We start from the raw sequence: 283,875 nt of genomic DNA on the forward strand, positions 1-283,875 counted from the left end.
CGGTTAAATGAATGATTCAAATGACTCACTCATAAAGAACGTGTCTGAATTCAGAATCATATCATATAACTAAATAAATACTACTACTATTTCTATTTCTGCCATATCTAAATATGATAGAGATAATATAAGTAGTATGTGATGTCAAATTCAGCTTCGGTCCTGAACGAATCATTGTTTTTGAGCGAATAGTCTAAATGAATGAGTCAGTGGGACACTTATTGGCACCTACAATACTAGCGTATCAATGTATCCTGCAAAAAGAATAGCTGAAAAACCCTCAACAATAATACTCATACTGAAAGTGTCAAAATTTATATTATGTATTTATGAATATGTATTTCATGTTTTAATACAAAAAAAATCCACAACTACCTGTTACAGGGGAGAAGAAAAAAAGCCCACTTGTCTAACCAGCATATTTGTGGAATCTGTTGACAGATGAGCTCAACATTTGGCATTATATCCTGATGATTTCAGCAGTCAAATTTACTGTGGCATGTTGGATACACCAGTATGACAACACACGCATAAACACTCTACAGATTCTCCAGCCTTAAATAATGGATGAGATTGGAATCGGGTGAAAAGCCTGGCCAGATGGGCACATCACACAAACACACTGATACATAGGCAGCACCATCAAAATCACTCCATTCATCAAAATTAGCATCTCTATGTCAGAGCAGCTTTGGAAATAACAGTAATTTGACACAGCGGTCGGGAAATGTCATCCCTGCAAGGTAATCGCCTGCACACCTCACAACACACACATGAGTAATACAATTCAGAGTCTGAGGAAAGAAAAACAGAAAACAAACAAACACTTTTGTCAACACATAATGATTCTGTAAAGGTGAGAGGAGAGGGAAAACATGAATAGTCAAGAATAGAGAAACAATAAATATGTAAAAGAGTTACCTGAAACATGACTGTGAAGAAAACCACAACTATGGTTGTTGCCACAAAGTAGTCTTTAGCCTTCACGTGTTCTTTATCTAAAAGTACCACGAGAGCAAAGGCAACAGCACCTCGGAGACCGCCGTATGACATCACCACTTGATCGATCTTTTCCAGAGGAACCAGCCTGAACCAGTTCAGGAACCAAGTCTGCCCCGCAACACCTGCACATGACATTTAGAGCAAATAAATATGCTAACTGTTAGAGCTCAGGCCTTTGGAAATGTTTAGTACAAGAATAATTCAGCATCTCAACCCATTATAAATGATAAAAGAAGTTCAATGAAAACTAGATGAATAGTGTGTTTTCAGCTTTCATGGTTTAGGAAAATCCAAAGTGAAAGTTAACTGTGAAGAAGAATATACTATGAGTGAGGGGTTTCAATTATTCAATTGTTTTTGACTTCAGTAACCAAAAAGCACCAACAATACAATGCAACTATCATGTTTTTTGTATTTTTTTATCATGGAATAGAACGGAATAGGATAAAATAGAATAGAATAGAACAGAACTCTCACCCACAGCCCTGAAGACTAAGATAAATATGAGGGTGCTGACGACAAGGCCAGTGTCCCAGGCCCATTTGGACTTGTCCACAGCTGAGATACCCAAAAAGATGAAGATGATCGTCTCTGCAATGCTGGCCAGGGTCTTCATGGTGTACTTCACGGTGGTCCGGGACTTCTGGGATATATTGGCCTCCACATACTTGTTGCAGCCAATGCCACAGAAAGTCATCCTGTTACGAATCAACAATGCCATCAAGAGGCACAGATATTATATTATATTGTATATTATATAATGACAATAGAATGCAATATATGTTTTTTTATCCAAAGAAAACATATAAATACATACATATAACTGAATTTATAGTTTAACAGAATGGTTGTTAATCTTCATATAAATTGTGTAGACCTTTGTACCTTTGGAGTGACATCTACATTTAGACATGTTTTTTTTATTTGAGTCACTCTGCATTACTCACAAAAACAATGAAAAGAGCAGAATTATAATGATGAGATCATATTTATATAATGCAGTTACACATGACCTTAAATTCTACAGTTTTATTGCAATCCAAACTCAATACCCCCTTGTCCATCAGAGGGCGCTCTGCATTACTTTATACTTATAAAATCAGACAGACAGGCATTTATATGGGATGAAATTAGACTCAGAATAATTAATAGATGCACGTAAACATATCAGTGTACTACATCAATTTTATACATGTATCTTACGAACCACAAACAAATGCCTTTCAATTTGATAGCGGTTAGTAAGATACATCTATAAAATGTATGCAGCACATGGATAATTTTGCATGCATCTATTAATCATTTTGAATCTAATTTCATCCCATACATTTACTTTAACTACGTGTGAAAGAGATCATTACTTCATATCTTGTAGTACTTATTCCTGTCCTTAAGGCATGACTCTGCATCTTAAAATCTGTTCTTATGAGCAATACTAAATTGGGTTAATAATCTAATTCCTCTGCTCATAATCTCATTATGTGATTTATGACCCACCAGAAACTACTGGGATTTACGGGTCAGCACAAAAATATTCTGAAAGCAATGTGAAACAGTCTTCAAACTGCCATTGAAAATATGTTTTCCTCATCATGTGCACAGACATGCAGCGCACATAAACAACTAACCAGTTTTCATTCAGTGTATCATTTATGTTTTCATTCTCTTTTATTATGCTCCTATATTTCTCTCTCTTTTGCTCTAGTACTCTTAGCTATGAAGTGTTCCCTATCTCTGCTTTAATAGTCTAATTTAACTTCTCACCATTATAAATGTCAGCCACTACAGAGATCATCACAGAGCTGCTTTTTCACTCATCTAATGATATTTTCTATGCCCTGTGATCACACAAATCTTTTCACAATTTCAGTCATATTTCATTTTGTGTATTATTCGTCTTCTAAACAAATTTCATGGTCACAGCATTAATAAAGATGCAGTTTACTACTATGTAGAGACTCCTTTTGGAATAAGTCAAGTTATTCAGATGAGTATGCTAGGAGTGGCAACACTCACGATAGAATAGCTGACAGAGAGAAGAGTTCTGCCGTCAGGTAGGCCAGGTAAACCAACAGGAAGATGAACAGTGGCTCTATGATGCGCACTGTCTTCGTGAAACGAGTGACAAAGGCCAGAATGACGGCAAAGATGAGCCCAACCAAAGTCCCTCCAATACTGACTATGAGGAAGGATGCTGGAATCATTGCATGTGAGATAGAGAATAAAAAAGAATCAACTCATTTAAATATTACACTCTAAAAGAAACAATTTATACATTTTGAACTTACCAATTCCTTTAAAATAGTCTGCAGTGTAAACATTTCCTGGTCCCGCTTCCACAAAGGATATGTACACTTTGTATAAGACCTGTGGAGAAAATGACTCAAGTATTCCTGCAACACTATCTTGCCAATTTGAAAAACTAAATGACAAAAATAAAAAACATTGAAACTTTAAATAAAATAAAAAAACCTTCACACTATACCTTCAAATAATATCATTCAAAAATTTAGCGCCAGTCAGATTTTTTAAATGTTTTTGAAATCTCATGGGTTCACCAAGGTTGCATGTATATGATCAAAATACTGTAAAAACAGTAATATTATAAAATATTAGTATGATCGAAAGTAATTATTTTCTATTATAATCTCTTTGAAAATGTCATTTATTCCTGTGAAGTTAAAGCTGAATTTTCAGCAGCCATTACTCATCTTCATTGTCACATGATCCTTCAGAAATCATTCTAGTATGGTGATTAGCTGCTCAAGAAACATTTCTCATTATTATCAATGTTGGGTTAGGTTAGGTAACGGTTAACAGTTGTGCTGCTTATTTGTTTGGAAAGTGTAATATATTATTTTTCAGGATTCTTTGATGGATAGATAGGTCAAAATACTGTCAGTTGTGATCATTGTATGTGTACTTACTAAATAAAAGTATACTCATATTGGTCACTCTTTATTTTGGGAACCACTTCTCATTATTAACTATTTACTACAACTTTTGCCTCAGTAAACTCCTAATTTGGCGATTAATAATAGTTAGTAGAGTAGTTTTTACATTTAGATATGGGGTCGTATTGAGGGTTCCAAAATATGATCATGCAGAATCAGGCATTAACATGTGCTTTAACATATTAACAGTAGTAATATAATCAACTAGTTAATAGGGAGAACTGGTCAAAGCTAATGGTAAAGTGCAGTTAACATGAGTTAACATGCAGCTCAGCAGCCAAACTGAAGATGTGCAATTTTGTGAAGAGCTTTGTCCATCTCACATTTCTCATGACTGCGTAGAATAATAAACCTGTATAATAATAAATCTTACGATATTGCCATTAGACCAGTAGCATGCCCACAAACACTTCCGCTATTATTGTGTTTACGTCATGTTGAGAAGACGCTGTGTTCAAGGATACCACAGAAATACAATTTGAACCTTTTGTTGTGTGCTTGTCATCTTATCAAGGACTGCTTCTCTAATCTTGGCAATCATCTTCATTGGCTTCTAATCTTCTTCTGGATTAACAAGCTCCCCAAACCACAACCTATAAGTTAGATTGATAGGTTATGTGTAAATATTCGAGTGAGTGCTCAAAATAACAAGTTTTTGTGCTAATATCTGATGTATGCCTAGTGCAGCTTTAGGTTTCCAGGGAAAACATATTACTGTCTTACTGAAGTATAACTGAAGGATAATTAGCTGTGAACCCACCATTTCCCACGAAAGTGTTGATTAATGTAGACTGACGTTGTTCTAATGACTTTGTTCATTAATAAAGAATGTAGTGTAGCACACAGACTTTATAATCATTGTGTAATTGTGGTTTTTTTTTGATGCACCGGCAGTTATAGGGTTAATATAATATATAAAAGCAATTTTTTTTCCCTTTATGACTTTCTGTCTTCTGCAAGACACAAAAGAGGAAGATATTTTGAAGAATGTATGTAATAAAAACAAATGGTGCCAACTGGCTTCCGTTGTATATGACAAAAATAAAAATCTAATGATCATCTTCTATTTCCCACTGAAGAAAAAAGTCACAGTTTTGGAAAGCTGTAAATGCAGTAAATGCACCAAAAATGGTGAACTATCCCTTTAAGGGATAAAAATAAAATGCCAATATTGATTTTATACCATTCTGTGTGGAAAAAAGTTAGTCTGGATCTGTTGTTCCTCACATAACCTGTGAATTCAAGAAAAAACATGCTAACCCAGACAAATAATCTTCTGAATGACATCCTGGAACGGATGGTTTCATCCATGCTTAAACATTTGGACAGACTTGCATACAGTCAGCAAAAACCCAAGACTGCACAAACAAGAGCTTGATACTCTGCTGATTTGGAACCAAATTTAATCCCAATGAGAATATATAGTATAAACAAGTAATGCTAAATTAGTTTATCTCTAACCAGTAGCTACTGTATGTCCCAAGAGTCATTATATAGAAAAATACAAAGAAAAGAGGGAAAGGGTTTGGATAATTCAGTGGAAATGTCTTCGCATAAGTCATTTACTATTGATTTGCTTCTCCAGAGAAAGTAAATGACTTTTGGTTATGCTTTATAACGTAATCATGTCAGTATTACAGCAGAGGGTTCTGGAATAATGTGACCATAACAACAGAAGAGGGACAGAAGATGCAGAGATTGTCCTCATCTCCCTTGAGCTCCCTAAGCTAATCTTAACTTTCAAATGTCCACACCAAAATAAGTAGGTCAACATATGTCAAAACACTCCAATATCAATTATGACAGAATTGAGTGTCTATGGTACTACAGATCTTTTTTTTTTTTATAACAAATTAATATATTTTTTCTGCTAGGATGCATTAAATGTATCAAAAGTAACTGCAAGGCCTTTTTATTGTTTCATAATATTTTTATTTCCAATAAATTATGTTCTTTTGAACCTTTTACACATCATACTGAAAAAAAATATTATGGTTTACAAAAAAATATTAAGCAGTTTTCAACAGTGATCATAATAGGAAGCAGCAAATAAGCATCTTAAAACAATTTCTAAAGGATTATGTGACACTGAAGTCTAGAGTAATGGTTTTGGTGAAAATAAGAGACTTTATTAAAAAAAAAGAAAAAAAAAAAAGAAAAACCTTACTGACCTCAAACTTTTGATTGGTAGTGTATTTTCTCACTCACATGCTCACCATTATTCTCTGTGTTAGACACATTGCCCAAGCTTACATAGTAAAAGCAATATGTTTATAAGTTAGGGATTAAAGCAAACAAGAGTCACACAGGGGAAGATGATTTAAAAAATGTCCTGACTCACCACAGTGACAGCATCATTGAGCAGTGACTCGCCAAAGACAATGATGAAGAGTGTCTCATTCACATGGACTTCTTCAAACACAGCGATCACAGCTACAGGATCCACAGCCGAGATCAGAGCGCCAAACAACAAGAAATCCATCAAACCCGCATTCACTTTTTCATCTGCACACACACACACACACACACACACAAATACAAGCTGCAGTCAATAATTACAGCCAAACTGACTCTAGTACAGCCTTAATGGTGTGCTCTTGTAGTTAAAGATCTGTCGTAGTAGTTTCAAACATTGTAAGCTGGGATTCACCATAGTGCACTTGAGCAAAGAACTTTACCCCATGATGCTCCAGTGGGACTGTTCTTGTGATAAGAGTACTGTATGTTGCCTTGGATAAAAATGTGCAGCTAACAGCTAAATGGCTACTTCTAGCTTTCTTAGATCTAAAAAATCCTTACACCACATCTAAATCATATGGGATACTCGGGTCAACAATTATAAGGCAATGATGAATTGTATTGAACAAAAAATAGCATAACTCGCAATATGAAAGATCACTGAAGAGCTATGTTTGAATGAGTTGTACAAATTTAAAAACATTTATATATAATCACCCTATGTGACCTGTGATAACAACTGAATTATTAATTATTAAGTCCATTCAATACACCTACTGTATCGCCTGTATTTAGACTAAAAAAGCTCTGTGGTAACTCTGGTGATTATTATTAATAAACTGGTTCCTTTACTGAATTTGCCGCTATATTTTATCACAATGCAGTTGTCAGTATTTTATAAACAAAATAAGCAACTGAAGTAAAATCACAGTAACAAAAGGACTCTAATAGCTTATTTAATAGCTTACAGTATTTATTAAAGACTGATTTGCAACCGGGGTCAGGGTCCACTAGGGGGCAGTCAATAAACTTCCGAAAAGGGTTTATGAAACGTAATTAAACTAAAAACATAAAAATCAATGTATGAACATACAGTTCTTTAAATGTCTGGAGTCAAAAAATGATTCAAGGTTTATTATTTTAACATGCTCATAATTTTTCTTAATAAAAAATGCCAAAACAAGCAGAAGTGGCTAAAGCGCTGTATGATTTATGTTCATTTAAGAAGTGTCATATTTGGTTCCATTAGTTTGAACTGACACCCCATTTTAGCTCACCTATGCCTCCTGCCATCTTGACTCCATAGAGACAGAATCCAGTGCAGAAGGCGTTCCACAGTGTGCCTACCACAGCATACATCAAAATGGCACCCAAGTTGTCGAAAAAAAGCCGTGCTGGCATAAAATACCCAGCATCCCCAACTATAGTCGGCAGGAGAAAGAGGAAAAAAAGTCCTGGGTCCAGTTGGTAAGGCTGCTTCTTGCTGGCGATAAGAACCACTGCACCCAGAACCAGACCCAGCAGAATCAGCATACAGCTCTCTGGGACCGCTGTGGTGAAACGCTGAGAGCAGTGGAAAACTGAAGATGGAGAAAACAAGTGGAGAAAAGAGAGAACAGAGGGGGAAAACGTTGAGATTTTGTCATTCAGTGTCATTAAAAGTGTAAAAGTAGTAAATGTGCTTTACTGAATTGGCACTATAGCTGTGAAATTTAATTCCTTTTGAACAGACTTTAATTGCATTTTGCCCATAATGTCTGCAAGATGCACACATGCCAATTTTATAAACATTGTAACACCCATAAAAGATGCATTAATGTGCAAAAGAATGCACAAAAGAATAAAGCAAACCAAAAAACATACAAAAAGCTAAAAGCTTCATGAAGAAAAAAGCCTGATTTAAAGAGTAGTTTATAAGTTGTGGCTGCTGTAATTCCATACTACGGTTTCAAATGAATTGTTACTCAACACCCCTCTAACGTACAATGCCTTACGAATAGTGAGTCACAGAGGGACTGTAAGTGTGCCAGTATTCTGCCACAAAAACACCATTCTTATACTAAAGCTTAAGAAAGGAGTATCATACAGTATACACAAACAAACAAACGCTGTCTGCATACTCACTTCATCAGTAAAATGTATTGTACCTTACTCAATGGAGCAGCTGCAAGAATTCATCCCAGTATTTCCCATGGGAAATTCAGTGTGACCAGTTTCCATTTGCAAGTCAGACATATCAAATGGCCATAGAAGTAATTATCAGCAGGGGAACGATTACACTGCAATGACTTCCTTTTCATCGTGAATCAGGAGTCGGCTGGAGCAGGACACGGTCTATACTTCACATTAGCTACAAGTAGTGTTTATATGGACAAAGGGGAATTTAACAGATTATAAGAAGTTTGGCAATATAAAGGGTGGGGATATTTTACAGAAAATTATGTTGATTAATAATGCTTATTAAAAATGAGTATGGCTCACACTGACTTCCATTTATACAAGTCCTCATGAAATACCAGGCTGTAGAATCACAACACATTACAGCATAATGAGAGATTCTAATGCCACTAATTATTAATGTTTCCACGTTCTGAGTGATTTTGTGGAGGAGGGAAAACAGAGTATACACCTCTGCCAAGAAACATAACAATCACCGCTCACCATGAGTCATTCACACAAGGACAGAAAAACTGACATACAGTACAACCAAAAAATAATATAATAGATGTCTGCACAACAGATGCCTGTGTGCACACACAGACGCTAACACCAACAACAAAAATAGTAATAATAAAGAATTCTGAAAATATCCTCATACATATGCCTAAATACTGACAAAAAAACACAAAAATGTTTTAATAAGAGTGCAACAGATTCATTCCATTCATACTTACACACCTGTGAGACACTCCAACCTCTCTCTATTGTAATAGAAAAGACCTTCATGTGTGAACATGATGCTTGCTACTGCTAAATCAATTCTATCACAAGATCTCCTGCTTTTAAATTATTACTTGTCATCAGCTTTTAATAATCAGTCCACATATAATTACAGCCGTAATGAAAGAATAATAAATCCGATTAAACCGACGCCCTTCATTTTCGGGGACAGGCAGAGAGAGTGCCGTCCCATTACAACTATCTTTATTAGCATTAGATCAGGTCTATGATGACATTAAAATGTGTGTATAATGGGATGGTGCTCAAACTCAACAACTGAAGTACGGATGTTTGAGAAGTAGAGTGTGATCTGAATGCAGAACACTGATAAATGAGATTGTGAAACTTACAGGACCGTTCATAATCATCACTATGCATGTGATTTTCTTAAAAACACCATAATACATTACTAGACATTCAGATAATATGCTAAATTCACATACAAACAAAAAAAAACAATGCTACAGTCAGTTATTCTACTTTGAAAATGGACATTCCATGTCGGAATGTCTGTTTTTGTTTTGGTCTGTGTGATTTCGCCCATTATCTCAACATTTTCAACTGCTAGCTGTCAATATTAAATACTACACCTTTAAGGATAATATAAAAACACTTTGCATATGGGGCAGCTTCTGTTTTTGTCAGCTATGTACAGTATTGTTCAAAATAGTAGCAGTACAATGTGACTAACCAGAATAATCAAGGTTTTTAGTATATTTTTTATTGCTACGTGGCAAACAAGTTACCAGTAGGTTCAGTAGATTGTCAGAAAACAAACAAGACCCAGCATTCATGATATGCACGCTCTTAATGCTGTGCAATTGGGCAATTAGTTGAAAGGGGTGTGTTCAAAAAAATAGCAGTGTCTACCTTTGACTGTACAAACTCAAAACTATTTTGTACAAACTTTTTTTTTCTGGGATTTAGCAATCCTGTGAATCACTAAACTAATATTTAGTTGTATGACCACAGTTTTTTAAAACTGCTTGACATCTGTGTGGCATGGAGTCAACCAACTTGTGGCACCTCTCAGCTGTTATTCCACTCCATGATTCTTTAACAACATTCCACAATTCATTCACATTTCTTGGTTTTGCTTCAGAAACAGCATTTCTGATATCACCCCACAAGTTCTCAATTGGATTAAGGTCTGGAGATTGGGCTGGCCACTCCATAACATTAATTTTGTTGGTTTGGAACCAAGACTTTGCCCGTTTACTAGTGTGTTTTGGGTCATTGTCTTGTTGAAACAACCATTTCAAGGGCATGTCCTCTTCAGCATAGGGCAACATGACCTCTTCAAGTATTTTAACATATGCAAACTGATCCATGATCCCTGGTATGCGATAAATAGGCCCAACACCATAGTAGGAGAAACATGCCCATATCATGATGCTTGCACCTCCATGCTTCACTGTCTTCACTGTGTACTGTGGCTTGAATTCAGAGTTTGGGGGTCGTCTCACAAACTGCCTGTGGCCCTTGGACCCAAAAAGAACAATTTTACTCTCATCAGTCCACAAAATGTTCCTCCATTTCTCTTTAGGCCAGTTGATGTGTTCTTTGGCAAATTGTAACCTCTTCTGCACATGCCTTTTTTTTAACAGAGGGACTTTGCGGGGGATTCTTGAAAATAGATTAGCTTCACACAGACGTCTTCTAACTGTCACAGTACTTACAGGTAACTCCAGACTGTCTTTGATCATCCTGGAGGTGATCATTGGCTGAGCCTTTGCCATTCTGGTTATTCTTCTATCCATTTTGATGGTTGTCTTCCGTTTTCTTCCACGTCTCTCTGGTTTTGCTCTCCATTTTAAGGCATTGGAGATCATTTTAGCTGAACAGCCTATCATTTTTTGCACCTCTTTATAGGTTTTCCCCTCTCTAATCAACTTTTTAATCAAAGTACGCTGTTCTTCTGAACAATGTCTTGAACGACCCATTTTCCTCAGCTTTCAAATGCATGTTCAACAAGTGTTGGCTTCATCCTTAAATAGGGGCCACCTGATTCACACCTGTTTCTTCACAAAATTGATGACCTCAGTGATTGAATGCCACACTGCTATTTTTTTGAACACATCCCTTTCAACTAATTCAACTAATTGCCCAATTGCACAGCCTTAAGAGCGTGGATATCATGAATGCTGGGTCTCATTTGTTTTCTGAGAATCTACTGAACCTACTGGTAACTTGTTTGCCACGTAGCAATAAAAAAATATACGAAAAACCTTGATTATTCTGGTTAGTCACATTGTACTGCTATTATTTTGAACAATACTGTAGGTGACATGCAGTACTGTTTTCTTAACACCTGTTAGACTGTGTGGACTCAGCACTTGAAGACAGCTGAATATTGTGCACAGGTGTTCAGATAGTGCTATATCTCAGATGCAAGACAAATATTCGGAATTAATTTTGATGATGTTACTGTGGCAATCGAATCATGGAGCAACAGATGATTGAGCTACCAGAACTAAATTATCTGATATAACGGCATGTCTTAGCCAAAAATACAAGCTGGAGGGACGCCTGAGAGACACCCACACATGCAAATACAGGAGGAAGTGCATTTTGTACTTTATGTACTTTATACGTATGTATTTTCATGAATCAGCTACACAATGTGTACCACAAAATGTACAGCGAGTTAAGAAGAGTCAAACTTTATTCACAAATAGCACAAAATCAAACAATTCTCCAGTAAACTCACAAACCGCGAATCATCTCATTTGTAATGAGCTGAGAAAAGATGATTGTAGAAACATTGGACTGACGGGTTTTGGTGAAGAGATGTTAATCAAATAGCAGAAATGTTGCAAATTAAAAGTACTGGAAATAACTTGATGGTATTATTCATAATTTCACACACATGCAAAAGAGTGCTGGTTTTAAAGGGGCAGTTCACCCAAAAGTAAAAAATTATGTCTTCATTTACTCATCTTCAAGATGTTCCATCCACACCTATATTTTTTAGGTTATTTTTTATTTTAATTTAGTTTTTTTTTTAACACAAAATATATTTTGAAGAATGCTTGGAACCAAATAGTTGGTGGTACCCATTGACTTCCATATATGAAATAATAAAAATAATACATTATTTAAAACATCTCCTGTGTTCAAAATGTGTAGCTACTGCGACATACCGTATACATCAATATTTAAAAAGTGTAATAAAAAGCAATCAATAGCTACATGGTTACGTTTTAGAACAATATGCCACGTCAGGGACCGTATGATGATGTCATGAGGTAACGTACAAGAAGAACTGAATCGCTTTATGAACTCGTTTATAACGAACAGTTCGAAAGAACCGATTCGTGGACTAGAATCGAACTTCGCATCGCCATCAGAACACAGACCGGTGGAAAGATGATGAGTCAGAACCAATCAGAGCACGCAGCTTTTGGAAAGGCGCAGGGTCGGCGGGAACACGGTGATCTCACGGGGCACAGAAATATAAACACTGACTGCATAGCACAGAAAAAAAAATCAAGAAAATTAAAGGTACAAATAGAAACCCATCATTGACCGCAAAATAGAGTTCTGTCTCTTTAACGCAGTATGATTATCTCCTGTGCAGCTAAAAGCCCTTTTTATTATTGTATCAAAATGCCCCTGAGGAAACTTATGGGCTTTGTTGCAATGGCAACCATCAGCGTCTGCCAATGGAAGGAAGCGCAGGCGGCTCGCGCTTATTACGCACCGGCTTAAAGACTTCCAAGTACGCACTACACATATTCACGTCCTCAAGACTGTCAACTTTCTCTTAACGACATTCCAGCGGATTAAGAAAGCTCGGTAGCGTCTATATATCACAGCCAAAACAACTCGTCTAGTATGCGAAACTTACGTTATTATTACAGAACTTACGTATTTTCGCCACACTGGCCACCAAGAGCCAGCTGGCTATAATGTAAGGTGTCTTCACGTAGCTCCATTCCCACTGCACTATATCGTAACCTCCTCCTCCTCCTCCGTGGGGATGAGACGACTCTCCGTCCTCCGTGCTCGGCACCGCCGGTTCCTCCTCAGACCGCGCGAGCGCGATCCCGGGATGTCCATACTCTCCGGGTCCGGGAATATGGCGAGCGGTGACGGGGGATGTGCCGGCAGGTGCAGCGCTTACCTCCAGCTCTGGCGGGAGTGATGCTACGGTCACGAAAAGGTCAGTCGTTGCTTCACCAGCCACAGTTATGAACATGAGCAAACTTAAGCCCCGCATCTTTCCTGCGTGTTTAACGGCGTGTCATCTTCATTTCTTTTATACAGTCCTGTTGCGATGGCTAGCCCTCTGCGGGACGACCCGTTACCGGTTTACCACAGCAACACTCCACTTGTCGCGAAGGTGCAGCTGGTGTATATGGACACGTGATCCGGTAGTGCACGAGGAGGTTCTTATTCAAGAGCCGTCACCACTGATCTATAATACTGATCCGTGGCCGTCACCTATGGAGCCAGAAGAGTCTCAATAAAGATAAATGCACACACTACATTCACATATGCACACATAGGATTCATACATGCACACACATAATTCATAAATACACACAAAGGATACACAAATGCACACAAAATTCACAAATGCACACACAAAATTTAAAAAGCACAGAAGATTCACAAATGCATACAAAATTCAGAAATGCACACAAAATTCAGAAATACACACACAATTTAGAAATGCAAACAACATTTACAAATGCAATCAAGATTCACAAATGCAAAGGACAAGATTCAGAAATGTATTTCTGATGCACACACACATATATCTTGATTTACAAACTGCTTGCGGTCTGTGAACTTCACTGCATTTTGTGTGTGAATTTTGAGACTCCCTTGACTTGGCTCCACACACAAATGCCTTTTTTTAAACAGGGAATGATCTGCAACCAATCAGATATCTCCCTTGTATTAGCCAATCACAAGAATGCACCCCACGTGGGGGATTGTTTACTTATAAGCCAATCAGCGAACGACTCACTTTCCTCACGCAGCGAACGACTCACTTTCCTCAGCGAACGACTCACTTACCTCACACAGCCAGCGACCCACTTTGCGCAGCGAACGACTCACTTTCCTCACGAGTCACGCAGCGAACGACTCACTTTCCTCACCCAGCGAGCGACTCACTTTCCTCAGCGAACGATTCACTTTCCTCACGAGTCACGCAGCGAACGACTCACTTTCCTCACCCAGCGAGCGACTCACTTTCCTCAGCGAACGATTCACTTTCCTCACGAGTCACGCAGCGAACGACTCACTTTCCTCACCCAGCGAGCGACTAACTTTCCTCAGCGAACGATTCACTTTCCTCACGAGTCACGCAGCGAACGACTCACTTTCCTCACCCAGCGAGCGACTCACTTTCCTCAGCGAACGATTCACTTTCCTCACGAGTCACGCAGCGAACGACTCACTTTCCTCACCCAGCGAGCGACTAACTTTCCTCAGCGAACGATTCACTTTCCTCAGGAGTCACGCAGCGAACGACTCACTTTCCTCACCCAGCGAGCGACTCACTTTCCTCAGCGAACGATTCACTTTCCTCACGAGTCACGCAGCGAACGACTCACTTTCCTCACCCAGCGAACGACTCACTTTCCTCACCCAGCGAGCGATATGGCGGGTGGAATGTGACAGGATTACCTGCCGAAGTCGACAGTCGTGTACTTTTGCGTGTCATAAGAGTACGTCGCCTCAACAGACGCGTGACAAGTACGCCGCCTCAACAGACGCGTGATCAGTACGCCGCCTCAACAGACGCGTGATCAGTACGCCGCCTCAACTGACGTCACCTCAACAGACGCGTGATAAGTAAACCGCCTCAACTGACTGTGACACAAAATACCTCAAATAGAGTTAAATTAAATAATTTTTTGGTTTTACATTATTTTACTACAAATTATACACCATCAACAGAGCTGAAAATTAGTTGTATTTTCACAATAACATCAACATAAATTCACACACATTAATTATTAAACATTATTCTGATTTGTGCCATTCTGAGGTTTTACTTTTGATATATTGGTTATGTTAATAATTTTACTTAACACTCTGTTACGGTTCTCAGTTTGTCCTGTTTTCAGAGTCATGTCGACCATAAAATGTGCATATCAACCATTGAGCTAAATAATTTTGGTCAATAGAAGGTAATGAAAAGGTATTTTAATAAAATTGTTAAAGAAGTGTATTAAAAATTCAGGTGCATTTTGAAACACTTTAAATTGGGCTGTCACTAACGATTATTTTGTTAAATGAGCAATCTACTGATGATTTTTTTTTTTTTTTGTAATACAGAAAAGACTTGAAATATTTGCTTAAACTGTAAATCTTTAAAAGTAGACTTAAAATATCTGTAACGATGAGGCAATAATTGGTTTAAATAAAACATTAAAAGCGAGTAATCATATGGTTTCACTGAACACTGTTAAAAAACATAAAGGAATGTTCATCTAAACAATAAACGTATGTACAATATGTAATGTAAATGCCTATAGAGGGCGCCAGCAGCCTAAGTGATTGAGCAAGTTTGCATATTTAGATCTATATTGGATGTAATCTTGTGTTGGCGTTTTATATATATATATATATATAATTTCATATATATGAATGTTTTCAACATTTTAAGTCAACAGATGAACTTTGCAGATGAGTTTGTTGACTGAGCTGCAAGAGATGTGTTCCACATAACAGTGAAACAATGAATATTATTGGAAACATATAGGTACAATTCAGAAAAATGCAGGCTTTACAAAATATTTAGCCACAAACTATGCTGATATAGCGAGAAATTCACTTCGACAAGAAATATCCACACATTGGAGGATAAAAAAAAAAATCTTAAAGGATTTTTAAAATTAAAAATCTAAAGTCTCAAAGTCTTAAAGGAATGGGGATCTTCATGTTGATCAAACTTTTTTTTAGAATAATGTATGGAGACGCAAATATTTAGCATGTCCCTTAAATATGTAACTTTTGGCCTGTAGGATAAACAATGATTTCACTAAAATTTAACATACAACTAATTTTTCAGTTTTATGGCATCCCTTTTCCAGTTACATTTTTTTTCCGTCTTTTTGCAATTGACATTATTTCAAGCCACTGTTTGTACTGCTTGCTCATTTTCAGAAATAAAAGTACAATTAGTAATGATAAATCAGCATTGCTGTGTTATTGTATGTTGTGAGAAGTTTTCTGTGTCTTAAATTCATTAATGACAAACGCATTTGAAGTTTTGGGTTATTACAATACTAATCTAAAAATGTGAATAAAATTCAGAGTACATTTTGATTGGTATCAAACATTTAATTTGAAGACTTAAAAGACAACGTCAAACATTTCGAATTCAACAGAAAAAAAAAAAAGAACAAGTATATATATATATATATATATATATATATATATATATATATATATATATATATATATATATATATATATATATATGTATAAAAAACAGAACAAGCCTTTTGATGACAATGCCTTTTATATATATATATATATAAAAAAACAGAACAAGCCATATATATATATATATATATATATATATATATATATATATATATATATATATATATATATATATATATATATATAAAAAAGGCATTGTCATCAAAAACATCCTAATATTTCAACATGAACAACCAAAATAAAAAAAAACTTCAGGCTAGACCAAAATGTGGGGACTGTACAATGCCCAAAATCATGTGGCTGCTGAAGCTATCATACGTGGCGTGTACTGGGAGCCTCAGAATTAGTCCACATGTATTTGCCTCTGGAAAAACTCTCTTCACACCGTTTACTGGGTCATGAAGGAATGCCAGTGTTTTGACACTTGTTTTGACAAGCAAAGGGCAATTGAAAGCCATTCATTTTACTGGATGAGGCCAACTGCTCATAAATTCCACCTAGGTCACACCTAAAGGACAAAATTTTGAGTCAGACTGTACTTGCATATTATTGAACCTTTGAATGATTCAAATGTATACAAAATACAATAAAAAAAAATAACTTTAAAATGTAAAAAAAGTGTAAATAAGCAACAGCAATATCCAGAAATAAACAGGTGTAAATGTACAGGCCTACAACAAATATTTTTTTCTACAATCACATTCTGAACACTGAACATAAAAGCAATAACAAACTACCAAAAAATATGTGAAATACATGGTGTAAAACACATAAAATAATTATTCCATACACATTTTTTGAGTGAGTGAGAGTTAGAAAGGGAGAGAAAGCATTTGTGCCTGTGTCTCTCGGTCTCTCTCTCTCTCTCTGTGGGTGTGTGTTTGTGTGAGAGATAGAGAGTGAGAGAGAGGGAGTGAGAGAGGGCAAGAGAGAGTGCGTGGGTCTCTGTGTGAGTGTAAGTGTCTGTGCGTGTAAGAGAGAGAGAGAGAAGGTTGTAGAGAAAGTGTGAGTGAGAGAAAGAGGAAGAGAGGGCAAGTGTGCCTGGGTCTCTGTGTGAGTGTAAGTGTCTTTGTGTGTGTGTGTGTGTGTGTGTGAGTGAGTGAGTGTGAGAGAGGGAGAGAGCATGTGTGCACATGTGTCTCTGTCCGAGTGTGTGTAAGTGTTTTTTGATGAAAAAAAATAAATAAATAAATTGTTGAATTTCCCATTCATTTTCCAAAGACAAGATTGATTAATTTTTTTATTATTTTTTTTTACACACCTTCAGAACAACCGAATCAAGGCCAGTTTTTTGTGTATGTATAGATACATAGATAGATAGATAGATAGATAAATAATGTAAGAAAAGTCACAAAATTGTATTCCTCTGAGATGAAGGGAACCCTTTTTTTAACTAATGAAAAGTCGATTGGGGTCATATTGACACCCAGGAAAGATTGAGGGTTAAACACTTTACCAGCGAACTACACTTTGAAAATATTTCTGTCAGAACACATCCGCTTATCTGATAAAAATGAATGTATCAAAATATTTTTAAATGTAATACCACTTTATGAAAACACCTATTGTAAACGTACCTGGATGTAAGAATCATCATTTTGTCACACAGAGTAGGCTACAATATCCTTTGTCTGACACATCCATTTCAAGTCAGTCAGTCTGTATTAATGAACAGGTGACCTGAATCAGGTGTGTTTAATTAAGGAGACATGCATATTGTGCAGTGATGGGGGTCCTCCAGGAATGTTCTTAAGAACCATTGTGCTGTCTGCATACATTTACAAAATAACAAGAATGTGTTTGCTAATTATATATTGTAGTTTACTTTATATCATAATAGGCTACTATTTGTCTATTCTTTTTTTTTTTAAGTTCTGTGCTTCAGAGATAAATTGTGTTACTATGTATATTGATGTGCTTAAAAAATTGTATTAATTGTTTGGCAAATGCAGGTGTGTTTGACTAGGGTTGGAGCTAATTCTGCATGCCAGGTGCACTCCATTCATTGGTTATCCCTAGGCCTGGTTCTTAGTCCTGGTCATGTGGACCCTCTGCTATGCACATTTTGCATGTCTCTCTTATTTAACACTCCCGATTCAGTTCATTAGCTTGGTAAAAGAGAGCTCCGTGAACTGAACTGAGTGTGTAAGATAAGGGAGATATAAAAATTAAAGACAAATGGGGTCTTCCAGACTTTTACCAGTGATAGATGCAAAAAGCTAACATTTCTCATTGGATGGGGGTTTATCAGGTATGGGTAACTGGAATGTGTGAGGGTACACAGACATGGAGGCTTTATATTGGCATTGTACAGAGATGCATACTGCCATCAAGATTACATCTTTCATGAGAAGTCCATGGTTATTAGACCAAGACAATTCCAGCTCTCATTCTGCATGTGCTACAGAAGCACGGTAGACAGAGTGAATGTTCAGTCCAGATCTGTCTGAATATTGAACATGTGTGACCGATCATGAAAAGGACATTCAGGCAATGATGACCACAGACTGATGAGCAGCTGAAGAAGAAACAATTATTATCCTCGATTTACAAACAATTGAACACTGAAATTAAAAGGAAAGTTGACGTGACACAGTGTGAAACGTGTTTCTGTCCCATTTATCTTATATTTACAGATTACTGTTTATTTAGTCAGTGAAAACATTGAAAATTTTGTTTGCAGTTTTGTCAATCAAATAAATATTAAATATGGGTTTCTATTTAATCCTATCGAGATGTTTTATGTCTTGAGGTCTATAAAAGTTAAAAATAATAATGATAAATATAAATTTCAAAGCATTCTATGTACTGTAATTATAAACTATACTGTCAGTTTACCATAGTTATCCAAATTAAGTAAATCATTCGCGTTTTTTTTTCAATTCATAAGAATAAAAACTTCTTATATTTGGGTTAAAATCAATCCCATGGCGTCATCTAGTGGACAACATTAATATCACTGCCTTAGCGTCCCAAATATGATAAATTAATAAAATTAAGCATGTTTGCTTAGAACGACTTTGTTCTCGATGCCATTTAATGTTAAAGATCGAATGTCTAATGAATATCTATTATAAATACAACTTTATTTCTGTTAAAATTACACTCTATGTCAAGATCACAAGGAAACAAGAAAGAAATGTAATTCAAGCAGAAATCATGCATTTCCTCTCAGTTTTTCCCTACTGTTTGTAGCATCCAAGCAAACTGAACATTAATGTGCTTGTACTTCACTTCAACACCAACTTAACAGATAAACATAATTTATCAAACATAAAATAGACTTTATGCAGTTATTATTATGCACTGTTACCACGTTTTGGGAAATATCTTAAAAACAACCTGTTACAAATGCATCTACTGTAATGCAAACCTTACATTTCGTGTAAAGCGAAGTATACTGAGACGATGTATATATCAGGCGTCTTGTGAGGCGGCGTATATTGAGACGGCGTATATATCAGGCGTCTTGTGAGGCGGCGTATATTGAGACGGCGTATATATCAGGCGTCTTGTGAGGCGGCGTATATTGAGACGGCGTATATATCAGGCGTCTTGTGAGGCGGCGTATATTGAGACGGCGTATATATCAGGCGTCTTGTGAGGCGGCGTATATTGAGACGGCGTATATATCAGGTGTCATCTAAGGCAACGTAGCTAGGTTCAGACGTACTGAGAACACGTACTATTTTTGTTAAATTTCTTACGTACGCCGTCGTCACGTCGCCGCCTATGATTGGTTCCAACAGTGACGTCGCCGCGACGTCGCCGCGGGTCTGTCGTCTGCCCTCCCATTCAATCCCATTCAAAAATGAACACGGACTGACGGCGACGGAAGGGTCGACTGCTCCTTCTCCTTCTCCTGCTAAGGCCTTAGATGTGTCACAAAATGCACGCCATAGAGCGACTCACTTTCCTCAGCGAACGATTCACTTTCCTCAAGCAGCGAAGTTGAGCGAACGATTCACTTTCCTCACGCAGCGATCAACTCACTTTCCTAAGCGAACGACAGCAGGAGACCCACTTTTCGCAGCCAGAGAGCCACTTTCCTCTCGCAGCGGACCACTGACTCTCTCTTCATGTAGGGACTGAATATTATAACTAAAGTGACTTCTATATTGCATCCAAAAGAATATTTAGATATATTTAAATATTCAAAAAGGTTTAAACATTTTTTTTTTTTACTTTCATTAAAATATTTCAATAAAATGAAATAATTGCCTATTGCAAATTTATGAATCCATGGTTAACTTATTTTCTGCAGTCACTGGGCTATATGTATTGAGACATTTTTAAATTTATATTTTGTAAAAAATAATAAAAAATAAACCTGAATTGTAATCTAAACATCTGTATTTTCATACAATTTAATACAATTGCTGTGTGAACACGCTCATGTGATTGGCTTATAAGTAAACAATCCCCCCACATGGGGTGCATTCTTGTGATTGGCTAAAAGAAGGGAGATATCTGATTGGTTGCTGATCATTCCCTGTTTAAAAAAAAAGCATTTGTGTGTTGAGCCAAGTCAGGGGAGTCTCAAAATTCACACACAAATGCAGTGAAGTTCACAGACCGCAAGCAGTTTGTGAATCAAGATATATGTGTGTGTGCATCAGAAATACATGTCTGAATCTTGTCCTGTGCATTTGTGAATCTTGTCCTGTGCATTTGTGAATCTTGAGTGCATTTGTAAATGTTGTTTGCATTTCTGAATTGTGTGTGTATTTCTGATTTTTGTGTGCATTTCTGAATTTTGTATGCATTTGTGAATCTTCTGTGCTTTTTAAATTTTGTGTGTGCATTTGTGAATTTTGTGCGCATTTGTGCATCTTGTGTGTGTATTTATGAATCATGTGTGTGTATCTATGAATCCTGTGTGTGCATATGTGAATGTAGTGTGTGCATTTATCTTTATTGAGACTCTTCTGGCTCCATAGTCACCCATCATCAGAATAATCAACAAGTCGATTTAACCATTTACGAAGAATATTCTAAATAATATATCTCTAAATTGTGATTGTAGCTGTCAAATGAATTCTAAAAAAAGACACATGCGCCCCCAGGAAGACAAAACAGAAGCATTTCTGACATCTTTCCTTGATTGTTTGATTCGCAATAATAAAACAGAGGGGAAAAAACCCAATAAAAGTATAATGAAACATTTACTTTCATTTTAAACAAAATTTTGTCTTTGGATTCAAGGTCAACATGTCAATGTGAAACAATTCTGAAACAGAATATAATGTCTAACATCAAAAGCACTTGTACTTGCAAACTATTTAGTTGCAAACAAACTCTCTTCTGCAGGTATCATGAGTGGTGACGGGACGTCCAGCACTGGAACACGCTAATAGTGATACATTCAGAGTGAAGAACACATGCACTCATGCAGACAGGTAATAAGGTCATACATAAAACAACAGTGATTCATAGTGACTCTTAATTCCTACAGCATAACCCCATGTGCAAAAAAGCAATACCAAGAAAATCCTAAATATATGTGCTTGTAACAGTAAAAAAAAAAAATGCTACAAACAAAATTGTGCCTTTAACGCAAGACTTCTCTTCAGCAAGAAACGGAGTGGTCCATCCATGCACACATTTTATAACATCATAAAAATGGAACTAAAAAGGTTAAACTTGAACACATCAAAACGGCACAATAATAAATATCTGGAGAAATGTGATACAGCAGAATACAGGGCTGTGTTGTAGCATCCACAAACAAAATCAAGAAAGCTCTCTGATTAATAAAAGAAAACCAAACATGTGACCTAGTTTATGTGCTCTCTAATCAAGAGTCAGGATATCCATTTGAACATCACTCAGGTGCACATGGGTCAGCTTTCCAGACACAAATTAAACCCTGTCCAAGACTAAAGAGTTTTCATTGGTCAATCATTACTGACAGCGCTGTTTATTCCTGGGATCAGCTTCATTATTGGGCACAGGAAACCAGTGTGTTAGAGTTACCCTATTGCACTCTGTTACGGGTTTCCATGTTCCTAACTTTGAGCTGGGCCATTCTAACAGATATGGCTACAATAAAAAATTCTGTAACTTAAAACTTTTCAAATCCTTCATACATCTCTTTGACTGATAAATTGTGCTCCAATCTATGCAATGTAAGGCTCTATACAAAATAATATGTGCATCTGGTCAAACTAAGCATTTCATGTCACTAGATCCTATTATATGCAGATATTCTCCATCGGTAAACATGGGCTGTTATTTAATACTATGCCATTAAAGTTTGTACCAATCAAATCATGATATGTGACCTTTGATCACAAAACCAGTCATAAGGGTCAATTTTTCGAAATTTGAGATTTCTACATCATCTGAAAGCTGAATATATAAACTTTCCATTGATGTATGGTGCAAACAAATCGAAATATTGAGAAAATCTAATTTAAAGTTGTGCTAATTAATTCTTAGCAATGCATATTACTAATAAAAAGTTACGTTTTAATATATTTACAGTAGGAAATTTACTAAATATCTTAAATGGAAACTGATCTTTACTTAATATCCTAATGATTTTTGACAAAAAAGAAAAATCAATAATTTTGACCCATATTTTTGGCTCTTGTTACAAATATACCCCAGTGACTTAAGACTGGTTTTATGACCCAGGATCACACATATGTCTAATGGATATCATGCACACACTTCAGGTCTTTCAGTAGTGCAGCTATTTGTATTTCAGCTGGAAGGACATGATTCATCCACTGAATTGTTCAGATTGGCAGACAGATTTAGTTGCAGGCATCCCACAAAATGTCAGTGAACATCCCTTCATCACAGATCTTCCTGTCATTAGTGCAGCTCTCCTTATGGCCTCATTGCTGCCCCGCTACAGTTTCCCCCACATGACAGCTACCAGATTCAGACCTTCCCATTAGTACTGCCGAGGCCAAGGGCCTGCACCACTTCCACACTCAGCCCACTCTTCAGAGTCCTCCGCACTGCAAACACAAACAGCACACCATTAAAACCACAACACTTCATGTTAAACTGTGATATAAAGCATGCAACTCAGTGTCAAACAATCAAAATAATACAGAAACTATTTGCACACATGAACACTATCTTTTGATAAACTAAAATGCTCTGGAATGGAAAAGTTGAAGCCTTCCTGTAGTTCAAACAGTAGAGAAAGGCGTTAGCAACACCAAGGTCATGGGTTTGAGTCGCAAGAACTAATAAATGTGTACCTTGAATGCAATGTAAGTCACTTTAAAATAAAAGCATCTGCCAATTGTATAAATGTAAATTATAAAGGTAAAGCTGCAGAAAAATTATCAAATATTTAGCAACATTTTGTGGGCAAAAAGAGTAATTTTTTATTGTCAATAATGAAGTGATGTATGAAGCACCTCTCACACAGAAGTTACTTTCCAAACAAGAAGCTCTCTGTTGGTCAACACGGCAAACTCGCATTACCAACTTGAACCCTGTTGCAAAGTCTGCTGAAATCTTTCCCTCATGTTAAATTCCCAATTTCGTGAATTAGTATTCCTATAGAAATTACTGGATTTCTCCCACGAAAATGTGCAAAGCAATGGTAAATCAACTGCGCTTTAAGATACAGTATACCACAGACAGCTTCGGCATATTATAAATAAATCTTAAAAGTCTCAGCTGCACTGATTATTTTTACAAGTTTGGAGGTTTGTGTGCTTTCAGTTTCCATTTTTAAAAGTACAGTTGCAAGAATCCCCTACAAAAGGCTCTCTGTGGTGTCGATTTCTGAGATGTTTGGCAATTAAATTCGGCACAAGCAGAAGTAAAGAGGTGGTACAACATGGATCTAACAGGGAGATTTAAGGGCTTTTGAATGTTAAGCAATGGTTGAAGCCAGATTACATTGTGTTTTGTAGACAGATAGAGTTGAATGCAAACAGTGACTAAATCCTTAATCTCATTCCCCAGGTTTAGGCCTAAAACAACACTCAGAAGTGGTTATGAAGATCAGTGGTCAAAAAAGAAATAAAAAATGCATTGACAGTCTCAATGTACTTACATGACTTTCTGTTAAGCCGTGAGCGTTTGCGTGTTTTAGGACTAGACGCCCTCTCTGTGGGATTTTGGGTGACAGACTTAACCAGACGATCCATGATCTCATCTGTGGCATCGTCCTGTGAGCTGGCGCTGTCCTCTTTGGCTACAGACATGTTTGTACTAAGCCTGCCTAAACCTGTGTGGAAATGACATTAGATCAGTCATTACTTTGCTTAATTACTTCAAAAACCAGTCCAAGACCTTTCAAAGGAAGCGTTAAAATGAATGAGGCTGGTATTACTCCTCAGCGAGCTGATGAAAATCTGTCATTTGTCAAAGGTTCACAGATATTCAGGCAAATACAAAGTTGGGTGCAAAGTTTGAATCAGTGGCTTATTCATCCAGGGTTTTCCCATGTCTGTCTTGACAGCCCTCGAAAATCAGTTTAGTTCATAATAAATCTGTTAGTTGAGCAAACCCACTCCATGCAGCCTGTGCAGTAGCTCTACCTTCATCATCATCATCATCATCATCATCCTGTGCTGACTGGCTGTCTACTGGTGAAGTAGGAACACTGTCAGAGTCTTAAGGCCCCTCTGTGAGATCAAATTACCCAACCTTAATGCTCTCATTAATCATTAAGTTCTACCATATATTAAAAGCTGTACAATTTCTTTATCGTTGCACACATCCATGCTCCAAATGCTGTACCTTCATGACTTGGAGAGGTGTCACCACTAGTGGTTAGAATCTCTATAAAAGATCCCAAATTGATAAACAAAACTTAAATAATAATAATAATAATAATAATAGTGATCATCATGATCATCCAAACAGTTACAATATATGACATTTTAAAAAGTTTGATAACTGATTTTTTATTTTATTTTTTTTATTTATTTTATTTTATTTATTATTATTGAAACTGGAGCCCTTAGTTCTGCATCTGGAGATGTTACTTCTGTGACAACAAATCTGGATCAACTAATGAATGTTTCTAAACCAGGTGTGCGAGGGAAGGGGTGGAACTAAATTCTAAAGGAAGGTATAGGTCCGAGCAGGAGGACTAACACTGGTCTAAACTGCTACACCTGGATTTGTGTTGTTGTGGTATCTTACTTCGTACAGCGCGGCTCCTTCGCAGCTTGCTGTTGTCATTGTTGGCGATGAGCAAGTTTTTCATGTTCTCATGCTCCTCTTGGGCTGGCTCTGATTCTGTTGTTGAAGAAACCAGGGAAGGGCTGTCCTCCAGAGACAGCTGTGGAACTGCTCCCGAAAACTTCTCGGTCTGTGAGAAAAAAGATAGCATTATTAGTTATTGGTAATGTTTTTTTCTCCATCTACTAAACTGACGATCGAGGGTGATAGAGGGGGGTTGTGGACAGGGCCATGAAATGGTTCATTCCTTCAAATTAACGATCTGAGTTCAATACTATTTAGGCTGAATTGACAACATTTGTGGCATAATGTCGATCAGGGCTGTTTTCAGGGGGAGGACAAGTGAGTAAATTGTCCCAGGCCCTGTGACATGGTGGGCCTGCTAAATGCTTTATCTTTATAAAATTGGGTGTTTAGAGGTGGACCATAGTTGGATCTGGACCATGGTCTGGGTTTTGTCTAGCAATGACATTGATGGCACAGAAATGATTAAGATGTAAAAAAAAAAATATTCTTTTGTTTAAAGAGCATACCCCCCCCCCCCCCCCCCATTTATTACTGGCCTACAGAAGACACACAGAATAAGTACACTTTACTCTAATCGTATTCAAAAACATTTTTACTCCTGGAAGGTTTTTCTGATGATCAGTGGGCAGTTCAACAGCTCTGGACAAACAAGGGACTCATGAACAACTATCACAAAATATAAAAGCCGTGGCTCACCCAGGAAATATCACAGCATTTAAGAATCGAGCCATAAGTACACTTTTTGTAAATATTATTATTTCATTTTTTTTGGTTAAACTTACTAACTTTTTCAGATTCTACAAGATATGTGTAATCTTAAGACTGTATCTGTAAATTGGAAGTAAATAAGCAATAACCATTCAAATAGATATATCAAAAAGACTAAAACATTATACATGATGGTATAAGATTAATGAAATAAGTGTTCATGAATTCATGATTTCCCTCGAGAGCTTTCATTCCTCACCTCTGTGATCAGCTTGCCCCGGGTCTTGGTCCGCTCCCGGTGGACGGCACGCTTGCGTTTCTGGGTGAGGACTCTCTCTTGGGTGGTGCGGTACTCCAGGGCAAACTCACTGATGATCTTACAGAACTGAGTTACTTTAGTGTCCCGCACCGAGTATGAAGGCTGACCCAAGTACAGCAAGAAAGAATGAAACCTGCAATGTGAAGGAAGTAGAAGTTAATAGACATTATGCTCCGCTTCATCCTAATAAAAAAATCAGACACCGTTATTCATGCTCATAAACTTATGGGAAACATCCAAATGAAGCTGGTATCTTATGGTTTAACATGTTGAATTATAAAATGGATTACAGTGAGTTTTGTGTGTGTGTGTGTGTGTGTTTTACCTATTAACAATGCGTCTGTGCACTACTTTCAGGATGATGATCCTATCAGTACAGTCCTTCAGAAATTCTGTCATTTTGTTTTTCAAGTTAGGTTTAGTTTCATGTTTGGCCATTACTTTAAGGTTGTCCCAAGATGCTTTGCATTTTCTCTCCAACTGAATAAGGTTTTCAGACAACTGCTCAAAATCCACCTGTGGGAAAAGAGAGGAGGCAGTGGTGAATTATAAAGATGAACTGTGTTATTTACATAGTTTCCTTTAAATGGAGAATCAGAAGAGAAAATGTACACAGGCTGTCTATTCATTAATTACAATGGCAACTTTTACAAGATGTGCTGAAGAAAAAACAGCTACTATAAAAGCCTAAAATGAATAAATAGTGTTGAACATGGATGTATCTAAAAGGTAAGACAAACAGAACAAAGGAATCAAAAATGCATATAAAGAAGCATCTGAGTCCCTTACTTTAGCAGAGCGTGTGATTGATGAGATCTCGGAGTAAAGGTCTGTCGTATCTGGGTAGTTTTCCACCACAAAATTGCAGGTATGGTGAAGCAGAGACTGCCTGTGCACGGTGTCCTTCACCTCAGTAACCTTCTCCAGATAACTGAGCTCAAAGCCCTTAGCCTGCAGAGACACAAGAAGTGCCAATTGAAGTCATAATGTGATGTTCAATGAACTTATACATTAGATTTGTTGGCAATTGGTGGGAAAAACATTAAGACAGCTACTCATTAAATCGAGTGGCACAAATTAAAGGACATCACGCTCTGAACAGTCATTAACTGCAGAGTTCAAGAGGTCATGACATACTACAGCACAGAAAACATGCCATGTTGGGTCTTGATCATATCTTATCCTACACAAGACAAAAGCAAAAGATGAAGATACAGTATTAGCACACAGAGCTGCCCCGACTAATCACGTGTGTTCATCAAGCTTCAGATTGGCGCACATGCGCTTAATACAGGTGCTGTAAAGGTAACTCTGCTCCTAGGAGATGGAGTACTTACACTGGAGCTATTGAGGAAGTTTCCAATGGCCAGTAGTGTTGCTAAAATACGCTTGAAGGTTTTGTTCTTGGCAAGTTGTTCCATACCCAGTTTCAGGTCAAAAAGAGGCTCTGCAATCTCCTGCAACATCCGTGTGTGTTGGATAGAAGAATGACAGAGAAAGAGAGATTGTGAATTAATATTTGGTAATGAAAGCCCCACTAAACACAAAGTCATTACCAATCAAGGACGGCAGAACTCAATTGAAGAAGATTTAATGACTAAATTCCTACTGTCAGAGTCTAATGATCAGATATAATGTAATTCGCCTTTAATTGTGTGTGTGTGTGTGTGTGTGTGTGAATGTGTGTGTTTTAAATGTCAAAGTAAATAAATAAATAGTCTCAATGTAGTCGTAATACTGTAGCACACTGGCACAAACAGCAACATCACAAAATACACCATTGATCTTTAGACAGTTACATACATTAATTATAATAGAGGTAAACAATGCATTGACATATTAATATAATGCATTACCTGTATATCTTTGGGATGCCAAGCAATGCAGCATTAGATGTGTATATGAGCAGTTTTTACAACCGCTTCAAATGCAGCTCATCCAATCAGACTTACATATAAAAATAACAACAATAATCTACTGCTTACAAATAGATTACAGAACATTTGGGTTCAGTTTTTGTTTTCGAAAGACATAGTAATATAGTAATAAATGTAAAAAATCTGTTATTTTGAACTTTCTATTCATTCATTAATTTCCAAAGAATATAAGGTAATGGCTGCTGAAAATTCAGCGTAGCATCACAGCAATCAATTGCACTTTAGAAAATAGATAACAGTTATTTTTAGTTAAAACGGATCATTAAAACAGATAGGGATGAACCGATATAAATTTTTTAGTACTCGCTAGATACTGATACTTCTATGGTACTTATCACATGCTGTATGGTATCGGGGCATTATAATGAGTACGAGTACAGGAGCTCAGTACTGATGTCGGTATCGGTGCATCTCTAAAAACATATTTTAACAGGACTGTTGTGGAGTATTAAATGACCCAAAAGAGGATTTATTGTCATAGGGCTCTGACCTTCTCCAGGGTCTCATAGTTGAGTTTAAAGGCCCAGAGCTGTAATCTGGCTGTAAGGCCACTGATGGAGGAGAGAGTGAGCAGAAACTGCTCTGCTGTTCCCAGCGGTACATCAGGGTTAGCCAGCTGCGCCTCCTGAATCTTCTGTTTCTCTTCATCTGTTGGAGTCATGGTCAGGATTTTCTACAGGTAGATCAGATTTGTACTGTTTAATTAACCATCTGAATCTTTATTAATTTCGCATGAATTATAAAAATAAAGAAAAATAAATAAATGATCTGATATTTATGGTTAAAACATAAATGAGGGAATGTTTAAAGGGATGGTTTTACACCAAAATGAAAATTGTCATTAATTATTCACCCTCATGTCGTTCCAAACCTGTAAGGCATTCCATTTTCGGAATACAAATATCTTTATTTATGTTCCAAAGGTGAACAAAGGTCTTACAAGTTTGGAACGACATGAGGGTGAGTAATTAATGACAGAATTTTCTTCTTTGGAGTGAACTATCCCTTTAAACAAATGAAATGAGCTACTACTGCCCCCTGGTGGATGCTAGTGCTACATTACCTCAATGCCCTCTTTACTGATGGCAAACTCATCAAAGGTGAGGATGGCACTTTTGATGACATGTACAGCAGGCAAAACAGTCATGCCGATGTTGATAGCATTGCTCCTCTTAGGATCAAGCACTGAAATTGCTGCTTTCTTGGTCTCAGCACCTTTCTGTAGGAACAGGATAAAACTATTTAAAGCATGCACTGGCCATTAAAAAAATTAAATAAAAAATTAATAATGTAAAAAAATCAATAGATCAACTGTTTTTAACGTTTCCTCGCAGTAATTTTAAGTGCAACTTTTAAATGCTTTTTCTGTGGTAGGTTCCAAACCTTGGAACAGTCCCCCATTCCACGTGAGGTCAGATTCATCAGTTACCACCTATAAGTCTTACTTTATAACTTTTTTTTTTCGTAAAATTTTGAATAAACTGTGTTTGTTGTATTTAATATAAAAAATTTTTTTTTTTTTTTTTGTAAAGCACTTTTGGGGCTGCGTCTGTTGTTTATAAATGTGCTGTGTGTATATATATATATATATATATATATATATATATATATATGAATTTGCTTGCTTGCTTACTATAAAAAATCTGTAGCTTTAACATTTATTCATCCATATACAGTATTCAAAAGTAGCACTCCCCCAGTGAGGTGAGCTATCATCTTTTAGTAGTTAAATGGCTTTAGTAAACTGGTAAATAGTAATTTTTTGTGTAACTCAGAATAGTTGAATTTTAAGTTTGCCAGTTTGTGTTGTCTGGCAAACATATGCTCTATTTGTTACTTGTCCCTTTATGTAAGAGGCATAAGATTGTAGTCCTTCTCTGTATTTGCATACAAATGTGCAAGGATAAATCTGTAAAAATAAAAACTAATAATAATAATAATTCTTCTTATTAAAGAATTTTATTATCTTAGGAAAACAATGTTTGCCTGTCTCACCTTTGCTACTGGAAGGTCCTTTCCTTTGGACTCAAACAGGTGCTCCAGCTTAGCTGTATCGACTGCAACCTTATCAAGCGAAGCCCAAACTGTGCCCCGCCCAAACTTGCACTTCCTGGGACTCTCTGGCTGCTTGAGCTCCTTCCAGAACAGCTTGACCGTTTTCCGTTTTTTTAGAAAAGCCGGATCATTTCCTTGTGACGGGGACGGAGGGAGGAGTCCTGGAGGAGGAGGAGGCACACTCAAACCTCCAGGAGGTGGAGGAGGAGGGGGTGGAGCCAGACTAGCAGGTCCAGGAGGAGGAGGGGGTGGTGGCGGTGGGGGAGCAGAGCCTGGCACTGGAGGAGGGGGTGGAGGGACTCCATTAGGCAAGCTGGTGTCAAAAGTGTCTATATCTAGCACATCGATATCCTCCTCCTCCATCAGATCAGAGAAGTCAAGATCTTTAATCCGCAGGGGTCTGGAGCTGGGCTGCAGCTTCTCCCAGGCATCCTGACTACCCCTGGATAATGGTGTCATCATTGTCTTTTCTAAACTCTGTGAATGAGTCTCCGCTTCAATACTGTTTTGTGGATGCAGCTTCTTTTTCTGTTCCTCTACTAGCCTGGCGCGAGCGGCCTGAGCAGTTCCTTCAAGGCTCTCCAGCTCCGCCCGCCTGGATGTGTCCTCTGTGGGCTGAGAAGTGTGAGACTGCAGTCTTGAGAGCCGTCCGGCCATACTGCTGATCCCATGGCCCTCAAGTGCACTCTCCAGACTAGGACTTTTTAGGCCTCCAGAGGTGTTGTTTTTGGAGTAGAGCATATCCAACATGAACTTCCTGTCATTAGAGAGGGTGTTGTGCTGTTCCGCCGCACTGCCCTGACGCTGCAAACCTCCTAAAGGAACCATTTATAAAAATTAAAAATAAAAACATTTTCAGTGCTGAAGGAAAACAGTACAGAATTGTAATATTGGCCATGTATCAGTTTTTGGTCATAACATGAAAATAAATCATCTTATTGATACTGGTCAGAATTGTTAAATTGTGAATTCCTAGAAAGTATGCAGTATGCAGCATAACAGTGTTGCCATCTGCACTGTGGTTAAGCAATAATCTTTCAGAATAACAGCTGCAGGCTGTAAGAGACATCCTACCTTCAAAATGCCCCAGTGCAAGCACAGACCATGTTGTTCCCACATGCTACCATCCTCTAGTTTCAGTAACCCAGTGCAGATGAACAACAGTGACTCCACTGAGGTCTTACAGCAGTGTAGTGCTAACTGCCAAAAACCTCAACATGCCAAAAAGGGGAGATCCCCATCTCAAAATCTAAACAGTTTACATCTCTGCCCTCTACTTCAGCTAATTTATACTCCCTGGAAGAAAGGCCTGTTAGTGGCTGTGTCATTTGGAACACGGCCACTAGAGGAAGAGATGGAATCACTCTCAAACATTTCCACTTTGAAGATTTCTGCTTGAAATAAAGTTCTTGACTTCCAAAGAAGCCCTCACACAGAACTATTGCTCAGTGTCAGAGATTTTCAGTGGCCAGAAACCAGGTTAAAACACCTACTAGGGTCATTAGATGGTTATTAGAAGAAAATAGTTGCTCATTAAATTAAAAAGCCATGTCTGCTTGACAAGTGTTTGGAAATACACATTACTTTTTTTTTTTAAGTGCCCCTATTATGCCATTTCTAAGCTTCCTTCCTAATATTGTCTTGTGAGCCTCCTACAACAGGTTTACATGCATGCAAGATAAAAAAAAATAAAAAAAAACATACAGTAATAAGTGTATTTTGAACGATCGAGAGAAAATATCAACATCTATTATATATCATACTTGCACGTTATGATTTAGTGGAGTAATCTGGTCTAATTAAGTTAATTGATTATTTAGTCATCAGTAAAATGACTGGAACACAAAAAAGATTGGCATTGTAACGTTACTGCTATGATACCATTGAAAACATTAATGTCAACCACTGATTCTTTGCAGCCTTATCAAATGTATGTGAACATAAAACAAATTTACTTTCACAGCGTAGGACACAGCTTCTTCTCGACATGACGTCTTCCACACAGAAATGCAACACTGTTTCAGGGTGGATCAAGTGGTTTGTGGCCGGACAACGTCGAATATAGGCTGGCATTATGCAGATGCGTTACCCAGTGTCATGGAAATGGGATTCTAATTCCTGACGACTCGTTTAGGTGATTCAGAGTCGATTATTTTCTATGAGAGACAATAACTTTATTTACCACTTTATTTACCTTGGCTTCACTACTTTGCAGTTACATTATTCACATACAGCTACATTACACACTGCAGTATTCGTAATGACATATTAGGGCACTTTAAGAGTGAGGGCTGGGTAAGCTTTGAATTAGGTATGTGGAAGACAAAATGTTTGTTCATGTCATAGGTGGGCAGAGAGGCAGTATGAGTGACATGAAGGCCAGAGACGGAGGGTTGTGGTGGGAATGGAATCTCTTGCCTGCTTCATTGTGGGCTGCTGTTGTGTCCTCTGGCTGCTCCAGGGTGTGCCTGGTCAAGTCCGGACCACTAAAAGATCCTGCAAGACACATCGGGAAACATTGAAAAAACACAATCTCACATAGAAAGATCTAGCAGTGCCTAAACCATACAAAAACTTTATATAATTCCATACAAAAGTTCATATAACAGTTGTGAATATGTGACACGTCGTGAAGCAATCTATTAATATCCAAAAGACAGTTCTGTCCATGCTGCTAATCTACATTTCTTGGTTTGAGAAAATGGGTTTGTTAAACCAGGATCACACAGTCACCACAGGAAGTTCATAAGAACTAACATAGATGTTAATAGCACTGTTTAAGTATTATTTATACACTATTATGGAATTTATTTCATTTTAAATAGCTTTTATTTTACAATTTCTGTTTTCATTTTAAAACATTAAGTTCAAGTTGCTGTTTTATGTGCTTTTGTCATATTGAACTTATTTTGAATATAAAAAATTAGTATCTGTTTAGCTTGAATTTATTTTTATTTCAGTTTTAATATTTTAGTGTTTCAACTTCTGATAAAATATAACTTCTCAGATGCCGCAGTGATGTGGACTGGAAGTTGTCATTGTGCAAGTATCATTTCTGCTCCCATAACAATCAATCATCTCTCTGACACATAATTAGCACCATTCAGCTCTGCAGGACCCATGATTCCAGAAGAACACAAAAAGATCCTCTCAACCTTACAACATTAATCAAGTTCGACAACATCTTATCTGTGCTGGGCATAAACCAGATGACACACAAGCAAGCAATAATTAAAAGTGTGCAGCTCCAAAAAGCAGTCAGAACCTTCACAATTAGAACGCTGCTGAAAGTTCCTCATTCCAGACTTGGCAATTAACAGTATGTGCAATAACCTCAAGGGGTGTAAACTAGCTTGTAATTCTTCATGACAGTGGACACACACAAACAGACAAATTAATTACCACAAATACGCTTACACACTCATAAGCATTCGGGTTTAGTAAAGCTCCGTTGATCAGGGGAAAGCAGAGAGATTAAGATATCATGACTGGAGTCTTGATAGACAGAAAGACACACAGAGGAAGAGAACAACAGAACAAAAAGAGAAGTGCAGTGGAGGAGAGATGGAATGCATCCGGTTGAAAAGGAAGAAATCTGCACATATTTTGACACAGTAAGGAACAGAAGGTCAGGGTATCAGCACCTGCAGTGGTTGAGCTGGAGACTGGCTGCTCGGCTTCAGTAGATGCCTCTACATCTGCAGACGCCACACTCTCGCTTGGAGAAGGTCTCTCATATGGCTTCCTTTTCTTCTCCCACTGGGATGCAGCCAGACTACGCAAGAAATTGTCTCTATAAAAGTCAACAGAAAAGCAGCACTCATTTACTGAGCTGTAAACGGACGGTTGGGAACACAAGTGTTCTGATTCTGAGGAGAAGTTATATATAGTACACCTGCTCTGAAATGAGGAGTTGCAGAATACAGTGAAACCATAAACAAAATTTACCTACATTTAAGCTGGACTAAATACTTTCAGTTTGTCCAGACATTTTTTTTCGGTTTAGTAAAGTAACAAAAAATATGGTTACACTTTATTTTAAGGTATCCTTGTTACAGTGTAATTATACATTTAAGTACTGAGTAATATTAATTAACTACATGTTACTATATGGTTAGGATCACTTTCATGTAAATATGCACAATTAAATGTTATCATAATAGTAAGTACAAGTAACAAGGACACCTTAAAATAAAGTGTTACCAAAAAATATAAACAGCGGTCAACATTTGAAGTGGATCAAAACCTTTCATCAAAGTTGTCCTAAAACAATACCCATTCTTGTCAACTTATGAACTTTTATGATCCACTTTAAATGTTGACTACTGTATATTTATATTTAAAGGTTATCACACACTTGTTCAATACCGTGTGGTTATATTCCCAAAGACACAACAGATTAACAATATTGTACAGGAAAGCAACATGGAATAATACATAAATGCACTTTAAAAACAATAAAAAGCCCTGTGTCAGACAAAGCCCACCACCACCATCACCATATAAATTATTCCTATTAATTATTTCCCACAATTTCTAATAGAATTTACTTCTAAGCTGCGATAAATGTAGAAAACAAATTTTCTGCATGAATACTTGTTTCAATAACCACCGTGCTGATCAGGTTTGATTAAGCATTGGCTCTCCCCACAGTGATGCACCAGAAGAACTGTCAGTTACACTGAGGCTTGTGTGCCAAGAATAAACTGCTTCCCATGAATGACATATTCATGATGAAATCTATATACGGTTTTTGTCTTTTGCTGAGAAAGGCAATAGATACAACTGTTAAACCCAATGCCACTGCATTACAACTTACTTCATATTATAAGAATTATACTACATTAAATAAAAAATAAGTAGCCAAATTAAAGATTAATATTCACACAGCCTCAGTTTCTGAGTGTAGCAGCTGAGTTAGCCCCCAAACACCTGGCCGCATGCTGATGTTTACAGAAAGAGAGCCTGTAATCATACAGAGCTGCTGCATACTTACTCATAATTCCTCAGAACCGGCAAGTCTCTATTCACACTCTCTGGACTGAAGAGAAACACTGCAATTTACACACTTTGCTCATATCACTCTTGTTAGCTACACTGCACAAGTCTCATTAAATGTATGGAAAATACTTTTAGAAAAACCGGTTCACATAACACCACATCTGGTTTAACTATAGCTTTTAAAACTCTGAAAAAAAAACTGCTTTATGGATTCTTCTGGCAATTTCAATAATAGCACATTTTTCCATGAACAGGGATATGACTGCAGCCCATAAAAAGACAGGAGATAAAGTCATCTTTGAGTAGCAACTTGAGATGAAAGAAGAACTTTATTTTTCCCATGACGGAAAACAGAAAATAAAGAATGACAATGAGGGGGAAAAGGCCACGGAGAAAAGAATTATCGTCCTTTCATGACGATAAAAAGGTAACTCTCGCTTCTAAACTCTGATAAATATTCTGCACTAATGTTATGTCAGAACTATCAGAAACCATAAATATCCAAGTAGCATTGCAAACAATAAAAGAAAATTCTAATTTAAAAAGTTAAACATGCATTAAATATATCTATTTAAACATTCGTTTAATTCGAATATTGTTTTTGTGGATTAGTCTTTGGCAGATATAATGGATCGATTTAATTTATTCTAAAATTTCCAGCCAGTAGTTGTTTCCTCCATCCCTCCCTGTATGACTTTGTCTCCCCAAAATGACTAAGCATCACAATGATTTAAAGTGCTAGCACCTCCAAAAGCCACATTCTTTGGCCACATTGCAGCTACTCACCAAACACTGTCTGCCTGGTGCTGTCTGTAAAAGGAGAGAGAAGCAAAACGCAGGAATGTTGGGCGCCACGGCAGTGGAGGAAGAGATTAGGAGACGTGCCAAATATTATGAGAGAAGAGAGGAGAGGAGTGAAAGATGCAGGGGGAGACGGAAAGAGAGAATACACACAAAAAGAGACAGAGAGAGAAAGCAAGATAGGTAAATCAGATAACTGGCAAAAACTGAAAAAAAGGCAAAGAACATATTGAAGAAAGCAAATCTGTTACAAAGTTAAAATTCAAGCAAAGAGCATTTGAGTAGAAGTAGAAAGATAAAAGAAACACCTAATCTTAATAAAAATAATCTGACTAATCCTCAGTGTCACAATCCCTGATATTTAAAGTTATAAGTTAAGAGAACAATTAACTACATCAACACTTTTAATAAATTCCATATTTGTTGAGACCTCAAAAACTGAAGACTTACCTATTTTCCTATAATTGCACAGTTAGCACAGTAGATTCCCATATATGCTGTTTGTCACAGATCACATTGTTCAAAACGGCTCAACTCATCCTTGTTTTGCTCCTTCGAGACCTTCAAGTTCATCCCAAAATGCCCTGCCTTCTCTCATACCTACACCTCCCTTCACATCTCTATCCCCTCACTCCTCCTATCACAGGATCAGTTGCTTGCTTACTTGAAGACTCGCTTTCCCTCTGTCCGGCTGGGCTTCTCTGCTGCCGTCTGGGAAGGGAGCTCCTGAGGAGAGTCTGTTTCTGTGAAAGACGCTCTGTGGAGAGACAGTTAGTTAGTGCAAGCTAAATGCTACAGCGCAGTACGGGCAGTTTCATGTGAATCATTTCCACACATACACAAACACAGAAAGAATGTGCATGTCATTAAATGTGTCACTGTGCCACTTCAAAATACACTATTGTTTTGTTTAAAAAACAACATCTAATTGGATCTAAAAGGAAACAGCTCCTTTAAGAAAAACAATACAATAAGGCTAACATATGTTAATGCATTTGATATTATGACCTAACAATGAATAACAACTTTACAGGATTTATTAATCTTGGTAAATGTTAATTTCTACATAGACTACCATTACAATAAACACAGACATTGTGCAATATTTCCCCCGCCCTATTTTAATATATTTTAAAATGTAAAAGTCTTCAGCATCACATGAGCCTTCAGAAATGGCACTCAAAACATATTTATTATTATTACTGTTGGAAAAAAAAAGAGATACATTTTCAGGATTCTCTGAATAGAAAGTTCAAAAGAATAGCATTTATTTTATTTAACGTTTTTTTTAAAACAAATTCTGTAACAATTTGCTGTAATCTTTGATTAATTTAATGCATCCTTTCTAAAGTATTAATGTCCTTCAACTACAAAAAACATCTTTAATAATAATAATAATAAAAATAAAAAGTAGCAGTAATATAGTCATGAATGCTACCAATTCATATAATTACTTACTAAATCAGTAGAATTTCATCAACTAATAAATGACTATCAGCACTGTCCAGCTGTAACAGCAGTTTGCTAATCTAACATGTGAGGTTTCTTCAGATGGATCACTTTGAATCCTCCTGCTGCTTCATTAGAGTCAGCACTTTTATTGATCATCCCGCAGACGAGCTGACATCATGGCTACAGTGAGCAGAAAGCGGCGAGAGGCTTCTTCTGCGGTTCTGCTCCAGAAAGCAGCTTTCAGGGCTTCTTTAGAGTGCTACAATAATCCTCTCCTGCAACTGCCGATTTCTCACTGCAAAAGCATCCCTGCCACCATTTGTTCAGAGTGCTATTATGTCATATTTATATTCTGTAGTCTTGTTTTGTGTTGCCACTAGCTCACATTTTATATTTGTGTTGCACCTTCAGCTGTCAGGTAATAAATAAGACACATTTAAAAAAAAAAAAAACTTATACATGAGCATGAGTTGTAATTATTGTTAGTTCAGAAAAGTTTGAAATGAGATTAATTTATTGTTGAAGGCTTGCTGACCTAAAAATCAAACATCCAGTTTACTTCTAATATAATATGAGCTCTAAACTGGCCTCAGATCAGTAGCCAGGACAAGGTCAACAAACATCAAACAATTAGTCACAGGTTCAAAAGCAGAAAGTGATGTAAATGTGATACAGACCTGTTGGAGAAGCCTGAGGTTTCTTCAGTTATAGACCTCTCCTTTTTTAACCTCCGTCTAGAAATCCCCATGTGAGCTATGTACTGACTCATAAAAGAGCGCCCCCTAGTGAATGACCGAGGAATTGTGGGAGGGAGGACCGAGAAGTGGAGAGAGAGAGGAGGAACAGTGATGGGGGTTACATGGACAAACAGAGGGTTAATATGTTGACAGGACCAAAACATTAGCAAGAATCAGAGAAACAGTCCCGACCACCCAGAGCTATTGTGAAATTATGCAGTACTAAATTAGAAGAAGAAAATGGATATGAATAGAAATTGTTAACAATTAAGGATACACAAAAGCGAATGATCACCAGTCTTAACCAAACTTTACAAAAACTATTTCAGAAATAATGCTAACTTTATGTATTACATATATTCATTTATAAATGATGCAATTTACATCCTACTATGCATATGCATAAAACTAGGCATATGCAATTAAACTGATCGCATCTTATGAAATATAAACTGCTGTTCTGTCGGATTTCATTCCTGTGCTTGTGACGGGTCACGTTCCTTTGTGACATCACATTAAACTGGTGAAACATTTAGAGGAAAACACAAGCTCAGATCAAGAGAGCCCAGTTCTGGACCTTTAAGACCAAACACATCCTGTCCAATGCTAGAAAACATTCCTGTAGTGCTGCGCAAAGAAGAAAGCTTCCCAAATAAAACATTCACTTTCCACATATATACGAAAGGACTATTGACTCTGTAAGACCTTTCACTTTGGCCAAAGGAAACACTCGAAATAGCACATTGTGACTTGGGCAAACTGGGAGAAGCAGCCAACCCAAACTTCTCACATAGCCCATCTACAAAACCCAGAAACACCTGGCAAACTGAAGACTTAAACTGATATTCACTAGCTTAAGCATACATGTAACTAGAATGTAATGCTATTTACTCATGTGTGATGCAGATCTGCATTAAACGAACAAACAAATCTAGAAGGAATGTTTTTTATCATCCTAAATGAAAGATTTCTTTCTTACAGTGTCACGAAGGTCTGCTTATGTTACGCTGCCTCACAGTGGAGAAACATTGCATTGCCATTTGAAAATACTTCAATATATCCTTACTGTTTTTCACTCTGTTTGATTACGGAAAAGCGTAGTAATACAAAAAATATTTCAAGTATACAATCTGTTTATGAATGTGTAAGAATGCATACAAACACAACAAACTGTTAATACTCACAAGTTGAGATCTTGCTCAGAAGGGGCTGCAGACTCTGCTCCATTAGTCGCTTTGGGTGAGCTTAAGATCGTAGAGGAGGGACTGGTCAACAAAGGACTGCCAGAAACAGGAGAAAAGGAGGAATCTGACAGCTGAGAGGAGGCTGTACGCATCACCTCTGAAACACAAAAGGTTCAAGTAAAGTGTGAAAGCTCTAATCTTTTAGCTGAAATGACAATGTGCAGATGCTGAATGTGTGAGACAGGCCCTTGAGTGGATAGCACAAGGTACAAGGACAGGGGGCGGAGAGAGACTGCTGAAGATACCTGGGGTAGGGCTGTTAGATGAGACTGACACAGTTGGGGAAGCTGGTCGAAAGGAACTCTCTGTAAGATTGTGAGAAGATGACCGCCGGCTCCTCCTGCCCTCCTGCTCGCTGGGGGTCAGTTTCCTTCGGTCTTTACGGACATTTGGTGGCCCTTCATCCATCTCACCATCTTCATACTTGAGGGCATTCTACATAACACACAAAACACAGAAATCATTCACTATTTGTAGAGTTACACTACTGTTTAAAAGATTTTTTTAATGATTTTGACAGCAGAGTCTCAAGCTCACCAAGGCCATTTTTATTTTATTGTGAATACGGTAAAGACAATTGTGTAATAGCACACAATTTAAAATAACTGTTTTCTATTGTAATATAATTAAAGCTGTAATTTCAACATGTAGTCCTGAAGCTGAATTTTTAGCAGCCATTAGTCTTAAATATCACATGAATCTTCAAAAATCATTCTTATATGCCGACTGTTCTGGTGCTGAAGGGACATTTCTTATTAATAGTGCTAACAGTGCTATTTTTTCAGGATTATTTGATTCATGGAAAGTTCAAAAGAACTATTTATTTGAAATCTTTTATAAAATGAAAAACTGTTTTTACTGTCACTTGTGATCAGTTTAATTTTTTATTTATAAAAAAAAAAAAAGAAAAAAAAAAAAAACATACCACCACCATATTTTGAACAATCATGTATATGTGTGAAATGTGTAGTGTTTGAGGTGTACTGGGAGTTTACCTCATAAATGATGAACTGCTGTTTAAGTTCACCTTCGGTTCCGCTGCTAGTCATACGTTTCTGGACTATCCTTTCCATTCCTAGCTGCTCCAAACAGTCGGTCACATCATAAAATGAGTCCTGATCAGGAAGCGCAGCCAGAGTCTGGGAGGCCAGAGGGAGAAAGCCATATCAAGAACACTGAGGCTCAGCACAGTGCTGATGTGGATCACGGTTGAAGATTTATATGTCTAATCTGTGTTTTACCTTGTTGATGAGGGTCATGGTGTAGACGAGCAGCTCTGTGTCTGATCCATTCTTCTCTGACAGGATATCTGTTAGATACGTCCAAGGCTTTACTCCTGAAAGAGACAAAGTGCACTCTTAGTAACAACAACAAAAACATTTGTAAAAAAAGAATTCATGGCACATGATGGAATGAGGATATCAGTGTAATGAGAGAATGTTTAATTAAATGTGCTTAACCTCTCTTCCCATCCACAACAGTGACAGCCTGAATAAGCAGTGGACTGTTGGACTCGGTGTATTCCACAAACACTATCAGCAACTTCAGAGCTGTCTTCACAACCAGCCGAGACTGAAGAGAAAGAGACAAATAGGCCGTATTTACTGTCCTCTTACAGAAGATGGCAGTATCAAACCTCAATAAGGCTCAGTTATAATCTTTTTAATGCATTTAGGTTCTGCACACAATAGTGTGTTGTGATGACAAAATAAACATGCATCTTCAACATTAATACAATAACTTAGTAACAACTAGTATTTTGTGTTTGAAAAAAACTGGTTCAGGTGGTTTATTTCTGATAGTTGATTACTCATTTTCTCGATTCACATTTTCACTTCCTCTTTGATATCATGCAGAAGGAAATGACCTCAAACTGATGCTTAAGATGACTGAATCAATTACAGTAAAAAAAGTGACAAATCTCATGTCAACAGATTCACACTAATTTTACATAAAGATACTTCAAAAACTATACATACATATTTTAAATTTGTAAAGATGCAAACTCAAAGGGCCCAAACTTGAAAAGATTGCACAAAAGCCCCAGACCGATTATTATAGCCATTTCAATATCAAGTACCTATTAATAAACATTTCTGTGAAGGATTTGGCAAACCATTCTCCCACAATAGTAATACGTGACCATGGACCACAAAACCAATTATAAAGGTCAATTTTTTTAAATTGAGATTTAAACATCATCTGAAAGCTGAATAAATAAGCTCTCCATTGATGTATGGTTTGTTAGGACAATATTTGCCCGAGATACAACTATTTGAAAATCTGGAATCTGTGAAGATCAAAATACTTGATTTTGGTACTGCACTAGTTTTTTTTCTGGCCAACCGTATATATATATATATATATATATATATTTATTTATTTTTTCAAAATTTATATTGCCTAAGAATGAACTTATTGGTTTGCTGAACAGCATTTCTTTTCTTTTTTTTCTTTTCTTAATTTACACATTTGGCAGACTCTTTAATCCAAAGTGGCTTGGATAATTTAGCAGATAAGCATTTGCTTAATGAGTTAATGTACAGTAAATGTAATCCAGCCCTCAGGAATCAAATGATTATCACATACACTAAAAGTTTGAACATGAATCTATTGACTTATTTTGGCTGGCATGTTGTGGTATTAAAATGTCAAGGTGCATTAATACACAACCACTGATGTTACGATGCTAACAGAAATAATAATGCATTGCGGTGAATGTTTACAGTTGCTGTGATTATATGTGTGCTGCTGTCACTCACCAGGCTGCCAGTCAGTGTGTACAGCCACTGTACAGTTTCGTTGTGGTTCACAACACCGTTCATTCCATCAACAAACAGCATGATCTGACTGAGAGCTGGGAACAGGACAGCAGAGTTTACTGTAGAGTGCCGGCATGTTTGCTGGTCTAATTCAGGTCAGTATAAACTCCCTTTTACAGCTGGCCTACTTGGCCAAAAATACGTAAAATCCTTTGTGCTATTTGAAGTCTGCATGCAAGATGTGTGGTGTTTGTTAATAATAAATACATTATATTAAACTGATTTTTAAGAACTCTAGACTGATACATATTCACACATCTTTCAAAGTCATGTCATGTTAATGATTAGTGAAAGAGTCATCAATAACCCTGCTACCGATGTTAAACATTTTTAATGAAAACATGCTCCAAATATTTTTATAGTGTTGCATATGCTCCAGGAAAGAGAACAGACCTCTGAGGATGTAGTTCTGGTAGTTATGATCTGCCTCAGCACCCACTTTAATGAAACATGTCAGACCCTCAGAGATGACAAATTCTGGAACCAAGTCCTTATCATCCTGTGCAATATAAAAGAGAATTAAGATCTGCCACTGTGCACAACTGTAAATAAATAAATAAATATTGCAATTTCCACAAAAATATTAAGCAGCACAACTGTTTAAGAAATCAATAATGAGAATATAGAAATATTAGAGAGATTTCTGAAGAAGGATCATCTGACACTGAAGAGTGATTAAAAATATTTTGAATGGTCACTCTGCATGCCTGCAGTAATGGCCAAAAATATCAGCAGCCTTGGTAAATATGATCAAAGAAGGTTGTGAAAATTAATCTGCATTGTTAATCCTTTTGATCTTTTATTTTAAAAAATCCCCAAAAATATATCCTTTCATTGGATAATAAGAATTTAAAATGGTGGAAAATATCATTATGAAATAAATGTGTTTCTCTAATACACATTGGCCACAATTAACGGCACCCTTTTATTCAATACCATTTGCCAGTTTAACAGGTCTAAAATTTTCTCCTATAATGCCTGATAAGGTTAGAGAACCCATGACAAGAGATAAGAGACAATTCCTTCATCCAGAATCCCTCCAGACCCTTCAGATTCCCAGCTTCTCCTCTTCAGTTCACTCCTCTCATTTCCTGTAGGGTTCAGGTCAGAGGACTGGAATGGCTATAGCAGAAGCTTGGTTTTGAGCTCAGTGACCCATTTCAGTGTTGTTTTTGAGGATTGTGTTAGGATTACTGTACGGTTGGAAGATCTAAACATGGCCCATTATAAGATTTCCAACAGAGTCAGTCACTTACTGATTTTTTATCTGTTGGTATTTGATAGAATCAAAGAAGCCATGTGTCTAAACAAGATGTCCAGGACCTCCAGCAGAAATATAGAGACACAACATCAAAATACAGCAGTATATTTCATTGTACACGTGGGGTACTTTTTATCCCTGTTTTCACCAAACCCATCTTGAGTGTTTGCTGCTAAAAAGCTCATTTTTTAGTTTCATCTGACCATAGAAGCCGAATGAAAGTTTGAAGTTTGAAACCATTTGAAGTTCCAGTCGTCTCTGATAACTGAATATGATGGAGTTTTTTTTTCCGATGAGCTAGGAGAATTTTTCTTGAAACCCTCCCAAACAACATGTGGTGATGTAGGTGCTGTTTGACAATTTTTTTTTTTTTTAAGATTTCTGAACCCGAGACTCAACTATTTTCTGCAATTCTCCAGCTGTGGTCTTTTGAGAGTCTTTTGCTACTCAAACTCTCCTTCTCACCGCACATTAGGATGATATAGACACACGTCCTCCTCCAGGCAGATTCATAACATTTTCTGTTGATTGGAAATTCCTAATTATTGCCCTGATGGTGGAAATGGGAATTGTCACTGCTCTAGCTCTTTTCTTATAGCCACTTCACTAATTTGTGAAGCTCAATTATATTTTTCTGCACATCAGAAATATATTCTTTGTTTTTCTCTTTGTGATGGATGATTAAGGGCATTTGGGCTTTGTTTTCCCTCCTCTTTATATTTCTGTGAAACAGGAAGCCATGGCTGGATAATTTCATGTTTATAATCACGCTGGAGTGCTCAAAATTGTGAATATGAATGGGAATATACTTCATAGATATTTTACTCATAAGAATTTCTAGGGGTGCCAATAATTGTGTCCAATGAGTATTTGAGAAAAACCTTTATTTGATAAAGATATCCCCCCCCCCCATTTTAAATTCGTATAATCCAATGAAAGGATACATTTGTGTGAATTTTTTAAATAAAAGATCAAAATTATTAACAATGCAGATCAATTTTCACAGCCTTCTTTGATCATATTTACCAAGGGTGCCAATATTTTTTGACTATATATTTAATAGAATGTGCAAAATCTCACTGCTACACAAGCTTCTGGCATACTTTTTTCTAATCGCAATCTGTCGATCATAACTAGTTACATTATAATATACATACAGTATGATCTATATGCAATGATGAACTATAGCATATCTTATATCATCTATATCTTATTTCATTTTCTTGTATTTTATTAAAACATAACATGGGTTCCATAAGCAATAAATACTATTAGCGTAAAGGTAGATTGTATCAGTATTGCTTTGTTCTGTTGTGGGACACTTCCTCAACACTGAATTTTGTGCTGATCTTTCCTAACAATTTAGACAAAATTTAGAGCCCAATGTAACAGTAGGTGGAAGAGACGTCAGGTTTTTGTCACTCATTCTGTTCAGTATATACTTCTCTCTGTCCTGCTCTGACTCTCAGTATCTATAACATCCCACCGTCCTTATCTAACTCAATCACATTAAGCTTTTTCTCTCTTAAAAACCCATTGTGTGTGTTTTTCAGGATCTTACCTGAAAGAGCTGCTTTAAAGAAAACAAGGACCGCCGAAGTTCAGGACCATGGGAATTATATAACTTCTCTATAAGAGGAAGAAAAGGAAAAAAAAAAACAGGTTATTCATCAGTCAATAGACAAGGGCATCAATACTTGAATCTGTTAGACAAAAAAAAAAGTATTATTGCAATGACACATTCTCAAAGAGCACTTAAACACACACCTCATCAAGATACCTACTGACATAAAGATTAAAGTTCACAGCATGACTAGGTCACGGTCTCTGATTCAGTGTAATTCACTAGCTAGCTAGATAGCTAGATTTTACCTGTACAATTTGTGTGGTAGTAAACACAAGCAAACCTTTTGCATTGATAAAAACAAGGTATCATTAAGCATCAGATGTTAGGAATTCTCCAACTAGCTTATCATTCAGTATCAGAGGAAATAAGAAGTGGTGTCACTGACAGTCATTCCTGTCATATAAATACCTTTCACATATTTTTCACTTGACTGACAGGTTAGATATGAACCATTAAAGTAAAGCCATTTAACACACCTTTAAGACACAGTTTTACTTTCTTGATAAGCATTTAAAATTGTTGTTCTGTATCAGTCATAAGACAAACCTACTCATTCTCTACCATTTTCCGCATTTTAGAGCAACTACATATTAATTAAATATGTGTCCTGACATAAATGGGCATTTGGGAAAGTGAAGTAAATCAAAACTTAATGTATATTTTACAAAAGCTGTCTAGCTGGGTAGCCTGTGCTTTGAAAGAAACTGGCATGGCAGACACATGATCTTCCTCAAATAGCTAATCCAAGCTGATGCACTCGTGCAACGTGTGCTGCAAACAGCCTCTCTTATTTTCCATCTGATTCACCACTTATGCTATTTATTTATTTGGAAAATTTGCAGAGATGCTTAGTAAACAGTCATTTTCAATGCCTGGGAATAGCATCATTTGTAAACAAGCGTTTGCAATGTTTCCCAATCCAGAGAAACTTTGAACCAAGTCTCAGCAAACAAACAGTGTCTTGGACACACAAAATAGCTCTATTAAATGAAAGCTTAATTAATATTATAAAACTAATAATACTAAATGTTTAAAACTGTCAACAAGGTGTATATCCCACAATAGCTGGTAGACCCTGGCATGATTAGTGATTTCAAGAGAACACTGAGATCATCTTGATTCACAAAACCGGATTGGTCATGAACAGTTTTGTACAATATTTGTACATTTTGTGCCCAAGTTAATGTCCCATGAGAATTTTATATCACTGGCCACTGGATCCATTGATGTTACGTCATAGAATTATGTCAAATGAGAAGCTTCTGGCTTTTAACAAATACATGGGTTTCTAATAATGTTTTGTTTTGGTGATCTGTTTTGACAACGAAAAAACCAAAGGTCTGTCACTATGATGTGTTCTGTTGTAGTTACTATCCCTGTGCATGTGTATGTGTGTATGCACACACTCAAGAGCGCAAAGGAGAAAGAGTAAAATATAGGGATTGCCAAATAAAGGGGTAAAGACAGATTGTATGTGTGTGTGTGTTCTGAGCTCATTGGTAAAGTCCATGACAGCATGGAGAATGAAGTGGTCACCCACAGACAGCTGCTTGCTACTGATAATGTCACACACACACACACACACACACACACACACACACACACACATACACACACACACACACACATAGAAAAACAAACAAAGTTCAGTTTCAAAAGAACAAATATTAAAGATGGTACCCAAACACACACAAATGGCATTCGTGGCAAACACGTGAAAATGTTGTTATGCTGCTGCTTGGAAGGATGTCACAACAAGCAGCCAGGATGTCATATGCCACACACACACACACAGAGAGAGAGAAGGAAGTATAGCGTCATTGCTTGCAAGCATATATCCTTTCAATAAATAATTTTCAACCTCTTATAATACAGGCTAATAGATCTGCCAAGAATTGTACTGTCAGCAAATGTGGTACCATAAACTCTTCTCAGTCTAAAACTGAACATTACAGTGAAGATGAATGTCACCTCAAATTCCCACAGTTGTGTTTATGAGAGACAAATGAAGCAAGAAAAGAAGTGAGGGCATGTGGGCAAAATGTTATGAAAGAGGGAAAAAAAAACGGATATTCTAAAAGTAGAATATCACCCACAAATATGTAACCAACAAACCTGCGAGCAATGTGAAGGGTAAACCAACAGAGAATACAGCAAACAAACTGACACATAAAAGTGAACCGAGATCTTTAATCCAAACTCACTAGTTACACAAGCAGTTATGTTCACTTCGTATCCTACATAATCAGTAATGCAACTGATTGATATGTTACAGTAGCTAGGCAGCTTTGCTATTCCTGCTTCTCCTAACCACAAATACTGTAACCCGTTAAGACCATTTATACAACAATAGCTAGTTAGATCACATCGTAAAACTACAGGAAGCTCCAAAACACATTGAGTTTTTTTTTACAGACTTTAGACAACTAACACTGATTGCAAACTGGTTCTTAAGAAAAAAAATATATATATTATTTTACCATGTCATTATTAAATTATTGACTATAGAAAGAAAACAGTACAATGGCACAATTTAATAATTTATACAGTTCTGCTCCAAAACTTCTTTGAAGTAAAGAATCATTCTAGGCTCATCTGAGGGCAAGCGAGTCATAAAACCATATATGACAGAAAGGACACAGAATCCTTTGAGAGAAACTGTGACTTAGCACATTCTTTACAACAATATTATACACACATGGCATTTGTCTCTGTTTCTGTTTTCACTGCCAATTAAAGACAAGCTATTTGACTTTTCTTAGGTTTGACAAAAATAAGCAATTTAGTGATCTTCACACAGCAGAACCAGTTCAAGAACACAGTTTAGATGAAAGGTTTAGGATAAAGAAAGTACAGTTACACGCATACTGTCCAACATATCATGATAATAACTGTGTTAAAGTGATAACAGCTGATTTAAGCATTTCAATCGAAAGAGCATGTGTAAAAGCCTTGAGATCAGCACGATGGGAAGAATTCCTCCAGATATGTTTTTATTAGTCAGGCTGCAGTACTGTGACAAAGGGTGCTTCAGAACTCAAGCCCATTGTATGAAGGCTCCAGCACAGGAAGCCATTATGGGCAGGAAACGGAAATGCGGGAAGCGTGACACAAGGGAAGAGTAACAGACAGCATTCTGAACACAACTGTCTGAAACACAGGGCACTATTAATTTAGATCAGTTGGATCAGACATTTACCAAGACAATGACATAGACTGAACAATAATCACAGGGTCTACAATGAAGCTGCATTTCGCCCCTATATATTTACAAACACAGGTCCAATCAGGGTTAACCACTGTAAAAATTGCCCCAAAAAAAAACTGTATGCTGTTCTTAAACCATTTGTAGTGCATGCATGGTTTTGGTCACCTTTTTTGAAAGGTGGTACTCTGAGGATTGTTCTGTTTAGGAACAAACCTCAGAGTTCACTGCAAGACTTACTGGTATTGAGTAATAGAATTTTGAATAGAATGAAAAAAAAAAGCACATCTGTTTTCAACATTAATTCTTACTGAATTATTAATCAATAATTACAGCTTGGTGATCATGACAAACAACACTCAATCGTTATATAGTTCAGAATCGTCGGGCAATCAGAATAAAACTATCAGACAGGGGGTACTTCATTTAACTACATCATAAGGATTATTCACTTCTAGAAGAGCCTTCTTTGGCATTCTAGTTTTGCATTACCAATTATCTTTTCAAACTTGTTAGTTTGTTAGGGCATGAACCGAGATCAACCTCAAATTTTGAATATACCATAACAAATGATCTCTACAGGTTATGTTTGCTTGACATTTGAATGAAGCGAACCACTACAGCATTTCTTGCCAAACACATCAGTGTTATTCCCAGTGGCAGTCTGGCAATAAACCTCTACCTCAGTTAACCCCCATTTCTGAGGGCCTGCTCCTCTAAAAGTTGATATGCTGTGAGTTCCTTCTATTGCGCTATTCCATAAGAAATTAAGAATGGAAAAGGATGTAGGCAATCCCTAACATCTGAAAAAGGTTCCACTCCATGGCAGGGAAAAGGTTAACACTGCAGGTCAAAACAATGGCTGTACATAAATGCTTTGTTTGTCCTTTTCACACATGCCATCCTAAATGCAGTTAACCAAATAAACTCCTGCTGCATGCCCATATGGACATAAGAAATGCACATTGGTCAATTCCTAAAAATGGCAGGGGACAGTTCAATGAGCCTGTGAAGACGGTAAGGGTCCCTTTTAGCAATGCCACAATAAAAGTTCACAGGTTAGACATTTAATAGGTCAGACTGCTTCCCGTTACCTGGCTGCAGTACATTTAATGACAGCCCTATAAGGCAAACTAGAAAAACATTTCTCTTTTCTGATCTGCATTGATAGAAAGCATGCACAGAGCACATTGCCAAAAAAAAAAAAAAAAAGTTTAATCTAAATTATTCCCATAATCTAGAAGACCATAGTCAAGGCATCATCAATAGTAAATGAGGTCAGCATCACCATAAACCTAAAACAAAAAAAGCAATTGTGCTTAGTCCAATGAGAGACATCTGCAGTGGTAAAAACTAAATTCATAAGATTTAACCTAAAGCGTTCACCTCTTGCCCAGCTGATTTCTCTGTCACATTATCAACATCATGTCTTAAGCTTAGAGTGCTTTGATAAGTATTTTGTGCATTATTTGATGTCTTTGCCCACCAACCAGAGAACTGTGCTGTTGGATATCCATGTATCACATTAAAAGATCTTTATCACTCACAGCCATCTGTGACTTCAAACCCCACTTATTGCAGTAGGGAACTTGGACTTTGAAGATGAAATGCTAACATAGCTCCTAATCACTTCAAACTGATGCCAGGTGTGAGTAGACATAAAAACACACAGGAAAAAAGCTAATGCGTGCAAACACTAACATACACACACACACACACACACACACACACACACACACACACACACACAAACACACTTTATTAGGTACACCTGTTCAATTGCTTGGTAACACAAATTGCTAATCAGCCAATCACATGGCAGCAACTCAATGCATTTAGGCATCTAGATGTGGTGAAGATGACTTGCTGAAGTTTAAACCGAGCATCAGAATTGGGAAGAAAGGGGATTTAAGTGACTTTGAATGTGGAATGGTTGTTGGTTCTAGACGGGCTGGTCTGAGTATTTCAAAAACTACTGATCTACTGGGATTTTCACGCACAACCATCTCTAGGGTTTACAGAAAATGGTCAAAAAAAGAGAAAATATCCAGTGAGCGGCAGTTGTGTGGACGAAAATGCCTTGCTGATGTCAAAGGTCAGAGGAGAATGGGCAGACTGGTTAGAGGTGATAGAAAAGCAACAGTAACCACACTCTTAAAAATAAAGGTGCTTCAGGGTGCCTTCAAAGAACCTTTTAGTCTAAATGGTTCCAAAAAGAACCTTTAACACCTGAAGAACCCTTCTGTTTTACAAAAGGTTCTTTGTGGCAAAAGAAGGTTCTTCAGATTATAAAAAAGGTAAGAAAGAGATGGTTCTTTAAAGAACCTTTGACAGAATGGTTCTTTGTGGAACCAAAAATGGTTCTTCTATGGCATCGCTGTGAAGCATATTTTGAAGTACCTTTATTTTTAAGAGTGCATCCCTGAACGCACAACACATTGAACCCTGAAGCAGATGGGCTACAGCTTTTTTTAAGAAATGTCATTGAATTATAAACTGATCTCAGTAGGTACTTCAAGTAAATATTTTAGGTCAGAGGGGTTTGACTACCAAAAAAAAAAAACATTTCCTGTTATAGAGAACCAAACTGGGATCTCTTTCCAAAATATTACGAAATTAAACTTCCGGATGAAGCAGTTCACTCACTAAAAGGTTATTATTATTAATGCTATTTTTAGTGCAACATGTGTGGTCTGTGAAATTGGACAAATGCATGTAAACTCCAACAGACACATGGATGCAGGATTTCCTGGGGTAATGACTCAGTACATCCACCAAACTCATTCCAGCCAAAACCTGATTCAGACTTGACCTCAACACATACTTGCAATAGAGTACGACACTAGCAACTGACTATTATGGGATATTTTCTCTAGGTATGAAAACCTGTGATCCAAATGAGTCACCAAGGGTATGAGGACTCCACGGAGAGATGCCAACACATGAATATGAAATGCTTCAGTGGTGACTGTGATGCTTAAGACTGAGTCTATCAGGTGGATCAGGAACACAAGGCATGAAAAGATGTCACAGAGAGATCAGACACAAATGACTTGGGCACAGAGGGAAAGAAAATGTTCTAGGGTTTTGCAGACTTGGGTAACCCACTGTACATGCAGCCTGAAGGGGGAAAATATAATAAAATAGTAAAAACTGAATGTGGAACATAAGAGTTCTTACTGGCATATAGCATTGTGCCACTACAAAAAATATTTTGTATTCTATTATAAACTGCCTCCAATGCGATGTCTGGGTCCTCGTCCCTGTGGACCAAACATTGGCAGCCATGCTTAGAAAACCATCTTAGAGCGATAGAGGACAGAAAGTCCAAAGAGTCTGGGGTGAATAACCACCATTTCAATTCAACCCAGTTTCTAATATACATATATTAATCTTGAATAAACTATTTCTGAGATGCTACAGTGAAGCCAATTCAATAGAAAGGACATTTGGAATAGATATCAATGGTACTGATAAAGTAGATAGCCCCAGATTATAACCTTGTCTTCAGAGCATTTCACCACACACTGTGCACAGACAGCCAAGTAAGTCTGATCAGACAGCTGACATGAAGGAATCAGAGACAGGCTTAGAGGTTGTCTTTGAAATCAGGGTTCTCACACTTTATTGACACATCCATTCCTCTAAAAAAAGTAATTGTTCTCCCAAACAATAAAAAAACATTTATTCACCCTCATGCTGTTCCAAACCTGTGTAACTTATTTCTTCTGTTGAACAATAAAGATGATTTAACTTTTTTTTTTTCATATTAAGAAACACTTCACTGGATCAAAACAAAAAACTGGACCCTGTTGACCTTTATTGTATGGACAAAACAACAGACATTTTTCCAAACATCGTCATCTTAGGTTCACAGAAGAAAGCAAGCCGTACATCATTTCTGGGTTCACTATTCACTTTTTTAGAAATTTCCGAGACGATTACAAAGATTTTCAGCCCTGGAAATTCCCCAGGTCTGCCATGACTGTGGGAACCCTGCAGTATGGAGACTCAGGGATTTGAAGCAGATCAGCCAACAACAGTTTAGTTAGATCCAGAAGTCACTTAGCTTCTTCTGTGAGCTGGATAGGGTTAAGAATATAAGCTGTAGATGGAAGAATGATTTTAGAGGCATTTAAGAGGAGTAACAGTGTGTGGAGTGGCATCAAATATAAAAATATATACTCAGCTGTCCCATTTTAACACAATGAAATCCACTTCAAGGTTTGAAATACCACTTGAATGATTACATAATATGTTTCTATGTTTTCTATGAAAACTATGACCTGTGACCTGTGTTCACGTGTCTATGTGAGGGAGCGGGGCCTGTAGAGGTGTTAGAGAACTGATGCTAATGACAGACGTATGGGAGGCTTTGCTAAAATTTGAACAGTATGTGCTGCTGCCAAGCCTCACATAAACAGAGTAGGAAATAGAAGCCCGAGGCCTTAGGGATGACCTATCTGCACCATGGCATTTCCTGTTGGCCAATTTAAATGACACTGTTCCTCCTTAATTACTTGGGAAACATTTTAAAAATTGCCACAGCATTTTTCTGAACTTACTCACTGTATTTCATGCACTTTCTCAAAAGTGATTATTTTGACCAATTTTATTTCAAATTCAAAGTAAAGCACATACATTTTTTCCAGCTAGTTGTTGCCTTTGATTCAGATAAATGTTAAAATATATTCACTTGCCAATGTGTTGTTGGTTCAATGTTACATATATACTGTAGCTTATTAAACAGAGAACAATCTTCAGACTTCACATTTTGTCAGAAACTGGGTAAGAACCTGCCACATTTACAAGTTTCAAGAAAAAAAATGTATGTGCAAAAGACAATAATATGATATTGCTAAATTTATCCATTTGCAGCGAGAAAAAATGTTGCAAGGACCTGCAAGCTGAGGATTCTGAGGAACGCTTTGAACCTTTACTGGTAAAATAAAAAAACAAAACCCTTGATTGAGTAAAGGATATGATGAACTACATTGTTTTGTGGGAACCTGGGCCATTTCAATCACCCATTCATATGGTGGAAAAATAAAAACATTAGCAAATGTCCCAAAACTGACACTAAAAACTTAGTTCGCCATTAAAATTCACACATGACTATAAGGAAAGGGTGCAGCCTCAGCTTATTTCTAAAACAACAGGAAAACAAGGAGATTAAGCCTTCTTTTTTTTCAACCTAAAACCACACATTATGAAACAGGGATATCATAGAAGATGTGGTTATTATGAAAAGAAATGTTTTTTTAATTAACTGATGTTTGAAGCACTTACATAATGTGTACATTAGATATTGATAAGCCTCTGTGGAGTTATAAATTGTAAAGCCAGCAGTCTTTTTTTTTTAATCCTGAATGGATATATACAGATTTTACACGCTACTTCAGATACCCGGGAAGTAACAGCAGATTCTTTCATTTCCATAAATTATGTCTGCAGCAGAGAGCAACAGAGGACACACTTGATACGGAGTGGAAAGGAACACAGTGTTCTGATACAGAAAAAGACTGAACCTGCTGTATATCAGGAATAGTATGAAAAACATAACGTCAGAAAATAGCCCAGAAAGTCCAATTCACATGTAAAGATTGGAATTATGCAATGAAAATCAAGCTGTGATTCAGCTAAGAATAATTTCACAACATCACTGGAGGACGAGCGCATGAACCCTAAAGACCTATTCATGTGCATAGTTATGATAAAAGATCATGCGCTACTTTGAAGACAAAGCAACTATGTAAAATTACCCATTTCTCTAGGCACGGTTATTATTAGCCAAGTGACAAGCCTGTTCCAAATGAAAAAATAATAAACAGCCATGACTAATTATAATGGCTTCTTTAGAATGCTGTATTTCAGTAAAATCAGCCACTATTTTTACTCGTATCTGATTGGGTGGGACAGCTGGCACTGACAGAATCAATAGAGCCAAAGTCATGTGACCATACAGTCACAGCCAGCACTGGAACAGAGCCTGGCCACTCGTTTATAACAAATGGGTAAAAGTGTGAACATAGTATGACTCAATTAATAAAACTGAAAGTATGCCAGACACTGCAACAGCTCTGTAGGGGTTGGACTGATGTGCTCTTTGATTCAAACTGATCCAAATGTGAAAAAAATGTAAACATAACACTGGAAAGATTTTTCATTCATTTTCTATGGTCAACATAGAGAGGAAACCATCTCAGATCTGAAAAGAGCAACACTTCATGCAGAGACACAGAGAAAACAAACAGGCAATGTGACTAAACTCCTGAACATTCCTTTGGACATTCCTGACGACACAATTACAAGGACTCAGCATTACCTCAATTATTACTAGAAAGCAGTTTAGAAGTAAAAATCTAGTGTGCGAAACTGCTAAATCATTATCTTTTGTGCATGACGACAAAAGCAATAACAAAGGTTCAGCACACCATAAGAGCCAGTCGGGAGTGTTGTGTGTCACACAGTGACCAAGAAACCCCAGGACTGGACTGGTCTGTCCTGTCTTGAGGTGCATTGTTCTCTTTGTGTTTCCCAAAGTCACACACACATCACACTCAAAAAACTACTTCCATTCAAACATGTCCCATCAGTAGAAAAATAAACCAGCATAATATAATGCTAGATAAGACATGCATTCACAGACAGAAGGGAGGAGAGACAGTCATAGTGTGAGGAAGAGTGAATCCTCACAGTGGTTATCATTAGGTTTCCATAGTCCTTGTTTCAACCCACTCATCCGTTCACTATATATGTCACACAATCCTAATGAAAATAACAGGGGCGTGACTAGGTCCTGGCAACTGCCCTATAGACACAAATGCTTTTTTAATAGGCTAAAATATTTTCTGTTTTAAAAACAAAAACACACAATCTTACCACTTTCTAAATATGTGGAGAGAAAACCCTCCAAAGGTCACTCTGTAACTACCTCCTGGACATCAGAAATGAGATATTTAGATATGCTATTTGAGTATTAATGTTTTTCCAAGTATATACTGCACATTTTGGAAATGCATTTAACAGGACTGGAAATAAGCTAACTTCACAAGGACAGCATAAATCTGATGCCAAAACTGGCCCATGGACTCGATCCTTGGAGTTAGCAGAATCTAGTTACTGTATTTTCCGGACTATAAGTCACACTTTTTTTCATAGTTTGGCTGGTCCTGCGACTTATAGTCAGGTGCGACTTATTTATCAAAATTAGTTGGACATGAACAGAGAAAAATGAATCAAGAGAAAACATTACCGTCTACAGCCACGAGAGGGCGCTCTATGCTGCCCAGTGCTCCTGTAGTCTACACTGAAAACAGAGCGCCCTCTCGCGGCTGGAGACGGTAATGTTTTCTCTTGGTACTTGGTTCTAAATGAATGCGACTTACAGTCCAGTGCGACATATATATGTTTTTTTCCTCATCATGACGTACTTTTGGACTGATGCGACTTATACTCAGGTGCGACTTATAGTCCGAAAAATACGGTATGCTACTTTGTTCAATAAAGAGAGTAGAGATGTCATATTTAGTCTAGCTGAACCAAGAACTAAATGAAGGAGAGTGAAGAATATCTGGACTGTTATTGCCGTTTTCATACACCATCGTATCCCACAAATGGACACACACACAGAATACAAGAATTTCCTCGACAATGGTCAGAGTAGATCAGAGAAGTGCTCTTACTTGTATGCTATGGTGTAATATTAACACACCTTGCAGGAGCAGAATACACTTGCAGAAGTAAAAAAAAAATAAACCCTGTGTATTATACTTGCTTATAGGCCAGCTTAAAACCGTTTATGATGACCATAAAAGAAAAAACAAGGATGAATTTTCACTTAAATCGCTGACTTAAACCAGTTGCAGCTGAACTATTAAGTGGGGAACTCTTATGTTCATTACTTTAACAGCTCTATGTTACAATGAAAGGCTATAGCTGAACCTGAAGTTGTCACTGGGGATTATGAGGATATATAGTTGGAAAGATCCCAATTGAGCGGAAAAAAAACATACAGGGATAATAACATTTCAGCATTTTTGGAGAACGCGGCCCATTTATTCCTTCTCCAAGACAAACTAAACCAGTAGCCAGAATGGAAAGCTAGGGATGACGTACTTGCCACCTCAGCAATACAGATACAAACACTTGCATGCAAACGAGTCATATGTTCATCACAGAGTATTACTGTGCATACACTCTTACCTAGGATGGAATGAACCCGTACTGAGAGCTGCGTACGGAGAATCAAGATGGGCTTTTTGCCTTTTCTGTAGAAAGAAGAAAATTTGAGAATTAAGACATCACACAGCAAACCAAGTAACTTCATTCAGACACACACAAACACAGTGCGCTTGTTATCATTATTCTAGGTGAATTCTATTCACTTGTATTTTTTAACTACTTTAATGATTACTTTACTGATAATGCAGATGGAGCAAGATACATTTAAAGAACACTGTGCCTACACTGTAGGCAGACTGGAGACAGAATCAGAAAGAGAGAATATGGGTTGGTAGGGATTAAGGTATGGAAAGAGAGAGTAAACAGGCATGGAAACTATGCATCAAGAGTGTCCGCGGCCAAAAATGGACCTATCCATTGCTCATGTTTTCTTCGCAATGTTCTGTGTGGTTCATACACCCAGTCACAAAGACAGACATTCTCACACACACCCCAATTTCGTCTTCTATTTTCCAAGTGCTGCTGTTTTAAATGACGTGTTTCCTCCTGACAATCTCAGCGAACCTGAAGGAGCTCCAGCTGCGGCGACATTTTTGCCAGCTTACAAATATAAACCATGTATGATTTAAACACACACACACACACACCCACAAACACAGTTACAGTTAGAAAATAAGAACATCCAATTAAAAATACTTCATAATGAGAAATTAAGGTATTTCAGCTGGTATGGAGCTGCTATTTCTCCTTCAACAATAAGGTCACTACTGCGTTTTGCAATATTTGCAAATATATTTGCAATAGTTTTATCCTGAAGAGGTCTTGGAAGATTTTATAAGCTTTGGGGGAAAAGGGGGAAAAATACATAGCAAATGATGGCAATGTTTTGACTTAAAATACATATGAACATTCTTAAGATTTTGAAGGCAAGATTTTTTTGTTTTTGTTTTTGAAAAAAAGCCTTTTATGCTCTCCAAGGCTGTAAAATCATAAAATATATTCAAATGGAACTGTATTTAAACAGTTATTTATTATTACTGTTTAGAAAAAAGCATACACCTCTCTTAAAGTTTTTTATTTTATTATATATTTTAAATACTAATTTATTAATGTGGTGGCAAAGCTGAATTTCAGCAGCCATTAATTCAGTATTCAAACATTTATACCTTATAATCAATAATAATAACAGCTGTGCTGCTTAGTATTTTTATGGAAACCGCAAAAATTTTTTGGGGGGATTCTTTAGTAAACAGAAAGTTCAAAAGAACAGCAATTAATCAGAAATATAAACCTTTTGTAATGTTCTAAATGACTGTCACTTTTGATCAATTTAACTGCTAAATAAAAGTATTAATTTCTTTAAAAGAAAAAAAAAGCTTTTGACCAGTAGCAAAACAAACAAACAAACCAATTTACATACACAGCACTCTGCTGGGTTTTAAAGTGATTTTGCAGAGCAAGGCTGAACAAATCTGGGGGGAAAAACAGCTTAAGTAGAAATACAGATCCAGAGTTATGCAATTCTTCAGTTTGAGCTGACTCAGAGTTCTAGATTTGTGGTTGAGTGTTGTACTCGGAGACTGTGGTCAGCATATTCACTGAAACGCTGGCTCTGCCTCTGTGAAACCACTCTTGTCATTGACTGTGCGTTACTAAGAAACACTAATAAATGATTTAGTGAAACTGATACCTGCCTTAATTAGGTAATGCTGAACATTCAGATGTTCACAGACGTTCTACATATAAATGAATAATAAATAACCATTCGTCTAAAAAATAAGTGCTTTTAGTCCAAACACTGTTTGCAGTTTATCCAGTGCACAAGTTTATTTAACTCAATCATATAACAGACATTGTGAAGAAGGTGTTACATTTATACTAAAGAAGACAGAACAATGTGCCCAATGTCATACATCCTTATGAATAAGCCTGTTTCTAAATATACATTTATCATCTTCTTAAACAATAACCTGTGATTAAACAGGGCAATGTGTAAAGCTGTACTGTCTATTCTACTTCCCTTTTAAGCATCATGGTACATCTCAAAATCTGCTGCTCATTATATTGTATTTTCCTGAATTTCATTAAGTGTTTCTTTAATAAAATGTGAAACACTTATTCAACAGTTATTATCCAAAGTGGCTCTCAATGAAAAATCTGTGTTGGAATTAGTCACTGTTGACATTATTTTACAAAGCTGACACAAACTGGGGAATGAATCCTCAAGTTTAGCATCAAAGACTAAACACAAAGAAAGAAAGAATAGAGTTTTCATTGCATTTCCAGACTATGACAAATTCAGCAGTATTGTTTCTATTCTGTTTCATCTGACAAAGGAACAAATGGATGGATGTGCAGGGAAGGAGACCTACAAACATACAGGAAATGTTCTTTCTTTAATTCCTTTTTTCTTCTTCAGCCAGACAGACCTCCTCGACAATATTGTGCTAAAATAATCTGTAAGTTTAAAATTAGGTTGGATAAAAAAAAGAAAAGACAAAAAAAGGATCTACAAGATGAACAATGTGTCCTTTTTCTGAGAAAAGCTGAGCGTTTGACTTGAACCAGAGACAAGAGTGTGCCAGAGTTAGACAGGGAGCATGAGAGAAAGTAGAAGAAAATGAATCATTGTCACTGTTTCTCACACCTTACAGATGCATAAAAAAAGTCTAATTTACCTCAAGCATTAAACATTCATTAAAATTGATGAAAATTAATTTTGATCAATCTCCTGAATTACTTGAAATAATTTAGTTCCCAAGATTAACACACATTATTACAATGAAAAGAAAAATCAACTGAATACCACCTACTAAAGCACAGACTAATAAATCTGGACTAAAAGATAAAACCAAAATGATAATATAACGCAACTTTTTTTTTATTTTCTGAAAATTACTACTATTACTAATAATAATAATCCCTAAATTTTACCATCAGTGGGGCGTACATGAATTCCTCTGGGGTATTGGTTTGTTTTAACTCAGAGGGAGTGTCAGCCACATTAAAAAAGTTAACAGCTTAAGTCATTTGTGGATTAATGCTTATTGGAGACGCGAACTGTTTAAAACGATTCAGTTCGATTTGGTGAACTGGTTCAAAAAGATCCGGTTACTGCTTTGTTTTGAACTCGCTCACAACAGACTCGGAAGAGAAGACAATGCTGAATAAAGTTGTAGTTTTGGTATTTTTGGACCAAAATGTATTTTCGATGCATCAAAAAATTCTAACTGACCCTCTGATGTCACATGGACTACTTTGAAGATGTTTTTCTTACCTTTCTGGACATGGACAGTGTCCCTTTTACAGTGTTTCAATGGAGGGACTGAGAGCTCTCGGACTAAATCTAAAATATCTTAAACTGTGTTCCTAAGATAAACGGTCTCACGGGTTTGGAACGACATCAGGGTGAGTCATTAATGACATAATTTTCATTTTTGGGTGAACTAACCCTTTAAGTTTATTCATTCAAGTCAGCAAGGGAGGAACTTAAATAATAGAAAAAATAATTGTATGAAATTTAATGAACGACGATTTTTTTTCTTTCTGTAAATGCCATTCTGATAAAAAGCCATCCTAGGTGTATATGACTTTCTTCTTTCAGACGAATCCAGTCTGAGTTATGTCCTGGCTTTATAACAGCAGCGAATGGGTGATATTCAATAGAGCTCATCATAAAAAGTGCTCCACATGGCTCCGGGGGGTTAATAAAGGCCTCTTGAGCCAACTGATGTGTTTTTGTAAGAAAAATATCCATTTTTAAAACTTTATAACCTGTAATCTCTAGCTTCTGTTAACTGGCATGTACATACACAAGACGTTCCAGCGGATGATGGACATAGGAAGGGCATATACACATAGCATGGCTTGAGGGTGAGTAAATCATGGGGTAATTTTCATTTGTGGGTAAACTATCCCTTTAAACTAAAAGACAACGAAAGGAAAAAAAAAAAAGAAAGTAGGAGAGGAAGAGAAAGAGAACGTTTGAAGTCATTCTTACTCCACGTCATCATAGAGCTGCTCCAGATCATCTCTCTGTTCAGCAAGGGACGATTCCAGATCCAGGTAGTTCCCATTAGAAGCCAGTTGCAGTGCACACTCCTCTAACTGAGAGAGAGAGACAGAGAAACATCACAGCCTGACACTGTTACTTGACACAGCACATAAACAGATTATAGTTTCATGCTTTTTGAATGTGGAACTGGAAGGTGAGTCTTGTTGTCTTTATGCACATATTAATCTGGCAAGACACAAACTACATCACAGCTAAAACATAAAATTGAGAAAATTAAATCCCAAATCTGTAACCCTTGACACACATTCCCATTATAGCACATGAAAATGCTCCCATACATAACAAAACAACCATCATTGGCACTCAACTATAGTGCACAACAAAGAAAGCTCATTGTTGTTGAATGGCGGTGTTTGATACAGTCATGTCTGAAGCTGTGCTCCAATAATGAGTTGATTGAGGAGTTGAGCTTATCTTCTGTTTACAGATCCCACCCTTTCCGCAAGCAACAACTCACTCTCCAGTGGCAGGCAATTCTGGCGACCCTCTCAAAGAGTTACTTACATTCACACACACCATGCACTCAAGGAGACACACACACAAATCTGTGCAAATTACATGCATGCTAATAATGATCATACAGCCAAACAGAAATAAACTAATAAATAATATATACAAAAGCTGTCACTGGTGTGCTACCTTCCTTTGTACTTTATCCCTAAAGTGTGCACATTAGTACCTTAAAGGTATACAGTAGTACCAAAATGGTAAATTTTAATACTTAAAAGGTGCAATTTAGTACCTTTTGAAAGGGTACTGTCCAAGTGACAAATTTTGTACCATTGTGTACAAATAAAGACACTTGGAAAAACATCTCTGTCTAGTGTTTTAATGTGCGCAACAAATATGGATCTATTCATGCACAGTATTTCAACAATGTTTACACATGGTCCTGATTCCTTTTAATTGCTCCAGCATCTTCAGTAATGCAAGGGAATGAGGAGTCACCTAACCTAGAGGACATGTGGTCTTGAATCTGACCGTTTACTTCTTTAAAACATTGCATTTCATATCCCATGAATACAGTACACTTTGGTGCTCCTTGACTTTTTAAGCATTAGAAACTCAAATGTTTTTGTTGTATTTGTGTGAACTACTAATTATTTATTAATCTTATATAACACAAATAAACTCATTTCTTATTAAGGACATAAATATATATATTTTTTTTTCCCATGACAAAAAAAATACTTGTACATTATAAATTCCAATCAATCAATCAATCAATATATCTGTAACTATGTAAAATAACTACAAAAAAGAAACGAAAAACAGTTATTAATACTTTGACCTTATAATGTTGATGTCAGAATTGAGGTTTATGTCATAAGCTCCGTCCCTTCCATCATGACGCCATACACTTCACTCAGTTCCAGGACATTATTCTATGGACTATTCCATGACAAAACGAACCTAGCCTTTCATTAAACAATACAAACGTTAACCTCAACGCGCAACTGTACTGCCTAAAATAATCAATTTTCCACCCTGACACTTATTCGGCGCAGGTGAGCACACCTTTATGAAGTAAATGAGCTTCACAGACCTTTAAAGGCGCTTCCAGCAGCTTGTGAATCCCGGCGATCTGTTCGTTCAATAGCAAGTGCTCGTTCAGGTCATACTGGAGAGGTCTGCGGGGCTCGGGGAAATTTGAGCACACGAACGGGTCCGAGTCCTCCAGGTATTGCACTCGACACGTTATTGTAGCCATGGTTCATCCGTGGTCACAAAGTCTTAAACTCGTTCCACCTTGGTTTTCTGTTTGTTACAACAAGTCATCTAAAAAGAAAAGAGGTCTAGCCCGCCACGCGCCGCTGTCAACGCTGAAATGAAACTTGAAGCCGTGAGTTAGTCAAACTAAAGCAATGACGTCGTCAGGAAACCGACCGAGTGGACAATGAGTCACACTCCTGGAAATACAGCGTTTGATATGAGCTCACTCCGGACAATTACAAAAGCTATAAAACATTTCCATAGCATACTTTGTTTTACGTTTTAAGGATGTTTGTTGTCTTGACGACCTCGAATGTTAGTTTGTGAGGACGTGAGCCTACTGTATAGAGCGTGCTATTGGATAAAAGTGTTATGGCGTCATCTGCTGGTCACGTGAAATTGTATTTATATGTCATGGGTCTGTTTGTTTGTGGAGTTCAAATTTCATGCAAAACAAGTGACTCATCGTCAGGCAAAGAAGAATCTCTCTTTGACTTCCTGAAACGCACAGTGCTTCAGTAAACACTATATCCCTATATATTCAATATCCGTTAAATAATTCTCATAAATCCGTTATATCAGTTCAGTAGCTTGGTTTCACATGGCAAAAGTTGAGATGTTTCTCAATGCTCAAAATACAGCTTGAACTGGTTGACTGATTTAGTTTACAAATGACTTCACTCATGTCAAGGGCCAAAGTTTTGGCATTCTTTACACAAAATCGTTTAAATTCATCTTTAAAAAGAGATTTCCTGTACTCTTTTTGCACAAGCCAATCTGGGTTTCAAAATGGTCTGAAACAGACAGAACAAATTATTTGCAATACTTTAGAAAATGTTTATTGGTTTTTAAAACCATTTTTAAAAAATCTCAACATCAGTAAGCACTTTCAATACAAAAGAATGAAGAAAAACTTGCTGAAATGTCATAAATTTATCAAACTACCGTAAAGAGTCTGTACATAAACAATAACAACATGAGGGAATAGTAAAGGGAGGAAAGAAAGTCTACCAAGTCAGAGAATAATAGTCTTAATTCAGATAGAAATAGTAGTGCTTGTTCAAAAAACAAATATTCACATACACAGCTTTAAGAGAGAGGAAATAGTATGTTGAAGACATTGTTAAAACAATAATAATGATTTAAAAAAAAACAGGTCACAACTTAATTTCCTATATTCATGTTACTGTAAGAAAGTCATGACATTTATGTACAGTAATCAAATGCATATTTACGATTTTGATAATGGATTATTTTAATGTTTTTAACTGAACATTTCAATTGCTTTCACTCATTTACATGTAAATACTTCTCAGAGAGATCCTCAAAAGGCTCCTGAACATAACAACACAAACTGACACTTTTTCACTTATATTTTTCCCCCCTAAACAGTAGCTCTTCAAAAACAGTATACTGGGGCTTCATGTATTGCACTGAAATTCTCAAAGCCAAAGTTCATCAATGAAATTAGTGCAATGAAAAGAACAGCAAGAACTTTGTGAATTTTCAGTTGTTACATTTCCAGTGTTAACTGCTAGATCCCTGTGCATCCAAAAGAAGATATGCAAAAGCCACAACAAAACATTTTAAAAGCCAAGCTATATTCTCACACAAAAGCACACCCTTCTGCAAAAAAAAAAAAAAAAAATTATATATATATATATATATATATATATATATATATATATATATATATATATATATATATATATATATATTTCTTTCTTTTTTTTTTTAAGAACTGGAAGCCAAATAATAAGAAAACTGCTTGAAAATTAACACTCACAATTGTATCTACACAAGAGATGTGTAGTTATGTAAACTATTAATTGTAAAAAAAAAAAAAAAAAAAAAAATGTTAGTCAAACTGGTAATACAGTGGTAATACAGTTTATATATATATATATATATATATATATATATATATATATATATATATATATATATATATATATATATATATATATATATATATATATATATATATATATATATAAAATTGAGCTTATTTACAGAGCTTCACAACAAATAAAGTCCAAAGTGGACATTTTTCCTGCTACAAATCCCAGAAGCATGAAGCCTGACATGTCCTGTAGATAGAATTGAAGTGCTACAGTGGTCGTATGCAAAGGACAATTATGCACAAAACAAATTCCCTTGTCAACCCCACAGTCTTGGCCCCATTTAAAACTGGGAGAAATTTTCATATATGCATTTTAAAACATACATCTTAAAAGCTGGGGTAAGAATTAAATTTGAAAATGGTGATACGAAAATTTTAGAATTCTTTTTCTCAGTAGTTACAAAACTTGTCTTTGGTATAGTAGTAAGGCTAAGATGGAATTCAATAACTACCACACTCAGCAAGTGTATCTTATGTTCCACTATTATGAAAGCAGACAACTAAGTACTTCAGTACATTAATGGCCCTTTGAATTAAATGTCTTCATTCCATCTTTTAGAGTGAGTGGGGGCAGGGGGCTATCTGATGATGTTAGCACTGAGCTCATTTATTAGTAATGCGATCTGGGTATTTTCAGTTTCCTGATGTTTTTACAGCTGGTGCGATACTTTGATTAAGGGGTAAAGGCTCTTCAATAGTGCATGTTATAAAGAAGTTCCTGAATGAAGTGCTCAAGTAGAAAACAGTCATTGAAAATGCCAAAACAAGCCATGTGCATGTGAGTATACTTGAATGAATCTCATTTATGCCAACTGCCAAATGACTAGCATTAATTGTGGAAAATTAATACAGAGCCAGAAAAGTTGCTAATCATCCATTTTGTGGCCTCATAAATGCATAGTTAACAATAAAACAAACATTTGGGATACTTTGCCAACGCTCCTATCATTTTTTTTTTCTCTTCATAACTATAATACACTGATTTTTAGTTTTTTCCAGTTACGATTACCCCTATTTTTTCCTTTCAATTCTTACATTTAAAATGAGACCCATATTCAAATTGTAAATGCAATATAAAGGTGCCAGCTAGTGCAATAACTAGTGCTATTATTATTTATTGACTGGGTTTAAATTAAACCAGGCCTGCTCTGTTAGATAAAATCTGATTGATCAAAGCTAGAGGTCGGGGAAACCTGGGATGCAGCTTAGGGAAGTGCCTGCCAAAAAAAAAAAAAACATTTAAATTACTCTACTTGGGTCAGTATTTATCTTTCAAAGATTTAAATGTAGTTAAATATTAGCATATGTAAATTTAAATACCAAAAGTGCACTCATTTTGAAAAAGTTTCACCAGTCATTTAATGTAACAAGTTATTTTGTGCAAGTAATTGCATACTTCCAAATTGACAGTGGTTGACAATAAGAATAAAGCTGCAGATATAAATTACCTATTGGCTCAGGTTACAAATTCTGACATGACGACACATTTGTGTGCAATATGTTATTACTTTATATACAGCTATTGCATGTATAAGCTGCTGTATTTCAATATTAAGCATCACTTGAAAGCTTGACATTGTTGATGTGATCTTCCCTTATTTGTTGACTGATAGAAAAATACAAATGTTGCTGTAACATGTTCAAAGCTGTTGCTTATTATGGTTTTCTGCACATGGAAGCACCGACTTTGTTTACAGAGTGAAAAAGCTAATTAGAGGAGGCACAGTACCTCATATAGCTGGTGTAACCTCAAAATACAAATATTTTGCTTTAAGATTAAGGGTTAAAAAGAAGTTGTTTTCCAATCTTCCATACAATGCCCTTTGACTGCAAAATGTTCAAAGGATTATATAAAAGTTGTGTAACTGAATGCACAAAACAGTGTAGAGGCATAAAAATGTCTTTGATAACTTATGTAAAGCTCTGGTGTGTGTTTTCTTCGCAAAACTGGTGGGAAAAAGGTTGAAAACTGTGACCATACTCCCAGGATAGGTTGTATTCCACTAACCATCGAGACAAAGAACCAGCAATCTTGAAAGGAGTGATAATTTCTGTTCAGCCTGTCACTTCAGTATGGACCTGTGTCATGACATCCAGGGGCTTATAGTAGTAGGTGCTGCACAACGAGATGAATACATACTGTACACTGATGATATTTAAAAAATACATACATAGAAACCTATTCAAATACAAAAACAACACAAAAGCACAAATTAACCCAACATTTCCACTGTTGCCTGGTCTTTGCTTTCCAGCCAGTCAAAGCCAGCAGAATTTGCAGTCTCGCTGCATATCTGTTGAAAAAGTGGGTCATTCTTCAGTTCTTCCAGTGTCGAGTCTTCATATTGTCCTTGCTGTTGACTGGGGTCAAAAAGAAGGTTGGTGTCCAATGTATTTAAGTCATTTATGCTACCAGTGAGCTCAGAGGTTAGTCGCATATCACTGGGAAACTCTGAACTCCCAGCACGGAGCTCTGATCCTTGACCCACAAGATGTGAGCCAGCATTCAAGCTTTCCTCATGTAAAAGATCTTTAATAGTTCGGTCTAAATCCAAGGGTTGCTGGTGCTGATGTTGTCGGAGGTTTTGCTGTAGAGGCAACAGCATGTCCTGACTCTGCGGTTCCTGCCCAGGAAGCTGCCGTCTACCTAAGTGCTGCTGCAGCTGTTGTGGCAGTTGGTGCTCCTCTGAGGCTGATTGTGCTTGGCTTTCATGTACAGAGAAGCTCATCGGCTCCTCCCTGGCATTTCTCATGAGGTAACCAGGCTTCTGGGACTCAAAGGCTGATGAACAAGGCGAGATCAGAGCTTGGTGGCTGGCACTACCAGGGAAGCTGGGCACTGTGGTGGTCTCCAGAATCTGGGTGAGATTCATGCGGGCAGTGTAGTTGGACGGCATGTTGTTGATTCCGAGGCCACGTACAGAGTCATCTCCATCGCCATCCATTTTGTTGATCAAGACATTGGTGATATTTTTGGCATTCATCTGCTGGCCTGCTTGCATGGGTAGAACCTCAGACTGCATCATCACAGTCACAGGAACAGACTGACTCCTCTGTGCCATGCTGCTGATGTTTGCATCAGGGTCACTGTTAGAAAAGATGTTTAGCATTTCAGTTGTTATGGGCGAGTTGAAAGGAGAGATCACAGAGTGGGGAACATTGGGAGCTTGGGTACCACTCAAATTGCGCTGCCTGACTGCTGGGCTAACGCTGCGGCACCTAAATGTTCCAGACCCTGAAGAAGAAGTGCTGACCTTGTTGTCAAGGGGTGCTGGGACAGCAAAACCCTCTTTCTTGTTGAGGCTAGCCATGCTTGCCACTTGCTGCTGGACAGGCGAAATGGTTATCAAGCGGCTAATATGGGAGTCATGATGTCTGGTTTGTGACTGACAGGTCAGGCCTGGGATGGCGAAGGCATGAGGCTTTCGAAAGTGGTCATCTACTAGGTCTTGGTAGCTCGGAAGAATGCTAATGCCATTGTTGGAGTTCCCACCACTGTTATTGTACCCACCATTCATCCATTCTAGTTTAGTCTTATCTGGATGTGTGGCCATTGGTCTTTGCATGGGTTTGACGGGGCTTGAAGAGACAATACTTCCATCATGGTAACCAGTAATGGTGGAGTTAATAGGAGTAAAGGCAAAAGGGTTCCTGCATTCCACCGGGCTTGGTGGGACACTACTGCTGCAGTTGGAGTGTGGAGTTCCAATAGGAGTTTGACGACTACTTCCAAGAGCACTGTCGACTGGAGTGGTAGGGACCAAGCGCGAACAGGGGCTTTCATGCTTCAAACCCTGGCCACTTCCTATCATCTCTGAAGTGGGAGTAGGAGTTGGGGTGGGTGTTTGGATTGGGGTGCTACAGCTATGAGCAGAGCTGTAGTACATGGTGTTGGACTGGAGGGTAGACATTGTGGTAGTCTGCATGGTTTGTTGCTGGCCTTGTAGTGAATTATCCACACAGTTGCTGAAACTTTGCATGCTATTTTTAATTTTCATCTGCTCTTCCATTTGTACAAGTTCCTCAACAATGCTATCCTGGGTCATGTCATCATCATTAAAGGGAAAGTAGCCAAGGTTGGCCTGGGTTCCATAGTCACTCATTTGAACCTGCTGGTCGGAAGGAGAGGCTTGATTTACAGGAAGAGTCTCCATCACTGAGGTGGACAGCTTTGGCTCAGACACCATTTGCGGGCCATACATTTCCTGATGTTGTTGAGTGTCATCTTGCAGCTCCCTATTCCAAAATCCACTCTTTAGTTCACATACTGCAGAAGAGTCAGACTGGTCTACAAGCAAATCCTGTGAGTTTTTTGTTACTTGTAGCAATGCTTGACCTGGAGCACTAACAGTACGAGTGACCACAGCTCTACCTTCGATATCTATTGAAGATCCTTCCCATCTCCCTTGGGAGATGCTTCGAGGTCTGCAACCAGTCTGAAACATGATATTTCCCACTGAAGTATCCTGACTTGCTGTAGAGTAGACAGGAACTCTATAATCTGTTATTGATGAAGCTCCTTCCCATCTTCCCTGGGCGATGCTTTGTGGTCTGCGAACTGTCTGGAAGCCAGTATTCCTGACCGGACCTGTAGTAGCTTTGCCTATGGCTGTGAGAGGTGCACTTTCTGGACTTATTGGAGTACTTGATCTTGGAATTTGCTTCGCCATTATGTTTGACTTTAGTCCGTCGGATCCACCGGCTGGTAGCACAGAAATGTGGGCTTTTTTAACAGGTGTTGGGCTCAAATCGGTGGATAAGCCAGGTCTTTTGTGAGGGCTCTTGGATGCCAACACTGCATCTTTGGAAGCTGTCACAACTGCAATACCAATGGTTGACTGAGAGCTACTTGTGTTTTGATACAAAATGCTTTCATTAGTGTTGGACGTTTTATTGCTGCCAGCAGCCAGAGTTTTGACACTAAGTAGTGTCCGCTCATTGTATTGGGACCCTGTTAGAGTGTCCAATCCCAGGGAGCCCTTGTCAAGAGGATTGGGTACGCTAGCTGCTCTGGGTTTGAGCTTTCCTGACCATTGTACACCACCACCAACGGCGTCCGGACAGGTTGCCAGTCTACTCATACCACCAAGCTCTTGACTACTTCCAATTATGTCTTCAGTATTTGTTTTATTGTCAATGACTGGCGTTGTGATTGTTGAGCACCCCGATCTTTCCAAAACAGATGGCATTGCAGCTATAGACCCACTGCGAACACGTGTGACTGGCTGTGGATCGTTGTTGAGGTTGGCAATTCCAGCAGATGCAGGTCTGACTTTGTTGCTGGCAGGGTTATCGGCTGGTGTGCTGGTCCCACTGCCATTAGAGCCCAGAGATATGGTTGTCATCTTGACTACATTGACCGAACTGACATGTGGAGTTGACATTACAGTCTTAATGGGGCTGTTAGTGATGAGCAGTGTCGGTGAGCGCAGGGTGATGCCACTTGAGGCAGATGGTTTGGGCAGGATTTGGGCATACCGGTGACGGGCTGACCGGTCACTGATCGGACTGGCCGAGATGTTACGAGGTGTCTTGGGGCACTGCTTCACAGGCTGCACTGACTGAGTAACCACTTGAAAGTTTACAGGAAGAACTTTGCTGTCTGCAGCTGCCATGGGAACAGGGCTAGGAGACATCAACTGTCTGCTCCTCTGAACCTGCAGGAAATACAAAAGAAGGAATGACAAATAATAGTCAAAGAACTGGTTCAATTAAATTGAATTCTGTCATTTGTAATATTGTTTTACTTTTGTGTAAAAATCTTAGTTTACCGTGATGGGGCTGGAAACAGCTGCAACCACAATACCAATAGGTTGTGGCGAGAGAAGAGCAGGACTTCCACAGGGTATGCCTGTCCCTGCCCCAGGAGTTATGCCCCCATCTGCCCTCCTGGCCTGAGCTTCACCAGGGAGTGGAGAATGCAGTTTTTGTTCTTGCTGCTTCTTCTGGATCTTCCTTTGCAGCTGCTGTTTGGCATCTACCGAGGGTGAGACCAGGGTTTTAACCTGAGGTTGGAATGAGTGTGCATCGGCTGTGGGAGCAAATGCAGATGACTGAATGGAAATCTTTGCTCCTGTGGAAAAAAAGAAAAAAAAGAAAAATAGAACTGATTGTAGAATATTAATGACGTAAAAAAAAAAAAACATGATTTTTTTTTCCAAAACATGCAATTATTATAACCTTATGAGCCACAAGGTGGAGACATTTGCAAGTTTATGTACATGGAGTCAACTCCTGGGCTATTACAAGTTTACTGTACCTGATGGGGAACCGGTCATCACAGTCAGAGCAGCCACAGACTTAGTTCCAATGTAGTGGCTGTTCAAAAGATACCGAGCCAGATCCTCAACACTGTCAAACTGCCGACTCAGCACTTTCTGTGCCCACTCACACACCAGACCACATGCAGCCATGCGCACCTCATCTTCTGCACTGGACAGTTGACCAGTAGATTCAAACACTTCACACTGACGATGAAAAGTTAATCAAGTGAATCAACAGTTTTCAATAGAATAGACAATTTTCTAGACTTTGGAAATCTGAGTGATAGCTAAGATAAGAGGGATATAATTGCAGCTAAACAGAGGTAAGGCAAGAACATAAATACATACATACATACATACATAAAGTAAGATATTTAATGAAATAAATAAAAGAGTAGTAACTTACCCCATCACCTGATTTGTGAAGATCTAGGTTTGGAAGAGATGGCATGTGAACAAAAGCCTTCTTTCTAAGTCCACTATAACAATACGTTCACAGAAGTCAAGGTAATACATCAGTCCATCACACAGATAAAAGGCATGTGAATGCCCACATATCAAAAAAGGTATTAGATCACTTTGGCATAAAGCAAATAACATAATAACGTTATACTATGGAATTAAAATTTTCAATAATCAATATGTAAAAAACACAACCGAGGCCAAGCCAGTGCTGTAAGCCATGTTGGGCAAAGTTGTTGGTAACAAATCAAAGAAAACCATCACAGAGTTTTCAAACCAAACCAAAAATACAATTTACTGTTAACCCATCTATATAAAGTTTGGGTATAAGAAGACTCCAACCGAACCTTTAACCTAACTTCTTTACTTTTATCCCACACAGCTGATATATTTACTGGTTTTTGTTCCTAGGCATACACTGCATATGGAATTACATCAAACATGACATTCACAAACCAGAAAGGTATGACCACTGCAGTGCTAAATGGAAAAATCAATCACTAAAAAACTCTTATTCACTACTCTTGCATAAGAAAATACAAGAGGTCCTCTGCTGGAATAATAATGTTGCTTTTCTATGCATTAGAGTTGGTGAGGATTGGATTTCTGTTTCAGTGGCAACCATCAACAACAAGCATGGTTTATTTCAGGGACACACCACTCTGAAACTGAAAATATAATTCACACTCACTAATGCACTTTTAACGGCCCTACTTAATACCAAAATAACCATGATCACAGTTATATAACATGATCATTTCTGAGATCTGACGCTAAAGTGGCAGCTAAAGATATGTTATGTTTCTTACTTATATTTTCTAAAAAGAACTACTTAAAATAAGAAGGTTAATACATTTTCCTATAAATTAGATTTGTATTTTTTTTATAAAGTTACCTAAGGTTATAAGACTATAGCCTGTATAACTTAACGCAGCATAACAGAGAAATTATACAAGTTTGTACAGAAATTAATGAGCACTTTGCTGAATGTCTTTTCAAGCTCAAGCATTTGGCAGCCAATAGCAAACTCTGTTCAATGACTCAAGGAAGTTTTATTTGATTCAATTTCTGATCTATATATAGCGGCTACATGAATTACAGCAACAGATGTTTTAGTACACAGAGTTCAGGGAAAGGAACGTGTATGTGTGTGTGTCTGCTCTGGGGTGGGGGGGGATGCTGGAAATAGGGGGGGGGGGGTGGGATTGTTACAAAAAGTTCCACTAAAGGATATTTGGATTTGCCTCGCATGCCAAGTCGACGCGCCTTCATACAAGGAAAGACGTTCTTCATGATCTTTCCAAAGTCTGCAGCACTGAGAGCGTGATACACCAGACTATCACAGTAACTCCTGTGAAGCATTCACACGTAAAAAAAAAAAAAAACCTTTTTACAATTTGCACAGAGACCACAAAGCATCTCACAGTGCTGAAGTACAATTTACATATAATTACATATTTAATCTCTTCAAGATGATTGAGTTATAAGTATGTAGAAAGCAAGATGGCGCAGGATTCCTGACTTACTTGTACTCATCGTAGACTTCTTGTTTAGGCAGCGATGTTTCGGGGTGCTCCTCAAGGTGGTTACGAATCCAGCTGAAAGCATGCAACTGCTGGGTACGACTTGATGACATGGAGCTCTGCTCACTGAGAGGAAAGCGTTTAACAATACAATTTGAAATCATGTTCAGTTAGTAGCCACAGATGCTGTTCTGCGGCTGTGTTTCCCCTACCATTAGCAAAATGCATTATGTTAAAGAATATAAAAGCATTACTGAATTTTGCCTGAATGCAGTTTAGTAGAACACAGAAAAATCACTCACTTTTTCTCACTGCCACTGCTGGGTCCAGAAGGCAACTTGAGATAGAGGTAGAGTTTTTCAATGTCTGTAAGTTTCTCCACATCTTGCTGCAAAGCATTCGAAACACAGAGGATGTGTGTTTAATATTAAGAATTTATAATGTCAAGAATGTTCCAAGAGTATGTCAATCTACTGTCATCATTTTCAAGCACCGAAGCCTAGGAAAATAAGATAAATCATGAAACAAAGGTATAGTGACATGACAGCCTTTTAACTTCCTGGTCAGTGATCACATCGAAAACAAGCTTTGTTTGACTACAGGCAAAACTACACTCTTTAGAACCACTGAAGTCTGAAGTCAAAATAGCAAATTCACAATTTTATGTATCTAATGAATAACATTTATAAAAAAAATAATAAAAGTTTAACTAGGTAAAGTTTGATCAGACAATAAATAAATATCAGAAGAATATACACTGCTGTTCAAAAGTTTGAGTCCTGTAAAAAAAATAGCATTTTTTTTCATGTCCCATTTCAAGTCCCTTAGTCTCACCAAGGTTTCACTTATTTTATTTAAAAATAAATAATTAAAATGTACTACAGTTAATACATTTAATAATAAAAAAATACAGTTAAACAGTAATACTGTGAAATACTATTACAATTTAAAATAACCATTTTCTATTTTAATATATTTTAAAATGTTAATGTTAATTTTACTTAATGTTAATGTTAATTACTCCAGGCTTCAGTGTCACATGATCCTTCAAAAAAATCATTCTAATATGCTGATTTAGTGCTAAAGAAACATTATAATCAGTTGTGCTGCTAAATATTTTGGTGGAATCCGTGATGCATTTTTTTCAGGATTTTTTGATAAATGGAAAGTCTTTAATGTCACTTTTGATCAATTTAACACATTCCTTGTATACAGTATACAGGTGGTTAATGCGTCAACATGGACAAGATAACTGGACGGCATGAAATCAAATGACTACATTACTTTCTAGCACAGACTGGCAGTGCAGAACGAAGGTGAAAATCACAGAGGCATCACGAGATCATTGTCACATGACCCAATTTTGACGAGAGAGGCGGGGCCAAGAGACATGGGAATGGAGCGAGGCGGAGGAGTTAATGGAAATGAGTGAACCCCTGCACCACTCACCGGTCTCTAGTCCAACAGAGGAGCTCCGGAAGGATAAAAGGAGCAGCGACGGCCGTGAAAGACAAGAGAGGACCAGGCCTGGACTATTTATGTTGTTGTTTTACGCAGCAGTTGTCGGTGAGGGGCTACCGCTTTTTACTTTTTTTTACTTTTACTTTTGTGTTCGTTTATCGGTTCATTCAAAAGTTTTGTTGAAATGTTTACCAGTTCCCGCCGCCTCCTTCCCAATCTACGAACTTTGTTACACCAACCAGTCACAATGATCACAATAGAGTAGCAAACAAATGCAAACACACTCATACAGACAGATGTACACCTGAAATAATGATCTTATTCTGATCCTCAGAACTCTTTATCTCTCTTCCAGCTGTTGTAAATTGTTAGTGTAGTATGAGAGCACTGAACAGCTCTTCAAAGAGAATGTGTGAGATGTTTGGGTGGGGCATAGCTGATTTAAATTCTGCCCGAGTAGAGAGCAGCAGACACGAGTCTCTCCCTCCAGGCAATGCTGCCCATCTTCACTTACCCACTCTCTCTCTCTCTCTCTCTCTCTCTCTCTCACTCGCAAACATACACTTAAAACATTCCCCTTTTCTAAAGCACTGTAAAAATAAATTGGAATGAAACATTAAAGTGATTTTTGAAAATGTTTCTGCACCTGGCAATCATTACGAAACTACATGCAATATTAAAAACTCTTGAGGCCTCTGCCGAGCAACAAATTCAAATTAACAGACTTCAATAGGATTGTACGATATAACCCTAAACAGGAAGTCATCCAAGGTCAAAATAATCCCAAAGAATACCTAATCCCTCAGCGATGAGAGCAGCCGGTTAAGCCTTTGTTTTCATGGTGTCTGTCTGTGGGTGTAATGGAAGTGGAAGTGGAGTCCCACAACACAACTTAATCAACAATAAGTCCAAATGACCTCCTTGAGGTAAAGGTCATGTCAAAAAAACAATGCCGACACACAGAGCTTATGAAACTTGGGGAAAGACAGTCAGGAAGGCACCTGTCACCTAAAGATCTCTTCATCAGAGATGGCATCATTCTCCCGCCCTCCCCTTTCCGTCAGATTCTAAGAATAGTTGTCTGTTTCTGTCTTTTCTATTCGTCTCTTCGTTGCTAAGGGAAAGATGGCTAACAAGTAGCTAAAGTTATCAACCACTGAGAACCATTAGCGTTAACATTGGAGGGGGGTAAGAAAGGTAAGTATAAATGGCATGAGAATGCAGACGTCTCGGAGCCAAGTGAACAAGCCTATTTAAGAGAGGACTCGGTGTGACTTTTAAGGGTGGACAAACGTAAGCATGTGGAAAATAAAAACATTAACACATACTGTACCGTTCAAAAGACTGGGGCCAGTGAACACATTTTTAATCATTAATGTTGAAAAAGATTGTAGTAAAGTTTTAGGGTAAATGCTTTTTTTGTGAAAAACATATTTTTTAATTAAAGTATTACGTTCCTTTTATAAAGATTGTTTTACTCATTCCAAACTTTTGAACAGTAGTCTACAAGCCAAACTGAAAGACATTTGGACAATACATATTTATGGACAATGTACATGAGATGCCAGTAGAGACTAAAATAATGGTTCTGGGACATCTGAGTGATATACTTGTTGATTTTAGAGCAGTGTTTTCAACTTGTTATTCATTCATTAGTCTCAGCAGTGAGATGGGGAAGACACTGGCAGTTCATGACAAAGTTAGGAAGAACCTGTAGGTCATTCATAAGGTGTAATGTCCTCCAGGTAGTGCACAGGTCTCTTACTCAGCACTACTGAGCCTACCAGACACGATTGAATTACTCATGCATTATTCAGATGGACTGAACCCAGTTCTTCCAGACAAGCATACAGTATATACACAAGCAAATTTCTTCCAGGCCTGAGGCTGGAACAATTCAAAACTGGCCCAAAGTGATGATTCAGTAACAGTCAGGCCCTCAAACCCTGAATGAACAGTGAGTGAACATTCTCTTTAAAGGGACAGCATCATTTACTCATCATTACTCAAATTGTTCCAAACCGGACTTGTCTAATGTGAAAAAGTCATACTAGTTTGGAATAAACAATTTGAAATTTTCAATCTTGGGTGGACTATCCTGTTTAAACATTAACCAGTGAAACAAATCTGAACTGTAACCTTGTTTGTTACAAACAGAGCAAAAATGCATGTTCATGCGCACACACACACACACACACACACACACACAAACAAACTGTGAAATTTTGTTGGTGGGTACAATGAAAGTTGTGTGCATACAATAAAAAGAAAGAAATTAATTTAGCTCTAGCAGGGTGTAATTAATTTAATTAGACCAGGCATTGTTTCCTCTGAATTTCTCTTTTACAAGGTTGCCAAATACAGGTGCTGGTCATATAATTAGAATATCTTTAAAAAGTTGATTTATTTCATTAATTCCATTCAAAAAGTGAAATTTGTATATTATATTCATCCATTACACACAGACTGATATATTTCAAATGTTTATTTCTTTTCATTTTGATGATTTATAACTGACAACTAAGGAAAATTCCAAATTCAGTATATCAGAAAATAGAAATCTTGGCCATCTAAAAAGTATAAAAATGAAACAGATTTTCTATTGGGTAAAGGTCAGGTGAGTTTTCTGGCCAATTTAGAACAGGGATACCATGGTCCTTAAACCAGGTACTGGAAGCTTTGGGACTGTGTGCAGGTGCCAAGTCCTGTTGGAAAATGAAATCTGCATCTCCATAAACTTGGTCAGCAGCAAGAAGCATGAAGTGCTGTAAAACTTCCTGGTATATGGCTGTGTTGACCTTGGACCTCAGAAGACACAGTGGACCAACACCAGCAGATGACATGGCACCCCAAACCATCACTGACTGTGGAAACTTTACACTGGACCTCAAGCAACGTGGATTGTGTGCCTCTCCTCTCTTCCTCTAGACTCTGGGACCCTGATTTCCAAAGGAAATGCCAAATTTACTTTCATCAGAGAACATAACTTTGGACAGTCAGCAGCAGTCCAGTCCTTATTGTCTTTAGCCCAGGCGAGATGCTTCTGACGTTGTCTGTTGTTCAAGATTGGCTTGACACAAGGAATGCGATAGCTGAAACCCATGTCTTGCATACATCTGTGTGTAGTGGTTCTTGAAGCACTGACTCCAGCTGCAGCCCACTCGTTGTGAATCTCCCCCACATTTTTAATGGGTTTTGTTTCACAATCGTCTCCAGGGTGCGGTTACCCCTTATCTTTTCCTTCCCTTTGCCTCTCTATTAATGTGCTTGGACACAGAGCTCTGTGAACAGACAGCCTCTTTTGCAATGACCTTTTGTGTCTTGCCCTCCTTGTGCAAGGTGTCAATGGCCGTCTTTTGGACAACTGTCAAGTCAGCAGTCTTCCCCATGATTGTGTAGCCTACAGAACTAAAATGAGAGACCATTTAAAGGCTTTGCAGGTGTTTTGAGTTAATTAGCTGATTAGAGTGTGGCACCAGGTGTCTTCAATACCAAACCTTTTCACAAAATTTTTATTTTCTGAGATACTGAATTTAGGATTTTCCTAAAGGTGTTAGTTATAAACATCAAAATTAAAAGAAATAAATTAAATAAAGTCTGTGTGTAATGAATAAATATAATATACAAGTTTCACTCTTTGAATGGAATTAGTGAAATAAATAAACTTTTTGATGATATTCTAATTATATGACCAGCGCCTGTATTGCAAGAAGACTTTGCGAGACCTGGCAACATCCTGCAGCGGTCAACAGGGGCAGGCTGGAGGAGGAGGGGACGAGAGAGGACAGTGAGATGAGCAGCAGACACAGGTCACACTGCTGTCACTTTCTCTTCCCCGCATAAATCAAAATATTTAATGGCTGCAGCCCTACTTCACCTGATGCACAAACAAAAACACAAACATAAATAGCCATGCACAAACTGTCTACAGATGATAAACTTCAGCAGCTAAATTAAGTCACACTGACAAACTCAATGCTTTATCCAGCGCTCACTCACATATGATTACCAATGCTTGCTTCACACTAGATATTATACTTTGCTGAAAATTGTAATAACTTACAAAAATAAATCTCTTCTGCTGCTCACCAATGCTTCCACACTCGATCCCCACACTATAAACAACACATGCTGTCACATGTAGTGAACAATGACATTTCCTTTTCAAAGCCCACTGTAACAAGTCCAGAAGGTGTGAGGATGTATGTGAGCTTGGACCTGGCCAGAAAGACTAATAACATAGGAACACAAGAACACTGCTTCTTGCGATTTTGTGTGTGTGTGTGTGTCTCTGTAGTTTTCTTTATACTTTGGATTAGCTTCCCCATAATAGATAGTGGCTCTGTTACTAAAGAATAGCTGCACTTAAAGACTGAACTCTACCAATGTCAGTGCTAAACCAGCCAAACCCTTCCTGAATGATGAACACCGCTATAGAAAAGTCAAAGCAAAGTCAGCCAATACAGAAGAATGGGGTCTCTCTGGGCATTCCCCAATATGACTGTACATATTACCACACACCTTGTTAAGATCATCTCTACTGTCATTTCAAATGAATAAATAAAATAAAATAAAACTTTCTAGCATTATAAGAAAATGCACAACAGTCACGGATCTTTAGTAGATCTGGATTTCTTTGCTTTCATATATGAGGGGACATTTTCTATTTGATGCTATTGCTAGCATTTTATTATTGTGATATTTGATAGCAGAAGCGGTTTATTTCAGTGTATTTCAATCATTTGACAGATCTGACCTGTAAACACTTCTCATGTTTTCACTCGACGACCAATTCTGTTGTAACGTACAACAATAACTTAACCATAACTAACCCATGTACCAAGGAGAAGTGATTTATTCCAGAGGAGGAAGGGACTGCTTTCACTTTGGGTTTGACAGACCTTGTGTAATTTTTGCTACAGTGCACTTTAGGGCTGCACGATATTGGGAAAAAATGACATTGCAATATTTTATTTTTCTGCGATATATATTGCGATATGAAATCTAATCTAATTTTTTCTTACAAACAAAAATGGGGTGAGCACACTTACATTCTCATTTTAAATGATTTAAACTCAGAGTATTATTTAAATTAGAGTAAATTATTTGTTTGTAACTTTAAGATATGGTTTGAATTGTTAACATATCGACTAACATGAACTTACCACGAGCAATACTTTTGTTACTATATTTATTAATCTTGGTTTATCTTAGTTTATAAAAACACAGCTGGTCATTGTTTGGTAATGTTACTTTACAGTGCATTAACTATGTTAACAAATACTGTACAACTTTTGATTTCAACAATAAAGACTATAACCTAAACGTTGAAATTAACAATGTTGTAGAACTGCAGTTTAGTAATAGTAATTCTTAAATAATGTATTTTATATATATTTTTTAATACTTAATTTTTTTAAAAACAGTTTAATAAATAGAATATTAATATAAAGTGTTACAGATTTTTTTTATACACCAATTCAGACGTCTAGTAAGTTCAGTGTTGGACAGGTCAGTTGTTTAAACCATTCATTAAATTGAATCGGTTCCCTCGCGCTCTTTCTCTCTCTCTCTGCTCGTTCTTAAACTGCACCCTGTTAAACTGACAGGACTTAAAAACTCATGCAAATTATAAACTTTCACTCTATGATGGTTAAACTGTGCAATTAATCTGCCAATCACATTCGTCAAGGGCTAGGGAGCAGTTGGCCCGACCGTACAGTTTATGGATAACAGGTTGGCCCGACCGTACAGTTTATGGATCAACTACGACAGCCTACATCGCACATCCTGCGATGTGACTATGGTGGATTTGTACATCGCGATATCGATGCTTAAACGACACATCGTGCAGCCCTAGTCTACTTTATTGACAAACAAAATCAAGTATTGCTTACTTGTCACTGTCCAATGTTATTGTTCAATTCACCATGACTCAAATAAAAAATATATAAAAGAAACAATTAATAGAATTTAGTATGGTTTGCGGCACATTTTTGCATGCTTCTTGTAATGCTTTAATATAAGATTATTGGATAAAGCTCAGGGAAATGTTTGTTGATTATTTGTATGATAGTTTTTGTTGTTTGAACTTTTAAATGATGTTTAAGTGAAAAGAAATGTAAAATACTAGAATATTCTTATTTTACTTATGTATTTAATATGTATTTCTAGTGAGTGAACATTCATCATCACATTTTTCATATTAAATACTCACCAAAATGCAATCCACCTTTGATTGTACGGTTTTGCTGCAAAAAAACAAAAACAAAAAACAAAAAGAGAAGAGAAAGAATCAGCATGATACAAGAGTAACTTTAGAAACATTCATAAAGCTGGCTTTATTAATAAATCAGTGGCATTCAAAACATCTTTCCATCCTATAACCCGTCGGCCCTGTCCAGCTCAGACCAATATATCCTCAGGAACACATGTGCTCATGTACACAAAAAGGTATCTTGCATTAATGTTCCATCACACATAGGGGGGAGGGGCAATATAAATATTCCTGCCAATCAGAATGTGTTGACCATCAGGAGGTTTAGGGGCCGGAATGAACTAGTGTGGTGGAATCTATATACAGCTACAGAACAGAGAGGGTCAAATTTGCACTCAGGGTAAACTAAAGAGACTTTCCATGTGAAGGCTGTAGATTTACATGAACCTTCAGACATCAGGAAGAGCTTTATTTGCAGAGTACATTTACACACACAAGGAATTTGGCTTTGAGACAGAGGCTTTCATTGCAGAAGGAAGTACAGAATTTTTCCCTTAATTTCCTACAACACCATAAAAACACACAGTTGCTATACAAAAAGACTGAGAGCCAAATCCAAAGGTTAACTGGCACAAATACAACAGGGCACTTTGAACAACAAATCAGTATAACTACTGACTGCTTGTTCATAAGACGACCTGTTACATAGACATCGAAAAAATTAATTTTATTTGTTGTATTATATTATTTTCATGATTTATTATTATTATTATTATTATTATTAATAATAATAATAATAATAATAATAATAAATCATGAAAATGTTTCAAGCAACAGAAATAATATAAATTTATAAAAACAACACAAAAGGCACTTGCATTAAAGTTTAACTGAAGGCTACATACATGTCACTGATCAACAATCATACGCCCTCATAATAAACAACTTTCTCTGAAAATGTTGAAATAAGTCCAGGAAAAATCTGCTTTGAACTGAAGAATCCACAATGCTCTTTAGCAGCATGTTAGTCAGTTGCAGTAAACTCAAGATATCTGCACTCAAGATATCTGCATTGACAATATATCAAAGATCTATTTGAAAATGGTGTGCAGTTTGGTATTAATTAGCTGCTCAAACATACAGACTTTAAGAAACCCACCAATTCTGGCCTCTTGTTGGGATAACTTTTAAAAATTTTATTTTGTCAAAGCCAAATGATCTGCTAATGAAGATTAAACCGGTAAATATGATTGAATGTTTAAACCAGCAGCATTTGTGACATGCAATAAGGTGACGAGAAACTTATGGACAGGCAACCCTTGACAATTTTGATATTCAGTCAACATATCACAGAATAAAATGTTTGGCATGCATAAAAACAATAAAAACAAGTGCACAAGCAATGAATAGTAAGAAGCATTGGCAACACAGCAGCCCAAATCTCTCTTGTACTGGCCCTGAGCCATCAGACCATCCTTCCTGTTGAGCCCTGATTTGCCAATCACCAAAGCTTTACCACATACTATGGCTTTTAATTATAGGCTATCCAATCAGGCAGTGTGTTGTTCCAACATTCTGACTTCTTAATCCCATATAAAACCTTTCAGGCTTACACCAGAGGCCAAAGCCAAGTAGCATGGGTGTTCTTAGAGAGTCAGTCATATGACTGTGCCAATGAGCAAGTAAGAGGTGAGGAAACTAATGAACTGTTACTAGGTAAGTCACTGCTTGCTCCCATGTGGCTTCAGGCCAGGTAACTCTCATTAAACTGTATCTAGGTAGTCCTGAAGCAGGTAAGGGATCAAACCACTGTTGTCAAGGCAGGTAGTAAAAACAGGATTTCCCATTAATGTCACTTCCTGTAGCAACAACACGCTATTATCAGACTGTTTCAAGCCGACACCTGATTGGAACTTACTTAAGCTAAATATGCGATCATCAACAGCAATGTTTAACTCTATTAGCCTTAATGTGCCATAAGTGTACTGCGATATTATACGTCATGTGTGGCATGAAGCCAATCTGGAAATGTTTGTGTGGTGTTAAATCTAGGCATAAGTGGGCTACCAAATATCCCACATGCAATGCATGAATAGGTATGAATTCCATTCACAGTCAAACACTGCAGAACATGGACGGTCACAGAATTAAGCAAATTTTTAATTAGTAAATCTAAAGTAGAGCTTCAAAAATACTTCATATTATGATTATGAAAGGCAAACTATATCACAAAGGCCGATATATATACGTTTTTCTGCTTGATCTATGTGTCCGAGGCTGGAACATTATTTGATCTGACGGCGCAAATATGCATATCATTTAAACAAATCTTTGGATGGCTAATGAACATTTAATTTCACAAACCTTGCAAACTTAGTCAAATCCAGCTGTGAGATCTTGTGAAGTGCAGTTTTATCCAGCATGATCCCGTGTTCTCTGTGTGGCGGTCGGCCCGTGTGAATTGAATGCTTTAAACTTTGAACTCGTGATTTCAAACTATGCTGTGCTTTATTTATTTACCCACTGTCATATTCATGACATTTTCTCTGTATGTGAAATGAATGTTACCCTGGCTTTATTTGAAAAATATGATTCCCATTGCACACAATCTTCCCTGTTGGTTACAGCGCTTACTTCCTTTTTAAAGGGGGGTGAAATGCTATTTCATGCATACTGAGTTTTTTTACACTGTTAAAGAGGTGGATTCCCAAACAAAGTTTCAAAAATTAAGTTGTACGTTTGAAGGAGTATTTTTGTTCCAAAAATACCTCTTCCGGTTTGTCACAGGTTCCGGAAAGTTTTTTTCGAGTATGGCTCTGTGTGACATTAGATGGAGCGGAATTTCCTTATATGGGTCCTTAGGGCACTTCTCCCGGAAGAGCGCGCGCTCCCGTATAGCAGAGCACTGAGAGCACAACAGACTTCACTGATCAGAGCGAGAGCGTCGCGAAATGTCACAAAAGAAGTGTGTTTTTGGTTGCCAGGGCAAGACAACCCTGCACAGATTACCAAACAAAAAAACAGCATTAAGGGACCAGTGGATGGAGTTTATTTTTACAGAGCATCAACGGAGTTGTGCAAGTGTTTTTGTTTGTTCCCCTGCATTTCGAAGATGCTTGTTTTACAAACAAGGCCCAGTTTGACGCCGGATTTGCACATCGTTTATTTCTTAAGGATAATGCAGTCCCAACGAAAAAGGAACCTGCTTCAAATATCTCTGTGTTGTTAACTTAGCTATCGGCGCGTAAGCACATCAAGTAAACAACATGCGATGTTGTCATCAAACTGCACTTTCCACATGTACAGCTTAAAAAGAAAAAGAAAAAAAAAAAGATGACATAAAGTGGAACTTATTCATTTTCCAAAACCGCCAAGCAAATATATACAGTTTCAATACATACCTCATAGAGACGTCGTTGCTGATGCTGCTCTTGTTAAATTTCAGCATCTGGATCTGATTCTGGATCATAAATATATGCTGAATCTGACTGTTAGCCATGGTTTGTTTTGGATGTTTTTTTCCTCAGGGTAATGTCACAGCTTCCAAACGCTCTCAACGCAAAAGCCTACTGGCGCTAGTGATTCTTTAGCTCCGCCCACATGACACACCTCAAGGCGCTTGTGTTTTTCCGGGAAAAATCGGTACAGACTATCTTTCTCTTACAAATATAATAAAACTAAAGACTCTTTGGAGTTATGAAGGATGCAGTACTACTCTATAGGTACTCAAGATTAACAAGATATTGAGTGAAAACGAGCATTTCACCCCCCCTTTAAATATATTTTTATTAAATATTTATTTATTTGTGAAAAATACTTTGTCATCTAAAGTATAAGTATGTTTATTTTACACATTTATTTTTTAATCCATTTTCAAATGATTTCAAAATTCTTAAAATGAAAATAAATAAAAAAATATCGGCTTTATATCGACTATCAGCCCACCTGCTTTCCAAGATATCGACATCAGCTGCCAAAAAAAACAATATCAGTCAACCACTAGTTTTAGGCCCTGCTCGCAAGTATAGAAATTAGGACAAAGTATTGCAATTTCCCTACAGTAGAGTGAGGTAAAATAATATACCTGAAAATAACAATTATTTTCATTTATTTCACAATGCAATAGTTTTAGAATATATGGCTATTGTTTTTATTAGCTATTATTAAATAGCTGTTTTATATTTGAATATATTTCAAAATGTAATTTATTGAACATCCTGGATCTGTTTTTATTTTTCACTCTTCTTTATTCTTTTTTTTATGTATTATAGAAGTATCGGATCGGGACTCGGTATCGGCAGATATTCAAAATCAAATGACTCGGACTCGAGGGCAAAAAAACCTGTTCGGGACATCCCTGCATATTACAGACCAAACAACTAACGGATTAATTGAGAAAATATTCAACAGATTAATCGACTATGAAAATAATTCCAAATCCCTAATCATTATGTATAAGTGCATTGCATTGGAACCCCTGGATATAAGCCTCCCTCTCTATCGCTCTTAAAAAAAATTGTTCTCTCTGTTTTGTCATTTAGTAAACTTTATAGATTCAACCATATTATTCCTTCTTGAGTCTCTTTAACAAGAACTTAGATTAATGTATGAATTGAATAGTGATTGTGTGACCTATATGAGGGAACAACCAGTGATACCCTTGGTAGTAATATCAAATGATAGCCTATAGTGATATCATCAGGATACACATACACCGGTAGGCAGTGGCCCAACTTACCGTGACCATGATGTGGTCACCCAGAATTTATGGTTTACCCACCTCTTTTTTTTTTACCACTGCACCTCTGCTGTCATAGGAATAATAATATAAAATAATTATTCTTATTATTTTATTCTAATTTGTTTGGCTTCCAAATTCATCAGTGAGACTGAGACACTAAAAAGAGGGTTGTCTCTCCCTTAAATTTCAAGAACAAGTACATTCACCTTTTTTTTTTCTTTTAGTTTGCACATTGAACCTGTGTTGGAGCTCTTAATTTTGAACTCTCAAAGTCTACCAGATTAATGAATTTAACTTTTCTCACAGGGGGGCATGCCCCCAGACCCCCCCAGAGGGATCCAGGACCACCCACCACAGTCTCACAAAATCCTGTGGGAAACACTACTTGTTCAAACAGTCTAAGAATGAATGAGAAGCTAAGTTTCATCTACTAGAGAATGTGCTGCAGTGTACAAACACTGCACATAAGAGATCACATCATGAGCGTTTTACAGTTCCATTTGGTAAAAACTATCATCAAATATGATCAGCAACCTAAAGATCTTCATAACAGTCAAAATAAGTTGAACTGGAAGAAATTGACGGAAATATATTAATATATTTGTAGTGTATATATTTATATTATATTTATATAAATTTAAAATAATGGCTAAATAGCTAACCAATCACAGCACAGTTCGTATTTCAGAAGGCGGGGCTTCATTTGATGCAGGAACTATTCAAGCCGTTCATGCCAGACTGGGGAGAGAGGTTTTATAATAATGTAAAATATGTGGAAAATGTGTTTTTTTAATAACCTAGTATGAGAGCCTTTTCTATTACACCCCAAAAACAAAATTCAAGACTTTGTAAAAGAGCATTATAGGACCCCTTTAAGTTAATGCAATTGTCAAGACAACTATACAGTCGTTACTGAATTTTCAGTATGATACTGCTTAATAGTGTCCTTTTTTCCTTTTTTCACGATCAATCATTGGTGTGCTTTTTGGAGGATGTGTGCACAACGCACATCCCTTGAGCTTGGCACCAAAGTGGGAGGTGTGAGGGGTCAACAGCCTCTTTATGGTAGCATGGATTAACTACCACCACTTTTATCTCATGCAATCATCGATCTGTATTAACATTGAATTACAATTTTACATACAGCTATATAAAGCAAATACGGCACGTATATACATTCATTTATAAGAAAAACACAACTTAAAATGATTTAAAAAGAAAATGATGGTTTGTTATTCCTGTAAACAGTGGCCTGATTTAAGCCACAGACTTTTATCCTGTCGGTCACTGCCCCTCCCCCTAAGACCCCTCCTCCAGCTGGCCGCATGTGCTCCGATCATAACAGAAACATAAACAACCCTCTGAGAGAGAGGTGGGGCTGGAAGGGATAGTTGTGGACGTCTCTATCTTTTGCTCTCCGTTAGATTGTCCTGGGAAGAGGGCAGAGGCCTGTGAGCTTCACGGCTAATTCCACATGAGCAGAGAGCTGACTTGAGAGCAGCCAGACATCACAACAGAGACTAAAGCTACTGCTAGTCAGCATGACCTACATGTGTGATATTTGTGTGTCAGTGTGTGTGTGGGAGAGAGAGAGAGAGACTGAGGATGAGAAACTCCACTGAACCTGCTGAACTCAGCTACATGTGCTGCATCACATAACCTCATGTGTGCATTAACACACACAACTTCAGCCATCAGCACTGAGCACACCAACATGCTACACTTAAATATGAGTCGTTTATGTATATAAGTAACTGGAAAAGCGACATTTAAATATTTTCTAGACATTTCTTTTTATTATACGCATCCAAAAATTTGCTTCCCAGACTGCTGTGAGCAGAAAGGTGGTCTCAAACACACGGATGCTAAATTACTGATATCTTAATATGTCAGAGAGGGAAAAGATAGATGTACAAGCATGCATGCATACTGTGATGTTTTCCCACTCTTGAGTTAGTTGTTTTAAATGCTGGGGTGGCAGACAGGATTTCTGTCATTTAGTTTGCGCTCTTTTTTTTATCAAGTTCCACAGCAAGAAAACATACAAAGTTTGTGTATGTGTAATCCTAGAAAATATTTTATTACGTATAGAACTATATCTCTAACTTGCAGAGCAACAGAGCGTGGCTACCTTGAATGACCTAAATACTATGTCTCATTTAAGGCAGTATTTATTTTATCAAATTTTAATAATATATATATATATATATATATATATATATATATATATATATATATATATATATATATATATATATATATATATACACACACACACATACAGAGCTGGGTAGATTACTTATGAATTGTAATCAGTTACTGATTACAGATTACATGAAAGAAATTGTAATCAATATAATCTCTTAGATTACACATTTTTGGTAACGTAATCTTTTGGATTACATTTAGATTACATTTGTGCTAACCCTTATTAGATATCACATATATTCAATTAGCCTGATCTTGAACTTTTTTGCAAAATGTATATATATATATATATATTTTTTTTTTTTTTTTTTTTTTTTTTTACTGCAATATATGGAGAGTTAAGACTTACAAAATACTAACACTAATTTACCTTTCTGTTAGAGTTTGCTAGTAACACTGAAAAAAAAAAGAGAACCTTTTACATGTCATTCGGACAAGTAAATCTATATATATATATATATATATATATCTCTATATATCTCTATATATATATATATATATATATATATATATATATATATATATATATATATATATATATATATATATAAAACCTAACATTTTTGCTGTGCAAATATGATCTACATGCAAAGTAAAACCCAACAGCTTCTAAAGACAGAAAGAAAGAGAGGAAATGATATGACACATGCTGTGATTGCTAGCCTGAATATATTCTCAAACAGGAAAACGAACCTTCATTGGGCCTGAGAGTATTTTGCAGACCTAATAGAATGTTTCTGCAGCAAAACCACAGACATATATCCTTCCATTGTCTGAGCATTGGCCTAGATGTAGGCTTAACCAAACCAGAATCATCTAACAGCATCACAGCAGTTGTGAGCCGTTCTCAGACACTGCAGTTTGGTAAAAACAGCTGGGCTTTTTGCCAGTGGTGCTTTGGCTCATTTTCATTTCTCTTTGAAGGTGATTACCACCATTGTGTTTGGATCTCTTCCCCTCCTCCCAATTCGATCCAATTTCCCTTCATATGTAGATGAACAAAGATTCACACACACTGATGTGCATGTATATACACATGAACAACCTTGTAAAAATTAGAGACCACATTTACAACGTCCAAACTCAACTTAAGAGTGGCACTATAAATGTAAAGCCTGTTGTTAATCTAAAATTACCACGAAAGATTTCACATAAACCAAGTGAACAAAATAAGATCAAAGAAGCTAAATCACTACATTCCACTAAATAACAGCTCATTCTAAAACAACCCCCTCTGCTGGACTGTTTGAAAAAGTCAATTATTTTTCCTTACCTGGTGAGATTCCAGTGATTTGTCTGCTACCTACTTCATTTCAGTAGGTATTGCTTCAGTAAGCAGTATTTATGCATCAATAATCGCCATAATCAATGTATAAATTACAAACTTTACTATTTGTAAATCACAATCTCTTTTCCAAAAGGTTTGCCAGTGCCAAATAGCTGGTTCTTTTCCACAGATATGGCACCATGCCAAATGCAGATGGGGGTATCAGCTATCACATCGACAGGCCAAACCTTCAGAGCTCTGCTCAGAGTGAAGGGCAAGGAGCACAGACTGAGACAGTCCACTCATCATATGCACGTCTGCTCAACTGGTCAATCCATTCAATAATCCTTAGAGCTATAATGAACAGCGGGATTTGACTGTGAATGATGCACAACTTCAAGCTAAAATTCCAGCCTTGAGTCAAATTCACAACAAAGATGAATATAGCAACTTAAAGGATTAGTTGACTTCCAGAATCTAAATTTCCTGATAATTTACTCACCCCAATGTCCCCCAAGATTTTCATGTCTTTCTAAGTCGGAAAGAAATTAAGGTTTTTGAAGCTGCAATGGAACTGCAATTTGGACCTTCAGCCTGTTGGGTCCCATTGAAGTCCATTATATGGAGAAAAATTCCGGAATGTTCTCCTCAAAAACCACAACATTTCTTTTCGACTTAAGAAAGAAAGACATGAACATCTTGGATGACATGGAGGTGAGTAAATTATCAGGAAATTTTGATTCTGGAAGTCAACTAATCCTTTAAATAACTCAATAATAACAATCAAAACATGCAAAAAAAATAAATGGTATGCTAATGTTGTGATTACAAAAGAAAACTGGTATTTATCAAATCAGTTTTACAGATAACAGTCAATTAATCATTTTACTGCTAAAACGCCATCCTAAAGAGAGAAACAACTCATCAAAAAAAACGTCTTATGCTCCAATATAAAGGCAAGGTAATGGAAATTAAACTTATATTGTAACATATTTTGTGTGTGTGCATGAGAGGAAATTAACTGGTAAAATAATTAGAAAATCTTTATACAAGAATCTATTCCAAGAGCACCACTGTACAGGGGAGCCAAGCCCACCAAGCACAACTATATCCAGACAAAACTGCATTCAGTAACACCGTTACTTAATGATTGGATTAATTGTTAATTGTCTTCCTAAACCAGTCTTATTAAAGCTTTCCAAGAAATTACTTTTAAGGTCATAATGTCAACAGGGTTTCATCATTCCACTGATTTTATGAACTCATAAATGGATATTTCAATAATGACGGAGTGAAGGAATAGGCGACAGGATACAGGAGTCCCACTGCTTTTTACAAATTAATTACCACTATATTTTATAAGAACTGGATAAGGACTTAAAATTACAGACTTTATAGCTGGTGAAATAATACAGAGCTGATAATAATAATATTATATATATATATATATATATATATATATATATATATATATATATATATATATATATATATATATATATATATATATATATTTATCTCTGGATATCACATTTTCCCTTTCACTGATATTTCCATTCTTCCCCATGACCTTGGGAGTCCTGTGAAACTGTAGATTTGAAAACAAATATCATATGTTTGTTGAAAACACCTTAATTACAAAAGCCTCATCAGAAACACCAATAATAAATACTGCCATATATGCGTGCGTGTAAATGTACACACAGTGTAAATACACGTGGAAGTACAGTATAGCCGCTGCAGCAGAGGCATGTCTCAAAACATGCAAAAACAAGGGTGGTGGTGAGAGGGGGGTGGAGGGTGAGAGGGAGGGAGGCTGCAATATTTCGTGTCAGCGTTTTTTTTATTTTCGCTGCTACAAGCAATGTTCACCAACAATGATCAATTCCAGGTAAAACTACTGACCCACGTCAAGACTGGGTTGAGTGACTATGCACACAGAAGCTATATATTGTAGTCTCAATATTTACTTAATAATACAAATGCGTGTTTAACGCTGTAGACATTACGATCAATGGCTGCATGTGTCACGACGTCTTCATCTTTACTACTAACGTTTCGACGAAGTACTAAGCGCTTCCCTGGTCAATTAATGCACATTTTGGAAAATCGCAAACCAACCTAATGGAACTAAATGAAGAAGAGCAACATCTCTGGGATTCAGTCGTGTCTGAGGAAAGCATTGCACACATGCACACTGGCCGTTTAAATGCGCGCCGCTGTTTACCACCGCAGGCGCGCCCACTGAATCTGTTGAAAGCGCGTGGTCGCGGCAAACCGTTCTCCAAATCCACCCGAAGACCCAGACATTTCACTTTCTTCACACTTTCACAAAAACGACAAAAGCATCTCGTAGCCTGTAAACAACGACTACACTGTTCACGACGGTCAGAACGAGTAAATTAACCCACCTCAGACTGTAACGTGAATAATATGCTCAGACCGAAATATCGGTGTCCAAAACAAACCAGCAACTCTGGTAAATTAAGTTAACGTATCATTATATTAATAAGGAACTAACTTAATAAGTTAACTTACTCTAGTCATAATAACTCACTGTCAAGTGGAAACGAGGGGTTATCTGGAATGGAGTTATTTAGGATGGAAACCCTTTAATTCCTTTGCCCACACATATCCAGCAGCACTCACTCACTCACATATCTCGGACAGCGCTTACCAGATCGAGCTCTTTATTTTTAGCTGCAACGCATTGGTCTCAGTCCCATGCAATCCTTGAACCGCGGAAGGTAACGTTAAAGGTCCTAAACCGGGGCCAGACTGCTGCTGGTCTTCAGCCATCACGACGCGACTCCGTTGAGACGAGGATGGAGATCTAACAAGTAGGCCTTAACCTGAACCCGGAGAATGCTGCTTTCCTCCGTAGATAGTACATCACGATCACCGCCTGTTGACTTCACGGACAAATCGGACTCGGCTTTGATAGATCACGTTGGTAATTCATGGTTTGCAGTTGTAGTTGTAGTTGAGGTCACTAGCCCTGCGCGTGCACGAGGAGCAGGCAAACACTTGGAGCCGCTGCAGGTTCAGAGGCAGACACTGACTGGTGACCGCTGGGGAAGCTGATGCTGCTGGGACCGCGCATGCGCATTGCGCCACCAGCGGAGGCCCACACGAGGGAGCTGCAGCGACTTTTGTAGTTCAGTCCAGTATAATGATCGGTCAACCACTGGTCTGAAGCATAACTGCCTGTCTGTAAGAATTGATAATATCCCTCTCAGTGCTTTAAAAGATTTCAGCCATATTCACTTTTTTTTTCAGGCACTTTTAGAGTTCATTTTAGGGGTTGTGTTGGAATTCCCTTGACATATTTAGCAGTTAATATATCAATAAAATAACTAATGGTCTGATATACACATCATACGGATATTATCTTTGATTTATTTGTCACGTAAATTATGATTGCATTTTTTTTATTAAGAAGGAATTCAAAGAATCAAGTGTGTATACATCAAATCGCCTCACTGAATGGCATATGAGACGATGAAAGTGCATTGCACAGTCTAAAGTAGTGCGTTCACACTGACAATTTCAAAAGGAAGAAATTATCAAAAAGCTTTGGAAATAGGAAAGAATGTAGTTTTCTGGAGACAGAGTATGATTGATAACTCCAATTTATACTTTATACTTTCCAATCAGTTTAAAAAGCCTCAAACGTCTTACCAGCAGGTCTTCCTCTGCTCCTTCAAAGAAACCCCCTCACATGGACCTCCTGGCCAAAGAAAAAGAATACATGTATTTATGGATTTATTACTTAAATGCACATTAGTTTATCTAATGCTTTGTGTTTAATTTTTATCAATTGACAGGTGCTATAAAGAATTGCGGATTGAAGATCACATGGCAGTATGCTTAATATCTAACTGCATGCAATTTCCGATGCTCCTGAGGCATCTCAATGCAGAAATAGAAGCAAAAACAGCAGAACTTGTTCGAGAAGCAAAGAAAGTTATGGTAAGAATAGAAAAAACTTGAAAAACAGCACATGAGATTCTGGTAAGAAAGATTTGAGAGAAAATAGGCTGTGCTTTTAATTAGTATCTTTGAATGTATAGCTATAGAATGTATCTGGATACGTTAGATCGTGGGGCCTGTGTTTCACCTGGTTGGCACTGTGTATCATCATCTTAATACTGTATATGATGTCGATAATGTTTTTTTTTTTAGAGCGATCAAAATGAGGTGCTCTCCAAAACAATCTCCATCCATATCTCGGTTGATTCTGACTGTGATTTTGAAGTTTCTAGGTAATGGTCCTTGCAATTTGACAAACATAAGAAACATCTTTTGCTGTCTGCCAGCATAGCATTTTGTCCTTTTAGGAAGGCAGATTAAAAAATTTAAAAAAAGAATCCACATCTAAGCAACCCCCTACAATGGGTCATCTCAAACAAATATATGAATCAATTCAAATTTGGATTAAATACAAGACCCCATTAGTTACAGAAACATATTTCCATTCCATCCAAAATCTTCAAAGCCAAACAAGCCAGGGTCAGGAAATCGAAAGAATCCACAGTAAGTGTATTCTCAAAACTTTTATTCAAACGTAAAACATAAAAGAAAAAAAAATTATGCAAGGTATTTAATGAAAGCCCCTTCTGGATGGAGTTGGGCCTTTATCTGTCAAAGATGTTTGGGTAGGACCAACAGTTTCTTCCAATTTTAAAAAAGCGCCACAGACTGGTTGATGATGTTGCAATTCCCGAAGACTTTGGGGATTTCTCACTCGCTAAAACAATCAGCATAATGAGGACAGAGTTAGTGATGATCTCACCGAGGAACACGTGCAGGATGACATCATGCCCTGTGCTGGAGATGAGAAAAACTTTCAAATAATAATTCTGCTGAGCTGTTATACTAAATACATTCATTTCATATTTACAGAAGCTCAAATCAGATTTTTGAAGGCTAAACTTCAACTGAAACTGAACAGACTCACATATGAATGCAACAGTAAGGTAACTTTGAGATGTGTTCAAGGTGAGTTCATCAGTCAAGTTAGTTCAAGTTAATCTTACTCAAAATCTCATTTTCAAATCTGGAAGGATGTGGAAAACAGCACTTTAAGCAGCAATTTTTTTAAGGATTTAGGAGGAAAGGTCAAGAGAGGTGTGCAAATGTCCAGCAGGCTCAAGTTGAGAAGCAAAGAGCTTTAGCTGAAGAATCAAGACTTTTTTTTTTGGCAAAATATTATTAAATAATAAATCTTCCCACAAGCCACTGAAAAAAGTGACCTTATGACAGAACAAGTATTACTGCTCTGAATAAAAATATTCCTTTGACCATTTTTGATCATTTATTTTAAACTTCAACTAATTTCGGTAGGAGATGTATAGTATAAATGCCATAATTCCTGTTAATTAGAGCTTTGCTTGGATCCAGAGCCATGGAATCCTTGGCATGAGCCCTTTAACCTGATTATTCCTCCGTGTGTAAAGTGAGACTACACCACAGCTGCTCAGACACCAGAGCGCACTGCTCTAGGGCTGCTGGGACAGATATCTTTGGAACTCACCCTTCCCCTTATGACAGAGACATGGAAACTGAATAAGGATAGAGAACAACAGTAGAGTCAGTTTAAAAAAAAAAAACATTCACTGTCATCTCCCTTTAGACTAATTAACACTCATCTCATGTTTGGGTAGTTTTAGGTTTAAAAGCTCCTTCAAAGATCCACCTTTTTTAACAAACAGATATTTAATCGGGATATCTGGATCTGAAACACAATCTTTATAGTATGTTTTATTAAGGTATATGTAAATGCATGTGTCTATAGAGCAGGAGAGGTGCGGTTGAATAGAGCTCTGGAGGAGGTTGAGAGGACTTAAACACAACTCAAACAGAGCAGTAAGGTAACGTCAACTCAGATTAACCAAGTGAAGTTATGTGCAAAGAAACCTTACTCCAGACATTTGTCACATTTATATTTAGCGTTTTTGTTCACTTCACATTTCTCTGCTGTTTGTGTACCTAAGGATTCAACCAGTCAGGAACAACAAAAGTCTGAAACCTTACAAGATGAGAACAGAAAACTGGAACGACAGAAGGCTGAGCTCAGTGCGGGTTTTAAAAAGTAACTTAAGTTAATAGATATTTTAAAACGATAGAAGGTAAGACATTAGTTTCATTACAATTACTTGAATCTGTCATTTTCACTTAGTTATCTCAGTAAATGCACTTTTTTCTTAAAAAAAAAAAAGCATTTTTGTTGATGACTTTATTTTAAAAGATGCATTTTGAAGCAGCCAAGCTGTTTTCCTTCACTGAAGAGGAGTTCATGAACGCCCTGGATTTGGGAAAGGATGGTGTCTCATAGGTTTCAGTTTTGTGTTTCGTGAACAGGTTAAAAATAGATTGAATGTGTACAACAAACAGCTTCAATTTCATTCACTTAACAATCTTTAAACATCATTAAAATAATATTGTGAATTTCATTACAACGTTTATCAACCATGCTGTATTTATTCAGATTACTTCATGATTGCCATCTAGTGGTGAATACTTGAATCAAGCTGTACAGTATATCCAAATATGAGTGCTTTATTGTAACATTTAATCAATTGTTATTTTATATACAATGTATAAACAGAACAAAAATATGTAATTCTTGCTAGTAGATATTTGCATTCTGTAGGGTAAGAGTCCAAGCCTTTGTTCTTCATTAGTAGTCAACTGTAGGAAGTGTGACCATTCTAGTGAACTCCTCATAATAAATAAATCCATCAGGGCCGACATTAGCCTCTTTAAAAAGCTCATCCACTGAAAAATAATTCACAATTAAAAAATAGTTAAACAACACATTTCATTCTGTCTGTTAAACATGGGTTATGTTTCTATTATTTTAATTTAAAATCAAATTATTATTTTATTTAAATTCAAATTTATTTCTAAAAACAAACAGGATTTATACATTTTATTCAAATAAGTACTGATCCTGATATTTAATAATAATAAAAAAAAAAAAAATACTTTTTTTTTTTTGCCAATGATGTATACAACAATGTACTGTAAACCCAGAAGCTAAATCTCAGATGATGTCTACCTTCTTTATCAGTTAGCTTTTCTCCCAAGCCTGTGAGTTTGGCCCGTAGCTCAGAATCCAGGATGTAGCCCTTCTTATGTTTGTCCGTCATGCGCACAGCCTCCAGAATTTCAGTCTTAGGATCTTCCTGCTGCATCTGTCTGTGCATCATGGTTAGAAATGTAGAAAAATCCAACTCCCCGGTCTTATCTGTGATTAGGATACAGTTAAAGATGTATGAACCACTAACATTAAAGAAAGCAAAGAATTCAAATTCAGGACTAACTACAAAGTATGTTTCTTCAGAATCAGATTTTGTCTGATACCAGTGCTTCAACATGCTCATCATAATGAGACCACTAGTCCAATTGTATATCGCTGTTAGCCACAGGTGACACTATGGAAGAGCAGACAAGGAAGACATAGTCCCAATTCAATATAATGTGTTAATCATGAGATTGTTACCTATTTTGTGGATTTGCAGATGTCTGTCCACTTCATTATATGTGGGACTTGTACCCAGACAACGCATGACCGTAATAAGGTCTTTGGCTTCAATCTTCCCCTTTCGCTTCTTGTCATAAAGCGAGAAACATTCTTTGAACTCTGCATGAGAACAATTAAACTACTGTATAAACCAATGCCACATCTTAATGTATTGTATGTCTTTTTTTGAAAGAACAGTTAGTTTATTTCACTATATTCATGGATCACAAACATATTATTTCTGCGTAACACAGCTCACCATCAATCTGAGTTTGTGATAAGAATTTTGCCTGAAAAGAGATTTAAAAAAACAGTTGAAAAATGTACCATGAATCAATGAAAAATAAAATTTAGAAAAGAAAAAAATGTGACAGCAATGGATATATTCATGGCAAAAACAGTTCAACTGCATCATTCAAACAATTCAGTCAACATCCTCAGTATATTTACAAAAAAAAAGAAAAGAAAGAAAAAACATTAAAAACAAGAACAACAAAATAGCAATAACATTTATAATAGAGCCTTTTAACTAACTATATGAGAAAAATTCTAAAATAATTTCAGGAGAAACCTTTTTAACAAATCTCCAATAATATATTTTCTGAATAAAAACTTTGTCTAGTTTTAGAAGGGACAAAGAGTTTATCAAACTCACCATGTCTACACACGTTTCTGCTGTTGAGGGAAAGAGTCATTACCTGTAGGAACTAAAGTCCACTGCAGTGTTGACGTAAATGATAGCTGTCTGTCATCGGAACATTGATATAAGATTCCACCTATCACATTTTACTGTCCACTGCACAAGGTGCAGCTCACAATCACACTTAATGACTCACAACATATAAAAGGGAGTGCAAGCTTTATTCAGGAAAAACAAGGACATAAAAGCAACATTTTTACTGTAAGCCACAATAAATAAATTACTTTGTTATTCAGTCCACCAAAATATACAAATATGGCATTGTATAGTTTGCCTTGTGAAGATTAAAACCAACTCCTTAAAGGGGATCATTTACTCACTCAACTTAAATCTGTTTAAGTAGTTTTCTTCTGTTGAACACAAGTAGACATTTTCAGAATGTTGGTAAATAAACAGTTTTTTCACTTACCCTATACTGTGGAAGTCAATGGCTACCAATAACTGTTTGGTTACCAACGTTCTTCAAATTATCTTCTATTGTGGTCAATAAGAAATTCATACAGGTTTGGAACAAATTGACAGTGAGTAAATGGTGACAGAATTTTCCCTTCTGGGTGAGCAATCTCTTGAATCCATATCCATATCCATATCCAGTGCAAATTCTGCAAAGCATTTTATATATATATATATATATATATATATATATATATATATATATATATATATATATATATATATATTTAACTGCCTTTGATGTGTAAGGTATAGAAAGACCAAGGCTCTGGAACATGATACCGGGATACTTTTTACGCAAAACTTTATCATTCCACAGATATGCGACCCAGACAGGAATTAATCCCAGAGTAATGATGAAGAGGAAACAGCCATTGCTTTCTAACACGAAGCCCATCAGCCTCTGGCGCATCACAGTGGCAACCATGGCAAAAAAGGTGAATACATACAGGACAAAGATCTGCCCCTCAGGAATCAGATACCTGAAGAATTAAACCACATTAATGTTTGGACAACGTGAACATTTAATATCTAAATTCTGATGTATTGTTGGATCATATTTTCATTAAATATTCTATTTACTTGTAAATACATTTAAAAAAATAAAAATTAATTGGCATGAGCATGTGGTGTCACAGTGACTAGAAATTCTACTTCTCCAAAAATTATTGCAATTGACTTGAATGAATAATTCACTTACCAATAGTACACTGCACTAGGGCCAAGTAGCAGCCAGTCTGAGTAAGGCATCTTCTCATCTATAACTTGTGTAAAGCAGCCGGTGAAATACAAGGAGAGGATGAGGAAGAAAGGGACGTACCTATAATGATAACAGAATGGTGTGGAGGTGTTTTAGACACAGAAATTGTTATAACTTGTCAATTATAACACGATTACAGATGAAATATGAGTATGTTAAGCATACTTACCACATTGCATGTCCTAAGTGTTCATCATAGTAATAAAGAAGTTCAAAGGAATCAATCTGGAAACCACATAAAGGATTTGTTACTATTATCATAAAAAAAAATTAAAATAAAAAAGAGCACAGAAATTGGTTGATCTGTACATTTAGCTACTGTACCAGTGAGGCAGGCTTCAGATCTTTGATAATGGGGTTTTCTCTGACAGAAAGGTAAACTGGTATCCACTGAGGATGAGACGATGGTTAATAGAGTCTCCTACCAGGTGTATGGTACATTGGGCTTATTAAGAGGAAACCAGAGTGAAGAGTGAAGCAGAGCCAGAGGTCTGTGTGAAACTGGGACTGTGCTGCAGCTGTAGAAACTTTTTCAGTCAGTCAGTCATTCAGTCATTCATTCATTCATTCATTCATTCAGTCAGTCAGTCAGTCAGTCAGTCATTCAGACAGTCATTCAGTCAATCAGTCATTCAATCAGTTAGTCATTCAGTCAGTCAGTCAGTCAGTCAGTCAGTCATTCAGTCAGTCAGTCAGTCAGTCATTCAGTCAGTCAGTCAGTCAGTCATTCAGTCAGTCAGTCAGTCAGTCATTCAGTCAGTCAGTCAGTCAGTCATTCAGTCAGTCAGTCAGTCAGTCAGTCAGTCAGTCATTCAGTCAGTCAGTCAGTCAGTCATTCAGTCAGTCAGTCAGTCAGTCATTCAGTCAGTCAGTCAGTCAGTCAGTCAGTCAGTCATTCAGTCAGTCAGTCAGTCAGTCAGTCAGTCAGTCAGTCATTCAGTCAGTCATTTAGTCAGTCAGTCAGTCATTCAGTCAGTCAGTCAGTCAGTCAGTCAGTCAGTCATTCAGTCAGTCTGTCATTCAGTCAGTCATTCAGTCAGTTATTCAGTCAGTCAGTCAGGCCGGCGACACACTGGATGCGTGGCGCAAGCGTCTCAGCCGCGTGGCGTGTCGGTTTTTAATTCGGCTCCCATGTTGACAGGTTAGAGCTTACAGACCGCCTGTGTGAAAACGCTTGCTTGCTAGAAATAGAACCGACGCCTATTTTTACCGTGTTGGAGGCTTTTCCAGGCAAAATATAATAGGAAAATGTTTTTAAATGTCATTTTGTACACAAATACATATGAATTCCTGATATTTTGATATTTGAAAGTCTATAGGTTGACATAAATTCAGATATAAATGTAATTTAAAAAAAAAAATAATAATAATTATCGATTTTCAAATAGGCTATTGCACCTGTCATACATAATCTAGTTCGCCGTCAATACTTTTGACGGTGTCCTTTATCAGTAGGCGTAGGTGTATAAAAAAAAGTATATATTGTTGTAATGAAGACCTGAGCCTGGTCTGTCAACGGACTCCCTCTACAGCAGCAGCGCGCCAGGCACGCTTCTGGTGTGTAAAGACAATCCGCCACGCTTCTGGGACGCTTCAGACACGCGGCGCTCACGCCACGCAGCCAGTGTGTCACCGGCCTCAGTCATTCAGTCAGCCATTCAGTCATTCAGTCATTCACATGCCAGATCCTACACCTAAGCTGTAAAAGTGTAAATTCATCATGCGTTTCGTATATATCTTTAATAAAAGAAGATTTACATACAGGACAAAGATCTGCCCCTCAGGAATCAGATACCTGAAGAATTAAACCACATTAATGTTTGGACAACGTGAACATTTAATATCTAAATTCTGATGTATTGTTGGCTCATATTTTCATTAAATATTCTATTTACTTGTAAATACATTTAAAAAAATAAAAATTAATTGGCATGAGCATGTGGTTTCACAGTGACTAGAAATTCTACTTCTCCAAAAATTATTGCAATTGACTTGAATGAATAATTCACTTACCAATAGTACACTGCACTAGGGCCAAGTAGCAGCCAGTCTGAGTAAGGCATCTTCTCATCTTTAACTTGTGTAAAGCAACCGGTGAAATACAAGGAGAGGATGAGGAAGAAAGGGACGTACCTATAATGATAACAGAATGGTGTGGAGGTGTTTTAGACACAGAAATTGTTATAACTTGTCAATTATAACACGATTACAGATGAAATATGAGTATGTTAAGCATACTTACCACATTGCATGTCCTAAGTGTTCATCATAGTAATAAAGAAGTTCAAAGGAATCAATCTGGAAACCACATAAAGGATTTGTTACTATTATCATAAAAAAAAAATTAAAATAAAAAAGAGCACAGAAATTGGTTGATCTGTACATTTAGCTACTGTACCAGTGAGGCAGGCTTCAGATCTTTGATAATGGGGTTTTCTCTGACAGAAAGGTAAACTGGTATCCACTGAGGATGAGACGATGGTTAATAGAGTCTCCTACCAGGTGTATGGTACATTGGGCTTATTAAGAGGAAACCATTCCAGTGGCACTATGATCTAAATTAAAAATATATTTAAAAAAAAAAAGAAAGAAAAGAAGAATAAAAGAAGAATAAAAAATACATTCATGCATAAATATCACAGCTCCCAAAGTCCAATATGCAGAGTGAAGCAGAGCCAGAGGTCTGTGTGAAACTGGGACTGTGCTGCAGCTGTAGAAACTTTTTCAGTCAGTCAGCCATTCAGTAAGTCAGTCAGTCATTCAGTCATTCATTCATTCATTCATTCATTCAGTCAGTCAGTCAGTCAGTCAGTCATTCAGACAGTCATTCAGTCAATCAGTCATTCAATCAGTTAGTCATTCAGTCAGTCAGTCAGTCAGTCAGTCAGTCAGTCATTCAGTCAGTCAGTCAGTCAGTCAGTCAGTCAGTCAGTCAGTCAGTCATTCAGTCAGTCATTCAGTCAGTCATTTAGTCAGTCAGTCAGTCATTCAGTCAGTCAGTCAGTCAGTCAGTCAGTCAGTCATTCAGTCAGTCATTTAGTCAGTCAGTCAGTCATTCAGTCAGTCAGTCAGTCAGTCAGTCAGTCAGTCAGTCATTCAGTCAGTCTGTCATTCAGTCAGTCATTCAGTCAGTTATTCAGTCAGTCAGTCAGGCCGGCGACACACTGGATGCGTGGCGCAAGCGTCTCAGCCGCGTGGCGTGTCGGTTTTTAATTCGGCTCCCATGTTGACAGGTTAGAGCTTACAGACCGCCTGTGTGAAAACGCTTGCTTGCTAGAAATAGAACCGACGCCTATTTTTACCGTGTTGGAGGCTTTTCCAGGCAAAATATAATAGGAAAATGTTTTTAAATGTCATTTTGTACACAAATACATATGAATTCCTGATATTTTGATATTTGAAAGTCTATAGGTTGACATAAATTCAGATATAAATGTAATTTTAAAAAAAATAAAATAATAATTATCGATTTTCAAATAGGCTATTGCACCTGTCATACATAATCTAGTTCGCCGTCAATACTTTTGACGGTGTCCTTTATCAGTAGGCGTAGGTGTGTAAAAAAAAGTATATATTGTTGTAATGAAGACCTGAGCCTGGTCTGTCAACGGACTCCCTCTACAGAAGCAGCGCGCCAGGCACGCTTCTGGTGTGTAAAGACAATCCGCCACGCTTCTGGGACGCTTCAGACACGCGGCGCTCACGCCACGCAGCCAGTGTGTCACCGGCCTCAGTCATTCAGTCAGCCATTCAGTCATTCAGTCATTCACATGCCAGATCCTACACCTAAGCTGTAAAAGTGTAAATTCATCATGCGTTTCGTATATATCTTTAATAAAAGAAGATTTACATACAGGACAAAGATCTGCCCCTCAGGAATCAGATACCTGAAGAATTAAACCACATTAATGTTTGGACAACGTGAACATTTAATATCTAAATTCTGATGTATTGTTGGCTCATATTTTCATTAAATATTCTATTTACTTGTAAATACATTTAAAAAAATAAAAATTAATTGGCATGAGCATGTGGTTTCACAGTGACTAGAAATTCTACTTCTCCAAAAATTATTGCAATTGACTTGAATGAATAATTCACTTACCAATAGTACACTGCACTAGGGCCAAGTAGCAGCCAGTCTGAGTAAGGCATCTTCTCATCTTTAACTTGTGTAAAGCAGCCGGTGAAATACAAGGAGAGGATGAGGAAGAAAGGGACGTACCTATAATGATAACAGAATGGTGTGGAGGTGTTTTAGACACAGAAATTGTTATAACTTGTCAATTATAACACGATTACAGATGAAATATGAGTATGTTAAGCATACTTACCACATTGCATGTCCTAAGTGTTCATCATAGTAATAAAGAAGTTCAAAGGAATCAATCTGGAAACCACATAAAGGATTTGTTACTATTATCATAAAAAAAAATAAAAATAAAAAAGAGCACAGAAATTGGTTGATCTGTACATTTAGCTACTGTACCAGTGAGGCAGGCTTCAGATCTTTGATAATGGGGTTTTCTCTGACAGAAAGGTAAACTGGTATCCACTGAGGATGAGACGATGGTTAATAGAGTCTCCTACCAGGTGTATGGTACATTGGGCTTATTAAGAGGAAACCATTCCAGTGGCACTATGATCTAAATTAAAAATATATTTAAAAAAAAAAAAGAAAGAAAAGAAGAATAAAAGAAGAATAAAAAATACATTCATGCATAAATATCACAGCTCCCAAAGTCCAATATGCAGAGTGAAGCAGAGCCAGAGGTCTGTGTGAAACTGGGACTGTGCTGCAGCTGTAGAAACTTTTTTCTCACTCCCAGTCCTGCTTTAAAACTACAGCATGCTCATTATAAAGTCTACCATTAATAATCATAATCATAATCATAATCATAATCATAATCATAATAATAATAATAATAATAATAATAGTAATAATAATAATAATAATAGCATTCCATGCTTTTCAGTTGCCAGATGAATAAAAATGTTCTCAGAACAGTAAATAACCGGACAACCCTGTGATTTGTTTAGGCAACACTGCACCATCAGTTGATGTTAGATAACGCTGCCTGCAGCATTAAAATATGAAAGGCTACACTTTTAACGTTAGACTGTAGATAACGTTGACAATTCTCTCAGATCTACGAAAATGTCCAAACCTCACAAATGCCAGTGTCAAAGCTGCAGACTGTGGTCTTCTCTGCATGGTTTATGAATTTGCTATTATCGAAGTTTCAGGACTACTTTGTATCGATCAACCTTGCTGTTCTTTTGTAGCCAAGCGTTCATTCATTCATTCATTCATTCAGTCAGTAAGTCATTCATTCATTCATTCATTCAGTCAGTCATTCAGTCATTCAGTCAGTCAGTCAGTCAGTCATTCAGTCAGTCAGTCAGTCAGTCAGTCAGTCATTCAGTCAGTCAGTCAGTCATTCAGTCATTCATTCAGTCAGTCAGTCAGTCATTCAGTCAGTCAGTCAGCCATTCAGTCAGCCAGTCATTCAGTCAGTCAGTCAGTCAGTCAGTCAGTCAGTCATTCATTCAGTCTGTCAGTCAGTCAGTCAGTCATTCATTCATTCATTCAGTTATTCAGTCAGTCAGTCAGTCATTCATTCAGTCTGTCAGTCAGTCATTCATTCATTCATTCATTCAGTTATTCAGTTATTCAGTCAGTCAGTCATTCAGTCAGTCAGTCAGTTATTCAGTCAGTCATTCAGTCAGTCATTCAGTCAGTCAGTTATTCAGTCAGTCATTCAGTCAGATATTTAGTCAGTCATCAGAATCAGAATCAGAATGAGCTTTATTGCCAGGTATGTTTACACATACGAGGAATTTGTTTTCGTGACAGAAGCTCCACAGTACAACATAATGACAGCAACAGAACATAAAACACATAATAAAAGAATAAAAAATACAAATAAGTAGATAGTCATTCATTCAGTCAGTCAGTCAGTCAGTCAGTCAGTTATTCAGTCAGTCAGATATTTAGTCAGTCAGTCATTCAGTCAGTTATTCAGTCAGTCATTCAGTCAGTCATTCAGTCAGTCAGTCAGTCATTCAGTCAGTCAGTCAGTCAGTCAGTCAGTCAGTCAGTCATTCATTCAGTCAGTCATTCAGTCAGTCAGTCAGTCAGTCAGTCAGTCATTCAGTCAGATATTTAGTCAGTCAGTCATTCAGTCAGTCAGTCAGTCAGTCAGTCATTCAGTCAGATATTTAGTCAGTCAGTCATTCAGTCAGTCAGTCAGTCAGTCAGTTATTCAGTCAGTCAGTTATTCAGTCAGTCATTCAGTCAGTCAGTCAGCCATTCAGTCAGTCAGCCAGTCATTCAGTCAGTTATTCAGTCAGTCATTCATTCATTGATTCAGTCAGTCAGTCAGTCAGTTATTCAGTCATTCATTCATTGATTCAGTCAGTCAGTCAGTCAGTTATTCAGTCAGTCATTCAGTCAGTCAGTCATTCAGTCAGTCATTCAGTCAGATATTTAGTCAGTCAGTCAGTCAGTTATTCAGTCAGTCAGTCAGTCATTCAGTCAGATATTTAGTCAGTCAGTCAGTCATTCAGTCCGTTATTCAGTCTGTCATTCATTCAGTCAGTCAGTCATTCAGTCAGTAAGTCAGTTATTCAGTCAGTCAGTTATTCAGTCAGTCATTCAGTCAGATATTTAGTCAGTCATTCGGTCAGTCAGTTATTCAGTCAGTCAGTTATTCAGTCAGTCATTCAGTCAGTCAGTCAGTCAGTCAGCCATTCAGTAAGTCAGTCAGTCATTCAGTCATTCATTCATTCATTCATTCATTCATTCATTCATTCAGTCAGTCAGTCAGTCAGTCAGTCATTCAGACAGTCATTCAGTCAATCAGTCATTCAATCAGTTAGTCATTCAGTCAGTCAGTCAGTCAGTCAGTCATTCAGTCAGTCAGTCAGTCAGTCAGTCAGTCATTCAGTCAGTCATTTAGTCAGTCAGTCAGTCATTCAGTCAGTCAGTCAGTCAGTCAGTCATTCAGTCAGTCTGTCATTCAGTCAGCCATTCAGTCAGTTATTCAGTCAGTCAGTCAGGCCGGCGACACACTGGATGCGTGGCGCAAGCGTCTCAGCCGCGTGGCGTGTCGGTTTTTAATTCGGCTCCCATGTTGACAGGTTAGAGCTTACAGACCGCCTGTGTGAAAACGCTTGCTTGCTAGAAATAGAACCGACGCCTATTTTTACCGTGTTGGAGGCTTTTCCAGGCAAAATATAATAGGAAAATGTTTTTAAATGTCATTTTGTACACAAATACATATGAATTCCTGATATTTTGATATTTGAAAGTCTATAGGTTGACATAAATTCAGATATAAATGTAATTTAAAAAAAAAATAATAATAATTATCGATTTTCAAATAGGCTATTGCACCTGTCATACATAATCTAGTTCGCCGTCAATACTTTTGACGGTGTCCTTTATCAGTAGGCGTAGGTGTGTAAAAAAAAGTATATATTGTTGTAATGAAGACCTGAGCCTGGTCTGTCAACGGACTCCCTCTACAGAAGCAGCGCGCCAGGCACGCTTCTGGTGTGTAAAGACAATCCGCCACGCTTCTGGGACGCTTCAGACACGCGGCGCTCACGCCACGCAGCCAGTGTGTCACCGGCCTCAGTCATTCAGTCAGCCATTCAGTCATTCAGTCATTCACATGCCAGATCCTACACCTAAGCTGTAAAAGTGTAAATTCATCATGCGTTTCGTATATATCTTTAATAAAAGAAGATTTACATCTACTTCAATTCCAGTTCACTGCATACACGGAGCCAAACAATTTATCTAAATGTTATTTTGTTTGTTTGAATCACGTGACGTTCAGACAGTTTTTTTTTTCTTCAGTTATGGCTGCAGCACAATATATAGGACTCTGACTGCCATCTGCCGGACTTCAATACTACTGTCCATCCAGTCTGTAGAATACACTTTGTATAAAATCGGAAAAGCGTGCTATTTTACTAGAAATGCTGTTCTGAAAGTAGCCCTCGACAATGACAGTACACATTTCACTCATCTTTATTAGCATCTTTCCCAAGTATGTGTGGGCAAGTATGTGTGGGTCTCCGAACGTCACAACTATCCATATGTTCAATTAACAGCATTAGCAAAAACGATATGAATATGAGATGTAATAGATTGGCAAGTTACACACCATCTAATAAAAATATATAATTTCCCTTACATTCCTATACAATCAAACGAGTAAATATCGCCACCTATCGGTTTAGACATGTCAGATATATCTTGTTTACAGTATAATGTTTTTGACTGAATATAAATAATCTTAATTTAACCATTATTTATAAAACATGAGTTATTAAATACATTTATAGCGATTATTGCGTCAAATATCAGTCAAAGTTGTGCAACTGTCACTAAGACGCTTTTATTTTGAAGGCAGAAGACAATAACTGTATGTAGCCATCTTAAAGCTCTCTCTCTCTCTCTCTCTCTCTCTCTCTCTCTCTCTCTCTCTCTCTCTCTCTCTCTCTCACTCACTCACTCACTCACTCACTCTCTCTCTCTCTCTCTCTCTCTCTCTCCCTCCCTCCCTCCCTCCCTCCCCGGCCTACCTAGGCGTTTCTGTCTTCACATCGCATTAGCCAGTGTAAAGTTTAACCGTGCTGGATTAAAGATCTTGTCATCTTCAGCAAAGCGAGGTATCACTAGAACATGAGCGTTATTTTAATGTGACCCTCGTTTGATCGTGTCATCTAACGAGAGTGTTTTGGGAGTGTTTACAGTGTCGGGGTCAGTTTAATGAGATGTAACGTTACATATGTTAGCTCGTTTCCCTGTCATGATGGGAGACATGTCTGTCAGTGCTAGATGCTTATTACAATACAATACAACGCTTGTAAACAACCCGGATCAAACTGACGTTGTCTAACTCTCTTAACGTAAAGCTGTCCGATTTATTCTTGAGTGTTTAGATGGTATTTGCAAGGGTTGTTTTTGTTTATTTTGTTACACCAGCGTTGTTTTAAGGAGTAGAGGCTAACAGGATGTTTTTAGCTAACTGCTCACCACTAACACTGCTCTTCAGTACAGTAACAGTTTTATGAGCTTTAATCTGCCTTGCTGGTCATGTCGTGAGTTTCTTAGAGGCTAATCCTAGAGTTACAGTATTTGGGGTGAGGTGGAGACTAAAGCCGGCTAATTTAACTCCGAATCCTTCACAGAAGTGCGCGTGCTAGATTTGTTACAGTTATAGTGAGCTGTTTTTACAGCTGTTCTGGTCCTAGATCGAATGACATATCAAATCTGCTTGTTGTTATTAAGATGACAGCAGTGTCACTGTTCTTAATAGATCCGTTTTTACTCGAGAATTGAAATGTAAATTGCGTGGCTCCTGCCTCCAGCAGCGCTCGGAATATGGAGGGCCAAACCTGTCAAAATATTAAAGAAATAAATATACAAATAAACGTAAAAACCTAAACTATATATATATATTTATATATATGTTTTTTTTACAATTATTTATTTTATTTCCTTATTTTTTTCCACATTTATTTTTTTCCTGTTAATTATTTATGCTTTTATTTCCGTATTTACATATTTATATTCAGATTTATTTCTATATTTATTTATTTCCACATTTCTTAATTTCCACATTTATTTGTTTCTACAATTCATTATCCATAGGGCAATAAGGAGGGCTCCTTTTACCTCAGGAAAAGTAATCGAGACAGAGTGGTTGATTGTGGGATGAATGACTTCGATAAGGCAATATGGCTAAAATCTGATATCATGAATTAAGTCCTTTAATATCTCCCTAACTGTATGTATACTATGGAGATCCTAATGGGACATGTAGGTGGGAAAGATACAGAGTGGGAGGAAAAAATATATTTCCAGTCTTTTTAGTTCTACACATCAAGCATTAAATGGGAATATATCATCTTGGAGAGAGCGTTTTACTATGCTGACTGTCATTACTGAAGGTTAGTGCTGTTTGAATGCTGAGTGAAGAATAACTGACAGCTGCAGCAGAAAGAAGATGTGTTTCTGTAAACTTCAATTTAACAATGAAAATGCAATTCTGTCCCTCACATTTAGATATGGAATGGCTTCAGATCTTATAGGCTATACAGTGTATGGAAAGCAAACTTGTGCTCTTCTGTTTCTTTTTGTGTATGACTCTCCCTTGTGCCGTATAAAAAGCACAATAATCGCACAATAATCACAATGTATATAGCGTTTACTGTTTCTGTTTTTATTTGTATTTTTTTTGCTGTACTATTGCTTTGCAACTACTTTCTTATCTGTATTTCATTACTGACTGTTTATCTTCTGTGGGCTTGAGGTTTTATTTTTTTTTTTTTCATAAAAACTTTTTTTTTTTAAAATACCGTGATATATATATTGTACATCATATCGTGATATAAGATTTTGGTCATATCGCTCACCCCTAATTGCCGATCTAAGTCATTCATCCTACTATCAACAGGCACATCATGTAGGCTACACTTGTATTTCATTTGGCCACCACAAGGTGTTACTGTGGCCTCAAAGTTTACAACTTGCCTGCTCTGTCTGGATTACTATTCCTGAGGTAAAAAAATAAAAAAAGCCCTCCTCATTACCCTGCAGATAAAGAAATGTATAAATAAATAAATATGGAAATATAGAAAGAAAATCTTGTAAATAAAAACATAAATGTGGAAATATATTAACGTAGAAAAAAATAAAATAAAAAATAAATGTATAAAAAATAAGGAAATAAAAGTATACAAAATTTTTGGCTTAAATTTTGTCAGGTTTGACTTTCCATATCTGAGAGGGTTTCTCTCTATCTGAGCAGGGAGTGGGAAACGGAAAACACGGAGTGGCACCATGGAGAAGGATTGCAGAATGAGGGGAATTTCAGTCGCTTTGCTACATATGCTATTCTAGGCTGGGTTTCAGCCTGTACTGGTTTTGGTATTGGTTGGTGAAACTAATCAACTTGATGCTTGATTATTCATTGTTGTTCAAAAATAAAAACGGTGTATGAAATTTGCCAGAACTATGACAAATGCAAGACTTCTCCAATCATCTAGTACGCTTGAATCCACCCCTGCAGGCTTGCAGGCCTTTTGTCAGGTCTCTGTAGGACAGTAATGGGAGTTTCTAGACCAGTGGGCGAGGCCGTGTTACCTGATTTTCTCAAGTATGGCTTACTGCAGAGCTGAATGACTTCCAGCTCCTCCTCTCTGGGAAGAGATGAGTAATGTTTCGAGATTGGTATGGGGTGTGGTATTACATTCAATGACACTGGCTCTGCAGTGAGCAGCCTTTTGTTGTGCTCACGTCTCAATGACAGTTGTGTTTAGGGAAGGGGTTACACTCTGTCATACATCACAATACAGAAGAAAATAATCTGCCGCCACTTCCATTTCATCACAACTTTAATATCCACACATTTATGATTACATACTACCTAATGTACTGTACCCTACTTTATACATATCATACTGTAAAAAGCACATTTAGAAGAAATGAGTACTAAAATTTTATCAACGTTATCAACTATGTTGACTTAATATTTATTTGAGATCTGTTTTGTGTTGAATACAATTATTTTAATATAGGAGTTTATGCACAGTCATTACCATCTATATGTTTATGAAAGATACGTTGTTAGCTCTGTTATTTGTGTATGGCAAGTTGTTAGTTTACAGTCATTGAGGAAGATATGTCTTCAACAAAATACCACAAGTGTATGCATAGTTCATGCATAATTTAGCTCTCACCCACCATTTTATACCGTGCATGGTGAGTTTTGTAGCTATTGAAATTTTTTTTTTTAAATAAAAGACCTCTTTTTTTTATTTGGTGGTAGACATAGTCTTTTTCAATGTGGAAACCAGTCCACGCAGAATCTCTATATGTTGCTTTGCTTTTTTTAATCTATCAACAGCAAAAGTACAGTAGATCCATGTAAAGGGTTTAAGCAAACAGTACTTTTAGACTAAATTGGATGTTGCCGCGTTGCATTATGAATCTGCATCCTATGTATAGTAAGGATTTCTTCCTCTTAATTCTCATGACAAATTTAGAGGAAGCTTGTACAAAATTGGAAAACACCACTTCCTAAAAACAAGCTGAATTTTAACTTTAACCCGTTTCTGGGCTTGAAACTTTCGGGCAGCACTTTGCGGTAAATGCATTGCAAATTAACATAAAAGCAAATAAAACATTTCTTCTAAAATGAAGTAGTCTGAATGATGGCCTATTATTCATGTTTCAGTTGTTCATTGTCACTATCCAGCTATCATATCTGCCAGCAGATGAGCTGACTCTTGATCTGGCAGATGTAGAGCACACTGATTTATAGGACAAAGGTTACAGCCCACTGATAAGTGTAGAACATTGGACACTGAAAGAAGCCTTCCATTGGTTTACTTCGAGTCATGTTCAATGTGATTTTAATAAATGTTTTTAATTCACTGAACCTTTTAACAAAGGGGAATTGATACACATCTGAACCATTGTCGTTTCTTACAGCTGCTATAACGTCGGCTGATTATCATGCAATTTATGAACAAAATCGGTTTCTTTCGAATCTTGCAAAGTGTATTTCAGTTTGTATATTAGAAATGGTTCTTCTTGTTGTTTATTATCTAGGGCTGCTAAGAGTTTCTGACTTTTAATGAATTTAGGGTTGCAGTTTCACTTTTATTTGTTTTATTTGATAAGTTTTGCACAGCTTGTGACATAACCTGGACTTTGGTCTGCTTCTGGCAAAGCTGTAACAGTTGGATGAGGCATGTCAAGGTTGTCTCCTGGTCGACATCGTTCTGATTGTTAAAGCACAAACGTTTTATGGTGTCTAGTGGCACGAGTCCCATTAATGCTGATTTTTAATTCAGTAAATGCATAGATTCTATCCAGGGTTTGTAGAATGTAATAATTTAAGTGTTGAATAGTATAAGTGCCTTCTTCTATATATTGTACAAATCTCTTCCACTGAGATGGTTTTTGTGCATCTGTTCAGTGACTCCATATCTTTCTAAAATCCAAGATGTGTGAAAGATGTGCATTGGGAGACCGGCTTACAAGAGAGAAAGGCTTGAGTTCAGGCCTCTGTGGGGATTTCACAGCCATGTGAACGACCGCTAGTAACCTCTCATGTGCCCTCTTGCTCTCACTTTTTTTCTCCCTCCCTCTCTCTCTTACTTACTCACCTTCTCTTCTGTCATTCTTTCCAGTTGCTTGTTTCTCACTTGCTGGCTTGTTTTTATAAAATCACTTCGGAACACTTTGGCACTGGAGCTGTGCAACCCTCAGACAGAAGTCTGACTCTTGTTTTTCCTCTCTTTGTTTTGCTGTCAATCAGAAAGCTGCAACACAGCGGGAGTCTGTCATAGGAGAGAAGCTTCCCTTCGATGGCATCCAGACGGTTGGACAGGATAAAAATGATGTGCTGGCAGTGAAGCAGACAACAACATGGAGGGACAATAACAAATCGTCACTCTAGGGGTAAGTGGAGCTCTCACTCGCATTAACGTGTTCTGCTGCTTCAGCTCCATATGCACACACTATATCAGAGGTGTCCAGTCCTGCTCCTAGAGGGCCAACATCCTGCAGAGTTCAGCTCCAGCCTGCTTCAGCACACTTGCCTGGAAGTTTCTAGTAAATCTAAAGACCTTGATAAGCTGTGGCGTTTAATTAAGCTTGAAGCTAAACTTTTCAGGTCAGTGGCCCTACAGGTAAAGATTTGGACACCCCTGGTTAACTATACATTTGAGCTGTTTTTATTGTATGCAGTTTACCTTAATGCTCAAATCCAAGTTCTATGTTCATAGATGCTATTGCTGTGTTTTTTAACTGATCGTATTGATATATCAGAATAAAAATGTCCAGATATTGAAATTGGCCAATAATATATATCAATATTACTTTTACTACTGTTTAAAGAAAGAAAAGGAAGATAAAATGAAACAATCTAAAAATGAATCCAAATAGTTAGCATGCTCCAACTGAAGGTAGGTATTCTGTTTGAATTAGAAAATAAGTGCTCGTAATAATGGAAAATTTTAGTACGTAGTGAATTTCTTTGCATCTTCAACAGTATTATTCATTTCAGGAGGAGTTGGAGTGCATTTTGCTGGTCAGTTAAGGACATTGTTATTAAAAGAAGTTCCCCTTAGAAGTGTTTTTTTTTTTTAAGTAGCATTTTATTTTTGTGAGTCATGGTTCTTTTGCATATGGCTGATAAGTTCTTATTGTAGATTTGAATCAGCATATTATTGTGCATTTTTAAGGCATGGTCGCATTTACACTTGCGTGGCAGTTTCCCAGATCGAAGTAGGCAGGATCTGTGGTTGTGGACTGCCCACACAGAGGTCACTGACAGACCAAGTAACTTCCTGTTTGGCCAGAGCTGTGACTTTATATTTCATAGTTCAAAAAACTTTGACCTGAAATTTGTCCACCATTGGCGGTCCATCAGGAAAATTATATTAAATGAAAAAAAAAACGACTTTGCCCATTGACTTTTGACATGCCAGTGTTAACGTGATTGAACCTTTATCCAAAATATTATTTCCCAAATCAGATGTCCCTCCCTGTTAGAACAGAAATAAACATCCATGAGTGACCAGTGTTGACCAATTTGTATTTTTTTTTTTTTGCACTTTCAATTCCTATTCTGAAGTAGGTAGTTCATACAGCATGCTTAGTTGACAGAAACTTACATTAACTTTGATGAATATTTCTCAATTGTATTTGGATTTTTTGTCGTGCACAGTTTAGCTTAAGAAAAAATCCCATGATGTGAAAGGGTGACTGTGTAGTTTTTGTGAGCTTTCCATACAGAAGTGTGACTACTTAAGGAACTGTGCTGGCAGTCATCAGTGAAGATCAGCATTGCGTGCACTCAGACAGTGAGAGTGGCAAACCACTGCTGTCCATATTACGTGTGCTGGCTTTGTAAATGCCAGGTGTGTCATTGCTTTTTGAACACGCTTTGCTGCTTGCCGTTCAATATTGTAGGTGGTTTTGATTCAATATGATATTTTATATTCAAAGATAGTGTCCGTTTGAGGCTTTTTTTTTGGTGACTTAACATTATAAACCGAACCAGGCAGTCTTTCAAGGATTCAGCTTTTGCTTTTATCCTGCTCTGCAGGTGCAGTCTTGGTTCGTTATGACAAGTGGCTGTGTGGAAGATGTCCACCCTTTCTACGACTGATATCACTGATGTTGGTCATGGTAAGACTCCTTTTTCTTTTACTACAATGTCAAACATTCACATACAGTACAGAGGGTGGATGAAAATAAAAATAAAATCTGAAGTTGCCGGAACATATTTGACCACTTTAATCACACCTATACATTTTTGAGTGTCATTGCATTTGATAAGGAAATATCAAACCAAGTGGCTTTTGTTTCTAAGAAAAACTACTCAAGCTTTCCTTTACAACATACTTCATGAAAGGTTTTTTTAACTTGAGGAACTGACTCCATATATCCACTAGAATCACCTTGATTCTTAAAAGTAATTGCAATATTTAGTCAGAAAAGTGTTATTGTGAGCTGATGTATGAATTTAATTGTACGTATAGACAACAAAATATCAAACCTGCTAGACATTGTGTTAGTGTTGCTTAAAGGGGCAGTTCTGTCGTCTTTTTCTCACCCTTATGTTGTTTTTTTTGCCTGATTAACATAGCTACCATTCGTGTAAAGGTATGTTGCTAGATAGAGGTGTGGATAAAAATTCATTTTTTAGGGTGTCTGATGTTTCTAAATAACAAATTAACCAATTGAAACATAAAAATATTGGTCATATGTGTTAACGTTTATGCGTTTTGTTGTTGGTTGTGTGATATGTAATAATCATCCATTAGAACCAGAGATGTAGCAAAATGAAGTCTGGGGTTCAAGGTTTTCAGCATTTTTTTTTTTTTTTACTATTTGGTTCCTAGTTCCAATGACTAATCCAAAGGGTTCCCTGTATAATAATATAAACATGCAAAATTCATGTGTCTGGATGTGTATGCAACGCTATAATAAAAAACATCTACAGTAGTTGTTCTTATTAATTGACTAGTTGGTTGTTTTAATAGAGCTGTGTGTTGTTGGTATGTGTGTGTACAGGGGACTCTCTGTGCCGTGCCAGTGAAGAGAGCCCTTCAGCAGCGACGGCAAAAGTGAAACAAGAGACTCTCAGTCAGACGGAGTCATACGGCACCTCACACAATGACCTGAACGACACGCTGCTCATGGAGTCCGGCGACATCAAGATGTACCCCACAGAGGACACACCTGTACCAGGTGAGACTGAACAAGTGTGGGATACTTCTGGACTCTTTTCACAGATAATACACTTTGCATTGCTTATAGTGTAAAAGTGTGTTGAACTTTGCCTATTACATAAGGTGTGACACGTGACTTTTACTCATGCATGGATATGCGTGTCAGTTTGAGTGTGTGAATATGTGTGGATGAACTGGCTTAACTGGTTAAGTAAACACAAATGCACTCATTCATGAGTTGTGTGCTAGGATTTATTTGTAAACGAGGCTTCGGATTTGCATGAGTGTTTCTGTCCTGTGTGTTTGTGCAGAGGGTCAGCCAGTCAAGAGAAAGAAAGGCCCTGCTCCCAAGATGTTGGGGAATGAAGTGTGTAGTGTATGTGGAGACAAAGCATCGGGCTTTCATTACAACGTGCTCAGCTGTGAGGGCTGTAAAGGTTTCTTCAGGCGCAGCGTCATCAAAGGAGCTCGATACACCTGTAAGAATTCGGGCCGCTGTGAGATGGACATGTACATGCGCCGCAAGTGTCAGCAGTGCCGTCTGCGCAAGTGCAGGGAGGCAGGAATGCTGGAGCAATGTGAGTCACACTCTGAACATCAGCACCAGGCTGCTTTTGAAAGACGTTTCTTATGCTCACTAAGGCTGCTTTTATTTGAACACTAATATTGTACAATCTTACAAATTAAAGTAACTTTTTCTATTTAATACATTTTAAAATGTAGTTAATTCCTGCTGATTTCCAGCAGCTTTTACTCCAATCTTCAGTGATACATGATCTCTCAGAAATCATTATAATATGCTAATTTGGTGCTCAGAAAAAAATCAAATTATTTTCAATGTTGAAAACAGTTAGATTGCTTAATATTCTTGTAGAAACTATTATAGTTTTTTTTTTTTCAGGATTCTTTCATGAATGGAGAACATTTTTTGACTTTATTGTGTCCTTGCTGTATTTAAATATTAATTATATTTAAAAGTTAATATAGTTTCTTTTTCATCTATGTGTGGCTTTCTTCATTAAACATGAACGTCACAAGCAGTCCTAACAGATGCCGTCGAATCTTTTTATCTTATCTGTTATGATATGTTCATATGACATTGTGATCGTGTATATTGCTTATTGTGCCTTATCATACTATTAGCAGCTTTATCTCTCTGTGTCTTATAGGTGTGCTGTCAGAAGAGCAGATCCGACTGAAAAAGATGAAAAAACAGGAAGAGGAGACGGCACGTACCTCTGCAGTGGCAACACCCGGCCCTGCCCCCGAGATGCCCCCTCTGGCTCCTGAACAGCAGGAGATGATCGAAAAACTGGTGGCCTTGCAGAAACAGTGCAACAAACGCTCTTTTCTTGACCGGCCCGGAGTCACTGTAAGTGCATTTAAGTGAGCTTTAAAACTTTCATTTCAAGCAGACTTAAAAACAGTAATTTGTTGTTTAAAACTCAATAGTCTTGACTGAAATCATACTAGTCTGTTTTTTTTTAAGGTGGACTAACAGGCCATTTAACATGATTGTAGCTCCGCTTTGCCATGCATTTTAATACATGTTTATTCAATTACAATAGTCCTCTGCGTTGTGTATTTAATCCTTCAAATATCCAACTATGCATTGTGCCATGTAGATTGAATCTTTCGGAAACTGTGATGCATTGATCCTAAAAGTTTACATCAAGATCTGTTGTTTTTCAGCCATGGCCACAGAGTCAGGACCCACTCAACCGAGAGGTTCGCCAGCAGCGGTTTGCTCATTTCACTGAGCTGGCCATCATGTCTGTGCAGGAGATCGTAGACTTTGCTAAGCAGCTGCCTGGCTTCCTGGAGCTCACCCGAGAGGACCAGATCGCCCTGCTGAAGACCTCCACTATAGAGGTTCGACTTGAGGGACCTTTAACACACATTGTTTTCGGTCCTGCTCTGTTGCTGTTTTTGAATGCGTGGATGGAGCGCTGTTCTTTGGCAGACTTGTTTCTGCTGTTATTTTGTAACTGTACTGCTTGTTTAACATACAGTACCTGCTCAACTTTCTTTTCTCCTGTAGATCATGCTGCTAGAGACCTCCAGGCGTTATAACCCAGCGATAGATAGCATCACCTTCCTCAAAGACTTCAGTTACAACAAGGAAGATTTTGCCAAAGCAGGTACTGCATGAAATTCTTAAATGGGTGCTTGTTTTAAACTTGCCTAGTGTTTACAATAATGAAGAATATGATTTGTTACAGCTAGGGCTTACAGGTATGTCTAATTTGCATCATTATTTTTTCTTTTAATAACAAAGATAAAGTCCAGAAAGTAACTATACTGTTTTTATTTTATTCTTAGCATTTATATAAAAAAAGAAAATATTGTAATTTTGACAATATTGTCTACCCCTAAGCCTTATGAATGTTTCGTGTGGTTTTATTTGAGACCTGTTTTTGCTGTTCTTGTCCTAAAATGAACTCTGTCCTCTCTGGCTCGTCCGCAGGGCTGCAGTTTGAGTTCATCAACCCCATCTTTGAGTTTTCAAAAGGCATGAATGACCTCCACCTGGACGAGGCCGAGTACGCTTTGCTCATCGCTATCAACATTTTCTCAGCAGGTCAGTTTGACACAAGAACCAATATTATATTGTTTGGCTTCTGGTGGGTCTTATCAGGCATTTATTTGGCCCTATTCCTGTTAAGAAATATCAGTATGTCCCATTTTCAGGGGTGAAGAAATCAAATAAAGCAGCAAGATAATTATGAGTACAATGAGATTTTTAATGGCACGAAACCTGCCGCTATATGTTGTATTTATATTCAGCTTGCTGTTATGGATTTCTAATAACTAAGCCTTGAGTGTCATAAAGGGTTTAGTAAAATTTATGTTTTAAAAGGGGAAGCCATTTTTAATATCCCATTAGATTTAGAAGTGATTTTAAATCTCTAATCTGAGATTGGCATCTGGTGTGCTGCTGGTTTATTTTGAGAGATTTTTAATAATCCATCCTTTAGTAATTCCCAAGGCACTTTCTCACAAAATAAATGAAATGCAGCATCATTCTTATTCACTTGTGTCAATCAATCTTGCTATTCTTGTCTCGTGTGTGTGTGTGTGTATGTGTGTGTGTGTTTGTGTGTGGGGGTCAGACCGACCGAACGTGCAGGATCACGAGTTAGTGGAAAGACTACAGCAGCCATATGTGGACGCTCTCAACTCTTACATCAGAATAAAACGACCCAACGTGAGTAACAAATAACACTTCAAGAAGAAAAATGAGTGCTAAAAGAATATTAGTGTTTTATTATAGTGTTTCTTCATTTCAAAATCATACAATACCATTCAAAAGTTTGTGGCCCGTAAGATTTTTTTAATGTTTTGAAATGGGTCTCTTATGTTCGACAAGACTACATTTATTTGATAAAAAAAATACGGTGAAACAATATTAGTGTTTATTTTTTATTTTATTATATTTACATGTTTTATTTATTCCTGTGAACTCCTTCAAAAATCATTCGCATAAGCTAATTTGGTGCTCAAGAAACATTTATCATCATCATCATCACTGTTGCAAAACCAATGTGCTGCTTATATTTTTGTTGAAACAGTGATTTTGTTTTTTTCCAAGATTTTTTAATAAATACAATTTATTTTAAATTTAACAAAAAAAACATTTTGTAACTTCATAAATGTTTATATAACATAAAAGTTGTAAAAAAATAAATCTTACCCCAAATTTTTGAATGGTAGTCAATGTAAGATTACAGTAAATGTATTTTTATTTGTCATAAAAACAAAGACAGTGTGTGTGTGTGTGTGTGTGTGTGTGTGTGTCGCCTGTTGTGTCCTTTTGCATCCAGATGGTGGCACTGATGATTCTACCTTTGCACCAATAACAAATAACAATTGACTATAATCAGATTTATTGTAGTATTATTTATATACGATTATAACATGTATTAATATTTCAAATTAGCTTTTATTTTTATATTTCCAATTTAGTTTTATTGATTTAATCATGTGATTTTGTTTGTCATCTCATTATTTCGTGATCTCATTACATTTATAAAAAAAGGATTTTAGTAGTTTTAGTTAACAATAAAAACACTGTATAACTGATGAGCTTTTGCTATTTCTATGTATTCCTACTCATCTACTGCTCATTGATCTCTCCCAAAGGATCATCTGATGTTTCCCCGGATGCTGATGAAGCTGGTCAGTCTGCGCACCCTGAGCAGCGTCCACTCAGAGCAAGTGTTCGCCCTGCGTCTCCAGGACAAGAAACTCCCACCTCTGCTTTCTGAAATTTGGGATGTCCACGAGTGAGCCAGCGCTCCACCTCCAGGACAGAATGAGGCAGTGTCAGGAAAACATGGACGGGCAGGGGTCCTCTACAGAGAGAGCACAGGGTCATGATGTCTTTAAGGGCTGAAACGTCTCCCACTGTCACGAGAGGCCTGCTTGTATCATTCTCTTCCTTCTGTATTTTGGACCCAGTGGTCAGTGAGCTGCTGTTGATAGACTGTATGGCCAGAAGTAGCTCAGGGAGCGTTCAGAACAGGTGATGGTTATTTGACCATGATCATTTGGGCTCGGGCATCTGGATGGGTTTAGATTCAAAGACTGACCCGCTGGAGTGATCAGCCACAAACAGAGTGGTCATGGGTTTATTTTTTGGTTAGTTGTTGTTTTTGTTTATAACTAATGTTTCCAGTACCTAAAGCTTTGAGCAGGTTTTGGCAGAGGTTTCTACTTTCTAATTAACAGAAGAGGTTGTCTTGAAGGTTCTTCATTGCAGAAATGTAGTTTATTTACAGTGTTTTTGTTAGTCCACTCTGATTGATTGGAAATGGCTGATGGCCATTAGATTATTTTTTGTTTTTTACATGCATAGATCATGCACAGCAATGAGTAACACAGACTTCTGTTAGCGCAGACTCATTCGCTCAATTTTATTACATGATGTTCGACATACATTTAGTCTCTAATTAACGTTAAACTGTAATCTTTTGTTAACACCCAAGAGTTTTTATGGACAATGCTTTACTAGTACTAGCCATTCCGAGCCTGTGTTACACTGATCCAGCATATCACAACGGACACGAGGAATTCTGTTTTCTGCTGGTTGGAATATTCAGAAGATGAACTGACAAACCAAATGGCCTGACCTTATGAGGTCAAACGTACTGCAGATGGATTCTGCACACCAACCTAATGTTTTGGAGTGGTTAAAAAGGGCTTATCGGTGTAGCATATGGTTGGCAGGGACGGGTAAGACTCACTGGAGCCATTAAACCGAATCAGTGTGCTGCTCAGCTCACAGCGACTACTGAGATGCAGAGATAGATAACCTTCTGAAAACTTAATGTAGACCATGATTATTCCTTTTCCATTACATTATCATGCATAGTTACTTCAATCTCCAATCTAATATGCTGTAGTTTCGTGTTTTTCTTTTTTATTCTTCTTGTTTTACTTGGATGGCTGACGTTGTTTGGCAGTTCATTCTTGAAAACTTAATATACATGCACAACCTAATTCTCAGTCGTGTGCTCGATGCTCGATCCGTGTGTCATTTTTGTCCCTGAATAGAAAAGTATAGTGCTATGTATCTTACAAAATCAATGGTTGAAATTGTCACAGAAAAATAACCTTCTTTCTAAGATCATTGTTATGTTTAGTTCTATATACACCTATTCTTCAGTGAGGATAGTTCTGTCAACTTTTATTTACACGTACTAAGTAATTGAATTCAAATGTTGATATTCCTTGTTTGTGTGATTGTTTAAAATGATCTAGCAGGCTGTTTTTACAGTTTTGTTGTACCTCACTTGTACATTGTGAATATATTCAGATAGTCTGAAAGCACCTAAACCTGTCCCATCTACATCAACAGTGATCGGCAATGTGTGCGAAACAACCTTATTTTGGTATTAAACTGAACCGTATCACAGCAGTAGCTCTGAAAAAAGGGACTAGGCAAATGAGAACCCTTTTGTAACGTCTTATTATGCTCCGTAACAGTGCAAATGCCCAGGGTGACCATGTACAATTCAGGTTTTACTGATTTTAAAAACCACTTTTATGAAAAACAGGTTGTAAGGAAACAATAACAGAAACTAACATCACAAAAAACTACCATAATTTCCATGATTGATTAATACAGTTGGTTTGCTGTGGCGTTCTTGCCCTGTCTGTGCAAATGATTAAGACTTTGTTTCCTGAATCAGTTTCCCGTGTGTATGTTTTTATACCATCTTTCTGTCAGCTTGTGAAGTTGCTAATGCTCATGAGTTTTTCCTCAAGCTCTTTTTGATTTCTGATCTGATTTGTCCATTTTATTCAAAGTAATTTCTTATCTTTCACAGGGGCTTGAAAATACAAGTGTGTTAATGCAGGTCTTTTACCTTCATCTGTTCATATTTCCCAAGTTGGCTGAGCAGCCAAACTCAGACAGTTCAACTTAAACGTGGTATAACACTTACTGAAAAACATGCATTGTTTAACCTCACTGTTCTTCCTGATGATTTGTCATTGCTTATCATCTTTTTGTGCACATATGAAGTGTGATGAGGGCATGGACAGATTCTAGTAATCACCGTAATGAGCGTTTCCTCTCGCTGCTCTAAGCTTTGTTTTCTCCAAACTGAAATGATGAAATGATTTTCTAACAGAATGTTATTACCTGAGGCAGAGTTTAATGCAAAGTTGATTGTGGTTCTAATTGATGTGTACCCTCTCAGCTCAGTGGACCTCGTTGCTATGATGAACATTAGTCTTCATTATAGAAATGCAACCTTATGTTTTAACGCCTTAAGTCCTTGGATATAGCTGCTTTATATGTATAAAGTAAAAATAGACTAAATTTATTGTTCTGTGAGAGTATATATTTATCTGATAAAATGCTGAAAAACTTGGATGACTCGAAGCCTATTCTTTATACAGAAAAGGATTTTCCTAAAACAGGGAACCTCCATATCGTTGGTCTTTTATTATTCAGCTTTTCTTTTTCTTTTTTTAATAGATCAGGGTTGACCCTGTAAATAAACACTGAATCTGATCTTACAACATTGGTGTCAGTGATCTGTCTATTAGCATTTGTGTTATGTAAGCATCTCTCAGCATCCTAATTTATGGAAACACTTCCGTCGGTTTGCGCCTCTGCAATCTTACCATTTGAACCACACTCTTGCTCCTAACGAATATTTTCACTTCTATCCTCGTTCCGACATGCTATTGTTAAATAAACGCCAGAAAAACGCCAGTTCACGTGTCGGACTGTAAGCCTAAACGTGAAGGCGTTTCCCCTTTAGATGACTGAATGGTACAGTCCAGACTCCGGCTGTATGCGGAACTCACGCTCGAGTACAGTAGTGATGGGAAGTTCGATTCTTTCCCTCGAATCGGTTCCTTTGAATCCTTCGTTTCAGTGAACCGTTTTTTTTTTTCTTTTAGTTCGTTATTCAGTTTTTTTATACCAAAATAAATGTGTCACTTTTGTGTGTGTGTGTGTGTGTATTATTATCAATTAGCCCATATGAATAATAAATATGCATATTGTAATCATTAAATTTGTACCGGCCGTTTTTCAGCGTAAAGTCTTATATTTGATCATTTTTATTTATTTATAACGGATATTCAAGATTTTAATCTTTTGCTCTATCAATCAAACCATCCGTTCGCTCCGAATGCTTTTCCTAGCTAGCAACTCGAGCAACGATTCCCTTTTCATTATTAGGCTAATCACACACGTCCAAAAGAGGCAGCTTTCTGTTCAGTGAGTCTAGAACTGCCCGAGCCGATTCAGACCGATCTGTGTGAAAATCGATGAGAACCGGTTCAACTGATTCACTGAAAAGAACCGGATCAAACAAACGATTCCATGACGAATCTGACGTCGCTGTCGTGTAGTCAGTTTGCAAGCAGAGAGAGGAGGAGGACGAGCAGTGTTGCCAACTTAGCGACTTTGTCGCTAGATTTAGCGACTTTTCAGACCCCCATAGCGACTTTTTTCCAAAAAAGCGACTAGCGACAAATCTAGCGACTTTTTATTTGACAGACCTTATTTAGTCTCTGAGACTCTCCGACACTGCCGCACGAGCTCTCTCTCTCTCTCTCTCTCTCTCTCTCTCTCTCTCTCTCTATCTCTATCTCTCTCCCTCTCCCTCTCCCAGCGTGCACACACGCCTCTCTCTCTGTGCATCTGTTATGTTCGGCGAGCAGAGAGGAGCAGCACTTTCAGTTAAAAAATATATTCTGTTGCTTCTAACTCTATTTTACATACAAGTATAGCCGAAATCACAGTACAATCATTATCTTAATCTTATGTGTATGTGATTTCATTAGACATTGTCATAAATAGGATTTGAGAGCTGGTTATGTAGTCTTAATGGACCGCGTTTCATTCATTATAATATTAATTCCGTTGTCGGACAACAGAAACATTAAAATATAATAATTAAAAACTTGTATTGAAAATTTTAGCTGCCTTAAAATGCATTACATGAGCACAGAAAGGGCAAGATAATATGACGCACTTACGTCATGAATATGCTAATTAGCGTGTGACGTCATCTAGCGACATTTAGCGACTTTTCAGTCAGGGTTTAGCTACTTTCCATTGAAAGAAGTTGGCAACACTGAGGACGAGCAGACACTAGACACTATCATCACTGCATCACTGACTGACCCGCCGCCACAGAACACGGATGTGTCACATTATGCGTTGGTCATCGTCTGTAACGACGTACGTGTTGTGAGACGCTGTTTCGCCGGAGCAGGGCCACAGAAACACGGCTAAAGCGAGTAGCAGCGGCGTTAACTTAGCTCCTGGAGGTCAGTATCTCTTTCACTCCCGTTCTCGCGTCTAACAGTATGCCTCATAACTGATATGTGATGTATATATGATGGTTTGCTCTGAAGCAGCGGGACAGTGTTCGGATTGATGAAGGTGTTTACGTTATAACGATGTGGAAATGTACGCAGCTGGTTGTATAAGCAGCTTTGACAACTAGCTCAGGGCTGCTATTTGATCCCGTTAGCTGCTGCTACTGCTTCTCATTATTTTTCACTGTATAAATGTGTGTTACGCTTGGATCTCAAAGACTTTTAAATGTCAGGAGTGCCTAATAACAACGATGTCGATAGGCAGAGCTCTCATCATTAATTGATGTCCACAACCTCCGTGCATTTGATGAGGCTGAATGCTATAAACAGCGGTTTAACAGCACACCAGTTTCCAGAAATGAACAGATGCACCCCTTTATTTGATTCTTGTGAAGTCCTCTACAAATGCCCATCCATCTGTTTGTTCCCAGAGGTCATAAGGACACAGGTTTCCTCTCCAGAGGGGGTTTGGATGTAGAGCTGGAGTCATGATGATGATGATGATGATAATGATGTGACACAGGACAAGATTAGCTGTATTATGTAGTGTCACCTCTCTCAGTTAGTTTAAACATGAGCATTACACCTTTTTCTTGAAAAAGCTGCGACATCAGGCTGTGTGTAAGATGACTTGGGTGGTGTTGTTTCTCTCTTGGGTGAAATGTGAGATCTCCTTGCCTTTGGCATTACAGCCTGCTTCCTGTCACTGTTTTCAAAGAATCCTCTTTATTCAGTGGTTCATGAAAGGATCGGTTGAGCTTATAAAATCATAGTGCACTAATTTGGGTGTAGATGTATAATGCAATTAATTTTTTTGATTAGTATGTCTGGTAAATATAAATTAATATGTTCAGAAATCCTCTACAGATTAAATCTGTACAAAATGCATAATTATATTCACATATTAAAGGGTCTGATGTGGTTGAGTAGTGTAAGTGTCTGGTTGAATAAATCCTGGGATTTGTCTCGCTCCGTGTGATGCTTTGAAAACTGTATTGATAATGACGGGTGGAATCTGTGTGAACGAGTACATCTCAGTTCCTGCTGTAAGTGGAGAGTTCATATTGCATCATGAATGAGGTCGATGGGTTAAGTGTCAGAAATTAACTTAATATTAATTCTTTCTTTCTCTATATATTCCACCAGGAATTTAATTTCAGGGGCATTTGAGGGGGGTGTTTATTTATTTATTTACACAAGCTGTGTGTTACCTTTTATGTCTATAAAAAAAAAGAATGTCTGTATTTGAATAATCAGAATAATTCAAATAGAATTTAAGGAAATAAATCAGATTTTTTAAAACTGGCGCATTTGAGAGGGACAATCAGTGAATGAAACTGCAAATAAATAATAAAAAAACTGGCCCTTCTGAAAGACTGATATATTATATATCTGACTTTTTGTAAACACACCTTCCTTTTGCAAGTTCCTCTCTTTAGATGGCATGTATTCTGAGTTTTAGATGTCATCGTTTCATAAGAGCAGCACCGGAAGTAACTGGATAATGGTTCTAACTAGCATAGCTATGTTTAAGCTTATTAGTTGGGACAGTGTTAAATGAAACCTCCCAGCTCATCCTTCAGCTCACTATGTGGTGTTGTGTGAGTGGCGCTGTGACTGTGCGTGTGTAAGCGTGGAGTGGGCAGACTGAAGTGTCTGTTGATCTAATTTAGCTACTGGGGAACGCACGGGTCTTGAATGGGTTGAAATGGCCTCTCCTCTCCACACTTAATCCTGATTGATGTTTATGTCTTGTCTTAAACATTTCATCTGTCACTGTGTTAGGTTGGACAGAGTGTGGTTTAAAATAAATGTACATGATGCACATTACAGTTGAGTTGCAGTCAAGCTAATTTTAGAGATTGCAATGCAATTGCACAGTCGTTTCTCCTCCTTGGGTGTGGTTCTGCTTTAGATCCTCGGACAGATAAGATGGAGATCTTTATCATCAAGTTTTCGAATGTGACTGAACATTATAGTGAGATTTCACTCTTCCCATAAATATTCAGTAGCAGCTGCCGGTGAGAAATCAAGCTCTATAGACAGAGGTGCACATTATTTTTTCGGCCTGGTTCTCATATGAGAAGGAGATTTGGTTTGGTCCTCACACTGCATATAGCGTGACCCATTAAATATAACTATAAAAAATGAATGAATAATAGTTATAATATTATTGCACTTTATTTTTTATTTAAAAAAAAATTATAGTAAATTAACTAAATAATAGTGTGTGATACTATTATAAAAAATAAAAGGCAGTCCTAGTATTAAATACAAATACATTTATTTTATAGTAAACTTGTATAGTTAAAATAAAATGCTTATATTTACTACTTTCTTTGTTTGCCTCTTTAAGAAGAATCGCTTTATGTATTTTCCCAATTTTTAGTATCTTTGGATAAAAGAATAAAAGCGTTCTCATCATATTCAAACTTAAAATCAGCAGGCTTTTATTTTGGCGGGTTGCCGGCAAGTAAGTATACGCGCTTCCGGATTTAGCGCTGCTTATTAAAGTGCTTCAGTGCATGAATGTCACAGTTTTGCATTGTGCTTTGAAAACAGGGATAGACTAGATTTATGCTTTCAGGTTGAAAATAAAACTTATATAGTACAGTTTGTGATCTAAAATGGTAATTGTGTATTAACAGCTGTCAACCATGTCGGTACGCAAATGCGCTGTCAGAACATATTTCTATAACACATTTTTTATTTTGGTCGCACATGCGGACCTGCGGACCACTTATGTGCACCCCAGGCTGTCTATAGATTTAAGAGAAAACCAATGAGATTGCTGTATAATTAGTTTCTCTGTTATTGATTGGCTGGTCTGATAGTACTGCCAGAAAAGGCTTATTTTATCTCGAGCACAGCAGTAGCTTGAGGGGTGTGCTGTGAGCATGTGTGCAGCCAATGGGTGGGATGGCTTTTGGCAATCAGCCTCTCTCTCTCCTACCACATGAACACGTCTGAGTGATGCATTGCCACTGGTTTCACAGTTGACACTATTTCACCTCAACTGGACCTGAAATCTCATTGCAAATTGTGCAAACTCATTACTAGACATGACCATGCTTCTGTTTAATGGAGCTCCTTGTCTGAATAAACACATGAGAAAATCTGGGGTACAAACTGTTAATTTAGGCTTAACCACTGCCCCCCCCTTCAACTACAGCTTTTTAAAATGGTACAAGTGTGGCTGTAATTTTAGTCAAAGATGTTTTTCATCAAAGACCTTCTTCACACATACTGTCTGTGGAAGCAAACAAATAAAAGTGATTTCCACAGTATTTTAGTAACAGCAGTACATTTAAAATGGTTTGATCATTCAGACCATTACAGTGTCAGTTTGGTATTATTTTTGTTCTATAGTGTTTACTCATATTTAATTTTATTTTTAACTTTTAATTATATTTTAGTCATTTTGATGGGCTTTTGTAATTTTTCTTTTTATTTATTTATGATGTTTATTTTTATTTTATTTCAGTTTATTTTAAATTTTTATTTACATTTTTTTCTAGAATCTTTCGTCTAATATTTATACTGTTTTTGAATTTCATATAACAAAATTATTATTTTTTTATGTATGCCAATCACAGCACATAGAAATGGAATCAAGCCTGACAGACATATTTATTTTTTACAGTGGGTAAATGGGTCACTCTTTTTGGGGTATATTGCGTCATATTTGCTTATATTGCAAAATACTGTGTTAATAAATAGGTTTATTGTGCAATTCCAGTGTGTTTTTTTGTGGGCGAAAACTAGTCTTAAAACTGTACTCTCACTGATGATGCTCACACAGGTAGTGTGAATATGTGCACCAAAATAAATACACGCTGCTTGCTTATGCGTTACAGATGGATGAACCACCGTTATATATTGTTTGCGCTTTTTTATTTATTTTATATGGGTTTCGATTGTGGAATGTGTCAGCCATTGTGTACCTTTTTGTTACTTTGTAGTCAGTAAGATGTTTGTTGACCATCAGATCAAGCTTGTTGTTAGTGCTAATCCTTTTGAAGTGGCTCCTTTACTGGACATTTAAGATCCCTTCGAGATTAATTCAAGTCAAGAGACCACTCTTAAACCCTTCGTAAAAAGCCTGCTGTAAACCAGCTGTGAAAACCAGGGGTGCAAACCTTAGGAGTCTTGAAAATTTCATAAAGCTTCAGGGGAATGTTAACTCTACTGAACCCTGTGATATAACCTGCAAGTCCATATGAGGACTGAGGAAACATCGAAGCATTTGATGCTAAGTTTCTTAGAAAAGAGCATCAAAGATCGAAGTAAAATGTCATGTTTAGATTTAGACTTTTCAGAGTTCATCTTCAGATCACAAACCATATAACCGGCTTCATCCTGAGACATCTTTCGCTCTTCATGCTTGGTTACAGCATACCTTTCATTATGCTGGTGTATGTGTGTTTAAATGGAAAAGTATTTGTCTTCTAGGTGGAGGAATAGTATTTGCTTTATTGTCTTGAAGCACATGTTTGGGAACATTTAGCTCTTGTAAAGATAAGACCTGTAAATTAAAACAGTAACTCGGCTTTTTACTTGTTTTTTTTTTTTCATTGTAGTCCAATGAAGAAAAAGAAATATGAAAGATTTTCATTGATTTGATTTTGATCTATCGTTAAATGTCTATTTCATTTTAGATTTACATAACTAGATGTAACTGTTGCAATTTGAAGAACAAAGAACAAAACCACATGTTAGCGGTAATGCTAATGCAGACTGTTTCACAGCAAGAAATAATTAAAAACTTCTCAAGCATTCAGTAATAAAATAATAACAAATTACAATAGCTCAAATAAATTTAAATATAACAGATGTGCTTGAGATTTCAGGTAAGTCATAATTTCTACAGAAATTAAATAATCAAATTTAAAACAACAACAACACTGTAGTCCCCATTGTATAAATCAAATTTATTACATGTATTTATTCTTATTAAAGCTACATAAGTTATTTTGTCAAGAGCAGTGAGAGATGTTCTATAATTTTTTTAATAAAAACCGGGCACAAACCAAAGCAGGTATTTTAGGTTGCTGTCACTTTAAGACCTTGTGCATGGATCCAATATATTGCCATATGTCCAATTGCCTACCAGCTGTTTACACTAACTTAAGAGTTAAAGGGATAGTTCACCCAAAAAAGAAATTAGATGTTTATCTGCTTACCCCCAGGGCATCCAAGATGAAGGTGACTTTGTTTCATCCGTTGAATACAAACAAAGTTGCAGTCTGTCAGGCATAAAGAAAGTGAATGGGATTCAGGGGTTTGAGAGCAAAAAAACATACACAAACAAAACTCATCATGCGCAGTCTGAAGAAGAAGAGACATGCTCAGGACAGTTCTGACATTGCATGAATCAGAGGTAAAAAAACAAACAAAACAATATAAATACTGTTCAGTTTCTTGCACAGACTGATCGTTTTGTGTCTTTACACATCAGTGTATCGTCACGAGCCGCAGGGTTTAATTTGGCTTTGTTTTTTTGACTCTCAAAACCATGATTCCCATTCACTTCCATTATATGACTTACTGACTGCAACGGTTTGAGTTAAAAATCTCTGTTTGTGTTCTACTGAAGAAACAAAGTCACCTACATCTTGGATGCCCTGGGGGTGAGCAGATAAACATCACCATTCACCATTTTTGGGCGAACTATCCTTTTAAATCTCATATGGAAATATGTAGATACCGGTTTTGAAATATTTTGTTTGTGTTTGGTACAATACACTGACTCTGAATCTCTGAAATAAGTCAGAAGCAGCATCCAGCCTCAGGCCTCAGAGAAAGCTTTTAAGGCACACGTCCCTTTAAAAACAATGTCCTCACTGACTGATTCAAGAAGAAAAACCTGCTCTGTGTTTGACGTCCACTTTCGTTCTCCTCACACTGCTAAAACTGGATTCTTTTCAGTTGTTTCCTGGTTGGTCAGGTATGCTTCAATCTAATGTACAGCTGCATCTTAACATCTGTCTCTCTGATCTTTGTAGTCATACTGCACTTTATTTAGGTTTTGATTATTTAACATCATTTTACGCCAGGACTTTCTGGAATGCATGAAAGCCCTGAACATCAGTCAGATCCTTCATAAACGATGAAAGTTTTCTTTTTTCTGAACGCACTGCTGTGGAGAATTGAATGCAATGGCTGATTTATGATTAGCTAAGGCATTTGTTTGTTAATTTCTCTGGTTGGAAAGAAGCAATTAGCCATTTTCGTTTTGCTCATGCTCGTTTTATTGGCCAAATGTTGTTCATTGTCTTTCTGTGTGTATGGTGATTGGGACAGTGTATTGTCTGTTTAAAATAGCTGTCACAGCTGTGCTCATGAAAAGAGGCAGCATTGGTTTCCACGGCGACCGTGTGGAATCTCATTACAGTTGTAGAGCCATGAGGCAGACGCACTTTGATTGACAGGGTACGAGATCATGTCACGTCTCCCATAGACACATAAACGCATATGTTGCCTGGAGGTGATGAGGTCTGGGATTTGGTCCACAATACCTAATTAACATGGTAGTTAAATTAAATAGAGCTCACGTAAAGTGCGTCCTTATATGTATATATGTGTATATATATATATATATATATGCAATCAAAATTACTCAACCCCTCAGAGACTGCAGTACTTTACAAATACAAGCTTTTCTGAAGATCCAGGATAAAATAAAAATTGCATCTATAATAGTTCACTGGCATATTAACAGTGATATTGTCAATATATAATGTAATATATTTGAGTTATAAGGTTTTTTAATAATACTGCTATGTCATGATTATTCAACCCCTGTTCAACATTGCGGTTTTTAAATCACTTATTTGCATGGTGGGGAATAAAACAGTCTCAAAACACAATTAAGCTTTTAGGAACTCTATTAAAAACAGAATTAGCTTGAGCTGTTACACATACAGTTTGGCCCATGTATGTGTTGAAGTTGAGTAGCAAAAATGTCAACAGAAATCTCACAAAAGCAAAAGAGAAGAAATATTGTATTACTTTAGAAAGGCTAAGGCTATATGAAGATTTCCAAGACATTGAAAGTTCCTAGAGACACAGCTCTCAGTCTTATTCCCTAAGTTTAAAGTGTGTTTTACCAGAAAACCTTTGAGGGTGTTGAAGAAAAAGCACAATATCATAAAATGTTTAATCAGAACAACTGAGAAAAAAAACGGCAATGTACAGCCAAAGACTTGCAAGATGACCCAATGAAAGGAGGAAAACCATTTCAAGGCAGCGTGTAAGAAGAACACTAGACAAGTATGGACTTCATGTTGAGACATCTTGATAAATACCACTCTTGATCAAGAAGAACAAAAAGCCAACTTGAACTTGATAAAATTCATTTGTGTGGACCTGTGGAGCTCTGGAGGAATGTTATATGGGGCGATGTGACCAATCTGGAACTTTTTGGTTCCATGGATCAGCGGTATGTCTGCTGCAAAAAATGGCAAAGCTCATAAGCAGAAGAGCACCATCTCCATCCTCAAACTTGGAGGTGGATCAGTCTTGTTATGGGGTTTCTTTACTGTAGCAGGAAGTGGAAATCATGACTGTATGAAGGACATCATGGATTCTTTGAAGTATCAGGCCATTTTGACAAGAATTGTGATGCCTTTGGTGCAAAAACTGAAGCTGATGATCAGTGGACTTTGCTGCAGTCCAGTCATCCCAAAGTACACATCCAAATCTACTTCTGCTTGATTCAGGGATCAGTTATAAAATGTTCTTGAGTTACCTGTTCAGTCTCCAGGCTTAATTCTCATTTCAAATATCTGGTTGAATTTAAAGAAAGCACTGGCAATGTGAAAACCAAAGATTATCAGTGATCTGGAAGCTTTTTCAGGCGAGGAATGGGCCAAGACTGTAGTAGAGAGGTGACATAATCTTCTAAACACTTACAGACAGCGTTTATTGGTGATTTAAAAGAATAAAAGTTTCTGCACAAAATTTGAGATTTGGGGGTTTGAATAATTTTGAACATGAATGTTTGGAGCCAATTTGAATTTCATCATGATTCATCAATGTTCCATTCTCAGAATCACTCAAAAGTGTATCAGCAAACTTTCTCTAATACTTTACTGATGCCTCTGTTAAATTGTTTTCATAAAATTTTGTTCGCCTCAGCAAAATGCCTTGCAGGTCGAAGGGGTTGAATAATTTTGAATGATTTTGATATATATATACAGTTGCAATCAAAATTATTCAACCCCTAGTAACCCCTTAGTATGTGTGTGTATATATATATATATATATATAAATATATATATATATATATATATATATATATATATATATATATAAAATTAGCTGTGTATCATTGGCTTTGCATTAAATATGTTATAAAAAAAAAATATATATATATATTGGACATCCTCATGAGCTTATTGCAGATAGCACTGGATATATGATGAACACATTAATTTAAGATCATTACCTTACACACATTTTGGTAATTGTACCTGTAACCAAATGTTAATACCTTTATTCACCTAATTTTCTAAAAACGAAAACGAAAACAAAACAGCCATAACTCATATATAAATTTATTTAGGAAATGAAGGTAAATAATGGCATGGTTGAGAAAAGCTTTTGATTACTTGTAAAAAGTACAGAAAAAAAAATCTACTCATCCCACAAACCTGTTACCTGAAAATGTTAGTGTAGTTGTTTGACATTTGAATATACTGTAGTTGTTTATAGACCAATGTCTATATTAGACATGTTCACATGCAAGTCAAGTTCATCTATCTTCGTATGCCTTAACAAGAAAAGATATGTTCGAATGCTGTGTTCAGTAAAGTGGTTGTCAGTGTATTAAAAAAAAGAAAAATCCAGCCAGACTTGTTTTTTGGACATCTTGTTAGATTTGATTACTTTGGAGGCCTAAATGAGTTTCTGAGAAGTGGAACTTGTCAATTTTGCTGTTGGAAATGTAATTGAGTAATAGTATTTAGTTTTAGTATTCCTTTGGCAAAGTACAAATGTCCTGAATAAATGAAGTATAATTACTCATGTACTTTTACATTCCTGCGCCAATTTTATGTCTGTTTTTAGGCATCCCATAGCTCCTAGAAGCCTCCGCTCCAAGTGCAAGTGATTCATGTTGGGTCAGTTGTGAGCTGTGATTTAAGAAAAGAACAGCTTGGAGGTCCCGGTGTCAAATGAGCCGAGTGATGCTTAGAGGAAGAAACAGAGGCGTTATTGGTGTCTTAGTCACAAACCATCCATCTTCTCACCTCCCTTCCACCACCTCTTCCTCATCCTCTCTGAGCTGTTGAGAGTGATGAAGGAAGAGCAGAAAGTGCGACTCCAGCAGAAAGAAGAGGCTACTAATCACAGTGGGAACGTTTCGGCATCTGTCACACCAAAGATTAATACATCCTTTGGACAAGGCCAGATTTGCTGACTGGACTAGTCATTCAAAAGCAGTTTGAGTCAAGTTTCAAGATTAATTTGTTTCTGTTCTTTCCAGAATTGTACTGTTCTAGAGGATCTGGCTGAGTGTAATAGACTTTGAGGAGAAGCAGCATTTCCCATCCTGTTTTGAGGAATGTTCAATTAATTCTTATTAATCAAAAGGATACTTCACCCAAAAATGTTAATTACCCAACAATTTACTCACTCTCATGCCGTCTCAGGTATTTATGACTTTCTTCATTCAGACAAATGCAATCTGAGTTATATTTAAAAATGTCCTTTTAAAAAGTCCACAAAAAAAACAAAACAATAAAGGGCATCCATCCATCATGAAAAGTGTCTCACGTGACTCTGGGGGGTTAATAAAGGCCTCCTGAAGCGAATCGATGCGTTTTTGTAAGACAGATATCCATATTTAAAAATTCTGAACAGTAATCTCTAGCTTCCACAAACTGTCAAACTTTTTCTTTTTTTACAAATGAAATAATCATATGTAGAAATGTCATGCCTTCATAACCAGCATTAACTGTGACCAGCAACAACAGAGAGAGAATATTTAGTTAGTGGACAAGTCATGTTCAGAGGTGTCAAGTAACGAAGTACAAATACTTCGTTACTGTACTTAAGTATAAATTTGGGGTATCTATACTTTACTTGAGTGATTATTTTTCAGCCGACTTTTTACTTCTACTCCTTACATTTTCAGGCAAATATCTGTACTTTCTACTCCTTACATTTTAAAAATAGCTTCGTTACTGCTATTTCATTTCGGCTTGTTTTCATTCCGGCTTGTCATCATTCAAAAAAAAAAAAAAAACCTATACAGATAAATCGCGCCATCCGGATGGAGTGAATTTGATTGTGGTTGGATGATAAGTATAAACATACCATTCCGACACCCTATTGGTCTGTACGCGATCCATCGCACCTGCACGTGACACAAATCACATCACAGTCCAGCCAGGACATAGACAGTTTTGGGTTCGTTTATCAAAAAATATATTTCTTAAAAGTAGGGTTGGGTATGGAACCGGTATCCGATCGCCCCAGAGTCAGTCCGCTTAAATTTCACATGAAACCAGCGTCAGACCGGTCTCCTCCCGTCTTTCAGCGCGCTCTTCAATCCACAGAGGCGAAGACCGCGAACTGAGCAGCGCATGCGCACTTAAACAAACAGAGGACACAAGGTATGTGTTTATCGATAGATTGTTAGAATATCCATATCTGTGTAGTTCTTTGTCATAAATACAGTTTACAAAAAGTCACGGGGGAGCAGTCGGTTTCTCATCAACTGTAAAGTTTTTGCTCATCACACCACAGCCGTTTCCTCCAGCGAAAATCTAGCCCTTAACACATATGAACGAACACATACTTTAATTACACTTACTTAAATATACTTAATTTAATCATACGTACTTTATACATACACTACTGTGCAAAAGTCTTAGACACGTTAGTATTTTCACTTAAAAGAATGGTGTTCGGACAGTTATTTATATATTTTGCTGTAGTGTGTCAGTATGAAATATCAGTTTACATTTCCAAACATTCATTTTGCCGTTGTCAGACTGCTTGTGCATTCAAAATTGCACTCGATTATTATTAAAATTAATGGCAAACTGATATTTCCTACTGACACACTACAGCAAAAGATATAAATAACTGGCTTAAAACCCTTTTTGGGGAGAAAATACACATTTTTCCATAAGACTTTTGCACAGTACTGTATTTTAAAAACGACATTGTTGCTACTTTATAAAGAATGACCATACAGTAATTCACAGAACTGATTTAAGACAGTGACAGACAGCACTCATATTAACTAAATATCAGAGTGAGTGACAGAGATACAGCAGAAACATTATGTGTGGTTTTGTATTAAATAATGACCCAGATTGTGAAATACATTTAATAGCCTTAGATTAAGGGAAGCACAACAAGCTATGGATTTATTTTAAATATTTGTAATGTTCTTTAAAGTTATCCATAGTTTTTTTGTGGTTGTTTTTTTAAAAGTATCGGTTCAGGCACCGTTTAGGAGCCGGTACCGTTTTAAAAGTATTGAAAAGGTACTGGACCCTACTTAAAAGTTATTATTTCTCACTGGATCATTTACCAAATGAGTGCTTTTTCTTCGTCCTCCACAAATTAAGCTACTGTAGGTAGTTCGGTAGCGAGACATTTTAATAAATTAGCGTTTTCGATTGACGATGCGATTGACAATGTTGTGATAAGTAGGCTATACCAACTTTGTAACTCGTTACCCCCCAAACACTGGACATAGCAGACGTATGTACCGAATACAAGAAGGTATCAATCAAGAAAGTATCAGGATTATGATTTCTTTTTCAGTTTTAGTTTTTGATTAATCACTTGGATTAATCATTCATTTTGACAGCACTATAATGTTTCCTGTAAATAGACAACCATACAAGTGTAATTGTTACTAAGCCTGCACCAATGTTCTTGTCCATTGCCCTCGCAGATTCCTGCAGCTAAGCTTGGATGTACATTTACATTCCATTAAAGGTTATTGATGACAAGCCTCTGAAGTTTGACTTTTTGCACCATAACAATACTTATTGGCAACTAGTCATCATATCTCTAGTCCTTTAATGTATTTGCATTGTACTAAAGTGCGTTCATTTTAAATGGGCATATATGCGGCTGAGGAAGACCTGAAGGTCGAAACGTTGCTTGATTAAATTCCTCTGGAGCAGTAGTTTTCAGTGTTCAGACTTCACTTCTTTATTTGTCTATATCATTCAGTTGTCTTGCACCTGCGTCCTAATTGGATGTTTGGCTGGGGGGCATGAAGCTGGGGGGCATGAATCTTGACAAATGAACTTGAAGCTCCACTGTAGACTGAGTAACAGTGTAGTTGACCCTGATGAGATGCTGCTGAATGCAGAAGTCCTTGTTTTGTGAGCCATATGCAGTTACATAATATTGCATAACACCATATCAGCTCTGAAGGGTTCTGCTTTTAGGGCACATGAGTTTTATTTAAAGGGCGTCTATTATGCTTTTCTTATTTTACCTTTACTTTAGTGTGTATGGTTGTTTGTGCATGCAAACTTACAAACTGTACAAAGTCCTCACCAATAGGTTTTAATCTCTCTCACAAAAAAAAACACTTACCTGAAATGCTTGACTTGGCTACATAACCCTGTTATAAATTTGCATAATGTGCCTACTGGCTGCTTTGGTCCACCCTCAAAGAACATTTTGGTAAGTGATGTCGAGGATACACTGTTTATTTTTCAATAGAAGGGTAAAAATAGATTGTTTCATTGTTTGGACATCCAATACCAAGGCCTGAGTTAATCGTAGATCTGAACTGTTTACTGCTGCTGCTGAAACCTCAGGAGCTGAAACCTAGTAAGTAAGGGGAATTACATTTCCAGGCAAAGGAATTTTTTTTTTTTTTATCATGTAAATGCTGACACCACAAATAAAATCATAAACTTGTAAATAAGCATAATATAGGCCTGTTAATTCTGGGCTGTGATGTAAAGAAATTAACTTAAACTATTACACTTCTGAAGGAAAGGTAATGAAATTGTTTGTCAGATGTACGTGCAGGTGTCTGTCTATGTGTTATAGCATGATGGAAAACTCTCTGCTGTGTGGTGTATTCAGAAATTCAGGTAAGCATTGGCCCAGTTTTGGGTCAGTAAAGAAATAAACACAGACACTGCAGTGAGATGGAAAGAAATGCTTCTGAAACGCCATCTGGCGTCATTATTATTGTTCTGTTTACGGCCTTTCAAGGTTGTCTTGACGTTTGCTTAGTTAACAGAGTACAGTCATCCAGAAATGTCTTGCTTAAGTAAATATAGATTATATCTTAATATAGATAATATATCAATTTTTCCAACAGGTTTACTGAACTACAGTGATGTTAATTGAATTGATAGCATCCAAGCTAATCTACGCCAAAGAACCAAATGATAGAAGTTCATATAATTGATACACTTGTGTACACCAAAGCACACATAAAAAAAAAAATGTGTGTATTATGAGTACAGTAGACAAGTCAAGTTGAGATTCCAAACATGACCACATAGAGATGCCAAAAAACAACAACTAAACGTCTTGAGCTGACTGCATATTCCTACTACAGTACATTGATCCCTTCAGAATGACTAAACACAGCACCATGCACATGACAAATCGTGAATGTACCGAAATGTGTCTTTGCATAAATACAATGTTTGATCTGAGCATCAAGGGCACTCATGCACAGTTTGTTTGTGCATCAGTTTATCATACTTGCGTGTGCTTACTGTACGACTCCTGCATGTCACCGCAGCGTTTGAACCTGAATTACAATCCTCAACCATCAAAACTTTACTAAAAAGCCGAGAAAACGTAGTTTGCGTATCATACAGCGGTAGGATGCTTTGATGTTATTAATTTTTAATTAATAACATATGTTAACTCTGACAGCTCTAGTTGTAACTGATGTTAGCCTTAACCCAGACTTAATTACTGAATTAGACACGCCTCCTCCTTACAAAACTCCGCCCTAAAAGGATACCATTTTAATATTTCAAGTAGAAAAACAACAACTGGAAACTGAAGCAACTGAAAAATGAAGCTGAACCGGGATGATCCTCTATTAACTCAACTTAATGCATTTCATAATAGGGCTCCCCTGTGATATGCAAAGTGATTGATTGATTGACAGACAGAAATGGGTTCTGAAGAATCTGACTGCATGTCTTTGTCAAATTATTTTTGCAGTTTATAAAGCTAGGGCTGTGCGTTATTTTTCAGGACAGCTATTTCAGTGATACTGTCAGGAAACGGGGATTTTCTAAAGGCATTTAAATCACCTGCACCACCTTTGCAAGCTTTGCAGTAAAGCAGACATCTTTGTTTCACTGTAGAGCAGTTGCTGTGTGATGGAATATTTCTATAATGTTAGCTGTTACTCTTCCACAGACCCCGTTCCTGCACAGCACAGACCGAGATGATTGGACGCTGCCTGCCTCGATCAGCCAACTCCTAGTTCTGCTGCACCTGATTGGACGACTGCCTGCCTGTGAGCCGATGGTTGCTACAGTTGCCATGACTTAGAAACACTCCTGATACAGAGATGGAGAAAAAGAAATTGTGCCCCCGCCTCCTGGACTACCTGGTGGTAGTTGGAGCAAGGTACGGGAGATTGTTGAATGCAATTTTGGCTGTGTTTGTGTGTATACATTGCACATTACTTGACACAAAGTGCATAAAAGAACAAGCACCGGGGCTGAGAAAAACCTGTCTTCCTGCCTTTCACTTCAGTCTTTTTCCCTTAATCAGGCAACCCAGCAGCGACAGCGTGGCACAAACACCTCAACTGCTGAGGCGATATCCACTGGAGGACCACAATGAGCTCCCTCTGCCCCCTGATGTTGTTTTCTTCTGCCAGCCTGAGGGCTGCCTGAGCGTCCGTCAGCGCCGGGTCAGCCTTCGTGACGACACCTCTTTCGTCTTCACTCTCACCGACAAAGATTCAGGTGTCACTCGCTATGGAATCTGCCTCAACTTTTACCGCTCTTTTCAGAAGGGCCACCACCGCCCACGAACTGAAGGAAAAGGTCAGAGTCATTTTGCAGCAGTTTTATGAGGCAGAGCCAATTTGTAATCCTAATTCAACTGATTAACGTATTTTCCAGACTATAAGTTGCACTTTTTTTCATAGTTTGGCTGGTCCTGCGACTTATAGTCAGGAGCGACTTACTTATCAAAATTAATTTACATAAACCATTACCGTCTACAGCCATGAGAGGGCGCTCTCTGCTGCTCAGTGCTCCTGTAGTCTACACTGAAAACATAGAGCGCCCTCTCGCGGCTATAGACGGTAATGTTTTTTCTTGGTTCTAAATAAATGCGACTTATAGTCCAGTGTGACTTATACATGTTTTCTTCCTCATCATGACGTATTTTAGTGTTACGTGACATGATACACATCGCAATGTTGAAAAAGACAGTATAAGTCATTAAAATCAGTAATTATGTCCCCACTTGTTGCAACAAATGCCTAGTTTGTAATGGGCTTTATTGGTTTTGTATCTTTGTGCCGGGATACAGTATCACAGTATGGTGAGTGGCGTAAAATCTCCGTCACATGCTTGAGGTATTCGGCCAATCACAATGAGTTGGATAGCTGGCCAATCAATGTGCACCTCGCTTTTCAAAACGATGAACTTTGTAAAAAATGACGTGTTTCAGAAAGGCTGGGCATAGAAGAGCAACAATAATGTACAGTATGTGAAAAATAATGTTTTTTTGAACCTTAAGCCACATAAACACATTGCATTACACAAACTACACAAAGTAATGTTCTTTTTAGCAATGTCATATGACTCCTTTAAAATGCAGTCGGAATCCATTTATAAAAATGGAATCTGATTGCATGAGCACACATTATATGAACTTCATCTCCACAGCTACTCTGAGAACAGTTAATTGTGTTTATAGTAATTAAGTTGTTATGGTTGTATGCATACATTTTTTGAGAATACATTTTTATTAAATTATAAAACACAGAATCCCAAAAAATCCAAACATAAGAGTTTCTCAAAAAAAAAACAAAAAAAAAAACATTACCTTCTTATGGCTGTAAGTGTGCAGTCACTACATCATTTCTCCTTAATATTTTTCTTTATACAGGAGAAAAGCCCTCTCATACCGACCCCGCAGTGGAGGCCACAGAGAAATTTGACCCCTCCACATCGACTCTTCCAGGGGAATCTACGCTGCCCCCTGCAGGAGATGAGACTTTGCCACCAGGCGAGCCAGGCAGCACTGGAAAGTCTCCACGATCCAAACACACTGGTCGACAAGCACCACAGAACCGGAACAGCACGTTAACATCTCTGTGCATTCTGAGCCACTACCCTTTCTTTTCTACGTTCAGGGAGTGTCTGTACATCCTCAAGCGCATGGTGGACTGCTGTAGCCAGCGGCTCAACCAAAGACCCGGTGCTGCTAAGTCCACACAACGGTGAGAACCGCCTTTATTCTTTTCTGTGAAGTATGCAGTTATATAACATTGCCCTGAGATTCAGCAAGATAATACTTGCCTGCAGTGCAGTGTTTTGCGGTATCTTACAGTAGAGTCTCAAATACTGTGCTGCTGCCAGAAGATGCTATCTCTGCATTACACCGTCACAACTGGCAACATTCTGCCTCTGTTTACAAATCCTGTTACTATCTCTGTTTTTGTTTATTCCTTAGAGTTAATTCACACAAAACTTTTAAATTATAGTGATGCAATGAAATAAAAAAATCTTGACAGAAACCCAAAATTATGCACCCAATGCATAACAATCTGTTGTATATATTCCATTATAATCCATTTATTTATTTTAAATAAATATATTTAATGTAATAATATAGACTGATACTGTTTAGTCACTGATAAGCATTGTAATATTGATCACCATATACTCTAGATTGATGCACCGTCAAATTTGCTGTCCATGTGGAATTGTTCATGCATCTCATCATCCCCCATCATGCACTCATTTCCCACAAGATACCATCATTCAATATTTACATTAAAATAAGTAAATAAATCTCTCTAATCTCACTCATTTTACACACTTTCAAGCCTGGCCTGTCATGATATATGTGAGAACCAATTCACATTATTGTAGTTTCTTCTCTTCATTGTGTTTGTACAGCACTTGAACAAACAAATAGCTCTTAACAAGTATCATAATCTAGCAACATGAATATGAGTAGAGTATTTGATTATTATGGGGGTGCATTACCTCTAAAAAATATGATTCTAGGAGCGCCAGAAGGGCTTGACATTGTTAGACCCTGTAGTGTCGTGGCTGTGATTAGAATGACAAGGTGCTGATGATTTTATTAAAAGAAGTCACAAGTGGAAGGATGTGTGACGGTGCTTGTGACTTGGAGCGAGGGACGAGCGAAAAGGATGTAGTGTGAAGTAGTTGCAGGTGTGACGGGCTGGGATTGTGTGAAGGAGAGAAGGGCTGGTTTCCTCTTGAAGGGTTGAGCACGTGGTTCTCCACACAGGACAGGTTTTAACTAGATCACAGTGGCTACATCCTTGAGTGCATATTGGTAAACAATCTGCACAATAGCACTCTGCTGCAGATCAATAAGCACTGAGTAGAAGTTTTTTTATTTCTGTGATTTCCTCAGCTGAGTCTATTCTCGTGTAACCTAGCAACATGAGCCTGAGTCGCGTTTACAGGCCTCAGTTTGTTTACAGTGAATTGCCCGGCCAAGCCCCTTCTATTTGCATGCAAATGTGGAGAATCATTTAACCAGTATAGCAGCCTGGGTTAAGTATTCAGATTATTTTCATTTTCTTGCTCATTAAGTTTAAATTTGATTATGTCCATTCCAAACCGAAATCCGCATTGCTAGGTGTTAGTCCACAGTTAGCTGTAACTGGTGTTAATCCAAAATCAACTGGTTTAACATTGTTAAGGCCTGTGTATTGATTTTTGTAAGGGTGAGGAGGTGATACTATGAATAAATATAGACTTTAATTTCTTTGATGAAAGCTTGAAAGACACTTACAGTGAGATCCAGGATGTGATCTTCTAAATGTTGTTCTTTTCATACTTAATGTAATAGTTCAAAACGTGCTAAGAAGCTAATATCTGCATGCTTCTAATAAACAAATCCATAATTTAAGACAGGCTAAACTTCGAACCTTTGCCTCCCGCTAAAATACAGTCCATAATCCATAATAACAGTTTTGTACATGTTTATGTTTGTAAACGGTGCTTGAGCTGTCTGTATTTCTCTCTTGATTCAGACCAGATGACTTTTTAGTTGTAGAAAGCTATTTTGTGAATTATGGACGAGCGAGTGATGTCATTTGTACATTTCTCCAAATCGGTTCCGATGAAGAAACAAACTCATCTACTTCTTGGATGGACTGATGGTGACTAAATTTTCAGCAAATCTTCATTTTTGAGTGAACTATTCCTTTAAAGTACTGACACAGAATCATATTGCTCCTGTGTTTAGACTCACCTTGGTCATGAAGACTACATGAAGCATGAATTTGTTTATGTTTATACAATGAATCAAAGTTTCTTTTAGCTGTTGTTAATATTAATGCATATTGGCTTGGCAGCCGTAAACAGCCTCTAGTTTGGCTGATGGACTATGCTACTTGGTGAAAGCGTAGTTTATTTTTGCTTTGTGCCCAAGTACCCCTAACTTACTGTTTTAATCAGTGCGCCTACCTACTTGGCAGTCTTAGACTACGACCTGGTGTCAAATTACAGTGAAAATATCAAATAGAAATGACTCAGACAACATTAGAGTGTGAGTGTGTCTTTAAAGGCCATTTCTGACTCTGTCATCATGTTCTCTCAGTACTGCAGTGACCTTGGCTTTACCCACATTTGTAGCCTTTCAGCATGCACGACCCAACCTTCGCCATGCGTCATTCTCAGCTGGGCTATTCTGTGTGAGAATAACCATATGCCAGTCCACTGGCCTAAAGAAACACACCAGAAATCAGTTTCCACTTTATCAGCGCACTTAAACAACTAAAACACAGGACACTTGTGATCATGAGAAACCAGGAAGTAGGAAAGAATGGGGGTATTTCCAGGCATAGAAAAGATCTTAATACAAATCAAATATATACAGTACTGTTTAAAATGATGGGGTCCCTAAGATTTACTTTGTAATTAATAACTTCTATTCAAGGACTGATTCAATTAATGAAAAGAGACAGTATACATACATTTGTAATACACAACATTTATATTTTAAATAAATGCTGTACTTTTTATTTTTCTATTTTTGAATGATATTATATTATAATATAAAAATATGTAAAAAAAAAAAAAAATCTATTATAATTTTTTTATAATGCTGAGCAGCACAACGGTTGTAACACTGATAATAATAAGTGTTTCTTGATTTCTGAAGGATCAGTCTAGAATAGGAAAACTTTGTTTTAGCTATCACAAGAATGAGTTACATTTGAAAATATATTCAAATAGAAAATACTTATTTTAAATTGAAATTAAATAAGTATTGTTACTGTTACTGTATCGATTAAAAAAAATGTATTAAATAAATGCTGCCTTGGTGAACATAAGAGACTTTCCAAAACGTAAAAAAAACCTTACCAACCTCAAACTTTTGAACAGTAGTGTTAGTGTGTGTTTTTTTTTTCAGCCCTAAAAAATTGAGGTTGATTTAGTCTCTTTTTGATTGGAATCTGTATAAAATATTTTTTTAACAGACAAATCCTTGTTATTGTTTGTTGAATGTTGAATGACAGGAAAGTCATGAAAAAGGATGGAGCTTCAAATGCAGGAACCCTGAATACAATAATGAAACAATTTAGCATATTGTAATATTATCATTAGCATCATTGTTTTTCAGTGCAGAATTGTGGTTGGTAAGAGGGTCTATTCATTAGCATTTGTGTCCCTTAACAGGCCTGTGTTAATATGCAACAATTTAACTATGCAACAGCAATACAATTACCGGTAATAAAGAAGTCTCAGTGGTTTTGGCAGCACAAATTGACAGTAGAGGAAAAAAAGACAGGTAGAGTGCAAGAGAACCAAACACGTTAAGAGTTGGAGTGAGTTCATGGAGCTGGTGGAGACAGGCTGTATGACAGATTGAGGCCACTGACTGTTCTCCGAGAGCAGCTGTGAGAAGTGGGAGTTCTCTGATGAACCAATTATGACTTACTGCAGTACCTCTACACACCCACACAACCATAGTCTGGCCTGTTTGGCTCTTTAGAAGAAGGCAGTGTGCTTGTGTATTTGAGCTCTAGTGAACTGACATGAATGGTTATGTAGGCCTGAAAGATTGACCTGAAAACTCTTGACAAACTAAAACCGTAATTTATAAGCAAAATGAAAATCATTATTTTCTAATCTTCTTATTTCTAATACTTGGGTGCCATTGCAATTATGCACTGTTGGTATTAAGTGTACTAAGAATATATTCCCTAGACAATCACAACACCACCAGCAGCTTAAACGATTGATAAAAGCAGGAGGAATCCATGAATTTATGTTGTTTTTTTCTGGCCCATCTTATACTGTGCAGTTTTGGTGAATCTGTGTGCGCTGTAGCTCCAGTTACAATGTCGTTTGCTGACAGAAGTTAAACCAATGTGGTCTTTTGATACTAAAACCAATCCACTTTGATGTGTGGTTACTTTAATCACTGAATGAACACCGTGCCACGCTTCACTCTGAAACACACAGCTCATAGATTTATTTAAAGAGCAGGTTATATGTTTTTTTTTTAAATATCTAATTTGCAGTTTATAACGTAGATATGCTTAAATGAAAACAATCTGCGAAGTTGTTAATCAAAAATGTGCATGATGAATAAATATATTGTCTCTCAAAAGAGAGCGTTGACTCAGAATCGCCTTAACGAGTCGTCATATTTTCGAATCTTTTACCAAGATGCTAAACTTCAGCTGTGGGTAAGATTCGCTTGCATTGGTGTTTTTGTATTTTATGTCATTATTATATGAATGGATTGGAGCACTATATTATTGTTTTGTGTAAAGGTGCTTTGCCAATGGTAGTGCTGGCTAACTTGCTCAAGGACTCCTCTCTGTGCCAATCACAACAGGCTTGTCCAGCTGACCAATCAGAGCAGAGTAAGCTTGTGGAAGGGAGGGGCTTGCTCCAAACTTGCTCGGAACGAATAGTTTTGAAATCATTGGCAAATGACTGTAATATTAAATGAATATTCTGAGAAAATTACAAAGTTTTCTTACCTTAGATACATTTAAACCTGTTGTAGAGAACTCCAACAAAATATAAGGACACTTTGAAATACCATATGAACTGCTCTTGAATTAAAGCATAGCCTTTTGTGATTTGATAATCTTACTAAGACATAATGTGATTTCAGCCCTACTTTCTTCCTCATTCTGATGTTTGGTTTGCAAAATTGTGAATGGCCATTTAGATATTTGCATTAAAGGGGTCCTGTTATGTCTTTTCATTTTTTCAACTTTAGTTAGTCTGTAATGTTTCTGTTTGAGCATAAACAAGATCTTCAAACTTACAAAGCTCAAAGTCGAATTATTAAACAGAAATCACTTTTCAAAAACTACGATGAATGACTAGTTACCGACAAATGGGACGAGACCTTGTTGAGCTGCAGTAGAGAAGGCAGCAAGTGTTATCACTGTGTCAGAGACACGCTAGCTTTACTTAGAGAGGTTACAATCATCCGGGTTTAAACTGTGCTCAAATGCATTTGATTTTGACACAATATTTAAACTGGAGCATGACATTTCCCGACCAGGTGCTGAGTGCTGTCAATCACAACACACACTGACCCAGCTAACCAATCACAGCACAGTTCATATTTCAGATGTCCTGGTATTGAAGGTGGAGAGAGCGCTGTACATGTACTCCCCCCCCCCCCCCCCCACCTACAATTCCTGCCGGCCAGAGACTCGAACACACAACCATGCCAGTCTGGGGAGAGAGGTTTTGGAACAGTGTAAAATATTAGAAAATAATGTGTTTTTCAAACAACCTAGTATGAGAGCCTTTTCTAGTACACCCCGAAACAAAATTAAGACTTTCTCAAAGAGCATAATGGGACCCCTTTAAGAATGGAAATGCATGGTAATGTAAACCGTAAAGTGACCACTCTGTGTATGTTACGGTGTAGTCAAGTGCTTGTAGAGCTTTTGAATTGTGTGCCTGTTCACTGCAGTACCACTTTACTTAAAGTGATTAGTAGTTTAATCCTGAACAGTAGAGGCCAGCTGCCACTGTTTTTGTGATATTTCTGTTTACCAGAAACTAGAATACACAAATTCAGAATCACTAAATTGGGACAATGCCTGAATGTACTGGAAAGTTTGAAAACTAGTTAATGAGCAATAGTATTGTGCAGCAGTATGAACAAAGATGAAAAAATGTAAAAAAGAGAGCTTTTCGTACTTTTTCCTGGTTGTACCTTTGAACCCGAACGCTGATCCTAATCAGAATCTCAACACAAGTATGTGTGTATTTCTCTCCCCCAGGGACACAATGTGGCGTGTTTTTACAGGCTCTCAGTCCATCGAGGAAAAGGAAAAGGGCAGTCAGGTGCTCCAGGACCTGAGGGAGATCGAGTCATGGGTGTATCGGCTGCTGCGCTCCCCGGTGCCTGTTGCTGGTCAGCGACGTGTTGACGTGGAAGTGCTCCCCCATGAGCTGCAGCCTGCACTGACCTTTGCCCTTCCAGACCCGTCCCGCTTCAGCATTGTAGACTTCCCGCTCCATCTGCCTCTGGAGCTTCTGGGGGTTGATGCTTGTCTGCAGGTCCTGGCCTGCATTCTGCTGGAACACAAGGTTCGGATATCATAGACCCTTAGATTACCATATTTGTGTACTATTTTCATGGTACACCAATTAACATGGTACCACCATGCTAAATGTCCAGAAATACCATGGTACTTTTTTGTTAGTGTTGTCATGCTTGTTTTCTCAGGCCCCGTCCACATGAAAATGCGTTTCGCTGTATACGCATACATTTTGTATCGTATAGGCATTTCTTCCACATGGATTCTGCATTTTGGGAGAGTGAAACCAATATTTTTTGAAACCCAGTCCCAGAGTGGATAAATTTGAAAACGCCGCCTTTGCGTTTTCGTGTGGACAGCGAATCTGTATATTTTCTGAAACGATGACGTCATCAGCCCACATCTCGCCCCTAGTCAGACACCTCTACGTCACATAACAGCAACAAAAACATGAACACACACTGAACGATGGTCTTTTTATTAACTAACATTAGCACAGATTAATAAATGTATTGTTCCATGTTCGTCTGTGTATCACGTGCAAGGTTTATGCGCATAGTCCATGTCTTCTTCTCCGTTTTTAGTGTATCTCTGTGGCAGAATTACAGCGCCACATGCTGGTCTAGCATTTATACTACATCGTTTTGTGGTTTTGTGTGAACGCGGATATTTCTTGAGACGAGGGGGGAAAAAAAGATTGGATAGGGAAAGCTTCATGTGGACATAGCCTCAGTGTGCAAGAATGCACCGTATAGCAGTACCCTACCTGTTATTGACCAATTTAATTAATTGGTATTGATCAATACTGCTCAACAACAACAACAAAAAAGTTTAATGTAGTCTTTATTAAAGCTCAATGAAAATGAATATTCGTACTGTTCGTGTTTTGTTATAATTCTGTGATGCTTAAATTCACGTAAAATGCATGTGGTTTTAGTTTTTTGTTTTTTTAGACAAAATAGTATAATATTTTATTTATTTTCTAAATCATATAATTTATCATATCATATCCAGTTATCATAGCATGAAATGACAAACCTTTAATACTCATATATGTGTTTATATATATAGCAAACCATTAATTTAAGTTTATATTTTTTATTTATATTTTATTATGATTCATAAAGAATTAGAATAATTAATGACTTGGAATTTTATACCGCTGCATCACTATTTTTAAGTGCTATAGCAGTAATGTAATTCTGAATTGACTTAAGAGCTGGTTATATATTGACGCTTAATGTCTCAGAGAGTGCTGGTCAGGCTGACACTTGAGAGGAAGTGATAATATTAGGCCATTTGTGAAATATACACTACGTCTGTGTCGTGGATGAGGTTTAATGGTTGACTTTAGATCTGCTGTTTCAAATGAAGCTAGTCTTGATCATTTTTCCAATGTGGGTCACACTCTCACCCTTTGCCGTCTATAGGTGGTACTGCAGTCGCGAGATTATAACGCCCTCTCAATGAGCGTCATGGCATTTGTTGCAATGATTTACCCCCTTGAGTACATGTTTCCTGTCATTCCACTGTTGCCCACCTGCATGGCCTCCGCAGAACAGGTAACACAACATCTTTTTTGAAACGGTTGGTGTATAAACAACGAAGCTCTCTTTCTGACACACATATCTTCTTTTGTCTAGCTCCTGCTAGCACCCACTCCATATGTCATCGGTGTGCCTGCCAGTTTCTTCCTGTACAAGTCCGATTTTAAGATGCCTGATGACGTTTGGTTAGTGGATCTGGACTGCAACAAGGTATATCATCTGTGTAAGCTATCTAAAAATGAATTATGTGTGTACTATAGTGGTCTTATGTTGCTTCTGTATCTTTATCAATGTAGGTCATTGTTCCAAGCAATGCAGAATTTCTCCCTCCCCTTCCTGAACCTGAGGCCTCTGAGCTGAAGAAACACTTGAAGCAGGTAAGCGAACCAGATTTTCTCTTCTCTCTAAGGAGCCCTGCCATTAGGTCTGAATCTGAAGCGAATACTATCTGGATTCTAGAAGCAATGCTTAGTATTTATACGGTCTTCTAACAGCTGCTGTAAACATGGCCAATTCTACTAGTGCATTTAAACCCAAGAGAAGGCCGACAGTTCAAATATATATTTTAAACCCTCTCATTTGAAGCCAAATGCAGAAAGTAAATTATTCATTTTCTGATGTTTCTTAAGTTTATGTTAACTGATTCATATTTTAGATGATGCTTTATGTATTGTAATGACTGTATATTCTCCCCCTTTTTTTATTCCAGCTCTTGGAGGTAATAAGTTTTGAGTTTCCCTTTCTATAGACTCAATAATGTTTCTAGTTCTCTCGCTTAACCCTTTACTATCCCACATAGACCCTTATCTAGAGCTTCGTACCTGATTCTGGGCACCTCTGAGCTCAATCAAACCCCATTAATATCAACTGTTTAAACATTTCACTGTGTTGTCTTTAATCATTGTCATACTATACTGACCAACTCCGGCCTTCCTCATGTCTTTTTAATAGAGATGCATTTACTTTGATCACAATCTGTTGTTTTTGTTTTTGCTGGTCTGCAGTAGAATTTATCAGCCAAATTGATTTACCATTTTGTTTCATCTGGCATCAAACATAATTATCATGCTGTCATTGTAATAACTCAAGCCAAAATATTCAATACACTGAATCATCAGTTGTGTCGCACAGACCATGAGTCATGACTCTTCATTTGCCATTATGAATCACCATAATTCAGGTCCTCATTTTCAGATTATGATTGTTTTAAAAGCTGATTTAGATTGAAGGTCATCTCTTTCAGACATACAGTATTGCCCTATCATTTAAAGTCCATGAACCAATTTGGAAATTCATACTGTTCTCACTCATTTTAGCTTAAGATTTTAAGTAAATGGTATGTAAAATCCTTAAAAGGGGGGTGAAATGCTATTTCATGCATTCTGAGTTTTTTACACTGTTAAAGAGTTTGATTCCCATGGTAAACATGGACAAAGTTTCAAAAATTAAGTTGTACGTTTGAAGGAGTATTTCTGTTCCAAAAATACTCCTTCAGGTTTGTCACAAGTTTCGGAAAGTTTTTTTCGAGTATGGCTCTGTGTGACGTTAGATGGAGCGGAATTTCCTTATATGGGTGCTAAGGGCACGTCTGCCGGAAGAGCGCGCGCTCCCGTAGAGCAGAGCACAGCACAGACATTTCACTGATCAGAGCGATTCACTGATCAGAGCGAGAGCGTCAGGAAATGTCACAAAAGAAGTGTGTTTTTGGTTGCCAGGGCAAGACAACCCTGCACAGATTACCAAAAGAGAAACAGCATTAAGGGACCAGTGGATGGAGTTTATTTTTACAGAGCATCAACGGCGTTGTGCAAGTGTTTTTGTTTGTTGTCTGCATTTCGAAGATGCTTGTTTTACAAACATGGCCCAGTTTGACGACGGATTTGCGTATCGTTTATTTCGTAAGGATGATGCAATCCCAACGAAAAAGGGTCACGATCGTGTGTTGGAACCGCAGGCGGTGAGTAAAACTGCTTAAAATATCTCTGCCTGTTAGTGCGTCCGCCTCCCATCGGAGACCCGGGTTCGAGCCCCGCTCGGAGCGAGTCCTTGCTGCTGCTGCTCTCGTTCAGTTTCAGCCTCTGGATCTGATTCTGGATCATAAATATATGCTGAATCTGACTGTAAGCCATGGTTTGTTTTGGATGTTTTTTTCCTCACGGTAATGTCACAGTTTCCACATGCTCTCAACGCTAAAGCCTACTGGCGCTCGTGATTCTTTAGCTCCTCCCACACGTCACGCCTCCAGCCGGTCGTGTTTTTCCGGGAAAAATCGGTACAGACTATCTTTCTCTTATGAATATAATAAAACTAAAGACTTTTTGGAGTTATGAAGTATGCAGTACTACTCTATAGGTACTCAAGATTAACAGGATATTGAGTGAAAACGAGCATTTCACTCCCCCCCTTTAACGTCAACATTAAACCAAAATTCAACTTCAGTTCACTTCCTTAACACACATTACTGGTCTTTTTGTACATTATATTTCCACAAAATATCCCTAAAATGTCTTTTCTTTTTAGGTAATGCCTCCAAAAAGAAAATCCTGTTTCACTCTGAAAAGCATCACAGTATTGAAGTAAAAGTAAAACAGTTTGAAAATGGCATTGTGTTGACTAATAACTACCATTTAATATCCGCGGTCAAGTTTTGAGTTTTGAACACATTCTCCAATGACATGATTGTGTGAGATCTGGTTCCCTTTCTTCCTGATAACCCACCAATTTTCTTGGGACTGGTGTGTTTTGTTCTGTGTGCACTCATACTGTTCAGCTCATGGTGTGTTTGCGCTCAAATTCTCTGTTTGTCTCTCTGTGGTTCCTCTCCCCTTCCTCCACTCATGTTTGGTCACATGATTTCCCAATCTTTCTCAGTGACAGGTAGTCATGTGACATTTCCTCCATGTGTTCTTGTGTCCTTCAGTGTCTGGTAAGGTTGACTGTGATCACCCAAAAGCAGATCTTCGCCTCCGATTCCAAGGTTCACAAATCTTTGCATTTTTAATGTGCACGGGAAAAAAATAACCTCTCCCCCCCACCCATCAACAGCAGTAGCCCTACTCTCTCTGTGAACTTAACAAATATTGAAACCATACAGATACTTCTTTATTCCATACCCTTAAAAAAAAAACAAGATCTCACAAATGCTCACACTTGCGACTCTGTTTGCCTCCATAGCCCGTAAAACTTCGCACTCATCCTCCCCTTCTCTTTGTGTGATGAAGGTCCTACAGAAACCCCTGTTTCTCATAGCACTATGTTTGGCTTGAGCATGTTTCAGTGCAACTTACATTATGCTCATTAACCCAAAGCAAGAAATCGTTGTAATCAGCTGGAGCAGGTGATGTGATTGGTTTGGTAGCCCAGGGTCTGATGGAATGCCGGCTGAGAGGCACTGAGTGTGCAGTGGCAGAATTCCCAGAGTGCTTTGTTAATGGCTCCATGTGATGACTGCACCCTTCCCTCTAACATTTTGACTATTAAATCTTTGATGCAACACCGTCGGTTCAGGCAATAACTTTCTCTCTTATCCCCAACATTTTCTCAATTTTAAAGGAATAGTTCACAGAAACATTTAAATTATCATCAATTATTCACTCTCATATTGTTCCAAACCCATTAGACCTTTGTTCATTTTTGAAACACAAATTATATTTTTTTATGAAATCTTTTTTTCTGTTGACAGTTTTAAACTTTGACACTACAAATTGTGCATAAAAGCATTGTGAAAGTAATCCATATGAATTTTTGTAAAGAAACATGATGCCTTTATACGATGAAGACTCAGTTTAGGCTATTATTCATGTATAAACACTGATCAACACACTTGGTAGAGAGATGGTAAACCGAAGCTCAAATGTCCTTGTTTGATGTGTGTGAACCAGTGATGTTTGTTCACGTTTGAGTTTCTGCTTACCATGTTCAATGATTGATGATTGATCTGTGTTTATATATTAATAAAAAGTCTAAAATAGTTTTATATTAAACATACTTGGTTTGGAAAGAAATGAAGGTGTTGACAGATTTTTAATTTTGGGTGAAGTTGGAAACCGTTGGCCTCCAATGTGAGATGTGATTGCCTGAGGCGATGGTGCTCTTACATCAGTCTCCCCTGTCAGGATTCATTGTTAAATTGATCTCTCCTGTATCCATCTTCCTCTTCTACCTCTCTCTCTCTCTCTCTGTCTGTCTCTATCTCGCTCTGTGTCATTGACTCCTCTATGCAGGCTCTGGCCAGCATGAGTCTGAACACGCAACCTATTCTTAACCTGGAGAAGTTTCAGGATGGACAGGAGATGTCTTTATTGCCCCCTGGTCGTGACAAAGCCTCCCCGTCCTCCACTGAGTTCAACCCGCTTATCTATGGCAATGATGTGGACTCAGTTGATGTTGCCACAAGGTATGAAGTACTGTAAACCGTATCAAATATGACAGGAATGAGTGGTTGGTAGAGGTGCAATGTTAATGGAGTGAGATTTTGATGCAATTTGAGGTACCTAGATGAAGCTAAAACTAATGATTCTTATGGAAGCCCAGAACAGCCATAACATTTGTTTGTAGGCTTCTGTATGTTTCTAAACAACCAATGGGTCTCATTCACTAACCATGTATACTTACAGTTGTGTCTGTGATATCTGCATACGAATGCCTTCACTAACAAAAAAGATTTAATCAATAACTTTCATACTAATTCTTTTTTTATATAATAAAAGCAACTCCTTAAATTGTTTGGCCATGTTTTATGCAAATAACTGTCCTTGGGGATGCTGTCACTCACCTGGAATACTTAAAAGAATTCATTAACATTAGAACAAGGTTTAGAGCAAATTCATTCTGGCGGTAATTGTTCATGAGCGGTTTCCCTGTGTGTATAAATATGAATAATCCTCACAGTTATTAGTGAACGAGACCTGTTGTTTTTGTTAGTGGTGCAGAAAACACAAAATTTAAACTAAGCCAAATAAAAGAGAAACTTATATTTGCATAATAGAAATGTTTTATCTTTTTGATCTTTCCGTTAGGGTGGCGATGGTGAGGTTCTTCAACTCTCCAAATGTGCTGCAAGGGTTCCAGATGCACACGCGCACTCTACGTCTCTTCCCCCGTCCTGTGGTGGCATTTCAGGCCACATCTTTCCTGGCTTCTAGGCCGCGGCGGAATGGATTCACCGAAAAGCTCTCCCATACCCAGGCGGTGGAGTACTATGGAGAGTGGGCTCTCAATCCCACCAACCTGGCTTTCCAAAGGATTCATAACAGTGAGAGAATTAGATATACCTCATCCTTTGTCCTCAAGTTGCCTATTCTTTAGCCTTCATATTCGACTGTCACAATTCGCCTCCTAGTGGCAGTTAGATTTCAATTAGATTTCAGTTTGTGAAGACATTGACAGTAAGAGAATTTAAAGGGTTAGTTCAGCCAAAAATGAAAATGATGTCATTAATGACTCACCCTCATGTCGTTCCAAACCCGTAAGAGCTCCGTTCATCTACGGAACACAGTTTAAGATATATTAGATTTAGTCCCAGAGCTTTCAGTCCCTCCATTGAAGATGTGTGAACGGTATACTGTCCATGTCCAGAAAGGTAATTTATATTATGCTATTGACCATTCTGAGTGAAGGGAAAGATGGGCGAGGGGAAGGAATCGGATGATAGGTGAGAGAGGTTTTTTTCTTTATCTTCTCTCAGTGAGATGTGGAAACAGATGTCTGTATGTTAATGCACTGTGTTTGTATTGTCCGTATCTCAGAAGATCCAAGTGTCTGAGGTTCTTCAAGTCTTACTAGTACTTTATATTTTATTTATGTATACAATATGCAAAACTCCAATAAGCATACAATAAGAATTCCTCTTCAGTTGTGACTTCCAGTCTAATCGCTGTTGTTTATTGCAGTCTAAATGCAGCTTTACACTTACCTGCATGTAGTTTCACTATAAAGACTGTCCATTATGTGTTTCCCATTTTGTGTGTAGGCAGTAATTATACTGTGTGTGTGTGTTTCAGATGTGTATGACCCCTCTCTAATAGGCGATAAGCCTAAGTGGTATGCCCACCAGTTACAGCCAGTGTTCTACCGTGTGTATGATGGAAACTCTCATCTGGCGGAGGCGTTGAGTGGACCCCTGCAGGATGAGACCAACGATTCAGACCCAACAGATGACAGGTTGAAAACACCAGATACACACTTACAGTACTCACTAATGCACATAGACCTTCATACACACTCACATCAACTCATGCACAAATGCTATTGATCATTTTTTTACATTTACATACACATTCGGAAGTCTGGATTCAGTAGTTTTTGGCTTTTTGTTTTGTTTAGTTTTTTTCCAAGAATATATATGTGTGTGTGTGTGTGTAGTTGATTTCAAAAATTACAGAAAAGATTTCTTTTTTTTTTCTTTTCTTATAGAAATAGAAAAGATTTATTTTTAATTGAAATCCTTAATACTAAAAGCAACATCACTGTTTTAAACTGTATTTTTGATCAAATAAATGCAGCCCTATCGAGCATAAGACACTTCTTTCAAAAACATTACCGACCCAAAACCTTTGAACTTTAGTATATTTTTACATGCATAATTTAATTTTGTGTGTGTTCAAACTGTTTTTGTCCATTTAAAATTGTTTTTATTTGTTACTGGTTATTGTTTATCTCAGTGGCAGTGACAGTGAAGCATACGATGACTCCAGCTCTTCCTACTCATCTCTGGGAGACTTTGTGAATGAAATGATCAAAGGGGACATACAAGGGGACACACCAAGTAAGCTTCTCCATTTTTAATCTCTTTCCTGACCGCATATTCTTCTTCTTACCTGATCACTCTGTAAAGAAAAATCTTGATTAAACGCCAAAGTATTGAGAAGTTCAGCTTTATAATCCTTATTTTTACACTCTTTCTTCAGATGTTGACACCCTGACCCATGCTGCGCTGGGAGACGCGAATGAGGTAGAGATCCATTACTTCCAGGAGTATAAGGGGGACAACGGTGACCCAGAGCCAGAAGGCCTGCCAGAAGCAGCGGACCATCAGCCGCTGCGGTCCAGCTCCAGCACGACGGCCAGCTCCAGCCCCAGTACAGTCATACAGGGAGTCAACCATGTCAGTGCTCAGACTACGTCATATGAATCTAGAGGAAAGCATCATGTGCTGGGATCTCTAAAGAGTGTGTGCTTCTTTGTGTAGGAACAGAAGGAACCCGTCGAGGTGGAGGCGACAGCTGGCATAACCCTCCAGAACCCTGTCCCAGGATTGGGAGCTCCACCTTTTACAAGACCCACTCCTGATCCGGTTCCTGTTGACCCAGCCAACAAGAAGCGAGAGTACGATAATCCCTATTTTGAGCCGCAGTATGGCTTCCCTTCAGAGGACGATACTGAAGCAGATGAGCAGGAGGAGAGTTACACACCGCGATTCAGCCAGAATCTCAATGGCAACAAGTATGTACTCGCTCAATACTTGGAGATAGCCCTATACAAACACACAGAATCTATATCTCAGCTGCACAGACCAGCTCTCAACATCCTCTCTCTGAATTGTGCGTGTGTTTAGACCATCTCGTCCATTGAGACCCAGCAGTCTGAAGCTTCCGGGTGAATCTGATGGGGAGGGAGACTCCAGAAATAGCTCTCCAAACTCCACCATCTCCAACAACAGCAACGATGGCTTCGGGGGACTCATGTCCTTCGCCAGTGAGTGGCCAGCTTAACATAACCTCTATTCATTCCTTAGCAGCTCATGCTCACTTTGCAAATTTGGACATAATACCGAAAACACAAATTCTTGAATTATTTGAAGATGGTTGCTTGAATTTTTGACTTGATTTCCATCTAGAAATACTCATACTTGTGATTCTGTAACAGAATTGAGAAATACTGGAAGGTTACATGGCATTTAACTTTTTTTGATATGTATTAATACTTACACAAACCGTTCAAGCTTTGGGATCTTTTTTTTTTTTTTTTGATTTGATCGAAAAATGGTAAACAAAATTGTTTCTTGAGCACCAAATCAGCATAATAGAATGATTTCTGAAGGATCTTGAAGACTGGAGTAATTACTGCTAAAACAAAAACAAGCTTTCCCGTCACAGCAATGAATACTATTTAAAAATATTTTATTCAATTGTAATTTTATATTGTGTAGAATTAGGAATTATATGATAATAATATTTCACAATAGTACTGTTTGTACTATATTTTTGATTCAATTAATGCAGATTTGGTGAGCATCGGTGTCTAATTTCAAAAACATTGTTACATTTTTCCAACCCCAAAGCATTGAGCAGTAGTGTATATTAATATGTACTCTTTAAGTATCAGAATATCTTCATTGGCATCCTAACCTTTGCTAAGGGTTTGAACATTGTACAATTTCACTAGTATTGATTAACATTGACTATTGACATTTCTGGTGTTGTGGCTGCATACACAAACGTGTGTTCTCTTTTGTACGTTTCACTTTAATGGTACGCGTGCAGGTAACCTGTATAAAAACCATGGCACCAGTTTCAGTCTGTCCAGTCTAGCTCTGCCTAATAAAGCACGAGAGAAGAACACGCCGTTCCCCAGTCTCAAAGGTACACACATCCCCTCAGATCTCTCCATGTGACCTTCCCACTCATTCACCCGTCTCGCCCTGTCTCATTTCTCCAGTCTAATCCAGTTATCTTCTCCTCCTGTTCTTCTTCTTCTTCCTTTCCTCTCCTCTCCAAACACTTTCTTTATCTTTCCTTTCCCTGTCTACTTCTTTCTTACCTCCGTGCTATTAATGGTTGAATCACTCCAATTAGTCTGATCTTGTTGTATTACCTCCACTGAATTCAAGTAATTTAAGGGTCAAATAAGTAGATGTTAATTCTGCTTCAGTAATTCTGTAGTTTAAGGGAAAGTGACACGATGTCTGTTTAGTACAGGCATTAGCTTTAGAAAGACTCCAACCTCAGCTGTTTAAAATCAATGTTTCTTAATTGACTAGTTTTCATTTTTCGACCTTTTTCTCTTCTTCCTTTTATAATTTGTCTTATGTATTTCTTTTGAAGAATATTTTCATTTTGATTTAACCGAGGACACAGATCAAGGTTTGTGGGAATGTTGCCTGATTTCTTTGCCCCGCCTCTCATGTCTTTGATCCAGAGTTGCTGCCCTGAAAGTGACCGGTATCTTGCCTCCTTTTCGCACTGTGAAGGAAGGCGTAGACATATAGTCACTTTCTAATCTAGCAACCACAGTTCTTATACTGTAGCTGCTGTTGTTATTGTTGACTTTATTTTCTGTTTGTTTATGATTTTGGATGATTGTATTGCACAGACGATGCTGATGACAGTCCTGAGAGTCCTGGTATGTTTCATATCTGTAGCCTGCCCTAATGATGAAACCAGTTGCTGTTTATAGTAATATAGACCCTTTGAGTCCTGAGAGAATGAGATACTCTGCCCACTGACTGACAGACTTGCATTGGTTCCTATCTGCTGTCCTGGATGCTTCCATTTACACCCCTGAATCTGAACTCTAGCGCCAAACAGCACTTGTCATGAACTGATAATGCGTGCTATTTCAGGGTTGGAAAATAAAATCTTGTTGGACAGCAGTTTGGAACCTCTAGAATAGAGGATATATCTGTGCTCACATATATATCCACTATGCATTTCCTTCTCCTCTTTCCTGTTCTGTGATTATTAGTCATTAACATAATAACGGTGGCACCTCTTAATAGACAACAGCCAGTTTGTGGTTGCATTTCAAAACATTAAAGGATGTCACTGTAGGAATGGGATGATATGATTTTTGACTGCTCTTTGTGTCGTGTGCGGTGTGTTTTTGAAGTGACCTTTCCTTCATTTGTGTGTCATCTCAACTGGAGACAGAGTTGAGGTCTGTTCCATTTCAATTCCACCTGAATTCTCGGGTGAATTGAAGATAACAAAACCATTAAAGTACATTGTACATTTCAAGCTCTGATCGGCTTCAGAACTGAAATGTAGTTTCTACCAAACTTGGCTGATGGGTTTCCACCAAAGTCTCGATAAAGAAGACTTTGGAGTCTGGTGGTTGTGTGGGTGTTTTAAGATAAATCGATGATATGTCAAGGATTGTAGCTTGAATGCACAGATATTGTGCAGCTTTAAGCAGAGCGGCAGGAATGCTGCTTTTAGAGCTTGGTACAGAAGAAAACCAATTGAGCACTCCAGGAGGTGAAACCACATTGCATTTCAGCTAGCATGTCGACTGGTAATGATTTTTTCTTTCTTTCATTGTTCAGTGAACAAACACACACCCTTTTTCAGTATAGTTTCACAGTCTATTGACCAGACAATCCTTCTCGCAGTATTACTGAAGAAGGTGCTGTTGGCCTTGTTTTCTTTAACAATAAAAAAAAATCTATTTATATTTATAAGTCGTGCCTGACACAGCCCTGATGGTCGAAACGTTGCAATAAATATTTCCTATGGAGCAGTTATACCAGTGTGCAGACAATACATTTGTTCTTTTGTTAAAAAAAATGTACCTCCTTGCTATCTCCTAGTAGTCATTTTGTGCTCTTTTCAGAGTTTATATTTCTCAAACAGCATCAAAATGCACACATTGTTCAAATACAGTTTACTATGTAATATAACAATATTAATCAATGAGTCATGACTATTCTGATTTTTAAAACTCACACTGAGAGGAATGAATCTAGATTTCATGTTATGTTGAATGTGGTCATTCAAAAGGAGCAGATTATTTTTTTATTCTGGATTGTACATAAATGCAACGGATTCTCAAAAAAAAAAAAAAAAAAAAACATCGAATGGGGTCTTTTGAGTCTCGATTCCCCAAAAAAATGTAATAATTGAAACATGTACAAATGAATTTAGTTAAGATCAATAACATGCATTTACAAAATAGATTTCATGGCAACTTAAAAATAAATTATTTATTATTTAGGGGCTAAAAGATTTTTACAATATTACTGGTTATTATTATTTGCCATGGTATCCGTTTAGTTCTTGTTCTTTTTATGAACTGAGTTTTGTAGAATAGCTTCATTCGATCATTAATCCCATGTAATCACAGTTAATCAAGACCTCTCAAATCACAAGCTATTCTGACCAAATCAAAGTCTGAAATGCTTGTATTTTTCTGATTTCTGTCTTTCTCTCATTTTCTCTCTCTCTTTCTCTTTCTCTCTCATATTCCATGCTCTCTGCTGGTTTTCTCTGTTGTATATGTACATGTGTCCGGTGCTTGTGGTTGTGGGTTGATGTTTGGACTGGTTCTGTCTGGGCCGGTGTTGTTCTCTGTCCCCTCTTTGACCCCCTGCACTAATTCTGGCTTCTGTGTCCAGTATTTGGGCTAAATTCTCTAATGGAGATTGTAACAGAGATCGGCCCGGGGAGCGGAGAAGGTGGGTTCTGCCCTTTGCTGCGTGAGCTGCATGCTTCTCCAAAGCCAGTCAGCTACATCTCCCAGCATCCTGTTCCACTGTTGCTTCCTCATTCCTAATGTCAGATGTCAGTCACCATTTGAGTCTTTTGTTCACATGTCATGTCTTCTGTTGATGGACTGGCCCTGTAATGTACTGTAGAAAGAATAAGACTTGTGCTGTATCATATAGACATTTTGGGAAAGGTGCAGGTTAGAAAGATTGAAGATCTCCGTGAGGTTCGTCTAATAAGCTCTAGATAGCATTTGGATTTTGGATCATCCTAAAACTGAGATGAAGTTGTTTGTCCATCATAAGATTTTCCAGAATGTGCAGAACCTGGTAGAAAGTGGCTACTTTGATTGTTTTTTTTTATTTATTTGAAAATGCTTTAAATTCTCAGAAGCCATTATGTGGCTCCAGTAATCCAGTTTCTCTTCCAGTATGGCATGATTCTTCAGAAATTATTGGTATATGCTAAGTTGCTAATATTATCACTGTTGAAAACTAAGTCAAAATACCTCTTTATGACATTGTTATTAAGACTTCATTATGAGGCATTGTAAGTCTTGTCTGAAAATATTCCCTAGCCCAATCGAATGTGTAATCTAACCACACATTGTGAAATGTGTGTGAAGATGTCCATCTGTTAATGCCCTCGAATGCAGCACAAACCATCCATGCACCGGTTGTGCTTTACGCATGTAAATGTTCTGATGAATGCACAGAGGCTGGATATACACATACTGTACACTGTGTGTGTAAGTGTATGTACTGTTGCCATACACTCACAGCTAAGTGTGTGTAGTGTGATCATCTGAACTGAGAGGGCTTTTTCATTCTTTTTTGTGTCGTTTCTTGTTGCCATGCAGTCTGTTTCTCACTCATCCATTCTTCCACTCATCTTTCTCACTTTGTTCTTTGCCTGTGTGTGTGTGTGTGTGTGTGAATGTGTGTTTTCTCCAACAAGCATCATTGCTCCTGTAGCTCTCTTTACTGCTCCAGACCTTCAGTTGCACCTCTAACCCTCAACGTTAGCATCATTAGTCATGTAATACCCCCTTACTGCAATGTCCAAAATACTGAGGTGCAAAGGAAAATGTGCAAGTTCTTTGAGTGTGTTCGAATCTGTTAAAAGCTGTTTGTGTGCTGCCCTTTATATCTATTGATTATATACTATTACCAGACGCAAGGTTAAAACATCTGTGTAGAGGCCATAGACTGCACTGTGTTTTAATGCTGTAGTCATTGTGTTTCAGCTGTGGTGTTTATTAGATGTGTGTTTTCAAGTGATTTTTTTTTTACTAGAGAATTTAATCGAATTCACACTTTATTTGTGTATGTGTGTGTGTGTGTAGAGGTGGGTAATTTGGTGGATGGTTGGGTGTTGACACATGGAAGCAGGTTTCGTGTGACACACATGCGTTCATATAAGGTCTATATCCAGTCTGACAAAGTGAATGGTCTGTTGTAGGTGCTCGAGCTCCCAGAGCGCTGGTAGATCAGAAATCTTCTGTTATTAAGCACAGCCCCACCGTCAAGAGAGAGTCTCCATCTCCTCAGGGCAGAGCCAACAACACCAGGTACTGCAGTGACGCTCATATTTATTCATTTAGGCACTTTTATCTGAAGCATATTGCAAATTAGAAAAATACAGGCACATGTGATAAATCCAAGCAAGAAAACACTACTGATAGTGCTATCATTTATATAACAAGAGTACACTGGTGACCACCCACTTGTACTTAGAATTTAAATACAAATAATAGTATACTATAAAATGAAAGGCATGGTTCTTCTCTGTTTGAAGTTAAAGTTTAAAATGTAATTTATTCTTGTGATCGCAAAGCAGTCATGTTCCTTCAGAAATCTTTCTAATATGCTGAATTTATGATCTAGAAACATTTCCTGTTATTAATGTTTAAAAGACTCTTTGAGTTCAAAAGAACAGCATTTATTTTAAATGAAATTCTTTAGTAATATAATGCGTCTTTGCTAAATAAAAAGAATACATTGAAAAAAAAACATACTGTCATGATGTCCAACTGATATTGTTAAAAATAAACATATTGTTAAATATATACCATTAAATTATAACCTCATAACAACAAAACTGTTACTTGTATGGCAATAAAATGTATGGGATTTTGTATTTTATCCCTTTTGTTTTTGCTTCTGTTGTGCTCTGTTGAGTGCCTGTGAATATTTGGTTCTTCCTCCGTTAAGCCTGGTCTTTGTGCTGTGCAGCGAGAACCAGCAGTTTCTTAAGGAGGTGGTCCAGAGCGTGCTCGATGGGCAGGGTGTGGGTTGGCTCAACATGAAGAAGGTACGCCGCCTGCTAGAGAATGAACAGCTGCGAGTCTTTGTGCTCAGCAAACTCAACCGTGTGGTCCAATCCGAGGAGGATGCTCAGCAGGAAGTTATAAGAGATGTGGTAAGTTGAAGTGACGAGTAAAAACATGCTGAAATGAACCAAAAGTCCACTTTGATTCATGTTTTATTTGTTATATGGTTTTGTGTGCCTGTTTATGTAGGAGATAAACAGGAAGGTATACAAAGGCATGTTGGATCTACTGAAGTGCACAGTGTCCAGTTTGGAGCACTCATACACTAATGCTGGCCTTGGAGGCATGGCCAGTGTCTTCAGTCTGCTTGAGATAGCACGCACCCACTACCAAACCAAAGGTAACCTTCATTTGAATGTCCAAATGAAATTTCTTGTTAATATTAAGCATCAAACATAGTTTCTGACCAAGAGAGTTATACCAACACAAAGAGTTTCTGCTTTCTAGAAGGTTATTGTTCCTCTTCACAGCCGTGTACATCTTGGTATCAGTCACTTTTACATATCCTTGGGTTTCAGCCCTGTTTTTCCCTACCTGTTTGGAGAAATCACCTGGAACCTACCTTCAGATTTAACTTCTCTCCCTTTTGTCTCCATGTGTCCTCGCTGTTTCCTCTTCTTCTTTTTTCCCATGCTGTATTTCCCTGGGGCTCACTTATGGCTCACAGACCCAGAGAAGAGGAAAAGGGGCTCCATGGAGGGTGCTAGCAGCCCAGGCAGTAAGGAGAGCCCATCGGGCCGAATGGAGAGCGCCAGGGCGGCAGGCGTGCTCCTGGTACCCCGTATCCAATTGCCACCACCCTCCACTGGGAAATCGCCACAGCAGTTTGATACCCGGAGTCTGAACGAGGAGAATTTTATTGCCTCCATTGGTGTGTAAACCGCAGTTCCCATTGCATGCCCCCCTTCTAGCTGCTTGTTACGTTCCCTGAGCTCCCTGGGAGCCACCTGTCCCTTAGAGCCGCATCCTCTTTTTCATTAACTGTCTACACCGACTTTGTGCCAGAAGTTAAGAACTGAGTTGGCTGCCATATTCTGTCATAATTTACTCATCCTCATGCTGTTTCAAACTTGACTTTCTATCTTCTGTGGAACACAAAAAAACGTTTTGATAGTCATTGGGTTCTAAAACATTGCACTGGAACTTTCATTGATGGACAGACACATTTTTACTATCTACTTCTACTTTTACTTCTTCCACTTTAGTGTTCCACAGAAGAAAGTCATACAGGTTTGGAATGACATTTGTCAAATTGGAATGACAGCCAACAAATATTTGAAGGTGGCATTGGTTGGTGTAGACACATTAGTGGAATATTGTGATGGGTATGAAGCCAATATATGTAGACTTCCTCTGGAATGTTCAACGTGTTTTTTTAAGTCCTGTATGCCAATCCTGACTCCCCTTAAATCCATTGGATGCATGTTAGTGAAAGACCTACAGCTAAGCTAAGAGTGAAATAGTGGGACGGTGAAGGTCTTGGACTGTACCACTACTCTCTTTAAAAGGGTCCTGAGCTGTTGCCTCCCCTGTTAACAGTCCTATGATGACCACAGAAGTCTGCTTACATTAAAAATGTCTGAAATGGCTTGTGGATTTTTAGGCCCAGGTCTCTGATTGGCAGTCATTTCTGGGTCTGTGTACAGGGGACCGTTCACCCTCTCCAAAGCCTAACCCTCATAACCTTGCCTTGTCTGTCCTTTGGTAATAATGCATCTGCAATTCTACGGAATGTCTTTGAGACTGCACCCCTTGCTTTTGCAACACCTCATTCCACTCACCAGCTGTGAGGCTGATTTGTTGTCCTCATCTCACACCTTTTGCATCTCCCAGGCCATCCACCCTCGCCTTGGAGAGCCATTGCCCATTATGGATGAAAAGAATGGGGAAAGAAAACCAAGTCATGAGGCTGATTTTGTGCAATCCATCATTTTGGCTCTTCAGGAACAGGGTCGCAGAGCTTAGGATGTTTTGTAATGGATCTCCATTAGCTTTAAATGATTGGATAGTTTTACATGACATCAGATCCTTCATTTAGCTTACATATGGCTGTCTGATCATTGCAAAACATCCTTGTTTTGAAAAATTAGATTTTGCACTTGTTCAGTTCTATTTTTTTTTGTTTTATTCTTTTTCTCTTTAAAAAAAGAAAAGAAAGAAAAGCTCATCCTCCATATCTGACAATTCAACCGGCTCTCTGATTCTCTCTCTGTCTTTCTCTCCTTGCTTGCAATGCATCTTGGGTAGAATTGTGGAGCAAGCACCAGGATAACAGAAAGCAAAAAGCTTTGGAAAAAGAACAGAGTAAGATCACTTCCCTAAGCTCCCAATTAGACTTTTCTTTGCAGAACTGCAAAACAGGGACCCTGTCCTTCTACCTGCACCAGTCCTCTTCCCTTAAACCACTTTCTATTGTAAACAGAATCTGCCCCCAAAAATTCAACTACTTTTCAAAAAGCCCATTTAGACATGTGGCCCAAACGTTGTATCAGCAAATAAATTACATTTATTTAAAAGGAGCGGGGTATATAGATGCAAAGTAAAAGTGTACAATCCATTCAAAGTAAATTTTTAGGTTAAAATAAGCCCTGTACACACAAAGATTTAGCTTCTGTTGACATTAAATCAGTATTTGGGCCAGTATTTCTAAGTGTGCAAATCCAACTCTTGACTAGGGATGTGCATTTTGGTCATTTTGACAGCTTGAGTACTTCACACATATCAGCTCAGGCTACTGGGTGGAAAATGAGCACTCTTTTGTATCACATCTTTGGGGTTTTATTAGCGTCTCATGCCATGAGCTGAGTGTTTTTTTAAGATTTGCATTGCAATTTTTTTTTTGTCTAGTTTAGTTCTTCTAATAGTTCTTTAAAAAATGCAAGACCCCTGCGATAGAATGTCTCCCTGTGTTACACTCATGCAGACTGAAAGTTACTCTCCATGTGTAGGTGGCGTCCGATCAAAGCAGTCAGACTACGAGGTACCATCCTGATATACTGTTGTAACCAATCACAAAACGATCAATTATTAATCAATGCTTTTACTTCATAGTACTCAGGTACTCATGCCCATCCCTATTCTTGACTGGTTTGCTTTGTTTTTATCTTGGCTACTTTTCTTGAAAGCATTCGCATTTTTTCAACTGTGATGGAATAGATTTGTCTCACACGCAATTAGATTTTCAAACATTTAGAGTTCCTACATTTATTGTTTTTTTTTTCATTGCTTTCAGATGGTGTAAATAAATGGAAATCTGATGATTTTTAAGTGCATTTTTAGGGCAGTTCTTCTTACAGTTAACTTCTGGATGACTGAACACGGGCATGTGTTGTCTTTGGTGTTCCACCTTCTCTTACTTAATTATCTTACTATAGTTTGATGCAAGTATGAGATGTGAGATAAACCAACTGTTCAGTTACTTAATTCAGTCGAGTCTTGAATGAATTTCAAAGAGTCTTGTTGGATTTTCATGCATCTGTGAAGAAAATGCTGAAAAAGCCACCAATTTCGCTCTGATTTTACTGTGGAAGATCTGCAATACAGCTTTAGTATTATTATATTTTAATTGTTCTTGATGCCTCATACAGTACAGTATAACCAATTTTTACCAAGTTGGGGTTTGCACTCGCAATATTGGTTTCTTCATTTAAGAAGCAGTGAGTGCGCTAGTTGTAGCTGAAGCTTCCTCCTGTCCGACTGATTGACTGTGTTTGCCTGCATGTGTGACTGCTTCTGTCTGTGTGTCTGTGATACCTAGCACTACTGTGAACTGTTCTGGCCCACTGTCAGCTGATCTGCTTCTGTGAGTTTCCCCAATATGACAGCAAGCATTATTTGTTTTTCTCTGCCTTACCTGCGTAGTCTAATGAGTGGCAGCCGGCTGAATGGCATTATTCTCCTCTGTGAAATGGAGAACGGTTGTGTCACTCTCCAGAACAGAGAAGGGTTCAGCTCGCTGTTAGTCATGTGACGTCCCAAAATGCAGCGCAGAGACTTAATGGGTGGAAGAGCTGATTATGTGCTTTCTACAGGGGCTGATGGAGCAAAACAGCGTCTGGAAGGTGGAGACACGGAGGAAAAAAAATCACAGATCAGTGCTGACAGTGGCCTCAGTGTGACGTCTGGCTCACAGGTGGCTTTTAACCTAATAACACAATATAAATCTAATATAAATCTTAAAAGTTTTATTTTGAAATGTGATGCATATAAATATACCTGTGCATACTATCGTTCATAATTTCCTTTTTTCATCTGTTCTTCTTGCTCGTCTCTTCTGCAGAAGAGTGATACAGAGTCCCTGGCGAGCTCCGAGCCTCCTGCTCTGACAAGAAGCACCAGCCAGGACTCAGAGGCCAGCACAGTGGTAGGGCACGGCCATTACAGAGACACTGCCATCCTCTCTTTAAAATACACTCCTGTTGATCCAGACCATGTGTAGTTACCACAGATTTATTCTTGTGGCCATACCACATATTTATTTAGTTCTATCTTGCATTATAGACAAGTTTCTGTTTGTGTTTGTGTTTATGGATAGTTCACTCAAAAATTTTTATCCTTTCATAATTTAACCCCTTTTCAGTCCAAACTAGGCTTGTGCCAGTATTCGGTAATGCGATATATTGCGTTGATTATAATGCACGATATTGTTATCGTGGGCATTTCTAAATACCGTGAATAAATATACATTACAAATTATTCAGAATGCATTTTAAGAACAGTATTCCCATTCCCATATTGTTTACTCTGATGTAAACAAGCATGCATGAGAACCACATGGAGGAACACGTGAGAGACGATGAATGAAAGCACATTTACTCTCTGACAGCAGATGGCACTAAAATGCGGCACTTAATAGACAGAGCCGTAGTTCGCTGACAAGATACGCAATATCGCATTCATAATCGCAGATGAATTGCATGCGATTATGATTATAAAATTTGAAAAAGAAAAAAGATTTCAAACAACATTTAGATTTTTTCCATTTTATAATGAACTATCCCATTGAGAAGCCGCATAATCCCTCTTGTTTGTTGTGCTCTTGCTGATGTCTGACCTTGGCTCTGTAGGTGAGTAACAGCTCAGGTGAGACGCTGGGAGCAGACAGTGACCTGAGCAGCACTGCTGGAGACGGCCTGACAGGAAGACATGCTCAGCATCTCAACTTGTCCCGGGGGACACTGTCTGACAGCGAGATTGAGACCAACCCTGCGACCAGCTCTATGTTTGTGAGTATTTCTCTCTGTTTAGTCGTCATTCTCTTCACTGCATCTGATCAAATGTAAGATAATATAATAATTAATCTGAACATGGTGGTCAATGTCACGCTCGGAGTTGGGTATAATGCATTACACAGTAGGGGTGTCAAAATTGCCCAAAAATGACGTTCGAATATTCCCTCAAAAAAATACACTAATATTCGAACTATTCGAACATCTGTTGTTAATGTTGTCAATGACGCGCATTACGTCAATAACAGGACAAAATAACACAAAGAGACATAACTACTTGTATAGGTAGTCTATTTAAGTTTAAACATATATGTATTACCAATTACATTACAATGTATTACCTACACAAAAACAAGGAAATAAACTAGTGGCCAAGACTGCAGACCTCAAGCTCTCTCACCCTCACGTTCTTTGCGCATAATAGTTTAAATGAACAAACAAACTTTCGTTTTAAATTTAAGGTCGCGACTGTTGTCCCAAATATAGCAGGCTCAGTCGCACCCACTCGCGAAGCGTCAAACAACCCTTTACTACCGCGGACGTTTTTTTCCAATTATTTTTTTTTATTCAAAAATTTATTTTCACCTTCAAAATTCGTTGTTTTTAAACTATTCGAATACATATTCGAATTTAGAATATTCGTTGACAGCCCTATTACACAGTAGTGCGTTTCTGTAATCTAATTACTTTTCCTGGTAATGCACTAAAGTAATGCGTTTTTTTTTTCCACACAGACCCGTAGTTCACTGACAAATAGGCAATATTGTGTTCATAATCGCATTTGATTTTGAACGCGATATCGCCTAGCTTGTCAGTGAACTACGGCTCTGTGTAGTGAATGCCGCTCAATCTGAAAGCAGGTGTACTGACACGCAAACTTACTTCATAATTTTTTACATAATTTGTACCTTAAGTTATGTAATTTATTGGCATAAGTAACTGTAATACTACTAATCACGGGACCGGCTATATGACAGTTGTATGCGTTTAAATGCACAGCCCTACAAAATTGGATGACTTTTTTGAGTAACTTACCCAACACTGGTCACGCTTCTAGGGAAAGACTCACAAGCTGAAGCCAGGAGTGAAGGAACCTGTCGGTGTTAATAAAGGAGCACCAGCGCCACCCCTCGAGGATGTCAGCATGAGGATCTATCTGTGTGAGGGGCTGCTGGGTAAGAGTTATTCCTCTTTTCTCTGTTCCTCCTTTCCTTTCATTCATGTTTGTTCCTTTTTTCTTTTCTTCTTTCATGTCTGTTCTCACTGCTTTAGTAATGAACATGGCATATTTTTTAATGTCTGCATTCATTAAAATGATGTGGTATTTGTTGGTTTTCCATAACCTCAGCATTTTAAAATTGTAATAACATATCTGCTGCACAATGCAGTCCTTTATAACTGATTTTATCCTAATGATTGCAACAGATTATTCTGTAAATCCTGCTTATATTCTCTTTGTAAAGTGTTCTGTTAATTTGCAGTTTGCTCTTGAGCTCCAAATATGTCCTCATATTAACCATCGTGTGATGAATTATTGGTTTGCGTATCTCTGACAGCACACAGCTTTGCTTCTAACACTCTTCTAACACTTTCTTTGCCTTGTGCTCTGCCGCCACCTCCTTTTCCCTCTCCCTCTCTTTTCTTTTTCTCCTTCCATTTAATGCCACAAAGGGCGAGATAAAAGCTCAGTTTGGGACCAACTGGAGGATGCCGCCATGGAAACCTTTTCTCTGAGTATGGCTGAAGTCTGCCTTTGACCTTTTGGATGTGTGTATTTTGGGATTGTGAAGCTGTAGTATTGGACACTACATGCATTCCCTCGCATCCATACTATGACTGCTATTTAAGTCTTGTATGGAGCATGTAGAGTGTTTTTAATTTTTTTCAAGAAATGAAATATTTGGTGTGTGCATGGTACTGTTTGCATGAAGAGAGAATTCAAATACACAAGCCAGGCCGAGCAGATAAGCCAACTTTATTTTATAATTGAATGTGTTTGTGTGATAAAACCTGCTTGAGAGAATGTGAACGCTAAAACAATAAGCAGATGTATGGAGGCGTGTGTTATCTCTGTGTTAAAATTCATTTATGGAAGGTTTGATGGCAAGCTCTGTATATTACAGCATGCATGTGCTTTGGGTGCTTGAGGTCTCTTTCTGTTAGTTAATTTATTTTAATACTCGTTTATTCTAGTTTTGATGACATCTGACGTTTACAATAAGGAGTGTTTTGTGCTGGCACGTTGAGTTGAAATACTGTTTTACTCAAGTTAAGCGTGAAAATATGTGTGTATGGGTAGGTAAGGAGCGCTCTACTCTGTGGGATCAGATGCAGTTCTGGGAGGATGCCTTCCTGGATGCCGTTATGTTGGAAAGGGAAGGAATGGGGATGGATCAGGGACCACAAGAAATGATTGACAGGTTAGTATATTCTTTAAGTGCTTACATAAGTGTTCACAATGAATCACAATGAGCTATAAGCTATTTAGTCATGCTTGGATTCAGCAGATGTTAACTGTACTGTTGTGTTTGGATTATTTTGTCCAAATGTGATGTGCTGTGGTCTCTCAGGTATCTGTCTGTGGGAGAACATGACCGGAAGAGACTGGAGGACGATGAGGACCGACTATTGGCCACTCTTCTGCATAACATGATCGCCTACATGCTTATGATGAAGGTATACTCAAACACTCACTCATTATTTCATGTATATTTAAGGGAATATGGATATTTTTAAAGTGAACAGATCAGTTGTGACATTTATTCAGCCGTTATTACATTTAAACACACTGCTTTTCAAAAGTTCGGAATCAGTAAGATTTGTTTCTTCGGTTCATTATGGCTGCATTTATTTGACCAAAAATACAGAAAGAGAACAATAATATTGTGAAATATTATTACCATTAAAAAAAAAAAGTTTTCTATTTTAATATACTTTCAAATCTAATGTATTCCTGTGATGCAAAGCAGAATTTTCATCATTGTTTCTGCAGTCTTCAGTGTCACATGTTCTTTCAGGAATCATTCTAATATGCTGAATTATTATCAATGCTGGAAGCAGTTGTGCTGCTTAATATTTTTTGGATGCTGTGATAAATTTTTCAGCATTATTTGATGAATAAGGTTAAATCTTTTCTAACAATATAAGTATTTATTATCACTATTATCACACATCCTTGCAAAATAAAAAGCATTAATTTTCTTTCCAAAAAAGAAAACAAAATTACTGACCCCAAACTTGTGAATGGTTGCGTATATGGTTACGAATGATTTCTATTTTGAATAAGTGCATTTTTTTTTTTTTTACATTTATTCATCAGAGAATCCTGAAAAATGTCACAGTTTCCAAATAAATATTAAGCAGCAAAACTGTTTCCAATATTGATGATAATTCAGCATATTAGAATGATTTTAGAAGGATCATGTGACACTGAAGACTGGAGTAATGATAATAAATTCAGCTTTCATCACAGGAATGCATTAGATTTTAAAGTATATTAAAATAGAAAACCTTTTTTTTATTGCAATAATATTTCACAATATCACTTTTTTTTCTGATCAAATAAATTCAGACTTGATGAGCAGAAGAGACTTCTTTTGAAAAACATTACTAATCTTACTGATCCCAAACCTTTGAAAAGCAGTGTATTGATACATACTGTAGACTAGCATTTAACAGTTTGGGGACAGTTCTGTTTCTTAAATAAGAAATCAATTCTAGCATTTGGCAAAGATGCATTAATTAGATTAAAAGAGACAGTAAAGACATTTATAATGTTCAAAATATTTTATGTTTTAAATAAATTGTTCTTTTAAACTTTGTTCATCAAATACTTCTGTAAAGAAAATGCACTACGGCTTCCACAAAAATACTGACTAACATTGATGTTAACTTTTAACCGTTACATTCATCTAGGTCGGTAAAAATGAAATCCGGAAGAAGGTACGGCGTCTTATGGGGAAATCTCACATTGGCCTCTCACACAGTCAGGAGATCAATGAGGTCCTGGACCGCCTTGCACATTTGGTAAGAGCCAGTTAGATGAAGAGTTACAGCTATTGCATGTAAACCAGTCGCCAAACATCAGAATTAGGTGATGAGTGACTGACAGATCAAATGTTTTGTTGCAGAGTGGTCGTGAGCTCCTCATCAGGCCAAGTGGCAGCCGGCACATTAAGAAGCAGACATTTGTTGTGCATGCGGGGACTGATACAACTGGTGATATATTTTTCATGGAGGTATGAGTTGTGTGTTTCTGTCTCACCCGTTTTTTTTTATTCATTTAACCAGTCTGCATGAAAACATATTGTAAATGTGCATTTGGTCCTCCTTTCCTCATCCTTGTGTTTTCTTAGGTGTGTGATGACTGCATCGTCTTGCGCAGTAACATCGGCACAGTCTATGAGCGCTGGTGGTATGAGAAGCTCATAAATATGACCTACTGTCCCAAGACCAAAGTGTTGTGTCTGTGGAGGAGGAACGGTCAAGAGACACAGCTTAACAAGTTCTACACCAAGAAGGTAAAGCACACATCAAAGTAAAGGTATACTGTAGTCCACACTACTACTACTACGACTAGTCGATTAGTCGACTTTTATGCTCTGCCCTGATGATTTAAGCTTAATGTCGATTAGTCACTGGTCCTATAGAGGGCGCAACAGGATAAGAAATCTTTGAAGGACTTCCACATTTATGCTCCATTTCTGAACAGTTATAATGATAAATATATGCATGCTCTGAAAGCACTCCACAAGACGTGTGATTATATTACTGGATGCTGGAAATCGAACGGGAGAATGCATATTTTAAACTGCTTATTGTACAGTAAATTAATCCCTGTTCTAATCTAATGTGGTGCTGCACTGTAACGCACACACAGGCTACAGACAGAAGCTTGTACAACGCGCTGATTTAGCGCACACAGAATCATTCACCGTGGTTCTGTGGTTTCTCAATAAAATAGCTTAGAAACTGAAAAGTTCAAGCATATATTTCTTAATAACTAATGTTACATCTCACAGAGAGATGGTGCCAGGTGGAATTAATTCACACACAGAACTGCTCTCACTAATGCATCCATATGAATGTAATCTTTACTGTGCTACTTTATCTGTATCTGATTTAGAACGAGCAGAAATCTAAATATAACGACCCAAAGACAAAAGAACTGATAAAAATGAGCTGTTATAGGAGCAATAGCCATGTGGGCAGCGCTGTGTTATATGCCATAGCTGTGCACTAGATGTTTGAGTCTCAGCTCAGCATCTTCGACTCGACTTTCATCACATAAAAGTAAAGTCGTTCAACCCCTAGTACACACACCACATATTTCAAACCATGACAGTCATGACATATGACAGTCCCATTCTCCGTTCAGAAATGTTGTATTGTTTCAGTATAGTCAGTGTATATTGGAATCAATGACTGTACTTCTCTTTCTCTGTTCCTGTGTGTTTTTGTGTGTTTAGTGTCGGGAACTGTACTACTGTGTTAAAGACAGCATGGAGCGCGCTGCCGCACGACAACAAAGCATCAAACCAGGTACATCGTGCATCTTTGTACACAACCATTCACAAATTTTGGGTCTGTACTTTTTCTTTTTTTTTTATGTAATTTTATTTTTATAATAATTTTGAAAAAAGCTCACTAGGTTGCATTTAATTAATCCAAAATACAGTAAAACTAACGTTACTGTTTTTTTTTCTTTTCTATTTGAATCCATTTTAAAATCTAATTTATTATTTATTATAATAATAAAATATTTATTATTATTATTATTATCGCAGTTGTAGACCGATATATTATCTTTTCTTTAAAAAAATTCATACTGACCCCGAACTGTAAATAAATTGGGCTGGTTTCATTGATATCTGCTAAAAAAGTGGCCCATTTGAACTGAATTTAAATTGACTCCATATGTTTTTGGATGTATCATCCTCTGCTTCTTGTCGTTGAAATGAACAAAGTATTTTTATTTATCTCTCACTGCCATGTGCGTTTTTCCATGCGTGTAGGTCCGGAGCTGGGAGGCGAGTTCCCAGTACAGGACATGAAGACAGGGGAGGGTGGTCTCCTTCAGGTCACGCTGGAAGGCATCAATCTCAAATTTATGCATAGCCAGGTAGGAGGTGTTGCCTTTATCATAACCATGACCAAGTGCTTGCCAGATTCAACACCACCCTTCCTCTCATCCTCTATCCATCCAATTCCGTTTCTCTTTTCTACCACTTCTCGTCTGTATTCATCTCATCATCTCTCCATGTCTCCTTCCTCTCACTCTTTCTTTCTATTCGTGCCTTTCATCCTTTGAGAATTTTTTGGAACAACTGATAACGTAATAAGAGCATGTACTAAAAAATACATTTGATTTATTTGATAAAATTTGATATTACACTCTAAAATGAAAAAGCTGGAAGCTTTAAAAAATGTGTTGTGTTGTTCCTGAAGAGTCTCTAAGAGGGATTGCTGTTTTCTTTCTTTTTTTTCGTTCGTTGTTGTCATTGTTGTTTGGCTTTATTGGCTGGATGTATGTTTTTGGGTTGCATAATCACAAGCAGTGATTAACTTTTTCAAATGTCAGAACATTCCACCCGCTGTGTGTGTTAGTGTGAAGTGTTAATGGTGGCGGCGCCCAGCTCTGGTCCTTACGGTTTGTGAGTGTTGGTGTGATGTCGGTTTGTTGTGGTGTGCCAGAGGTAAGACGTAGAACCTTGTGCAAAACATATTCAAAGCAGTAATGTACAAAATACATTGCTGGGGAGCAGGGCCAGCCAGCACAAGCCTTTACGGGGTCACAAGCAGAGTTATATTTGGGGTCCCCTCTGTGTCGCCAATACGACTGATTATTGTCAATGCTTGATTATTCACACATTATAAATCCAACACACACAAGATCAGTTTTATTTGTTGTACAGTATCTGTGTTGCTTACATCATACCAATGTCTGCCTTTTACTCTTCTACGATTTGAAATTGTAACAGTAGCAAACCCCCAAAATTGGTCAGGTGTTAATTTGCACTTTAATATTCAAAGTCTTACAGTACTAAGTGGCATACTTAATGTGGTGTACTGAGAAGTAGCTAAATAAACCAGCAGACGAAACAGGGCTGCGTTTCCCAAAGGCATCGTAAGCCTAAGTTGATAATTGAACCATTGTCACCAATGCAGTTACGATCAGCTTAGGCTTACGATGCTTTTGGGAAACGCCGCCCTGTTCCGTAAATGCATTGTCTGCTGGTTTGTTTAGCTACAGAATGTTATTTTAACAACATCAATTATTAAACACAAGCAGCAAGCCATCTGTAAATCAAAAACAACAACTCTATTCTATTACTAGCTAATTGAGGCATAATGTTGTTGACCCCAGAGGTAGGCTGATGTAAATAATGTTAAGCTGTCATCAGTACCAAGTCTATGAAACAGAAGCTTATTTTTATTTAAAAAAAATTATATACCCAGGAAATATTATTTTTATTTTTACAAGACAAAAACTTTAATCTAAAACTAGCTAAGTGATCCACCTTTTTCCTGATGTAGAAATGGGTGCCGCCATTTGTAAATTCTGTGGGTAAAGCTTCAAGTCTCATTAGCGTCCAGCTATTTTTAGCTGTACAAAACAGTTTGTTTTGCTGCTTGATATTGACAATTGATGTGTCCTATCATATTATTTTAACCTGGTTTCTTAATTAAGAACACACTGGTTTGTACTGCAGACAGTTTTACTGTTTACTGCACGGTTATTCTCCTCGTTCTTTACCTATAGCGCCAAATCAAACGGAAGTCTCACCCTTACTTCCGCGTTGAGGAAAAAGGTGGATAGGTTATACAAGATGAGGTTCAATTTGTCGCCCCTCCACCACCGAAATGCAATCAATTAAACCCTGTGACCCTGTGAGACACTGTTCAATTAAATCATAGCAAAAAAGACATTTATAGTTTGTTAAATACACACTGATTTCTATGGAAAACGGCGATAATAATCCTTTCAATAAAAATTTGACGATGTGTTTTATTCCTGTCGAATGCACATTGTGTAGGTAACCATAAAGTTTACTCTGGTTTTCTCCCAGTTCACTGGCCACTTTTACATTAATACATTACACAAATACATTTTCATGTATTTCAGAAGAAGTGAGGGAATCTACGTGAAGTCAGTCTGACAGCGTCAACTAACATGTTAATTCACACACATTTGACAATCACAATAGGGGCTGTATCATATAGTTTATGATATAGTTAATAAGTTTGTGAATATTTTAAATAAAAAAGGAAATACTAAATAAAAGTGATACATTTGTCTTAAAGTGCTAGCGTGCCTGCATGACGCATCGCTATGGAAATAATATATGTATCAATTATTTAATATTGTGTTATGTATTATTACCATTAATAATAATATTGACGTTGTATATGAAGAAGAAAATATCAAGCTGTGATTTTATGTACCCTTGGGGGCCCCCTGGTGGCAGCCGCGTAGATCACTTCTGCCTTGGGCCCTCTCTGTTGGGGAGATTTAAATAACACATTTCCTATTTAAAAGTTTAGTCACTCTAGTGAGTTTCAATTCCAATCTTTACCATCTTTATATAAACATATGCTTTAAACTGGCTCTAATAAGAGACAATCAGCTAATAGTTCTTAATAAAACTGATTTTATAGATTCTGCTTTAAGTGGTTAGGACCATATGTCTGCCTTCTGTTCCACCTAATACTGCTGTTGTGGGATTCTTTAACCTGGTTATTTGTCTCGTTACTTTGCTGTTCATAAAGCTTTAATGTGAACTGAAACCTATTGTCTAGAAAACAAAAGCCTGTTTTCTTTTTGATTTGAAAAAGCGAATATCCCAACAAACTCCCTTGAAGAGAAAAGCAGTATTTACAAAATGCTGATTCTTTGGAAAAGACTGGAACGATTAGAAAACAATGCAAACCTTTAAGTCATTTATTTTGTATTTTTTTTCTAACATACTCTTCTTTTGCCTGGGTTATCTTAGGTCATAATCTACCAACTGCTGTAAGGACTTAAAGGGATAGTTCACCCAAAAATTGAAATTTTATGTATATCTGCTTACCCCCAGGGCATCCAAGATGTACAGTAGGTGCCTTTGTTTGTTCAGTAGAACACAAACAGAGATTTTTAACTCAAACCGTTGCAGTCTGTCAGTCATATAATGGAAGTGAATGGGAATCACAGGTTTGAGAGTCATACATACACTGATGTGTCTGTGCAAGAAACTGAATAGTATTTATTAGGGGTGTAACGATACGCGTATTCGTATTGAACCGTTCGGTACGACGCTTTCGGTTCGGTACGCGGTACGCATTATGTACCGAACGGTTCGTTGGAGTAATTAATTATATTTGAAAAAAAAAAAAAAAAAAGAGAGAGAGAGAAATATAATGATATGCGTTCAACAAGGTAGCCCAATAACCCAAACAACGTAACAGGCAACGCCCCTGACACTCCCGAAGAAGAAAAAAAAACCATCTTATATGTTTATGTTAGGCTACTCAGCAGGCGCTCGCTCACTCAGTACGCGCTGAAGGCTCGTTGCAAAATGGCCAATGCGTTTAACAGACTAGAAAAAGAAGATCCTCCAGTAACCAACAGGTCTGGTGTTTGGGTGCACTTTGGATTCCCTTTAAGCTATAATGGTGATGGCAAGAGAGTGGTGGATAAAAAAACAACGGTATGTCGCATCTGCAACATGACAGGGTACACCAGCGGGAATAAAAAAAAAAAAAAAACACCAGCGGGAATATCTGGGATATATGCGTCAGTACTATCTGGGAAAAGACGAAAAAAAGGAGAAACATGCACGCAGCAAACTATCCCTGCAGCATTTAGACACTATAGCTTACAGGGAATCCAACCCAAACACCAGACCTGTTGGTTATTTTAGGATCTTATATTTCTGGTCTGTTAAAGGCATTCGACATTTTGCAACGAGCCTTCAGCGCGTGCTGAGTGAGCGAGCGCCTTAGGGGCCGTTCACATATCGTGCCTAAAAACGCATGGAAAACGCTAAGCGCGTCTTTCTCCTCCTTTCCAAAGCGCTCGGGCAGAAGCGCTCATGAGGCGTCTGTCTTTGCTAAGCAACAATGACGTGCTCTCTCCATGAGACGCGGAAATTTCAGCGAAGGATAAATGGATTTGCAGCTCTAAAAATCGCTTGCAGTAGCTCTGCTACTAAATTTATTTCAAAATTGCAATCCATATACAATTATGATCAGCTGATCCTTCATCTTGGCTGAGCTCTCAACCTTGTTACGGGAAAGGATGAAGCTGATTGGTTAGTTCTTGTCACATGACCCGCGGTGTGCTTGCGGCATTCTGAAAAGTTGAGATGTTTTTACATTTTGCTGTATCTAAAACGTATCGAACCGAACCGAACCGTGACATCAGTGTATCGTATCGAACCGAACCGTGAATTTTGTGAACCGTTACACCCCTAGTATTTATATATTGATTTTCATTGCAAAGTCTGAACTGTCCTGAGTGCGTTCACGTTTTCTTCTTCAGCCTGTGCGTGAGGTATCTTCTTCTTCTTTTTGACTTGTAAGTGCATTACCATCACCTCCCATCATTGACACTCCTGATTGAGATAGTAGAGGGTTCATTTTCATTTAAAACTTTAGAGGTAAAAAATTATTTAAAATACTGTTCAGTTTCTTGCACAGACAGATCATTTTGTGTCTTTACACATTAATGTATCATCACAGGCCGCAGGGTTTAATTTGGTTTTGTTTGGGAACCCATGATTCCCATTCCATTCACTTCCATTATATGACTTACTGACTGAAACAGTTAAAAATCTCTGTTTGTGTTCTACTGAAGAAACAAAGTCACCTACATCTTGGATGCACTGGGGGTGAGCAGATAAACATCACCATTCTCCATTTTTTGCGTGAACTATCCCTTTAAAGGTATTTTTCCAATTTGCTCACCTCATGTCGTTCTCATCCTGTGTGACTTACTTCTGTGGAACATAAAAGAAGATATTTTGAGAAATGTCTTTTATTCTTGTCCAAATAAATGGAAGTCAAATGCTCACTGAAACTGTTAACAAAATTGTTCATAGTTTCTTCTTTTGTGTTCTGCAGAAGGAGGAGCTGGAACGACAGGTTTGGAACTAGAGGAGCTTGACCAAGCAATGACTAAATATCACTATAATATGACAACATGGGGGCCTTGCTGTGGTCTCTAGTCAATTACTTGAGCTTTTAAAAAGTGCTAACAGATAAAAGGCCAGCAAAAGAGTTCAGTGCTGTTGAAAGCTGTAAAACTTCGAATTTTAAAAATCATTTATGTAGTGTCGCTGTGTGTGTCGTAATGGTTTTGGCGCTGTTCTGTTTTGGCCGTAGACATGTGTGAGGGAGCTGGTCCTCATTGCTGGTGGAGGAGGCATGGAGGGTAATGGGGTGGGCACACATGAGGGATTCCACACTAACGTCAACATAATGGAGGATATTAACAGTTAAAGTACGAAGGCTATGTTCTTTCTGGATGGGATCAGCGGTTGTAGTTTACTACTGTAAGGGTGGGCTCGTAGCACCAGAGGGTGTTTTGTGCTCTTTTTGTCCAATAATAATCCAAACCGTTTCTCTCCCATGCTCTCTCCCCCTGCAAGGAGCGGAAGGTACACAACCTCTGCAGTCTTTGTTTGTTAGTGTAACATTTTCAGTTGCTTTTTCTTTCTTTTCCTTGTACTGTAGCTTTTCTGTGTGCTTATTTTTTTTATGTATTTTGTATAATTTTCTCTCTTTTTGTTTGCTTTTTGGTCTGTGTGTGTGTCTGTCTTCTTTTTTATTTTATTTTTTATTTCTGATGATGGAATTTTCCATGGATGTCTTTGCATGGGCCCTTCCAGCACGTAGGGGGATCAGTGCCATGATTTCGTTCCCACTTTTGGTGCAAATGGTCACAGCTGCAGGTTTATATTAGCTCGCTAGTCTTTAGTGCTTCAGAAATACATCTGTTATAGAAGTCTCCAGTGCCTCAAGAACACGTCATAAATGAATAGTGTAGAATGGAGGCAGTTCTCCTCTTGGCTGGACAAGTATTGTAAATACACAGTGATTTTCTTGAAAGCGAGACTCTCTTAAGAGCTGTAGTGTTGACCTGTTGTTTAAATTAAGACAATTTGGGGTTATTTTTACTCTCTAGAATATGAAGAGCCATAATGCTGCTCAGGTGTTGAAACCTTCACAGCTCACCATTTGCGTCATTGGCCCATGTAATCCTGTCCACATGGAAACTTCTCTTTCTGTGCTGTCATATTTTAGTTCTGATAGCTTTTCAGCAGCTTGCTTATCATGTCCTTTCTTCGTTTCTCCCTAGTTTACAGTAACTTACTGTCCAGATTGTCATCTCCTCAGAAAATACTCTTTTTGTTTTCCCACAAGTGTGTGATTGAGTTGGTAACGGTGTGTCCTGTTGTTTTTTTGTTTGTTTTTGTTTGTTTTTAGGTTTTCATAGAGCTGAGTCACATTAAAAAGTGCAATACAGTGAAAGGAGTCTTTGTCCTGGAGGAGTTTGGTAATTACCCCCATTTTGATTCTAGGCCTGTACGTGACACAGCAGTAACCCAGTCACATGCAGAGGAGAGGAGTTGTCATGTTCAGCACTTTGAGCGTTAGGAGCAAAGCTTATATACAGTATATGACAGGAGGACTGTAGATTCAGTTGTTGCTCCAGTAGTGCACAGTCAAAAAACCAAAAGCAGTGAGATCCTATCTGCCTCCAGAACCCTGTTCCTCTTGGACCCAAAGCCATTCCACTGACCGAGACAGTGGTGTATTAATTAACTCTAGTATTAATATTAGAGTTAGTATTAACACTACAGATATATATGTTTTTAATTTAGTGATCAGTATTGTATATTTAATTGTGCATTATATGCCATCGTCTAATGCTCATTTAAAATGAATCTGTAAAGACAAAAGTAATGTAATAGAAATCTAACTTAAATATTACATAAATATTGTATAGAAGATGATTTGAAATGTGAAATGTGATCTTTAAAAAAAGGATCCATTAATGTTGTGATCTGTACATTCACCATCAGTTAAAACAATTGATTTGAGTTTTTAAGCAGTACATTTTAGTTACATATTTAAACATTTTAATATTTAAACAATTTTAATATCATCTATTAATCGGGAATAACATAAAAAATATTTATCACTATCTGTTACAATATTGTTTTTTATTATTCACAAATCACGCTGTAGTATAGAAAACGTTTAAGTGAAACTGTTACAGCTTTACGCAGTGTTAACTGGCTAAGAACTGATTTGTTTATTAGCTAAATCAAGATATTAAGATAACACACTACAGGAAAGGGAATAGGATTCTTCCGGTGGATAAGATCTTGCACAGCATCAACATTTTTCGAGAAATAATGCACAGTTGAAGTTCTTCTGTGACAAATGAACTGTTCAGCTCTGTTTTAGATTGCAGTTGTTTCCTCAGATACATCTTTTAATCAAGTGAAGGTTCAACTAAAATGTTTGTCTTCAGAATAGAAGTCTATAATAGAAGTTAGATAGAAACTAAAGCATGTAGCGATTGTTCTCCTGGATTGTGCAGTGTATGTAGTCACAGAGTCGCTCTAGACTGGGTTAGTGCTGTGTCTTTGTGCTTCCTTTTTGTAATCCGCCCCTCATCTTTGCTGCTATGAAAACCTTCATTCTCCAGCAGGTAAAGTGCTGTCACCTTTATATTTTCTTCTTCTCTACCTTGACCTGTCCTCCCGTCATCATCTCTCATACATCCCCTTTCACCATTAATGGCTGTGGATCTGCACTGCACTGCCTTGATGTCTACACTCGAGTTCATTCTCTCATGCCTGTAGTAAAAGTCATGCCATGAGTGATGGAATAACCCAGCAGACCCCGGATTTCCTTCCAACTTCAGCTTTCAATGATATTCCCTCTCTTACTTTTTCTCTCTCTGATTTCTCCATCTATCCTCCCCTTCTCTTACTCTGTATCTTTTTCCTCTGGCTTTCTTTCCCTCCTCGAGCCTGCCTTGATTCAGTTCCCTATTGCCTTGTGGGAAATGTCTACCGATTATAAAACCTGTTCAGTCACATGATCTTTTTGAGTGCTGCTGTGCTGCTGCAAGATTCAGTGCTCTGTAGCTCTGTCTGAAATGTGACAGGGTCAGATATAGATTATTAATATTCATGGGCCATATGTATGCCTCCCCTCTTCTCTCTCTTTCTCTCTCTCTGTATCACTCTTCCTCTCTGTCTGTTTCTGCCCCTGCCCTTGAATATTTTATGTATGCTATTCCACTGCTGTTGAACTTTTTTATTTTGTGTCTTGCACTGGGATTTGCAGTTCCTGAAACTAAAGAAGTGGTGATCCATAAGTACAAGACTCCTATGGTAAGATTTCACTATTCATACAGTACTGTACAGTAGAGCGGTGTATCAATACAGATTTTCAGATTCAATCCAAGTCACAAGCTCTAAACTTGTTTCGGTCTGATTTTTATTACATTCCAATTCATCTGACCTATATTCGGTCAGTTTTGCTTGCATAGCAACAAATAGCTACCTTATTTTCCGGACTATAAGTCACACTTTTTTTCATAGTTTGGCTGGTCCTGCAACTTATAGTCAGGTGCGACTTATTTATCAAAATTAATTTGACATGAACCGAGAGAAATGAACCAATAGAAAACATTACTGTTTCCAGCCGCCAGAGGGCGCTCTATGCTGCTCAGTGCTCCTGTAGTCTACACTGAAAATAGAGCGCCCTCTGGTGGCTGTAGACGGTAATGTTTTCTCTTGGTTCTAAATAAATGCGACTTATAGTCCAGTGCGACTTGTATATGTTTTCTTCCTCATCATGACGTATTTTTAGACTGATGCGACTTATACTCAGGTGTGACTTATAGTCTGAAAAATACGGTATATTAAAAAAAAAACAAGAGACGTATAAATTAGTACTGATTCAAATGGTATTTTTTTTTGTTATTATTATTATTTCAATAAATATTTCTAATGTTTTTTGCAATTTTTGATTGATTCATTAAAAATAGTTTTTAAGAGTACGTTTTTCTAAGACTACGTTTAAGTCACATCTTGCAACTTCGACACCATTATTGAACTGAAAAACAAACAACATTGCTGCCTTTTGTAGAAATGATTTGATTGATTGAATTTCACACGGTTATTGATCTGAACTGAACCAACACTGAACTGACTTCAGAAAAACTCTTTTAGAGTTGCTTTACTGCAGGATCTGAATTGTCTCCGTAGTTGAGATTCCATAATTGATTCTATGATTTTCCTATCACATTGAAGCTGCTTTGACAAAATCTGTATTGTGTAAAGCACTATAGAAATAACGGTGTCTGGACTTCATTTGACAGCACTGATCCATCTTAAGGTGTGCCACCAATAAAAAGTAGTACAGAAAAAACTAGTATAGAAGATGAAAAACATTCTTGGGATTTTAAGAATTAATATCAAGGCTGTTAAACAGGAAATCAATATTTTTACCCAGCCCTGCAATAATGGTATGGAGTGAATCTTTGTATTTGTATTTGTCCTGGTCATAAATCACAGCTGTTACCTCTTCTGTCTCGGACAGGCACATCAGATCTGTTACTCGGTGCTCTGCCTCTTCTCCTACATGGCGGCGGTCAAGGGGAAAGAGTCAGAGGGCAAGCCCAAGATGCTGTCCCCTCGTCCACTACCGAGCTAGCACATTTCTCTCCTACGTTTACTTCAACGCCCTGCAATACTACTCCTGTTCAAGAGAAGCTGACACTCCTGCCAGGCTCCTTTTAAAGACCCCTGCTCCTGTATCGATTCAAATATAGATATATTCACATATTCATCACATCTGTCCTAATAGAAACAACCCATTCATATAATGTATCTGATCACGTACCTGATATAATATTCCAGTCCTTGGACACTAAAATGCTGGCATTTCATTCTCATAATAGGAACCAACCAGAACAAGAACAGACTTTTGACTACTGTTGGTTGACGTCTTTACATTCATTCACTTTTATTAATTTCAATCGGAGGCATTTGGTTGCATGCAGGTCCCATGCGCAGCTCTTGCGAGTTGGCACTGGCATGCAGACATCTTCAGCCCCCTCTGATATCAGTCAACAGGCTGTGTATTTAATATTCATGTGCTAAGTTGTACTGTAAATTCCAGTCTGTTCTGTCTGTGGTGGGTGAAATGTTCAAGTCTTTGCAATCTAGCGCTGCCACGTATGAGGGGTTTGCCTTAACCGTCCACGACGGAGAAGCTACCCCATTCGTAAATGTTCCATTCGCCCTTTTCCACCTGCTGTAAGTGGTCTAAGGTCTGTGTATCTCTTCAGCTTAAAAGCCTCAAACTACTACTGTACTAGTTCTGCTGTAAAGTTCCCTGTCTGTGAACTGCTGTGTTAAATTTGCATGTCACTTGGAAAAAAACTAAATGGATATTTAAAAAAAGGAATCTGTACATCTCTAAAGCAATGATGAAAAAGCAACTAAAATGTTTATGAAAAACGAAATTTGTTTTCTAGATGTGCAATACTATCGCTAGAGGGTACCGAGAACAAGTCCAATCATGTCCTCAGAGTTCATCCACTGTCCTCCTGTGTTCATAATGAGGAGACCAGAGAGCGGATCAGGCATCACTTCTGTGTTTTCTGTTCATTTCTTGTCGTTATTTTGACACCGCAATGACAAAAGGCATTATTAATCTATAAGACAGCTGTATTTGGAGATTGTTTGAATACTGATGGAAAAGTCTTGTCCAAAATGTCCTGTTTGAAGTGTCCTCTTCCTGTTTGTGTGTGTCTGTGTGATCGTGTGTGTTCGTGTTAGAAACACTGATGGCAAGAGAGAATGACTGCACGTAGAGGTGCAGATTTTCTTGGGTCGGCTCTTTTTGACTACTAGATTGGGCAGTACCACTGTCACATTTATATATTTTAATATTCTTTTATGTTTTGCTCACATTTTTAATAATTTAGATGTATGAAGTGGTGTTTTGTGTCTCCATTCAGTTCAGTTGTTGTATGCAGACTGTAAATGGACTGGAAAAGCCCACTCAATATTGGTTTTGAGATGTAAATAGCACAAAACTGATTTCCCGGAGTCCAAGTCTCCCAAAACAGATGTTTTGAGTTGGACAGTGGATCAGGTCTGTTGTTTGAAAGTGTGTGAGAGATACAGTTGCACATTATTTGGGCTTTCATTTTAGTCTGTATCGTTTAGAATAAGAGGGAAAGGAAAAAATAGAGACATTTGGTTGTAAATATTTCAGCATTTAAAAATATTTATAGAACCTGTACAGCTTTGGCAATATGAAATAAAAGATGTCCAACCCAACTCTATGAGTGTACGTATTGTTACTGTATGAATTACAGTTATTATATAGCGGTCACAGTTATTATATATCTTTTTTGTTTTTTTTGTTTTTTTATTAAGGGATGATATTTGCCTCTGAGAATAATTTTTTTCTGACCAAATAGAACCAAGAATTTTTCAGCTTTTAAAAAGTTATTTGTTAAATACTTCAATTGGAACTATAAAATCAACATCAAATACAAGTGTAACATTTTTATTACACAATCACCATTGTAATAATTTTAAATGAATGAATATAATCAGTTTATAATATTTTTCCGATTTAAAACTTGACTCTTCTGTAGTTACATCATGTACTAAGACCAACGGAAAATGAAAAGCACCTGAAAATAGTACCCAGCTAGGTAACTTCCAACGTGATGCACAAAGTTTGTGTACAAGACTTTATAATCTCTTAAAGGGACTTTTTGTTGTGTAGTGGGGAGTCTGGGGATTACTGTATTTTCAGCTGCTGCATAATATCACCCCGCCTGCTGTACCCACTGTAAGTCAACAAAGTGCCTTGATTATTACGCTGGAATGAGAGCCTAGAAAATCGCAGCTTTTCATTTTCCGTCAGTTTTGTAACGTTACACGATGTAACTACAGAAGAGGTAAGTTTTAAATGGGAAAAATATAGAAACACTTCATTTTTAGCGAGATGCTAACGTTCTAATAGGATTCAATTATCTATGCTAAGCTAAGCTAAAGGTGCTACCGCCAGACCCGGAGATTAGCTGAATGGATGCGAAAACGGCAAAACTCAACTGTTTAACTCTGTTTTTTATTTTTATTTTATTTTATACACTGTGTTGCGTTAAATTTGAGTTAAACGGTTTTTTTTCCATCAAAAGCCCATACTAGCATATTCAAAAACTGACCCAGTAGATTTATAAACACAGCATATGAGCTTTTGTGTAAGTGCATTTGATGACAAAAGAGACATCTCTGTATATAAATGTATTTTATTCTCATTTTGAAAAAAAAAAAATTGTCAGAGTACTGCTCAAACATTGTAAAACTTTTTGTTATATATATATATATATATATATATATATATATATATATATATATGTTTATATATATATATATATATATATATATATATATATATATATATATATATATATAAACATTGCATTGTTTACGTGGACACCCGTCCAAAAAAAAGCCCACTGGAGGTGCTCATAATCCTGAGCTCTTTAAATATCATGAGCTATCTTTGCATTGTTGCTGCATTAGTACAAATTAGACAGTTTTTCTTTCTATAACAATTTCATATTGGAGGCCTTTCAAGTATCAAAGAGCTTAATCTCCACTGCGCATGACAATCAGTATTCAAGTACTGATAGTAAAGTAACTATCCAGTCTCTCTCCATACAGTATATCAAAACAGAGGCACTTTGTTTTGGACATTACCTTATAAATAATTTTGTACCACTAGAAACAGTCGATGGCCCATCACTGTCCGAACTCCTATTTACAGTATAAGCACATATAAATTGAATAGTTCATTACAGCATAAACAGGAAAAACTATTTTGTGGATAAAGAGTCAATGTATCATACAGTATATGTTTAAGTGAAGGAGGGGTTAAAGTACTGTCCGTTAAAACAATAATCCCTGAAATACAAACAAAGGTTGGCTAAAAACTCTTAGTTTTGTTGCCACCACATGCGAAATACATAAGAGCTAAAAAGGAAAATCAGATACATCACAAACGAACTCTCAACTGTGCCAGAGATGTCACTTTGTTACAACATGGACTATTTGACTGATGAAAACATTAGTGGTTCAGAATAAACCCATTGTATTAGTTCAGACTAGTACCGTAGTTTGGGCAGTTGTCCATACATATGCTAAACATTCAGTTCCAAACTAAATTTCACCATCATTTGTTATCGTGATTAATATATTAAGACTAAAGTCAAATTACAGCTGGCAAACTGTCCCTTACATCCAACAACTAGTAATAATCAAGACAAAGAAAATGACTGCAAGAAAGAGCTGAAAACTCCAAGAATCCTTCAGTAAAAGGCCACAATAACAGTATTATATTAACTACAGAAGAGCAAATATCTACTTGCCCAAACAGAAAATATCCCTACGATCCCAGAACTTTCTACAGTGAAGAGATGTTTTTAAAGTTATCTTGAAGAAACCGATTATTCATCAGCTTTGCTTCCTATCATGAGTGTCACTGTAGCGTGGAGGATCTAGCATTCTCCACGGACAGCTTTCCGGAGGATCCTGAGACGGGACATGACCTCATCCCAGTCCAGATATGCTCCTTCTAGATGTCTGGAGTTCTGACCTCGTGACAGGTAGCTCTTTCGGCCATGCAACAGACGCCAGTTATCAAAAGTCACTAAGTCACCTGCGCAGAGATGAAATGAATCAGATGAAATGAACAACCAGCATCAGTCCCCTACTTATACATGCAATTCTTATGTTGTCATATTTGGTTTAGTATGAAGAATAGCAGAAAACGGAAAACTTTGGGGCTTCAAAATACTTGAAATATGAGATAATTCCAGTGAACTTTTTTTTTAAAACTCTGGCATTAGATTGAAAATGTAAAGGTTTCCAGAACCTGAGCCTAATCCCAAATTCATAAGCCTTAGAACATACTTCATCTTTGACTATTACGCAATTATGAATGAGCTATAACAACCATAATCTGATCTGGTAAAGAGGTGAAGTGTGTGGACACTGACCTGGTTCCATTCTGTATGTGCACACATTTTCAGGCCTGCTGAGCAGCTCCACAAAGGCTTTTAGAGACGAGTAGAAGGGCTGAACCTGATGCAAAGGCACATCCAGCACAGAGTCTCGTGTGGCGTTGTTATAGTTGATCCTCGTCACCCGACCCTCGGAGTCCACACTGCACATTACAAACAAGTTTGTATCAAAAGTTAGGAGGATTTATGACAACTACTATAGTGAATTGTTGTTTATAATTGCATGGGAAAAAGTAACCAGTATAATTGTGTGTTATACTGAGCAAGGCAATTCACAAAGGTTTGGAAAAACATGTCAATAATGCATTTTCAGTTCTATAACTAACCATGAGATGGTGCTGTTTAACATTATGTACATACAGTCAGTGTCGATGATGATGAGATGAGACAAAGCTAATCCACTGCATTAGCTATGCTTGATTATGTGTGTATGTGTGCGTCTGCTGGAGCCACTGTCTGTCTTACTCTATAATGTGGTTTTTGGACTGCACACTGAAGTCACAGAAGTCAGCACCGCTGTCTGTGAAGTCCACCCTGAGCGAGGAGAGGATGTTAAACGCCTCAGGATCCTCCCTACGGAGCTGCTCCGCCATGTGAAACCCATCTACCACTTCACTCTCTCCGCCCTGATCAGCCTGACGGACACAGTGCAGGAACTGAACCTACACACACACACAATCAATCAATGGTTACACACGTATAGGAATTACAACAGCAGTCCTCTGGTGAAATAACTCTTTTATTCCATTTTTTTTATTTAGGATGTAGTCATTTTAATTAGCTTAATAAAAATAATAAAAAATCACATTGAAGGGAAGTCCCCTCACGATCTAAAGAATGCATATATATTTACTTAATGAGTAAGATATCACAGTATTGTGTGTGTGTGTGTAAACTCACCCCAGGTGGATGGTGCAGAGCAGGGTAATCTGTGTGCAGGCTCAGTTCTCCAGAAGTGTATGCAACGTTGTTAGCCATGGGCTTGTCCTGAACTTGCCACGTGTGTCTGTGAAATCACAGAGGGGACAATGCATCAGAACAGGTGACTATGTGCTTGTGAAGTTTTACTGCATCTCTCCATGGATTTACTGTACAGTCTTGAAGTTTGAAGAAACAATGAAGCATGTGGCCTTTTTGTGGCTTTTTTTCTTGCAGCCCTCTCATGCAAGCCACATTTGTGAAGAATGTGTGATATTGCTGTCACATGCACACAATGACTACACTTTGTCATAAATTCCTGCAACTGCTTCTGTTGCTGTATGTCTCTTGGTAGCCTCTGACCAGTTTCCACTTGGCTCCAGTTTGGAGCAACGTCCTGATCCAGGGAGGGCCTGTGTTTTTACCAAATACCTTCCACTTCTTAATAGCAGACTTTACTGTCCTAGGCACTGATAAAGCCTTTGAAAATTTTCACCATGGCCTCCTCCTTCAGCCTGAAGATCCCTAGCGAGTGAAGTCTTGATTTGGCAGATGCAGTGCTTTTTGTTCCAGTCTGGATCATGTGAAGCTGCTTTTTGGTCAGTCTGAGTGAGCTCCTGGGGCTAGTGTTAAATCACTCAGCCTGTCACTTAACAGGTGTCAGCTGAGAGGGAGTTCACATGCATGGATTTGTGATTACAGCCAGAAGCTCACGGTGTGTCTGTCTCTTCTCTTCAGTTCCTCTATCTGTATGTTCCTAGCCTGAGGTTTCCATTCACACATCTTTACTTTTTAAAAATGTCCTCTGCGTGTTCTTGCGAGAAGCTTTGGTGTCTGGCAAGAAGATGAATCAGAATTTCAATGGTTTTTGATTAATAAAAATGGGCTCAGTAAGTCTGGAGCAATTGAACAAGTTTAACTGACTGTAAAGCAAAGCCCTTTCACATCATTTCCCATTAATTCAAATGTGAGTTTTTTTTTTTTTTTTTTAACAGAACATTGTTCTTATCCAACAGTTACAGCACAAAATGCTTTCATCAAAGGATGGCGTAGACAGAGGACCCATATTGTGACATCCATGACAATCTTATTCAGACTGAACAGTCCTTTAGTTGAATTATCAGTGTTACACACAACTTTACTTGCAATAGCTGAGATGTGAGTGGCAGAAACAGAAACATGACTTGAGGTCTAGAGATAAAGGTAATAGTAACCATTATTTTTCTCAGGGATGGGCAAAATAACTGAAATACCTGACAACACACCATTAACATACTATATATATAGTTAATAAGTTAAGTAGTTTGGTGTCAGTATGATTTTTTTCTTTTGTGGAAGAAATTACTTTTATTCAGCAAGGAAGCATTAAGTGGATCAAGAGGGACAGAGGGACATAACAAAACATAATTTTTGAAATAAATGCTGTTCTTTTGATCTTTACATTATTACTTTATTGCTGTATTTTTGAGTAAATAATGCAGCCTTGGTGAGCATAAGAGACTTTCAAAAACATTATTTAAAAATTCTTACCGACCCCAAACTACCAACACCAAAAAATCTCCTGAAGAAAATGAGACTGCACTATAAGATGCACCTGGTCCTTTAAAATGGCCTTGTTTGGTTGGCTGTTGGAGAATCTTCAGACCGCATTAGAGACCGGTATCTTGACCACTACACATCTCCTACCATGTTTTCAACAGACATTGTGGGTTGAGGGACTTTTGATTTCCTTCAGTTATAAACCTGTCCAGATGTAACGCATTACGGTAGAAGATCAAACCACATTACTCATCACACCACGTTCTGTTTTCCATGAATGATGGGTTTGTGTCCTCTAGGTTATTTGTCTTTCTATTTAGATCTTGGAGTGAGAATGGCAGTTCTGGCATTAATGGCAGTTTTGCACCATTTTTGCTGTAAACAGTGTCACAGACATTCAAAATCAACAATTTCTGCAATATTATTATTGAGAAACTTACAGTACTACCACCGTGTATGTAATAGCAGTTTGACCAGGTTTGAAATGTTATATTTTGCACTACCCAGATAGACAGTCAGTTAAAGACCCATATAGAAGATTTTCAAACTGTTCTTGATCACGTTTTCAAGTCTGCAGTGTTAAAATGGCTGTATTTGCTACTTCTGTTTGTCTTTGCTCACTACCCCAGTTGTTAAACCATTATAATTATCTAAAAATAGGCACTTCATTGCTTTAATTAGAGTGCAGCCAAAGTTTCAGACCATACCCGTAAAAGGTGAGGCGGAGATAGCCAATCCTCTGACTCAGTCTGGCCACCTGGCCCTGCTCTGCCGGCGCCCCCCTCAGGTAGACAATGCCAATGCGTCTCAGAGCCTCTAGCCAGGCCAGGGCAGCCTTGTCATCATGTAGTACTTCCTCAAAGTCAGCTGTGGGGATCTGCAGACTTGAATCCCAGTATTCACGCTCTGAAACACAGACAAGCATATAAATAAACATTACAATGAATACACAACACAAAGCAACTAAATCCTTTCCAAGCTAAACATGTTTCCGTCTCTATTATTCCTGTCTCTGTTACTCATTTTCTAAGCACCCTGATTTACAATGCAAATAAACACAATAGAGAATTTGCACTTATAACCATCCCGAGCGTCTGTCTTAACATAATGAAGGATTGTGTCTGTGTGTGTGTCAGGGTTGAGGCCAGAACATATTGGCCTGCATGTTTGAGGAAATACTGCTGGAAAATTCTGGTTCTTATGTCTACTTTCGCATACGGCTTCTAGAGAAGTGTGCATGTGAGAGCAAGCTTCTGCAATTCACTGCTTGGACCCTTTATGTTGTAGTATTATTTTTCAGCCCTGCACCTCATTCTCAGCTTCTCTCAATTTATAAAATTGTTCCACTGGAGAAAAAAGAATTCCTGACCAATTATGTTATTTTCCTAATTTAAATAATCATTTTGACTACCATTCATTAGTCTGGGTCAGAAAGAAAAAAATGAAATGAATACTTTTATTCTGTGAGGATGCATTAAATGAATCAAAGGTGACAGTAAAGACACATGTAATGCTATGAAAGATTTGTTTAAAATAAATGTGATTCATTAAAACTTTTTATTTATTTATATTAAGTATCCTGGAAAATAGTTTCCACATTTAGAAAGCATATTCTTTCTGAAAGATCATGTGACACTGAAGACTGGAATAATAGCTGCTGTAAATTCAGCTTTGCCATCACAAAAATAAATTACATTTTAAACAAATAAATGCAGCCTTTGTAAGCAAAGAGACGTTTACACTGAGAACATTAAAACAATCTTACAAACTCCAACCTTTTGAATGGTACTAGTGTATTTCCAGCTTGCACAGATACTCCCCTCAAGATACTTTGACATGACGTATGAGCAATAATAAGCCTCAGATTTCTTGGATATTATCCCAGAATAGTCACACCTCAACGGGATAAATAAAGTTTGTATATTCCAGACCCTGACTAGATGCCACAGTGCCAACTCTGCAAACTTTACTTGGAAGGAGCATCTACAGTTTTTTTATCCACAGCAGGATTTCCATTGTGATGAGCAGGATGAGCACAAATATAACAGCCAACTCTTTGTGGCTCATAACAAACATTCCCATAAAAATACAAATAAAGTTAAAGCAGATTGAATGGTGTGCTTGAAATTTGAACAATGAAAGATGGGGGAATGTATTGAGAAACCTGTTTGAAAACAGTTATTGATGCATTTCTGTTTGGCACCACTAGAGTGAATGAAACCTTTAGATGAAACATGGCCGTTTGTTTACTACTGAATTCATTTAAAAAGCTGTTTCAGAAGCTTGGCCACCCAGCAGACTAACGAAAATGGTATTTTGTTATTATCAATCATAGTTATATAAAATGTGTTGTTTCAAGTTGACAAAATGCATTGAAACCAGATGTAACCCAGAGAGAGGAAACATTGTTGCTAAATCAGTCACAATATACACTGACAGAAGTATGAATATGCAATCAAGTTAATGCAAACAAAACCTGAATTGACTGACACACAAGGCAGGGGAAACACCCACAGTCTCACATTAATATTGAAGTTCTGCTATGAATTTGATTGAAAAAGAGAGCGAGAGAGCTGGGCACCGGGCCCAGGGTGAAGTGGTTCAGTCAGTACAGGTCAATCATGTTCAGCTCTTAGAAGCGTGTAATGTGCAATATTCTCTGTCACGCTGACATACTAGGGTTTCCTGGCTGGCAGTGCAAATGTTGATTTCAGAGCCAGAGATTAATATCATGCTATCATTCTGTCCAGCAGGTGCTTCTGAGACACGTTAATGAACATTTATATTATTTTTCACTGACCCTATCAGTCTCTAAAACATTTTTGCACACAAAATCATGCAGAAAGAAAAGGTGTCAGCTTATGTGTGCTTGAACAGTTTCCTTCAGCACTGCCTCTGTGATTATTCCAGCTATGGTAATGTGAAGCCGTGGCTGCTGTTGCTGGCGGGCAGCCTCAGTACATCCAGTCAAACTCAGTCAACAGAGTCCCTACTGAGAGCTCAGCACAGAGCAGAGGTCACTAAGAAAAGGACAGACAGAAGCTCACAACCCAAGTACAGCCACTAACAGAGATCACTTTCAAATGGGATATGGAAAATGGATTTATATGGTTTGAATAACTTCATTTACATGTGCGCAGCATCCTATATTCAGTTTACGTCGCATGCGCTTCTCAAGAAAATGAAGTAAGACACCTCTTTTGAATCAAGCCATTAGTTATCCATCAGCCAAATTTGGAAAAATATGGTTTTAAAAGTACTATTACAACAGTTATTTACGTAATCTTAATCTTTGGTCTGTGCCAGTGTGGTCTTTTTCTGCGTGGGAAGAGGGAACTGTTCTGCTGTTTTTGAACTTAGAAAATGTGGTCTTGGTGCTCTGAAGGATTATGATGTCATTGCATGCATGATGTCAGCTGAACCAGGACACGTTGTGACCCCAGTAGAGCACACTTGTGCCATTTTCCAAAAGAGACACTACAGCCACACTAGAAAAACTCCTTTAAGTGAATCAGTTCACTGAGGCATAAAAAGTCAAGTGTGAGCTATATACTTTCAAGAAAAAGAAAATCATTACAATTTAAAATAACCCTTTCTATTTTGATGTTACTGTATATTTACAATTATTTTTATTCTTGTGATAAAAAGCTGAATTCAGCAGCCATTACTCCAGCCAGTGACACATGGTCATTGAAACACCTCAAGTAACATTTCTTGTTGTAATCAATGCTAAAAACTTTTCTGCTGCTTAACACCTTTGTGAAAATTGTGATGCATTTTCTTAGGATTATTTGATGTATAATAAGTTCAAAAGAACAGAATTTGTGTCAAATAAAAATGTCCTCTAAGATTACATTTGTCTTTACTGTAATTTTTGATCAAGGATCAATGAATCTTAAAAAAAAATACAACTTTTGAGAAAGGTTTCTGAGAAACGCCATCATCACAAGCTGTCAGGAAATGGCTAATGGCGGATTACTCCAGAGACAGACATATTGTAGCAAGGTGAGAGCTTTACAGGCCTCTTTCAGGCAGTTTGAAGACAGTTTATATGGGAGGTCTTAAAACATGGGGCAGAACTGTCATATCATGTGCCAGTTAAGGAGCTTTGTTAAACACATGCATGCCTTGTGTGTTTTACTGCTCAGCTAGAAGCAGACACTTGTGATGTGATGTCTATGCTTTAAACCGAAGAAACGTATAGGTTGTCTTTCACTGTTTTAAGGGGCACGTTATGATGCATTTTGTGCCTTTAAACAAAACAATAGCATAATTTCCTCAACTTTAAAGAAAAAAAAAAATCACAAGATTAAAAACAATAGAAAGATGTTTAAAACTAAAGAACATTTGGTGAACAAAATCTGTTACAAAGCCCCAGTGACATGCATTCATTTAGAAATTAATCTTAAAATCCCAGAACACAGAAATATGTGCAGGGTACTTGTTCTGGCAGACACATTGTTCAGTCTGCTCCAACCAAAGCATCCCTCAAGAGTGGTGTAAGCACAACAGCTCACTCTTCTCAAACGGCCTTAAATCTCTATTCCATGTGGCAGGAAGTGGAAGAAGTCTTTCCATTCAGGGGCGATTCTGGGGAGAAGTGCCTGCACACTACAAAAGTGTCTGCTGTCCAGACCACACACACACGCCACACATTAATTTAAAATAATGCACAAATATTAGCCTACAGTACATGAGTGTATTTCAAACTATATATGAAGCTATCCTAAAAATGGTTGTCTAAAACAAAACCAAAAAACCCATCCAGTTAATTTTAGATTGTTGCTTTATGCAAGGAATGATAATATCTCAGGGTTGCTATAAAAAATATATTACTTTATATTGGCCATACATTATAAACCGTAGAGAAATTAGGGATGAGAGAGAGACATGGCTAATACAAAAATAATAGATGACAATGAACCCACCATTAAGGAAGAGCTCCTCTTGCTGAGCTTGTCTTGCCTCAGAAGAAAAACACCGTTTCTTTAGCCAATCAGGATCAAAATCACTACTGTGCTGATCAGGCCAAGTAATGGACACCTACAATGAGTTTCAGAAAGAAAGAAAGAAAAAAATGAATTAAGGACTATTTGACAGTGTTGGGCAGTAACTAGTTACAGTAATAATATTTCTTTTTGCAGTAACTAGTAGTGTAACAAATAGCTAAAAGATTTCAGTAATAATATTAGAGTTACCACCCATAAAACAGCTCGTTACCAAGTTACTTTTGTGTCCTCAACCGCTACTGTTTCGAAATCCATCAGTCCAATAATTCCTAGGTTTATTTTCATAATTTCCAAAACTTGCACAGCCACATGAAGTCATCATTACTTTACTCTGGCATTACATTGCTTGCCCGCCCACATCCCTCTGATCCCAATATAAATTATATTACTATAATTAAACATCTTTTTAGAAAATTAAGCATTTTCTTATGAACTTGTGATTTAACCTGGCTGGAAAAGACAAAACTAGCTGCTCACTTGCATAGTACTGTGTGCTGGAGCCTCCACCAGACATCCTAACTGTCATAACCAGCAATACTACAATACCACAGCAGATATACAGTGTTAAGCAGCGGGCACATTAGCAAAAAAAGGTCCACTGTCCATTGTCATGACTTTAGAAAAGTCAGTTTAAAATGAAGCAGCTTTCTGTTGGACAACGCAGTGAATTTGTGTTAACTTGAACCTGGTGTGAAATCTGCATTTATTGTACAATCAAAACTTCAAAACTCTAAACTTTCTTGTTAGTCTAAAAACAGCTTATACTGAAGCCAAAATAAGAAAATAAATCGTCTGTTCTTAATTAAATAAAGGTTAAATAATATAATAATAAAAAAATGCAGCTCTACGCAGAAACAAAATGATAAAGATGGCTCAAAAAACCAGAAGACGCTGTGTGTCTTTACATTGCCTTTCTTCTGATCTCAACATTATAAAAGAGTGGATGAACTTTATTTTTAATGAAGATGCAGGCTGCATCAGTAAGAACTCGGCCCTTTTCTCACTTCATTGAGTCGAGAATTCGTTTACAAACAAAGCTCAATTTCGCAGGATTTCCAGATAGATTAAAACTAAAAGATGATGCTGTGCCGACTATATTGTATCTGATAGTAAACTCACAACACACAAGTGTGAGTAACTGTTTTTATTATGCGATCACTGTTGTTTGATATGTTCTGAGTATTTATGCTTTTTTAACCTAACTTACATCAGTGTCTATCATCTATCATTCATTTTGTTTCCAAACTTGTATGGCTAAAGGCCCATTCACATCAAACACACTGTAACGCTAACTTCATAGATCTAAAAACAAACTTATTCTTTGCCATACATTGAAAATGAATGGGACCATCAAGCTTTAAAAATGACACTGAGTGGATGGGAATGAAGTGAATAAACATGGAATACAGCACAATGCAACGCTTATGGAATGCAACAGCTCTACTTCCACTTCCACTTTCATTCTATAAAAAAAGCAGGATGGACATCCACCAAAAAACTTCATATCCATTTGGAATGACATAATGAGTAAATTATGACAAATGTCCATGTAGGATGAACTATACCTTAAAGCTTTAAAAACAAAAAGACCAACCTTATTGTCCATCAGCTGTACTTGGTCCATTCCGGTGTGCACGTCCAGATTTGTGAACAGCAGACTACGTGCTTGCGCTGACTGCAGTGTGCAGTGAGGACACTGGCAGTTATCCCTTAGCCAGGTGAAAGGATACAAACTACAACTCCCATCATCCCAATCAATCTGCAGTAATCTCTCCTGGTCCAGTGCCCGGGCCTGCCTTACTCCTGGACTCCCCCCAGTGAAGGGCAGAGGGGCTGCTGCCAGTGTCTGATTCCCAATATGAGGTGTCTTGACCAGCTGAGGCCGACTGCTTGTCCCCTTCAGTGCCTGGAAAGCACCTCTAGACACCCAGCGGGTAAGATAGGATAACATCCTGACTGGTGAGTAGTTGCTGCTTGTTTAAAGACACAGAAAGTATGAGGTTATTGCATTCATATGACAGCCACACTCCTTCATATCACCTTTAACCCAATAATCAGATGAGTCACAGCAGAATGTGCTGTAACAAGTGAATATGACTGATGTGAGCAGCACACAGGTGTGTCAAGTAAACATATAACTAACTGCTATCAAGCAACTGCAAATCCATTTTTCTGTCTTAAGAAATGTCATGTTATGACATTGTTTTGGTTTTTTAATAAATAAATATTGATTACCAAAAAAATTAACTGTTTCACTCACCAAATATCTGTAAAATTAGCCTTTTGATTTAATAAAGTGTTCCAAAGAAACAAGCAAAAAAAAAAACAAACTTTTGATTAATTTAATGCACCCTTGTTAAATAAATGTATTAATTTATTCAACAACAAAAATCGCAGTGATTCCAAACGTTTGAACGGTAGTGTAATAGAAACACAAATTAAAATTTGTAAGTGTGTGTTCTCTTCATATTAGGTTTGTTTCTTACAATATCACAAGCCAGTCTGGAGTTATTTTTATTTACTTATTTTACTCTCTTATAGAAGGCATTTGATTGTTGCGCTGTTTGTTTGACAGGCCAAAAGCCGGGATAGCTCCTGATAAATGATTAATGCAATTACGTCATCCAGATCTGACTGACTGTCAGGGTGCATAACTTTGACAACACTAAAAACAAACAATATTACGTCAGAGTATCCAAGATAAAAGCAAAGCTAATCTAGGGCAAAGGTGATCTGATGACTTTACCACTGCCATACTAATAAAACTACGACTTACTGAACTTTGCACTTCAGCTGTACTTGCGTTAGTAGGAATAATTAAACCATTTCATGTATACAGTTTTACAGAAAATCTCAGGGTAACTTTTGTGTTGCATTTCTTAACCTAAAAAAAAAACAAAAAAAAACATGAACAGTCTGTTCATTATGATTCCAAATAAACAGCAAAACCCGAACATATAGATAATATGGATATATTTACCTACATGATATCTGCTGCTCAAAGTATCATAATCATCATACTAAAAATATTGATAATGTCATAAATAGTTTTTTAGTACATTTGGAATGTCAAATTATCAGTGCTATTAATCCCAGTTGATTTTATCGTGTTGGGAGCCATAGTTTCTTGTGAGATTTGTATACTAGATACTATCTGACATTATTGTATTATTCTAATAATGTCTAGAAAAAGGATACATTGTCAGTTTAATACAAAGTTAGATTTTTTGGCTGTACAAATATCAATGATTCATTTTTTCAAACAACATGTTATCTTTATAATATAATGCTTACTATTTTTCCTCACACATTACAAATATGATTTTATACAAAACAGATTGTCTATCAGGCAGCAACACGACAATCACTTTTATGATATAAAATAAATATTAGGCTATAATCACTGTACCCTAAACAGACCTTTGATCATTGGTTATGTTATGTTATGAGCAAACACCGTCGCTCATGTGTCTCAGGAACACGGAAGTAGGTGAAAGGTCACCACTTGATGATACACATTCTACCGCCTCCATCGTTACAGCTCGTAGCACTGTAGTCGCCAGTGAAATAGAAACCAAACCAACTACAGCATTTATTGGCTTTATATAGACTTGATAGCTAAATGTGCATCTGCCATGTTGTTCCCGGGTATTTTTAGCACTATGGAGCCTATTTTATCTAACTAAATTTAAGATTTCTACCTAACTAAGACTATTTTACCTAACTAAAGGAGGTCTACACTAGAGGTTCCATTCATAAAATATTACACGTGCCATGAGGAAATCACAAGTATGACGTTATAACAAACACAACTACGCAAAGCGATCTTTTTATTCATCAGCCTGACACGCGCGAATCCTAATATAGGCAACCCAGTCACTCAGTTTCATTTTCGTCATTTACATTAGATGAGGAAAACATAAAAACGGTATATGGCACTCACCGTGAAGAAGCAGGTTTGATAGGCTCGGTTATTTCAGCCTTATATAGCGCTGAGAAGCGTGAGAACTCGCTGCACTGGAAATGGGTGAAGGGTCACGTGCACTGTAGCGGTGCTGCTGCTGCACACACACACACACACACACACACACACACTGTTATCATCATCATGTGTGCGCAGCGATACATCAGACACTTCATTACGTGCAGCTTTGCTCGACTACTGTCTGTTTGTATCTACATTTTATTGCAGTTGTCATGTGGGCATACTACAGTTTCCAAGGCCTACATTGCATACTATTTTAAAAATATATGAATTATTAATTATATATCACTTAAAATAAATACAAATAGTACAGTATGAAGTAGACCTGTGTCTATGACAGACAGTTTATTAGATAAATAGGTTTATATTTATGTATTTAGCAGATGTTTTTATCCAAAGGGACTTACAGTGCATTCAGGCTATAATATATTTTTTTAACCTAACATGTTTTCCGTAATGATAATTAATAAATAACTAATATATTTATTCACTTTTTAAAATATGTATTTATTCATTATATAGTAATAATAATAATAATAATCAGCCAATTATTATTATAAACTTTATGTATAAATATGCTGTATATAGTTCTGGGGTTTCCCCTTTTCAAAAAAAAAAAAAAGATTATTTCCCCCACCCTTTTTTCCCCATCTCTTTTGTTTTTGAGGAGGACTCCCGCTGTGTAGGGGAGGTTGGTGTCCTGTAACAGCTGTTTCAGTGTTTTAACATGAAACAAAGTGACACCTGCATACCTTAATAGCACTGCACCAACCTATGTATATGAATGAATTTATCACAAAGTAGTTTTATGCCAATTCATAATGTGTCATCTCAATATAATTCTTTTAATGGACAAATTCAAAGTTTTGAGTCCTCTGAATAGTTTTGACATCAGTGTTGGAATTATATAGACAGCTTTAAATTAAACTCAATGAATTTTGTGATCCAAATTACATGTGCACTAATTTGAGATACAAACCAAAATACATAATTCACTGACAATCTTCCTTCTCCAGTGAGCTTTTCATCATCCAGTCAGTGAGTTGAACTCAAGATCCAGTTCAGTCCAATTTGTGAATTCATCATTTAGTGAATCAGATCAACCATCTCAAAAAAATTATTTGTTTAACAATTTGTTTATATATATTACGAAAAAAGTAATACAGTTTTTCAAACAAAATTTAAGGCTGAGTAAATGATGAATGAGTTTTCATTTTTATTTTGAACTATAACTTTAAATCTTTCTTGGTGTGTTATGTTTTAAAACAATGCAGTTCTCACACACACACAAACTATCTTGAAGATTTTTATTACAAAAAAGGAATATACACAACGTATATCTCAGAAATGGAGCTACACATAGAATGCTTCAAGTCCAATAATCCTGCCCGCAGTCATCTTGGTTTGTCTGGAATATGTCATCCCGATGGTCCTTTTCCCATTACTTCCCAGAGGATTACAATAAAACTTAATGCAACATGTACAGTCTCAAAAAAATAATAAAAATACACTTTTTTTTCAAAAAAATATAAACACTCACAGTTTAATATTTTAAACGCTCAAAAAAATATATATACAGATTTCTTAGGACACACAAAATGTAATTACATGTACAAATAATAGCTAATGTGTTTTTATTCAGAGTGTATCATAGAAATCAATAATAATAACATTTATGTTTTTAGTTTGTTAATACCATTATCTTTTAGAGGATTGTCAGGCTGAATGTTTAAACACTATTCCAAGTACATGCTCTTATATAACCTAAGTATGAATATGACAGCTAACATTTGTACAATGAAAACTATATTTAACCAACATTAATTTTCTCTGAAACATTCAAGTAATGCCAATGCAAATTAGCAAATGTTTCTTCGAATATACCCTATATCAATATCCGAGAAAATGGTGAAAAACTCGACTCTAACTCAGTGTTTTGTATGTCTCCTCTGTGAGGTAAAGACTCTACATGGTTAAACTGAGATTCCAGTCATATTACCATAAGCTGCAAGTGTCATTAATGACTGAAACTCAGTGGCAGTAATATTTCCAAGTTCATAGTATTTAATGGCTGTCCATCATTTGTTTGCTGCTATTAAGTGAATACTGGCTTTCATTTATTGCACAGAATAGCTGCATCACTTTTGCCAAGTAGCTACGGAGAAATAACATGTATTCCCTCAAAATAAGTAGTACATTTCTATGTCACTAGTACTTATTTTAGTAGGCCTACCTATTTTAAATAGTGATTAATATATTTTAAGTATTTTCTGCTACTCACTTTGGTGAAAGTGACAAGAAACAATCACAAATATTTCCCTATTTTCTTTTTTCAGTGAATTCTATAGGGATCAATGTTTCAGACATTAACAAATCACTTCTGACTAGTAAGCCAATGTGTTCCAAATTTTTGTCAAATTAAATCAGGACAGTTGGGATAGTTATTAGTAACTTTAGCTGAATTGTTTAATGTTTATATAAACGGAAAAATATAATCATGTGTGGAATTAGCTACTAAAAACAAGTACAAGTAAATTACAACTTATTTTGAAGGAATTAATGTTAAAATGCTTTCCCATACAGACGGACTGAGATTTGAAGGCAGCAGCCTACTGAAGGCAGACAAACAGTCCTCTACAGCTTCATGTACTCGTTCTTCAGGCGGCTCAGCCGGGTCCCGTGACTCCGGATGATGAGCGACAGCAGCTCGTGCTTGTCCTTCAGTCCCAGCGAGATGTCCAGCGTCTCTTTCAGCGCGTCGCGCGTGTGCACGATCATGTTGAGGAAGTCGTCGCTGATCTTGTGCTCCTCTTTCAGCTCGTTTTCCTGGCTCTGTTTGAATTTCACCTCCAGCTCCAGAAGAGACTTCTCGGAGTTAGAAAACGCCTCGCCGATCTGGGTCGTCTCCCGTCTCAGGTATTTCCCGTAGCTGTCCTCTCCGTCCAGGTCGAAGGAGATGCTCTTCCCGACGCCCTCCAGCACCCGCGCCGCGTCCTCGATGTGCCGCTTGATGATGATAAAATCGTCCCGGATCACCGAGTCCTGGTCCTCGTCCAAGGTGCACTTGCGATTGTCCATCATTTTGAACAGCATCTGACATTGCTCGGGATCGTCGTTTTCTTCGTAGTTGCCGTCCGGCACGAAATAATGATGAAAGGTGCCGTTGGACATCTCCGGGTACAGGGGTCCCGGAAAGAAAGTCCCTCCGACACGAGACGAGACCAGACAGGCTATCAGTAGGAACAGAGGGGAAGCCATCATACTCAGGACCCCACCTCTGCCTAATCACAGTCAACTGTACCTTCAGCTCTGCTGTTCAAACTTTAGACAAGCTGTCCTGCTCCAGCCCCACGCATGTCCAGAGCGTCACGAACACACAGAATCGTCCGCGGTTTGAGACTGCAGTTTTCCTGTCCGCTTTCCGTCCTGTGTTTTTGGCTGAATCAACAGGAGTGAGCCACTAGACCCTCACCCCGTCCTTCCTTGTGTCTGTTTCAACATCTGGAGGGTTCAGACTCTGCGCTAGGTTTAGATGATAATACCCCGCTCAGACTCTCAAATTACAAGCCCGTCACTCCTTCACTTAAAAGGCAGCACACATCACTGCCAGCATACATTACAGGGGTTGACATTAAAAGTCCGCGAGTTCTCACGAGCTGCTGAAAGCTACAAAACACACTTTAGGAGTTGGCTGGACGTTAGACTACACTAAATTAAAATCAAAGTGGTGCCAAAATTACTGCTGTGTTAACATCATTGCACTTATTAAAACAAATTCGATCTAACCCCGACTCATAAAAATATTAAACATTACAGTAGATGATAAAGTATGAAACCTATGTTAACCTAAATAAAGACAAATAAATTATACGTATTATTAAACAATTATTAAATATTTTTATATATTGTGGAGAATTTACATTTTGTATGTAGGCTGCTCTATATTTATTATAAACAACGGTTTAAGCAGCACTATCCATTAGAGAGTAGAGGCAGAACAGTGTCCAGATTTTTGTGTTCAAGCCAGGAGAAAAAAGAAGTGCAACACTGCCACAAAAATGCTTAATGCTTAAAAATTAATAGACAGAAATCTGATCCTTTTTCACTGCAAAAAAAAAAAAAAAAAAAAATTGATGAGGTAAAGCCAATACATTTTTAAAACCACACAGTTTATTTTGCTGAGTTGAAACCTTGAAAAAAAAAAAAAAAATCATGAGCGGAGCGTTCTCTGTGGTCAACAAACTCTCAGATTCCTTGGGTCTGGGAACTGTCGGCATCCATGGGGACTCTTAACATTACTTCATATCCTCAGGTAATAATGAGAGGCCAGTGTCTAAACCCAGGGAATAATAGTGAGGTGTCTCGAGCAATCAGCGTTTGCTTTCTCTCCACAGCTTTCATTACTCTGGCCATTATCTTGCTGCATATGTCCTGGGGGGTGGTTTTCTTCGAGTCGTGTGAGCGTCAGAGATGGTGGGCTCTTGGAGCGGTGGTCCTCAGTCATCTAGTAGTATCATGTGTAGTAAGTGAACACACGTCGTGCTGCAATGCAGAGGTTCCCAAATTGTTTTATTTATTTTGTCAGCTGAAAATCTTTGAAACTATATATATATATATATATATATATATATATATATATATATATATATATATGTATATAATATATATATATATATATATATATATATATATATGTATATAATATATATATATATATATATATATATATATATATATATATATATATATATATATGTGTGTATATAATATATATATGTTGTTTATTATTATTATTATATTGTTTTAACTTTATTTACAAAAATTAAGATTTTAATATATTGCTGTTTTAAATTACAATTTTATATATATATATATATATAAAATATATATAACTGAAATTATTAAGACAAATTATTAATTAAAAACGTACGTTTCTTTGCTGAGTTGTAAATAAACTTATTATACAATTATTATTGTGACAATAAACATTAATTATGTGAATATTTTGTATTTTAGTGTACATTGTCCATTTATCATTCACTTCCCAGCAGCATCTATAAATGCTTGTATCTTTATTTTTTTCTCTTTTTTGCAATGCCACACACTTGTCTCAGTTAAATACTAAAAATAAACTTATAAGATCTGAAAGCCAAGAAAGTCAGCATCCTCACTTGAGACAATAGCAGACACTGCAGATCACCACCCTGCATTCTTCTCTCTTCAGTTTGTCTTGGAGGTGTGTCTGACAGGCCTCTGAAAAGAGGGTACTCTCTTTATACTGGAGGTCTTGATTCTCAGAGACAGGTCTCTCAGCTCCATATGCCGATTACCTAAAGAGGATAGCTGAGTGATGACGAAAGGTCCTGACAGAGTGTGAGAGAGAGCAGAAGCTGCTCTGCTTTGGCATCAGGATGTGCTACTTTCCTGTGAGGGCCCCTGTAGAGACAGTCAGAGGGTGAACAGCAGTGAGCTCACACTTATATACTCTCTCCACGTTTAGAAAGCCCCAGGCATTAATGAACCACACATTCCAAGAAAACCAAAAGACAAACATTTTGTGGAACTGTCACAAAACGGTGATGTCATATATGATGGATGAAGATGGATTCTCCAAACCACTCCAGAACTTGAATCACAGAGGATCACATCAGAGCTTCGGCCATGGAAAGCCACGTTTGCTTGGCCTTGTTGGATTAATAACCGTCTTCCATCATTTTTACAGACACTGTACAGACACTCTTTCATTTCACCATATGGCTCTTAAGAAAACACATGTACCCACACACTAACAGAAACACCCAGAGACACTCACATGTGTTTTTTTTTACAACAACAAATCCTGGCAAATAGTCTCTCAGTCTGGTATTTGTCTGTGAGTATGAGATAATAGGGAATACAATAGTGATGTATCTTTATTACAGTATGGATGTGGTCCCTGCTATCTCATTGATACAGTGATGAAGGCCCTGTGAAATAATAGCTCTCCTTCAAACTCCAGTAAAAATCTGCACAGATGCAAAGCAGAACATGGGATAGAGTGGAGAAAGACAGGGAGAAAATCAGATTCTCTTGTTTTCCACTGCACTTGCAGTTGTTCCACTAGAATCTATTCTGTATAGAGTGCTTTAATTCTATGGTCTTCAGTACCTCTTCTAAGATGCCCTGTACCCCTTTAAACCTGGCTCCCCCAATGTTCCTCCTACGATATCCACTACAAGGGGGCCGGCTCTCTCTCTCTCTCTCCACACTTAACCGTCTCTTAAACGCAGAGGATGGAATGATGCCAGCTCATGGAGGTCTTCCCCTACTGTGGCCCTGGTAATGATCTTAATAACAGTGGTCTATAGGTAATGTTAACTTCCTCGTATTTTTCATAGAAAGTTTAAATTTAACATCAGTTTAATCTTGCATAAAATGATCATACGGCCCATGACTGAGAATCATGTAGTGAGTTGCACACCTCAGGCAGATTTTTCACTCAAAGGATGCATCATAAATACTATTGAAGTTGATCCTTGGGCGGGCGTCTGAATCAAAGTTGTGAATGAAAGCTGCACACAGTTCTTTGTGGTTAGACTGAATTTGTGCCATCAGCTTGGCAAGGATAAAATGGGCACTGACCTAAATGCCATGAACCTTGTGTGAACTGGAACTCCAGGACAGTTCTAATCTTTTGAGGGAAGAATTATGGGAGAACAATTGTTTTATAATGAATCCATGACATTTTCTGCAGGGCAATAAGACTCAACTACTGAAGCTTTTGAGCAAGATGCTCATAAAAGACACAGATGCTGGAGGAACATGACCAGTGGGGCTAGTTTATTTTTATAGCACTTTTCACGATGCAAATCATTGCCAAGCAGTTTTACAGAAAATTAAAGTCTCTACATCATATTTAGTAATCGCTTATCAGTGGTGACTATCTCAAGTTGATTTCCATATGGCAGAAATATATGGTAAAAATCACATTGCAAACCTGACTTCCATTCTCAAATGGAGAATTGCTGAACAAACTGTTTAAAATTATGATGAATGATGACTGAAACTTTTAAGCTTCAAAAAGGCCACAAAAGCACAGAAAATATGTAATAAAAGCATTTAATATAGCTCATGTTCTTCTTTATTCATATAATGCTGTGTGTGAAGAACAGACTGAAATTTGAGTTGTTATTCATTGATTATCTTCGTCTCCTGTAAGCCGTTAACTGTTGTGACCAGAGTCAGTGAGTTGAATTTGTGAATGAATTATTCAGACTTGTTTTGTGAACTGAATCAACTGAAAAGAAAAATGCTTTCTACAGCTTGAAATTCGGTCTGTTTCTCACACAACCCTGTCTCGTGGCTTCAGAAGACTAGGAATACAGCACATATGGACTACTTGTATAAAACCTTTTTGAAGTTTGGAAAAGATCTTAATAGTTACTGGGGTGGAAACGCAAATGATGAGGTCCAGATGACAATATGTGAGGCCACCAAATGTTAAAAAGCTATCACTGTCCCAGTCTGAGTCGAATGTAACAATAAACAGGTGCACTCATTTACAAGGATTACAACTGATTAGGTTAGACAAGCATGAACACTTACAAATCTCTTTTGGTTATGAGCTCCCTGATGCGTCAGAAGGTCAGTGAAGACTTTGGTCCCTTTAAGTTCTTCCTTTATCACACACACATCATGTTCCACGAAATCAGTCCAATAGTGACATAACACCAGATTTCCTGATATCTGCTCTACTGTCCAGTTCTATAAACCCATGGACTTAAAAAAACACCCCTCATGAAGCAATTCTAGGAGCCATGTTGATACTTGGAAGAAAGCATAGTTACATAGCCAGACATGAATCAGTTAATCTACTCAAGGGACTACAGGAAAGTTGTCGAGAATTATGATAGCTTAAAATGTCCTGGGAGAAGAATGTTCATGAAACCTAGTGACAGAAAACAGGCGCACTTGACTGTGTTTGTATAGCTACTGAATTATGCTCAGCAGAAATTATATATCTGTATCTATAACCTGCCATTATAGATAAAAATCTGCCTCACAATGCATAGAGGTCCACATCAATCAGACAGTACGACGGAGGGAGGGATGGAACACGGAGTAAACCTCCTCAGGGAGAATCGAAGGAATTGGAGTTGTTTGTTGAAGAAGTGCTGAGGAGATTTTTCCAGCTGTTTTGTGGTCAACTGCTTTCCTGACAACCCCTTTATTCATTTATACATTTTCCATATGGAACAATTTTGAGACAAATGTATATACACGCACATAACAGTCCTGAAGTTACCCTCTCTTCTGAAGAATCTTTCAAAAAAGAGAGAATCTGAACTCTAACTGGCCCAGGATTTACTCAGGTCATCTAGGTCAGATGTTGAATGTGTTCAGTGTATGCAAAAGTATTTGAAATGTCAGATCAGAATTAATATTTACACTGAAATGAGTCAAATAATCAGTGCCAGTTGTAATATAGGTGCTTCTTTATATGTTAGGCTTCCTCGTCTTCTACTCATCAGTCTTTCCTGGCATAACTTCATGAAACTCTTCTCCTTTTGTGTACTCACAGTATCCACATAGCACAAAACATTATTAAGAGTTTGAGAGCATCAGCCTCCATTTAAGCTATATGCCAAAATTATTATGCTATGATTATTCCCCACTGATCTCAAATGGAAACAAAACTTCTGCAGTGGGCAAGAATGGCTCACATTGCCTGATTTCCGAACAAGAAACAGGTAAACAATAAAATAAAAAATCAAACAAATGCACCCCTTTCCTGTTGAGTGATCTGAATTCCCAAAGTGCTTGTACATATCAGTGAAAACAGAGAATGTTTATGTTTAGAAAGAACCACTGGCTCTAATGAGCTACACATGTGGATTTGGACGAATTGCTCTATGCGGGTACTCTTTTTTTCCCCACATTCATTAATCCATGATGATTTATTGGATTGCATGTAAGAAGTCAGCGAAACTTCCAAAACACATGTATATGGTTCCTTTAGTTTCCTCCTCTCTGCCTGACATGTTGTGCAGACACAAGTAGGCCTACAATAAACCAGAGCAAAATAAAAATGCTCTGTGGTGGCTTAATCTTTGCCTGCTCCAAATACTCTGTAAAGACTCAATGCCGCATTTGTATACAAGCATACTAAGAATATGCCTTTATTAATTGTATATTTATATTAATTGTATATTTGCAAAGCTCACAACAGATGCGTACGCACATACAAGTGTTTTTACCTGCATTCCATGAGAATCCGGTTTATTTTAAATGAGGGCACACTACTAGTTTACATACAGAACGCACAAACCTCGTCATATCAACGCTTGAGAGCACACGCTGCATGATTGATTGAGTCCAGTGAAGTGTGTTCTATTCTCAAAACCAAGTAAAACACAAAAAATTTTATAGGCCTAGACTACTCGTGATTGTATGGTAATTATGTATAAATAATTTATACTTTTAATAATTTACTTTTGTATCTTGTTACTATTGTATGTTACATAGTTATTCAGTTTCTAATAATAGGTAAAATGTCAGTTGGTCCCAAATTATATCTTACATTTTGTATTAATAATTGACTCAGTGTTTCCTTAGGATAATTATTTGTTTGTTTGTTTGTCAATGTAAGAGTTCTTCCCCTCTCAGGCGATGCATTGCATTACCAGTGTTGCACCTTATGTTAAATCAACCTAAGTACTAAATGGGTTGTTCTGGCTTATATTTCTTTTTAAAGCTTCCCTGTAAATACTTTAGTGTTTGTGTAGGATTAAACTAAGTGGCTGTGCAGGTTTTTGAGTTATTACTCAGTGAGGAGCACAGCAGGAGTAGCAGCCAAAGACTGCAGTCATATGTACACTGGGTCTGCAGGCAGACACAGGGGGATTCTGTACATATACTGCTCTTTCATAATGAGTGGGAAAATATCAGTACTCAGAAACAGTCTGGTGAAAGACTGAGAGACAGAGAGAAACGCCTTGTTCCCTGTCAACCAGTCTAAAATCTACCATTTCAAAAAATGAGAAATCAACGAGCAATAAAGGTGAAATTGGCAGAAAGAAGAGGAAGAAAAATTAGAGACAGAGCAACATCTACCAACACAAATATGGATAAGACTCTAAATGATGATCTGTCTGGCAGAAAGGACATTTTCCGTGTTTTTGTACACAAGAGGGCTCTCTATGCTCTGTGTTTAATTCATCACTCTGGACTATAAAAAAGGAGGAAAATTAATGTAGCATTTCACAGCAAATGCTCTTCTTTAACCTACTGAATTAATATACATTTCTATTTAATAGCATTTATGAGATTTTACCATAATGTTCTAGTGTTTTTATTTATTTATTTTGTATTCAATTAATAAATGCTTACTATTTTTTAAGGTATACTGATGGCGTCTCATCATAAATTATGTGGATGTTGCCCAGTTACTACAATGTAATAGTTCACACCTATTTTAGTCCTATAAAAGATTTGGCACCAGTAGTGTCTTATTATCCAAATAGTGATCATTGTCACACTACGCAGCCGGAAGGAATGAGGAGTAAATCCAATAGGGAGAACAGGAGGAAGACACACATGTAGGACTGTTAGACCAAACAAAATTGAACTGAAAGGACATTGCTTATAAAGACAGGTTAACAAGGGAACTAAGTAGACACACCTGGGAACTAATCAACAACCAAGGAGAGACAGAAACTGGGTCAATGGGGAATAAACACATACAGACAAGTCCATAGTTCTGACAATCATGCATCTGCAATTGTATTTGTAGAGAGAGAGCAAGCACCAAAGACAAATGTGTGAGAAAGAATAAGGAAGTAAAAAGAGCTCTGAAAGAAAACACAGAGGGTAAGATAAATTAGACAGAACATTTCAAAACACTTTCTTTCAATGATAATGGATTTCTGTAGTGAATAACAAAAAAAAAATATGTTGAAGCCTGATATGTTTATCAAGATTCCTTGTTTTTGCCAGGAAACTGATATGTTCTATTAAAAAGATTCCTAACGCATAAACATTGGGTACATATTATGTGGCCGGAGCTTTGAAGTATGGTCTGTGGTGATATGCGGAGTCTAATTAAGTGTTGTAACAGAGAGCACAAATCACTCATGTATCATGATATATGATACAGTATCATGACATTTCAAAAATATTTTCTCAGCTGCTTGCTCTAACTGACAATATGAGCTCACCATTTACACAATAATTTGCACTTCACCCAGAATATATCATATAAGTGCTTTAAAGCTGAGTTTTATGTTTTATGAAAGGCCATTTAATGCAACATGCTGTTAAGAGGGATATAAGTTTTGAGTCACGCTGGATCCATTCAAGGATCTCCTGCTGACCAGAACAGTTACACATTACAGAGTGTTTAAAAGTGGCAAATAATGACAAGTACATTTTTTAACTGGCATGGGCACATAGAGCCATTGGTCTCTCCAAGGCATGTTAAACACCATCATACTGTTCATAAAAGAAGGATGAAGGCTAGAGAAGAAGAGTGAAAGAGCACATACATAAACACACTTCAGTTTTCATTATAACTGAGTGTTGCTGCAAAAAAAGGTGTGCAAAATATTCAAACAGTGGAAATGTTTAGAGCGTCTCGGGCCTTATTTAAAGCAGGGAGGAGGATCACACATGCTTTCCATATGCAGTAAGTGTTGGGAGCACTGAAGCAGTTGGAAGAGACCCACACTGGGCCAACAGTGGACCTACACTAGGCTTTCTCTGGTGCAGTAATGGTTGGAGCATGCTCAACGGGAATAGCTGCGGCAGTGTTAGACCTCCCCGCATCTGCCAGGAATGCTGCGGCAGAAGCAGTTCTGTCTCACTACGTCTGAGCTCCATAAATGGCTTCATTGTGCCCAAGACACTTCCAGAGTCAGGCGGATCACGCCACACCATGTCCTTCCACACTGTGACAGAAAATAGCTCAGCATAAGAAGTTGATGAAATAACAGCTAATCTTTATAAAATGTTTATCTGGGGCTGGTCAATTAAGTTCTCAGGAAAATTAGGCTTAGTGTCTAGTGGAATGATCATTTTGAGATGTAAATATGAGAATGTAACGAGAAAAAAAAAAACTGCCCTTTTAAGTACATTTTTTGAAAAGTATATTGATGTATAACTTGCACTAAACACTATATCTATTACGCATCTATTACTGGCAAGCTCCGTCGATACATGAAGGCCATGACTCTAGGTTGGGGTACAATATTGTTCCCTGTGCTTGAGAGAGGAGGTCTCTCTTCAGCGGGATTGTCCACAGAGGGGCTGTTAGCATCTCCACCAGTTCTAGGAACCACGGCTGGTTGGGCCATTTCAGTGTGTCACAAAACCCATAGTGACCCCGCTGCTAAAAACAATAGAAAACATCACAGAAATTTGAATAATTAAAAACCATTACAAACATCAAAACAAAAGCCGTGAATTGAAGGTGACCAATTACCAGTAGAGACCAACAGGCACCATTACAGTTTCCATTAAAACCAAAACAATTATCACTATAACCAGAAAAACTATTACAAATAATGTGATAATTTCAATTGTTTTTTAAACCAAGGATTGGAATAAAACTTTAAAACTTTAAATCTACATAAAAAGAGTAGAATGCAAAATGTGTATGACAATGATAAACATAAACTTAGAATCTAGAAACCTGAAACAACAATGTTTTTTTGTTTTTTTTTGAGTATTCATATGTCTCTCTGTGTGTGTCATGTTAATCAGACTAATCACCATATAGCCTACTTCATTAGCTCAATTTTTTAACTCTCTAGCTCTCAAATGTAACCCATTGTATAATTGCTGCTGTCTGTTTATGAATAAATGGAATATTCATGCAAGACAATCCAGAGTGATAAATAGCAGTGGACACTCCGAGCTGGGATTTTACTATTGTGCTATAGGCTACATGCTGTGTATAGTGGGCAAAGGTAATCTGATGTAACTGTTCACTTTTTTTCCTTTTAGCTTCTACTAACCGCTTTCATCTTGACGTCTTTTGCTTGCCATTATGAGCCCACACTCCTTCGCATCAGTTTTGGTCTTTTATCAGGGTTGCCAGGTTTTCAAAAAAAAAAAAAAAAACGCCCAATCAGTACTCAAAACTAGCCCAAAATTAGTGCCCCCTTTTGTTGGCCATCAACATCACTTAATCTGACATTTCTCCAGAATGGCCAACTTCTCCATCTCTGACCGTGTCCAAAGTCTGGTCTGCCATCACATATGGCTCCTCAGCCCGTGCTCGATGTATCTGTCGAACACTCTTTCCCCTGATCACCTGGCCAATAGGAACAGCCCGGCGATACAGAGTCAAATCTCACCAAGGGGTCAGCGCATCCAAGCAGTCGTGCGCCACACTGTGACACAATGTGCCTGTCTGCCAAGTTGAGCGAAAAGTCTGTGCTTGTCTCTGAGAACGTTTAGGATGCACATTCCACTCTGCTTCAGAAGATAGAGAACTGCATCCAGGTAATCACACTCGCTCAGTCCATCTCACTCTCATACAACTCAAATGTATGTGATACAGTGAACTTGAAATACAGTAAAACAATAAGTTTTCAATGAAGCAACTCAATGTTCCTTTGTTACTTGTTCAAAATTGACATTTTTGAAATTAGTAATAAAGGCTGGGGCTCAGGTGTTAAACTGCCAACTTGAGATTTGATTACCTACAGCACTCAGCTTATAGGTTATCTACAGAGCAGATTACTTACAGACATATTCATTATTTAAAGAACATGTTCGTCTTTAGTTTCATGACTCAGTGCTTATTCATTATACTGTAGTGTGTCAAACGAGGTGGTCCCCTGTGAGCTGTGACTACACCAGATTTTGGTTCAGATCTGTTCAACCAAGCTGAGTTTTTCATTCCTCCCAAATGGATTAGGAGGGAAAGTGCCATGGTCATTCTGGGCTTTTAAAATTATCTGTCACATTTAATAAAATACAGCTGACAGTGAGTTTTTCTTTTCATTTGTAGTCCTGTATTTTTTGCCAATGTGTTTTATAAAAAAAAAAAAACGTAACAGTACATTGCACATGATGGCATGTTCCCTAAACAATGTAGCTGGCTAAATTTTTATGATTTATATTGGTTTTTTCCCACCAATAATATAAAATATAATAATAAAAAAGAGAAAAAAGAAAGAAAACAAAAGAACTACTGTTGTGCTCTCACAGAAGGCTGTCAGTCTTGTGACTAATGGCATAAAATAAAAATAAAATTATCTCAAGGGGTCACACTTTTTCACTGTTTTACAGTTGATAGGAACAATCCTAATGACAATGATTACTGAAACAGATATGTGTTTCTGTAAGTGCAGTGATACAAAAGCCAACTGTTTCTTTTTCTTTTTTGCAACAGATATTGCACTTTACCAAACCGTTTGCAAATCCACATAGTGAATGATCATCAGTATTGTAGTTGTAATCCAACTAAGAATTTAATTTGCATAGTCATCATACACAATCTGCACTAAAAGTCTGCAGATTAACATATACGTGCATTAAGGCATTGAGACAGAATGATGGATAAAGGGTTTAATTAAATAAATATGGAATAGACAAACACACACACAAAACTGGCCCAGCATTTAAAACCCATTGTGAATTATAGAAAAAAAATTTTTGTTGATAAATCACCATAATTTTAAATAAGTGTCAAGGATTAGTGCAATATTAAGTTTTATGTTACTACCTCTGTGTATCATTGTGTGTGTGTGAGTGAGTGTGTAGAGTCTACATTGATAGAATCCACAGATACATGTAGATGTGTTTTTATGAATAAGTGTTTTAAGGGTTAGATTGACAAAAAATATCTCAAAAGAAGGTTTTATGATTATCTTACATTCCCTTTTTTCAAGTCTTCAAACAAGCCACTTTCGGCCTCCTCATGGCATCAATCAGCAGTGAAACATAAGTGAAGCAGGATGCTGAGCTCATGTCTGAGGAAAGTCTCTTTTATTACCTCTCTGTATTTCCTCCAAATCTGAAAGCGTTTAAGGTCGGGATTCTCTTTGTCTATTTCTTCTCTCTCTCTCTCTCTCTCTCTCTCTCTCTCACACACACACATACACGGATGTACCCAGGAGGTGAACAATTCTTAGGAAAAGAGTAGCTCTAAGCCCTGACCTTATTCTGAGTCACTCACCAGATACCCTTAAATGTTTGCACAATTTGTTGTGTTCTAAGTCTTTTCTGAAACCACCTCCATGTGTTCACAATACCTGAGGTCAATATCGCTGCCAGAACAATTGTTTGCTTGTTATGTGAGTCTGGTCAGCACTTTATCTATTCAGCTTGACTGTGAAAATAGTCTTCTCATCAGACCAAATGCACCAGCATTAATGTCACAAAAATGATCTGATCTCTAAGCAGCTGTGATGTTCTTTGGTGCACAAAATGTCTACGGGAAAAGAAAGCCTCCTACTGTGAACCATGTACTTTTTACTGAGGAAATTAATCGTGATCCTGCATTTAAGATGGTCTTTGACTGGGAAGTTAAGCTCCACTCCCACATTTTTCCAGGGTTTATGTAATACTGCGATAAACGGAAAAGCATCTGCTGAAAAGTTAGAAAAAATTGGGGATGAAAAAAAATCTGTAGGAGAGCAGGGGGGGGGGGGGGGGGGTCTTGAAGGAAAAGTCTGTGGTCATTGAGTTGGGATTCTGCGGGTTGGACAGGAAGATTTCAGCTGTAATATACCTTTACATATCATTGTAATTCGTTTTGCCTTTAATCATATTTGGAAACTGAAAGTGTATTTTGTTCCGTTTGAGACTTTGTAGGTTAACTGAGCTTATTGTTACATGTTACAACCCCATAAATATTGTAGTCTTTCTGTAGCTTTATAAACTCTCCACAAAGGTACCTATCTAGTCACACATATTGAAAATATGTTCCAGTCATTTCATTCAGATGGAGACATGAGGCTCTATCTGGACTATAACTGTTTTCATTGTCAGAGCAAAAACAAAATAGCTGGCAACGTTGTGTCTAAAAGCTAAGTTAATCAATATTACCATCTTGTTTATTGAACAGTTGTATAAAGGCACCATCACTCTTGTAATTTTGATGTTGTTTGAAATATCAAGATAATGGACGTGATTGGTGAACAAGGCAGTTAAACTTTTTTTTTTTTTCATCTGCTTTTGTTGAATGGAACAGACCAGGGTCAGAACTTATATCCTGTTATGTTGGATAGCAAAAAAGAAGGTCATAAGGGTTTGGGATGAGGGTCACCCTCTCCAGACCAGCAGTGTTATTGTTAACTAAAGCTAAATCTATTACAATTCAATTTTGTTTATTGATATAGACTTGTCACAGAAAGAATGTTACAAATTAAATGAGACTGTTTGGTTGGGTCACTAACATCAACAGACATGCTTCTCTAAAGCCAGAAATATATTAAAACACATTCTGGCCCTCACTTTAGATAACTGTAAGATATACCACAAAGAGATCAGTCAACTGCGAACATAATATAACGAAACATTCATCTGATGCTTAAAAAATATTGCTTTGTCTAAAAGCCTCATTTAAAGCATTTTCTTTTGGCTTACATGAATACCATAAAATGTTGGATGAAAATTTCTGCTGAACCATTATAAACCTTAAGGGAATGAACTGGCTTTGTTGTGATCAAAATAGTTTGGCTTGCTTCTCCGTGTATAATAAATCATCAGAGGAATCTTGTAGTGTCCAGCTGCTAATCAGATTTAATCTAGTATTGTAATCATTCACATTTGACACTGCACAAGTCTGTTACCTCCCCATTCATCAGGTTCCCCCGGTCAAATGCAGTTAACAGCTCCCCCATCAGGTCTTAAACTGCAGTAGGCCCCAAATTAAATGTTAAAACATACAAACATAAGCTTTCGCTGGTATAAATCTTTCCTTGATTAAGTATTTGAGCTTGTCTTCTAGTATGCTGTCAAACATGCCAATGATCACTTCACATTTAATTCAGCTTTCCATAAATTTCCAGTGTGTGTTTTTGTGTAAAGTTGGAACTTGACAGCTACAGTGTGCTGTAACTTTATGATGTGAAACCCTGTAGTTTTATAGTCTGGCCTGTGGGTGCCAGGCTTTTGTTCTCCAGTTTCATTTTATTCATTTGATCAGGAACCTTCCGCAAGCAAAGTTTTCCAATGCCCATGTAAAGTGGACAGAAGTTGCCTAATTTAAAGGGTCTAGAAATCCAATAAAGTATATTTGAAGTTGGTTGCTCCTTCTAAAAGAAAATTTCTAAATGAAAACAGCCCACATTGAAAGTCCCTGCCAGGGTTTCTCCTTTTGCCATGGTTATTGCCCATAACTTTTTATTAATAACCATATTTCTAAGTGTGCGATAATTATGTTAAATATAATAGCTGCAATTTTATCTCGAATGACTTGAAGTTACATTTTCAGCAAATGTAATTTGTTTGGTTGTACTATTCCTTTAAACATTTAACATAATTTCCATTGATTTATTTCTTATTTTGAAGACGTTGAAGATATCAATGAAGATGTTTATTGCAGTAAAGCTGTGACAATGTATATGTAATGCCTTGGGTTCAATGGAGACGGAATGAACCCCAAACATCCAAAACTCCACCCTTTTATACAGTTAAAGTTTACTGCCCGTAATGTAAAAGAAGTTCCTCCTGTCATAACAGCTGTGGTCTGTATGTTAATGAAGTTGAGACAGCCCATTGTCTGAGTTGGTACTCTGTGTCCCACACACATTCCACAGTCATTCAATGAGGATGTGATCATTACAAATGGTGCTGAAACAATGTACCTGTTGACTTTCTTCTTCTCCATAATAATTAAGCCATTTATTGTGAAGTGGAATCTGAGTCAGGACAGTCTGTAGTTTCTTACAAAGGGATAGTTACTAATATGCATTTAAAGGTGGGCAAAAATGTTTTTATTTATTCAACTGCTCAAAGAAAAAAGAAAATAAAAAAAAATAAATAAAAAAAAGCCTAAGCTGGTTTGGTGGTATAGTTAGTATCTCAGCCTGGTCTGGCCAGCTTTAAACAATTTGAGTTGTTCTTTTTAACAATTGTTATATCACACTAATAATGAAAATGTGTTACAAATGTTGTCAGAGCTTATGGTTCACCCAAAAATTACAATTCTATCATTAATTACTCATCATCATGTCCATCCAAACCCGTAAGACCTTTGTTGATCTTCAGAATACAAATTAAAATATTTTGATGAAATCTGAGAGCTTTCTGACCCTGCATAGACAACAGCTCAACTGACACATTATATTATATTATATATTACATAAATATTTTTACTTTTTTATGGATGTTCTATATTATCTTTTCTTTTCTGCTAAAATACAATTTACAAAACTTTTTTTTTTTTTAGTCTTTACAAAAAGATAATTTTCAACAAGCTTCAAATTATGCAGCTGTAATGTATCTATAATTTCGTAAACACAATATCTGGAAAAATGATATATCATGCCTAACATTACCATCCTAACAGCAGGCCAGCGCTATTGTTGATACTCAGTACAGTATGTTCAAATGTTGGAACTGAGAATAAATATAGATTATTGGGGAAAACTCTACCTTTGGTAGTATCTTTAATATACCAGTGATTTTGCTGGCTTGATAAGTGTAAATTACAACAAAAATAAGTAGCAACTGAAATATGTGTTACTTTTAATGTAAGAACAATCATGTTACTGCTCCCTACAGAATAGAAAGAGTTATAAAACACTTTGCCCTCTGCTGGGCCACTGTGAGAACAGCAAGTCATCTGGCCAGTTTTCCCATATTTGTGTTTTTCACAGTTCATTTAAATTAAAACCCACGATTAACCACTGAAAACATACCATAACTATCCCTTATGAAGAGGCATACATTTTTCAGCATCCCAGTAATGACATTGTTAAAATGCAACCTATGAGCCCACTATGACAAAAGACAGCCTTATGATGCACATGGTCACCGGTCATGTACAAACAGAATGTGTCTTTTGTTACTAATGTTGAAAAGATATGGGGCAGAGGAAAGCAGATCTGAGCAACCTGTGCGTTGCCATGGACACAGGTCACTGGGAGGCCCAGTGTGTTAGAGGCTCCTCCCTTCAGGGATTTTCAGTTGTTCTAAGACTTCAAAACCTACATCCAGGATAAACCTGTGTACACCGATGAGGTATGACTGACGTATGTATGGAGACTGACGTAGAATTTCAGTCGTTTATTCAGCTGACGCACATCAGTGCTTTATTTGCTTCTTTGCATCCAGGAAGTTTGATGCTGAGGTGTGGTTTACAGGTGCAAATTCAGGAAAGGCCTGTTCCCGGGTAGCCACAAGCGAGACAGATCCCTCCCCTTGCCTCTTGTGTCTGGATGCACACTCTCTGAACTCTCAAACCATTTGACTTCAACCTACCTCGATCATCTCACCCGAGTCCTAGCAGCAGCACTCAGGTAGGTTTATATCAGTTAAAGATAAACACAGTTTAGATTTTTAATACATAGAAGCCTATTGAGGTTTGTTGTACTGCTTTAAAATTCATCTGACCTAGTTTGGTGTAAAATGGAGAATAGGCATTAGATATCAGTGCGGTATGAATGCTACTGAAATTGAGATCCAATGAAGGAAGTCATTATGATTGCAAATAATAAATGACCTTTAGGATGAATGACAAACAGTGTCAACATTCCTATTAGAAGAGTAATACCTGATAATTCTTGGTAAAATTAGACATGGTAGAAAGAGATTTTCTGGAGATACGGATGAACTGTCTAATAAACAATGAACCAAAAATGTATTCCTTAAACAAACCTTTGGAATATATATTTTATTATAGCCTAACCACACACAGTTCTTCTCATTACATTACGTTATTGACTTCATATGACGGCTGTATCATAAGAAATGCCACATACTTAGTATTTGGAAACCAGTTTTGGCACATTTTAAGATTATTAATAGCATATTTTGCTTCAAGATGTTGTAAGGAGGGAGAGAGAATTGTCTATTTTATTTTTTTCAAATATGCAAATTGACTTCATGTTACATCAGAATTATGCCAGCAGACATACATATAAACTATAATAATAATAATAACTGACAAATATATAATTCATAAATTGACCGTAAAATAAAGAACAACATAATGTTATAATAATTATTTGTAAAATTATATTAAATATTTGTAAATAATAAAAATAATTACACCACTAGAAATCAGCGTCTGATTCCGTTATGACATGCTAGATTAAATGTTCGATAAACTAAATACTAAAACAGGATTATAATATGGAGCCCAAATACTTTTTCTCCCTCAAACACTTTCATTTCTGTTTCATTGTAGTGTTGTTGGTGGCCGGCAATATTAGATGATAACAGATAAACTGGCCAAACAGGAATAACTGTGGAGTGGCGATACGTTGGAAATAGTTACTCAGTTAGTCATGTTAAGTGTTGGGTGAGTCTGTTCAACAACACATCAATATAAAATAAAGATACCAATAACTGACACCATCATGCCACATCTACAGTATGTCTCATCAAAGCTTAATATTTAAGTATTTATACAAGTATTTGTATGACAGTGGTTTGTTCTTAGTGTACAGTTTTGTCTACACAGAACGTGCATCTAAATATAGTTTGGGTGTGAACATTGTTTACCATACACAGAATACAGAATATGGCTTACCTCCTGCTATTGTAGTTTAGTGACATGGTTGAATGGTATACATTACAGCTGCAACAAGAGGGCTTAGATTCACTTCAGTGAAAAGGAGTCATGGGAGTGGAACAAATGGCTGCTAAACAGAGGTTTCTGAGAAATAAAGACTGAAGAACACTTTGATTTTGTAGCGAGAGACATCATAGGTTTTGCTTCCCACAAATGTTGATTAATTTTGATTGATGCCAGCATTCATAACAACAATGTCTATGTATGTAAAATAATTTGTTACATTTAAAATAGTGGATTTAATTTTTGTTTTGCAATTTTTTCGTCTTTTGGCATCGTTTATATTTTCTGTGATATGCACACTCCACAAACAGGTAACATGCCTTATTTCGGCAGGTAGAGGAGCCAAACATGAAACTGCCTCTGGGCATCACACTTGCACTCTTCTTGATACTTCAGGCGTTCCAACAGGCATCCACCCAGAAACCTGAGGACTGGGAAAGATATAATGGGACTACAGGCGAAGAAGGACAGCAGAATTCCACAAAGTTGGATCAGATGCCTGAGCAGTCCGTTGCTGACACAGAGGAAGCTAGTTCTGACGGTCCCATTTCTACAGCACCACCTCTTGTGACTGCACTTAATACAAGTTCTGAGCACTTAAATACATCAGCACAATCCAACGAAACACTGACACAGGACACCGCCACGAATACCTCCACACCAGAGCCAGAACACACAGATGAATCTACTCTTAATGACACATATACCAGTCCACATCCTGAGACTACCACAACAGAGAGCAGCCATAATGAAACGGGTTCTGGATATTTTCCCTCAGATGATGTACCCAGCAGCAGCACTACTAAGAGTCCGACCACCACAAGAAAAGACGAAAGCGTCCAGAACGAAACTACAGTGGGTCCAACTCAAACACCAGCACACAGAAGTACAACGGCAGCAATTCGACCGACCGTCTCTGAGAACGTCACGACTCCTGCCCTGCCAGACAGTGAGGAGACGAACCAGACCCAACCTACTGACACCAGAGAGAATTCTGAAAGAGGTTAGAATCTAAATCTAATTAGTTCTGTCATTAGATTTTCGTTATTTAAGTACCATACTGTTTAAAAGTTTAAGGTCAGTACATTTTTTTAGGCAGCACAGCTGTTTTCATTTTTGATAATTATATATAAAAGTGTTTCTTTAGTACCAAATCAGCAAATTGGAAAGATTTCTGAAGGATCATGTGACACTGAAAATTCAGCTTTGCCATCATAGGAATAACTTACATTTTCAAGTACATTCAAATAATTATAAATATTTCACAGTACTACAATGTCTTGCTGTATTATTGTTTAAATGAACGCAGCCTTGGTGAGTATAAGAGATGTTTTTCAAAAAACATTTAAAATCTTGCAGACCCCCAAACGTTTGGACAGTGGACATGATGAAATCGTAATCAAAAAGTATTTAGCTGAAATAGAATGCTCACTCCAAATCTGTGACACTGATAGTGATTTGACCTATTATAAGCATTATTTCACCTCAGCACAAAGATCACACAAATCTTTTTATTTCATCCCTCGAGCTAACCCTCATTCTTGGCTTCTCAATTCAGTCATAAAAGACATATTTGCTGCAGTTCCTCGGCGCTGGGTTGGATTTCAGGCTTTGTTTGTCCTCTGCTCTGGGCCAGAGTGTCTAGTTACTGACACCTCACCTTCCCTCACAATAAGAGTGGTGTTCACCCTGCATAAATTGGGAGGGGCTCTTTTCAAGGTCAGGGGTGGACCAATGTGACACACAACACCTGACATTGCTGGAGAACAAATTATATGATCTTTTTAGTGAATGTAACTCCAATCAATCTGTGTCCAAACAGCATTATGAACTGTATATATTTAAATATTCAGAATTATTTTAATATATATCTATATTTTGTGGTTTTGACCTGATTAAGTATACTAATAAATTGGAAACTGGCTTGCTTTAAAAAAGTTATTTAATAATTAGAAAGGACCTCGGATAGTGTTGGTCTGATTTGATTCATGACGCTAATTTGGTCAAGTGTTGCTTCGTTGTTACAATAAACATTAAATATGTCTTCACAGGTTTATCTTCAGATGTTACTGAAAGCAGGAAAGGGCAGGCATGGACTGTTGTCCTAGTCATTGGGATTATAGTGGGGGTCTTGGCCTTGGGAGCATTTATCATCATGAATCGAAGAAACAAAAGAGACTTCTCACACAGAAAACTTGAGGAAGAGATGTCACCTGATCCAGGTAATATAAAACTAACCGGTCATTATTTGCATGACTTTGAACCAAGATCCATTTGAATACATGTGAGGGCATATGAATATAACACCGAATCATTTTTCCCTGTGATACTCTTATTCATATTGTTTTGTCTCATCTTTTCAAAGTTCTCCGATTGGATAACAGTGAGCCACTCGACCTGAAGTTTGAGGGATTTGGTTACAACAATCCAGGACTACAAGGGGACAACATCCAGATGGCCAACTTTCCACAGGGACATTCAAAATGAGAACAAATCTGTGATGCCATAGACATTTTTTTTATGTTGCAGCACCCATGTGAAGACAAAAGAATGTAATTAAGAAATTATAGTCATTTTTGCCAACTCAATCATTAGGCAATTTTGCATAACTGAACAATAATAAAAAAATCTATAATACTAATAATAAAAAAAAATATTTTTTATTTTTAGTAGTGTCTTTTGTTTGAATCTGAAAGAAAAGAATGTTTCTATACTGGGCACTTTTTGTTGGAACTGTAAAGTGTTGGATTGTATGTCTGCTTCTATCTAATTGTTCAACAAGATTGTTTACATGTCAATTCATGTAACATGTCAAAACCCATATATGCAAAATGGTGGAAATTATCAGCATCATGACACAGCTTCACATGCACAACAGTTTTGGTCTAGAAGATCAAGATTATATCACTGGGATACATCTATTGGCTTTTTGCCTCATTGAATTTTCAGACACAGGTCTTTCGTATGAGCCTATAATATTTGAAGATTTTTTTTAGTTTGCAAAAGCTTTAAACTAAATAGAGAATAAACATTTCAGTAGGTTCTCACATTATTATAAATAATAAAATGATAAAATAAGGCTTGTCTCCATGTCTGATTATTATACAAACAAGGTATTATTAAAGAGATAGTTCAACCAAAAATGAAAATTCTGTCATCATTTACTGACCCTCATGTCGTTCCAAACCTGTATGAGTTGCTTTCTTATGAAAGGAAAGAAATAAATACTGTAGAATAAATTGCAACCACCAACTGTTTGATTACCAGGAATCTTCAAAAATCTTCTTCTATGTTCAACATAAGATAAAAACTCATATAGGTTTGGAAAGACATGAGGGTGAGTAAATGATGACAGAATTGAGATGTCCTTCAAGATGGCTGCGCTTGATCAGTTTCCAGGTCATATGATGGAGGACAGAGGATCGAGGAAACGAGGAGGGATATTGAGAAGCACCCCGGCCATCGAATGTTAACAGTAGTTTACAATGGAAGGTCCGGTGTTCTGAAATATTCGGTGTCTGAGGTAATCAAGATAATCAAAAGTAATCAAACCAAGCATGACCTAATAAAACATGTTTCATGGATAAAGGGGTTTGGCACAAATAACATGTTGGTGGATATTCTTCTCATATTAAAAACATGTGGGTCATCCTTGAATGGCTTATTCTGCAATGGGTATAAACAATATGGTCGCACTGATTTGGAAGTATGTTTCTTCTCCAAACATTTAGACTGCTTTCATTGAGTTTTTTCGTGGTGTATAAATCTCTATTTGCCATTTAATGTTCATATAGGAATTTATAACAGGTTTTAGAGGAGTGAATGAATGAATTATGCATTTTATATAGCACTTTTTTATTGTGTAATGTTGTACACCCAAAGCGCTTTACAATCATGTGAGGGTCTCTCCTCAACCACCACCAGAGTGCAGCATAAGATACTTCCCACTTCCTCAATCCTCAATACAACTATATAAGGAAAACCATAGAGAGTAAAAGAAATGGACAAAGCGACCCCATTGGAACTCAGTAGAGTTAATTGCCTGTGAGCTTCTCCTCCTGTCTGTACGGTAATTTCTGTACTGTGCGACAGAGAGTCGAGTGGTTATGATGCAATCGTTAGCCTATTTTTACAAAAACTGTTTTTTACGGGGCCATAATGTAACATAGAAGGTAATGGAGCCCTTAATACATTAATAATGGACAAATGGAGTCTTTAAACGCCTCAGATGTAAAGTTATTTACTGTCGACTTCGAAGTCGACCGGAAGTTGAAGTCGGCTGTGTGCTGCCATCTTGTAGCAGAACTTCACTTGCGTTAGCATTCCCATTGACTCCCATTCATCTTGGCGTCACTTTGACAGTGAATAACTTTACATCTGAGGCGTTTAAAGACTCCGTTTGTCCAGTATTTATTTCTAAAGATACACGACTATGTATAAAGGGCTCCATTACCTTCTATGTTACATTATGGCCCTGTAGAAACAGTTTTTGTAAAAAATAGGCTAACGATTGCGTCATAACCACTCGGCTCTCTGTCGCATTACCGTACAGACAGGAGGAGAAGCTCGCAGGCAATTAACTTAATATGGCGTACTGGCGTTACATTTTAAAATACTATACAAAATAATTAATCAGAATACTTACTCCTGCTCACTCATGACAAAGAACTCCCCGCTCAAGCTCGCCGTCTCTGCAAGATTAACGATGGCAGTTTGCACGCACAGCTACTAGAAGTAAAAGAAATGGACACAGCGACCCCATTGGAACTCAATCGAGACAAGTGAAGCCCATTTTTAGCGTTTTTTAGCACTTCTGTAGAAAAGTAAAGTCAACTGCACCATCTGCTGGACACTCTTGGGTATCCAGGTTAACAAGCATCCAGGCCACCGTAGTTATCATGCACTGATCACGCGACAGGACAGCCAATCAAATCACTGTGTTATCGGATGACTGTTAAAATAGAACCTTTAAGCTTCGTTTTGCATGGTCAGAAAGAGATGGTTTGTGTCGTTTTCTCCTGATTCCTGTCAAAGTCGTGTGCGTTAATGACCAAAAGTAAGTGTTTGCTTATCTTGGATGGTGTTGTTAACGCTGATTAAGATCATTTGTTGAGATGTTTATGTATAAGATTAGACGATCGCGCGGAAGACCCGCGGCTCTGCAAGATCATTTGTTTATGTAAACATAAGCGCTGTAGACCAAATATGTATACTTAGAATCTTCATATTCAAATCATTATTGTGATTGTGCAATATTTCCACCTAATTCGAATGCTACTCAGTTCAGAAGTGTGGTTAATGTTTCAAATGTACATTTAATGCAGATCTCCATATGTTTACATATGCTGCTTAGTTTCTAAGGTTTACATTCTATAAGTTTATATGCTAAACTGATTGTTTACATTTGATAATGTTATCTTTTTTGTTCTAAATCACTTGATTTATGTAATTTTATTTCTCCTTTCCTTTGTTTAGACCACAAATACACACTCATGCCTATATCCATATGACCATGTACAAGTTTGTATAGAGCAATGCCAACATACCAATGTAACCGGCAAACTTGATGGATATTAAAGTAACCAAACTGGAATTCCTGTCTCCGTGTCCTTACCGACACTCCATGGCGATGGCCAAGAATTATACCTAAGAATCAGCACACCTTCCCTTCAAATTTGGTCCTTCGAGCCGGATCCGGGTCGTTACCATGGCAACTCCAGAGTCTGAAATATCTAAATCTGCTCCTGCCTCATCCCAGCGCCCACGTAGAACAATCCAGAGGCCTGCCTTCCTAGACGACTATGTGGTCAACTATACTGGGAACCCATCAGGACAGACTGTTAAACCTAAACAGAAGGTAATGGTGACTTCAACCCCCATCTCCTCTCACCACCTATTTGGAACAGCTGGGGCATCAGAAGATTTCATGCTGCAGATAATGGAAATTACAAGGCAACAGAGCGAGACTGCTAGACGCCAAACAGAACTCTTGGAAAAAGTCCTGCTACACAGTACTCCTCAAACATCTGCTCACTCCTCACAAGCATCATCTCGGCATCAGACACCTAGAACCCAGATCCTGAAATCAGTGGAAAAGGGAAGGCCAAAATCCGATGCCAGTCTTGATGTTGTTACTCCAGATCGTCATCCTTGGCCACAGCCTGGGAAAACCCAAAGCACCCAACCCCCTTTCGTTGAGGAGCTGTCTCAAATGCTGAGGAGAACCCAAATCAGAGACACTAATTTCCAGTCACCACCCCCAGTGAGCAGAGAGACCAGTCTGTCGACACACCATTATGCCTCACCATGCTGCAGCCCCTCAGCAGATCCGATTAGAACACATGTACATGCCAGTGCAGAACCCTGGATGAAACCATTACCTCCTCTCCCAGACCAGAGACCGAGACAAACCACCCAGCTCCCATACTATCAAGTACCACCACCTTCTGAAGCTTTCCCAGTGCAAAGTCAGTTTGCTCCAGAGACTGAGCCAATGTCAAGAATTTCGTACCCAGTTACAACATCTCATCTTAGAGCTGATGCAGTGCCCTACATTCCCCATCCCTCATCATACTGGCCTCCAACAGTAGAGGGCCCTACCTTCCCAGATTTCATTAAAGAAGACAGAGCCCAGTATGTGGAACTTAGGATCGCCCTAGACAACCTGCTTCACCCCCAATTACCAGAGCATTACAAATACTCCATCCTGCTTAAACATGTAAAGGTACCTAATGCACACAGACTGGTGCTAGCACATGCAGAGTCAGTTACGCCGTATACTAATGCTCTACAAGCCCTTGACAGAAGGTATGGCCGGCCCTACCAGTTTGTGCTAAGGGAAATAGAGACTTTGGAGAATCTGCCACCTATCCATGCTGGTGATGAGCGGGCATTTGACAACTTTTCCCTTAGAGTCCAAGCCATAGTCGGTATGCTCAAAGCCTTGAAGGAGGAGGGGATTGAAGAACTGCACAGTGGATCAAATGTGAAACGCCTTCTGAACCGTCTTCCTCGTTCACAACAAACCCAATTTAGGAGACATCACCTCAAAAGAAACCCAGATAAGACCAAGTTCTCCCTCCTCGAGTTTGCAGATTGGCTACAGCTAGAAGCCAACTGTATGGAATTTGACCCAACTGATGAGACAAAACCCATAAAACGAGATCAAAGGGCAGTGATTCGGGGATATAGCAAACAAACGACCATATTGCATGGTGTAGAACAAAGACAGGCCACAGAACCATTACCTGAATCCAAAGCAATTAATCCCAAATTACCTACCAAGCGCAAAGCCGTCTGTCCATACTGTTGTGCAGAACATTACCTCAGCCAGTGTACCGTATTCACAACATTAACTAAGGAGCAAATGGTTGGATGGATCAAAGACAATAAACGATGCTGGAAATGTGCACGCTCCCACATGGCCAAGGACTGTGACCTAAAGAGGCCGTGCCATCTTTGCCAAGCCAAACACCTCTCCATACTCCACGACATCAACCAAAGGAAAGGTGAGGTTACCAGTGAGAACAATAGTCTGTACAACTCCACCACAGAGACTCTTTACTTAGACCAACCTCGTTGTGGTGGCAAGGTGTTCCTGAAAGTTGTAAAGGTTACCATACATCATCAACAGAAAGCTTTGGACACATTTGCTGTACTTGATGACGGTTCAGAGCGCACCATTCTGCTTGACACAGCTGCACAGCATCTAGGATTAAAAGGCAAACCTGAGCAACTGAATTTACGGACAGTACACCAAGACATCAGGACATTGCATGGCACTTCCATAAACTTCAGCTTATCCACTCCAACTGACCCTAAGAAAAGGTTCAGCATTCAGGGGGCCTTCACAGCTGATCAGTTTGGTTTAGCAGAATACACCTACCCTGTGAGTACCCTGCAGGAAAGGTACAGACACCTGAGAGGGATTCCTGTACCACCTCTGGTGAAAGCTTGCCCACTTCTTCTTATTGGTTCAGATCACCCTGACCTTATCACCCCAATTGAACCAGTGCGACTGGGTCCACCTGGGGGTCCAGCTGCAGTCAGAACTCGCCTTGGCTGGACCCTGCAAGGCCCTTCCAAACATCTGCAGGAACAACTATCAGTATCCCATTGTCTGTTCACATCCAACTGCTCCCCATCTGTAGATCTGTTTCATCACGTTGAACGGTTATGGCAGATGGACATCCTGCCTTATCGCTGTGAAAAGATGGTAATAAGGTCACAACAGGACAGAGAAGCACTGAACATGCTGGAGACACAGACTGTCAGAGTAAAAGTAGATGGAGTTGAACGATACGCCACTCCACTTTTGAGAGTTAAAACTATGCCTCTGTTACATGCTCCAAAGGATGCTGTTATGTGCCATCTCCGTAGCACTGAACGTCGGTTGGCAAAGGACCTAACATTAGCTAACAAGTACAAAGACGAGATCCAGAAATTGGAGAAAAATGGTTACGCCACTAAGATATCACCTGAAGAAGCAGCCCAATCTACAGAATCATGGTATCTACCCCACCATATTGTCACCCACAATGGCAAACATAGAGTGGTGTTTAACTGCTCATACACCTACAATGGTCAAAATCTAAACAAGCAGCTGTTACCTGGACCTACTCTAGGCCCCTCTCTCCTTGGAGTATTGATCCGCTTCAGAGAACATAGAGTAGCCATTAGTGGAGACATAAAGGGAATGTTCCATCAGGTCCGCCTGCTCCCCAGAGACAGACCCCTCCTAAGGTTCCTGTGGCGAGACCTAGAGCCAGAAAACCCACCTGATGTGTACGAGTGGCAGGTTCTTCCATTCGGCACAACCTGTAGCCCCTGTTGTGCGACATTCGCAGTACAGCGACACGTTTTTACTCATTGCCAACCTGGTGATAATCTACGACAGTCAGTTGAACGCTGCTTTTATGTTGACAACTGTTTACAGAGTACTGCATCCTTGACAGAAGCCAAGGAGCTGATCAATGGGTTAAGGTCCCTACTGGGTTTAGGCGGGTTTGAAATCCGTCAGTGGGCGAGCAATGAGGCCTCAGTGGTTAGCCATCTCCCCAAAGAGGCTAGGTCAGAGAACACTGAGTTGTGGATTTCCCTCAGCCAATCAGATCCACAAGAGATGACCCTGGGATTAAACTGGCGCTGTGTGGTAGACACCCTCCATTACCGCCATCGTCCTCTATCCTACCATGAGGTAACGATGAGAAATATCTACCGTGTTCTCGCCAGCCAGTACGACCCCTTAGGCTACATAATACCTTTCACAACCAGGGCTAAAACCTTAGTGCGACAACTGTGGGTGAAGGAAAGAGAATGGGATGACCCCCTTCTTCCATCAGATCTGCTAAAAGCCTGGCAAAAATGGGAAGCAGAACTAGAACATCTACCACTGATCACCATACCTCGGTGTTATGTGTCAGCCATGCTGGATATCCCAGAGGCAGAACGAGAACTTCACATCTTCTGTGACGCCTCTGAGACAGCCTATGGATCAGTAGCATACCTTCGTACTGAACACCAAGGCCTAGTGGAATTGGCATTTATCCATGCCAGATCAAGAGTATCTCCAAAAAGGCAACAATCAATGCCTAGGCTTGAACTTTGTGCCGCCCTCACTGGAGCGCAGTTAGCCAAGATACTTCATAATGAGATATCATTGGAAATTAGGAACACATTCTTGTGGAGTGACTCAACAACAGTACTCACTTGGCTAAAATCAGAGTCCTGTAGATTTAAAGTTTTTGTAGGAACCAGAGTAAGCGAGATACAAGAACTCACAGAAGGTTACTGCTGGCGCTATGTAGATTCAGGAAACAACGTTGCAGATGACATCACACGTGGCAAAACCTTGCTTGAATTATCCCAACCCAATAGATGGTATAAAGGGCCAGACTTCCTCTACCTACCACCCGCAACATGGCCAGAAAGTCCTGCCATTGGGCTGAATGAGGACCCCACCGAGCTTCGTAACACAAAGTTTTGTGGCCTTACTTTGACTTGTACTGGATTATCACTGCCAGATGCTACCCAGTTCTCGACCTTCGAAGAACTTCTGGAAGCTACTTGCAGATCCAGTCAGGGGTTGGTGGGGGAAACGGGTGACCCAGGAGCACTGGAGTACCAGCAGTCTGAATCAAGTCTTTTGAGGCAAGCCCAATTAGACAGTTTCCCTACAGAATATCAGGCCCTAACAAATGGCAAGCCAATCCCTTTGTCCAGTAGTCTGCTCACTTTGTCACCAGAGTTGGATAAAACGACTGCACTCATCCGTGTAGGAGGAAGACTGCGGCAAACTACCAACCTGAGTTACAGTACTCTGCATCCCATAGTCTTGGACCCAAAACACCCGATTACCCGCCTCCTTATAAAGCAGTATGATACCAAACTCGGCCATCCTGGTCCAGAAAGGGTCTTTGCAGAAATGCGAAGATATTACTGGATACTCAGAGGGAGACAAGCAATACGGCGCCATCAGCATTCCTGTGTCGAGTGTCAAAAGTGGAGAGCTAAACCTAAAATTCCAAAAATGGCAGAGCTTCCCCCCGCCAGACTCCGCCTGATTAAAACACCTTTCTACTCCACAGGTGTAGATTGCTTCGGCCCATTCCTGGTAAAGCGAGGAAGGAGTAATGAAAAGAGGTGGGGAATAATTTTTAAATGTATGACGACCCGCTGTGTCCACTTGGATTTACTGAGTAACATGGATACAGACTCGTTTCTGATGGCCCTTAGGCGTATGGTTGCTCGACGTGGAACGCCTTTTGAAATCCTGTCAGATCAGGGCACCAACTTTCGAGGAGGTGAAAAGGAACTACAGACAGCTTTCAGTTCCATGAGCCCAGACCTCCAAACCCAGTTAGCAAAACAGAAGATTCAGTTTCAATACAATCCCCCAAACGCCCCACATTTTGGAGGTATGTGGGAGCGTGAAATCCGCTCTGTTAAAACTGCCATGCGTACCATCATCGGGTCCCAAACTCTTACAGAGGAAGTCCTCAGAACACTCCTTATAGAAGTTGAGGCTATACTCAATGCAAAGCCATTGGGTTATGTTTCTTCTGATGTAGCGGATCCAGATCCAGTGACCCCAAATTACCTGTTGATGGGGCGGCCAGATGCATCACTACCACAAGTGATTTACCCAGAATCCGAAATTCTCAGTCGAAAAAGATGGCGGCAATCACAAGTACTGGCAGATCAATTTTGGACAAGTTTTATAAAGAATTACTTGCCCACACTGCAACCACGGCAGAAATGGATGAGAGATTCCAGCAACCTCACACCTGGGACTGTTGTGATGATAATTGACTACCAACTCCCCCGAGCTCTTTGGCCTGTCGGCAAAGTAGTAACCATATACCCTGGATCAGATGGCAATGTCCGTTCTGCAGAAATTGAAGTAAAAAACAAGCACTACCATCGACCAGTGTCTCATCTTATCACACTGCCCGCCATTCCAGATAATGACCCTGCAACAGACTAAACAAGGAGGTTAGAAATTACATTTGCACAGCAAATGTAGGGGCGGCTGTAGAAAAGTAAAGTCAACTGCACCATCTGCTGGACACTCTTGGGTATCCAGGTTAACAAGCATCCAGGCCACCGTAGTTATCATGCACTGATCACGCGACAGGACAGCCAATCAAATCACTGTGTTATCGGATGACTGTTAAAATAGAACCTTTAAGCTTCGTTTTGCATGGTCAGAAAGAGATGGTTTGTGTCGTTTTCTCCTGATTCCTGTCAAAGTCGTGTGCGTTAATGACCAAAAGTAAGTGTTTGCTTATCTTGGATGGTGTTGTTAACGCTGATTAAGATCATTTGTTGAGATGTTTATGTATAAGATTAGACGATCGCGCGGAAGACCCGCGGCTCTGCAAGATCATTTGTTTATGTAAACATAAGCGCTGTAGACCAAATATGTATACTTAGAATCTTCATATTCAAATCATTATTGTGATTGTGCAATATTTCCACCTAATTCGAATGCTACTCAGTTCAGAAGTGTGGTTAATGTTTCAAATGTACATTTAATGCAGATCTCCATATGTTTACATATGCTGCTTAGTTTCTAAGGTTTACATTCTATAAGTTTATATGCTAAACTGATTGTTTACATTTGATAATGTTATCTTGTTTGTTCTAAATCACTTGATTTATGTAATTTTATTTCTCCTTTCCTTTGTTTAGACCACAAATACACACTCATGCCTATATCCATATGACCATGTACAAGTTTGTATAGAGCAACGCCAACATACCAATGTAACCGGCAAACTTGATGGATATTAAAGTAACCAAACTGGAATTCCTGTCTCCGTGTCCTTACCGACACTCCATGGCGATGGCCAAGAATTATACCTAAGAATCAGCACACCTTCCCTTCAACTTCCGTTTCTGACGCGCAGACTCACCCGCTGGAAGGCCAATCATCTGCTTTTAACAGTCAAGCTGGGAAACATTTAAGCCTATCTTCTGGTTCCACTGACGTATGCGCACAGTTAAAGAACCCTTGCGCATGCGTAGCAAAGGTATAACCTGTGGGGATAAAAGTCGTTTTAAACCTTATTTTGGGGGCAAAGTCATCAAAATTTTTCAACGATTTTTATCATATTTTACTGCTGTTTCTATACATGCAGTTTTATGTCCCGTTGACCAGTGGAAGTGCAGTTCTGACTCAATGCCCATTCATTTAGATAGCAGCCTGGTCTTGTTAGTCTGAAATGTAAACATAAGCGCTGTAGACCAAATATGTATACTTAGAATCTTCATATTCAAATCATTATTGTGATTGTGCAATATTTCCACCTAATTCGAATGCTACTCAGTTCAGAAGTGTGGTTAATGTTTCAAATGTACATTTAATGCAGATCTCCATATGTTTACATATGCTGCTTAGTTTCTAAGGTTTACATTCTATAAGTTTATATGCTAAACTGATTGTTTACATTTGATAATGTTATCTTGTTTGTTCTAAATCACTTGATTTATGTAATTTTATTTCTCCTTTCCTTTGTTTAGACCACAAATACACACTCATGCCTATATCCATATGACCATGTACAAGTTTGTATAGAGCAATGCCAACATACCAATGTAACCGGCAAACTTGATGGATATTAAAGTAACCAAACTGGAATTCCTGTCTCCGTGTCCTTACCGACACTCCATGGCGATGGCCAAGAATTATACCTAAGAATCAGCACACCTTCCCTTCAACTTCCGTTTCTGACGCGCAGACTCACCCGCTGGAAGGCCAATCATCTGCTTTTAACAGTCAAGCTGGGAAACATTTAAGCCTATCTTCTGGTTCCACTGACGTATGCGCACAGTTAAAGAACCCTTGCGCATGCGTAGCAAAGGTATAACCTGTGGGGATAAAAGTCGTTTTAAACCTTATTTTGGGGGCAAAGTCATCAAAATTTTTCAACGATTTTTATCATATTTTACTGCTGTTTCTATACATGCAGTTTTATGTCCCGTTGACCAGTGGAAGTGCAGTTCTGACTCAATGCCCATTCATTTAGATAGCAGCCTGGTCTTGTTAGTCTGAAATAGCCATAGACAGTAAAAGAAATGGACACAGCGACCCCATTGGAACTCAATTGAGACAAATGAAGCCCAGTTTTAGCGTTTTTTAGCACTTCCGTTTCTGACGCGCAGACTCAAACGAAGCTTGACGACGTCAGCAACCTGTCTGCCAGATGTAAATCTTCTAGTAGCTGTGCGTGCAAACTGCCATCGTTAATCTTGCAGAGACGGCGAGCTTGAGCGGGGAGTTCTTTGGCGTGAGTGAGCAGGAGTAAGTATTCTGATTAATTATTTTGTATAGTGTTTTAAAATGTAACGCCAGTACGCCATATTAAGTTAATTTCCTGCGAGCTTCTCCTCCCGTCTGTACGGTAATGCGACAGAGAGCCGAGTGGTTATGACGCAATCGTTAGCCTATTTTTTACAAAAACTGTTTATACGGGGCCATAATGTAACATAGAAGGTAATGGATCCCTTTATAGATTGTCGTGTATCTTTAGAAATAAATAATGGACAAACAGAGTCTTTAAACGCCTCAGATGTAAAGTTATTCGCTGTCAAAGTGACGCCAAAATGAATGGGAGTCAATGGGAATGCTAACGCAAGTGAAGTTCTGCTAAAAGATGGCAGCACACAGCCGACTTCAACTTCCGGTCGAGTTCCTTGCCCCTTGGAAATAGCTGCCCGGAGGCGTTCTGAAGATGAAGATGGCGGCCGAGTGGCACGACTTGCCTGAAAGGACTTTGGCAGCATCCACCTGGATGATGAGACTGCTGCCACAGGACAATGATGCCAGTGCGCTCACCACACACCAGCTACAGGTGGAGAGGAGAGAGAGTCATTGAGCCAATCAAGATCTATAAGAGATATTACTTACCACAGAAATCCTATGACATATGTTTGCTTGTGTTGATAGGCCCATCCTTAAACACCTATACTTGTGTAGCTTTCACCTGTTTTTTTTTTTTACATGATCATGAATTTTATATTTAAACAGCTGTGTTGTAAATGTCATTTGTGTAATGACTTCACCACATTTGTTAGTAAAACACAGAATCAGTTGCTGTCTTTAATCAGCAACAGCAATTTACTTTTATTTTTGAAATGAAATTATACAAATTACTGTATGGTTTGATTTAGGGATTTCTTATTAAAAATGTTAAACATTTGAATTGTTATAAGTTTGTAGAATATAAGTAAAACATTGTTAAAGTACTGCAAGGTTGCGGATGTCACAACTTGAATAACACACCTTTGTCAAAATAATTTTAATCTGAAGTGCACCACAATGCAGTACATGATTAAAGACAAAAATCACGTGGTTAAATTCTGACAATCTTGCCCCTTTTCAATTTTTTTTATCAATTAAATGTATCATTAAAAAAAAGAAAAAAGATAGCCAGATAGCCTACCAGACTGTTCAGCACACCCGTGGATGCGGGTCAACCCCTCAAATATAATTTTTGACATCAGATTTACTTATTATTAATTAAGCCTAGTATCATTTCTAGTATTGGGTGTGAATAAAATAGGAAAATTCCTTCAGGAAAATTGGAAGGGTAAGTTCTACAAGTTGCTTTCATAGTTGCATTTTGTTTTGTCTTGCACAGGCACTATTAACAGACTGCGTGCTTTACTGAAGGACCCTCGCCATGATTGTGTGCTGACTGCCAATGAGTTTCAGCAATACTGCTACTGCCCCAGAGACAAGGGCCAGTCTCAGGACAAATGGCGTACAAGGTCCTGACTGTCCAGTATTAAACTTTATTTTTATTAATTGTTAACTTTGAGATTAATAGACTATAGATCAGGGGTTTTCACAGTCTTTGGGCCTCCCTTTGACACTAAATACACAACTGACATAATGGTGCCTCCCTATACCCCTCCACACCATTATTTTTTACTTATTTGCAATAGTATAAAAAACTTTTAATTTTTATAACTTACAATATATGTATATAGTGCAACAACAAAAGCCATGCAAGGAAAAAAATATTTGTTTAAAAATATGTTTGTTTTTAATACAAATTATTGCAAATGAAGATGTGATACCACACAGGGCCACAGGGAGATGCCAAAAGACCACTAAATCAGAATCCTGAGTTTATTTGAAAAGAGAAATATTTTTTTACATTTTAAACGCCTTAACTCTTACTTTTGGTTAGTTAAATTCATTCTTGCTGAATGAAAGTACTAAATAACAGTATGGTGTGTCTAAATAAAGACAGAACCAAAATAAATAAATACAATAGAATTATCATATTATCAGTATGATCAGAGATAGATAGATACATGCATGTATAATTATGCGTGTCTGCGTTGCTTAAACTAGGTCAAACAGAGCTCTGTCTGAGGATCCTCAGGAACCCCTGGTGAACATGATAATGAGAAACATCATGGCCACCCAGCCAATGACTAATGCACTTTGATGACCTTCTTATGGAATATTATTTAGTGTTTGGACCAAAGAAAATGAGAAGTGTACACTACTATGCACACTCTTATGTTCACCAAGGCTGCTTTTTTAATAAAAAAATACATTAAAACAGTAATATTGTATAATATAAATTTAAAATAATGCTTTCTATTTTAATACATTTTAAAATGTAATTTACTTCTGTGGAACGTAGAATTTACAGCAGTCTTTACTCCAGTCTTCAGTGTCACATGATCCTTCAGAAATCATTCCAATATGCTGATTTGGTTCTAAAGAAGCATTTCTTATTATTACCAGTGTTGAAAACAGTTGTGCTGTCTGGCTTTGATGAATAGAAAGTTAATAGATCCTATATTCTAAAAATAGCTCCTGCATATAATGTGGACATGATGATTGATTTTGAGCTGGTGTAACACTTATATATTCACACAGGTATGGTTTGAAGGGAGAATCGAGAGGGTCAGGTGGTCAGTGTCGATGGAGATGGAAGGTGCGAGTGGGATATTGCAGAGATATCCTGACAGGATCAGCACTTGTACCGGCACTGGATCTCATACATTTTACTGCTTTGACCATGTTACAGTAAGTACATTCTCAGCAAACAGCAAAAGTCACATTGTTTGTGGCACCTTTATTTGGACTGTCATAGATATGTGTCTGTTACATCCTCTGACATCATGAGTCAACTAAAAAAAAAAAAAAAAAAAAAAAAGGAATAAAAAAAAGTTTGTAAGAAATGTTTGAAGAAAGCTTATAGATTTCACAGATGTCTGCACTGTTATTGCTTTTATTAATATATTAATATTTTTAGAAATAACATTTATTTTTATGTAATGTTTTTATGATCCACATTTTTTTTTATTCTATGATGCTACAGAATCAATGTGCAAGACACATACTCATCTCCACTTAAGGCAGGAATACACTACACAACTTTTGCCCCAATTTAAAATTAAAGAGTTTCACAGAATTAGTCTTGAGCAAAAAAACTAAAACTGTTACATTTTAATTTCCCATGTGCCTCCTAACCAGGTGCATATTTATTTTGTGTTCTGAACGACCTACAAGTATGGCAGTGTGTGATCCTTAGTCAATTAGTATTTGATGCTTAGGCCCGGTTTCACATTGATTCATCAGATTGTAAAAGTTGTGTCCTTCAAAATATACATCTACACAAATTATGTCACGTAATGGTTTTCTACATTTTTATTCAGAAAAATTGACACTGAAATAAAAGAACAGGGATAAACGTAACTGACAGAAACATTAGAAGGTGATGACAAACTGACATTTTCAAAAAAAAAAATAGGGAATGGGTCAACCTTAAAAGCTCTCTGTAGTATTGTGTGCTAACATTAGGACATTATAATAATATCTAGCCAATAATCAGAAAGTGGTGATTTTATTCTCAGGTTCACACTGATCTTACTGTGAACCTGAGAGTAAAATGATAAGAAATCTTTTGAATATGAGCAAATACATTTCAAAATCCTCACAGAGGATAAAAGATATGACAAAATGCAAGCACGCTGAACTAGATTAATGTGTGTATAAGATCATAAGTGGTGATCAAGCCCTAGGTTGGCATTTCAAAAAATGCCAATGAGCTGCAAAAGATGTTCGGCATATGACTGGGAAGAATTTATAAAGGTTAATTGTGGAAAAACCCCAACTGATTTAAGTTGCCCTTCCCAAAAAACTCTTAATTTATTCTTAGTCCTCTTGGTACAAAAGGGGAGGATTGGTTCAATTGCTATCATCATCATCATCATCAACTATGCCATTCGGAAGCGGACTAGCACACTCATTATCATATAAAGGGGAATTGTGAGGAGCAGCTGACTTCTGTTTGAGTGGCGTTTGTGCTGAGGTGCTCTGCTCCAGAGTGGCCTGACTCTCTTGACTGAGGTACTGTCCTGAAATACTGGTTGATGGTTCATCTGCATCCTGGATGGAATTCTGAGAGGATTCTGAGGGGAGAAGAGTGTATCAAATAGTGATAAAAAAATAGATTGAAGCAGCTGAATCTATATGCATGACAGTGGACCCAGGACTAGAGACAAATGAGAGAACTTTCATTCGAATCATAACACACCACAAAAAAACAACAACACTCAGATGATGGTGATTAAATGACTCCACACACCTAACTGTTTCTGCTTGGCAAGTCTCCTCTCCAGAGCCAGCCGTTTGTTGAGCTCTATGCGCCGCTGCTATTCCTCAGTGAGAGAGGCTGGAGCAGGAGTAGAATGGACAAACGGATCTTCAGGGAAACCTTCCTCTCCAGCTGGATCAGACTCTTCCAGTACTCGACCCTCACCCTCCTCTGATGGGAAGTAGAAAGTCTATTAATTTGTACCTGCTGCATTCAATAGTACTGTAAGACAGTCAAAAGTTGAAACATATCATTACCAACGTAGTCCTCATGTGTTATTGGCATGTTCAATCGAATTCGTTTCAGACAGGTCTAATGGAGAAACAAAGGACAGTGTTAACAAAGACATGCAGACAACTTCCACGAAGGATGTACAATATCACAAACTGAGAGTTTTTTAATGAGGTAATGAGGTTTAATGTGCTTTCCTATGTTCCTATGTTTTGTTCTTAAAGCACAAATTTAACGTTAAAAACATGGCAATCATGGTGGTCATCAAGAAAAAAAATTGATACATGGCGCAACAGCCTTCGACAGGGCTACCTGATTAGTTCCAAATGTACTAGTGGTGTACTAGTTTAAATAGGTTTAATGGCATTTCTTTAATAAGTAGCTTATTATTAACCAAGGCCAGTACTTTTGAGACCAATACTGCTATTGATGTCTATTAAATGCATGTCCACCTCAATTTTAGCCATAAATTATAGCCGTTCAACATTACAGTGTAGTTGAAAGCCATCAATTTTAACATAGAGAACGCTCTGAAAAATATAACAACTTTTAATTTAAGTAACCTTAAAACAACCTATTTTATCTTGAATTTTCCTCAATAATTTTTTATTTTATTTTTCATGTCAGACATCTTACCTGAACTTCTTTTTTATTTCCCAGACTCTCCACTTTATCAATGAACTCCTCAAACTGCATTTTAGGATACAGGCGATGGGCCCAGTTCTCCATTTTCTTCAAGAGGAGCTTCAGATTCTCTGCCTGGATCAGAAATGAATGAAGAGGGTGAGCACTGACAACTATATTTATAGATCACATCGATTCATTTATATACATAAATGCTGGAACAACAGAATCTGTAATCAAATAGCAATGAATTCAGGAGTATTTCAATATTTCACACAAAAAGTGAAAAATGAGCCATTACCTCGTGCCCTTTGCCTTTGAACTTAACATCATCAAATAAAGTACGCAAAGCTGGAAGACCCTTCTCAGAAATCAACCTAAAGGAGAGAAGAGATGGAAGAGGTGAACTTTACACACTGGAGAAGACTCAAGATGATTCAAATTTATTTATAGCACTTCTCACAATAAACACTGTTTCAAAGCAGTTATAATCATGAGGCTAATGTTTATAATATCGTAATAACTCTGTAATAAAATTTTAATTGTGATGAAGCAAGTAATACAGCAGTTTAAACATGCTATATAGCATATTAGAGCTATATAAAGAGCTGGGTGATAATATAGATAATATATCACTTTTCTTGCATGTACTATATGAATGCAGTAGGGATGTAATTTTCAAACATTTCCATGCTCAATCGATGTTTAATCATCAATTAATAGATTAATCGTTAACCTTAATGCAGTAAAATGTGTCTATTGCAGCAGCACGCAGTCACCGGCAAGACAAGGATGTTGAAGAACTTTGTGTGGTTTCTATTTTAATGTACTTTTAAAGTTTCAATCACATTAAAAGCTTAAGTTGTACATTAAGAATTAATGATGATGCATTTATATACCATCACAGGCGCTCGCACATGTTTTGGCCATTGGCTGCACTCAACCCAAAATTAAACTGGTTAATTGACCATCGATAGCTTTAATCGATTGCGTCTCTGGTCAAGGATTAATCGACGATCGATTAATTGTTCTGCATAACCCTAGTATGCAGATAGATAAATTTGGATATTATATATATATCCAACTTTATATACACAACTGTGCAATAATATAGTTAATATAAACAATCATGCAGCCAATAATTGCTGTATAGTATATATTGCTTTATGGGAGTAAACTGTATGTACACAGGTAAAATAGGACGTTAACTCAATCATAGTCTGTCCGCTAAAACAAACTAATTATTATTTTATTAATTATCAATTAACTACCATCTGGTCCTGTACCTGTTTGCATCCAGTTTAGGCCGAGGCCTCTGCACTGTTCGTCTTTTTGCCACTGGCACTTCTGCGAGTTTTGACACTTCTCCTTCCTCCTCACCTAAACATGAAACAGTAAGGGTTTCATCCCAATGTGAGATATAACTCCACAGAAGATTCTTCTATGTACAATATTAACAGCACTGATTAAGCAGCATGAGACAGCAGGACGAGGAATTGGAACAGCTCACAGCTCAAGATTTTTGAAAAACAGACCTTCTCCATTGCCAAAAGGATCCTCCTCGATGTCTCTCTGACCAGGCGATGATGGAGGGGGGAGAGGAGGGAACCTCTCATCCTCTGTGTGCTCATAATCTGGGATGTCAAACGGATCAAGCATTGTGCATGGGATCCTGTAGGGACAGGAGCATTTAATCAATCCTACAACATAAATACAATTTCATTCTACTTTCAGTGCTGTTGACATAAATTAAGTTCCCTGGCTGTTTCTGAACACGAATACCTACAGTTTAACAGTATCTATATGATCAGTGACAAAATACACAAACAGCAGTTATCATCGTCGTCTCAAGTCTAGGTTTTCCCGGGATCCGCGGTCAAATATTAAACAACATTTCATATTAAAATCTTATTAAAATATATTTTTTAAATGATAAAAATAAATTTATTTATACTATTTCAAATACATCCGGTACTTTGTAAATTATTTGGCATTAGTAATATTTTAATGTAACGTTAAATTAGTTTTAAAAAACAACCTGCTATCTTTCTTCTGTAAAGCGACTTGTTTACAAACAGAAGTCAATCATAAATTGCCTCAGCATTTATTTTATTCATGTCTTTGTACTGTCGCAGATAAGCGTTTTAGTCTCTTAAACTGTTGAACAATAACTTCAATGCTAAAAAGAAACACATTTGTGCATGTTTCAGAAGAAGGTCGCGTAAGTTACGTTACCCGTTGCACGCTGTATTCGTCCAAACAATGTCATTGCCTCATAATTGTCGGAAAAGTACACAAACGGTACAAAATTCACATAATTTAATTATGGGAGGTCACCCTAGTATTAGCACCCATACAATCATAGTTTAGTTGTCGAATTGAACGGATATTAATCGTAAAGGAGAGTTGTATTGGTACTGTCGCAGCAGTTTGGCGCCAGACTGTGTCAATCCCGCACATCGCCCCTCGGTTTCACCCATGTCTGGACGTTAAACTCAACCGATGACACTGTAATTTTAGTGAAAAGCTGAATATCAATGCGGTCCATCGAACTTACTGAATATGTGTTGTCAAAAGACGAAACTTCAACACCAACCACAGCACGAGAGATCATCAACAGCACAGAGCTAAAGTTTCTACCGCGGCTTTCCGCTCAGCCAATCAAATCCCCGCTACGGCGAGCGTCAATGGTTCAGTCGCGTCGTTGTCCGTATGGCGGATGAGAACAGCGACGTCTACCGGCGCGGAGCGCGACAAAATATAACGGACAGTTTTGCTAGCGTTACCGAGGTAGACGCATTAATATAACAAAACAGATATAACGCAGGCTTTCAAACTTTATTAAGAAGCACAGTTCTCATACATGTGGTTCTTATTCTGTTATGTATGTAACGTTACATTGTAAACAAGTCTCAGCATGTCATCATTATTAATAATAATTAATAAAAAAGAAATTTTCTGACACATGCGATGTGAAAAAATATATATAGTTGTGTAAATGTGAAGCAGTCTGTTTTTATAATTGTGCTCTAAGCAGGAACATGAGAAAGACTGCAGTGAGGAGAATGCAGAGCGTGCACACGGTGGGGACGACAATCTCTGTGACCATCTTCATGTGGCTGATATGTGGATCTGGAGAAAAAAATAAAGGTGAGTCAGTGACAACTAATAAAAGATGCATTCAGTGGAAACATAAAGGTATTTGAAAATAGCACTAGCACTGAACAGAAAACATGAAACATGACATCCTGAGCTCTGAACCTAAACTTCATCATGCACAGGCCAAACCTTTGGCATATCTGCATGTTCCTTATTTTCCTTGGATTTTCTTCTAGCTGAAAGGGCAAACAAAAGATAATTCCTGTTAGAAAGTTACCATATAATTTTATGCTTGGCTATAAATAGAAAATGTCATTTGTGACAGAATTTCCTTTTCTTCGTCCCAGCTAGATCACTTCTGCCTGTGCTGCTCATCATGGGAGAGAAGTCAGCAACAGTTACACTAACCTGCCGCAAGGAGCTGGTTGCTTGAGGTGCATGTTTCCAGGGCCTTTCTTTTCCAGCTTTAAATCTGTGGTAAACATTATCCAACTTAAATTCATAAGATGTAAACTGGGACATATTATAAAGACATCATATATATTTATCACAGGTTGCACAAAAATAATTAGACTCTTGTACTCTTTGACACAAAAGATGAAATAAAAAGTTATTTCCACGTACAAAGTCCACATAGTACAGGCCAAATCTTTCGGACTAGCCCTCGTCCCATTCAAACTTGTCAAGCAATGACCAAGCTGTGTAGCCTTTCACATTCACTCCATCTTTAACCGCTGAATGAAAAAAAACAAGCAAACAAAAAGGTTCTTTTAAGAGGTTGTATAGACTTTATTTATCAACGTATGAAGAGAATTATGATTTGGAGCTAGAACTTTTGTGCTTGGAAGGAAGCCTTTTTAATTTTTATAAATATCAGTCAGTCTGTAATCAAGTTTCCATAAATTTTGATTTGCATGTTCAGAATTTTTTTATGAATCAGTTGGAATTGCTCAATTTATCCTGTCTGTTCTAAGACATTAGTTCTCAAAGTTTTTGATTAAAATCCCTCCCATTTGCCAACTCAATATTCATAGTCCATTCATAACCATTATAATGGTTAAGAGATTTCCTCTGATAATTCAATGACATTTATATGCATTTATATGACAATGATGACTGTTTTCAAATGTTTTTATTAACAGAAACAGAGAGTGCTGAAATGAATCAAACATGATTCTATAAGATTCAGTTTTTTTATTTATAAAAATGTATTTGAGGGGAGAAAATAACTATGAGTTCAATTTGATAATTTCATTATGATTCCTTTTTGTATTTATGGCATCTCAATGACATTTTATATACTGATATACAGTACAGACCAAAAGTTTGGACACACCTTCTCATTCAAAGAGTTTTCTTTATTTTGATGACTATAAAATTGTAGAGTCACACTAAAGGCATCAAGAGCTATTTGACCAAGAAGAAGAGTGATGGGGTGCTGCGCCAGATGACCGGCCTCCACAGTCACCGGACCTGAACCCAATCGAGATGGTTTAGGGGTGAGCTGGACCACAGACAGAAGGCAAAAGGGCCAACAAGTGCTAAGCATCTCTCGGGGAACTCCTTCAAGACTGTTGGAAGACCATTTCAGGTGACTACCTCTTGAAGCTCATCAAGAGAAAGCCAAGAGTGTGCAAAGCAGTAATCAAAGCAAAAGGTGGCTACTTTGAAGAACCTACAATATGACATATTTTCAGTTGTTTCACACTTTTTTGTTATGTATATAATTCCATATATAATTCCACATGTGTTCATTCATAGTTTTGATGTCTTCAGTGTGAATCTACAATGTTCATATTCATGAAAATAAAGAAAACTCTTTGAATGAGAAGGTGTGTCCAAACTTTTGGTCTGTTTACACATACACACACTGGCCACTTTATTAGGTACACCTTGCTAGTACTGGGTTGGGAACCCCTTTTGCCTTCAGAACTGCATTAATTCTTTGTGGCATAGATTCAATAATGTGTTGGAAACAGAGATTTTGGGCCATATTGACATGATAGCATCATTCACTTACTGCAGATTTGTCGGCTGCACATCCATGATGCAAATATCCCGTTCCACCACATCTCAAAGGTGCTCGATTGGATTGAGATATGGTGACTGTGGAGGCAATTTGAGTAAAATCAATTCATTGTCATGTTCAAGAAACCAGTCAGAGATTATTTGAGCTTTGTGACATGGTGCATTGTCCTGCTGGAAGTAACCATCGGAAAATGTAAACTGGCATAAAGGGATGGGCATGGTCAGCAACAATACTCAGGTAGGCTGTGGCATTTAAAATTTATGCCAAATTCTAACTCTACCATCTGAATGTTGCAACAGAAATCGAGAGTCAGGCCAACGTTTTCCCAATGTTCTATTGTCCAGTTTTGGTGGGCCTGTGTGAATTGTAGCCTTTGTTTCCTGTTCTTAGCTGACAGGAGCGGGACCCAGCGTGGTCTTCTGCTGCTGTAGCCCACCAGAGATGGTATTCAGCATACCTTGGTTTCTATCATCTCTAATCAGTCTGCTCATTCTCCTCTGAACTCTGAAATCAACAGGTGTACCTAATAAAGTGGCCACTGAGTGTGTGTGTGTATAGATAGATAGATAGATTGATAGATAATTAATAATTAATAATTCCTTACATTTATATAGCGCTTTTCTAGACACTTACATAGTCAGGGGGTATCTCCTCATCCACCACCAGTGTGCAGCATCCACCTGGATGATGCAACGGCAGCCATAGTGTGCCAGAACGCCCACCACACACCAGTTTACTGATGGAGAGGAGACAGAGTGATGAAGCCAATCAGCAGATATGGGGATTGTTAGGAGGCCATGATGGTCAGAGGCCAATGGGCGAATTGAGCCAGGATGCCGAGGTCACACCTCTACTCTTTTCGAAAGACATCCTGGGATTTTTAATGACCACAGAGAGTCAGGACCTAGGTTTAACGTCTCATCCGAAGGATAGATAGATAGATAGATAGAAACAGTCAGATAGATAGATAGATAGATAGATAGATAGATAGATAGATAGATAGATAGATAGATAGATAGATAGATAGATAGATAGATAAATAGATAGAAACAGTCAGATAGATATATAGATAGATAGATAGATAGATAGATAGATAGATAGATAGATAGATAGATAGATAGAAACAGTCAGATAGATATATATATATAGATAGATAGAAACAGTCAGATAGATAGATAGATAGAAACAGATAGATAGATATATAGATTGAAACAATCAGATAGATAGATAGATAGATAGATAGATAGAAACAGTCAGATAGATAGATAGATAGATAGATAGAAACAGTCAGATAGATAGATAGATAGAAACAGTCAGATAGATAGATAGATAGATAGATAGATAGATAGATAGATAGATATAAACAGTCAGATAGATAGATAGATAGATAGATAGAAACAGTCAGATAGATAGATAGATAGATAGATAGAAACAGTCAGATAGATAGATAGATAGATAGATAGATAGATAGATAGATAGATAGAAACAGTCAGATAGATAGATAGATAGATAGAAACAGTCAGATAGATAGATAGATAGAAACAGTCAGATAGATAGATAGATAGATAGATAGAAACAGTCAGATAGATAGATAGATAGATAGATATAAACAGTCAGATAGATAGATAGATAGATAGAAACAGATAGATAGATAGATAGATAGAAACAGTCAGATAGATAGATAGATAGATAGATAGATAGATAGATAGATAGATAGATAGATAGATAGATAGATAGATAGAAACAGATATATATATATATATATATATAGATAGATAGAAACAGTCAGATAGATAGATAGATAGAAACAGTCAGATAGATAGATAGATAGATAGAAACAGTCAGATAGATAGATAGATAGATAGATAGTTAGATAGATAGATAGATAGATAGATAGATAGATAGATAGATAGATAGAAACAGTCAGATAGATAGATAGAAACAGTCAGATAGATAGATAGATAGATAGATAGATATAAACAGTCAGATAGATAGATAGATAGATAGATAGAAACAGATAGATAGATAGATAGATAGATAGATAGAAACAGTCAGATAGATAGATAGATAGATAGAAACAGTCAGATAGATAGATAGATAGAAACAGATATATATATATATATATATATATATATATATAGATAGATAGAAACAGTCAGATAGATAGATAGATAGATAGAAACAGTCAGATAGATAGATAGATAGATAGATAGATAGATAGATAGATAGATATAAACAGTCAGATAGATAGATAGAAACAGTCAGATAGATAGATAGATAGATAGAAACAGTCAGATAGATAGATAGATAGATAGATAGAAACAGTCAGATAGATAGATAGAAACAGTCAGATAGATAGATAGATAGATAGATAGAAACAGTCAGATAGATAGAAACAGTCAGATAGATAGATAGATAGATAGAAACAGTCAGATAGATAGATAGAAACAGTCAGATAGATAGATAGAAACAGTCAGATAGATAGATAGATAGAAACAGTCAGATAGATAGATAGATAGATTTTATTTTGTGTTCAGCAGAAGAAAATAAATTCATACAGGTTTGTGAGCTTGAGGGTGAGTTGACAGTTTTTCATTTTTGAGTGACTGAGTAAGACAGGTTTATTATTTACAGTGTTATTTACTTGTTTTATACTTTACATATTTTGTATATTCTACATTATATATCAGCTTATATATTACTGAATCAATATATTATTCTTTATATTTTAATATTTGCTGTTAAAGAACGCACTTCTATTTGCTGTTGTTTGTAAAAGTGTTATTTACTGTCATGAGTAATGCTTTACCTGAAGGAAATGTGCCATACTGAAATGATCCCACTTTGTTCTTGGTCCAGTCAAAGTCTTCACTTTCAAAAATGTGCATTGCCAAAAGAAGAATGTGGCATATCCTCAGCACACTGTAGCATCCTCAATTCTTAAATATGCATATATTGAGACACTTCAGGTCAGTTTTCCAAAAAAAAAAAAAAACCTTCCTCAGAGTGGTCAGCTTTCAAAGCATTCAAAGCTGAGGCATATCAATGATGCAAAAAACCCGAATAAGATCAGACGAATTTACTCTCATTTCAGCCAGCTATAAGACAAACTGACACAAAAGGCTATCAGTGACAAAAAGTAAGTCAGTTTGTCAAGAGCTGCTAATACGAAAGACATCTCAGTAGATTTTATCCAGAAGAGAGGAGATATAAGTTTGTATCTGAAGGAGAGAGGATGAGATTATGATTAAAACGCTCATTAAACCTCATTCACCCTCACAAAGCTGGCCAGTGCCTGTGTGCCCGTGAGCACAAAACAGCAGGGAAGCGTCGAGTAGATCCGAGCTCCATTCAGGAGCCACACACAGGCTCAAATACCCACTATTCAAATTCAGTGGGTTGAGAGGGGAAAAGTGCTGCTCCTGACACCTTTTATAGAACCGAACATTTGACTCTGTAAGCAAAAGTTGATGCTGGTGTGGGTGATAAACTTGCATTTTGGCGCCTCAAGGGGAAATACAAATGTATGCTATGAAAAAGGGGAAAATGTTTGGATTTCAGCCAGCATTTCTGAACCAATTCTGTTTTTTAATAAAGGATGTATGTTAATAAATAAGTCAGCAAAAACTAATAAAATAAGAATTGGTTGTTTAGCTGTTAGGTGATGAGTTAGTAATTTTTTTTATAATGCATGTTATTTTATAGAGTGCAGAATGTAATATATAAAAGTAGAATCCAATTCCAACTGAACTAGGATAATAAATATAGATCAATATTATAGAAAATCATGGTTGGATCGATCTCTACAATACATATGTGTGGTTACTTGCTGGTAACATGAATACAAGTAAAACATGTATTGAAAAGAATGTTGAATCGTTTCAGAAAGTGTTGACACTGCACTCTTTTACTAAATGTTCCTGTGTCATGTGTTTAGGTGTGTATGAAGGAGAATGTATGTTGGTTTATCATGTTTACATGTGTTCTCTTGCATGTTCTACTGATGTGTCTTTAAGCCTTTACATGTGTGCATTTGAGTTTCTGTATGCACAAATAACTTAAGGCTTTTACAAAACATGGCATGCTGTGTGTGTTTAGCATATCAATACACAGACAGACTACAGAGAGAGCAGCAGAAAGAATATGAGCCTTCTAGCACTCCCTGTTTCTATGTACCTGCTGTATTTAAGGACCGTCTTAGTGGCCACCACGAGCTGACATAAACATCTTTACTGAGGTCCCCGGGCTAGCCAAAAAAAACAGGTATGTTTGCGGTGTGTTTGGACACCAAATTTTCGAGTTTCAATCAGATCTGCACCTCCCAAGAGGACTGTATTAATCACTGCAGAAAAAGGCAGACCAGCATCCATGAATCATTACAGATTTGCAAAAGATACTGTAGTAAATATATAGTTCCAACCATACCATTTAGACAGCCCTGAAATAACATACTGCTATGCTTTAAATGGAAAACTGAATTGTTCCACACAATTTACACAAATATATATTTGCCTTGCTATGGAACAAATAAAATGTAACTATAATTTAAATGTTATATCATAAACATTTGGAAAGAAAATAAACCATTTATAAAGAATATCAAAAAGCTCACTTCTTTCAGATTTGATAGAAATAGTTTGATTGTTGATGCTTATGTTTGAAAATGTGCTAAGAGTATTTGACTTTTTCCCCTAGCAAGCTGGGGTCTGTGCTCCAACGTGCCTTCTACGGGTCCAGTGGGAGGGTAAGAGTTTCTTTTTGATAATTTATTCCTTAATAGTGACTCAGCATTGAGTTTGATGCTGTCAGTAGGGAATGTTCTGTTTGCTACTCTGTTTATTTCTTCTTATGCTGTTTTAGTGGTGTAAAAGAAAAAGAAAAAGAAAAAATAAAGGAAAATTTGCTGAAAAATTAGTTCGATTTTACTTCAGGGTTTCCGTATTGTCCCACAATTATTCATCATCATATTGTGCTTAGAAAATGAATGTGCATGTGTTTTTTTTTTTTTTTTTTTTACATTAGTTTGTGTGTTTTCCAGGTGACCCTTTTCGAGCAGAGGAACTTCGCAGGTCGGCGACTGGACCTGACCTCTGACTGTCAGAAGCTGAGTGAAAAAAATTTTCCTGACAGATGCAACTCTGTCCAGGTGGAGAGTGGAGCGTGAGTACATGGTAGTTTTGTATCACGAGACCTTATATTAACATTTATAAATGCAGGATTACTGATTACTCCACATTGTGAGTCAGTCAATATTTTTATAGCTAAATTAAAACATTTTTGTTTTGTTAAATGTAATTCCATTTTGCCAAATAAAGCCCATTTAGATATGTTTTGCATTTCAACTGTGATATGTGCTCTTGTGTAGATGGGTGGCATATGAACATGAGAACTTCCGAGGACGTCAGTACCTGTGGGACATGTTTGACAGGGGGGAGTACAACTGCACTGATAGGTGGTGTGCTCAGGGGGACCACATCTCCTCTGTTCGTGCTGTGAAACAAGTGAGACACCCATTTTACAAATGGAATTTCCACTGGTTGTAAAAAAAAGAAAAGAAACATATAATGGTCCAAAATCATGAATGCAAAAATTGTTTGTTTACCTGTATTTCGTGGTCTAGGACAATAACCCTCCTCGTGCTCAGCTGTTTGAGCGGGCAGGTTTCTCAGGCAAGAAGACAGAGCTTCATGATGACATCCCCAACCTGATGAGCCGTTACAGCCTTAACAGAGTGTCCTCCATCAGAGTAACGGGCGGAACGTGAGTACAGTTTCACTTAGGTTAAAATACTGAGCTATTTATTCAGTGTTGTGTGCATATTTTAGCAAAAATACATCAGTCACATTTCCCACCTCTCTCTCCTGACCACAGCTGGGTGGTGTACCAGGAGCCTAACTACAGAGGAGCCCATTACATCCTGGAGAAGAAGGACTACAACAGCTTCTCGGACTGGGGTGCCCAAAACAGCACCATTGGCTCAATTCGCCGTGTCTGCTTCAGCTAGAAAAATCTCCACATCTGTCAGCTCTTTGGACAAACAGTACACCAGCTGTGAGTGAAACAGAAGCACTATTTTAGTAATAAACTGATGAAAAAGACAAATAGTGTTGTTTGTGCTTAAGTTATCGAACAGGAACTACATAATTCATCAGGTATCTTAAAGATGAAAAGTTCTCCCAACGGTTCGGGAGAGTTTCAGATGCAAGAATGAGTGTTGTGTTGTCCTCTAGTGGTGAAACACATCACGCGCATTGGCGTTTCTGCAACGTCAGACCGTCTGGTATAATGTTACCTGGCATGTCACAGCCACCACCATCTTAAGATAGTCTTTTAGCACAGCTCCAGGATTGTTCCCAGGATATTACAGCACTGTTTCGTCCTGCCCTGATGGGATGCATCATTAGACACGGGATGCTAATAGGAGCTGTGATCTCACAGCTTTGCCCTCTCTTCTATGATCCGAATCCTTTAAAGAGCAGCTGTGGAGCTCATCTGTGTATATTTGAGCAAACGCTGAGGAATTCACACTGGCTTGAGCTCTGTGTTGGACTGACAGTCACGCTGTCGTGCTCTCTAAAGGCCGGTGAGGTATTTCTGTGGGTCGTGGGAGTAGCAGTTGCTGTGGCCATGTCGTGCCGATCTCTCTCACGGTCGGTCACCACAGCAGCCTGGAGGTACTCACCAGAGTAGACACAGCAGAGGGGTAGAAAGAACGCACACTGGTTTAGGATCATGTCTCACAGAGAAGGAAGTACAGGGAATGAGAGAGCCAAGAGTGAAAAGAGGTTTCTGTGATTATAAACAAATGTTTGACAACCATTATGTTAACCACTGGCAGTTTATTTATTCTGTAAAACTAGTATTACAGCGATTAGTGCTGATTTTATCACTGTTATCACTGCTGTTGCTGCAGTTACTGTTTCACTTATACTATCTTGGTACATGAAAATGTTGCCCTGGGATTTGGAGTTATAAAAAATTTAAATCAAATAAAAAATCTAATTATTTACAGTGAGACAGGACTCTAGTGAAATAATATAATACAATAAATATTGTTACATTTGTAAAATGAATATCTTACCTAAGTGAATGGCAGAAAACAACTTGAAATAATGCTGAGATATACGAATATGAACTTCCGTTTTGTTGGTCTCACAAAATATTGCTATTTCAAGTAAAGGCTTTTATTTTGAACTTTCTATTTATTAAAGGATCCTGAAAAAAAATTGATCATGGTATAAATTACAGTTCAAATATTAAAATAGAAGAAAGTTATTTTAAACTGTAATAATATTTCACAATATTACTGTTTTACTGTATTTCTGATCAAATAAATGCAGTCTTGGTGTGTATAAGAGACTACCAACTTCTACCAACTTCAAACCTTTGAACAGCAGTGTATGTGTAAGCAATAGAAAATTATAGGCAAATACAGCTGTTTTGCTCTTACAATAAAAGCCTGTGATTTAAACAGAAGAAATAAGAATGCATACACAGTATGTTTTTTTTTGCTCAGGGCAGGAAGTCCATCACAAAACCTTTTTTCCCTCTCTGCCACACACACAAACAGTCATAGTCTGACCTTGAAGGTGGCATGGCCAGTTGAATGGGAAGGGTCCTATGTTTCTTTCCAGTAAGCCAGTTGGTCACAGATGAAATGGTAAACTTACTGACCACCCATACACAGCATTCCTCTTGCTTGAGTTCAATCCCACAAAAAAAAAAAAAAAAAACATATATACATCCACACGGCAACATGCAAGTCATGTTTTAACAATTAGAATTTGAATCCCTCTTTCTCTCAGTGTGTTTATATGGTATGTACATTTACATTTTTAAACATACCACACATTGGTTGTACTGCAAAAGCTGTTTGCCCTCTTTTCCTGTTCTTTCAGTGATTGTCTTTGCTGTAATCCATGAGCCAAACTTCACAGTCTTTGTGTTACATAATTTCAGTACTACGTGACAGAGGGCCAAACAAACACACACCTCAGAGTGCTGCACACCTTAGTGGCAGTTATTATCTCAGTCTGGTTTGGTTTCGTTCACACAGTATCACCGAGAATTTAAATCCCTACTTACTTCCTCATGAAACAGCCTCTATCCAAGTGTGACCCTCTATCTTCAGCAGTGTCACAGTGAAAACTCTGGGAAACTCCTCCAACTTGCTTTAGACCCTTGTGGAAAAGTACATTGACACCAAAGAGGCTCAGTTGAATCATTGAGTTTAATACAAAATGAGGAAATATCATTCAAAATATGAGTGCATTTCAAAAAATATTCTGATGCTGCCAGTGTTGCCCCCCCCCCCCCAAACTGATATATTTATTAATATTTTTAGGTAAGCACTACTAAATTGAAGATAATGTAGGCCTAATGTTGTAGGTATCCTAGCATATGTCATACTATATATCCTGTGTGTTTTGACTCATTTGCAGCATAGCTATCACTCCATCAATGCAAAATGTTCTTGCTCTCAGCCATTTTGCTTGGTCTATGTTACAGAAAGATGATCTCACCAGAAAATACCCTGCGAGGCTTAAATGCAAACTCTTTCATGTCTGACAAGCTATTTCAGTATGATTATCAGGAAAATCTTGATGCTACATGCCGCTTTGCAGCGTGGCATCTCGTTTCAACATGTTTTTGGTCCTACAGTCAACAAAGAAGGGAAATGCCCCGGGAGACTGCATGCTCATGCTAATGGCATATCTATGTTTGAAGGAATTTCTCCATTATCTGATAACAATATCTGATATGAGGCGCCAAGAAAGGTTTAACTGGGGTATTTTTGTTACTAACATTTCCTTAATCGCTTTGATGAGAAAATTGGACATTTGAACACATTCTGAAGCTCGTCTTTATGAGGCTGTACTAAACTGTTGGCACAATTACAAGAGCTAGTTCTACTCAGCAGTTTTAATTATCTTCATGCACTTTCTTTAATCAAATGTTTTACTGAGAGCTCGAAAGCAGAAAAAGCTTGAAAAGCATAACAGTTTCCTGATACTTGTTACTATTCTGAAAGTAAATGCTGCCATGTGCCAATGCTGGCATCTTAACATCAGTTTGTGTTCTTTGCATCAAGGCTCTTGTTTGGATTTTTAGGATAGAGACTTATGAACTCATGTCTAGGTGGAAACAGGGACAGCAAGAAGCTTTGACCACAGTCAATAACAAAGAGCTCTAGAACCTTTTATCTTTTGTCCAAGGCCCTGGTATGAACTCTAAGCTTGGACAGGCCACCTGTGATCCATAATTATCACCACTGCTTGCACACATGAACACTGGACCAATTAAGCATCCCGTGCACTCACCTCCATTCAGCCAGCACTAACAACTCTGACTCCCTCACTTCACTCTCGCTCATCAGTAATGGCTCTTTGAGAAAAGTGTGTGTGTGTGTGTGAGCTGAGAGGTATTTAAAGGATTTAAAGCCAAGTAATTTCCTAAACAACACAATTCCTGCCATACAGATTAAAAATATATAATAATTGACAGAACTTTGAAATTGTGCCATGATTTATTAGATGTCCTTCAGGAATATTTCAGATATTTCAGGCCGTGATGATGCATTTCAACATTGTGCCCCAAATGACATACTACATAATATGCACTTTTACTATGCACTTTACCGTCTGACAGCCGTTGCTCTTATTGACTTATTGATATTGACAACAAGGGTGCAGACATATCGGACTCATGTTTGCATGTCGTTCCAAAAAGCGTCTGCCTTATTGGTCGTGCTTCCCACACATGACACGAAGCCTAATCACTCATGATCTAAAAATGATTGGGCGAGTAAGGAAATGTTGCACACATTAAACACTTAAAAAAGTAAAAAGTAAACTGCAGGATGATACATGGAAAACATTTATTTTTTTTGTTCAAAACAAATAGATCTTTTTATTTTTATTAACTCAAGTAAATATGTCTTATCCATTCGTATTATGTCACCTTTAACAAAACCCACTCATATTCTAGTAATCACTGATACAGATATAATGAGCTATATAAAATGTAATTTGTTTGAAGGAGTGAGACATCACATCAAAAATTGTGAGTGGGATTTGCAGCCTGTCGGTGTAGCGTCTGAGCTTTAACCCCATCTCTTGCATACAAGGCCACTGTCTGTTTCCAATTAAAAGTGGAGGCTGGAAAACAGACTTTTAAAAGGGCCCAAGCCTGTTTGGATGTTTACATTTCAGTCCTTCCCTTCAGCATGGAGGCAGAGCTGAAGAAAAAGCCCCCAAAACAGCAAGGAGTTTTTAAAGACACAGTAGGCCTACTCCGTTACCAGAGTCCTGGGCCACCTACTGAGCCCCTGTTCCTATCAAACACAGGCATGCCACAGCCCTCTTGCCTGGCTGCAGATATGCACTACCAAGTCATTGCAAAACCCTTCATAGCCCACTTATTTCACACCCAGGTTTTGCGTGTGTCTGATATGTTGTGAAAGCTGTTTTGGCATTTTGTAAAATTTTATGATAGTGCTACACATTGGTCCAACGCACAGTAAATTATAATATGATTAATAAACCCTACATTAACAGATTATGAAAACGTATTTAATTCATGCATTAATTTCATTAAATTGATTAGATATGGTTTTGCGTTAGCAATGCCTCATTCTCCTATATAGCATAGGATAGCATAGCCTTTTAGAAAGAGAGCTTCAGACAGTCTCTGGCCTGCTCCAGAAATGCTTATAATGACCCCATTATGGGCATATAAATGTGGATGCTTAAATAAGAGCTGGTCTGCATTCACACGTTATTGCCAATCCCAGCTATGTGAGAGGGACCATGAAGCTGTAATCTAGAGTGTGTATGTGTGTGTGTGGTGTGCCATTCAAGGGCTTAGGTAATAAAAACAAGCACAGTTCACCTCAGGCACTTGGAATGACTTAAGATTTGCCAGTGCCACCATTTTATAGAAACAGAAATTGTTTCATAACTTCATAAAAATAAAAAATCTTAGTAATTTGTGGAGAATATTTTTCTATGAGCATATTTATGTTATTTTTTGCTTGTGTATGTGTCCATGTTAGAGAAGAGGAGGAGTGAAACATACAGTGGTTCATGCATGTGAACATAACAGCTTCTTTCATCTTTTAGTTAATAGATTATGTCCTAGATGTGTGACGGTCCAAAACCATTTACTCTAGAGATAATAAAACTGGCCCGTCTGTCTGGACCAAGATTTCTTTTAGATAGATCACATTTGGATTTCATATAAAAACAGTCCTGAACTTACTGATAAAGCTTTATCTGTCACACTCCTCCCTGGGCCACCTGATGTATGTCTTTTCTTATCTCACATGGATGATAAATATATGATAGGCTACTGCTCTATGTCACGGATACAGGCAAAGGAAAAACATGAAATGATAAAACAGAAATGCTTGAAGGAAAATAGTTCATAGAGAAGGATTTGTTTAGTTATGTGAGCTGTAGCAGAACGCAAACCTTGTGTTTGAGTTTATGTCTGTATTGACCAGGAAATATAATGCCCATTATGAACACCCACCAATATTAATGAACATAATTAATTATTTTCTTATTCATCCATTTATTAATTAATTCATAAATGAATAAATAAACGTTATGCTGGGCAGCCTGTTCTCTGTTGTGATTGGTTGATTTGTGAGGCCCTAAATCTGGCAACTTCAAAAACAGTTGTTTTGTGCATGTTCTTCCTTAATACGAAGATGGATCAACTGTAAAGTGTTAACAGTGAAAGTATAGTTGTTGTTTATCAATTACTTCTGCTTGATTTGACCCATAATAAGTATTACATTGGTATATTCATTGGCGTATCATTGCTTTAACTTGAATAAAATTTGTTAATTTAGATGTTGTAACATGAAGTACATTTTTAAGTTAAATGTTCAACTTTTTGATGCTGGAACTTGTAACACTCACAAAGAAATCTGCAAATCTCTCTTTTGTATTAACAATTGCATTTAGTCATTTAGCAGACGCTTTTATCCAAAGCGGCTTACCAATGAGTACAATGGAAGCTATCAAAATCAACAAGAGAGCAATGATATATAAGTGCTATAACAAGTCTCAGTTAGCAGAAGTTAGCAGACATAACAGTGGTATGAAAAGCAATGTTTCTGAATGACAGAACCTAATGATGCCATGTAGACAGAGAAGAGAAGTGGTCCAAGAACTGAGCCCTGAGGCACCCCAGTGGTTAGATGTTGCAACTTGGACACCTTACCTCTCCAAGATACTTTGAAGGACCTATCTGATAGGTAAGACTCAAACCACTGGAGTGCGTTTCTTGAGATGCCCTTTGCCAGTAAGTTTGACAGGATATATATTATATTATTATTATATAAATTATATTATTATAATATATATTATATTATTATATCATATATTAAATTAATATATGATATATATTAATATTATATCAATATTATATCATATTATTTCACACGTTTCTGCCTCAAATTTTCTCTCTCTGCTCAGAGCCAGGCAAGGACAGGAAATTGAGGGCTGATCTGAACTGCAGAGCCACTCGCTTTAAAGTTAGGAGAAGAATCAAATGCAATTAATTGCGATATAAACCACATTCTTAAAAAACACATCCTCTCCCTCTCTCCTTTTCTCACGGAGGGCTTACATTTTGTCCTCAAGAATTAGTGGGAGAGTCGTTGACTTGCCAAATGCTGGGAATTCAATATACAGTAATCAGGGAGAGATTTAGAAACAGTTGAATGAATCATGCCATAAAAACATCCTGCCCAGTCCTTCCAGAAACATGCAGGTACACACAGACACACAAATTGCACGAATTCATTACCCAGAATACATATTCCTTACATGAAGTAACTTTCTCTTTGTCTTTACTTTAAGCGTTCTCAAATGGAGATGGAAATCTTCAGTCACAGAGAACTTGTTACTTAAAAATAATATAGAATGTGTATAGAAATATTCTGGTAAATAAAGGAGTGGAGAACTTCTTTAGGAGAGAACGAATGCAAAGTAGTCTTTTTTCTCTGGCTCTCCTTTTATTCCCAACTTGGTTAAAGCATATTATGGACTGTTTGCATAATGTTGTTATATGATATTTTAGGATAATAATAACCTTATGTGTTAAAATTAGTTCCCAATAAACATTTAGGAAGACCATGTTTATTTAATCCTAACAATCTCTCAAATACACTTTCATTTATGTTGTTATAATATAGATTGTATTTTTTTTGGGGGGGGGGCAGTACTTTTTTTGCTGTTAAGCATAAATCTAATGAGAACACTTGAAAACAATTGGTTTGTAAAGATGTCTAGATAGTTTTACTGGAAACCAACAAATACTAAGGTTAAAGTTATTTTTGCAATTATAATCATAGTAACACAGTGTTGTTCTGTGAAGCATTCAGGATGTTGTGTGCTGTGATTCTGTACACAAAAAGCGAGCTACACAGGATCAGTTTACTCACAGATCAATGTTCAGTCCAAAGACACTACAGCGGTTTAAGGGGTACTAAAATAGCGCCTTAGAATGCAGCCTTGAAAGTAGTTTTTGAGTAATTTAGCTTACATAATGAAGTTGGCAGTGATCATACAATAACATTTAAGTCACAAGAGGAGCAGAATACAGAAATGACTGAAAGCAGTGGGGAAAAAACTTATCTTATTTGTAGAGGATTTCAGTTCCTCTGTTTTTCCTGCTCCTGTGTCCAAATCAGAGCCAAAAACATACACAAAAACATACACACATTCTTGGTAAACTCATACTCAACATTACTTTCAAAGCAGAGGGTTCTTCCTGAAAGAAGTAGCTTTTCTCTTAAGTCTGTATAAACTCTGTCTCTCTTGCTTATCTTTGAGGAAAAGATCCTCTGACCTCTGGCCAGACTCACACGTTTCTCAGTCAGGTCTGTGTTTCCTCATCTTATAGTGTTGTGGATCTTGCTTATTCAAGGACAAAATACATGTGAGTTCAGCCAATCTATTGTTACTGCACCGGAGTTGAACTTCACATTAAGAGAGTTTTAGAGGCAGGGAAATGAGAGGAGCAAAACATGTATAATTGAATAATGTCATGTTTTGAATAAAACTGAACAGAATAACTTTGTGTTTAGAGTGAATAAGTAAAAAGTCTGACATACAATAACTTAAAGGGATACTCCTACCCAAAATGAAAGTTTTGTCATTAATCACTTACTCCCATGTCGTTCCAAACCTGTAAATGCTTCATTTGTTTTTGTAACACAATTTAAGATATTTTGGATGAAAACCGGGATGCTCGAGACTGTCCCATAGACTGCCAAGTAAATAACAGTGTCAAGATCCAGAAAAATATAAAAAGCATCGTCAGAATAGTCCATCTGCCATCTATGAAGCAACGAGAAAATTTTTTGTATTCCACAAGGATGCGCTGTTTTCTTTCAGATCAAAGCATAAATGCACATAGAAACAGCACATCCTTGTGGCTCGGCTGACACAGAAGAGCGTGTGATGTGGAGAGACACAGAGGAGACTGTTGACAAAAGAATTGTTGAATGAAGTCGTTATTTTTGTTCTCTTTGCTTACAAAAAGTATTCTGTTCACTTTATAATGATGGACGATTCTGACTATGCTTTTCATGCTTTTCTGGACCGTGACGTGTGACTTACTTGGCAGTCTATGGGACAGTCTCAAGCCTCCCAATTTTCATCCAAAATATCTTAAATTGTGTTCCAAAGACGAACGAAGCCTTTATGGGTTTGTAACAACATGGGGTAAGTGATTAATGACAACATTTGTATTTTAGGGTGGAGTATCCCTTTAAAGAAACGTGGGAAGTCAAGGGGGCACAAGGAGCAGAAACTCCCTATAGCAGTGCCTAATGAAAAGCACCAGCAGAGAGGACCTGTGCGTGTCTTGTCAGTTGAAAGTGAGACAAAGTATGTGTAGCTGTTCGGCCTGGGAGAACAAGTGTGTTTGTGTATGGAACAGAAGCCCTTATCTCCAGCCTGTACTGACGCCATAGTCTTCCTGTCTCGAATCTCCTCCATTGATTTACTCTCTCCTCTCTGCCTCTCCACCCCTTGCTCTCTCTATTTCTTTTTCTCAATCTCTTACTTAATTCAGCACACCCCGAGGAGACTTGCTGGCCCCTGGAATGGTCTCTCTTCCCTTTTCCGTCCTCTTTCTCTCTCTCTGTCTCTCTCCTGGAGATTAGATGTAGCCTAGTCTTTGTAACCACTGACGTAAATACCGGTTGGCACAGATGCACGCAAAGTCTATTACTGCTGACGGGACACGCCTGTCTCTGGTTATGCAGGTTTACTGATGAACACAAACATTTTTAATCTCCATATCGCTCTGTCTGTGTTTGTGCATCTTTGTCTCTGTTTTTCTTTCTTTTTTCCCCCTGATGCGTACTTGAATCTCTGCAGAGGTCCACAGTTGTACACGTTTTTACCTGTGTTATTGTAATCATTTAGTCTTGTGTGCCACTTTGAAGATAATAGTTTTGAAATGACGAGGCACAAGATAAGTTCATTTGCATCGACTGTGCTAGACCAAATGTAAAGGGAATTGCACGCTAAGTGAAGTAAACTCTTTGTTTGCTTGCACAAGTAAGAGTCTGAGCTCTATCTCTCTATATCGTCTAGAAGTTTATGGCCTGCTCTGTTGGCGCCAGGCGCTCTAAGACTTGACTACAATCAGCTACAGCAACAGAGTGGCCAGGTCTCGCTGAGGTTCTCTCCCTTTCCTCTGTTTTTAGTCTACTTCCTTCCTCAGGTTCTCAGATATTCTCTTTTTGCTTGCAGAACAACAGGCATGCTTTAAAAGCACACAAAATGAATGGAAGGGGTCAGCTTTAAACAGCAATGCAGAGACTGTTGTTCAATCAAAGAGGAAACAATCTTTGAATTACGTACTCTTCTGATATATTGTTTAGCTACAAGAATTAAATTGTATATGGTGGGTTGTTGTTTTGGTGTTCTTTTAATGAATCTGGGTAAATGAAGACTTGCTCCCTTTGTGATGTTACATGCTTAAAACAGATCTTTTCAGTGTAGATCATAGAGCTCCTGGTAAAGAACAGAATTTGCTGGTCTAGAGACTGTACGTTTTTATCAATTATATATATATATATATGTTTACATTGTATTTTAAATTAAAATAATAAAAAGTAAAAAAAGAAAAAATGACAGCCTGAGTTTATATAATAACAGTTAGTTCCGGTTTGTCAGTTGTGTTTCTACAGGTTACATCATTATGTCAGTTATGTCTTTAGGAGTGAGTCATTTGAATAATTCACTAAACTGATACATTCAAAAACAGACTTATTCAGAAGCAAAGCAAGTGAATGTTTGTTTCCGAAAAGGCATACTCAATGAGTTGGTACTTAATTTCAATAAGTACTTACTTAACGAGCGCTAAAAGAGTACATACTGTACAGCCAAATCTCCTTAAGTATGAGGTTCATCTATACATCATTGGCCATGTTCACGTCATGTGATCTTTGACATTATAAGCGCAACACCTTAAAAGATAAGATTGACAGGTTTAATTAATGTATATGTAAATATTTTTACGTTGATGAAATTTGCTCATTTTGTGCTCTTGTTGAAAGAAACAGCTGTTAAAAATATAAAAACTTAAATCCACTAAAAATGAATTGGTTATATAAGGTAACAATATTGTTACCTTATATAACCAATTCATTTTTAGTGGATTTAAGTTTTTAAATTTTTAACTCTACTAATATGACCCACAGTTTAACCCTTAAATATATTATTTTTTATTATGATAACACAAAATCGGTATCAGTTTATATAATGTGCGAAGTAGTTCATCCACATGCAAAACTTGCTTAAATCTCCTTTGTTTTCCTCTTTTTCTTGCTGAATTTAACTCCCATTCCTCAGGCTTATAACAAAAACAACAACAAATGCAGTTTTTTTTTGGATGCACTGATTATATGAATATTATGATTATTTAAAGATATTTAAGCTTTTTTTCTGTGTATATAATCTCATATAATCTCCTACTGTGATGTGCGCAAACCTATTATAGTTATGTTTTCTGTTTTTTTTGTCATTATGATTGTTCCTTGTTAAAGGTACAACCATCTCTCCCTGAGCTTGTATGTGATTATAAGTTCTGCAGTAATAATATTAAAAAAAGAAGATAAGCAGAGCAGATGCATAGCTCATAGCATCAGCATCAATTTTTATTACATTTAAAAAAGGGGTTTTAAATCACACAAGGTAGAAAACAGTGGCTGAATGAAATGGTTCACATAACCGACTCAATTACAAACTTTAAGAAAATCAAACAATGGCAACCTGGATCATCAAGGACATCCAAAGTTCAAGGTATAGGAACCGAGGCTCGACAGCAGGACAGAAGGCCACAATCGGCCTACACAGCAAACCACCTTTCACTTACACCTGTGACACATTCACACACATAAAAACACTCCAACCAGTACTCCTGACAGAAACACCATCACCAGGAATCATACTCCTGCCTTAAGCACTCAGCTCCTGTAACAAACAGAAATCAGGTTATACACTTGAAGACAGCATCCCTATCACAGATGGATTATAATAAGGAGAGTTGTCCAGCCACAAATTAAAACATCTCCCAAAATAGCTATAATACAGAGAGATAAATCAATTATTGTGATTACGACAACAAAAGTAATCAAACAAAATGAAAACAAACTCAGAAACACTCTCAACACACATTCACAATAAAAGCTTCCAACGATTACCAAAGAAAAAGAGAAAAATTGATAAACCAAGGAACAAACACACACACACACACACACACATACACACGGATGATAGTTCCCACGTAGCCAGGAAGCAGTGGGTTTGATGGAAGACAAACGCATCCGTAATGGTATGTGAACTCCCGCACCAGTTGTGCTGAATTGGTCTCAAACCTCAACTGTGCTTAAATACAAAAGGACCGCTTTAACACAAGCAAATTCATAAAGAACACAAGTCGCAACAGACTCACTTACCTGCAAATGGGCCACCCTAGCCAAATGCTAGCCACAGAGTTTCATTCAAAATGCCATTCTGGGGAACAACTAAATGTAACACAGGAAGCAAGGGGCGGGACTCGTGATGCCATGGTACCTCCCCCACAAATTTATCTGCCCAATGATAGGACAAGCAATGAACAATCAGCCAACCAAATGCAAGCAAGAAGGGCTACAATCTACCTCCCGCTTCTGCATTGTCGCTCCGACGATGGATAAACATTACCTTCTCAGTTCCAAGGCCTAAACAATACCGAAACGGTCCTAAATGTCCCCATCAACAGCTCACCTTCATTACCCACCCCTCTTGCAGCCCATATTGGGATGTTGACCAGCTCTAGCTCGCCCAGACTTTGGGTACTACTCCACCCTCGGACAAATTTTCTGGCAGTTGGGCAACCTCCTTTTCAAGAGGCTGACTCATCTGCAGCTGGAGAAGTTTCTGAAATCACAACCCACAAATCCCCATGCTCAGACTCCTCTGAACCCTCCTCACTCAAAGGTGACACCACTTTGACTACTGGTCTATGAGAGGGTACATGGCCAGGAATGTCCTGTATTCGAGCCTTCAACATGGAGCGGTGCACCTGCCTCACCTTATCCAAAGCATCCACAGGGGCAATAGAATAAACTGAACTTCCTTTTTCAGGGGCCTTCACCACCTGATACACCACTGGGCTCCACAGGTCACAGATCTTTGTTCGACCTCTCACCCCGACATGCCGGAGATATACTGGTTGACCCTCCCCCAGTGGTGTATGCCGCACGTGAATCATGTTGTGCCTTACGGCGCTCTGCAGTGACTCTAAGGTGCTCCCGTGCTCCTTCAAAAGCTAATCGGGTTTGATGCTCGATAACCCACTCATGCACACTTCCTGCAGTCATCTCCTCAACTCTACCTAATAAAAAATCAACTGGCAAACGAGGCTCTTGACCAAGCATCAAATAGTATGGCGACTCGCCAGTTGATTGATGGGCAGTGGTATTGAAGCTAAATAGTACCTGTGGCAGACATAATGCCCAATCCCGCTTACTTGAAGGAGGCAGAGTGCGCAAAAGGTTGTGTAAGGTTCTACTGAACCGTTTGCACTGGCCATTCCCTGCAGGATGGTAGGGGCGGGACTCGTGATGCCATGGTACCTCACTCCCGAATTAATACCTTTGCTCACTGCCCAATGATAGGACAAGCAATGAACAATCAGCAAAACAAATGCTAGCAGGAAGGGCTTCACTCGTCCTGCTACATTAAGATTACCCCAGAATGAATTACTAGCCCACACAAACAATTATGAACAATAACAATGATAAATGCTGACCAATAAATAACTATACCATGTATTATATATACTATGTTATGTGTGTGTGTGTTTGTGTGTGTGTGTGTGTGTGTGTGTATATATATACATATATATCTTTAATAATTAGTGATTCAAAATCTTTATTTATTTTAGTAAAACAAGAAAATTTGTATTTGTTTTGTCATATGACATGCAAGACTACACATTAGACAAATGCAGCCAAGGTGAATACATCTACATTTTTAGTCAAGTAATGAATTAATGTATAAGTTAATCAAACAACTATATTTTATTCACAGACAGCAACAGGAAACATGAATAAATGAGTAAAAAATAAATAAAAGTAACCATGATAATAAATAAATACACGTCAAAGAAACACAAGGAACAAAGCTTTATTAAAAAATGTCTAACAATGATGTACATACAGGCGGTGAACCCACATCCTACTGCATCTCAACACAGCTGTGCCAATTCTTCAGCTTTATTCTGATAAAGCAGCTGCCCACCATGCCCCCCTTCACCTGTCTCTGACGTCCACCACGTCCCTCATTGCTGCAGTCAGACTGAATCTGATCATGGATGGGAAAGGGACATCGAGGCTATCCTTGCCTGAGTGCACAGAGAGGATGAGGATGACCATGATGATGCCCCTGAACCACACAATCTTGAACAAGAGTGAAAGAACATGTGTGGGACAGTCTAGGTGCTGCGGTGTCTGCTCCAAACATTCATGTGTCTGCTCTCCAGGCATTTTCATATTTTTGTCATTGATACAATTCTTCTTTCACTGTCAACCAGTGTGTCCTCGAGCAAGGCTCTTTTCTCCAGGTTGCTGCAGGGCAGTTGTGGGGTCCCTGTAATAAGAGCACTGTGCACTTTGCATGAAAGCATCTGCCAAATGCAGAAAGGTAAATGTGATTTCTGTAAATCTTTTTTATGTCTTGGGCACAAACGCACAATAAAGTTGCTTATTTCTTAAAAGTTTTTCTTTAAGGTACTACTATAATATAAGTGCTTGCCTTCATTTCATACCATTTCTATTGGGGGGTTTAATTGGTCAGTTCACCCAAACCTATCATCAGTCATTTTAATAGCACAATGTCTTTTGATTTCTGTATTAGAAGTAACAAAATGATCTTACTTTATATTTTTGATTCAGGTTTTCTCATTTTTTCCCCCACAAATGCTGGCGTCATCTTTCCTTGCAGGTACTGCTCCACCACAAAAGATCTGCAGCAAATGCACAGAAATCAAGAATCAGAAAAGTGATGTGATAGCTCTCTTTGAAATTACAGTAATACAAATAAACTGTAACATAATTAAGATTTAAAAGATGTTTTATTGATGTCTGTAGTGTACTTACTGAGAGTCTTTGATGGCAGCATTCCTTCATCAGTCACTCTGCAGTGGATAACACACGTGTGTCTCATCTGTCCCTGTAACATCCAGACAAGAGGCAGTCTCCTCTGTAATTTATCTTTTCAATATTACATTTACATGTTGAGGTAGTTGCTTATGTGTTTGCTTTTTATCCAACAGAAATGTTCCTCGGTTTATCAACAATACTAAAGGACAAATTAAATAGATAACTCATGTTTAATTACTTTATGTAGATTCATCTGTTCATTTAGATTACTTACATTCATCTAAAGCAGTGTTGACAACAGTGAATAACACACATAAAACAGACATTTAGTGGTCGTCTTTAAAATGTATATGGTTTATGTAAATTAACTTTTATGGACCGAGCTAATAATGAACAGCTGTAATATGTATTATAAACAAAGATGAATAACTGCTGTAATAGATGTATTGTTCATCGTTAATGTTAGTTAATATTGTCAGCTACAGAAAATATATTTAAAGTAAATATTTCCTTACAGTATAAGTACTGTATAATAATACAATTTCCAGAGGAGTAGAGGATTCTGCTTTTGTTAAAGATATTCAGATATTTTTTTCATATGCACACATCCCTGCCACGTAGAAGCATCACATTTACACAGCAGACATTCATTTAGGTCTCTGGCTGTCTCCTTGTCTTCACCATAAATGAGGTTTTCCTTGCCGAAACTCTGTTTTGACCGCCAGAACCTTCCACAGGAGACAGATTACACTAATGTCTGTCTGTGGCTACGACTTCCTGCTACCATAGGCCACACCAGCAAATCAGGTCCTTACCACACAGCTTATTTACATTGTCTAATCATGCATTCAATTGGAGATGTTTTCATCAGCTTATGCAATCTCAGCTCAACTCGCTTCAGCCTATATTAGTTGTACTTGTGTCATCTGAATGTATTTGTTTTTGTCTCTAGAGCATTTTGGCAGTATTCATGGAATTAGCGCCATCCAGTATGTATGGACCGGAGGAAAGGCCTTAAGGGATGTGTGAGCACTGTCTTTTTCTGTCTCCCACTGTCTCGCCTCTTTCCCTAAGGTCCATTAGGAATAAGGGGCTTGTTGACATGCTATTCCTGTTGGGTCTTGCTAGACCCCATCAACAAGACCATGTCTGTCCGGACTGGATGGACTGGGGTTATTTTTGGGGGTGGTTTGGTGCTGGTCTCTGTCTCTGCTCCAGACTTCTGCTGATAGACTATCTAAGAGACTTGATGGGAGTAGCTGGACTTATTAGCCTGACGCCAGGCTACAACAGTTATCACCCCTATGATAAGTGAAGGGAGAAAGCCCAAGGATTCTGTCACTGAACGGAAGACCACTATGCAGTTTGCTCTTGATGCTGACAATTTGCAGCAAGGGTTTTTTATGTATGCTATGTAATTCACCAAAGCAAAGAGGGGTATATATATATATATATATATATATATATATATATATATATATATATATATATATATATATATATATATATATATATATATATATATATATATATATGACTCAACCTATGCATAGCTTAATAAAAATCCAAATTTAAGATGAAAATTTCAGATGGCACTTAGAGGCTTTTGCATCTGAACTCTTCATATATATATATATATATATATATATATATATATATATATATATATATATATATATATATATATATATATATATATATATATATATATATATATATATATATATATATATATATATATATATATATATATAATAGTGCAAACATTGCACAGCAGTTAAATTGTAGTGTTGTAGAGGTACTAGTATTTTTATAAAATTAATATTAAAAAAAGCTAAATGAATTTATAATGCATTGATTTTTGTTGTTGTTAATATTGTGATATTATTTAATTAACACAAGCACAGGTACATGTTGCTCCTTTAAGAGTTCGGAAACTTGATACTGTGTTTGCGCAACAATCAGCTCGGCTCGCAGCCGCCAAAGTGTCTAGACGAGCACATGATGGGAATCAACCAATGGCTCCACCGCTCTCCTCAGGGGCCCCGTGTGTGTGTGTTTCTGACGAAGAAAGAGGGTGAAACGGCGAAAGACCATCGAAGAATCCCATTAGCCTCGCTCGAAACACGGAACGAAGCATCAAGACATCCTACGTCCGCTTATCCACCCGTATCGACCACTTTGCCGTCGCAACACAATCATTTTCTTCCGCGAGGAGCGCGTGGAACCTGAATAAGGATTATAGTGAAATCCATTCATGTGTTCAGCGTCATTAAACTGCTGAAGAAGGTTTGCTTGAAAAAAAAAAGGTTCTTTTTCGGAGATTATCAAAGTTATTTTTCTGCATGTCGTGCATTTCGTGTTGTTCAACAAGAAGTTTCTCATATTGTTGGGGAATGTTTACAGACTGGATGCACCGCTCCTCATGTAGTGCCCTATCATTATTCTAGCCATCCATTTGCTACAGTGCTGATATATTGTAGCAGTGGAGTCTAATGTTGGGCTTTGCTCAGGCTCTGCTTGGCTGTGCATGTGAGCACAGATCATTGATGTCGGACAGCGAGCGCACGAGCGTTTGGAGTCTCAGCGGTTCTGACCAAACATTGGAAAAACGGATGCAAACTGTTTAAGTTGTCGTATGTTCAGGACGAGACGCACGGGTCTGGTTCGGCGACTCTGGAGAAGCCGTTTGGTCACAGCAGGTAACGAAGGTTGCGATGGTGGTCCGGATAACTGGAGTGACAGCAACCCGGAGAAAATCCCCAGAACGGAATACGCACAGGGAAACTATGCGGGCTCGTGCAGCAAACGCGTAGAGGAACCGGGGATCCTTATTGATCATGATGGACCCCTCAACGAGGGGAGCGAGTGCAGGACGGTAACATGCTGTTTGTTTAGAAACCTCCCCAGAGGCAAAAACAGACTTGCCTGTCGCCTAGAACATAGGGACCACAACAACTACAGCAGTCTGAGTGGCAGGGAACGCACAAATGGTGCCGCGACCGAGCAAGAACTCAAGAAGTGCACTTATGCGTTTCTCAAAAAGTTGAAGGAGAAGTCTCTGGATGTTTTACTGGAAGTTGTGGAGTCTCAAGGCGGGATGCCAAGTGAATGTGTTCTGGTTTCACAGACTGAAGTGCGAATTGGAGGTCAGCTGGTGTCTCCACAGTACCTGCTGTGTCGACTCTTCCGCTGGCCGGACCTGCAGCTCTCCTCTGTCCTCAAACCGCTCTGTCACTGTCAGAGCTTCAGGACAGAGGACAGCCAGACCCTCTGCTGCAACCCCCATCACTACAGCCGTGTCTGCGGACCAGTCAAGGATGGTAAGGAAACCTCTAAATGTTTTTAGTCAAGGGTTTAATGACTGTGCTGTTCGTTTGAAGTGTGTTTTCATCCCTGCTGAAAAAAGCAGAACTTGTTTGCTGGTCTTAGTTGGTCTCCCAACCAATCCAGGTTGGTCTTTTTGATGCTTCTAGAGGGGTTTTGGATAGAGAGGGGAGTTAGGACAGTGATACTCCTGTTCAGGAAGCGGAATTCCCAACTAGAATCCCTCTGGGATTCTCAATTTCTCTGCTCCCTCCCTATTCACAAAAGCACTACCCTAACATTGTGTTTAAATAAACTGTTGTAGATAAAGAACTGAATTATTGAAAAATTGAAGAGGGTCAAGAAAAAATACACACTTTAAAAAATGCAACATGCTGGTTTAGTGACTGCACAACATCAAAAATAAATGTCTAAAGCAATATGAATTGCACTATAGTCCTACAAGAGCCCTTGACATGGATACAAAATGACAATACAGTCCATTAGCACCAACACTAATATTCAGTGGTTAATCGTTTTGATATATTAAGTGTTTTTCATGAAGATTTCATTCTCTGCATTAGCAAAATTGCAGTGTTTCCACCAGCTGTAATAATGTGATTCAGAACAGGTCACTTTTAATTGGATTCCATGCATTCTTGGCACATAACGACACATCCATTTGTCTTTTTGATGGATGCTCTTCTTCACCTGTAATTTCCATTCCAGCCGGGAACATTCTCATTTGCTGTAGAAATGCTGTGCCAAATGCTGTCACAGTATTATATCTCTAGGTTAAGGTCTGGTCTTATAGCCTTGAAAAGTCAGAGATGTGCTCCGTTTTAGAGGGATGCTTAGTTAAAAGAAAAATCTAACTCAGTTCTCTCTATTTTCAGACACACCTCCTCCTCCCTACTCCCATGTCTCCCCCTTACAAGAACATAAGCCACTGAGTAAGTCATTTTGTCTTTCTTGTTTCATTTAATAATCAAATATTCCTTGAAATAAAGTATGTTGTTTTAACCCTGTATGTCATGTTATTTTAACAGCAGTAAAATGGAGAAATATATATATTTTAATCTTGTCATTTTGCAGATTCTTCCCTCCCAGTGATGCCTTACGTAGAAATGGAAGCCACACGTTCACTTGGTGGCATGTCACAGGACTATTCAGGTTGGTGTGCAAGTCTTAAAGGGGGGGTGAAATGCTCGTTTTCACTCAATATCCTGTTAATCTTGAGTACCTATAGAGTAGTACTGCATCCTTCATAACTCCAAAAAGTCTTTATTTTTATTATATTTGTAAGAGAAAGATAGTCTGTACCGATTTTTCCCGGAAAAACACGAGCGTCTAGAGGCGTGACGTGGGGGCGGAGCTAAAGAATCACGAGCACCAGTAGGCTTTTGAGTTGAGAGCATGTGGAAGCTGTGACACAGATCCAGAGGCTGAAATTTAACAAGAGCAGCATCAGCAAAGGCGGTATGCTATGTGGTATGTACTGAAACTGTATATATTTGCTTAGCGGTTTTGGAAAATGACTAAGTTCCACCTTATGTCGTCTTTTTTTTTTTTTTAAGCTGTACATGTGGAAAGTGTAGTTTGATGACAACATCGCATTTTGTTCACTTCATGTGCTTAAGCGCTGATAGCTAAGTTAACAACACAGAGATATTTGAAGCAGTTTTACTCACCGCATGCGGTTCCAACACACAATCGTGACCCTTTTCCGTTGGGACTGCATTATCCTTAAGAAATAAACGATGTGCAATCCGAAATGCAGGGGAACAAACAAAAACACTTGCACAACTCCGTTGATGCTCTGTAAAAATAAACTCCATCCACTGGTCCCTTAATGCTCTTTCTCTTTTGGTAATCTGTGCAGGGTTGTCTTGCCCTGGCAACCAAAAACACACTTCTTTTGTGACTTTCTGCGACGCTCTCGCTCTGATCAGTGAATGTCTCTGCTCTGCTATACGGGAGCGCGCGCTCTTCCGGCAGAAGAGCGCGCACTTAGGACCCATATAAGGAAATTCCGCTCCATCTAACGTCACACAGAGCCATACTCGAAAAAACTTTCCGAAACTTGTGACAAACCGGAAGGAGTATTTTGTACTTCAAACGTACAACTTAATTTTTGAAACTTTGTCCATGTTTAGCATGGGAATCCAACTCTTTAACAGTGTAAAAAACTCAGTATGCATGAAATAGCATTTCACCCCCCCTTTAAGTAAATGAATGCATTTAAAAGGGGGTAAAGTGTGTTCAGTAACTCCTGCCTTTATTCAACTTGAATATCAAATGGCTTATACTTAAGCTACACTTAAAATGTTGCATAAGATTTCTTTCAAATAAATGCTGTTCTTTTGAACATTCTGTTCATCAAAGAATCCGAAGAAAAATAAATCAGTTTCCACAAAAATATTATCCAGCACAACCATTTTAAGTATTAATAATAATAATAATAATAATAATAATAATAATAAGCACTAAATTTAATACTGCTGAAAATTAAACTTTGCCATCACAGGAATACAATTAAATATATTAAACTTTAAATACTTAGAAATCATTTTAAGTATATAAAAATAGTTTCCAGTTGTAATGATATTTCACAGTAGTTCTGTTTTTACTGTAGTTTTGATAATAAAAAGGCTTGGTTGGCATAAGAAACTTCTTTCAAAAAAATAAATAAACATCTTAACAACTCCAGTCTCTTGTATATATATATGTTTATATATATATATATATATATATATATATATATATATATATATATATATATATATATATATATATATATATATGTATATATATATATATGTTAGTGTGTATACTGAATGTGATGTTTTGGTTCAGACTTGTGGTTGCAACTGTATGTTTTCAAATAGTTAGCTTAGCCATGCTATATTTTTTTAGCATTTATTCAGCTAAGCATTCCTCTCTCTATCATACATACAGACATTCACATCTGAACATAAACTCGCAGTGCTTATTTGATGGTTCTTGAAACTTCTACTCAAGACGTCATCCAGCAACTTTTCAGCGCTGAGTCAAAATTAGATTATGGGCAACAATGGGCAGTTTTGTCAGGATGCTCACTGGGGGACTCAGGGCCTCCTGAGCTCTTATCAGCACTGTGCCGTGTTATTATTACCCAGAATATAGAGCTCTGAAGACAAGGAACGAGATCCTCTTTTGGTGTGTCACATATGTTCTTTCCTCCATTATTTTCATGTTTTCGCTTCCTGCTGAGTTTTGCAATGCAAGCCCTGGCACAGCAGCCAGTTGCATTTTAAAATAAGGTTTAAATTACAGGCTTGACTGTGGCTTCCCCTCTTCCTGACAGAGCGCAGGCCAACACGCAATTTAACTAATGAAATCCTGCCTGTCTCTGCAGAGATTCTTTACAGATGTTGACAAAGAACCGACTCTAGAAGTTGTTGGAAAATTATTTTGCCCCTGTTTTTTAAGGGACATGTATATTAAGGCTTTTTAGATTGTTAGGTTTTCGGCTGATTTATTGTAATTGCATTTATACACGATTGCATGCGTCTGTCTGCATATTACTCTCAGTTTCTCCTCAGTATTGTGACAGGGAGAAATCATTTTGCTTTTTCATTCCGGCACAAGCTGTTAGCTTCATCTTAGATAGGGATCAATATGCAGTCAACCACAAATTCATCATCCAGAGGAATGAGCAAACAAATGACTGGCAAAAAGATTTGTCCTTCAGTATAAGGAAGTGTGTATGTTTGCCTAATTGCAATGTATTATGTCACTAAAAATGAAGGATATGGGATTCTATTATCATTTAATCACCCTCATGTCATTCCAGCCCTGTATGACTTACTGTCTTCTTTAGAGCACAAATGAGTTATGTTTTGACTGCAGTGTCTGTACAATATAAGTGAATGGGATCCAAAACAACATTGGACCCCACTGACATTCACCTGTATGGATTTGAAGACACACAATTATTGTTCATGATGATGATGATGATAGTGAACTGTTATTTTAGAATAAAGAAAGAATGACTGCTGCTATTGTTCTTGAGTTGTGAAAATACTACTGTAGCAGTGTTCCCTGGCAGTTCTCATGGTGGCATTTCCATTATCACCCCTCTAAGCTCCCCCCACCATTCACTGGCCCTGTGGAAGGGTCTAATATGTGGAGGGAGATATAATATTTGGCACAGCAGGACAGACAAGACTCCTTCCTCTCCTTCCCCCTCTCATTTTGTGGTGTTGGTTTAGGCTAGGCACACAAGCGCCAAGAATGCTATTGCAGGGACTAACAACTGCGCATGCAAAACAGAACAACCCACTAAAGGAGAGGTTGAAAGTTCCTAAACGTTGTCATAACATTGGCATTTCTTACAGGATTAAACTAGGCTGCAGATATGTGATTTGGTTGTCTTTGCATACGATCGGATTAGGTTAAATATGAAAATTAAACAATGAGGCACTCTATGAAAAGCAGATGAAAAGATGACTTCTGATAAGTCTTTTGCATTGTTTTCCTATTTTGCACAGTTTTTCCATTGTGTGTATTTCAAATCCAGGAAGAAAGTTTGTGGGCACATACTGAGTGAGCGGCCAGAGAATCGGAGATAATGATCATTTATTTCAGTAACAAAATTTACTTCATCAACAGTGTGTCCTCTTCTGTCTGTTTGGACTGCAGAGGGTTGAGACTGAGCAGAATGAGGTCACAGGCCCAGGACTTTAGATCTTCTCCCTCAATAGAGCCTGTGAAGCAAAATAATGCCATCAGTCTGTGTTTGAGTTAATCAGACTGGATAGGCTGGCGGCTGGGGGGTCAGGGGGTCGCGAGCCTTCACTGAGTGGTCAGAGAGCTGAATGCTGGCCCTCGGAGGGGGAGAGGGGGCCCCAGTCGGCCCCGAGCAGGGAGAGAGGAATGCTGAGGCAGGAGCGGGGGGTGTTAGAGTCAGAGATGACAGATTTGGGCCTGTTAGTGGGGGTCGTTGCTTCTTCAGTTTCGAATCCTCTCCTGATAGGATTGGAGATTTAAAGAATAATATGTACTCTGTACCATCAAAAAGAATAAGAGAGGTGAAGTGAAGAGGTGAGAGTGGTCAAAACATTGACTTTACTTGTCATGACAACACATTACTGTAGAAAGTGGCTTTCAGAAACACCAAACCTCATGTCACTTTACACAAAAAATTGTTATATTAAATAAGTGTTATTTAATTCTTTAATTTAATAGGGACAATGCACATTAATGAAAATCTGCATAAAAAAGGTAAATATCCCAGATTATAGGAACATTGCTGTATTCATTGTTATCCAGCTTTATAGTAATATCAACAACAAAACAACCACAATAATAACAATTATATATTTCCAGTTTTTTTTTTAACTAATCATCCAAAAACTTGTTCAAAAAATAAATTTTGAATATTTTGAAATGAATAACATTTTAATATTAATTGTATTTATTTGGAAAAATGTTTATTAATTTATTAGATTAATTAGTTTATTTAATAAGGACAATGCACGTTAGTATATCATCAAAATATAAACATGCCAGATTATAGCGACATTGCTAAAAAGATTTCTATCCAGTATTATAGTAATATTAACAATGACAATTTATAATTATTATGTTTTTGTCTTTATATCAGTCATTATTAAAGATAAATAAATAACTGAAACAATTTGTATGATTTTACAACAAATAGATTTCAATCATTTTTCCAACTAAATGGAAAAATTACTGTAGAAGCTCTTTTATTTGAAAAAGTATAATTATCTAAATATTTGTTTTATGTGTTTTGAATACTTTGGTTAGTGCATATTTTTTTAATTCAAGTTTCTTATGTTTTACTGTTTTTTTTTTCTTTCACAGATGTCAATATGTCTTCCTCCTCCATGGCTCAGAATCACTGGTGTAACGTGGCATACTGGGAGCTTCGTACACGCGTGGGCCGTCTGTACCCAGTTCATGACGCCTCTCTTAGCATCTTCTATGACCTACCTCAGGGTACAGGCTTGTGCTTGGGCCTGCTCCCCCCCTCTCTGCGTTCCACCTCCGTCCAGCGCACACGTGGCAAGATCGGACACGGCATCCTCCTCAGCAAAGAGCCCGATGGAGTATGGGCCTACAACCGCAGTCAGCACCCTATATTTGTGAATTCCCCAACTCTGGAACATCACCCCCACCTGAGTTTGACTGTGAGGAGAGTCATGCCAGGCTACTCCATAAAAGTTTTTGACTATGAGAGATCGTGCCAAATTCAACCTCCCAGTGATTTGATGCACATGGAAGGGCCATATGACCCGAACAGTGTGAGGATCAGTTTTGCCAAGGGCTGGGGACCATGCTACTCAAGACAGTTTATTACATCATGCCCATGCTGGTTAGAGATTTTACTGAACAATCACAGATAACGCATACATATCAACAAATGCAGACATATATATCGCTCTTACCATACCCTGCACAAACGTTCAGAGACCCGCTGCCACAATCCCAAAAGTAATCTATCTAAATTTAATATAAAGTTTTATATAAACATATTATATGGAGATACTTGTAAATACTGAGTCATTTTTACAACATAATTATTTATGTATGATGCAATGTCTATGGATGGACAGAGTAAATAAAAACCAGAAATGCTCTTCAGAGTTCTGTGTGTTACAATGTGCCATTTTTTTAATTTATGTTGATTCTTGTATTATCGTACATTGATTTTATATACTGTATGGGTGCCTGCAGGATTTCATTTGAGGGTTTGCACAGAAATAAAGTTTTTCCCCCTCAAAAACAACACTAAAAAGATTCAAAAATCAATATACTGTATGCACATTAAAAATGCTTTAAAGACTAAAGATGGCAAAAAGCAACAGTCAAAGACATCCATCGAGCACATGTTTGGTCCAAACAAATGCCAATAGACTGAAAGCAATCGCGTTTGAAAGAACTGACTCGGAACAACGATTAAATCATGAATGACTTGCATCTCTGGTTCAGATGCCAGATGTATAGGTAAGATGACAACCCCCCCCCCCCACCCCCCCCCCACCCCCTTAATTTTTCCTGTTAACTACAGATGGAGACAAAACTCACTAAAGGCATATTTATAAATTATCTGTTTACTAATTCATGTTCACATTTCGTTCACGAGTCGTTACCATTGATCATTTGACGTTTTATGTCTGTTTTTGATGGCTGTTCACAATATCAAGAAACAAGCAAAAATTTGACCTCTATTTTAATTTTATCTTTATTATCAATGCTAAGATTACAGTCATGAGTCTTTTGTCTTTGATGACAGAAGTTTGATGTTTGACCGACTTCATGAATAAAACTATAGAAATGTTATGGCATATCAAAAAGTCCTCTGTGAAATATGAATCAAGGTTGTTATCTAAGGATATTTTCAAATGGCTCCAAAGTTTAACTACTTAATTCGTCATTAGAGCGGGCCATGTATTCTTCAAACCATCTAAAAAAACCCTCTGCTAGTTTTTAAGGAGAATTAAATGTTTTTATTCCATTTTTGAAAGTTCAAAGTGACCATTACTTTGCTCACACATCACATTAAGTGTCACAGCTCTCTGTTTCCACTGTTGCAATGGATTGGGGTTCAGGGAGGCTTTCTTTTCGTGCCGTTGTTTGTTCTAGAGGGCGACCGCGTAGCGGCTAGCTTACTCAGCAGTCTGCCTGGCCCCACCTCATCCTTTTTAAACCAGGACTCCCAGAAAGCAACATAGACATTATCCCTGCGCCACACTGCCATGGGCGCCCGGCTCCAGACACGTTCTTCAGCTCTGTGAACACCATATTATGATTGTGGAGACAGAAGAGGAAAAAAGCACCTTTGAACATTTGTGTCTGTGCAGGGAAACGGAAAAGTAAAAAAGCCAAAAGCATTTGCATTTAGCTTGTTTGTCTGCTTTCCGTCAGGATTTGAATAGATTCAACTTTTGAAATCAACATTGCATTCTCAGGGTTTCTCAACAGTTAACGTGATTCTGCATAAAATGGCAATAATATTGTCTGTTCTCCTTTATGCATGTATCTCTAATTGATCTCATTTGTCACATTCTCGAAGCAGGATCTCTGGCTCTCAGCTGTGTTTCTGCGTGAGGTTTCTGGCCATGGCTTTTTTAACTCCATGGTGGGCTGACCTCACGGTGAACTAGATTCTGAGTGTGTGGTGATTTTGGCTCAGCCAGTGCTGCTCTGATTTGGTTTCAACCGCACCAGATCACACGTGCAACCTGCAAAGAATTAACTCTAATATTTGCCATTTGCATATGTAAACAGAACTGATATTCCCAGAGAATGATCTATACACTGATTGAACAACGACACGCTGTAAAATCAAACAATTGCCTTTCTTTGAGAATATTCTAATATAATTAACTTTTGATTCTCATGAATTTCAAAACTTCTGTTGTTAGACTAACAGTGAGTGCAGCAGCCACCAGTTTGAGCGACTCTGGATTTCATTTGTACATGACAAACACCACCTTTTATGAAAAGATATAATCATTTTGGGGTGAATTTAAGGTAATCTACTCAAATTAATGAATGCGTGATAATCAAATCACCATTGCAAAGTTTGTAAAGTTATTGCTTATAGAATGCATGGATTCAAAAAGCCTTCCTGACTAAGGCTTGAAAGGATCAACTTAATGAAATCTCTATGGAACAATAGAGCTTTGAGGACCTTTGAGGAAAAGAACTAAAGCAGATTAAACCAGCAAATGCAGAGGCGCCATTATGATGTCACATAAACCATTTAATTACATATCAGCTGATTCTTTTTCCCCAGATGTCTCTGTTTCTTATTCTTTATTCAAATATGTAGCATGGTGGGTGAAATAAAAGTAGACAGCATCATAAATCGTTCTGTCATCAGGAAATTATCTAAATTTACTTTCTTTCACCCCTTTTCCTTCGTTTAAATCATTCAGCAGTCCCTATAACTCTTAGATTATTTAAAGTCCATAAACGTATGTGATGTGTCTGTGATATATACATTTCTGTGTGTAGAGTTTGGCTTGTAGGCGTATTGCTGTTTATTCTTAATCCCGTCTCTGTTTGGTTTCTTTAAGCACTATGTCTGTCAGCCACTGTAGTAATTATAGTGAGACTGGAAGGCTGGCTCAGGACGGCCTGCTCCTTAAACATCCTTCAGACACAACACTGCTAGACCCAGATCCTGAAGCACTGCCAAAACCATTTTCCTACCTTTTTACTTCTTTTGAAAATCCTGTCTCTCTTCGTCTATGTCCTCCTCTCGTTTGAATCTCAGAAGCAGTTTGAAATACCCCAAATTGTTGGTTAAGTCTATAGAGGTGGTTGTCTTTTTGCTTGCTTAGGAAAAATATTTGTCTTTGCTTCATCATATTATTTTGAATTATTATATTTTTATAGGCTTGCAGGGTTTTTATAAATAAATAGTGTACTTTATGAAAAACTGAGGCACTGTGGACTGTCCAGCATTTCCTGTCAATAGCTCTGCAGCAGAGAAATCAATACGGTCCCCATGGAGCCAGACACAGTTCTGCTGCTCAGCTCCAGTGTTTATCAGACTGGCCACACTGATATATAACGAAGATAATCCATTCTTCATTTCATTCCTGATGGGCACATAGTGGCCTTTTTCTTTGTGTTTGTTTATGTGTGTGTGTGTGAGTGTGTATCAGTGAGTGACTATTAGATTTCAGAATTTGTTGACAGCTTTTCTTTAATCACTAATACACTGTAAAAACAAATGCAAATTAAAAAAGATTATAGGAGCACATTTTACAACAAATAAAGAAATAAAATACTTTTTCAGACTTTCAAAATATTATGTTTATTTCCTTGATAGTTTTGTGTACAGTGTGCTGTTTGTTTATAATTATTTGTGAAATCTACACTAGCAATTTCTGAGGGAAAATTGTTTCAATGTAAATCCTATACTAATTCTTTTCAGTGCACATTCTCATTTTATTAACTAAAATGTTTAATATATATTTATATGTGAATGTTAAGTGTTAAATTTCAATTCTATTCCATTCTATTCTAGTCTAGTCTAGTCTAGTCTAGTCTATTTTATTATTTTCTATGGGTTGTCAGCTAGAAAGTGCCTGACTGTATTTGCCAATTTCTGTCATGCATATCATAATTTCAGGATGTTTAATTAGATTTGTATATCTTGCAAATATAAATATATATTTAAATTATAAGGTGGCAAATGTGATATTGTAAAACACTCACAGCCAGAACCCCCCCCCCCCCACCACCATTCTCTTTCTCTATATTTTCTCACCTTTTCTCTCTCTCTCTCTCTCTCTCTCTCTCTCTCTCCACAGGAGGATCGGATGTTCTCCAGTCTCCAGGAGGGCAGTCGGCCGGCAGACGGACTGGCTCCACTAGACTGGGCATCCGTACACAGTCAGACATTTTCTCATCAGTTTTACTTTCAATTGCGTCAGCTAAACATGCTTGTTGCTAGCAAACATTCTCCACACTAATATATATACCATATATACACATGAATACATGAGAAACCACATGGATTGATTGCATTCAAAATCATTTATGGCATTTATTAACTTATATAAAAAGGTTTTCGCTCATGTAATCCAGCACATATACTGGATATATATATATATATATATATATATATATATATATATATATATATAGATGACATTCAGCCATATGAGGACAGACAGTTATTCAATTATTTAGGCAGACACAAGCATCTATCCACACTATGCCAAACTTATGATGATAGGAAAGGTAATGTATAGGCGAGCAGACCAGCACATGCTACCAGGAGTTGAGATTTTCTATTTTTTTTCAGGATGTGTAAAACACAGACTAATATACATCACACATTATAATACACTTTCTGTTGTATGAGCTCGCATCAAGTAAAGGGCATTTATTCACAAGGCATTTTAATTATTATAATTTTTTTTTATTACGTTGAATAAGTTTCAACGTAAGTACATACGCAAGTAAACAAACCAATTTTGTTTTTTTTTAAGTTCATTCTTAGAAATCATCATCATCATCTCTCTCTTTCTTTCACACTCTCTCGCTTAGTGAAACCAGAGCGGGGGGCATTCCTTCCTAAAATGGCTCTCTCTTCCTCTGTCTCATCCTGTGGTGTTATTGAAGCAGTATTTCAGGCCTGTCATAAAGTCCCTCGTGGATAAAGTATCACAACTACCTAAATAAGTGTCTCCAGATTATTCAAGTCTTAACACCTCAAAAATATAACATCATATAAGGTTCTTATCATGTTATTTTTAATTGTAATATATTTTTCATAGTTAGTTACATGACATATCTTAGATTTTAGATTTTGCATATATTATTATTTTCTTATTTTCAGACATATGTCTTTTGGGGAAAAGGGGTGAGGTGGGTGTAAAAACTTATTCTGTCATCAATTATCTGCACTTGCTGCCACCTAGTGACTTCTGAACTAACTACAAGTCGGTAAGAACATTTTGGAAGGAGCAGGACAATCCTCTGGCATCATGTTTTGGCTACTGGCCATGCAGCTAGTCAATATTTTCCTGGAAGACACATTAGATGTGAACGCTCACTGGAGCCAAGCAACCTCAGATGTTTTCCTTTGCTGTTTCTGCTTCCATTCATGAGGGGTTGGAGCTCAGCCCAAATAGCTGTGTGATCCGTTAGTGATTTATAACTGTGCTGTATTGTTTAATCGCCAAAATTATACTAGCAGACCCTGGAAATGTTTCTATGGTTTCAAACGCTGCCTAACCATGATGAATTTTTTGCATAAGACGTGTGAAAGATAGCTGAACTATTCAAAATAGTCTAATCAAATAGTCTGTCAGCAATTTTCATGTCTTGCCTTCCTTGCTGAAAAATCCAATGTTTTAGAAGAAGGTAGCTAGCTAGGCTTCTAGCTGGTCATTAGCATTAGTCCAAACTAGCAGACTGTCTTGGACCACCAATAAACCTGCCATCAACTGATCAAACCAGTTTAAAGGAATAGTTCTCCCAAAAAAATCAAAGTTGCTGTAATTTAGTCACCCTCGGGCAATCCAATATGTAGGTGAGTTGGTTTCTTTATTGAAAAAGATTTGGAGAAATTAAGCATAACATCACTGGTGAATCCTCTGCAGTGAATGGGTGCCGTCAGAATGAGAGTCAAAACAGCTGATAAAAACATCCCAATAATCCACAAGTAATCCACATGTCTCCAGTTGATTAATTAACATCTTGTGATGGGCTGCGTATTTGAAAGAAATAAACTCATCATTAAGATGTTTTTAGCTTCATATCATTGGTTCTAGCGAAATATTAATCTTCTATCCATAATGTTGCTTCCTTGCATTATTGTGATGCTTTTATCAGCTGTTTTTAGTCCACTTTATAAAACACATAAAATGTGATTGTTATGAGTTATGAGATGCATGTCTCTCTTTATATACATTTGTAAGTAAATTACAGTAAGTGTACATTATTATTCTAACAAGTGGAAAGTTTTAGGAGTGAATTGCATGTTGGCTTTTGCTACTCTAAATAGAGACTTGTGCCTAATTAAAGAGAATTCCACGATCAAGCTCTTCTGTAATGAGCTGTGTTTATCCCTCTCCATGTGTGAGGCAACAGCTAAAGAGACAAGACCGTTCAGACCCCATGTTTGCTCAAGTAATATTTTTAAAGTCTGTTATTTCCTCTTAAGAGTATTTGCAGTGCACACAACAGTATTTAAGTGTGGATTAAAGGGCGCTTGTAAAGCTGCTTCAAGCCCCTCCGGAGCCCCTGCTTCTCAGACCCCACCCAACAGCAGCAGACCTGAGCCGGGTCCTGCATCCACTCCCACAGCCCAGCCCAGCCTCAACACTGCTGAGAATGTAATGTGCTGGATTTGTCCATCACTCAGATTTACTCTAATAGGCCAATCTAAAATAAATAAACGTATTAATGGCTGATATACACTATATATATGCGCCACATGAGGTTGGTGGTCCAAGAAATCAGATGCATTCCAAAACATATTGTTACTAGTATTCATAACATCTTGGCCACCAGGTGCCGCTGGTCTGCTAGTGAATCCTCAAATAACAGCTGGCCCTGCTGAATGCAGTTTGGGCAATTAAGTATACATTTTTTTAAACCTGCTGAGTTGTTGTTAAAATAGTTAGGGGCAAGCTAAAAAAATAAATAAAAAAAAGACCTTTATTTGTCTGGTTGCATCCCCCAAGATAAAACTGGGTTATCTATATGAATATCTTCAACACCATTTATGGTCTCAGTTGGATCTTAGTCAGCACTTGCTGATCCATGTCATTCCACCCTCTGTATTTCCAACACACAGTTGGCTATTCGCTTTGACTCATTGGTGCTAAGACCAGTATGCATCACACTCAGCACAATAGAGGAGTCAGATCTCCAGCCTTGTGCACGCATCAGCACGTGAATCACGGTAATCCTCACATGGGTGTGGAGATCTCTGGACCCATATCAACCACAAAATATATGCCCTCCATGCTGGGTCTGCACTCTTTTAGTCCCTGTTACTCATTCAGATAAATAAAACTGAAAAATACACATGGTGAGTCACTGGTGGTTTTGCAACGCAGCACACTCCTTCAATAATACAAATCTAGAGCGTCATATTACGTGACACTGGAGTGTGGGCTGGTGTTGACTCAGTGGTGACCAGATTTATCACAGCCCTCAGAGCTTATCAGTGTATTTTTCAGACAATCAGAGTGACTACAGCATGCAAAATAACTCAGCCAATCATATGTTTGGGTTTTCTTGTTTATCTTTTTATTCCAACAGTGAATTTTTGTCACACTGAATGCTTAAGAATTTTAATTTAATTTAATTTTAATTTACTAATTATTAACATGAAAAGGGATGGAAGTGCTGTATTTTAATGGATGCAAGAAGTGTTGATATACAGTAGGATTTTATTTTCTTCGTGCACACACACAGGTACCATAATTATATATAGTTTGGGTCTTTATGACTTTAGCTGTTTTGTGCTTTGGAGAAATAAAAAAAAAATCAAGCATAACAACATCACTTTAATTTTCAGATCAAAATGAATGTAGCACGATGAGTCTGAGTTTGTAGAGGTATGACCTTCATTCTTTGTGTACAATATGAAACTTCAGAATATGAGTCTATGTGACTATGTGACAGTGACTGAGGAGTGGCTTTTCTCCAAAGTTAAAGGGTTTATGGAGGAGTGTGTGTGTGTGTGTGTGTGTGTGTGTGTGTGTGTGTGTAGGCGTATGCCTGTTGTTGTGTTTTGGATCTGTGTGAGTCTGTGGACAGATTGATGGATTTAAAATAGCAAAAAACTTGGGTTGTTGTGAGCTCTACTGCCTGGAATCTTCATGCTGTCATGGTGTGATGGCTCTCAACGTAACACCCTACTTATGTCTGCCATAAAACCTGCCTTAATCACACCCTGTGGAGTTGCAAACCTCTCAGGTACTCTCGTAAACACACACACACACACACACACACACACATTTTGGTATATGTGGTTTATGGGGACTCTCCATAGGCGTAATGGGTTTTATTCTGTACAAACTGTATTTTCTATGGCCCTACCCCAACCCTAAACCTAAACCTAACCCTCACAGGAAACTTTGTGCATTTTTGGATTTTCAAAATAACTAATTCTGTATGATTTATAAGCGTTTTGAAATACGGGGACACTAAAAATGTCCTCATAAACCACCTCCTCATTGTAATACCTGTGTCATACCTATTTCATTATACAAATTTGTGTCCTCGTTAACCACATAAACAAGCTCACACACACACACACACACACAAACACAAACACAAACAGTATTGTTTTAAACATTGTTGATTAGACCTAAGTTTCATCTTATCACTCTAACACATGTCCTCCACTGGGACATAGTTCGCCCCCCTCTGAATCTCTTTACCATCTTGCAGCTCCCCAGGGTCTCTTGAGTCCAAATATGCACAATACCCTCATCAGCCATCAGATTGTATAGGGTCATTACTCATTCATGCAGCCTTGCCCTTTGTGTGAGGCAATTCTTCAGACGAATGCATGCACACAGACACACACACACACACACACACACATAAAGCCCCAAATCCCCCCTCTTCACTCTTCTAGATCCCATCTGCCCCCTACTCCCACAAACTACAAACCCCCACACACCCCTAAACCAGCTGTCTGGGAACCGAAGCCCCTGAGGGAATAAACAGGTGCTGAGCTCGTGCTGGCCACTGCAGGAAGAGGCACATTTTAACACTCGCATCCTCCATCCTGCCACACGCTGTCATGCGGGATACATGATGAACATCAACATGCACATACACAAACACACACATGCACATAAACACAGGTTTACTTTGCTAACTAAATTAAGATTTATGATATTTGTCTATAACGTTCAATAGTTTGGAGTCAGAAAGTTTTTTTTTACTGTAAGTCACCAAGGCTGTATTTATTAGATCAAAATACAGTACCAACAGTAATATCCTGAAATATAAAAAACAAATAATTAAATTACTGACCCAAACTTTTGATGAAAGTATGTATTTTTAGATTCACATTTGTCAAATTTAGCCAACATTGTAGTGCATTTAAGTATATAAGATGCAGAAACTACACTGAATGAGCAACAATGCAGTTTTCCAGCACATGATCTTCTAGATTCCAAAGGTGTCACAGTGTGCACAGAAAGATCGTCAGTTTATACATCAGTTTTGGAAGACAAAAATAAAGGAAATGCTATAAAAATATACATCAGATGTTCTTTAAAATAAATAAAAGACAAATCAATTCCACACCGAGTTGAGGTTCTGGGTATTTTTAGCACAGTTAGTGAATGGTTTTAAGAATGCACCAAGGGTTGCCATACACCAGTTTAAATAAGTCTGCATGGCCAAAATCTATTGACCAGAACTGTAAAACTCTCCAGACTGAAGCTGTTTAAAAAATCATGAAAATTGTCTTGATGTGTTATCAATACATTTGAGAAAATTTTGAAAATGACAGAAACCTGCTCACTTCTTACTTATTGCTTCCTACTTGCGTAATATGTCTTGTGTAAAGGGACAAAAATCTTGGGCTCAATCTGATAAGGATAAATCATATCTGACTATAGTGCAGGCCCTTGTGTTTTCACTTTGCATGTAACAGCTGGCCCTTGGCTGCACACACTTCTCTTGACACGTCTGACCTAAACTCCCACTGGCATATGTTCATGTGTGTGTGTGTGTGTGTGTTCCTAAAGATGATGATCGGTAATTACAATATATGACAGACACAAACAAAATCAAAACATATAATTATGTTCATCATAAGATGTCACCACAAGTCACACTACAAGAACTAAAAAGAGAAGGAAATATTATAATACCTGATGTACATCTTAGCTCATCTATGTTTAGCTAACTGTTAACACAATAAAGTGCAGTAAAATGTCCCCAATCTTTTATTCTGAAAAATAGCTCTTTGTTGAGGCTTGTTTATTGTGCTTTCAATGTGTCTGGCACAATGTGTGTGTGCTACATACAGGGACATTGCATGTTGTTGTCTTTATACTGAGGCTAGGCCACTGAGGCTCAGCATAGTGTCTTTCATCTCCACTCCCTCACTAAAGAAAGAAGCCCATGCCCAGTATCAGATTAATTAAACCCTATATACTCAGTTCGGTGGGATGCCACCTCAAATGTCGCTCTTTTCTTGTTTTTGTGCAATTGCTTTTACCGAGTCTGTGAAT

The 283,875-nt window shown here is 37.6% G+C and overlaps 11 protein-coding genes and 3 pseudogenes across 66 annotated transcripts in view; 5 read left to right on the top strand and 9 right to left on the bottom strand.

Moving 5' to 3' along the window:
* Positions 1 to 13,511, bottom strand: part of LOC128016884 (sodium/hydrogen exchanger 5) — a 21,968-nt gene extending 8,457 nt beyond the window's left edge. Inside the window, exons 1-7 of one of the 2 annotated variants that reach the window (XM_052601752.1) lie at positions 13,005 to 13,511; positions 7,472 to 7,774; positions 6,298 to 6,461; positions 3,291 to 3,369; positions 3,019 to 3,196; positions 1,480 to 1,700; positions 922 to 1,124 (exon numbers count right to left, since the gene is read on the bottom strand). In XM_052601752.1, coding sequence (XP_052457712.1) covers positions 922 to 1,124; positions 1,480 to 1,700; positions 3,019 to 3,196; positions 3,291 to 3,369; positions 6,298 to 6,461; positions 7,472 to 7,774; positions 13,005 to 13,356 — 1,500 coding nt within the window. In that variant the 5' untranslated portion in view covers positions 13,357 to 13,511. The remainder of the gene's footprint in view (positions 1 to 921; positions 1,125 to 1,479; positions 1,701 to 3,018; positions 3,197 to 3,290; positions 3,370 to 6,297; positions 6,462 to 7,471; positions 7,775 to 13,004) is intronic. The other variant, XM_052601751.1, reaches the window with a different exon arrangement.
* An 8,179-nt stretch (positions 13,512 to 21,690) lies between these two features.
* LOC128016886 (FH1/FH2 domain-containing protein 1) lies at positions 21,691 to 63,218 on the bottom strand. Of its 6 annotated transcripts, XM_052601753.1 has the most exons (27): positions 62,711 to 63,218; positions 61,090 to 61,196; positions 57,111 to 57,175; positions 45,635 to 45,702; positions 43,206 to 43,311; positions 42,753 to 42,847; positions 41,451 to 41,562; positions 41,232 to 41,326; positions 40,986 to 41,129; positions 40,236 to 40,425; positions 39,931 to 40,087; positions 38,687 to 38,791; positions 37,222 to 37,314; positions 36,543 to 36,566; positions 35,752 to 35,796; positions 34,400 to 34,548; positions 33,174 to 33,251; positions 30,696 to 31,570; positions 29,764 to 29,919; positions 29,191 to 29,373; positions 28,101 to 28,220; positions 27,553 to 27,714; positions 27,089 to 27,279; positions 26,704 to 26,896; positions 25,671 to 25,839; positions 24,574 to 24,747; positions 21,691 to 23,515 (listed from the first exon to the last, which is right to left on the bottom strand). In XM_052601753.1, exons 1-27 carry the CDS (start codon positions 62,873 to 62,875, stop codon positions 23,436 to 23,438), a joined length of 4,101 nt encoding a protein of 1,366 aa, XP_052457713.1. In that variant the 5' UTR covers positions 62,876 to 63,218; the 3' UTR covers positions 21,691 to 23,435. The 6 variants fall into 6 exon arrangements, with proteins under 6 accessions (XP_052457713.1, XP_052457714.1, XP_052457716.1 ...); XM_052601754.1 differs by lacking the exon at positions 36,543 to 36,566; XM_052601756.1 differs by lacking the exon at positions 38,687 to 38,791 and having other exon boundaries at positions 62,711 to 63,217.
* A 1,625-nt stretch (positions 63,219 to 64,843) lies between these two features.
* LOC128016887 (DNA-binding protein RFX7) lies at positions 64,844 to 92,030 on the bottom strand. Of its 3 annotated transcripts, none has more exons than XM_052601760.1 (9): positions 91,600 to 92,030; positions 80,707 to 80,740; positions 73,331 to 73,416; positions 73,032 to 73,154; positions 72,740 to 72,856; positions 71,450 to 71,534; positions 71,040 to 71,247; positions 70,552 to 70,811; positions 64,844 to 70,437 (listed from the first exon to the last, which is right to left on the bottom strand). In XM_052601760.1, the coding sequence occupies exons 1-9, from the start codon at positions 91,719 to 91,721 to the stop codon at positions 66,994 to 66,996; spliced, it is 4,479 nt and encodes a 1,492-aa protein (XP_052457720.1). In that variant the 5' UTR covers positions 91,722 to 92,030; the 3' UTR covers positions 64,844 to 66,993. The 3 variants fall into 3 exon arrangements, with proteins under 3 accessions (XP_052457720.1, XP_052457719.1, XP_052457721.1); XM_052601759.1 differs by having other exon boundaries at positions 70,552 to 70,853; positions 91,600 to 92,029; XM_052601761.1 differs by lacking the exon at positions 80,707 to 80,740 and having other exon boundaries at positions 70,552 to 70,853; positions 91,600 to 91,728.
* A 1,882-nt stretch (positions 92,031 to 93,912) lies between these two features.
* On the top strand, positions 93,913 to 95,259 carry LOC128017512 (testis-expressed protein 9-like; annotated as a pseudogene).
* Positions 95,260 to 95,563: 304 nt separating this feature from the next.
* Positions 95,564 to 97,233, bottom strand: LOC128016312 (calmodulin-like protein 4). The gene is made up of 5 exons (XM_052600797.1): positions 97,106 to 97,233; positions 96,710 to 96,740; positions 96,430 to 96,570; positions 95,986 to 96,174; positions 95,564 to 95,702 (listed from the first exon to the last, which is right to left on the bottom strand). The coding sequence occupies exons 1-5, from the start codon at positions 97,106 to 97,108 to the stop codon at positions 95,605 to 95,607; spliced, it is 462 nt and encodes a 153-aa protein (XP_052456757.1). The 5' UTR covers positions 97,109 to 97,233; the 3' UTR covers positions 95,564 to 95,604.
* A 597-nt stretch (positions 97,234 to 97,830) lies between these two features.
* LOC128017513 (ceroid-lipofuscinosis neuronal protein 6-like) lies at positions 97,831 to 100,615 on the bottom strand (annotated as a pseudogene).
* Positions 100,616 to 100,752: 137 nt separating this feature from the next.
* LOC128017515 (ceroid-lipofuscinosis neuronal protein 6-like) lies at positions 100,753 to 112,775 on the bottom strand (annotated as a pseudogene).
* LOC128016889 (oxysterols receptor LXR-alpha) lies at positions 106,917 to 121,664 on the top strand. 3 transcript variants are annotated; one of them, XM_052601762.1, is made up of 11 exons: positions 106,917 to 107,048; positions 111,710 to 111,852; positions 113,504 to 113,586; positions 114,475 to 114,651; positions 114,944 to 115,210; positions 115,802 to 116,004; positions 116,325 to 116,504; positions 116,674 to 116,773; positions 117,100 to 117,213; positions 117,746 to 117,840; positions 118,776 to 121,664. In XM_052601762.1, the coding sequence occupies exons 3-11, from the start codon at positions 113,544 to 113,546 to the stop codon at positions 118,920 to 118,922; spliced, it is 1,326 nt and encodes a 441-aa protein (XP_052457722.1). In that variant the 5' UTR covers positions 106,917 to 107,048; positions 111,710 to 111,852; positions 113,504 to 113,543; the 3' UTR covers positions 118,923 to 121,664. The 3 variants fall into 3 exon arrangements, with proteins under 3 accessions (XP_052457722.1, XP_052457724.1, XP_052457723.1); XM_052601764.1 differs by lacking the exons at positions 106,917 to 107,048; positions 111,710 to 111,852 and adding an exon at positions 113,191 to 113,315; XM_052601763.1 differs by lacking the exons at positions 106,917 to 107,048; positions 111,710 to 111,852 and adding an exon at positions 113,203 to 113,363.
* Positions 121,665 to 122,749: 1,085 nt separating this feature from the next.
* LOC128016890 (MAP kinase-activating death domain protein) lies at positions 122,750 to 184,092 on the top strand. Of its 46 annotated transcripts, none has more exons than XM_052601766.1 (38): positions 122,753 to 123,431; positions 137,865 to 138,077; positions 138,225 to 138,502; positions 139,578 to 139,911; positions 145,945 to 146,254; positions 147,636 to 147,767; positions 147,849 to 147,962; positions 148,049 to 148,129; positions 150,673 to 150,729; positions 151,976 to 152,148; positions 152,771 to 153,006; positions 153,755 to 153,914; positions 154,415 to 154,518; positions 154,661 to 154,857; positions 154,942 to 155,195; positions 155,308 to 155,447; positions 156,236 to 156,334; positions 159,085 to 159,144; positions 160,637 to 160,745; positions 161,410 to 161,596; positions 161,697 to 161,847; positions 162,175 to 162,378; positions 163,755 to 163,811; positions 165,539 to 165,639; positions 165,787 to 165,867; positions 166,574 to 166,732; positions 167,793 to 167,910; positions 168,407 to 168,469; positions 169,035 to 169,155; positions 169,306 to 169,411; positions 170,651 to 170,761; positions 170,866 to 170,973; positions 171,091 to 171,255; positions 172,204 to 172,276; positions 172,750 to 172,856; positions 179,204 to 179,273; positions 181,082 to 181,128; positions 182,342 to 184,092. In XM_052601766.1, the coding sequence occupies exons 2-38, from the start codon at positions 138,019 to 138,021 to the stop codon at positions 182,453 to 182,455; spliced, it is 5,040 nt and encodes a 1,679-aa protein (XP_052457726.1). In that variant the 5' UTR covers positions 122,753 to 123,431; positions 137,865 to 138,018; the 3' UTR covers positions 182,456 to 184,092. The 46 variants fall into 46 exon arrangements, with proteins under 46 accessions (XP_052457745.1, XP_052457744.1, XP_052457755.1 ...); XM_052601767.1 differs by lacking the exon at positions 159,085 to 159,144 and adding an exon at positions 157,065 to 157,094 and having other exon boundaries at positions 122,755 to 123,431; positions 165,787 to 165,870; XM_052601765.1 differs by having other exon boundaries at positions 122,755 to 123,431; positions 165,787 to 165,870.
* A 1,135-nt stretch (positions 184,093 to 185,227) lies between these two features.
* LOC128016894 (gamma-butyrobetaine dioxygenase) lies at positions 185,228 to 198,401 on the bottom strand. Its single transcript, XM_052601814.1, has 8 exons — positions 198,261 to 198,401; positions 195,912 to 196,287; positions 194,237 to 194,351; positions 190,016 to 190,214; positions 187,752 to 187,857; positions 187,317 to 187,513; positions 186,828 to 186,994; positions 185,228 to 186,487 (listed from the first exon to the last, which is right to left on the bottom strand). Exons 2-8 carry the CDS (start codon positions 196,266 to 196,268, stop codon positions 186,327 to 186,329), a joined length of 1,302 nt encoding a protein of 433 aa, XP_052457774.1. The 5' UTR covers positions 196,269 to 196,287; positions 198,261 to 198,401; the 3' UTR covers positions 185,228 to 186,326.
* A 1,100-nt stretch (positions 198,402 to 199,501) lies between these two features.
* LOC128016898 (fin bud initiation factor) lies at positions 199,502 to 202,916 on the bottom strand. The gene has a single exon (XM_052601819.1). The coding sequence runs from the start codon at positions 201,561 to 201,563 to the stop codon at positions 200,937 to 200,939; it is 627 nt and encodes a 208-aa protein (XP_052457779.1). The 5' UTR covers positions 201,564 to 202,916; the 3' UTR covers positions 199,502 to 200,936.
* Positions 202,917 to 217,583: 14,667 nt separating this feature from the next.
* Positions 217,584 to 222,114, top strand: LOC128016896 (mucin-15-like). Its single transcript, XM_052601817.1, has 4 exons — positions 217,584 to 217,756; positions 219,370 to 220,039; positions 221,088 to 221,258; positions 221,402 to 222,114. Exons 2-4 carry the CDS (start codon positions 219,385 to 219,387, stop codon positions 221,521 to 221,523), a joined length of 948 nt encoding a protein of 315 aa, XP_052457777.1. The 5' UTR covers positions 217,584 to 217,756; positions 219,370 to 219,384; the 3' UTR covers positions 221,524 to 222,114.
* Positions 222,115 to 236,197: 14,083 nt separating this feature from the next.
* On the bottom strand, positions 236,198 to 250,078 carry tipin (timeless interacting protein). Its single transcript, XM_052601818.1, is given in 11 exon segments — positions 236,198 to 236,976; positions 237,153 to 237,332; positions 237,419 to 237,473; positions 238,029 to 238,151; positions 238,318 to 238,393; positions 239,303 to 239,396; positions 239,552 to 239,688; positions 248,553 to 248,634; positions 248,747 to 248,880; positions 248,997 to 249,193; positions 249,437 to 250,078. Coding segments are annotated over 8 exon segments (900 nt in total). The 5' UTR covers positions 248,564 to 248,634; positions 248,747 to 248,880; positions 248,997 to 249,193; positions 249,437 to 250,078; the 3' UTR covers positions 236,198 to 236,752.
* A 15,746-nt stretch (positions 250,079 to 265,824) lies between these two features.
* LOC128016893 (mothers against decapentaplegic homolog 6) lies at positions 265,825 to 273,780 on the top strand. The gene is made up of 4 exons (XM_052601813.1): positions 265,825 to 267,144; positions 268,024 to 268,080; positions 268,223 to 268,300; positions 272,999 to 273,780. Exons 1-4 carry the CDS (start codon positions 266,460 to 266,462, stop codon positions 273,538 to 273,540), a joined length of 1,362 nt encoding a protein of 453 aa, XP_052457773.1. The 5' UTR covers positions 265,825 to 266,459; the 3' UTR covers positions 273,541 to 273,780.
* The last annotated feature ends 10,095 nt before the right edge of the window (positions 273,781 to 283,875 follow it).

Source organism: Carassius gibelio, chromosome A7 (genome assembly GCF_023724105.1).
Source record: "Carassius gibelio isolate Cgi1373 ecotype wild population from Czech Republic chromosome A7, carGib1.2-hapl.c, whole genome shotgun sequence".
NCBI lineage: Eukaryota > Metazoa > Chordata > Actinopteri > Cypriniformes > Cyprinidae > Carassius > Carassius gibelio.

What these genes read in the sequence shown, in the direction of transcription:
- LOC128016886 (XM_052601753.1), bottom strand. Translation starts at nt 62,875, where the DNA reads ATGGCTACAATAACGTGTCGAGTGCAATACCTGGAGGACTCGGACCCG. An exon ending in TGCTGGAAGCGCCTTTAAAG is followed by an intron (nt 61,197 to 62,710) that starts GTCTGTGAAGCT and finishes TCTCTCTCTCAG; the next exon opens with TTAGAGGAGTGTGCACTGCA. An exon ending in AGGACCTTCCAGTAGCAAAG is followed by an intron (nt 29,920 to 30,695) that starts GTGAGACAGGCA and finishes CTGTTCCTACAG; the next exon opens with AAAGGTGCTGAGACCAAGAA.
- LOC128016887 (XM_052601759.1), bottom strand. Translation starts at nt 91,721, where the DNA reads ATGGCTGAAGACCAGCAGCAGTCTGGCCCCGGTTTAGGACCTTTAACG. An exon ending in CAAAGGTGGATTGCATTTTG is followed by an intron (nt 73,417 to 80,706) that starts GTGAGTATTTAA and finishes AATGCTTTGCAG; the next exon opens with CAAGATGTGGAGAAACTTAC. An exon ending in TTCACAAATCAGGTGATGGG is followed by an intron (nt 71,248 to 71,449) that starts GTAAGTTACTAC and finishes TTTCATCGTCAG; the next exon opens with TGTGAAGTGTTTGAATCTAC.
- LOC128016312 (XM_052600797.1), bottom strand. An exon ending in TCTGCAAATCCACAAAATAG is followed by an intron (nt 96,175 to 96,429) that starts GTAACAATCTCA and finishes TCCTAATCACAG; the next exon opens with ATAAGACCGGGGAGTTGGAT. An exon ending in AAAGCTAACTGATAAAGAAG is followed by an intron (nt 95,703 to 95,985) that starts GTAGACATCATC and finishes ATTATTTTTCAG; the next exon opens with TGGATGAGCTTTTTAAAGAG.
- LOC128016889 (XM_052601762.1), top strand. Translation starts at nt 113,544, where the DNA reads ATGTCCACCCTTTCTACGACTGATATCACTGATGTTGGTCATG. An exon ending in AGAGGACACACCTGTACCAG is followed by an intron (nt 114,652 to 114,943) that starts GTGAGACTGAAC and finishes GTGTTTGTGCAG; the next exon opens with AGGGTCAGCCAGTCAAGAGA. An exon ending in TCAGAATAAAACGACCCAAC is followed by an intron (nt 117,841 to 118,775) that starts GTGAGTAACAAA and finishes TCTCTCCCAAAG; the next exon opens with GATCATCTGATGTTTCCCCG.
- LOC128016890 (XM_052601765.1), top strand. Translation starts at nt 138,019, where the DNA reads ATGGAGAAAAAGAAATTGTGCCCCCGCCTCCTGGACTACCTGGTGGTA. An exon ending in GTGATATATTTTTCATGGAG is followed by an intron (nt 170,974 to 171,090) that starts GTATGAGTTGTG and finishes GTGTTTTCTTAG; the next exon opens with GTGTGTGATGACTGCATCGT. An exon ending in ACAACAAAGCATCAAACCAG is followed by an intron (nt 172,277 to 172,749) that starts GTACATCGTGCA and finishes CCATGCGTGTAG; the next exon opens with GTCCGGAGCTGGGAGGCGAG.
- LOC128016894 (XM_052601814.1), bottom strand. Translation starts at nt 196,268, where the DNA reads ATGTTATCCTATCTTACCCGCTGGGTGTCTAGAGGTGCTTTCCAGGCA. An exon ending in AGAGGAGCTCTTCCTTAATG is followed by an intron (nt 190,215 to 194,236) that starts GTGGGTTCATTG and finishes TCTGTGTTTCAG; the next exon opens with AGCGTGAATACTGGGATTCA. An exon ending in TCCAAAAACCACATTATAGA is followed by an intron (nt 186,995 to 187,316) that starts GTAAGACAGACA and finishes TGTAATGTGCAG; the next exon opens with TGTGGACTCCGAGGGTCGGG.
- LOC128016898 (XM_052601819.1), bottom strand. Translation starts at nt 201,563, where the DNA reads ATGATGGCTTCCCCTCTGTTCCTACTGATAGCCTGTCTGGTCTCGTCT.
- LOC128016896 (XM_052601817.1), top strand. Translation starts at nt 219,385, where the DNA reads ATGAAACTGCCTCTGGGCATCACACTTGCACTCTTCTTGATACTTCAG. An exon ending in CAGAGAGAATTCTGAAAGAG is followed by an intron (nt 220,040 to 221,087) that starts GTTAGAATCTAA and finishes ATGTCTTCACAG; the next exon opens with GTTTATCTTCAGATGTTACT. An exon ending in AGAGATGTCACCTGATCCAG is followed by an intron (nt 221,259 to 221,401) that starts GTAATATAAAAC and finishes ATCTTTTCAAAG; the next exon opens with TTCTCCGATTGGATAACAGT.
- LOC128016893 (XM_052601813.1), top strand. Translation starts at nt 266,460, where the DNA reads ATGTTCAGGACGAGACGCACGGGTCTGGTTCGGCGACTCTGGAGAAGC. An exon ending in ACAAGAACATAAGCCACTGA is followed by an intron (nt 268,081 to 268,222) that starts GTAAGTCATTTT and finishes GTCATTTTGCAG; the next exon opens with ATTCTTCCCTCCCAGTGATG. An exon ending in CATGTCACAGGACTATTCAG is followed by an intron (nt 268,301 to 272,998) that starts GTTGGTGTGCAA and finishes TTTCTTTCACAG; the next exon opens with ATGTCAATATGTCTTCCTCC.